Below are 288,358 nucleotides of genomic sequence, written 5' to 3' on the forward strand. Positions count from 1 at the left end.
CCAAGGGACTCTCAAGAGTCTTCTCCAACACCACAGTTCAAAAGCATCAATTCTTCGGCACTCAGCTTTCTTCACGGTCCAACTCTCACATCCATACATGACCACTGGGAAAACCATAGCCTTGACTAGACGGACTTTTGTTGGCAAAGTAATGTCTCTACTTTTGAATATGCTATCTAGGTTGGTCATGACTTTCCTTCCAAGGAGTAAGTGTCTTTTAATTTCATGGCTGCAATCACTATCTGCAGTGATTTTGGAGCCCCAAAACATAAAGCCTGACACTGTTTCCACTGTTTCCCCATCTATTTCCCATGAATTGATGGGACCAGATGCCATGATCTTCGTTTTCTGAATGTTGAGCTTTAAGCCAACTTTTTCCCTCTCCTCTTTCACTTTCATAAATAGGCTCTTTAGTTCTTCTTCGCTTTCTGCCACAAGGGTGGTGTCATCTGCATATCTGAGGTTATTGATATTTCTCCCAGCAATCTTGATTCCAGCTTGTGCTTCTTCCAGCCCAGCATTTCTCATGATGTACTCTGCATATAGGTTAAATAAACAGGGTGACAATATACAGCCTTGACATACTCCTTTTCCTATTTGGAACCAGTCTGTTGTTCCATGTCCAGTTCTAACTGTTGCTTCCTGACCAGCATACAGGTTTCTCAAGAGGCAGGTCAGGTGGTCTGGTATTCTCATCTCTTTCAGAATTTTCCACAGTTTATTGTGATCCACACAGTCAAAGGCTTTGGCATAGTCAATAAAGCAGAAAAAGATGTTTTTCTGGAACTCTCTTGCTTTTTCCAGCAGATGTTGGCAATTTGATCTCTGGTTCCTCTGCCTTTTCTAAAACCAGCTTGAACATCAGGAGGTTCACGGTTCACGTACTGTTGAAGCCTGGCTTGGAAAATTTTGAGCATTACTTCACTAGCGTGTGAGATAAATGCAATTGTGAGGTAGTTTGAGCATTCTTTGGTATTGCCTTTCTTGGGATTGGAATGAAAACTGACCTTTTCCAGTCCTGTGGCCACTGCTGAGTTTTCCAAATTTGCTGGTATATTGAATGCAGCACTTTCATAGCATCATCTTTCAGGATTTGAAATAGCTCAGCTGGAATTCCATCAGCTCCACTAGCTTTGTTTGTAGTGATGCTTTCTAAGGTCCACTTGACTTCACATTCCAGGTTGTCTGGTCTAGGTGAGTGATCACATCATCGTGATTATCTTGGTCGTGAAGATCTTTTTTGTATGTTCTTCTGTGTATTCTTGCCACCTGTTCTTAATATCTTCTGCTTCTGTTAGGTCCATACCATTTCTGTCCTTTGTCGAGTCCATCTTTGCATGAAATGTTCCCTTGGTATCTCTAATTTTCTTGAAGAGATCTCTAGTCTTTCCCATTCTGTTGTTGTCCTCCAATCTGTGCTTTATTTAGTCATTTATATATGTTTCACAAGAATAGAAAAATTGTGATTCTGTGACTTCTTATTTATAACCTTAAACACTCAAAAACACAAAAGTGATACAGGCACAAAAGTTTAAAAGGTAAATGTCTCTCCTTTTCCAGTCTAATTCTCAGACCTAATTACTCTTAGAGATGAGTGTTGTCCTAGTTTGGGATTTTTTAGAAACAGAGCCTTAGACAAGGGCTTGCAGGACTTTGGTGTAGGTGCTCCATGTGAAAGGTCACAGGGAGCAGGAGAAAGAGTCAGGAAAGAAGGAAAAGCCAATACATAGAACATTATCAAGATTCTGGGTGTCAATTCCACCAGAATCTAGAAATATACAGTTTGACAGGTCCTCAAAAAATTAAACTTGTAGTTATATTATGAGTAGTGTTTTCACTCAAGGGTATAGATATCCAAAAGATTTAAAACAAGGACTCAGATACTTGAACACTCATGTTCATAGCAGTGTTATTCACAATAGCCAAAAGGTGGAAACAGCACAAACGTCTATCAATAGATGAATGCATAAATGAAATGCAGATTATACATGCAATAGAATATTATACTTCAAAGCTGATACAAGACTAGATCTTAAGTGTTCTTACTACAAAAAGAAATGACAGTTATGTGAAGTGATGGAGATGTTAGCCAACACTTCAGTGGTAATCATATTGCAAGATATAAATGTATAAAATCAACACACAGTGTGCTTTAAACTTACACAATGTTATAAGTCAATTATATCTCAATTTTTTTAAAAAGCAAAAATTATTCAAATTTTAATTAAAAAATGAAATTCTGATGTATGCTACAATATGGATGAACCTTGAAAACATTATGCTAAGTGAAATAAGCCAGACACAAAAGATAAATATTAAATGATTCTACTAATACAAGGTACCTAGAATAGACCAATTCTCAGGCACAGAAAAAACAGAGGTTCCCACAGACTGTGGGGAGAGGAGAATGGAGAGTTACTGGATTTTGAGTAGAGTTTATGTTGGAGATGATGACACGGAAATGAATAATGGTGCTGTTTGCACAACAATTTGAATGTACTTAATGCCACTGAATTGTGTTCTTCATTGTCAAAATGGTAAATTTATGTTATGCACTGGGTCTTTGTTGCTGCACTCAGGTTTTCTCTAGTTGCAGTGCACAGGCTTCTCATTGCAGAGCACAGACTCTAGGCTCACGGGCTTTAGTAGTTGTGGCACACAAGCTCAGAAGTTGTGGCACACAGGCTTAGTTGCTCCAGGCATATGGAATCTTCCTGGACCAGGGATCAAACCCATGTCTCCTGCATTGGTAGGCAGATTCCCAATCACTGTGCCACCAAGGAAATCCTATTCATTAGCTTTTATTCCCTACTGCTTGAGTGTTTCTCATGGAGGAGTTCACTCACTTGGCTCTTGTTTGCAAGGCTCAGTGGTCTCAAGAATCCACAAGGCAGAATTTGGAAAGATCACAGGCATTCTCTTTTGGTGGGACATCATCAGCTTGAGTCTGAGCTTGTGTGGAATCATCCTGTGGTTGATATCAGAGATGGTTAGGGGTCTCAAAAAGTCTCGGCACAAGTATGTGTTCTTTCACATAATTCTCTCACACAATTAAAAAAATATGAATAAGGCTATATATTTATATCAATGCTGCTAAGCTGCTAAGTCGCTTCAGTCGTGTCCGACTCTGTGCGACCCCATGGACTGCAGCCTACCAGGTTCCTCCATCCATGGGATTTATCAACACCCACACACATTTCTATTCACTGATATTTTCCATTGCAAATATGAAATCACTCTATTTGTGTTATTTGGTGACTTAGACTTCTCGTAGACATGCTTCTAACTTAGAAATTGTAGATGCATCTCAAGTCTTTTAAACCACTACAGAACATCCACTCTATGAAGGTACTATAGTTTTTTAACCCAGTGCAATTGTGCCTAACATTCATCAATAACAAAATGACTCTTTTCTTTAAATCCTGTGAGTCTGTTTTTAGTTCTTATGCGACCCTCTCTTGATGTTACTGTCTTTGATGTGTTTTTCTTTGATGTTTGTGCTATGAATAGTATATACTTTGCTTCAAGTCACACCTATTTCAGACAAGATTTAAGAAGAACCAGCAAATGTGATGATAGATTCAAAGTAAAATCATGATGTAAAATAGAACAGGGTTTGTTTTCTTGCCCCTTTTTAAAAGAAAGTATATTTTTCCAAGCTGTTTGCTCCTGAATTTTCTGTAAGCAAGAAAATAATTATCAAAAATGTTTGACTTGATGTTTGAAGAAGATATCTGCTAATTATAGTCTGCAGGCATATGCAACAAAATAACACACATGTGGATTACAGCATTCCATATTCTTTGCTGACACTGAGTGAAATAGGCTATTATTAGTTGAGAATTATGTGGGCAGGATATAGTTGGGGGGATTTTAACAATTAAGTGAAAAGACATCTTTTCCTCCTTTCAATGTCAGTACTTTTTATTGTATTTCAAGATCCAGTCTTATTTAATTGAAATCATTTCAGGATATTTAGGAGTATTAATTTTGAGCCTCCATTAACTTTTAAAATTTGGGTTTAGCACCTGGGACTAAGAGTGCAAAGTATATTTTTATATTTGTTGGAATTCAAAGAATGCTCAAACTATCGACAATTGCATGCATCTCACACACTAGCAAAGTAATGCTCAAAATTCTCCAAGCCAGGCTTCACCAATACGTGAACTGAAAACTTCCAGATGTTCAAGCTGGATTTAGAAAATGCAAAGGAACCAGAGATCAAATTGCCAACATCCATTGGGTCATCAAAAAAGTGAGAGAGTTCCAGAAAAACATCTGTCTCTGCTTTATTGACTATGCCAAAGCCTTTGACTGTGTGGATCACAATAAACTGTGGAAAATTCTGAAAGAGATGGGAATACCAGACCACCTGACCTGCCTCCTGAGAAATCTGTATGCAGGTCAAGAAGCAACAGTTAGAACTGGACATGGAACAACATACTGGTTCCAAATAGGAAAAGGAGTATGTCAAGGCTGTATATTGTCACCTTGCTTATTTAACTTATATGCAGAGTACATCATGAGAAATGCTGGGCTGGAAGAAGCACAAGCTGGAATCAAGATTGCTGGGAGAAATATCAATAACCTCAGATATGCAGATGACACCACCCTTATGGCAGAAAGCGAAGAAGAACTAAAGAGCTTCTTGATAAAAGTGAAAGAGGAGAGTGAAAAAGTTGGCTTAAAGCTCAACATTCAGAAAATGAAGATCATGGCATCCAGTACCATCACTTCATGGTAAATAGGTGGGGAAACAGTGGAAACAGTGTCAGACTTTATGTTTTTGGGCTCAAAACTCACTGCAGATGGTGATTGCAGCCATGAAATTAAAAGACGCTTACTCCTTGGAAGGAAAGTCATGACCAACCTAGATAGCATATTCAAAAGCAGAGACATCACTTTGCCAACAAAGGTCTGTCTAGTCAAGGCTATGGTTTTTCCTGTGGTCATGTATGGATGTGAGAGTTGGAGTATAAAGAAAGCTGAGCACCAAAGAATTGATGCTTTTGAACTGTGGTATTGGAGAAGACTCTTGAGAGTCCCTTGGACTGCAAGGAGATCCAACCAGTCCATTCTAAAGGAGATAAGTCCTAGGTGTTCTTTGGAAGGACTGATGCTAAAGCTGAAACTCCAATACTTTGGCTGCCTCATGCGAAGAGTTGACTCATTGGAAAAGACCCTGATGCTGGGAGGGATTGGAGGCAGGAGGAGAAGGGGACGACAGAAAATGAGATGTCTAGATGGCATCACCAACTCGATGGACATGAGTTTGAGTGAACTCTGGGAGTTGGTGATGGACAGGGAGGCCTGGCATGCTGTGATTCATGGGGTCACAAAGAGCCGGACATGACTGAGCGACTGAACTGAACTGAACTGAACTGATACCTCCTCTAGTAATTGCAGAATCTGCATATTAGACCATCATCCTAGGTAAGTGTTTTTAAAAAAACAAATTATGTTCAATACCTATGAATCATGAATATGACTGTAATACTGTATGCCACAACATAAATGATTCATTCATTAGTATATAGGCTAAGCTATATAATTAATATGTGAAGCAATTGTATTGATTACCATAAAGCAATCATATTACTGCTTCATTATCAGTGCATGAATTGTTATACCTGTAGATGAATATGAACTTCTTTTTAATGTTATCTTTTCTTTTTTGATATCTAGTATCAATAATAACATCTAAAGTATTTTATATCACAAGATAATTTTTATACAGGTACTGATAGATGATTCATCTTATAAACAGATGATTCAAACTTATGGTATTGATATAGTACAGTACTGTAAATATAGTTTCTCTTCCTTATAATTTTCTTAATAACATTTTCTTTTTTTAGCTTACTTTATTATTATTATTATTATTTTTTATTAACAGTGTTTTTATTTACAAAGAATTATTTTTATTTGGCTGTTTGGAAAACCACTAACATTTTTCACTTTTAGAAAACATTAAATAATAAACAAGATGTTATACAGTACTTTGGATAACTTCTTCGATCAGTGTAGTGCAATGTACTATTGGCACCTAAAAGTCAAATTTTCTATTTTCCCCTTTCATCTCCTGTTGTGCAGTTATATGACCAAAAAGGAAATGAATCATTAAAAATGGATCTAAAGCTGTATTTCCTGGCCCCTAACTCAAAGGCTTACTGATTTATATTCCCCCTCCAGCCCTGCCTCCACCAAGTTAAATGATGAAAGATTCTACAGTCCTATTGTTCCAAAAACAATATCATTTTGTGGGGCTTGGAGATTCCAATTGATGAGAGAAACTTCTGCTATTAGGTGAAGGAAAGGTCCTGGCAGTGGTGTTGGGCATGGCACTCTTTTTCAATAGCCAGGTTAAGTTGTCACACACACTGCAGGGAGATTGCACCAGATAAAAATCTCTCTCAAGCTATGTTCTTAGCTATAGTCTCTCTAAAAATTTGAAATATCATCCATTAAGTTTTTTTTTTTATTAACTTTTTATTAACTTTTTTTTATTAGCTTACTTTATTGTAGGAATAAAGTATATAATGCATTAACATATGAAATAAGTGTTAACTGAGTGTTTATGTTATCAGTAATGCTTCCAGCCAACAGTAGTCTATTAGTAGTTAACTTTTGGGGGAATCAAAAGTTATATACAGATTTTTATTTATTTATTTTAATTGGAGGCTAATTACTTACAATATTGTAGTGGTTTTTGCCATACCTTCACATGAATCAGCCATGGGTATACATGTGTTCCCCATCCTGAACCCCTCTCCCACCTCCCTCCCCATCCCATCCCTCAGGGTCATCCCAGTGCACCAGCCCTGAGCACCCTGTCTCATGCATCGAACCTGAACTGGCAATCTGTTTCACATATGATAATATACATGTTTCAATGCTATCCTCTCAAATCATCCCACCTTCACCTTCTCCCACAGAGTCCAAAAGTCTGTTCTTTATATCTGTGTCTCTTTTGCTGTCTCTCATAAAGGGTCATTGTTGCCATCTTTCTAAATTCCATATATATGCGTTAGTATACTGTATTGGTGTTTTTCTTTCTGACTTACTTCACTCTGTATAATAAGCTCCAGTTTCATCCACCTCATTAGAACTGATTCAAATGTATTATTTTTAATAGCTGAGTAATATTCCATTGTGTATATGTATCACAGCTTTCTTATCCATTCGTCTGCTGATGGACATCTAGGTTGCTTCCATGTCTTGGCTATTGTAAACAGTGCTGCGATGAACATTGGGGTACATGTGTCTTTTTCAATTCTGGTTTCCTTGGTGTATACACAGATTTTTAATACTTGTGGGTGTGCCTCCAGGCAACCCTAAGTTGTTCAAGGCATAACATCTCACATTGACTTTTATCGTGATTGCTGTGGGACTCGACATTGGTCCAACGGGGGCAAATAAGGTGCAGAGTTGTTGTTTGGAAAGTTGCTTGGGTTCCCCATAACTTGAATTTAAGACAGTATGAAGTATAGAGCTGTTGTTGCCATCTTGTAGCCATAAGGAAAGAGATGCCAGAGAACTGAGTCTGTGTGAAGGAGGTATGGAAGGTTGAGGGGGTTGTGCAGAAAGGAGGGAGAGGGAGAGAAAGAACTGGGTGCTGTGAACATTGAACCTGCAACCAAGTTCTGCCAGAAGCCAGTGAAGTTATGTTTTTGGTTATGTTAGACAATATACTCTCTGGCTTAAAAATTTGAACTAATTTTCTGCCACTTTCAACTCATAGTCTTTACTTCAGTTCAGTTAGTTCAGTTCAGTCACTCAGTCGTGTCCGACTCTTGGCAACCCCATGAGCTGCAGCATGCCAGGCCTCCCTGTACATCACCAACTCCTGGAGCCTATCCAAACTCATGTCCATTGAGTTGGTGATGCCATCCAACCATATCATCCTCTATTGTCCCCTTTTCCTCCTGCCCTCAATCTTTTCCAGCATCAGGGTCTTTTCCAATGAGTCAGCTCTTCACATCAGGTGGCCAAAGTATTAGAGTTTCAGCTTCAACATCAGTCCTTCCAATGAACACCCAGGACTGATCTCCTTTAGGATGGACTGGTTGGATCTCCTTGCAGTCCAAGGGACTCTCAAGAGTCTTCTCCAACACCACAGTTCAAAAGCATCCATTCTTCTGCTCTCAGCTTTCTTTATAGTCCAACTCTCATATACATACATGACCTAAATGCAAGTTACATTTTCTTCTTTTCTTGGCATATTATAGTATTACATACACTATGACAATTTGAATGCTTGGGTGGAGGGTAGGGGGAGGGGATGATGAGGAAGCCTGAATTGGGGTTTTAGTATATATAATAAAACATTAATTCATCTAATATTTACTGAGTCCCTATTATATTCCATTGCACAAAAAATTCTGAAAACACAAACCAAACTTATAAAAGCAAGTAGAAGAATTGCTTCTCTTAGATATTTAAAAAGTTTTTCTCTCATTAGGGCTAGATTTTTGTTATAGATATAATGAATGGACTTTTGCATTTCATATAGACCATAAATGGTCAGTTCTTTCATTTATATGTAATATTAAAAATTGTCCCTTTAGAAATATGCAGAGGAATTTTTGACGTTTAACTTTATACACTCAAATACCACTATAAGACTTCTTTAGAATTTTTTTCTCCTTTTAAAAAAATCATTATTTTATCATTTAACTTGAGTTTCAGTTAGCATTTGATGTCCATATCTAAAGGGGCTCTAAGGATGGTATGGTAATATTTCGTTTTCTCCTAGGGTAGAGTCCAAATGTGACATGGCTTCTAGAATCATGGGCTCTATAGGCATGCACCAGCTGTTATTGTATATTGACTAGCATATCATTACCCGGGACCAGCATTTTTCTAACTTCAAAACCATGCTCAAGCCACTTGAGCTGTTCATTGATATTCTTGAGGAAACCCAACTTTTTTCTGTGATCTTCAGAATTAACACCTAAATAATATTCACTTAATCCTCTTGGTCTCAGTCATTGATGTGGCATAATGAATATATATAAAATAAACTGTTTAGTTCAAGGCATAAAAATTAACAAATAATTCCCCAAAATGTGTACAGTTATGTCAATGATTCCCTCTCCTAGTTTTTTATAAAATTTTTATTTATTTGTTGAGGTATGATTGATTTGCAATGTTGTATTAATTTCTGCTGTATAACAAAGTGATTCAGTTATATATATACTTATACACGTTCTTTTTAAAAACTATTATTTTCCGTAATGGTTTATCAGAGGATATTGAATGTATCAATAGTTCTCAGTGCTATATAGTATGATCTTGTCATTTATCTATTCTATATATAAAAGCTTACATCTGCGACCCAACTAGTGCTCTTCCCCTTGGCAACCATCAGGCTGTTCTCTATGTCTGTGATTCTTTTTTTTTTTAATGTCTGTGATTCTATTTCTCTTTAATAGATAGGTTCATTTGTTGTATTTTAGATTCATATAAGTGATATCATATGGTATTTTTCTTTGTCTTTTTGACTTTATCTTTTTTACTTACTATGATAATCTCTATTTACATTCATGTTGCTGCAAATGGTATTATTTTCTTCTTTTTTATGACTGAGTAGTGTTCCATTGTATATATGTACCATGGCTTCTTTATCCATTCATCTATTGATGGACATTTACATTCTTTCCTTGTCTTGGTTATTGTGAACAGTGCTGCTCTGAACATAGGTGTGCAGGAATCTTTTCAAATTATGGTTTTTTCCAGATATATGCCCAGGAGTCAGATAGCTGGATCATATGGTAACCCTCTTTTTTAGCTTTCTGAGGAACCTCCATACTGTTTTCCACAGTGGCTGCACCAACTTTCATTCCCACCTGTGGTGTAGGAGGGTTCCCTTTTCTCCACATCCTCTCCAACATTTGTTATTTGTAGATTTTCAGCAATGGCCATTCTGACTGGTGTGGGTAGTACCTCACTGTAGTTTTAATTTGCATTTATCTAATTATTAGTGATGTTGAGCATCTCTTCAAGTGCCTCTTGGCCATCTGTATGTCTCCTTTGGAGAAATTTCTATTTAAGTCTTCTGCCTATTTTTGGACAAAATTGCTTGATTTTTGTGCTATTGAGTTCTATAAGCTATTTATGTATTAGTTTGATATTTATCAACCGAGAGTGCCAGGATACTAAGGAGGATTAATCAACAAGTTCAAAAGCATGTCCTTAAGCTGTTACTAACATTTCACAAAGCCTAACAGAATTTGTCCAACTTGAGATAGATTGCATGGGCTAAATGAAATGTTAGATCTGCTTTAGTTTTGAATTATGTTAACTCAACATACTGATGCTAGACAGTTTATATTGATCAGCAGCTTTGATTAGTAGTTAATTTGGTCTTTAATGAAAAACAAGGAAATAATTTATTCAAGAAAAATTCATATCAAGCATCTATCTAGTATTCTTGATAGGTAAAAAATTTTAAAACAAAATATTTTAGCAGGAGAGATATGAAAATGAATCGAGAGTAAAGAAGTATGAGACCAGTGACAATATGTAACCTTACATCTTACAGATGAAGAAACCAAGGCCAAAGAGGTGGAATACTTTTCCTAAGGCAGCACTGGCTAGTGGTGGAGCTGGAACCTGAGCCTATAAAATTTGATTTTATTGGGATGGCCAAAAAGTTTGCTCCGGTTTTTCTATAAGATGTTACGAGGAAACCCAGTTGAACTTTTTGGCCACCCCAATATTTAGTGTTTATCCTTTGGTAGTAAATGTAGAGTAGTATCATCTACGTTAGGGTAGAAATGGAGACAAAGTAACATAAGGTCAATAGTATTTGCTTTGAACTGGTGGGAAAGGGGCATTGGCTGATCTCTGCTAAGGTGCCATGTTATTCTAAGGATTAGCAGCACGAGCAGGTGATGGAGATGACTACTTACATGGTACTGAAAGCTTTCCTGCCAGGAAAAATATCTTCTTGCACCAGCCTGGCATAAAACCTGGTTGAAGTAGAAATGCAGTCCTCTTGTTTTGTAGTTTTCCTTTCTTAACTAAAATTCAGGTAAAATAGATGCCGTTTCCCAAATTTCTCCAAATTCAATTTCTGTTCTACAAAGTAGAGGTAGCTTTTCTCTAGCTTAGTTTTCCTTTCTATAAACTTCTTCTATTATTTTTGTCTTTTCTACACTGGAACTTTTCTAAGAAAACCTCAAGAGTGCTGATGACTGTGATATATTTGGGTGATGAGATATGAGTATTTTTAAAAATATTCAAATCTTGAAAAATGAACATATATAAATTTTACAAAAGTAATAAAGTAGCTACTTAAAAATATAGACCTCTTTATGGGAATTTCCTGGTCGTCCAGTGGTTAGGACTTGGTGCTTTCACTGCCAGGCCCTGAGTTCAATCCATGCCAGAGGGACTACGATCCTGCAAGCCATGTAGCCCAGCCAAAAAAAAAAAGGCTTCTTTAAAACAAATAATGTTAAAGAAATCATATACCTCTTCATTGCTATCAATATATATCACTTCAGTTTTACTCTTAGGTGCATTTTTATCATATTTGTATCATTTACAATTAGATATGCAGTAACACTGACTCGATGGATGTGAGTCTGAGTGAACTCTGGGAGTTGGTGATAGACAGGGAGGCCTGGCGTGCTGTAACTCAAGGGGTTGCAAAGAGTCGGACACGACTGAGTGACTGAACAGAACTGAACTGAACTGATATAAGACAATATGTAATTTGTCAATCACACTAGGGAAATATTATGGTAACACTATGAACACAGTTAATTCCTACTCCTAGAGGTGATGGAGAAAAAGATTAGTGTAAGTTGCATATGGACAAGACAATGTCTGTTTCATGCATTGTCATGTCCACAGAGGCTAGCAGGGTGCCTATCATAATATAAATTTCTGAACAAAAAAGAAATTATATAGGGACTAGTACCATATTCTCATAAAAATCAGCTAAATGAGGACTGAGTCATGTCTCTGCTGCCAGTAAATTCAGAAGTGAAGTATTCATAGACATAACTACTGCCACACAGATTTTGGGGGATCAAAGGTTCTCCTTTGATGGGTACGCAAAACTCTATTCCCACTTAAGAAGTGGAAAAATCGAGATCATTATGATTTGCTATCCATCAAGGCTTCCTACTCAGAAGAACACAGTTTTAAAAGAAGTGCATTTATCCCATCTCAGATTTTCGGTGTATGTGTTTTTTTTCCTAAAGCATAACGAGCTTGTCAGAGTTTCCATGGTGAATAGGGGGCACCATGGAAACTGATAGATTTAGCTACACAAAAAGAATAAATAAAATAGGTAGGCATTTATTTCACTGTGCAATGACAACTTCTCTCCCAGATAGGAGAGGAAAGTGGCTTTTCATTTAACCTGCCTGCCCTTCACTCCCTGTGCCTCTTCAAAGTGTGAATTATTCTCTCTAAATCATTTTACTAACTGATAGAGATTGGATTGTTCTTCTCCTGGAGGTCCATTATTTCTCCTTTGGTTTTTCTTCAGAGTAGATCTGTATGTCACTGGCAACTGTTGAAAAACCATGTACAAAGCGAAAGTTGTAGATGACAGCCCGCAGTGCAGTGACCAAGTGAGCCATGGCAAAACTGAATGGAAAATTCTTCAGTCTAGTCTAATGAGACAATGAGTGAGAATTATGAGTTGAAACCGAGTTGTATTCTATACTAACTGGATAGTCAAGCCAACCACACTGAACCTTGGTTTCCTCATCTCTGAAATTGTTAAAATACATTCTCTTCCTACTTCATAGGGCTGTTGTGAGGTTCGAATGAGATAGTAAAAGAGAAAGCTTTTTAAAACAGTCAAGTTCCATCTAGCAAGAATGACCAGCTACCAGTATAGTTAGACTGAGAAGATGATCAAAATGCCATAACTGATTATACTATGTTCCTGTTCTTTTCTTCACACAATTAGAGTTTCAGTTATACTGGTCCCATCTAGTTGTTAGTGAGTTTGAGAACACTTGGCTGCATCTGAAGTAGGAGAAATGTGATCTTAAGAAATGAAGCTTTTTGTCTTTTCTATACATTTGAAAAATTTCACAATAAAATGTTGGAAAACTAAATAAATGAAATAAAGCTCACTTTTAAGTTCCAGTCTATGAATTGCTCACTATTAGCACAAGGCGATGGCACCCCACTCCAGTACTCTTGCCTGGAAAATCCCATGGATGGAGGAGTCTGGTAGGCTGCAGTCCATGGGGTCGAGAAGAGTCGGACACGACTGAGCGACTTCACTTTCACTTTTCACTGGAGAAGGAAATGGCAACCCACTCCAGTGTTCTTGCCTGGAGAATCTCAGGGACGGGGGTGCCTGGTGGGCTGCTGTATATGGGGTCGCACAGAGTCGGACACGACTGAAGTGACTTAGCAGCAGCAGCAGCAGCAGCAGCAGCAGCAGCACATACCCATGGGCTTCCCTGGTGGCTCAGAGGTTAAAGCGTCTGCCTGCAATGAGGGAGACCTGGGTTCCCCTGGGTTGGGAAGATCCCCTGGAGAAGGAAATGGCAACCCACTCCAGTATTCTTGCCTGGAGAATCCCATGGACGGAGGAGCCTGGTGGGCTACAGTCCACGGGGTCGCAGAGTCGGATGCGACTGAGCGACTTCACTCACTCACTCAGCACATACCCACTATACTGTCTTTTTTTTTTTTTTTAGATTTTTTTTTTTTTGAATGTGGAACATTTTTTAAAGTCCTTATTGAATTTGTTACAATATTGTTTCTGTTTTCTGTTTTGGTTTTTTGGCCAGGAGGCATGTGGGATCTTAGGTCCCTGACAAGGGATCAAACTGGCACTCCTTGATTTGGGAAGGGAAGTCTTAACTGCTGGACCACCAGGGACGTCATTAGCCCTTTATTTTTTAGCACTAAAATTAGGCAATAGAGTCATCATTTGAAATCCAACTTTCATGTCTATTGAGTAGCTCCTATTGGTCAGACACTGTGTTAAGGGGATACAGGAAGGAAGAAAATGTGGTTCATAAGGAAAACAGCAGTCTTCTCAGGGAGACAGACTGATAAAGGAATATTTAGAGCACCCCCGCAAACTCAGAGGAGGAGCATTTAACACCTGAGAAAGACAGGAGGTGTAAAGATTTCCTGGAAGGGGGTGGGAGTGAGCAATTAAGCTGAAGTATTTAGCCAGGGATTTAGCTAGGAAAGAGTGGGCAGTAAAATAAAGTAGGCACAGTGTAGAGTGGTATCAGGGCACTGCAGGCAGAGAGATCGTGAGCACAGCAGATATATTGTATGTGGCAAACCGGAAGGAGAAGAGCCTGAAGAAGCATCCAGGGCTTCAGGAAGCATCCACGCCATAGACAGTCTGTTTTCCCCAGAAGGAAGAAAGTGATATGTGGGGGTAGGGCCCTGAAAGTGCATACCACTGCTGGATTTCCTTTTGATGAATTAAGCTGGTGAGGGTTGACTGACAGTGATCCTAGAAAACAGCAGTGAAATGCACAATGAGTGATAACCTCTAATGCTCTTTCAGTTCTAATATTGCATGAATATTGAACATGGGCTACAGAAAGAGCTTAATAATAGAAAGTGCTATTTCCTTGAAACTTCAGAGGCATAATAAGCATTTGTTGCATACTTAGCCCTGGGCAGAATAATTATATTAAACAAGTGGCTGGCTTGCAGTGTACTTGGGCTGTGTTTCAAAGGTGAATATAAAAGCTCTGTACTACTTGCTTCTTCCAAACATCAGTAGCCTTGAGAACATTTCCCTAGACATAACAGAATGGGCGTCAAAATTGCAAGAGGACTAGCAATTGAAAAGAGTCTCCACATCTGAGGGTGGAGAACAGGCAATAGTTGGGAAGCCAAGATTTCCTGATGTGTGGCTGAGCTGAAGGTGCTGGATCCTGAGTGAGGTGCCTATATTGTGGCTGCAAGGAGGTGAAATTGTGCCTGCTTGGAAAAACTAACACTTACCTGAGAAGTGCTAATGCCATGTCACCTGGAGTCCTATGGCCATATCTTCTGTTTAAGAAGACTCAGTTCAGTTAAGTTCAGTCACTCAGTAATGTCCGACTCTTTGCAACCCCATGAATCGCAGTATGCCAGGCCTCTCTGTACATCACCAACTCCCAGAGTTTACTCAAACTCATTGAGTCCATTGAGTCAAAGATGCCATGCAGCCATCTCATCCTCTGTCGTCCCCTTCTCCTCCTGCCCCCAATCCTTCCCAGCATCGGGGTCTTTTCCAGTGAGTCAACTCTTCGCATGAGGTGGCCAAAGTACTGGAGTTTCAGCTTCAACATTAGTCCTTCCAATGAACATTCAGGACTGATCTCCTTTAGGATGGACTGGTTGGATCACCTTGCCACCCAAGGGACTCTCAAGAGTCTTCTCCAACACCACAGTTCAAAAGCATCAATTCTTCGGCACTCAGCTTTCTTCACAGTCCAACTCTCACATCCATACATGACCACAGGAAAAACCATAGCCTTGACTAGACAGACCTTTGCTGGCAAAGTAATGTCTCTACTTTTGAATATGCTATCTAGGTTGGTCATAACTTTCCTTCCAAGGAGTAAGCGTCTTTTAATTTCATGGCTGCAATCACCATCTGCAGTGAGTTTTGAGCCCCCAAAATAAAGTCTGACACTGTTTGCACTGTTTCCCCATCTATTTGCCATGAAATGATGGGACCAGATGCCATGATCTTTGTTTTCTGAATGTTGAGCTTTAAACCAACTTTTTCACTCTCCACTTTCACTTTTATCAAGAGGTTTTTTAGTTTCTCTTCACTTTCTGCCATAAGGGTGGTGTCATCTGCATATCTGAGGTTATTGGTATTTCTCCTGGCAATCGTGATTCCAGCTTGTGCTTCTTCCGGTCCAGCATTTCTCATGATGTACACTGCATATATGTTAAATAAGCAGGGTGACAATATATAGCCTTGATGTACTCCTTTTCCTATTTGGAACCAGTCTGTTGTTCCATGTCTAGTTCTAACTGTTGCTTCCTGACCTGCATATAGGTTTCTCAAGAGGCAGGTCAGGTGATCTGGTATGCTCATCTCTTTCAGAATTTTCCACAGTTGATTGTGATCCACACAGTCAAAGGCTTTGGCATAGTCAATAAAGCAGAAATAGATGTTTTTCTGGAACTCTCTTTTTCGATGATCAAGTGGATGTTGGCAGTTTGATCTCTGGTTCCTCTACCTTTTCTAAAACCAGCTTGAACATCTGGAAGATCATGGTTCACGTATTGCTGAAGCCTGGCTTGGAGAATTTTGAGCATTGCCTTACTAGCGTGTGAGATGAGTGCAATTATACGGTAGTTTGAGCATTCTTTGGCATTGCCTTTCTTTGGGATTGGAATGAAAACTGACCTTTTGCAGTCCTGTGGCCACTGCTGAGTTTTCCAAATTTGCTGGCATTTTCAGTGCAGCACTTTCACAGCATCATCTTTCAGGATCTGAAATAGCTCAACTGGAATTCCATCACCTCCACTAGCTTTGTTCATAGTGATGCTTTCTAAGGCCCGCTTGACTTCACATTTCAGGATGTCTGGCTCTAGGTGAGTGATCACACCATCGTGATTATCTTGGTCATGAAGATCTTTTTTGTACATTTCTTTTGTGTATTCTTGCCATCTCTTCTTAATATCTTCTGCTTCTGTTAGGTCCATACCATTTCTGTTCTTTATTGAGCCCATCTTTGCATGAAATGTTCCCTTGGTGTCTCTAATTTTCTTGAAGCGATCTCTAGTCTTTCCCATTCTGTTGTTTTCCTCTATTTCTTTGCACTGATCGCTGAGGAAGGCTTTCTTATCTCTCCTTGCTATTCTTTGGAACTCTGCATTCACATGCTTATATGTTTCCTTTTCTCCTTTGCTTTTTGCTTCTCGTATTTTCACAGCTATTTGTAAGGCCTCCTCAGACAGCCATTTTGCTTTTTTGCATCTCTTTTTCCTGGGGATGGTCTCGATCCCTGTCTCCTGTACAATGTCATGAACCTCGATCCATAGTTCATCAGGCACTCTGTCTATCAGATCTAGTCCCTTAAATCTATTTCTCACTTCCACTGTATAATCATAAGGGATTTGATGTGGGTCATACCTGAATGGTCTAATAGTCTTCCCTACTTTCTTCAATTTTAGTCTGAATTTGGTAATAAGGAGTTCATGATCTGAGCCAAGCCACAGTTAGCTCCTGGTCTTGTTTTTGCTGACTGTATAGAGCTTCTCCATCTTTGGCTGCAAAGAATATAATCAATCTGATTTCTTAAGAAGATTAACTTTATTCAAAGCTACATAGTGATTAGTCATTCTATCAACCATGTGTAACAATGAAACACTATTTCCTACTAATTCCATTACCTCAGTAGAATGACTGCCATTGTTTGGCACACCTTTTTAATTCTAGCCATTATGTCCTAGGCATTTCCTGATTTTAACCATAGCATGCTGCTGCTGCTGCTAAGTTGCTTCAGTCATATCCAACTCTGTGCGACCCCATAGGTGGCAGCCTACCAGGCTCCCCATGCCTGGGATTCTCCAGGCAAGGACATTGGAATGGGTTGCCATTTCCTTCTCCAATGCATGAAAGTGAAACGTGAAAGTGAAGTCGCTCATACGTGTCCAACTCTTTGTGACCCCATGACTGCAGGCTACCAGGCTCCTCCACCCATGGGATTTTCCAGTCAAGAGTAATGTAGTGGGTTGCCATTGCCTTCTCTGAACCATAGCATAAATGCCATTAAAAAAACTTGAGGCAAGAATATACAATGGAGAAAAGACAATCTCTTTAACAAGTGGTGCTGGGAAAACTGGTCAACCTCTTGTAAAAGAACGAAACTATAACATTTTCTAACACCATACACAAAAATAAACTCAAAATGGATTAAAGATCTAAATGTAAGACCAGAAACTATAAAACTCCTAGAGGAAAACATAGGCAAAACACTTTCTGACACAAATCACAGCAGGATCCTCTGTGACCCACCTCCCAGGGTATTGGTAATAAAAGCAAAAATAAACAAATGGGACCTAATTAAACTTAAAAGTTTTTGCACAACGAATTTCACCTTGCATAAGCAAGGTGAAAAGACAGCTTTCAGAATGGGAGAAATAATAGCAAATGAAGCAACTGACAAAGAATTGTTAGGGGAAGCACACTGACTGAAACCACCCACCCTGGCCAGGCACCATACTAACCATTTGCATGAGTTGTTTTATGACAGGAGATCCTGGTAAGGAACACGGAACTAATAAGCTACCACCAACTGGAAGAGTTCAGGAAAGGTCAAAAGGAGACACCACATGTCTGACCACCTCCCAGAATCCTTCTCTCTGGCATCCATCTTGGCTGAACAAGGCACGCACCACCAGGAAGGACTCTGAGTCAAAATGATTGGCTAAAGACAACCTGGAAACTAATCCCATCACCATGAAACCCTAGACTGCGAGCCATGTGGCAGAGCTGTTTTCCTGGGTTCCCTTACCCTACTGCTCTCCACCCGGGTGTCTTTCCCCAATAAAATCTCTTGCTTTGTCAGCACATGTGTCTTCTCAGACAATTCATTTCTGAGTGTTAGACAAGAGCACAGTTTCAGGCCCTGGAAGGGGTCCCTCTTCCTGCAACAGAATTAATCTCAAAAATATACAAGCAGCTCATGCAGCTCAATTCCAGAAAAATAAATGACCCAATCAAAAAATGGGCCAAAGAACTAAACAGACATTTCTCCAAAGAAGACATACAGATGGCTAACAAACACATGAAAAGATGCTCAACATCACTCATTATCACAGAAATGCAAATCAAAACCCCAGTGAGGTACCATCTCACACCAACATTCAGATGCTCAACATTCAGAAAACTAAGATCACGACATCTGGTCCCATCACCTCATGGGATATAGATGGGGAAACAGTGGAAACAGTGTCAGACTTTATTTTTCTGGGCTCCAAAATCACTGCAGATGGTGACTGCAGCTATGAAATTAAAAGACGCTTACTCCTTGGAAGGAATGTTATGACCAACCTAGATAGCATATTCAAAAGCAGAGACATTACTTTGTCCACAAAGGTCTGTCTAGTCAAGGCTGTGGTTTTTCCAGTAGTCGTGTATGGATGTGAGAGTTGGACTGTGAAGAAAGCTGATTGCTGAAGAATTGATGTTTTTGAACTGTGGTGTTGGAGAAGACTCTTGAGAGTCCCTTGGGGACTGCAAGGAGATCCAACCAGTCCATTCTAAAGGAGATCAGTCCTGGGTGTTCATTGGAAGGACTGACGCTAAAGCTGAAACTCCAATACTTTGGCCACCTCATGCGAAGAGCTGACTCATTGGAAAAGACCCTGATGCTGGGAGGGATTGGGGGCAGGAAGAGAAGGGGGCGACAGAGGATGAGATGGCTGGATGGCATCACCGACTCAACGGACATGAATTTGAGTAAACTCTGGGAGTTGGTGATGGACAGGGAGTCCTGGCGTGCTGCGATTTATGATGTTGCAAAAAGTCGGACATGACTGAGCTACTGAACTGAACTGAACCCCAATGTTCATCACAGCACTGTTTATAATAGCCAGGACATGGAAGCAACCTAGATGTCCATCAGCAGATGAATAGATAAGAAAGCTGTGGTACATATACACAATGGAATAGTACTCAGCTATTAAATAGAATGCATTCGAATCAGTTCTAATGAGGTGGATGAAATTGGAGCCTATTATACAGAGTGAAGTAAGTCAGAAAGAAAAACTCCAATACAGTATATTAATGGAATATATGGAATTTAGAAAGATGGTAACGATGACCCTATATGCGAGACAGCAAAAGAGACACAGATGTAAAGAACAGACTTTTGGACTCTGTGGGAGAAGACGAAGGTGGGATGATCTGAGAGAATAGCATTGAAACATATGTGAAATAGATTGCCAGTCTAGGTTCGATGCCTGAGACAGGGTTCAGAGCTGGTGCAATAGGATGACCCTGAGGGATGGTATGGGGAGGGAGGTAGGACGGGGGTTCAGGATGGGAAACACATATGCACCCATGGCTGATTCATGTCAATGTGTGGTAAAAACCACTACAGTATTTAAAGTAGTTAGCCTCCAATTAAAATAAATTAATTAAAAAAAACTTGACATTTTATTACATGTAATTCCCACAGGGTTGCATATATCCCCTATTGTTTTTTAAAACTTCATAATATTCTACTAAGTAAATGGATTCTAATTCACTAGACTCAATTGTTGGACATTCAGGTGACTTTCATTAAATAATAAATTAGTTGTATTTATTTTAGGAAACCAATACATCTTTTAGAAATGTTGAATTGATTCCACTTTTACAATAACAGCGAGACATTTTCTTTTCTTTCTAAGGTTTGTGTGTGTATATTCAGATCAAGAGAATGTTTCAGTTGGGACAAGCAGGGAGTGTGGTCTGCATAATCAGAAGAAAGCAACAGGGAGAGAGGGCTGACGCCTCCCAGAGGCAAGGGCAGAGCTCTCAGTTTCCTAATCTCAGGGTTTCTTAATCTGAGTTCTTGGCAGGATGATCACTCAGCTTGGTGTGCCTGGGACTGGCAGTTTCCTGCATTGTGAGACTTTCAGTGCTAAAGCAAAGAAAGTCCTCATGAATTGGTCCTCCTCCACCTTGGTAAGGAGGAGGTGAAGGAATTGAGAAGGGGATCAATCATTTATATAAGCTACCCCTTGGTCATAAAAGCAGAGATTCAGAGAAAGCCTACTCATGCATGGCAATGTGAAACCCTGATACTTTATGAAGGAGCCAAAATAGATGTTTATATCAAGTTACTTCTCTGCTCCCCCAAAAACCATTCATTCATTTAATATGTAAGAAATACCAGGCACTGTTCTAGGCATAAGACACCTGGTTTTGTGGCACTTTTATTACTCTGTGTATCTGTGTGTGTGTACTGGGGGAAGGGAAGCAGAAATAAATAAAAAAGCATAAAATAAATGAAATTAGCTATGATAAATGCAATAGCAGAAACAAGATAGTTTAATGCAATAGAAACTGCGAGGGATAGGGTTGTGCTATTAGCTTGGTGTTGGAGGTAGATTACGCCAAAGAGCTGACATTTGAGGCAAACCAGTGATGAGAAGGGGCTTCCCTGGTGGCTCAGTGGTAAAGAATTTACCTGCTAATGCAGGAGACTTGGGTTTGATCCCTTGGTCAGGAAGATCCCTGGAGAAAGAAATGACAACCCACTCCAGTGTTCTTGCCTGGGAAATCCCCTGGACAGAGGCAGCTGGTGGGTACAGTCCATGGGGTGGCAAAAGAGTCATACATAACTTAGTGACTACGAGGAGCCAGTCAGTATCCACAGGAGGCATTAGGGGCAGAAGGATCCACATGTACAAATGTCCTGAGTGGAAACAAGTTGTTCTTTCTGGAGGAACTTAGGAGAGGACTTTGTGCACATGCTGTAGGGTAGGACTGCTGACCTAGTCTCTGTCTTAGCAACTACCCAGTCCAAGTTCCATTTTCACAAACAAGGATGATAAGGATGCTGAGGCCCACTTGCATGGACCATAAACTCTTGATTCCTAATCCAGCACTCTTTCCACCAAGCCATGCCACACTGCCATTTCTGGTAACTTGGCTTGAGTACTTAATTTTTTCCCCCTGTACAGTTCAGTTGAGTTCAGTCGCTCAGTCATGTCCGACTCTTTGCGTCCCCATGAATTTCAGCATGCCAGGCCTCCCTGTCCATCACCAACTCCTGGAGTTCACTCAAACTCATGTCCATCGAGTTGGTGATGCCATCCAGCCATCTCATCCTCTGTCGTCCCCTTCTCATCCTGCCCCCAATCCCTCCCAGCATCAGGGTCTTTCCCAGTGAGTCAACTCTTCTCATGAGGTGGCCAAAGTATTGGAGTTTCAGCTTTAGCATAATTCCTTCCAATGAACACCCAGAACTGATCTGCTTTAGAATTGACTGGTTGGATCTCCTTGCAGTCCCCAAGGGACTCTCAAGAGTCTTCTCCAACACCACAGTTCAAAGGCATCAATTCTTCGGCAACTCACACAGTACAACTCTCACATCCATACATGTCTACTAGAAAAACCACAGCCTTGACTAGACAGACATTTGTTGGCAAAGTAATGTCTCTGCTTTTGAATATGCTGTCTAGGTTGGTCATAACTTTCCTTCCAAGGAGTAAGTGTCTTTTAATTTCATGGCTGCAATCACCATCTGTAGTGATTTTGGAGCCCCCAAAAATAAAGTCTGACACTGTTTCCACTATTTCCCCATCTATTTCCCATGAACTGATGGGACCAGGTGCCATGATCTTAGTTTTCTGAATGTTGAGCTTTAAGACAACTTTTTCACTCTCCTCTTTCACTTTCATCAAGAGGCTTTTTAGTTCCTCTTCATTTTCTGCCACAAGGGTGGTGTCATCTGATTATATGAGGTTATTGATATTTCTCCTGGCAATCTTGATTCCAGTGTACAACTGGAAGTAAATCAAAGAGATTCATTTATTTTAGGTATGAGAAAAATTGGAGTTGTTTGTGGGTGGACACAAGGGCCAAAACGTTAGCCTCAGGTGAACAAAAGAACTTTGGGGTCAAGATTAACCTCCAGTGGTGGGATCCCAGCAATTCTGTAGGACATGCTTCCAGAACATCAGGTTAAGACAAATTCTGCAACCCACAGAAATGAAAATGAAACTGGTTGGTATGGTGAAAGAAAAGTGAAAGTTGTGTCTGACTCTTTGTGACCCCATGGACTGTAGCCCACGAGGTTCCTCTGTCCATGGAATTCTTCAGGCAAGAATACTGGAGGGAGTAGCCATTTCCTTCTCCAAGGGATCTTTCCAACCCAGAATTGAACCCAGATCTCCAGCACTGTAGGCAGATTCTTTACCATCTGAGCCACCAGGGAAGCCTAAGAATACTGGAGTGGATAGCCATTCCCTTCTCCAGGTAGGCAGCCATAACAGACCTGTCACCCTGGCACTGAACTTGTGCCAGGTAAGACCTTGTGGTTGAATAGGCCCAGAGTTGAGCCACAAATAGCTAAGAGTTAAAAGGGCAAGAAAGCAGGTAGATGTGACTCTGGGTGTGCCAATTAAAGGCGGAGGAGAAAGCAGATGCAGTAATCAGTTAAAGTTACAGGTCTGGAATCCTGAATCCTCCAGCTCCTCCCTTCACCTCCGGCCCCCTGCATGGGCGACAGCCACCAAGGGTTAAAAGAATCGCTATGTGAGCGGTGATTTTGGAAACTCAAAGAGTTAACTGTATCAAAAACTAAAGCAGGGGAGGAGAGAAAGACTGGAACCAACTCACGGGAGACAAATCCTATTGGCATCGAGGAGGCAGGAAGCCAGCCCCTGGGCGCGGTCTGCAGGGGGCAGGCGATAGCGCGGAAGCGGGGGCAGGCCGAGGCCTGAGCGGGTGCCGGCTCGGCAGCTGCCCGCAGCCACAGGGAGTCCTCGCCGCGCGTTCGGCCGGTGCGCCCTCCTCCGCCCGCGGACTCCGCGCTGCGCTCCACCGCTAACATGTGTGCCGCCCGGATGCCGCCCCTGGCGCACATCTTCCGAGGGACGTTCGTCCACTCCACCTGGACCTGTCCCATGGAGGTGCTACGGGACCACCTCCTTGGTGTGAGCGACAGTGGCAAAGTAAGCGGGTGCGGGGTCTGGCGCACCCCGACGGGCGGGCGGACAGGTGCAAGGAATCTCGCCCGGTGAGCCACGGACTCCGGAGTTAGCTCGGTGCGGAGTTGAACTTAAGGGTTTGGCTCTTTCCGGGAGAGCCCTGGTGCTGGGTTCGTGAGTTGGAATGGAAGTAAAGTGTTCCCAGGTGCTGGGAGATGTAGAGTACGATTGGTTCCACAGCCTTGCAGGCTTCGGTGGAAGGGGGAGCGAGGCTGTGCCCTCTCAAATCTTGAAATCATTAATAAACTAGCACCTTGCTTCATTCATTTTTGTATCTCAGGCTCCTGGCATAGCATCGCCTAGGCGCTCCGTAAATTTGATTGAATTTATTGCGAACGAAATAATAGAAGAGTCATTTGATCAGTGTTGTTGAGCCCTTTCAGTGCATTCGAATAAGTTAAGAACTGATTTCATTCATCTAATCATTCAACAAACAACATATTGATACTAATGATCCAGACTAGACAACTTGTAATACTAGAAAGGATAGTCAGAGAGAAATTTACCGCCTCACCGCCCCCCCCCCCACCCCCACCCCCCAGCCATTTGCATCAAAACAAGCAGTTCCATTTTAAGGTTCAAAATGTCTTCTATGAGTGTATCTTTCGCACTTCTATTTCCAAAAATCAGGATTTAAAGACATAGGTAAATTGAGTGTTCCATACACACCAGTGGTAATTGTATTGGCAGTGGCCTTGCCAGTTTCAGAGGAAGCCATTCCGTTTTTAGGAGAAAAATTAAAGATAGAGATGGGATATTTTTGAGCTTTTCCTCAACTACCGGTTTGGTTAGCAAAAGTACACATATTTGTGACTTGTCAGCTTGAAGATGCTATTCCTGACTAAAGATGCTTCCCAGTCAGTGACACTTTTGAATCATGACTCTTACATTTGGGGATAACTAAATCCTATTTTCTTATGGTGCTTAAAAATCTATATTCTGTGTATATTCAGGGAGCTTGCTGTTGTGTTTCCAAGGTGATGAGACTCTCAGAGCTCCTCCAATTGGGAAGACTCCAGTAAAGCCCATGGCTAATGAATTGTTGCCTTGGGTACTTGACCCTCAAGTTTCAGGGACCCCTTAGGCTTGGGGCAAGTCCCCAGAAACAAAGGAAGAGAGACTGCTAAACTAAGGAAAGATTAGAGATATTTGCTTAATCACAAGAAGCTGTTCAACAATTAGGTTTCTTTTACGATCTACATTTCCATTTCCAAAATTTGAAATGGTAGGATAGCAGGTGAGAGAATTGGCTAGTGGATTGCCTTTAATCAGTGGTAAGGAGGAAGAAAAGGAAGTAATTTATCTAAAAAATTTACCATTCTTGGGGGTTGTACAGAAGAATAAAAGAGTGTCCTGAACGTGCAATTAGTAGTTGAGTCAGGGAGTCTATTTGTAACTAAGGAGCATACTGAAGTTATAAATTTAGAAAAATGCCATTCCCCCACAAGAAAGAATTAACTAGGAATTGCATACAAACATGTTAATCAAGTGGATTAGATTTACAGTATAAAATGCACTAATCGGTGAATTGGTAACTGTTTATCCGTCTCCTCTAGGTGCAAGTAGTTGATTCCTGATTGTAAAGCGTGGACATGTCACATATATTTTAAGACTTGATTCCCTCATTTTGAAAGTGGGACTGCCTGGTCTTTAGAGTTGCTGGGATAAATATATTATTCATTAAAACGTTTTCAAGATTCTTACAGAAAATTGTATCCCCACAAAGTAAATAAATATGCAGAATCATCTTGATCTTTGCATTTTTACTGAGCACCCAATGCTGTTTCCAAACCTTGGGATGAATCAGAAACATCTGGGGTGTTTGTTAAAATGCAATTTCCTGGGTATCATCTTCCAGAGAATCTGAATCTGTAGATCTGGAGTAAGTCCTCAGAAGTGGCGTTCACAAAAGTCCCAGGAGATTTGGGCACGGGTAGTGGATGGGTTGGGAGAAGGCAATGGCAACCCACTCCAGTACTCTTGCCTGGAAAATCCCATGGACAGAGGAGCCTGGTAGGGCTCCAGTCCATGGGGTCGTGAAGAGTCAGACATGACTGAGCGACTTCACTTTCACTTTTCACTTTCATGCATTGGAGAAGGATATGGCAACCCACTCCAGTGTTCTTGGCTGGAGAATCCCAGGGCCGGGGGAGCCTGGAGGGCTGCTGTCTATGGGGTCGCACAGAGTCGGACACGACTGAAGCAACTTAGCAGCAGCAGCAGTGGATGGGTTGCATGTTGGGTAACCTCAGTATATAGGTTGCGTGATGGAACTAGTTGTAGGGGGGTCTTGGGTGCTCAGTTCTTCATTTCAAGCCCTGGGCTTGTGTAGCATCTCAGAGGGGACACGATTTCCCCTGTCTTCCTTCTCCCTTCTCCACCTAATCTTTCATTTTATTAACTTCATTTAGGCCCAGAGAATGATAATGACTAGCTACTTTTAATTCATCAATTAAAACTCATTCAAAATTAGGTTAATTTTAAAAAAATTCTCTAGTCAACAATTTAGTATTGGGCATTTTGAATTGAGTTAGTTTTTCTACTTAAGCAGCATGTGGCTTTTTGAAAGAGAAACTCCAGCATGTGTAATTCATTTGCAGATAGGTAATTGTGAGACACTGAGTGCTCACATATTACTAAATTGTTTAATTCTTCCCACTGGGTCAGGTTGACTTTAAAGATAGGTAAAAGATGTCTTGGGTCTTTAAAGCACATTTACCTGAGAGCAAGAGCGAGGAAGAAAATTGTTTTGGAGGTAGGGTAGCAGCAGCAAATCCTATGCAGACCAGAGTTCAAGTCGGGTCTCTACCACCTACCTGCTCAAAGCCCATGGGTGAAACATTTAACCTCTCTGAGCCCCAGTTTCTGCATTTGTAGAATGAGATTTACTTCTGCTAAATATTAAATGAGATAATGTATGAAAATGCTTGTCACTTAGTGGATACTCAGCACATACCATGTTCATTTTGTCCTCTTACTTCCCTCTGCACCTAGCAAATCCTTAACCTCTTGCTCACTGTAGCATTTTTGCCTATCTCCACATGATGATATTCATGCAGGTGAACAGGTGGAGAAGGAAGCTTGGCCCAAGGTGAATTGTGTGGGAGGTGGGGGAGGTCACTGGACCTCTGCTGTGCAGCGTCACTGCTCATGCCAGTGACCCTCTGGGAAGAACAATTTAAAGAGCATTTGCTGCCAGGTTTCCTAGTACATTACTTTCAGTATCTCTTTTATTCTTCAATGTAATTATTTCCTCTTAAAGTTGGGAAAGTTGAGACTTGAGAAATCATGCATCCAGAGATGGGTTTTGAATTAACATAACCAAAGCCCGTATTCTCTTTACTAGAGTAGCCCACCTCTTTGAGGCACAGTCACTGACCTCAAAGAACATGCACTGTTGGCAAGAAAGCTTAGACTTGTACTTATTGTAAAAGTGGACTGCTTCCTGAGTGAAACAATGGGCTCACTGCTAGAAATACACTGATGAATGAAATATGCAAACTCGACCCTGCCCTTGTATGACTGATCATTTAGTAATTAACAGAATCTGCTATGACCTTCAGAACTTGAGCTAATCTTTAGGTGGGGTAATCTAAGATCATGGCATCTGGTCCCATCACTTCATGGCAAATAGATGGGGAAACAGTGGAAACAGTGGCTCACTTTATTTTTGGGGGCTCCAAAATCACTGCAGATGGTGATTGCAGCCATGAAATTAAAAGATGCTTACTCCTTGGAAGGAAAGTTATGACCAACTTAACATATTAAAAAGCAGAGATCTTACTTTGTCCACAAATGTCTATCTACTCAAGGCTATGGTTTTTCCAGTGGTCATGTATGGATGTGAGAGTTTGACTGTGAAGAAATCTGAGCACCAAAGAAATGATGCTTTTGAACTGTGGTGTTGGAGAAGACTCTTGAGAGTCCCTTGGACTGCAAGGAGATCCAACCAGTCCATCCTAAAGGAGATAAGTCCTGGGTGTTCATTGGAAGGACTGATGCTGAAGCTGAAACTCCAAAATGTTGGCCACCTGATGTGAGGAGCTGACTCATTTGAAAAGACCTTGATGCTAGGAAAGACTGAGGGCAGGAGGAGAAGTGGACGACAGAGGATGAGATGGTTGGATGGCATCACCAACTCAGTGGGCATGGGTTTGGGTGGCCTCTGGGAGTTGGTGATGGACAGGGAGGCCTGGTGTGCTGTGGTTCATAGGGTTGCAAAGAGTCGGACACGACTGAGCAACTGAACTGAACTGAAGGTGGGAAGAAGGCTTTGCTGTGTGTGGAGTGACATTTCAGTGATGTTCTGAAGGATAAGTAGATTTGAATAGGTAGGGAAGGCAAAATTGGAGATAAGGAAGAGCCTTTTAGGTAGAGGGACAGCCTGTGCAAAGGCTATTGGGTAGGAAGGAATGAAAGCGTAAAGGTGGTTAGAATCAAAAGTTCTAGGAGAAGGATAACCCAAGATAAGACTGGAGAGGTAAACGGGGCAAAATCTTGGACAGCATAGAAAGTTTGGGGAGGAATTTACCATGACCAAGTTTTGCATTTTTTAAAGATCATTCTAGCTTTAGGATAAAGACTGCATGGAGAGGAGTTAAGTCCAGGCAAGGAAATTGACAGGATCCTGTTGCAATAGTTTAGGTGAAATAGGATGTGAGTTATAAGAGATGAAATGTAATGTATCAATTAAGAAATGATTTCTCAGTAGTATCTGTGTCACTTATTATCTATGTGAATTTGAACAAGTTAGTTAATTCTATTTCCAAGTCTCCTCATGTATAAAATGATTACTATAATTTGTCTCATAGAGTTGTTAAAAGATTAAATGAATTAATAATTGTAAAGTGTGTAGAATAATGCCTTGCAATGAAGCACATGCCCAGTAAACATAAACAGTTATCAGCAATGGAGATGAAAAGAGGTGGACAGAATTGGTAACTATTTCAGGTCAAATCAACTGAATTTGATAACAGAATTAGGAAGATGTTTGTGAATGTATTAAATTGTATGGTGAGCTACAAATTGGTTGATGATAGGAAAAACTTGATGAAGGAAGCCTAAATTGAACTGGACATTAAAGAACACATAGGACTTGAACATTCAGAAAAGAGTTAAATAGCCGTGGTTAAGGGAATGAGTCAATGTTCTTTAATTTCCAAAACTACTCAGAGGAGCAAGAGTTGTATTTCACCTGAAACTGCATCATCTTGCTTTGTTAGGAGTTCTCATAGTCTGAATCACAAATCTTAGTAGTTGTGTATCATCTTTTCCTTTTGCTTAGGCTGGTGAAGATCTTCTGATAAGCTAAAGACTTCAGAATATCTCATGATCTTGAAGAGGGAATTTAGGATAAGCTATTTGTTCTGAGGCTGCCAGATCAGAGCTTCACTTTCATTAGAAACGTGTGTCCATGGCCAAATATCACATTTTCTTCTTGTAAATTCCCATTTTCTGGAAGGCAGATTGCTTTGTTCAAAATGCTTATGGCAGACACTGTTGGTTACCCACTCAGTAGTCATAACCCCTTCTTTCTTATTAACACTTTCTGAATTTGATAACCTGTAATACTTGGCTCATAGATATATCATGGTGTAAGCCATCCACAATAATCATAATTCTGCTTGTTGGATACTTATTTCTGTAACTTCCTGGTAGCTAAGGGTGGTCAGTGGTGGCATTCCAGCATACAGGAAGTCATCTCAGAGGATTCTGGGAAATATTTTTATCCCTAAAAAATAGACATAGATGTGGAAAGAGAAGTCCTTCCTTTATTAGATGTTTTCACATGAGGAATGGGGCTGCTGCTGCCACTGGTTGGGTCAATGAGGAAAAAATTAAGAGGTTTCCAGAGGCACCAACCTAGTCCCTCTTTGAACATATAGATGTGAATAACATCACTGAACAGTTAGCTGTCCCTGGAGCTTTCCAAGAAGTCCCTTGACTTCTTCCATGAAATAACAAAATGTCTTCATTGTCTACTTCATTGTCTACTTCTCTGTCAGTTGCAGCTCAAAGCACCTCTAACAATTACACTGCTTTGTCAAAGAATCACATTATTTTTCAAAGAACTGCTAGCTGCTTTGTCCTTTTTTTCATTTCTATCTTCTCCTTATTGGCCAAAAATGTCAGTGTCTCCCCAGGCACCCATATCAGGACTCAGGCCCCCTAACTGGGCCCTGGGATATCTTTGTGTATACCCCTTTCCATTGTCATTGGCCCTGTCCAGGCTTCCATTGTCTTTCCTCAAGTATTATAGGAACCTCCTAACAGTTTTCTCTCCCCCATTCTAATACCTCCTCCTCATTATTGACAGTTTCTTTCTTGAAGGATGGGTAATGTCATGTATCTTCTCTTTGCTGTATCATAGCAACCACCTGTGACTCTCTGGTGCCTCTAAGATCCAAATGCCCCTGGAACACATTTCAGGCATGACATTTGGCCCCAAGCTGCTTTCTTAATACTTCTTCCTGCTCCATCCTTCTTGCTTGCAATTAGGAGTAGAGTTACCATGAGCTCAGAGATTGCTGCTGCTGCTGCTAAGTCACTTCAGTCATGTCCAACTCTGTGTGACCCCATAGATGGCAGCCCTCCAGGCTCCCCCAGCCCTGGGATTCTCCAGGCAAGAACACTGGAGTGGGTTGCCATTTCCTTCTCCAATGCATCAAAGTAAAGTCGCTCAGTCGTGTCCAACTCTTAGCGACCCCATGGACTGCAGCCCCCAGGCTTCTCTGTCCATGGGATTTTCCAGGCAAGAGTACTGGAGTGGGGTGCCATTGCCTTCTCCCAGGGATATCTATGCCAATTTCTCACTGTGTCCCAGCACATCCTATCATTTTACACCTCCACGTTTTTGGTGTGAATCCCTCAGCCTGGAATAGTCCTCCTTTATATAAATCCCTTTTCCACTCTACCTCTATCAAAGTGAAATCTTGTTCTTTCTCCAAGGCCCAGTTCTAATATCCCCTTCTTCCCAAAGGCTTCTTTGACCACCATCCCCCAGTTGAAATAAATTAGCTTTTGTTTTTCCATAAAATTTTGCATGTATATTCAAACCAGTGTTTTCCTGGTGGTTAAGTGCATGGCTTCTGGAGTCAGACTATGTGGATTCAAATTTCAGCTCTGCCACTTATTTGGAAAAATTTCCCAACATATTAGAGCCTTGGTACCCTCATTTATAAAATATGGACAACAATAGCACACTGAAGGAGAGGTGAGGCAGATGAGATAGTATGTGCAAAGCATTTGGCACATAGTAATTGCTTAACAAATATTGGGCATTGTTATTATTTTTTCTCACAAAGTGATTATTTACTTTTGCCTTTAATTATACTTAGCTCTATAGAATATTCTCACTCACTGAATTGATTTAAAATTCTTTGACAAATGGGAGGTGAACTGGGGAGAAGGTAACATTTATTAAGTCATAATTTGTGTCAGACACTCTGTCAGACTCTTTATACAACAGTCCCGAGATGAGACATCATCATCATCTTTGTCATCCCTATCCTACAAATAAGGAAACGGAGGTTCAGAGAGTTAGCTGGTTTGACTGCAGTCACGGCAAGTGAGTGGCAAGGCCAAGATTGACACCCAAGCCTGTCTGATTTCTAACATACTTTCCAGGGGTTCTGGCTGCCTCCTCTCATGAAGAGCGCTGGCACTCCATTATCTTTAAGGCTCCTCAACATTGTCTTACTGTTTGTAACACAATGTAGGCGATCAGAAAAGTGTTTTGAAGGGGATACGTAGTGATGTGATGTAGTGGATTATCATGTGTGGTAATTTAGAAAAAGACATTTCTGATTCCAGAGAGATTTTTAAATAAAGCACAACTTGATTTACTCTTTGAGGCCTTAAAGCGGTGCTGCTGAATGTGACTGAAATTTGCTGTCCTTCCAGTTGCATAAAGTTGTCTGTTAATTCCTGGAATGTCTTGGCAGTCTGGTTGATTCATTGCTGTGAGGCAGCATAGGTATTGGTGTATCTTACACATGGCTGACTGCTTGTGAGGTTCTGACGGGTACAGAGGTGGTGGACAGGATGTCCTGCAGGCCTATGGTATGCCCATTCACTTAATGGGCATTGATCTGACTTTGTTCAGTTGCTCAGTTGTGTCTGACTCTGCAACCCCATGGACTGCAGCACGCCAGTCTTCCCTGTCCTTCACCATTTCCCAGAGCTTGCTCAAACTCATGCCCATTGAGTCGGTGGTGCTATCCAACCATCTCATCCTCTGTTGTCCTCTTCTCCTCTTGTCTTCAGTCTTTCCCAGCATCAGGGTCTTTTCCAGTGAGTCAGTTCTTCGCAGCAGGTGGCCAAAGTGTTGGAGCTTCAGCTTCAGCACCAGTCCTTCCAGTGAATATTCAGGGTTGATTTCCTTTAGGATTGACTGGTTTAATCTCCTTGCTGTCCAAGGGACTCTCAGGAGTCTTTTCCAACACCACAGTTCAAAGGCATCAGTTCTTTGGCACTTAGCCTTTTTTATTGTCCAGCTGTCACATCTGTATATGACTACTGGAAAAACCATAGCTTTGACTATACAGACCTTTGTTGGCAAAGTAATGTCTCTGCTTTTTAATATGCTGTCTAAGTTGTCATAGCTTTTCTTCCAAGAAGCAAGTGTCTTAATTTCCTGGCTGCAGCGATTTTGGAGCCCAAGAAAATAAAATCTGTCACTGTTCTTATTGTTGATCTGACTATTTAGTATGGATAAAGGTCAGGGTGGACTTCCCTCACTTGCAGGAAGAAAAATCTAATTGGTCATGTGTTTACAATCCCCTTTCTGTAGAAAGGAATTAAGGCAGTTCCAGGGCATGACTTCCTTGATGGCTCAGATGGTAAAGCATCTGTCTACAATGCAGGAGACCCGGGGTGGATCCCTAGGTCAGGAAGATCCTCTGGAGAAGGAAATGGCAATCCACTCCAGTACTATTGCCTGGAAAATTCCATGGACAGAGGAGCCTGGTAGGCTACAGTCCATGGGGTCACAAAGAGGACACGACTGAGCGACTTCACTTACTTATTTACTTAGAAGAGGGTGTAGGCAAGTGGTGATGCTTTTATACATGTAAGAGAGAAGAAAAAGTTAGTTGTTGACATAAAACAAAACTATAAATTAAGGTGCATTGTGAAACGACTTACATTCTTACTGGTTTCTAACTGTCTTAGGCACCAGCTGTTGAAAGGATATGTTGCCTAATTGGCAATTGCTGAAAGCAGTTGCACAAGGGAAACACAGCTATTCTTTTTTTTAAAAAACTTTTTATTTTGTATTGGGATATAGATGATTCACAATGTTATGATAGTTTCAGGTGAATAGAGAAGGGACTCAGCCATACATGTACATGTTTCCATTCTTCCCCAAACTCCTCTCCCATCCAGGTTGCCACATAGAAACACATCAATTCTTAATCACAGTTTCAGTTTTAGTGCTTGTTATTTCTCTGTTCATATTTTCTGTTTCTTCCTGGTTCAGTCTTGGGTGACTGTACCTTTCTAAGAATTTGTCCGTTTCTTCTGGGTTGTCCATTTTATTGACATACAGTTGTTCATAGTAGTCTCTTATGATTCTTGGTATGCCTATGGAGTCAGTTGTAAATTTCTTTTTTTTTCATTTCTAATTCTCACTGCTGATTTGATTCTTCTCCCTTTTTTTTTTTCTTGCTAAATCTGACGAAAGGTTTCTCAATCTTTTTATCTTTTCAAAGAACCAGCTTTTAGTTTCATTGGTCTTTGCAATTGTTTTGTCTCTATTTCATTTATTTCTGCTCTGATCTTTATGATTTCCTTCCCTCTACTAATTTTAGCTTTTGTTTGTTGTTCTTTCTCTAGTTGTTTTAGGGGTAAGGTTAGGTTGTTTATTTGAGACTTTTCTTGTTTCATGAGGTAAGATTGTATTGCTATGAACTTCATTCTTAGAACTGCTTTTGCTGCATCCAATAAGTTTTGGATCTTGATGCTTTCATTTGTTACTAGGTGTTTCTTTTTTTCTTTTTCCTTCTTTGATTTCTTCAGTGATCCAATGGTTGTTTACCAGCATATTGTTTAGCCACCACATGTTTGTGAGAAACACACCTATTCTTGATGCTGGTTCAGATGGGAATTTCTCCTAGGTGGACATTGTGTCTTATAATTAAAGTCTTAACAACTTTCCTGTGCAAGGTAGCATTTTGTAGAATTGCCTCTCTTGAGCTGCAGATGTGACAGGAAGAAGAGGGTTCATAAAACCGTTCTGTAGGGCTAAAGCTGTGGGGAAGGGGCTGTGGGAGGTGTTCCAGGTACCTAGGTCTTGGCTGATCTGAAATTGTCCTAGAGATAGGCTTCAGGCTGTCAGAGGGATGGGCAGGACCACAAGTCTCCCAGGCACTCCTCTTAAAGGTGGTCCTTTTTATGGAGTTATGATGAACACCAAGAGGGAGGAACCTAGTATTAATAGTTATTGGCATAAGCCTGGAGTGAAGCTGGTTTTCTGTGGCCAGTAAAATGTAGAACCACCTGCCTTTACTGATAATCCAGTTTTGTGGATGTTGAGGAGGCTAAAAGAGTCTGTTCAATAATTTTATTTTTTTTCTTTTAATTTTATTTTATTTTTAAACTTTACAAATTGTATTAGTTTTGCCAAATATCAAAATGAATCCGCCACAGGTATACATGTGTTCCCCATCCTGAACCCTCCTCCCTCCTCCCTCCCCATACCATCCCTCTGGGTCATCCCAGTGCACCAGCCCCAAGCATCCAGTATTGTGCATCGAACCTGGACTGGTAACTCGTTTCATACATGATATTATACATGTTTCAATGCCATTCTCCCAAATCTTCCCACCCTCTCCCTCTGCAACAGAGTCCATAAGACTGTTCTATACATCAGTGTCTCTTTTGCTGTCTCGTACACAGGGTTATTGTTAGCATCTTTCTAAATTCCATATATATGCGTTAGTATACTGTATTGGTGTTTTTCTTTCTGGCTTACTTCACTCTGTATAATAGGCTCCAGTTTCATCCACCTCATTAGAACTGATGGAGTATTACTCAGCCATTAAAAAGAATACATTTGTTCAATAATTTTAAATTCATTTTTATTGGTGAGAAATATTCTTCCTAGAAGGCATGCCAGTTTTTAGCCTGCTTATCTTCCATTTCACTTGGGTGCAAGCTCATTGTCTAAGGCTCACCTCAAGTACCATCTCCAAAATCTTTTTACTACTTCCCTACCCTCAAAGTGTTCTCTCTGTGTATAACCATCTCTTTTTAAAAAGTTAATTTTTTATTGAGGTATATTTGCTTTAAAATGTTGTGTTGTTTTCTTCTATACAGCAAAGTAAATCAGCTATATGTTTGCATATATCCCCTCTTTTTTTGAATTTTCTTCCCATTTAGGTCACCACAGAGCTTTGAGTAGAGTTCTCTAGGCTATACAGTATGTTCTCATTAGTTATCTATTTTGCAAATAGTATCAATAGTGTATAAGTATCATCTCAATCTCCCAGTTAATCCCACTCCTTTTCCCCCTAGTTATCCATACATTTGCTTTCTATGTCTGTGTCTCTATTTCTGCTTTTCAAATAAGGTCGTCTATACCCTTGTTCTAGGTACCACATATACGTATTAATATACAATATTTGCTTTTCTCTTTCTGACATAGTTCACTCTTTCTGACAGTCTCTAGGTCCAACCACATCTTTAAATGACAAGTTTCACTCCTTATAATGTCTGAGTAATATTCCATTGTGTATATGTACCACATCTTCTTTATCTACTCCTCTGATGATGGGCATTCAGGTTGTTCCATGTCCTGGCTACTGTTAATAGTGCCGCAGTGAATGTTGATGTGCATGTATCTTTTCAAGTTATGGTTTTCTCTGGGTATATGCCCATGAGTGGGATTGCTGGGTCATGATAGTTCTTTTTTAGTTTTCTAGGGAACTGCCATACTGTTCTCCATAGTGGCTATATAAATTTACATTCCGACCAGTAGTATAAGAGGGTTCCCTTTTCTCCACACCTTCTCCAGCATTTATTGTTAGTGGATTTTTTGCTGATGGCCATTCTAACTGGTGTGAGTGATACCTCATTGTAGTTTTGATTTGTGTTTCTCTTAATAATCAGTGATGTTTGTGCATCTTAAATAGTCATTTGTCCAAAGAAGACATACAGGTGGCCAGCAAACTTATGAAAAGATGCACAACATCACTAATTATTAATCGTCTCCTTTATTGTCTTTTCTTCTTACACAGTATGTATCTACACTTGCTGACCATGTACCTTATTTGTGTATATTTTCACTCAAATTGATTTTAAGTCTAGTCACATGGTGAAATAAAGTAGAAGAAACCTACTACTTATCAAGCACAGGATTTTGCAAATAATTTAGGTGCTTAATAGATATTTAATAAATCAGTGGATTCTCTGAAGCATTATAAAAAACTGTTGTACAAATTGTTTCGATCTTTATTGAGAATATTTCTAAACTATATTTGTGTGTACTTTAGAAAGTACAATATTGCATATAATTTAATCTCATCTGTAGTGACTTTTGTTACACAAAATGTAAATATTCAGAAGTTAATTCTGTTGATTAAATTTATTCTGGTTTGAGAATGATATAACTTTTAAGAGGTTTTTCTTTTTTATCAAAACACAGGAATTGGAGATTACTCTTTTTTGTACTCTAGTACTTACAAATATTTTTACACATTTAATCATTCATTCTACAATATTGAATACCTATTATATGCTGTGAAAAGAAGGGAGGTGAAAAGCAAAGGGGAAAAGGAAAGATATATCTATTTGAATGCAGAGTTCCAAAGAATAGCAAGGAGAGATAAGAAAGCCTTCCTCAGAGATCAGTGCAAAAAAATAGAGGAAAACAATAGAATGGGAAAGCCTAGAGATCTCTTCAAGAAAATTAGAGACACCAAGGGAACATTTCATGCAAAGATGGGCTCAATAAAGGACAGAAATGGTATGGACCTAACAGAAGCAGAAGGTATTAAGAAGAGGTGGCAAGAATACACAGAACTATACAAAAAAGATCTTCATGACCCAGATAATCATGATAGTGTGATCACTCACCTAGAGCTAGACATCCTGGAATGTGAAGTCAAGTGGGCCTTAGTAAGCATCACATGAACAAAGCTAGTGGAAGTGATGGAATTTCAGTTGAGCTATTTTAAATCCTAAAAGATGATGCTGTGAAAGTGCTGCACTCAATATGCCAGCAAATTTGGAAAACTCAGCAGTGGCCAGAGGACTGGAAAAGGTCAGTTTTCATTCTAATCCCAAAGAAAGGCAATGCCAAAGAATGCTCAAACTACCACACAATTGCACTTATCTTACATGCTAGTAAAGTAGTGCTCAAAATTCTCCAAGCCAGGCTTCAGCAATACATGAACTGTGAACCTCCTGATGTTCAAGCTGGTTTTAGAAAAGGCAGAGGAACCAGAGATCCAATTGCCAACATCCTCTGGATCATGGAAAAAGCAAGAGAGTTCCAGAAAAACCTCTACTTCTGCTTTATTGACTATGCCAAAGTCTTTGATTGTGTGGATCACAATAAACTGTGAAAAATCCTGAAAGTGATAGGAATACCAGACCACCTGACCTACCTCTTGAGAAACCTGTATGTAGGTTAGGAAGCAACAGTTAGAACTGGACATGGAACAACAGACTGGTTCCAAATAAGAAAAGGAGTACCTCAAGGCTGTATATTGTCACCCTGTTTTTTTTTAACTTATATGCAGAGTACATCATGAGAAATGCTGGGCTAGAGGAAGCACAAGCTGGAATCAAGATTGCTGGGAGAAATATCAATAACCTCAGATATGCAGATGACACCACCCTTATGGAAGAAAGTGAAGAGGAACTCAAAAGCCTCTTGATGAAAGTGAAAGAGGAGAGTGAAAAAGTTGGCTTAAAGCTCAACATTCAGAAAACTAAGATCATGGCATCCAGTCCCATCACTTCATGGCAAATAGATGAGGAATCCGTGGAAACAGTGGCTAACTTTATTTTTCTGGGCTCCAAAATCACTGCAGATGGTGATTGCAGCCATGAAATTAAAAGACGCTTACTCCTTGGAAGGAAAGTTATGACCAACCTAGATAGCATATTCAAAAGCGAGACATTACTTTGTCCACAAAAGTCCATCTAGTCAAGGCTATGGTTTTTCCAGTAGTCGTGTATGGATGTGAGAGTTGGACTATAAAGAAAGCTGAGCGCCAAAGAATTGATGCTTTTGAACTGTGGTGTTGGAGAGGACTCTTGAGAGTCCCTTGGACTGCAAGGAGATCCAACCAGTCCATCCTAAAGGAGATCAGCCCTGGGTGTTCATTGGAAGGACTGATGCTAAAGCTGAAACTCCAGTACTTTGGCCACCTGATGCGAAGAGCTGACTCATTGGAAAAGACCCTGATGTTGGGAAAGATTGAAGGCGTGGGGAGAAGGGGACAACAGAGGATGAGATGGTTGGATGGCATCACTGACTCAATGGACATAGTTTTTGGTGGACTCCGGGAGTTGGTGATGGACAGGGAGGCCTCTCATGCTGCGGTTCATGGGGTCTCAAAGAGTCGGACAGGACTGAGCGACTGAACTGAACTGAATTGAATTATATGCTATGTGTTTAATATACTTAAAAACTGGATCCTATGGCCAGTGATGAAGTCACAAACAACACATTCCAACCACAGTTCACATTTTATTTCAGGATTTACCAGTTAAGATCAAGTTCTCCGTGTTGGCAAGGCAGAGAAACTGTTAGTGACGTGCTGAGTGGGATACAGCTAGGAATGAATGAAGCTGGGATTTGAATCTAGATCTGTTTCCTCTCTGCTTCTGCTAAGTCTCTTCAGTCGTGTCCAACTCTGTGCGACCCCATAGACGGCAGCCCACCAGTCTCCCCTGTCCCTGGGATTCTCCAGGCAAGAACACTGGAGTGGGTTGCCATTTCCTTCTCCAAGGCATGATAGTGAAAGTGAAAGTGAAGTCGCTCAGTCGTGTCCGACTCTTCGAAACCCCATGGACTGCAGCCTACCAGGCTCCTCCATCCATTGGATTTTCCAGGCAAGAGTACTGGAGTGGAGTGCCATCGCCATCTCCCGTTTCCTCTCTAGTATTTATTATTTCTCTGGATTTGATTTTAAATACCCTGGTTATCATTTCAGCCATTTGAGTACTTAACTCTCTCAGCTAGCCTCCTTCCTTTCTGGGCTTTGACCTCTAGAGAGCAAAACCATGACTCATTTAGTAACCAAGTCCAGAATCTCCTGTTGTGCTCCTGTTATTCTCCTCCTGATTATCTTTCCACTGAAAGTGTGCCACCTCTTTCTTGATCTTTTCCTTTATTCTTGTTTGCTCTGTTCTTGTCAGTAAAACATTCTTCAATTCTCAGTACCCATAAAATCAAAATCTGAAAGTACTCCCAATCCACAGCCTTTCCACAACCAAAACTTCCCCAAACAATGCAAAACTCATGCTTCTTAATCTAAGGAAGGAGATACTTGTGTTTTTCAAGAGTTGATGTTTTTTTAATAGGCCAACAGAGATGGATTCAAAATGAACCTCAGATTCTTTTTATAATAATTTTCTTTAACTAGTTCATCTATTAACCCCTCACCTTTTCCACAATTGTTTCAATGTCCATATATGCATTTTTCATCAGATCTCAAAAGAGTCAGTGACTTCTGAATGTCAAAAAAACCTCTAGATTCTCTAATGTTTCACCTCAAAGAGGATCATTTCACCTTTTCAACATCTCTGTCTAGGCTTTATTTAAATGCTGTCAATGATTAATATACCTACTCATTTGGGTGCAAATAATGTTACTTTTCTACTCATTTCTCAAATTTTAAGGGAACTTTAAAATGAGCCCTAGCAACATAATCATTGGAATCATGATATCAGTAACTTGGAGCCTTTTTCTTTCCGTAACTCTGCAAGGATTCTTGGAGACTTTTATGATCCAAGCATTCATTCCCTCCCAGATATTGATTTGGTGTTTATTATAATTTCCCAAGTGCTGCTCTTGTTCAGGGTCTATAGCTGTGAGTAAGACAAAGCTGCTGCCCTTTTGGAACTTTACTACAGTTTTGAAAAGCGATGTTCCAGACAAAATATTTGCATTTTATTTATTTTTTTAAATTTAAATTTATTTATTTTAATTGGAGGTTAATTACTGTACAATATTGTATTGGTTTTGCCATACACCAACATGAATCCACCACGGGTGTACACGTGTTCCCCATCCTGAACCCCCCTCCCACCTACCTCCCTGTACCATCCCTCTGGGTCATCCCAGTGCACCAGCCCCAAGCATCCTATATCCTGCATCGAACCTGGACTGGCGATTCGTTTCTTATATGGTATTATACATGTTTCAATGCCATTCTCCCAAATCATACCACCTCTCCCTCTCCCACAGAGTCCAAAAGACCGTTCTATACATCTGTGTCTCTTTTGCTGTCTCGCATACAGGGTTATTGTTACCATGTCTCTAAATTCCATATATATGCGTTAGTATACTGTATTGGTGTTTTTCTTTCTGGCTTACTTCACTCTGTATAGTAGGCTCCACCTCATTAGAACTGATTCAAATGTATTCTTTTTAATGGCTGAGTAATACTCCATTGTGTATATGTACCACAGCTTTCTTATCCATTCATTTGCTGATGGACATCTAGGTTGCTTCCATGTCCTGGCTATTATAAACAGTGCTGCGATGAACACTGGGGTACATGTGTCTCTTTCAGTTCTGGTTTCCAAGGTGTGTATGCCCAGCAGTGGGATTGCTAGATCATAAGGCAGTTCTATTTCCAGTTTTTTAAGGAATCTCCACACTGTTCTCCATAGTGGCTGTACTAGTTTGCATTCCCACCAACAGTGTAAGAGGGTTCCGTTTTCTCCACACCCTCTCCAGCATTTATTGCTTGTACACTTTTGGATAGCAGCCACTCTGATTGGCGTGAAATGGTACCTCATAGTGGTTTTGATTTGCATTTCTGTGATAATGAGTGATGTTGAGCATCTTTTCATGTTTGCTAGCCATCTGTATGTCTTCTTTGGAGAAATGTCTATTTAGTTCTTTGGCCCATTTTTTGATTGGGTTGTTTATTTTTCTGGAATTGAGCTGCAGGAGTTGCTTGTATATTTTTGAGATTAGTTGTTTGTCAGTTGCTTCATTTGCTATTATTTTCTCCCATTCTGAAGGCTGTCTTTTCACCTTGCTTATAGTTTCCTTTGTTGTGCAGAAGCTTTTAATTTTAATTAGGTCCCATTTGTTTATTTTTGCTTTTATTTCCAATATTCTGGGAGGTGGGTCATAGAGGATCCTGCTGTGATGTATGTCAGAGAGTGTTTTGCCTATATTCTCCTCTAGGAGTTTTATAGTTTCTGGTCTTATGTTTAGATCTTTAATCCATTTTGAGTTTATTTTTGTGTATAGTGTTAGAAAGTGTTCTAGTTTCATTCTTTTACAAGTGGTTGATCAGTTTTCCCAGCACCACTTGTTAAAGAGATTGTCTTTAATCCTTTGTATATTCTTGCCTCCTTTGTCAAAGATAAGGTGTCCATAGGTGCGTGGATTTATCTCTGGGCTTTCTCTTTTGTTCCATTGATCTATATTTCTGTCTTTGTGCCAGTACCATACTGTCTTGATGACTGTGGCTTTGTAGTAGAGCCTGAAGTCAGGTGGGTTGATTCCTCCAGTTCCAGTCTTCTTTCTCAAGATTGCTTTGGCTATTTGAGGTTTTTGTATTTCCATACAAATTGTGAAATTATTTCTTCTAGCTCTGTGAAAAATACCATTGGTAGCTTGATAGGGAGAAATATACAATGTTCATGGATCGGAAGAATCAATATAGTGAAAACGAGTATACTACCGAAAGCAGACATCTCGTTTTAAATGAGCATAGCCCCTTGTCTCTATATCCATGGTGGCCATGGCTTCCCTTTGTAACCACATGATGCTGTATTTGGCTTCTGATCCCAGGCATCTGTCTGCTGTTATTGTTCTGTCCAGGTTGGACAGGAAACAGGAAACAGGAAAGCTGAGCTTTCCCTAAGGTCGGCTCAGTGGAAACGCCACACCGCTGAGCTCTGTTTGTTCTAGAACAACTCATGCAGATTGCTGTGGTCACACTGGCCTTCATATTTAGGTTCCCCTCTAGAGAGGAGAACAATATATCATTCTTTTCTGGTGTATCCCAGGCACTAAGAAAATATAAGGTAAATTTTCACCTTTACAATACTAACTTTAAAAAAAAATTAATTTATTTTAATTGGAGGCTAATTACTTTATAATATTGTGGTTTTTGTGATACTTTTAAAATGAGTTCCATGATATATTTAAATTATGATTTAAAAAGTTTAATCCATAAAAGGTAAGTAGCACATTTCTTATATTAAGCAGTTGTGCATTAAAATATGGCCACCAAATGTGAAGAGTCACCTCACTGGAAAAGACCCTGATGCTGGGAAAGATTGAAAGCAAAAGGAGAAAGGGGTGACAGAGGATCAGATGGATGGATGGCATCATTGACTCAATGGACATGAGTTTGAGCAAACTCCAGGGGACAGTGAAGAACAGAGAAGCTTGGACTGCTGCAGTTCATGAGGTTACAAGGAGTTGGACATGACTTAGTGACTGAAAAACAACAACATGAATAAAAAGGAAATAAACTTTGTAAGTCATCTTCTTAAATTGCATTGGGCTTCTAGCCCATGACGCTGGGTTATAAACTTGTAGACAGGAGGTACACTGATGGTGTTAATGCTCGTATTAGAAAGTAACAAGTGAAAGTGTTAGTTGCTTAGTCGTGTCTGACTCTTTGCGACCCCATGGACTGTAACCTGCCAGGCTCATCTGCCCATGGAATTCTCCAGGCAAGAATATTGGAGTGAGTAGCCATTCCCTTCTCCAAGGGATATTCCTGACCCAGGGATAGAAACCAAGTCTCCTGCATTGCATGTGGATTCTTTATGGTCTGACCCACTGGGGAAGCCCCACTATAATAATACTGGACATTTATTAGACACTTATTGTATTCTAGGTTCTGTGCTCAGTGTTTTACAAAGCGTAATTCTCTTGACTACTTTATGAGATGAAACCGTTACTGTTCCTGGTTAGGTTCTTTCCTTACCTGGTTTTTATTCTCATCAATAAAGAGAAATTTCTTTGTTTAGCAACAAACAGAAACTTTATTCATTGGCCAAAGAATGGAAAAGGAGGAACTCATGCTCTAAAAGCACCTCTTCCCATTACAGGCAAGAAGAGCTTTCTAGAGCAAAAGGCCAAAGAGGTTATGGGGTACAGGGACCTTTTATCATCCTACCTGGTGGAAATAGGTGGCAATTTTTCAGAAAGCAGCTCATGCCTCTTTTTAGCCCTCGTGTGGTCCTTCAGTGTCTGGTCAGAAGTGGGTCTAACTAGTATGGTGCAGGCAGGCCGAGATCTTATTACTGTGAGGTGGTAATAAGCTGTAGAGACACCTTTGTCCCAGTTTTTAAATTTAGATAGCTTATGCCATTGCTAGCTGATTAATTATTTAATGCCATTAATTTCTTGTCATTAAGCCCTCCTGTTCTAATTACATAAAAACTAGAAGATACAGTCAGTTTTTGGTTTTCTCAAGTTTGCTATGGGGCCTCCTAGGTGGCTCAGTGGTAAAGAATCTGCCTGCAATACAGGAGATGCAGGTTTGATCCCTGGGTGGGGAAGATTCCCTGAAAAGGAAATGGCAACCTATCTCCTGTATTCTTGCCTGGAAAATCCCATGGACAGAGGAGCCTGGTGGGCTCCAGTCCATGGGGTTGCGAAGAGTTGGATATGACTTAGCAACTAAAATAACAACAACAAGAAGGGGGTTTTACCAGTAGTGGTGGACTTCTTTGCATGTGTGTGTGATCAGTCATGTCTACCTCTTTGTGACCCCATGGACTATAGTCCATCAGGCTCTTCTGTCCATGGAAGTCTCCAGGCAAGAATACTGGAATGGGTAGCCATTTCCTACTCCAGGGGATCTTTCTTGCCTAAGACAGGTACACTTTTGCTTTACAGAGACAGCTTAGATACAAATTAAGGACCCTTGACTTGTTTCCCTGGGTGACAAAACTTCTTCTTATTTTATTAACAAGGAAGCTGAGACTCAGAGTGTTATTCCTAACTCTGAAATAAACATCTAATTACTGTACATTGTGGAGGAGGACATGGCAACCCACTCTAGTATTCTTGCCTGGAGAATTCCATGGACAGAGAAGTCTGGCAGGCTACAGTCTATGGGGTTGCAGAGAGTCAGACACAACTGAGCTACTAACACAACATACGGTACATTGGATGACTTCGCTGTCTTAAAGCCACTGTGTAACCCTTTGTTTTCAGATAATCAAATGGCAAAATTATAGGAGCCTCCTGTACTTAAATTGTTAATACAAGTTTAATCTCTAAGATTAAAGGTGAAGACAGATTCTTCTCTTCTCATACATTTTTAAAGATTGAACAGTAGGGAGTTCCCTAGCAGTTAGGACTTGACACTTGACTGCCAAGGGCTGGAGGTCTAGTTGGGGAACTAAGATCTCATGTCATGTCGTGTGGCAAAAGAAAAAAGATTGAACAATAACTGTTGATCATCTCCCCCAAAGTTCCCAGGACATTGTTTCCTACCTTCTAAAAAGCCTCACCCTTCTCCTTTATGAAAGCATTATTTCATTGTCTTTATTACACTAACTCATTGACTCTAAAGGATAAATTAAATTTAATTATACTCCTCATTGATCTGTTTTTCAAAATTTTTTGACTGTTGAAGTTGGTGCCTCTGCTTGTGACATGCTGACTTGTTTTTTATGAATTAGTTATTCACTGTTACCTGAGACCATTTCATAATAAGAACACTTCATGTTTTCTTATCGTGGTTCTGCTCAGGTTGGCACCACCATGAGACCTGCTTAATTATAGGCACAATGCTTTTTCTCTTTTCAGGCTGTTATTGGGTTTTAAAAAATTATTTTGACAGAATGAGCTTTCCCTAGTAACCTCCACTTGAAAACCCAACTATATTGATCTCAATTTATCAACCAGCTATTGATAACGTGAGTTAAAAAAAAAAAAAACCTTTGAAGGCTAAACAATTATAAGGTAATTCTAATTTAAAGTGAGTCCTTTTAGACGTACATATACTGATAGGTATAGGAATTTTAAGAACCCAAGATTTCCTAGTAGTAAAATTTAAGTGGACTGAAAAAATGTATCATATAATCATACAGCACCCTCCACTCACCAACACCCTTGTATACATGCACACAAAACACATTTCTGGAAGGCAATCAGACCAGATCAGATTAGATCAGTTGCTCAGTAGTGTCCGACTCTTTGCGACCCCATGAATTGCAGCACGCCAGGCCTCCCTGTCCATCACCAAACTCCTGGAGTTCACTGAGACTCACGTCCATCGAGTCAGTGATGCCATCCAGCAATCTCATCCTCTGTATTCCCTTTCTCCTCTTGCTCCCAATCCCTCCCAGCATCAGAGTCTTTTCCAATGAGTCAACTCTTCACATGAGGTGGCCAAAGTACTGGAGTTTCAGCTTTAGCATCATTCTTTCCAAAGAAATCCCAGGGCTGATCTCCTTCAGAATGGACTGGTTGGATCTCCTTGCAGTCCAAGGGACTCTCAAGAGTCTTCTCCAACACCACAATTCAAAAGCATCAATTCTTCAGCACTCAGCCTTCTTCATAGTCCAACTCTCACATCCATACATGACCACAGGAAAAACCATAGCCTTAACTAGACGGACCTTTGTTGGTTAAGTAATGTCTCTGCTTTTGAATATGCTATCTAGGTTGGTCATAACTTTCCTCCCAAGGAGTAAGTGTCTTTTAATTTCATGGCTGCAGTCACCATCTGTAGTGATTTTGAAGCCCAGAAAAATAAAGTCTGACACTGTTTCCCCATCTATTTCCCATGAAGTGATGGGACCGGATGCCATGATCTTAGTTTTCTGAATATTGAGCTTTAAGCCAACTTTTTCCCTCTCCACTTTCACTTTCATCAAGTGGCTTTTTAGTTCCTCTTCACTTTCTGCAATAACGGTGGTGTCATCTGCATATCTGAGGTTATTGATATTTCTCCCGGCAATCTTGATTCCAGCTTGTGTTTCTTCCAGTCCAGCGTTTCTCATGATGTATTCTGTATATAAGTTAAATAAACAGGGTGACAATATATAGCCTTGATGTATGCCTTTTCCTATTTGGAACCAGTCTGTTGTTCCATGTCCAGTTCTAAGTGTTGCTTCCTGACCTGCATACAAATTTCTCAAGAGGCAGATCAGGTGGTCTGGTATTCCCATCTCTTTCAGATTTCCCACAGTTTATTGTGATCCACACAGTCAAAGGCTTTGGCATAGTCAATAAAGCAGAAGTAGATGTTTTTCTGGAACTCTCTTGCTTTTTCAATGATCCAGCGGATGTTGGCAATTTGATCTCTGGTTCCTCTGCCTTTTCTAAAACCAGCTTGAACATCAGGAAATTCACGGTTCACATATTGCTGAAGCCTGGCTTGGAGAATTTTGAGCATTACTTTATTAGCGTGTGAGATGAGTGCAATTGTGTTGTAGTTTGAGCATTCTTTGGCATTGCCTTTCTTTGGGATTGGAATGAAAACTGACCTTTTCCAGTCCTGTGGCCACTGCTGAGTCTTCCAAATTTGCTGGCATATTGAGTGCAGCACTTTCACAGCATCATCTTTCAGGATTTGAAAGAGCTCAACTGGAATTCCATCACCTCCACTAGCTTTGTTCATAGTGATGCTTTCTAAGGCCCACTTGACATCACATTCCAGGATGTCTGGCTCTAGGTCAGTGATCACACCATCATGATTATCTTGGTCATGAAGATCTTTTTTGTGCAGTTCTTCTGTGTATTCTTGCCATCTCTTCTTAATATCTTCTGCTTCTTTTAGGTCCATACCATTTCTGTCCTTTATCGAGCCCATCTTTGCATGAAATGTTCCGTTGGTATCTCTGATTTTCTTGAAGAGATCCCTAGTCTTTCCCATTCTGTTGTTTTCCTTTATTTCTTTGCATTGATCGCTGAAGAAGGCTTTCTTATCTCTTCTTGCTATTCTTTGGAACTCTGCATTCAGATGTTTATATCTTTCCTTTTCTCCTTTGCTTTTCACTTCTCTTCTTTTCACAGCTATTTGTAAGGCCTCCCCAGACAGCCATTTTGCTTTTTTGCATTTCTTTTCCATGAAGATGGTCTTGATCCCTGTCTCCTATACAATGTCATGAACCTCTGTCCATAGTTCATCAGGCACTCTATCTATCAAATCTAGGCCTTTAAATCTATTTCTCACTTCCTCTGTATAATCATAAGGGGTTTGATTTAGGTCATACCTGAACAGTCTAGTGGTTTTCCCTACTTTCTTAAATTTAAGTCTGAATTTGGCAATAAGGAGTTCATGGTCTGAGCCACAGTCAGCTCCTGGTCTTGTTTTTGCTGACTGTGTAGAGCTTCTCCATCTTTGGCTGCAAAGAATATAATCAATCTGATTTCAGCGTTGACCATCTGGTGATGTCCATGTATAGAGTCTTCTCTTGTGTTGTTGGAAGAGGGTGTTTGTTATGACCCGTGCATTTTCTTGGCAAAACTCTGTTAGTCTTTGCCCTGCTTCATTCTGTATTCCAAGGCCAAATTTGCCTGTTACTCCAGGTGTTTCTTGACTTCCTACTTTTGCATTCCAGTCCCCTATAATGAAAAGGACATTTTTTGGGGGTGTGAGTTCTAAAAGGTCTTGTAGGTCTTCATAGAACCGTTCAACTTCAGCTTCTTCAGCATTACTGGTTGGGGCATAGACTTGGATTACTGTGATATTGAATGGTTTGCATTGGAAATGAACAGAGATCATTCTGTCGTTTTTGAGATTGCATCCAAGTTCTCCATTTCGGACTCTTTTGTTGACCATGATGGCCATTCCATTTCTTCTGAGGGATTCCTGCTCACAGTAGTAGATATAATGGTCATCTGAGTTAAATTCACCCATTCCAGTCCATTTCAGTTCGCTGATTCCTAGAATGTCGACATTCATTCTTGCCATCTCTTGTTTGACCACTTTCAATTTGCCTTGATTCATGGACCTGACATTCTAGGTTCCTATGCAGTATTGCTGGAAGGCAATATTAAAATTAAAAACTGAAATAACATTTACTTTGGTAGAGTAGGAGTAGAGAGTTGGGGATGTGAATGAGAATTTTCATGGTCCACTTTATAACTTTCTGTATTACTAGTTTACTGTGTTTTTTGTTTTACTTTTTATAATTTTCCATAAAATTTACCATTTGAAGTGTACAGGTTAGTGTCATTTATTACATTCACAATGTTGTACAACCATCACCACTGTCTAGTTCTGAAATATGTTCATCACTCTAAAGGGAAACCCATTAACTGTGAAGCAGTCACTCTGTATTCCTCCCGCTCTTTGACCCTGACTCTTTGTGACCCCATCTACCAGACTCCTCTGTCCATGGAATTTTCCAGGCAAGAGTCCTAGAGTGGGTTGCCATTTCCTTCTCCCGGGGATCTTTCCAACCCAGGGATCGAATCCAAGTCTCCTGCATTATAGGCAGACGCTTTACCATCTGAGCCATGAGGGAAGCCTAGCAACCCCTAGTTTGCTTTCATTTCTGTAAACTTGCCTATTCTGGATATTTTATATAGATGGACATATATAATATGTGACCTTGTGTGTCGCTATTTTCACTTAGTTTAATGTTTTCAAGGTTCATCCATATTGTGGCATGTGTTAGAACACCATTCCTTTTTATGGCTGATTAACAATCCATTGTATAGATACAGTATATTATGTTTATTGATTCATTAGTTGATGGACATTTGAATTGTTTCCACCTTTTACCTATTGTCAACAGTGCTACCATGAACATTCATGTGGAAGTTTATATATAAATATATGTATAAATATTCAGTTCAGTTCATTTCAGTCACTCAGTCGTGTTCGACTCTTTGCAACCCCATGAACTGCACCATGCCAGGCCTCCCTGTCCATCACCAACTCCTGGAGTCCACCCAAACCCTTGTCCATTGAGTCGGTGATGCCATCCAGCCATCTCATCCTCTGTCGTCCCCTTCTCCTCCTGCCCCCAATCCCTCCCAGTATCAGAGTCTTTTCCAATGAGTCAACTCTTCACATGAGGTGGCCAAAATATTGGAGTTTCAGCTTCAGCATCAGTCCTTCCAATGAACACCCAGGACTGATCTCCTTTAGAATGGACTGGTTGGATCTCCTTGCAGTCCAAGGGACTCTCAAGGGTTCTCCAACACCACAGTTCAAAGCATCAATTCTTCGGTGCTCAGCTTTCTTTATACTCCAACTCTCACATCCATACATGACCACTGGAAAAACCATAGCCTTGACTAGACAGACCTTTGTGGACAAAGTAATGTCTCTGCTTTTGAATATTCTGTCTAGGTTGGTCATAACTTTCCTTCCAAGGAGTAAGCGTCTTTTAAATTCATGGCTGCAGTCACCATCTGCAGTGATTTTGGAGCCCAGAAAAATAAAGTCTGACACTGTTTCCACTGTTTCCCCATCTATTTCCCATGAAGTGATGGGACAAGATGCCATGATCTTAGTTTTCTGAACGTTGACCTTTAAGCCAACTTTTTCACTCTCCTCTTTCACTTTCATCAAGAGGCTCTTTTGTTCTTCTTCACTTTCTGCCATAATGGTGATGTCATCTGCATATCTGAGGTTATCGATATTTTTCCTGGCAATCTTGATTCCAGCTCGTGCTTCTTCTAGCCCAGCATTTCTCATGATGTACTCTGCATATAAGTTAAATAAGCAGGGTGACAATATATAGCCTTGACGTACTCCTTTTTCTATTTGGAACCAGTCTGTTGTTCATGTCCAGTTCTAACTGTTGCTTCCTGACCTGCATATACATACATACATATATACATACACACACACACACACACACACACACATATATATATATATATATATGTATAATTTATTTATCTGGCTGTGCCAGGTCTTGGTTGTGGCTTGCTGGATCTTCAGTCTTCATTGCAGCTTCAGTCTTCAGGATCATTAGTTGTGACATGTGGGATAATTTTCTTTTTAGTTGCAGCATGAGAACTCTTGTTGTGACATGTGGAATCTAGTTGCCTAACCAGAGATCCAACCTCAGGCCCACTGTATTGGGAGCATGGAGTCTTAGACATTGGGCCACCAGAGAAGTCCTGGCTCATGTGCAAGTTTTTAAAACCAGTTTGTTGTGTTTTAAAACCAGTTTATGAGTCCTGGCTCATGTGCCAGTTTTTAAAACCAGTTTATTATTCAAAGTCATTATCCCTCATTGCTTAATTGTGGGATAAATATAGGCCTGGCCCTGCTGACTAATTGACCCACCCTTCATATAAGTTATGCCTTTGTGTCTTTGTTTATATTTCTTCCTCATCTTCTAACTGCTGGTTGAATATACCTTTGGAAACTAATTTGAATGTTGCTTCCTCAGTGAGGGTATTGCCAATATTGCGCCCACCCTTCTGTTTGCAGAAGGCTCCTTTGTGCCTCAGTTTCTGCTTCGCACCTCTTTGTGGCTCTTACTTTATTTTGTGAGTCTCAACCTTAAAAGCAGGGGCCATGACTTGATCACTTTTATATTCATGACTCCTAGCAGCACATAGTAGGCACTCAAATGAATATTTGTTAGATAAATAGTGCTTGGATTTTTTTTTTTTAACTGCAGGATAACCAGGTTGGAAAAGTTCACTTTAAGATCAGCAAAATGTACAGCCAGCTAAAAATATCTTCCAAATAATTGTTTGAATAAGAACTCTGGGTTTTTCTAATTTGGATGCTTAATACAATGTATTTGGCCACTGAGAGCTATAATTAGTTTCATGTCCTAGTGAGTAATTAAGAACCCTGAAGAGCAGATTCTAATTGGAACTCTGAGACCTCATAAAGTTCTCAAATGCCTTTAACTTGGACTGTGTTAAGGATCTGGAATAATGTGGATTATATAGGTCTGCTTACTCCCTTTGGTTTTATATTATGGTTTGTTAAGTGTTCACTTCTTTATAAAATGGTAATTTACTTGAAACATGGCTTGTAAATTGCCACTTATAATGTACATTCCTGGAACATGGTAGAGCCTCCATAAACAATAGTTCTAATTATCCATCTCCTGCCCCTCATAGTACTTGATGCTTTAGCCCCAAATCAGCATTCAGTAAATGCTTCTGAGTAAAAGAATGCATAGAATGGGCTGCTATACTCTGTACATTATTCCTTTTGATGCCCAGATAGTCCTGGCTGTGTCAACAGGAAATAGTTAATCAATCTTCTCAGCTGGTTGTAGTCAATATGTGTGAAGGTACAACAGAAGAAGTAGCATTGTTAATGGCTTCCAATACTGGGGCAGATTTATTACTTTGTGCTCTTTGACCTGGAAGTTGTTTTCCTCCTCCCCTGTGGAAGATGGTCTTAAATAAGCCCTGTGTGTTTGTTTGTTTGTTTGTTTGTTTTGAAGTGCAAAACACAGGGAGAAGCCTTTGCAGGTCCCTGGGATATGAACCTCCAGTTCCAGCAGGTGGACTCACTAGCCCTGTGGAGCTAAGTGCACTTGGAGCTTATAACAACTGACAGTGGCTGATGAGGAACAAAGACTTAGAGGGGTTTAGGATAAAATGGTGAGCAAAAGAAATGCTGATTCAGACTTATTTTTACTCAGAGTCAATAATGAAATGAGTATGGATAAGTGTCTGACTTCTACAAAGGAAAAATGCAGAGTGATATGGAGGTGTGAAGCAAGAGGACCTAGCTTATTTTGAGGAGGTGCTTCAAGATGCATCTCTAAGGAAGTGACATTTGGTTGAATTTGAAGTCTAAATGAAAGTTAACTAGGCAGAGAAGACGAGGGCAAAGGCCATGCAAAGACCCAGTGGGATAGAGGAACTGCTACTGCTAAGTCACTTCAGTTGTGTCGGATTCTGTGTGACCCCATAGACAGCAGCCCACCAGGCTCCCCCATCCCTGGGGTTCTCCAGGGAAGAACACTGGAGTGGGTTGCCATTTCCTTCTCCAAGGCATGAAAGTGAAAAGTGAAAGTGAAGTCGCTCAGTTGTGCCTGACTCTTAGTGACCCCATGGACTGCAGCCTACCAGGCTCCTCCATCCATGGGATTTTCCAGGCAAGAGTACTGGAGTGGGGTGCCATTGCCTTCTCTGGTAGAGGAACTAGGAACCTGTAATAGAAAAAATAGTGGAAATAGATGAAGCCAGAGAGATAAGTAGTAGCCATATCAGTTTCTTTGTATGCCTTTCTGTTTATCCACAGGCAATAGGAAGGCAGTGAAGAGTGTTAGAGGAATATAGATCAGACTTGCATTTTAAAAATATATGAACAATCACACCCATCAGAATGGCTATAATAAAAAGACCCCTACAAATGACAAATGTTGGCAAGGGTGTGGAGAAAAGGGAACCCTAGTACACTGTTGATAGGAATGTAAATTGGTGCAGCCACTGTGGGAAATAGTATGGAAATTCCTCAAAAATCTAAAAAAGGAACTACCATCAGTTCTACCCTTGTGTTATAGCTGAAGAAAACAAAAACAGTAATTCAAAGAAAGGCTTGCACCCCAGTATTCATAGCAGCATTATTTATAATAGCCAAGATATGGAAGCAACCTAAGCGTCCATCAACAGATAAATGAATAAAAAAGATATATATGTAGATATATATAAATGAAAACAAACAAACCATATATGTATGCAGAGTGGAGAACAGACTAGAGCGGCCAAGATTAGTTGCTGTAGGAGACAAGTTAGAGGGTAATTGCAGTGAACTATGAAAGAGACAGGTAGGTAGTAGTAGAGTTGGAGAGAAGTGGGTGCATCTGTGAGACAATAAAGATTCAAAAAACTCAATGAGATTGGGTGACAGGTTAGATATGGATTGTGGGGGACAAGCTTCCCCTAGATTTCAGGCTTATATAACTGGATGGATATGGTGGACATTGCTGAGTTAGGGAACAGAGAAAAGTCAGATCCTGAGGTCTCTTCTGGTCGTACTCCGTTGAGGTGTCCTTGTGACATCTACATGGATATGTTAAGTAGGTATTGACTTGCAAGTCTGGAGCTTGGAAGAGATTTTTGAGTAGGAGATCATGGAGTAAAGATTGAGAATAGGAAGTAGATTAACTCCAATGGTTGAGCTGGAGTGAAAGAGAGTGAGTCAGAGAAAAGCACAAGAAGGTAATATCATAGAAGGCAAAGGATGGGGGTATGTCAAGATGGAGGGGAGTAGAACAAATGTGACATGTTTCTGAGAAGTAGAAATGGGATGATACTGGAAAAATAGTCAATGGATTTAGCAGCCTGAAATTATTGTTGAACTTAGGAAGACTTATTTTGGTGCAGAGAGAGGGTGGCAAACAGCTTGGTTTGGGTTTTGGAATGGATGAAAGATAAGGAAATACAGATGTGATCATAGACAACTCTTTTGAGATAATAAATATGTAATACTTTAATTTATCATAAAGTGCTTCCAATAGTAAGAAAATACAGATAAGTTACACAGGTTTTATTCCTCCAGTTAAGTTATTTGAGAGCTTCTCTACAAATGTTTGTGCTTATAAAAAGTACATAGGCATTCTTATATTGCCCATGTACAAATATTAAATTTGAGCGGATGCCAAAGCATTGGCAAACATATACGTGTCAGAGTTTAGAAGTAGTTGTGATTAGTCACTCAGTTGTATCTGACTCTTTGTGACCCCGTGGATGGTAGCCTGCCAAGTTCTCCTTAGAAGTAGTTACAGCTTTCCTAATAATCATTTTGCAATCTTATTTCAGAAAAGTACTTTGACACCTCAGTGTCACTGGACCTCTTCATATTTAGTCAGTATTTTTGTTTTAAAGTGTGGGATGCCACTGCTGCTGCTGCTAAGTCACTTTAGTTGTGACCCACTCTGTGCGACCCCATAGACGGCAGCCCACCAGGCTCCCCCGTCCCTGGGATTCTCCAGGCAAGAACACTGGAGTGAGTTGCCATTTCCTTCTCCGATGCATGAAAATGAAACTCGAAAGTGAAGTCATTCAGTCATGTCCGACTCTTAGCAACCCCATGGCCCGCAGCCTACCAGGCTCCTCCGTCCATGGGATTTTCCAGGCAAGAGTACTGGAGTGGGGTGCCATTGCCTTCTCCAGGGATGCCATTAGTAAAGGCATTTTAATTTTCTTAGGATCAAGAATGAAGGCATAATTTTTCTATAAATTTAAGATTATTTTGAAGTTAAAGCAAACTAAATCAGGTGAGACAATAGAAATAAATGTTTCCTGTGTGTAAAATGCATTTTGATCCTTGGGAAGCATTTTTGGACTTCTGCCTTCTCTAAGGCAGAAGGCAGCCCAGAGGCGGCTTTCTCAGGGGTGGCCTTCTCAGGGGCAGCCCTGAGGAGATACCCCTCGTCCAAGGTAAGGAGCAGCAGCTGCACTTTGCTGGAGCAGCCGTAAAGAGATACCCCACGTCCAAGGTAAGAGAAACCCAAGTAAGATGGTAGGTGTTACGAGAGGGCATCAGAGGGCAGACACATTGAAACTATAATCACAGAAAACTAGCCAGTCTGATCACATGGACCACAGCCTTGTCTAACTCAATGAAACTAAGCCATGCCATGTGGGGCCACCCAAGACAGACGGGTCCTGGTGGAGAGGTCTGACAGAATGTGGTCCACTGGAGAAGGGAATGGCAAACCACTTCAGTATTCTTGCCTTGAGAACCCCATGAACAGTATGAAAAGGCAAAATGATAGGATACTGAAAGAAGAACGCCCCAGGTCGGTAAGTGCCCAATATGCTACTGGAGATCAGTGGAAAAATAACTCCAGAAAGAATGAAGGGATGGAGACAAAGCAAAAACAATACCCAGTTGTGGATGTGACTGGTGATAGAAGCAAGGTCCAATGCTGTAAAGAGCAATATTGCATAGGAACCTGGAATGTCAGGTCCATGAATCAAGGCAAATTGGAAATGGTCAAACAGGAGATGGCAAGAGTGAACGTCGACATTCTAAGAATCAGCAAACTAAAATGAACTGGAATGGGTGAATTTAACTCAGATGACCATTATATCTACTACTGTGGGCAAGAATCCCTTAGAAGAAATGGAGTAGCCATCATGGTCAACAAAAGAGTCCAAAATGCATTACTTGGATGCAATCTCAAAAATGACAGAATGATCTCTGTTCATTTCCAAGGCAAACCATTCAATATGATGGTAATCCAAGCCTATGCCCCAATCAGTAACGCTGAAGATGCTAAAGTTGAACGGTTCTATGAAGACCTATAAGACCTTTTAGAACTAACACCCAAAAAAGATGTCCTTTTCATTATACGGGACTGGAATGCAAAAGTAAGAAGTCAAGAAACACCTGGAGTAACAGGCAAATTTGGCCTTGGAGTACAGAATGAAGCAGGGCAAAGACTAATAGAGTTTTGCCAAGAGAACGCACTGGTCATAGCAAACACCCTCTTCCAACAACATAGGAGAAGACTCTACACATGGACATCACCAGATGGTCAATACTGAAATCAGACTGATTGTATTCTTTGCAGCCAAAGATGGAGAAGCTCTATACAGTCCCCAAAAACAAGACCGGGAGCTGACTGTGGCTCAGATTATGAACTCGTATTGCCAAATTTAGACTTGAATTGAAGAAAGTAGGGAAAACTACTAGACCATTCAGGTATGACCTCAATCAAATCCTTTATGATTATACAGTGGAAGTGAGATATAGATTTAAGGGACTAGATCTGATAGACAGAGTGCCTGATGAACTATGGACAGAGGTTCATGACGTTGTACAGGAGAAAGGGATCAAGACCATCCCCAAGAAAAAGAAATGCAAAAAGCAAAATGGCTGTCTGAGGAGGCCTTACAAATAGCTGTGAAAAGAAGGGAAGTGAAAAGCAAAGAAGAAAAGGAAAGATATAAGCATCTGAATGCAGAGTTCCAAAGAATAGCAAGGAGAGATAAGAAAGCCTTTCTCAGCCATCAATGCAAAGAAACAGAGGAAAACAATAGAATGGGAAAGACTAGAGATCTCTTCAAGAAATTTAGAGATACAAAGGGAATATTTCATGCAAAGATATGCTCGATAAAGGACAGAAATGATATGGGCCTATCAGAAGCAGAAGATATTAAGAAGAGGTGGCAAGAATACACAGAAGAACTGTACAAAAAAGATCTTCACGACCCAGATAATCATGATGGTGTGATCACTGACCTAGAGCCAGACATCCTGGAATGTGAAGTCAAGTGGGCCTTAGAAAGCATCACTACTAACAAAGCTAGTGGAGGTGATGGAATTCCAGTTGAGCTATTTCAAATCCTAAAAGATGATGCTGTGAAAGTGCTGCACTCAATATGCCAGAAAATTTGGAAGACTCAGCAGTGGCCACAGGACTGGAAAAGGTCAGTTTCATTCCAATCCCAAAGAAAGGCAATGCCAAAGAATGCTAAACTACCACACAATTGCACTCATCTCACACGCTAGCAAAGTAACGCTCAAAATTCTCCAAGCCAGGCTTCAGCAATATGTGAACCGTGAACTTCCTGATGTTCAAGCTGGTTTTAGGAAAGGCAGAGGAACGAGAGATCAAATTGCCAACATCCACTGGATCACTGAAAAAGCAAGAGAGTTCCAGAAAACCATCTATTTCTGCTTATTGACTATGCCAAAGCCTTTGACTGTGTGGATCACAATAAACTGTAGAAAATTCTGAAAGAGATGGGAATACCAGACCACCTGACCTGACTCTTGAGAAACCTATATGCTGGTCAGGAAGCAACAGTTAGAACTGGACGTGGAACAACAGACTGGTTCCAAATAGAAAAAGGAGTACGTCAAGGCTGTATATTGTCACCCTGCTTATTTAACTTATATGCAGAGTACATCATGAGAAACGTTGGGCTGGAAGAAGCACAAGCCGGAATCAAGATTGCCAGGAGAAATATCAATAACTTCAGATATGCAGACGACACCACCCTTATGGCAGAAAGTGAAGAGGAACTAAAGTTCCTCTTATTTGTTTGTTGAAGTTTGATGAAAGTGAAAGAGAGTGAAAAAGTTGGCTTAAAGCTCAACATTCAGAAAATGAAGATCATGGCATCTGGTCCCATCACTTCATGGGAAATAGATGGGAAAACAGTGGAAACAGTGGCTGACTTTATTTTTCTGGGCTCCAAAATCACTGCAGATGGTGATTTCAGCCATGAAATTAAAAGACACTTACTCCTTGGAGGGAAAGTTATGACCAGCCTAGACAGCATATTCAAAAGCAGAGACATTACTTTGCCAACAAAAGTCCATCTAGTTAAGGCTATGGTTTTTCCTGTGGTCATGTATGGATGTGAGAGTTGGACTGTGAAGAAAGCTGAGCGCCAAAGAATTGATGCTTTTGAACTGTGGTGTTGGAGAAGACTCTTGAAAGTCCCTTGGGCTGCAAGGCAATCCAATCAGTCCTTTCTAAGGGAGATCGGTTTTGGGTTTTCATTGGAAGGACTGATGCTAAAGCTGAAACTCCAATACTTTGGCCACCTCATGCGAAGAAGTTGACTGATTGGAAAAGACACTGATGCTCGGAGGGTTTGGGGGTAGGAGGAGAAGTGGACGTCAGAGAATGAGGTGGCTGGATGGCATCACCGACTCGATGGACATGAGTTTGTGTAAACTCCAGGAGTTGGTGATGGACAGGGAGGCCTGGTGTGCTGCGATTCATGTGGTCGCAAAGGGTCAGACATGACTGAGCAACTGAACTGAACTGAACTCAATGACTTCTCTAAGGGAATTAAGAAAACCTCATCCCCTCCCTGTCTCCCTGCTGATGACTGTGCAAGGAAGATTTAATCTAGATTAGAAAAACAACATATAAATGACTCAGCATTCAAAAAACTAAGATCATGGCATCTGGTCCCATCAGTCCATGGCAAATAGGTGGGGAAACAGTAGCAGACTTTATTTTCTTGGGCTTCAGAATCACTGCAGATGTTGACTACCGCCATGAAATTAAAGATGCTTGCTCCGAGAAGAAAAGCCATGACCAACCTAGACAGCATGTTAAAAGCAGAGACACTGCTTTGCTGACAAAGGTCCATCTAGTCAAAGCTATGGTTTTTCCAGTAGTCATGTATGGATGTGAGAATTGGACTATAAAGAAAGCTGAGTGCTGAAGAATTGAAGCTTTTGAATTGTGGTGTTGGAGAAGACTTGAGAGTCCCTTGGACTGCAAGGAGATCAAACCAGTCCATCCTAAAGGAAATCAGTCCTGAATATTCATTGAAAGGACTGATGCTGAAGCTGAAACTCAATACTTTGGCTACCTGATGTGAAGAACTGACTACTTGGAAAAACCCTGATGCTGGGAAAGATTGAAGGCAGGAGGAGAAGGGGATGACAGAGGGTGAGATGGTTGGATGGCATCACTGACTTGATGGAGTTTGAACAAGCTCCAGAAGTTGGTGATGGACAGGGAAGCCTGGAGTGCTGCAGTCCATGGGTTCGCAAAGAGTAGGACATAACTGAGGACTGAACTGAACTGAAATGACTTGCCAGGGTCCAGCCCCAGCTGATCCAGGGTATTTGAAGGAGAGACGGCGTCGGCGAGGATCAGGAAACAACTGCTTAATTAAACGTTAATTAAGGATATAAAGAGTAATAGAATGAGGATAGCTCAGTGAGGAAATTCAGTGGAGAAAAGAGGCTGAGTAGCTTGGTTTATGCGGGAGGCCAATAAAACTTCAAGGCAAGAAGTTTGCACCACTTACGTAGGCCACAGGCGTCCTTCTGTTCTCCCGAAGGAGAGGAGACACTGAGGCCTCCCTGGTCGGATCTTAAAAGCCCAGGCATAATTAGCAAGCATGGCAGGTTCTGTGCTCCAGATGGAGACTCAGCTAGAATTTGAGAGAGAGAGCGACATGGGGAGACCAAGTTTCAGTGAACAAGGCCCGCACTTTATTTTCCAAAGTAGTTTTTATACCTTAAGTTGTGCATAGAGGATAATGGGGGAAGGGGTGGAGTCATGCAAGGACAGCAGTTCCTGGTCCTAATCGAAGCCAGGCTTTCAAACTTATCATATGCGAAAGTTCAGGTGAATTACATCATCTTCTGGCCAGGAGGTCTGTTAACATTTTAAGAAACTTATCTTTCTCTAAAGGTGATTATTCCAAAGTCAGGCACCAGCCTCCAAAAAAGCATAGGACAAAGCTGCATTCCTATAGGGCAAAGGTGAGGTGGGCTCGATCAAGAAAAGCATTAACTCAAGGGTCCAAGGTTACAAACATTGAGGCTACTACTTACATTTCTATACACCCATTGTATTAGTCAATACACTGCCAAGGACACAGTAGGTAAGGAGTATGGAGACTTAGCAGCAAACATTGGCCCAATAAGTGAAAAACCCTTCACCAATACAATTTCTAATCAATCTTTTAACTACTCAAAGGAATCTGTGTTTAGACAGTTTAGAACATCTCCCGCCTCTCACAGCTGGGAGGCTCTGAACAATCACATGTGGCCGGAAAAACCTATTCAGGCAGGCTAGAGGATTTCCAAAGGAGTTTGTAGGTTGAAACACTGTCACACCCAGGAATTATTAACTGGAGCTGTAGGCTAACTCTTTTTTCAGAGACAGGTAGTGGGGGACAGCCCCCCATAAAGTCAGAGGTGTAGGTGAAAGCACAAAGCAGAAAGTAGGCAGACTCTGGTTTTGGGGGTAGATGGGGGACTCCTGAGGCTCGATCCCGCCTTTGCGTAAGCCGAGCCTCCTTCCTCATGACCTTTGTCATGGGCGGAGTTCCTCACGCTGGCTCCCAGCAGTGATAGAATTCCAGTTGAGCTATTCCAGATCCTGAAAGATGATGCTGTGAAAAGTGCTGCACTCAATATGCAATATGTAATATGCACTCAATATGCAGTATGCCGGCTCCTGGCAATGACTGACATTAGTAAGAAAAACTTATGTGTATGAATGGAAGCCTGAATAATCATCCTTTTTTTTCTTTCTCTGTCCAGACAATCAAGTAGGAAGAAGAAAGACAAGACTTATGCTAGATTTTTGGCAACTGAAATTAGAATAAGGAAAACTATCTGTGTAATCTAGACAGAACTGAATTCTTCAAAAAAATGCCAAATCACTATAGATAAAGAAGACAGGGGAAAATATATGGAAAGGAAATGATGTGATAATTAGGACAATAAAAATACATCAATTTACGTTTTTCATGTCTTTGGGCTTCCCCATCTTTCTGTCTATACCCTAAATCCCCCAATTTATAACTTACCCATCACCTCCTCCAAAAAAACAACCTGCTGTTTCTTGTTCTTAATGATTTTTCCTTTCTCTGAGTTTTCACAGCTCAGTTTATACTGCTAATTTGGTTCTTAGAAACATGCTTCTGTGCATTGTTCTTAGTTCCTATCTGCACATAAGTTTTATTTCCTCAGCCAGAAGATAAACTCTTTAAAGGTGAGAATTATTTCTTGTACATTTATCCAAATACTTAACATTTTGATGGGTATATGATGTACATTTAAGCAATGTGTTGCCTTGAGTGGTTACCAGGTAAAATGTGTTACTGGACATGACAAAAGGTAGGCCAAGAAGTATACTTCATACAGCTTCCTGCCAAATCTTGGCATTTTTCTTCCTAACCTTTATACCTAATGATTTGTTTGCCATGGACACTATTACAGGCCCTTGGTGAGCACAGGTATGACTTTCTCAGATGAACTTGGAATATATTTGTAATTTACTGGAGGTGTATGTCTGAATTTATAAAGCATGGTGGTGTGCTGGCCAGTTATCACTTAATCAACCATTGAGCCCATCTTGTCCTTCAGCATCAACACCTCAATGCAGTTTCTTGCCTTTTTTGTATATGCAGTAACTCTCAGGAAGAAGTTGGGAAAAGAGCCCACACTTAGCATATTTATAAAGTGTTTCAGTGTTCTTGAAAAATTGATGACCCCAATCTTCATAGCAGTATTATTTATGATAGCCATGATATGGAAACAACCTATATGCCCATCCATAGACGAATGTATAAAGAAGACGTGCTAAAAATATATACAATTTGGCAAAACCAATACAATATTGTAAAGTTTAAAAATAAAATAAAATTTAAAAAATTAAAAAAATTCATAGAGTAACATCAAAAAAAATAAATAAAAATATATACAGTGGAATATTACTTAGTGGTAAAAGAATGAAATCTTGCCATTTGCAACAGCATGGATGGACCTGTTGGGTATTATGCTTAGTGAAATAAGTCAAAGAAAGAAAGATGAATACTGTATGCTTTCACTCATATATGAAATCTAAAAGAGCAAAACAAACATAACAAAACAGAAACAGACTTACAGATATGAGAACAAACTAGTGGTTGCCAGAATAAAGGGAGTGGAGAGAAGGGTGAAATAGATAAAGAGGATTAAGAGGTATAAACTACCAGTTATAAGATAAATAAGTCACAGGGATGTGATGTGTAGCACACGGAATACAGTCAGTCTGTTATAGTAGCTTTGTATGGTGAATATTCTATAAAAATATTGAATCACTATGTTGTACCCTGGAAACTAATAAAATATTGCAAATTATCTATATTTCAAATACAAAAAAATTATAAGCAAGAGAAGATGTATTGCTTTCAAATGAGTTTCTTTTTACTAGTGTTGCTGCTGCCCCAGACTATTAATTCCTTGGGGGCAGGGATTTATGGCTTGTTCATATGACGTTCCCTAGGCTGGACACATCAACTGGTAGATAGAATGTGCTTAGCAAATATTGAGGAATGGATAAGTAAGAAAATGGTTAATTTCTAAAAAAGGTAAAAGATTGTGCAGCATATATTGTGTGGCAGGCACTAGTCTGAACCTTTACATATACTAACTCGTTTAATCATTACAACTCTGTGAAATAGGTACCATTATATTGTCATTTTGCAGATGAGGAAACTGAGTCATCAACAGTTTGAGTGACTTGTTCAAGGTCACATAGCTAGAAACTGATGGAATTAGGGCATATGATGTAAATCTATATGGTCTGGTTCTAAGATCTCTACTTTCAGCAGTTCTGATTTGGGAGAAATTAAATGCTGACCTGGTACCAGTACCAGGGCTTCCCTGGTGGCTCAGTTGGTAAAGAATCTGCCTGCGATGCAGGAGACCTGGGTCCAGTCCTAGGTCAGGAAGATCCCATGGAGAAGGAAATGACTACCCACTTCAGTATTCTTGCCTGGGAAAGCCCATCGACAAAGGAGCCTGGCAGGCTGCAGTCCATGCTGTCACAAGAGTCAGACATGACTTAGCACCTAAACCACCACTGGCACTCAGATGTTTGGGAGTACATGAAAACCTTAGGATATATTCACTAGTCTCTTATAAAATTTTTGTCTGCTTTTTTTTTTTCCTTGTCAACGTATTTTTCTGTATTTCAACAATCAATTTTAGCCTATTAATCTTACAGTGACCAACAATAGTTTGTCTGCTTTTGGCTTTTTGTTTACCAAAGAGAACTCCTAAGGCATTTTAGCAGTTTGTCAGTAAACCTTCTAAAGCAATTACGTGTCCTTCCAAGATTAATAATTAGCCAATTCTTACTCAATTCTTACTCAACTCAATTTTTACTCAGGTAAGATTACTAATTTGCCAATTCTTACTCAACAACACAAGAGAAGACTCTACATGGACATCACCAGATGGTCAATACCAAAATCAGATTGATTATATTCTTTGCAGCCATAGATGGAGCTCTATACAGTCAGCAAAAACAAGACCAGGGGCTCAGATCATGAACTCTTTATTGCAAAATTAAGACCTAAATTGAAGGAAGTAGGGAAAACCAGCAGAGAAGGCAATGGCACCCCACTCCAGTACTCTTGCCTGGGAAATCCCATGGATGGAGGAGCCTGGTAGGCTGCAGTCCATGGGGTCACTAAGAGTCAGGCACAACTGAGCGACTTCACTTTCACTTTTCACTTTGATGCCTTGGAGAAGGAAATGGCAACTCACTCCAGTATTCTTGCCTGGAGAATCCCAGGGACAGAGGAGCCTAGTGGGCTGCTGTCTATGGGGTCACACAGAGTCGGACATGACTGAAGCGACTTAGCAACAGCAGGGAAAACGACTAGACCATTTGGGTATTACCTAAATCAAATCTCTTATGATTACACAGTGGAAGGGACAAATAGATTCAAGGGATTAGATCTGATAGACAGAGTGCCTGAAGAACTATGGACAGAGGTTCATGACATTGTACAGGAGGCAGGGATCAAGACCATCCCCAAGAAAAAGAAATGCAAAAAGGCAAAATGGTTGTCTGAGGAGGCCTTATAAATAGCTGAGAAAAGAAGAGAAGCTAAAGGCAAAGGAGAAAAGGAAAGATATACCCATTTGAATGCAGAGTTTCAAAGAATAGCAAGGAGAGATAAGAAAGCCTTTCTCAGCCATCACTGCAAAGAAATAGAGGAAAACAATAGAATGGGAAAGACTAGAGATCTCTTCAAGAAAATTAGAAATACCAAAGGAAGATTTCATGCAAAGAGAGGCGCAAAATAAAGGACGGAAATGGTATGGACCTAACAGAAGCAGAAGATATTAAGAAGAGGTGGCAGGAATACACAGAACAACTATACAAAAAGATCTTCATGACCCAGATAACCATGATGGGGTGATCACTGACCTAGAGCCAGACATCCTGGAATGCAAAGTTAAGTGGGCCTTAGGAAGCATCACTATGAACAAAGCTAGTGGAGGTGATGGAATTCCAGTTGAGCTATTTCAAATCCTAAAAGATGATGCTGTTATATTGCTACGGTCATTATGCCAGAAAATTTGGAAAATTCAGCAGTGGCTACAAGACTGGAAAAGGTCAGTTTTCATTCCAGTCCCAAAGAAAGGCAATGCCAAAGAATGCTCAAACTACTGCATAATTGCACTATCTCACATGCTAGCAAAGTAATGCTCAAAATTCTCCAAGCCAGGCTTCAACGGTATGTGAACCATGAACTTCCAGATATTCAAGCTGGATTTAGAAAAGGCAGAGGAACCAGAGATCAAATTGCTGACATCTGCTGGATCATTGAAAAAGCAATAGAGTTCCAGAAAAACATCTATTTCTGCTTTATTGGCTACACCAAAGCCTTTGACTGTGTGGATTACAACAAACTGTGGAACATTCTTAAAGAGATGGGAATACTAGACCACCTTACCTACCTACTGAGAAATGTGTATGCAGGTCAAGAAGAAACAGTAAGAATCGGACGTGGAACAACAGACTGGTTACAAACTGGGAAAGGAGTACGTCAAGGCTATATATTGTCACCCTGCTTATTTAACTTATATGTAGAGTATATCATGTGAAATGCGGTTTGGATGAAGCACAAGCTGGAATCAAAATTGCTGGGAGAACTATCAATAACCTCAGATATGCAGATGACACCACCCTTATGGCAGAAAGGAAGAACTAAAGAGCCTCTTGATGAAAGTGAAAAAGGAGAGTGAAAATGTTGGCTTAAAAGTCAACATTCAGAAAACTAAGATCATGGCATCCGATCCCATCACTTCATGGGAAATAGATGGAGAAACAATTCAAATAGTGACAGACTTTATGTTTTTGGGCTCCAAAATCACTGCAGATGGTGACTGCAGCCATGAAATTAAAAGACGCTTACTCCTTGGAAGGAAAGTTATGACCAACCTAAACAGCATATTAAAAAGCAGAGACATTACTTTGCCGACAAAGGTCCGTCTAGTCAAGGCTATGGTTTTTCCAGTGGTCATGTATGGATGTGAGATTTGGACTGTGAAGAAAGCTGAGTGCTGAAGAACTGATTGTTTTGAACTGTGGTGTTGAAGAAGACACTTGAGAGTTCCTTGTACTGCAAGGAGATCAAATCAGTTCCTCCTTAAGGAAATCAGTCCTGAATATTCATTGGAAAGACTGATACTGAAGTTGAAACTCCAATACTTTGGTCCTCTGATGTGAAGAACTGACTCATTAGAAAAAATCCCTAATGCTGGAAAAGATTGAAGGCAGGAGGAGAAGAGAATGACAGAGGATGAGATGGTTGGATGGTATTACTTGATGGACATGAGTTTGAACAAGCTCTGGGAGATGATGATGGACAGGGAAGCCTGGCGTGCTGCAGTCCATGGGCTTGCAAAGAGTCAGACATGACTGAGTGACTGAACTGAACTGACTCAAGTTTTCAGAGATGCTGTTATGTTGTTCCGTGTCACAGCTTTGGAACCAGGGGAGTAGGCATTGGCTTTGGGAGTGGTAAAAACTAAGCTAGTGTCAGCGCATGGCTGCCATTCTCATGCAGGAGAGGGATTTGCAAGACCAGTAGCTGGGCTTGTTCTAAATTTCTTTTATTAGCTTCAGGAGTTGGGTTTGTTGAGCTAATAAGCAGGCAGTTCAATGAAGTTCACAATATGCTAACCATGTGAAACCTAATGTCAGGTATATTTAGGGCTTCCGCAGAGAACGGAGAAAAATGAGGGAATATCAATCACATGGAACATTTCTGACTGGACTCAGATTTTATTTTTTACATCTACTCTTTTGGACCTAGAGCTGCAATTTGACTGGCTTTGGCTGCTCTGAATGTATATTCTCTAGATGGCCACCATGATTTCTTTACATGTTCTTATCGACTTTTAAATAGGCTTTGTAAATCAAATTTTGTACTAACTGTCCTGATGTAACTAATTTAAAGATCTCCTCCCAGTCACAGATGCAAAGTCTTGGGAGTTCTGTTTGGCAGCAACATATGGAACCAAAATTTTGCTTTTCTTCTTTCATCCAACTCTATATGTAGTCAATCTGATTAAACCAAAGACCCAGAAAAACATGTCAGGCTAGTGACCTCACACTGGAATTAGAAACTGTGAAACACTTGATTTTTGAGGGGCACTAGGAAGGTCTTTGTTATTAATGTGATAGAAGAGAAACGGAAACAAAGAGGTTTTAAATTTTACCACATATGATAGAAAAAATAGTCATATAAAAAGTGTATCTTCTAGCTCTGAGAACAGGTGCAGGTCTCCGAACTTCCAGTAGAAGCTGATCTTGTTACTTCATACAGCTCTATCTCAGTGACCAAATCGGATGAAGAGAAATGAATTGTGATTTAAACAAGCAGAATGAAGCATAAAGATTTTTTCCTCCTTTAAAATTAAGAAATATGACATCAAATAGCATTCTCTGGTTTCCATAAAAATACAATGGGAAAGTTGTATTCAATTCAGTTCAGTTCAGTCGCTCAGTCGTGTCCGACTTTTGCGACCCCATGAATTGCAGCACGCCAGGCCTCCCTGTCTATCACCAACTCCCGGAATTCACTCAGACTCATGTCCATCGAGTCAGTGATGCCATCCAGCCATCTTATCTTCTGTCATCCCCTTTTCCTCCTGCCCCCAATCCCTCCCAGCATCAGGGTCTTTTCCAATGAGTCAACTCTTCACATGAGGTGGCCAAAGTACTGGAGTTTCAGCTTCAGCATCATTCCTTCCAAAGAACACCCAGGACTGATCTCCTTTAGAATGGACTGGTTGGATCTCCCTGAAGTCCCAGGGACTCTCTAGAGTCTTCTCCAACACCGCAGTACAAAAGCATCAATTCTTCCGCACTCAGCTTTCTTCACAGTCCAACTCTCACATCCATACATGACCACTGGAAAAACCATAGCCTTGACTAGACAGACCTTTGTTGGCAAAGTAATGTCTCTGCTTTTGAATATGCTATATAGATTGGTCATAACTTTTCTTACAAAAAGCAAGAGTCTTTTAATTTCATGGCTGCAGTCACTATCTGCAGTGAAAGTTGTATTAGATCCACAGATTTTACTAGTGAATGCTATGCTCATGAAAACATGTAATTATCCCTGTGCTTTTGTTATGAACCAATTGCAATAGCTTGGGTGGATGAGGGGGCATTAATAGAATCCTGTTTGGCAAAAATGACTCTCCTAGTACTACATAATCCTGTTCAGCAAAAATAACTCCCTAGTACTATATAGGCTTCCCTGGTGGCTCAGACTGTAAAGAATCTGCCTGCAATGCAGGAGACCCAGGTTTAATCTCTAGGTTGGGAAGATCCTCTGGAGAAGGGAATGGCAACCCAGGAAGTGGAGGTATGATAATAAGTAAAAATAGACATCTCTACTTTTGTGGAATTTGTCATCTAATGGTAAAGACAGATATGAATAAAATAATAATTATGAATATGTGTGAAATTGCAACTGTTGTAAAACAATAGCTCAGACTTATGTAATGTCTGTGATGTGTCTATCATCAATCTAAGTATTTTACCTATATTGTTTCATTGAATTTTCACATATTCAGAACTATTATCCCTACATTATAGATGGGAACACAGGCAAAGAGAATTTAAGTAACTTGTCCAAATTCACACAACCAGAAAAGATTGAAGGCGGGCAGCCTGGTTCTAGATTTATGCCTTTAATAACCATGATGTTGTATTTTCCTAAAGAGTAGGTGCCTAGTGCTTTGAGAATCGTTAATTGGGGGTGGGGATATGTATGAGGGGGAGTTGCAAGAAGAATTTGAGCTTACTGGGAAAGGCTTCTTAAGGAAGAACAGCTAAACTGAAATAGAAGAAATCAGTTGGGATAAATTCGGCAAGAGGAAAGGAAAGGTGTTCCATGCAGAGCAGAGGGAAAGGCCCAATGGTAGGGAGAGCAGGGTGCTTACAGAGTCTGAAATGGGACTAGTGTGGTGAACCAGTGTGGTGGAGCAGAGAGAGATGGGGAAGGAGGAACAGAGCGTTGGATCTGGCTGAGGTGGGATTAGGCTGGGAGGCAGGTAGATGCCAACCCCACTGTAGACCATGTTTTGAATGGTTTTCTTGACTCTAAAAGCAGTGGGAAACCATTGAGGTTTTAATGGTTTCCCAGGGGGTAAGAGCAATATGACAAAGGTTTCTGGATAGCACTCTAATTGATGTGGTCTCATTCTCTAGAAGAACAATTCTGGAAAGGGACTTGATTCAGGAATAAGATCATGGAATTTGTTTTGGACATGTTGACTTTGAAGTGCTTTGTGAGAAATACTAATGAGATATCAAGGACAATGTCAGATGTTGGAACCTGGAGTCCATTTAGAAGACGTCTGGGCTGGACCTTTAAGTTTGGGTGAGCAGATGGTACCACATTGAAGGAAATAGAAGGGCTCAACCTTATTTCACTGATCGTTTTTGACAGAGAGATAAATTTGTTGAAGAAATTCTCTCCTGCTAAAGAGCACTTTAAGACCTATTTGTGAGGTCTGTGTTAGTCTTTTGCAGCAGATTTGAATGTGGGTTGATAGTCAGCCAGAGTGGGAGGAATTATTTTTAGATTCCTTCTCTACTTTCTACTTTTTACAACAGAATACTATTGGTAATAATTTACCCTTCAATGATAGAAACTATTTTTTTGAAATTGTCACTTGAATGTATTAAAAAGAGATAGGGAGGAAAAAAGAAACAGAAAAGAAACAAAACTGTGAGCAGGCTTCTTTGGACTACAATACATTGTTTAGATCAAAATAGATTGTATTTGTTAGCTATTGCTGCATAACAAATTATCCCCCAAATTTAGGGGCTTAAAACACCAACTTACTATCTTACAGTTTTTTGGGGTCAGGGATGCAGGAGCAGTTTAAGCTCAGGATCTCTCATGAAGTCTCAGTCAAGATGGTGGCCAGGGCTGCTGGCTTGACTGGAGCTGAGGGATCCACTTCCAAGGTTCAAATTTATTCACATGACAGTGAGCTGGTGCTTACAGTTGTGGATAGAACTCTGTGGTTCCCCCCATGAGAGCTTCTCCCAGGGCTTCTTAATATCCTCAGGGCTTCTCCCATTATAATAATCCAAGAGTGCAAGAGCCATCGGAAGCTGTCCTTTTTATCAGTTTGAGAAGTCACATAGCATCATGAATGCTTCATTCCAAGCACATTACTAAGTTTGGTGAACCTCGAGGCACCTCTTGAAGAGAGGAATGTGTAAGAATTTGTGGACGTATTTAAAGTCACCACATGGCTGTTTAGAATCTGAGCTCTGGATGGAACCTCCCCTCTCACCCTGTGTAGGAACTAAATTCTGCTACAACATCCCTGACAGATGGTCAGTCAGCCTCTGCTTAACACTTCCAACTAGGAGGAGTTCACTACGTTGTGAGTCATTGAGTTCCATTTATATCCAGTCCTGATTGTTAGAAGCTTCTTCTGTTCATGAGCTTGAAAACACTTTTGCTGACTATTTCATTATTGAAGCTAGTTTTTTTTATATGTTGACTTTTCATTATTTTCAATCTTCTTGACTTCTCCTTCAGACAAAATAGTCAATTCCATTCAGAATTTACTCTCATGTTTTGATTCCAAGGCCTTACATTTCAGTCATTTTCATGTAAAAACATTTCAATTCAGTTCATCCCTCCACAACTGAAGATCAACTAGTACTCCAAGCTAAGTGTAAAAGAAGGTAGTCTTCACTTTGTACAATAAAGCAGGATGGAAAGAAGGACCCTGAAAGCTGAAATCATGCAAGTAATCTTAAAAATTAATGTGAAAAATTGTGATTATTCTGAGACCTTTTAAAACTTCTGTTGGGGGTGTGAGTTTGATCCCTGGTCAGGGAACTAAGACACAGTGCTGTATGGAGCAGCCAGAAAAATAAATAAAAGTCATCTTATCTAAAAAAAAACTTACATTAAAACATTAAAACTGTTTTTTTCAGATCTAAATGCATGCGGAGATGAAAGAAACAGTGAAACCAGTGTTCATTTAGTATGCTGTAATTTAAAACATTAGAAACATAGGTAATTAAAGTGTTTTATTTCTTTGTTTAAAAAAAAACTTAGCAAGAGTAGTTTGAACAATGCTTGTCTTTTTCATATCATAAAACTGATAATACAGAATAAGCATTTTTTGTCTTGCAAATTGTCATCTTGCTTTTTAAATTTGGACCAGCTTCCTCCATTTTATCTTTTGAGCTCTGAATGTTATGAATATCTCTGAGATACATTTCTGAGAGTTTCTTTAACATAAAGCTTTTGGCTGGTGGTGTTTCTTCTGAGGCATCTTCAATCACTATCCTCATTTGTGTCATTAAGTTTACCTCTGCTAAGCTTCTGGGGCCATAGATCTAGAATATCTTGAATGGTGGCAGTGCCAACGTTCCTGATGGTAAGCTGTTTCTTCCATAACTCCATTTATGTTAGATTCAAATTTTACTGTTTGTGCTGCCACTTTTCATTTCTTTGTTTTGCACCTTCATCGTTGTTAAGCAATTCACTCTTTCAAATATTCATTTTGTAAAATGCCATGTAAGTTTATTGCTAGAAGACAAAGAGGCACTACAACTACACGCACTGTTGTCTATGTATGAACTGATGCACAGGGGCCAATCACCGCACACTTTGGAAGAAGTGATGTGATTGCCTGTTGATCATGATTAGCATCTGTTATGTTATATAATGATTTCTGGAATGAATAGCGAGAAGCCAAGTTTGTACTTTATTCAATCACTCACAGTTAATATACCAGGGTAACTGGTATTTGAACCATGTTGTTGGGAGACTCATTTAAATGTCAGCACTTGAAATTTGTGTATACGAGAATCATGCAAAACAGGGACTGCCTGTATTTATACAAATTTGACCTTAGTATCTGTTTTTATAGGCAGCTATTCCACACTGCTCATATTAACTCATGATTCTTGCTCTTATCAAGTCTTATGATCTTTATCTTGTGTATTTGATTTTCCTTAAACATTAACGTTGGATTTTACTTGCATTCCCGTTAAGCTTCATCTTGTTAGTCTTAGCCTGTGGCTATCTTTTTAAAACTTGATTGTTTGATCTAGGGAACAAACCGTCCCTTCCAAATTGTTATTATTTTCACATATAAGCCATTAATAAGTACATGGCTGGGGCAGAGCTTGGTAATATATCTCTAGATTCTCCAGCCATGCTTCCCTCATCCTATTAATCAGCCCTTTGAGTAGAAGTTGACATCCAGATATGAATTTCTCCAAATCTACCTATTTTGAGCTTGTTCAACAAAGTTAACTTTCTGGTGTCATCAGAATCCTTTCTGAAATCAGAGCACACTGAGTCAGCACTTGTGTCCTGAAATACCACTCTGGTTACTATATCAAAAGTTAGAGCTACTCATAATACTTCATGGAGAACTTTTACAGTTCATGGAATGTTTTACATACCTCCATTAAAAATATTTTGTCTTTATAGCATTAAGGGAGAAGGCAATGGCACCCCACTCCAGCACTCTTGCCTGGAAAATCCCATGGATGGAGGAGCCTGGTGGGCTGCAGTCCATGGGGTCGCTGAGGGTCGGACACGACTAAGCGGCTTCACTTTCACTTTTCACTTTCATGCATTGGAGAAAGAAATGGCAACCCACTCCAGTGTTCTTGCCTGGAGAATCCCAGGGATGGTGGAGCCTGGTGGGCTGCCGTCTATGGGGTCACACAGAGTCGGACACGACTGAAGTGACTTAGCAGCAGCAGCAGCATAGCATTAAGAGGAGATGTGGCAGATATTACTATATTTTCAAAAATGGTAAATCAGAGGCTAAGGGATTTGCTTTGTTCACAGAGCTAGTAAATGGTAGAGTCTTGATTTTTTAGTTAAGTCTAGTGTACTTTTTTTTAAATCACCTCTCAGATGAGCTGCTTACAGGGAACACAGACAGAGAGGTTTTGCAATGTTTTTCCTTTGTTGATTTATTAGACCAGTCTAATAATCCCTTCTCCCATAGCATCTTGAATTAGTTTGCTAGGGCCACAAGCTGGGTGGCTTAAACAACAGAAATGTATTGTCTTTCGGTTCTGGAGGCTAGAAGTCCAAGATCAAAGAGGTGGCAGGCCTGGCTCCCTGGCCCTGAGGGAAGGATCTTTTAAACCAGGCCTTTCCCCTTGTCTTGTCGATGGCCATATTCTCCCGGTGTCTCTTTATATCGTCTTCTCTCATGTCTCTGTGTCCACATTTTCCCTTTTTGTATGGGCAGCAGTCATATTGAGTTAGGGCCCACCCTAATGACATCATTTTAACTTGATTACTTCTCTAAAAACCTCATCTCTAATTTAGCTATATTCTGAGGTACTAGGCATTTGGAGAAGGCAATGGCACCCCACTCCAGCACTCTTGCCTGGAAAATCCCATGGATGGAGGAGCCTGGTAGGCTGCAGTCCATGGGGTCGCGAAGAGTCGGACACAACTGAGTGACTTCCCTTTCACTTTTTACTTTCCTGCATTGGAGAAGGAAATGACAACCCACTCCAGTGTTCTTGCCTGGAGAATCCCAGGGATGGTGGAGCCTGGTGGGCTGCCGTCTATGGGGTCACACAGAGTCCGACACGACTGAAATGACTTAGCAGCAGCAGCAGCAGGCATTTAGAACTTTAACATATGAATCTGGGGGAGATGATTCAACCTACAATAGGTCTCTAAGGCAGATTTTATATTTAAAGTAATGATCAAAGGAGCAGGCTTGTGAGGCCAGTGTAGGTAATATGTGCCTGCATTTCCTTATCCATATCTATGTATGTGATGAAGTCTGCTGAGATAAACTTTAAGATCAGTTGATATCACTTTTCAGTTTTCAAAAGAAAGAGTAGGTGCTTTTCCTGAAGTCATTGTCAGTTGTCCACTTGCTGACCTTCGTCTCTGAAGATGCCTTTTGTGAGGCAGTGGCTGAAATTATTAGCTTGTTTAATGATTTTACAGTTCAGATGTATCATAACATTGGCTCTGAGATTTGTGGTGAATTTGACTCTGTGCTTAGTGATGATTAAACACCCATCTAAGTGGATTCCTTATTCCATAAATTAGTTAAGGCATCAAGGGATTCTGAATTCAGGGTACAAATAAATTAGGGAGTAAGAGTTTGTACCCCCAAAGTATTCACAAACAATCAGGGGCATGTAAAGTTTGTTTCACATATTGCTGTTTGTAAAAACAAGGGACAAATACAATCATTTTAGATTACAAGCATCTATACTATAAATGTTGCATCTGTGTCATTCTGTTTTCTCATTGCTTGTAATTTTAGTAATTTTACTTTTTGGTCATTTTGGGTTTTCCACAGATTACCAACGTGAGCATTTCATATGATACAGATTTTGCTGTTCAAAAAAATAACATTTAACATGAGTGGAGAATTTGTTTTTGCTCATATATTTGCTCATATAAGAAAAGAACATTTATAATGTTTCTGTGAAGTGTAATGAGTGAAGACTTGGTGAACCCTTCTGTTATCTTTGAAGTCTATAATCCTCCCCATCCCATTTTCTTTCCTTCCACTCTGGTAAAATCACTATCCTAAATTTTATGTTATCATGTCCTTACTTTCCCTTATAGTTTTTAAGTATTTGTGTTTCTAAACGAATATACTGTTTAAGTTTTTTAGTTAAAATTTTTAAACTTAAGTCATTGCAAAATTATTTTTAAAAGTTACAGGAATAGTATAAATATCTCACATATAAGCTTCCACATTTCCTAATGTTCACATTTTACCATATCTGCTTCATAGTTCTTCCCCACTCTCTCTAGATATATATAGCTATACATATACGCATACATATTTTTTCTGAGTAAGTTACATATATCCTGTTCAAGTCTAAATACTTCAGTGTGTATTTCCTAAAAAACAAAATAAGGATGTTGTCCTACATAGTCACGTGCAACCATCTAGATGAAGAAATTAACATAGATATAGCTACTACGTAATCCACAGATCCATTCAAACTTTGCCCATTGGCCCTATAATATTCCTGATACTTTTTTTTTCCTTCTGGTTCAGGAACCACTCCAGAGTCACAGTTGCCTTTAACTGTCATGTTGCTTTAGTTGCTTTCCATCTGGAACAAGTCTTAAGTCTTTCTTTGTCCTTCATGTCCCAGATAATCATCGAGAATACAGAATAGTTTTGTTTATTTTTTTAGGAGTATCTTTCAATTTGGGTTTTCCTGATGTTTCCTCATGCCATGCATTTTTTGGTAGGAATGATGCAGTATTCTCAGTGCATTATATCAAGAGGCATATGACATTGATTTTGTTCCATTATTCTTGATGTTAACTTTGTTCACTTGATTAAGGCGGTATATACCAGATTTATCCACCACAAAGTTAATATTCTTCTCTGTAAACTGAATTTTGTGGGAGATACTTTGAAATTATGTAAATATCCTATTCGTCAACAAATTTTCACCCACTAGCTTTAATGTTCATCTGTGATTTTTATGTGAATCATTTGTTACAGTGATGGCTGCCCAACATTCATTTTCTAATTCCTTCATTCCTTCCATATGTATTTTACTGTAGGGAAGAGCACTCCACTCTTCATTCATTTATTTAGATTCATAGATTCCTATTTTATTCACTGGGTTTTAATTCAATATTTTGATGCTCAAATTGGCCTGTATTTGGCTAGCAGGAGCTTCTTCAAGAGGCTCCTTTTGTATCTTTAGCACTTCCTCACTTTTTGACACAGTTTTATTCCAGATTTATCTTGCACTTTCTTTGCTCCACTTCTAGTGTCATTCTGGTTTTTCTAGTGGAGAATGATATATTAAAACCAATATCTGAGCATTAGGGGTGCTGATTAATAGAGGATGTCATTGTTTAAAGGCCCCTTTAGCAAATAAAGCATCAATTCTTTGGCACTCAGCCTTCTTCACAGTCCAGCTCTCATATCCATACATGACCACTGGAAAAAACCATAGCCTTGACTAGACGGATCTTTGTTGGCAAAGTAATATCTCTGCTTTTGAATATGCTATCTAGGTTGGTCATAACTTTTCTTCCAAGGAGTAAGCGTCTTTTAGTTTCATGGCTGAAATCACCATCTGCAGTGAGTTTGGAGCCCAAAAAAATAAAGTCTGCCACTGTTTCCCCATCTATTTCCCATGAAGTGATGGGACTGGATGCCATAATCTTCGTTTTCTGAATGTTGAGCTTTAAGCCAACTTTTTCACTCTCCTCTTTCTCTTTCATCAAGAGGCTTTTTAGTTCCTCTTCACTTTCTGCCATAAGGGTGGTGTCATCTGCATATCTGAGGTTATTGATATTTCTCCCGGCAATCTTGATTCCAGCTTGTGTTTCTTCCAGCCCAGCGTTTCTCATGATGTACTCTGCATATAGGTTAAATAAACAGGGTGACAATATATAGCCTTGACAAACTCCTTTTCCTATTTGGAACCAGTCTGTTGTTCCATGTCCAGTTCTAACTGTTGCTTCCTAATCTGCATACAAATTTTTCAAGAGGCAGGTCAGGTGGTCTGGTATTCCCATCTCTTTTAGAATTTTCCACAGTTTATTGTGATCCACACAGTCAAAGGCTTTGGCAAAGTCAATAAAGCAGAAATAGATGTTTTTCTGGAACTCTTTTGCTTTTTCCATGATCCAGCAGATGTTGGCAATTGGATCTCTGGTTCCTCTGCCTTTTCTAAAACCAGCTTGAACATCTGGAAGTTCATGGTTCATGTATTGTTGAAGCCTGGCTTGGAGAATTTTGAGCATTACTTTACTAGTTTGTGAGATGAGTGCAATTGTGTTGTAGTTTGAGCATCCTTTGGCATTGCCTTTCTTTGGGATTGGAATGAAAACTGACCTTTTCCAGTCCTGTGGCCACTGCTGAGTTTTCCAAATTTGCTGACATATTGAGTGCAGCACTTTCATAGCATCATCTTTCAGGATTTGAAGTAGCGAACCAGTCCATTCTGAAGGAGATCAGCCCTGGGATTTCTTTGGAAGGAATGATGCTAAAGCTGAAACTCCAGTACTTTGGCCACCTCATGTGAAGAGTTGACTCATTGGAAAAGACTCTGATGCTGGGAGGGATTGGGGGCAGAAGGAGAAGGGGACGACAAAGGATGAGATGGCTGGATGGCATCACTGACTCGATGGACGTGAGCCTGAGTGAACTCCAGGAGTTGATGATGGACAGGGAGGCCTGGCGTGCTGTGATTCATGGGGTCGCAAAGAGTCAGACATGACTGAGCGACTGAACTGAACTTAGCAGATAAAGCTGGGAAATACATACATTGACAGACACACATACATGCATATTTTTCTTCTTGGTCATTTAGGTGTTCCACAGATTACCAGTGTGAGCATTTGATATGATATAGATTTTGATATTTTTGAAAAGTAACATGTCGTAAGCAGAGCCTGTGTGTGTGTGTGTATGTATACATACACTTGTGCATGTGTATATACACCTGTGTGTATATATATCCTTCTTAGATCTATCTGCACATGTGTGTGCATACATGTACTTATTTATTGGTCTACTTAAATTAAAAATCACTAGTTGACACAAATACCTCCAATTCAAATCCAGTATGAAACAGGTTGTTTTGTTGTTGTTCAGTCACTAAGTTGTTTCTGACTCTTTGCGATCCCATGGACTTCAGCATGCCAGTTTTCCCTGTCCTTCACTATCTCCCAGAATTTGCTGAAACTTATGTCCACTGAGTCAGTGATACCGTCCAAGCATCTAATTTTCTGTCACCCCTTATCTTGCCCTCAATCTTTCCCAGCATCAGTGTCTTTTCCAATGAGTCAGCTCTTCGCATCAGGTGGCCAAAATATTGGAGCTTCAGCTTCAGCACCAGTCCTTCCAAAGAATATTCAGGACTTATTTCCTTTAGGATTGACTTGTTTGATATTCTTGCTGTCCAAGGGACTCTCAAGTGTCTTCTCCAGCACCACAATTTGAAAGCATCAATTCTTCAGCACTCAGCCTTCTTTATAGTACAACTCTCACATCCATACATGACTACTGGAAAAACCATAGCTTTGACTATATTGACCTTTGCTGGCAAAGTGATATCTCTGCTTTTTAATACTCTGTCTATGTTTGTCATAGCTGTTCTTAAAGGAACACGCGTCTTTTAATTTCAAGGCTGCAGTCACCATCAGCAGTGATTTTGGAGCCCAAGAAAATAAAGTCTGTCACTGTTTCCACTGTTTCCCCATCTATTTGCCATGAAGTGCTAAGACTGAATGCTATGATCTTTGTTTTTGAATGCTGACTTTTAAGCCAACTTTTTCACTCTCCTCTTTCACCTTCATCAAGAGTCTCTCGTTCCTTTTCACTTTCTGCCATTAAAGTGGTATCATCTGCATATCTGAAGTTGTTGATATTTCTCCTGCAATCTTAATTCCAGCTTGTGATTCATCCAACCCAGCATTTCACATGATGTACGCTGCAAATAAGTTAAATAAGCTGAGTAACAATATACAGCATTGACATGCTCCTTTCCCAATTTTGAACCAGTCTGTTTTTCCATGTCCAGTTCTAACTGTTGCTTTTTGTCCTGTTTACAGGATTCTCAGGAGGCAGGTAATGTGAGATGGGAACACTGGACCACATTGCACATATTCCACAGTTTATTGTGATCAACACAGTCAAAGGCTTTAGCATAGTCAGTGAAACAGATTTTTTTTTTTAATTTCCTTGATTTGTATATGATCCAGCATATATTGGCAATTTGATCTCTTGTTCTTTTACCTTTTCTAAATCCAGCTTGTACGTCTGGAATTTCTTGATTCACATACTGCTGAAGCCTAGCTTGAGGGATTTGGTGCATAATCTTGCTGGCATGTGAAATGAGTGCAATTTTGTGGTAGTTTGAACATTCTTTGGCATTGCCTTTCTTTGGGATTGGAATGAAAACTGACCTTTTCCAGGCCGGTGGCCACTGCTGAGTTTTCCAAATGTGCTGGCATATTGAGTGCAGCACTTTCACAGCATAATCTTTCAGGATTTGAAATAGCTCAGCTGGAATTCCATCACCCCTACTAGCTTTGTTCATAGTAATGCTTCATAAGAGCCACTTGACTTCACACTCCAGAATGTCTGGTTCTAGGTGAATGACCACACCATCATGGTTACCTGGGTTAGTAAGAGCTCTTTTTGTATAGTTATTCTGTGTATTCTCGTCACATTTTCTTAATCTGTTCTGCTTCTATTAGGTCCTTGCCATATTTGTTCTTTATTGTGCCTAGCTTTGCATGAAAGTTTCCCTTGGTATCTCCAATTTTCTTAAAGAGATCTGTGTGTGTGTGTGTGTGTGTGTGTGTGTGTGTGTGTGTGCATGCATGCGCTCAGTCATGTCCGATTCTTAGTGACCCCATGGGTTGTAGCCCACCAGGCCCCTTTGTCCTGGAATTTCCCAGGCAAGAATACTAGAGTGGGTTGCCATTTCTTACTCCAGGGGATCTTCCTGGCCCAGGGATTGAACCCTCATCTCCTGCACTGGCAGGTGGATTCTTTACCACTGCACCACCTTGGAAGCCCAAAGAGAACTCTAGTCTTTCCCATTTTATTGTATTCCTCTGTTTATTTGCATTGTTCACTTAAGAAGAGTTTGTTTTAGCCTCTCCCTTTTCCATCTTTGAAACTCTTTTCTAAGAAGCCTGGCTCTCATTATTCACAGTGTATCTACATACCTACTTATTACCCTTATGTATAATTATCATGATGGCTATCTCTTCAGCCACATCTCTGTCCACCTAACCTGACTTTTTGACTCTGTGCTTCTCCAGTTCCAGTTGCCTTGACCCTATTAGCCTTCTCAGTCCTGATTATCCCCTGAGCCCCAACTGCCTCCATATTCCTGGCCCTAGCAGGCCCACCAGCTTGGGCTACAATAAGGGGAGGGAAGAAAGAGGAAAGACTACAAAATATTTTATAAAAAAAAAGAAAGGAAATAGGAGAGTTGTTTTATTTATGTGTGAAAGTTTTAAATATATATATAGCATAGCATTTAATTGCTCTTACCTTGAGGCTGACTGTGGTTCACAGTCAATTTCTGACTGTGATTCACATTTACCACCTACCAGCTATGTAATCTTGGGCAAGGAACTTAATATCTCTGGGCCTCAATTTTCTCACCTGTAAAATGGGGCTAGTAACAATACCTGCCTCATAGGGTTCTGGTGAGGTGTAAGAGAGTTGATATGTGTAAAGTATATAGGATAGTGTCTTGCACACAGTAAGTACATTTAAATATTTTTATTATTGGGTTGGCCAGAAAATTTGCATTTTTCCATAAGATATTATGGAAAACCCAAAGTTTTTGGCCAATCCAATATGTTGCTTTTTCTCCCCAATTAAAAAATTACTAAGTACCAATGAATCATTAGTGATGTCTTAAGTAGACTTTAGAAAAATTACTAAAGTTACTTTTTCATCTGTCAAAAAGTGCATGTTTTCTATGTACATGGGGCTTATAGGGCAGCCAAAATTGGTACTTTTCCAAGAGTTTTTCCACTGGAGGCAATGGCACCCCACTCAAGTACTCTTGCCTGGAAAATCCCATGGGCAGAGGAGCCTGGTGCACTGCGGTCCATGGGGTTGCTAGGAGTCGGACACGGCTGAGCGGCTTCACTTTCACTTTTCACTTTCATGCATTGGAGAAGGAAATGGCAACCCACTCCAGTGTTCTTGCCTGGAGAATCCCAGGGATGGGGGAGTCTGGGGGCTGTCATCTATGGGGTCGCACAGAGTCGGACACGACTGCCGTGACTTAGCAGCAGCAGCAGGAAATGGCAACCCACTCCAGTATTCTTGCTGGGAAAACCTCATGGACACAGGAACCTCTTGGGCTACAGTCTATGGAGTCACAAAGAGTCAGACATGACTGCACAACTTAGCACACACACACACACAAATCAGGCTCTGAAATTAAAGGAAAAATCATTAAAAGTTATTGCCAATTGAAGATAAAGCTTCTTAGAAATACTAGTGTAAAACCACTGGAATGGTTTTCAAATTATATAATTTTAATTTGCATGTATCTTTTTAGGAGTCTACATCAGAAGTTGGCAATCTGTGTCCCACAGGTCAAATCCTGCTCACTATCTGCTTTTCTATAACCAATGAATTGAATATGGGCTTTACATTTTTTTAACAATTTATTTACTTTTATTGAAGTATAGTTGATTTATAATGTATTAATTTATGGTATATAGCAAAGTGATATAGTGTGTATATATGAAACTGAATACATATGTGTACACACTTTTTTCATATTCTTTTTCATTATGGTTTATTACAGGATATTGAACGTAGTTCCCTATGCTATACAGTAGGACCTTGTTGTTTATTTTATATATAGTAGTTTGTATCTTTTAATCCCAAGTCCCTAATTTATCCCTATCCCACCCCCTTTCCCCTTTAGTAACCATAAGTTTATTTTCTATGTCTGTGAATCTGTTTCTGTTTCAAAAATAAGTTCATTTGTGTTGTATTTTAGATTCCACATATAAGTGATATCATATAGTACTTGTCTTTCTCTTTCTGACTTACTTCACTTGATATGATAATCTCTAGGTCCATTTATGATGCTGCAGTTGTGTTATTTCAGTCTTTTTATGACTGAGTAGCATTCCATAGTATATATGTACCACATCTTCATCTATTCACCTGTAAATGGACATTTAGTTTGCTTCCATGTCCTGGCTATTGTAAATAGTGCTGCTATGAATATAGAGGTACGTGTATCTTTTCAAATTATAGTTTTGTTTGGATATATGCCTAGGAGTGGAACTTCTAGGTCACATCATATCAGATCAGTCTCTCAGTCGTGTCCGACTCTTTGCGACCCCATGAATCACAGCACGCCAGGCCTCCCTGTCCATCACCAACTCCTGGAGTTCACTGAGACTTACATCCATCGAGTCAGTGATGCCATCCAGCCATCTCATCCTCTGTCGTCCCCTTCTCCTCTTGCCCCCAATCCCTCCCAGCATCAGAGTCTTTTCCAATGAGTCAACTCTTCGCATGAGGTGGCCAAAGTACTGGAGTTTCAGCTTTAGCATCATTCCCTCCAAAGAAATCCCAAGGCTGATCTCCTTCAAAATGGACTGGTTGGATCTCCTTGCAGTCCAAGGGACTCTCAAGAGTCTTCTCCAACACCACAGTTCAAAAGCATCAATTCTTTGGCGCTCAGCCTTCTTCACAGTCCAACTCTCACATCCATACATGACCACTGGAAAAACCATAGCCTTGACTAGACGGACCTTTGTTGGCAAAGCGATGTCTCTGCTTTTGAATATGCTATCTAGGTTGGTCATAACTTTCCTTCCAAGGAGTAAGCGTCTTTTAATTTCATGGCTGCAGTCACCATCTGCAGTGATTTTGGAGCCCAGAAAAATAAAGTCTGACACTGTTTCCACTGTTTCCCCATCTATTTCCCATGAAGTGATGAGACCAGATGCCATGATCTTCATTTTCTGAATGTTGAGCTTTAAGCCAACTTTTCCACTCTCCACTTTCACTTTCATCAAGAGGCTTTTGAGTTCCTCTTCACTTTCTGCCATAAGGGTGGTGTCATCTGCATATCTGAGGTTATTGATATTTCTCCCGGCAATCTTGATTCCAGCTTGTGTTTCTTCCAGTCCAGCGTTTCTCATGATGTACTCTGCATGTAAGTTAAATAAACAGGGTGACAATATACAGCCTTGACGTACTCCTTTTCCTATTTGGAATCAGTCTGTTGTTCCATGTCCAGTTCTAACTGTTGCTTCCTGACCTGCATACAAATTTCTCAAGAGGCAGATCAGGTGGTCTGGTATTCCCATCTCTTTCAGAATTTTCCACAGTTTATTGTGATCCACACAGTCAAAAGCTAGGTCACATGGTAGCTCTATTTTTAGTTTTTTAAGGTGCCTCCCCACTGTTTTCCATAGTGGCTGTACCAATTCACATCCCCACCAACAGTGTTCTCTTTTCTCCACAGACTCTCCAGCATTAGTTCTTTGTAGCCATTTTGATGATAGCCATTCTGACTGGTGTGAAGTGGCACCTCATTGTAGTTTTGATTTGCATTTCTAAGGCTGTATATTGTCACCCTGTGTATTATATGCAGAGTACATCATGAGAAACGCTGGGCTGGAAGAAGCACAAGCTGGAATCAAGATTGCCAAGAGAAATATCAATAACCTCAGATATGCAGATGACACCACCCTTATGGCAGAAAGTGAAGAGGAACTAAAAAGCCTCTTGATGAAAGTGAAAGAGGAGAGTGAAAAAGTTGGCTTAAAGCCCAACATTCAGAAAATTGAGATCATGGCATCTAGTCCCATCACTTCATGGGAAATAGATGGGGAAACAGTGGAAACAGTGTCAGACTTTATTTTTCTGGGCTCCAAAATCACTGCAGATGGTGACTGCAGCCATGAAATTAAAAGATGCTTACTCCTTGGAAGGAAAGTTATGACCAACCTAGATAGCATATTCAAAAGCAGAGACATTACTTTGCCAACAAAGGTCCATGTAGTCAAGGCTATGGTTTTTCCAGTGGTCATGTATGGATGTGAGAGTTGGACTGTGAAGAAGGCTGAGTGCCGAAGAATTGATGCTTTTGAACTGTGGTGTTGGAGAAGACTCTTGAGAGTCCCTTGGACTGCAAGGAGATCCAACCAGTCCATTTAAAGGAGATCATTCCTGGGTGTTCATTGGAGGGACTGATGCTGAAGATGAAACTCCAATACTTTGGCCACCTCATGCGAAGAGTTGACTCATTGGAAAAGACTCTGATGCTGGGAGGGATAGGGGGCAAGAGGAGAAGGGGACGACAGAGCATGAGATGGCTGGATGGCATCACTAACTCAATGGACGTAAGTTTGCGTAAACTCCAGGAGTTGGTGATGGACAGGGAGGCCTGGAGCGCTGCAGTCCATGGGGTCTCAAAGAGTCAGACACGACTAAGTTACTGAACTGAACTGAACTGAATAATTGGTGATGTTGAACATCTTTTCATGTGCCTATTGTCCATTTATATGTCTTTGGAGAAATTTCTATTTAGATTGTCTGCCCATTTTTACATTTTTAAATGGTTTTAAAAAATAACAATAGTTTATAACAAGTGAAAATTATGTAAAATGTAAATTTCATTTTCTGTAAGTGAAGTTTTATTGGAACAAAGCCATACCTGTTTGTGTACATCTTGTCTATGGCTGATTTGGCTCTACAGTGATGGAGTTAACTAGTTAAAACAAAAATAATACAGTCCACAAAGTCTAAAATATTTACTGTTCGACCTATTATAAAAAGTGTTCTGACTCCTGGTTTATACTGTATTAGAGAAGCAGTAAAGGAAAGTTACATGGGTCAAAATAGCTTGGAGTTAAAACTCCCCTCCAGGCCCTCCCCACCATTCTATGCAAAACAAAAAACTCTCACCGGAAGAAAAAATAATGGGCATCAGGTTGATTATGCCCAGCTACCAGCTGGTCCAGCCTCTGGCTGATCTCCAAAATTCCTTGCCCCAGCCATTTAAGAGACAACTATCTGAACAACCTTGGAGGAGAACAGGCCCCCTTAAGACAGTAGCTTTCCACATACATGCCTATATATACTTACTCTTTTCTTAGATAAGTGCTGCAGCTCACTAATCTGACTGCTGTCCCTTCTCGCCCCATTAAAGGTGATCTATTCCTATAAAGTGCCGGTCTCTTTCTTATTCTGAACCTCGCCTTCTCTAACTCCGTACCCTACAAGCAGTTGTAGAGGTCTGGAAGAATCTCAGGAAAGGTGGGTCAAGTCCAGGAGATACTCCTGCCTTGTCTGGTGACTCTGAACAAGTCACATATCCTGGCCTGTTTACTCATCTGTAAAATGAGAATATTGTACCTGAAGATCTAAGTCCCTCATGCTATCCTTTGGTGATTCATAACACAAATTCCCTTGTTTCTACCTTTATAGGCTGACATTTTTTCTTAAAGGCAATGTCACTTCATCTTTCTTTTCCATTAATCATTTTGATGTGAATTGAGCTAATATGGCAATTTTCATCTCTGTCCAAAAGCTTCAGAAATCTTTGGGATCTCACATTTTTATCTGCTTTTTGTCTCCCATTAACATGCCTAAGAGTGGATTTTGTGATGCAACATTCATTACCTTATTTTGTTAGATGGCCAAACTATTTCACAATGGCCCAAAGAGGAGTTTACTCTGTTCCATAGCAACAAGCCTCTTGCCCACATTTGCCATCTGGTGTTTGAAGCCTCTATCTTGCACAGATTCTTTTCATTAGCTGACAGTCATTACTCATCTGCTTTTGGCTTTAGTATTTCTGACATTCTCATTATTATTCATCCTAAATAGTCCCTGTTTCCATTAAGAGTGCACTTGGAGTTGTTTGCTTAACAAAAGGGATTCAGTATTCTCATTTGAAAAACAAGGGGTCGGATGAGAAGGTTTCTGCCCAATTGGCACCAGCTATGATTTTTGAAACTTGGGTTTTAATGACTTATATATCTGCTTGACAGCCCACCTAGACTGAGGCCTGTGAAGAGGAAGGTGGTGGGTCTTAATAGGCACTCTTGGTGAATGATCTGAGTCAATGATGTGAATGGCCACATAAGCCCAGGTAACACCAGGACAAGAGGGCCATTGCCCCATATAGGCAATATCAATGATATTTTATAAGTTTTCCACATTCATTTTCCAAAATATTTTTAAAGGTTTCCTAAAAGCAAAACTCAAGGCTATGACCTACAAAGCCCCTTGCTGCCTCCTCTATCTGATTTTTTTACCACTTTTTCTTCTAGTCTTTGTACTGTATTCTTACTTTTCTTCCTGGTGTTTCCAAACAGGGCAAGCATCTAATTTAAATTTAACTCGAATATACATATCAGGGTCCTTGTACTGGCTGTTCCCTCTGCTTGGAATGTTCTTCTAAGAATATGTAAGTGGTTTATTCCCTTCATGCAAATCAATGCTTAAACATCATATTTCAGAGAACATCTCATCACACATCATACACTATCCACTTACTTTGCTTTATTTTTCATCATAGCACTCACTTACACACACACACTATTGTTATCAAAAAATTGTTATCATATGTTACCTAGTAAGTTGCATTTTTAAAAAAATCTTAAGATCGTATTGAGAATAATTCAATGTCTTCAGTGATACTTTTAATTGCTGCAGTTTGGTTATATTTAATCAATCTCTTATTTGACTACTTTGAAATTATTTGCATTTTTTAACTATTGCAAATGTTTGATAAGTATATTTTGGGGTAAGACGAGTAAGAGGTTTGAAGAGAGGGAAATTTTAAATTATCATGGTGGAGGGCTGGAATATGAGTTGACTAGAGAAATACTCTTCATGGTTTTTTTTACTAATATGCTCCCAAAAGAATTTTGAAAAAACCTATATGCTTTTGCATTTTTAAAAGTTGATACATATAGTTTTTATTAAATTTGGAAACATATAAAGCTTATAATTTTTAGCATTATAGATATATGCATGTTAAAATTAAGCTATGCTATTACTTTTTAAAATATGTCTGATGGAATCAAAACATAGTGATTTGATATCTACCTTAATCTCTTTTTCTAAAAATCATGAATTAGCTCCTTATTAATAATCTGAAATGCTATATAGACCCTTTTTCTTCTAGAATTACTAATTCTATTCTCCTTTCCTTACAGTTTGTGCTAATATAGTATAGTTTTACACTTTTAACTCTTTTATTGATCGACCATTGCAATAAAATTTCTGTGCATAAATTTAAATATTTTAAATTTCTTGGGACCATAAGGAACATTTTAAAAGTATATCACACATTTTGAAAAGTAATTTGTTAAATGTAAAAGTACAAAAAGGCTGTTTTTTCTTCCAACCTACATAATGTATCTATGGATGAGTGTTACTTGTTGGTAGAATTAAACAGAAGCAGTATCAATGTTTTTCTTATTTTTTTCATTTTTATAGATGTAAGTGCTAAGAAACATTTTCACATAAATCAAGAAGATGGGAATGGGATGGGTTTTGTTGTACCAATAGCCCTCAATTCTTTGAACTCCTTTTGAGTTATTCTATTAAAAAACTGTGTATTAATCTATTACCAAAAAATACTTCTAATAATCTATCAGTGGATAAGCATTTAGGCCTTCAGTCAGTTTTATTGACAGTAAAGATGGGGCTAGAGAAATGTCATAGGGAGCAAGGTGCAGACATTGGTTGGAGCACCTTCAAGCTTGATAACTATGGATACTCCATCTGCTGTATGGTGTGCTTGCTGCAGTGCTGCTTGACTCCTTGGGTGCAACCCAGAGAAGTAGGGCTGGTTGTAGTCAGGATTAAACATTTACTATATGTGTGTCAACTAAAAGATATAAGAAATATAAAATAATAGCTGGTAGAATCCAAATTGGCAAAAGAAGACGGTTGATGGACTGGGGGAAAGTAGAGAGGAGAACGGAAAGGGAAGGCTTTTTAAGGTGGATGATTGTTTGGAATAGCTGAAATGGCAGACAGGAAAAAGAGGAAATGGTGGTCAGTTGTGTGATTCTGTGGTTTTAGAAGTAGGGCATTTAAGGTTATGAAAATGCCTGAGCTGTAGCCATGATGTGAAGTTCATAAATTTCATGTGTTCATAAACAGATCACTGAAAATGAGTTCATGGAAATAAGTCCTATGATCTTGAAAGGATTGTCCATGTTGATATTATAAGGAGTAAAGGCAGGGCTTGCAGTGGACAGAAGGAGTGTGGGGGCATTAACAGATGGGAACAGTGAGAGAAGGGCTGGTAAAGCAGAAGAACAAAGAGAGGAAGAATGCTTTGAAAGCCAAAAGGAGCAGGTCTTAAAGGAGCGTTGCAGGTTTGCAAAAAGCTGCAGGAAACATGGTTTAGAAATGGCCATTGTGGGTATGGAAACTCACTGCCTGACCCTGATATATGAATACTTGCCATTTGAGAAGTGTAGGGGAGGCCATGTCCTTAGAGAAAAGCCCCAGTTATCAGGAGGGAGAAACTCAGAGGAGATATTGAAGACACAGAGGAATTTGCTATTTACGGATGGGCAGTAACAAGAGGATTGGAAAAGGAAGTGGCAACCCACTCCAGTGTTCTTGCCTGGAGAATCCCAAGGACAGGGGAGCCTCGTGGGCTGCCATCTATGGGGTCGCACAGAGTCGGACACGACTGAAGCAACTTAGCAGCAGCAGCAGCAGCAACAATAAGAGGTCATAGTGGAGTGCAGAGTGGTGGGAGCAGGTCAGGAACAAGGTACTAGTACAGAGCTTTATGAAGATAATGGTAGAGATCAGGATCCCTGCTGTGTATTTGAGAAGTAGGTGAATTCAAGTTTTCATGTTGACTGAAAGAAACAGAAAAGAAGGCAGATGGATTTATTCCAATGGTCTCTGAGGAGTAGAGCCCTTGCATAACTATTTAACATCAGCTATAAGTTCAGTTTCCTAGAATGTCGACATTCACTCTTGTCATCTCCTGTTTGACCATTTCCAATTTGCCTTGATTCATGGACCTGACATTCCAGGTTCCTATGCAATATTGCTCTTTACAGCATTGGACCTTGCTTCTTTCACCAGTCACATCCACAGCTGGGTATTGTTTTTGCTTTGTCTCCATCCCTTCATTCTTTCTGGAGTTATTTCTCCACTCATCTCCAGTAGCATATTGGGCACCTACCGACCTGGGGAGTTCCTCTTTCAGTATCCTATCATTTTGCCTTTTCATACTGTTCATGGGGTTCTCAAGGCAAGAATACTGAAGTGGTTTGCCATTCCCTTCTCCAGTGGACCTCTCCACCATGACCTGCCCATCTTGGGTGGCCCCACGGGCATGGCTTAGTTTCATTGAGTTAGACAAGGCTGTGGTCCTAGTGTGATTAGATTGACTAGTTTTCTGTGATTATGGTTTCAGTGTGTCTGCCCTCTGATGCCCTCTTGCAACACCTACCGTCTTTCTTGGGTTTCTCTTAACTTGGGCGCAGCCACTGCTCCTTACCTTGGACGAGGGATATCTCCTCACCTCCTCCCCTCCTGACCTCAGATATAGGGTTGCTCCTCCCAGCCACCGCCCCTGGCCTCCAGCGTGGGGTAGCTCCTCTCGGCTGCCGCCCCTGACCTCGGACATGGGGTAACTCCTCTTGGCCACTGCCCCTCGGGCATGGGGTCCTCCCGGCTTCTGTCCCTGACCTCGGACGTGGGGTAGCTCCTCTCAGCTGTGCTATGTGCGCTGTTGCAGCCACCCACGCTATGTGGCCCAGCATTATATCTACTACTGCGCACAGGAATCCCTTGGAAGAAATGGAATAGCCATCATGGTCAACAAAAGAGTCTGAAATGGAGTACTTGGATGCAATCTCAAAAACAACAGAATGATCTCTGTTCGTTTCCAAGGCAAACCATTCAATATCACAGTAATCCAAGTCTATGCCCCACCAAGAAACACTGAAGAAGCTGAAGTTGAATGGTTCTGTGAAGACCTACAAGACCTTTTAGAACTAACACCCAAAAAAGATGTCCTTTTCATTATAGGGGACTGGAATGCAAAAGTAGGAAGTCAAGAAACACCTGGAGTAACAGGCAAATTTGGCCTTGGAATACACAATGAAGCAGGGCAAAGACTAATAGAGTTTTGCCAAGAAAATGCACTGGTCATAGCCAACAGCCTCTTCCAACAACACAAGAGAAGACTCTACACATGGACATCACCAGATGGTCAACACGGAAATCAGATTGATTATATTCTTTGCAGCCAAAGATGGAAAATATCTATACAGTCAGCAAAAACAAGACCGGGAGCTGACTGTGGCTTAGATCATGAAATCATTATTGAGAAATTCAGACTTAAAGAAAGTAGGGAAAACCACTAGACCATTCAGGTATGACCTAAATCAAATCCCTTATGATTATACAGTGGAAGTGAGAAATAGATTTAAGGGACTAGATCTGATAGATAGAGTGCCTGATGAACTATGGACGGAGGTTCGTGACATTGTACAGGAGACAGGGATCGAGACCATCCCTGTGGAAAAGAAATGCAAAAAGCAAAATGGCTATCTGAGGAGGCCTTACAAATAGCTGTGAAAAGAAGAGAAGTGAAAAGCAAAGAAGAAAAGGAAAGATATAAGCATCTGAATGCAGAGTTCCAAAGAATAGCAAGGAGAGATAAGAAAGCCTTTCTCAGTGATCAATGCAAAGAAATAGAGGAAAACAACAGAATGGGAAAGACTAGAGACCTCTTCAAGAAAATCAGAGACACCAAGGGAATATTTCATGCAAAGATGGGCTCGATAAAGGACAGAAATGGTATGGACCTAACAAAAGCAGAAGATATTAAGAAGAGATGGCAAGAATACACAGAAGAACTGTACAAAAAAGATCTTCATGACCAAGATAATCATGATGGTGTGATCACTCACCTAGAGCCAGACATCCTGCAGTGTGAGGTCAAGTGGGCCTTAGTAAGCATCACTACAAACAAAGCTAGTGGAGGTGATGGAATATCAGTGGAGCTATTTCAGATCCTGAAAGTTGATGCTGTGAAAGTGCTGAACTGAAAATGCCAGCAAATTTGGAAAACTCAGCAGTGGCCACAGGACTGGAAAAGATCAGTTTTCATTCTAATCCCAAAGAAAGGCAATGCCAAAGAATGCTCAAACTACCACACAATTGCACTCATCTCACACACTAGTAAAGTAATGCTCAAAATTCTCCAAGCCAGGCTTCAGCAATATGTGAACCATGAACTTCCAGATGTTCAAGCTGGTTTTAGAAAAGGCAGAGGAACCAACATCCGCTGGATCATGGAAAAAGCAAGAGAGTTCCAGAAAAGCATCTATTTCTGCTTTATTGACTATGCCAAAGCCTTTGACTGTGTGGATCACAGTAAACTGTGGAAAATTCTGAAAGTAATGGGAATACCAGATCACCTGACCGGCAGGTGATCTTGAGAAATTTGTATGCAGGTCAGGAAGCAACAGTTAGAACTGGACATGGAACAACAGACTGATTCCAAATAGGAAAAGGAGTATTTCAAGGCTGTATATTGTCACCCTGCTTATTTAACGAGTACATCATGAGAAATGCTGGGCTGGAAGAAGCACAAGCTGGAATCAAGATTGCCAGGAGAAATATCAACAACCTCAGATATGCAGATGACACCACCCTTATGGCAGAAAGTGAAGAGGAACTCAAAAGCCTCTTGATGAAAGTGAAAGTGGAGAGTGAAAACGTTGGCTTAAAGTTCAACATTCAGAAAACGAAGATCATGGCCTCTGGTCCTATCACTTCATGGGAAATAGATGGGGAAACAGTGGAAACAGTGTCAGACTTTATTTATTTATTTATTTATTGGCTCTAAAATCACTGCAGATGGTGACTGCAGCCATGAATTTAAAAGATGCTTACTCCTTGGAAGAAAAGTTATGACCAACCAGGTAGCATATTGAAAACAGAAACATTACTTTGCCAACAAAAGTCCATCTAGTCAAGGCTATGGTTTTCCAGTAGTCATGTATGGATGTGAGAGTTGGACTGTGAAGAAAGCTGAGCGCCAAAGAATTGATGCTTTTGAACTGTGTGTTGGAGAAGACTCTTGAGAGTCCCTTGGACTGCAAGGAGATCCAATCAGTCCATTCTGAAGGAGATCAGCCCTGGGATTTCTTTGGAGGGAATGATGCTAAAGCTGAAACTCCAGTACTTTGGCCACCTTATGCGAAGAGTTGACTCATTGGAAAAGACTCTGATGCTGGGAGGGGTTGAGGGGAGGAGAAGAAGGGGACGACAGAGGATGAGATGGCTGAATGGCATCACTGACTTGATGGATGTGAGCCTGAGTGAACTCCGGGAGTTGGTGATGGACAGGGAGGCCTGGCGTGCTGTGATTCAAGGGGTCGCAAAGAGTCGAACACGACTGAGCAACTGAACTAAACTGAACTGATAAGTTCACTGAAAGTGTGTCTTGCTTGCTTGAAGTAATTGAGGCTTATATACTGCATACATGCTGAATTATTATTTTAACATATTTTTGCTTTTTATTGTCAGTATATCATTGGGATTATTTTTGCATCTGTTGTTGTTTGGTTACTAAGTCATGTCTGACTCTTTGCGACCCCATGGACTGGAGCACTCCAGGCTTCCCAGTCTTTCACTGTCTCCTGGAGTTTGCTCAGATTCATGTCCACTGAATCGATGATGCTATCTAACCGTCTCATCCTCTACCACCCCCTTCTCCTTCTGCCTTCACTCTTTCTTAGCATCAGGGTCTTTTCCAATGAGTCGGCACTTTGCATCAGGTGGCCAAAGTATAGAAGCTTCAAATTTAGTCCTTCCAATGAATAATCAGGATTGATTTCCCTTAGGATTGACTGGTTTGATCTCCTTGCTATCCAAGGGACTCTCAAGAGTCTTCTCTAGCACTACAATGTGAAAGGATCAATTCTTTGGCACTAGGCCATCTTAATGGTCCAACTCTCACATCCGTACATGATCACTGGGAAACCCATAGCTTTAACTACATGGACATTTGTCAGCAAAGTGATGTCTCTGCTTTTTAATGTGTTGTCTAAGTTTGTCATAGCTTTTCTTCCAAGGAGCAAGCATCTTTTAATTTCATGGCTGCAGTAACCATCTGCAGTGATTTTGTACCCCAAGAAAATAAAATCTGTCACTGTTTCCACATTTTCCCATTTCCCCCCCCCCTTTTTTTTTTGCCATGAAGTGATGGGACTGGATACCACAATCTTAGTTTTTTGAATGTTGAGTTTTAAGCTAGCTCTTTTATTACTCTACTCTTTCACCTTCATTAAGAGGCTCTTCAGTTCCTCTTTGCTTTCTGCCATTAGAGTGGTATCATCTGCGTATTTGAGGTTTTTGATATTTCTCCCTACAATCTTGATTCCAGGTTGTAATTCATCCAGCTGAGCACTTTGCCTGATATACTGTACATAGAAGTTAAATAAGCAGGGTGACAATATACAGCCTTGATGTACTCCTTTCCCAATTTGGAACCAGTCCATTGTTCCATATCCATTTCTATTACTTCTTGAACTGCATACAGGTTTCTCAGGAGACAGGTCAGTGGTCTGGTATTCTGAACTCTTTAAGAAATTTCCAGTTTGTTGTGATGCACACAGTCAAAGGCCTTTGCATAGTCAATGAAGCAGAAGTAGATGCTTTTCTAGAATTCTCTTGCTTTCTCTATGATCTAATGACTTTTGGGTATTTGATCTCTGGTTCCTTTGTTTTTTCTAAATCCAGCTTATACATCTGGAAGTTCTCGATTCAAGTACTGCTGAAGCCTAGCTTGAAAGATTTTGAACATTACCTTGCTGGCATATGAAATGAACACAATTATGCAGTAGTTTGAACATTCTTTGGCATTGCCCTTCTTTGAATTGGAATGAAAACTGACCTTTTCCAGTCCTGTGGCCACTGCTAAGTTTTTTTAATTTGCTGACATACTGAGTGTAGCACCATAACAATATCAGTTTTTAAGATTTTAAATAGCCCAGATGGAATGCTATTACCTCCACTAGCTTTGTCTATAGTAATGGTTCCTATAGCCTACTTGACTTCACACTCCAGGATATCTGGCTCTAGCTGAGTGACCACACCATTGTGGTTATCTGGGTCATTAAGAGCTTTTTTGTATAGTTCTTCTGTTGTGTATTCTCCACCAGGGAAGCCCCTTGCATCTGTATTATTATTATTTATTTAATAATTATATTACAGAGGCATTGGGTTATAATAATTTTCACTGTCTGTGTATCTGTTTTTACGTATATGTGTGTGTATTGTCAGGTTTTAGTATGAGGATTGTGGTAGCTTTGTAGAAATAAAGAGGTGTCCATTGTTTTCCATGCTCTGGAACTCTTAGCACAGACATTATATGTTCTTTGTAAGCTGGAAAGAGCTTTGTCATAAAATTCTCTGTGTGCTATCTAATATGGTATAATAAGCACCTTGAATGTGGTTAATATGACTGAGGAGCTGAACTTTAAAATTTTATCTTTATTTTAAATTTAATTTCTCATTAAAAATTGATACTTATCTTCAGTGTTGCAGTCTTTTAAGGACAACCTGGTTATGTGAGTCTATGTTTTGTAGATTATGTAAAGTCAAAATATATAGATTAAGTATTTCTAAAGAAAATTTATCAACCAGATTGAAATATATTTTAAATATAAAACATACCTTGGATTTTAAAGACTAAATATGAAAAAAAGTAAAATTAAAAATTTTTATGTTGATTTTATATTGACATGATAATCTTTTACCATGGCCACCTATGTTGATAAATAAAACATGTCATTAAAATTAATTTTACTGTTTTATACTTTTATGCTTTTAGTGTAGGTATTAGAAAACTTAAAATTATAAATGTGGCTTGCATTTGTGATAGGCATTTTATTTCTATTAGACAGCATGGTTCTGAACCATGAGCTTCCCTAAATGGTTAGTAAATTTTCCTTAGTTTCTTATAGAATTACTGGTTCATTCAGTTTTCCTATATCTCCAGAATAAATTTTGATCATTTATATTTTCCTGAAAAGTATTTGTTTCAAATGTATGAATGTAGTACTTTACAAAAATTTTCTTCCTCCCTCCCTCCTTTTTTTTTTTTTGATAATGGTAAATGGTAGATCAGCTCTGGGATATACTAATAAGTTCTGTTTCTGTGATTTTTAATTAACTTTATATCTGCTTTGATTTATTGATTCAAAAATATTTTTGGAATCATCAATTTACTTTTTCTTATTTGTAGGAATTACATTTTTCATTTTCTCTTCTGATAAAAATCCCTATTTTTTAATAAAAAGATATCATCAAAGAATAGAAAAGTCAGTATTTATTTTATTTTTTTATTCCACAAACTTTCCTGCACAATATTGTCTGGCTTCTAATTGTCTAGATACATTTTCTGTAAGTATTTTCAATATTTCATGTTCCATGAAACATTTATTTTCACTAATGTGAAAATATATGAAAATAATGTTTATTGCATAAAACAGGTTATTTTGTTCACATATATTTCATTTTTCCTTGTCTTTTCTTGCTTTACAATCCACTTTTATAGAGAAAGCAATCACACTCTACTTAAAAAGAATAAACAGTAGAAAATAATGTATCTAGCATTTAACATGTTCCAGGGATGGGCTAACTTCTTAATAAAAATTAAGAATATTTGATCTTCACAGTCACTTTGTGAAGTATGTACTGATGTTAGCCTCAGTTTGCAGATGTGAAAACCAGACCAAGAGAGATTGAGACCCGTCCAAGGTTTCTCACCTATTGTGCATGGACTCACAAGCCCCATGTGAGAGATCATTCTGTTAGTGTTTCATGCACAATACTAGAAAATATGGCAGACCTCTTTACAATGGATGTCTAGCATCAGAACATCAACATAGTTCATGCTAAGACTCCATTGTCAGGCAGTTATCACATGCAGTTATATTCACTGTTAATAAACTGCCTTACGATGTACTCCTGTTGTGTTCTGGGCTTGGGTTCCCTATAATAGCCTAACAAAAATCTCTCATTCATCAGCACTGAGGTGCTTTCTATAAACAATTGTTTCCCTTAATCATTTTGTGGGGGTGAACAGAAATAGACATCAATTATCCATTTTTAATACCCTGTATCTTAAAATTAGAATTTTTGAAGTCTTACTTATATCTATAGAATGGCAGAAAAGGAGAAATTTCATGCAGTTTATTTCTTTGGACAAACAAAGACAAATCTCTGTCTTTACCCCTAATCTGTATCCCATTTGGTGTCAAATACCCTTTAAAATTAGTTCAGCTATGGGATAGTCCCTTGAAAAATTTAGACATTTAATAACAACAAATGGCCATGGTTCATTAATTTATCATTTCTTTCTTTCTTTTTTTTAAAGATAGTGTTTTTGGAAGAAGCATCCCAACAAGAAAAGCTGGCCAAAGAATGGTGCTTCAAGTCGTGTGAAATAAGAGAACTGAGCCACCAGTAAGTCAGAGTCAACTTCTTCCCTTTTACTTGATGCTATTAACTAGTCTCAAATGCTAAGAACCTGTCTTGAGAGACAGAGAGGTCTTTCTCTTTTTTTGAGGATGAGATGGGCAAGAGAAGGTAAATAGAGAACATGGAGCTGAAAGGTAGAAACTTTGAGAACTAGAGGCTTCCATCATTCACTTACTTCTTCAGCAAATACTTATTGCATTTATTATGTGCAAGAATAGGATCTGGAGGTGAAAATGATATACAGAGTATTGGTGCTTACTGGGTTTATGGTCCATGCCGAAGAGAGAGCATAAACAAGTGCACAGATAGGTAAGCATGACAGTGATGCCTTCTGTAAAGGAAGTAATTAGGGAGCATGATAGAGATGAACTAGTGGGAGGTGAGACGAGGTTTAGGGAGGAAAAACTCTGACAGCGTGCATAAGGAAGTTGTTATTCAATCTCTCAGTCATGTCTAACTCTTTGTGATTCCATGGACTGTAGCACACCAGGCCTCCCTGTTCCTCACCATCTCTCAGAGTTTGCTCTAACTCATGTCCATTGAGTTGGTGATGGCATCCAACCATCTCATCCTCTGTCATCCCCTTCTCCTCCTGCCTTCAATCTTTCTGAGCATCGGCATCTTTTCCAAGGAGTCAGGTGGCCAAAGTATTGGACCTTCAGCTTCAGCTTCGGCTTCAGCATCAGTCCTTCCAATGTATATTCAGGGTTGATTTCCTTTAGGATTGACTGGTTTGATCTCCTTGCAATCCAAGGGACTCTCCAGAGTCTTCTCCAGCACAACAGTTTAAAAGCATCAATTCTTTGGCACTTAGCCTTCTTTATAGTTCAATTCTCACATCCGTACATGACTACTGGAAAAACCATAGCTTTGACTATATAGACCTATCTCCAAAAGAGCACTTAAGCTACGATTTTATCTTCCAACTACGTTAGTGGTACAGGGCTTCCCAGATGGCTCAGTGGTAAAGGATCCACCTGCCAATGCAGAAGGGTGGGTCTGATCCCTGATCTGGGAAGATCCTCTGGAGAAGGAAATGGCAACCACTCCAGTATTCTTGCCTGAGAATATCTGCAAATCAATCAATGTAATACACCACATTAACAAATTGAAAAATAAAAACCATACGATTATCTCAATAGATGCAGAGAAAGCCTTTGACAAAATTCAACATCCATTTATGATAAAAAACCCTCCAGATAGAAGGCATAGAAGGAACATACTTCAACATAATAAAAGCCATATATGATAAACCCACAGCAAACATTATCCTCAATGGTGAAAAATTGAAAGCATTTCCCCTAAAATCAGGAACAAGACAAAGGTGCCCACTCTCACCACTACTATTCAACATAGTTTGGGAAGTTTTGACCACAGCATTCAGAGCAGAAAAAGGAAATAAAAGGAATCCAGATTGGAAAAGAAGACGTAAAACTCTCACTGTTTGCAGATGACATGATCCTCTACATAGAAAACCCTAAAGACTCCACCAGAAAATTACTAGAGCTAATCAATGAATATAGTAAAGTTGCAGGATATAAAATTAACATGCAGAAATCCCTTGCATTCCTATACAATAGCAATGAGAAAACAGAGGAATTAAGGAAACAATTCCATTTACCATTGCAATGAAAAGAATAAAATACTTAGGAATAAATATACCTAAAGAAAAAAAACCATATATATAGAAAACTATAAAACATTGATGAAAGAAGTCAAAGAGAACACACATAGATGGAGAAATATACCATGTTCATGGATTGAAGGAATCAATTTAGTGAAAATGAGTATACTACCCAAAGCAATCTATAGATTTAATACAATCCCTATCAAGCCACCAATGGTATTTTTCAGAGAACTAGGACAAATAATTTCACAATTTGTATGGAAATACAAAAAACCCTGAACAGCCAAAGCAATCTGGAGAAAGAAGAATGGAACTGGAGGAATCAACCCACCTGACTTCAGACTATACTACAAAGCTACAGTCATCAAGACAGTATGTGGCACAAAGACAGAAATATAGATCAATGGAACAAAATAGAAAGCCCAGAGATAAATCCACGCACCTATGGACACCTTATCTTTGACAAAGGAGGCAAGAATATAAAATGGAGAAAAGACAATCTCTTTAACAAGTGGTGCTGGGAAAACTGGTCAACCACTTGTAAAAGAACGAAACTTGAACACTTTTTTTACACCATACACAAAAATAAAAATGGATTAAAGATCTAAATGGAAGACCAGAAACTATAAAACTCCTAGAGGAGAACATAGGCAAAACACTCTCTGACGTAAGTCATGGCAGGATTCTCTATGACTCACCTCCCAGAATATTGGAAATAAAAACAAAAATAAACAAATGGGACCTAATTACACTTAAAAGCTTTTGCACAACGAAGGAAACTATAACCAAGGTGAAAAGACAGCCTTCAGAATGGGAGAAAATAATAGCAAACGAAGCAATGGACAAAGAATTAATCTCAAAAATATACAAGCAACTCCTGCATCTCAATTCCAGAAAAATAAACGACCCAGTCAAAAAATGGGCCAAAGAACTAAACAGACATTTCTTGAAAGAAGACATACAGATGGCTAACAAACACATGAAATGATGCTCAACATCACTCATTATCATAGAAATGCAAATCAAAACCACAATGAGGTACCATCTCACACCAGTCAGAATGGCTGCTATCAAAAAGTCTACAAACAATAAATGCTGGAGAGGGTGCAGAAAAAAGGGAAGCGTCTTACACTGTTGGTGGGAATGCAAACTAGTACAGCCATTATGGAGAACAGTGTGGAGATTCCTTAAAAAACTGGAAATAGAACTGCCATACAACCCGGCAATCCCACTGCTGGGCATACACACTGAGGAAACCAGAATTGAAAAAGACACATGTACCCCAATGTTCATCACAGCACTGTTTATAATAGCCAGGACATGGAAGCAACCTAGATGTCCATCAGCAGACAAATGGATAGGAAAGCTGGTGTACATATACACAATGAAATATTACTCAACCATTAAAAAGAATGCATTTGAATCAGTTCTAATGAGGTGGATGAAACTAGAGCCTATTATACAGAGTGAAGTAAGTCAGAAAGAAAGACACCAATACAGCATATTAATGTATATATATGGAATTTAGAAAGATGGTAACAATGACCCTGTATGCAAGACAGCAAAAGAGATACAGATGTAAAGAACAGACTTTTGGATTCTGTGGGAGAAGGCAAGGGTGGGATGATTTGAGAGAATAGCATTGAAACATGTATATTACCATATGTGAAACAGATTGCCAGTCCAGGTTCAATGCATGATACAGGGTGCTTGGGGCTGGTGCACTGGGATGACCCTGAGGGATGGGATAGGGAGGAATGTGGGAGCGGGGTTTAGGATGGGGAACACATGTACACCCATGGCTGATTCATGTCAATGTATGGCAAAAACCACTACAATGTTGTAGAGTAATTAGCCTCCAATTAAAATAAATAAATAAAATTTTTTAAAAAGAAATGGGAATACTTTTTTTTAAATTCAAAGATTTTTGTCTGGGTTTAGGCCAAGTGTGTTTCCAAAGTCAATAAAACTTCCAAAGTCAACCAAATAGTTTTCATTCTACAAACACTTTTAGGGTTTAGAATAATGTAGTGAGAACACTGAATTAGGAATCAGAACACCTGGCATGAATCCTCACCCTACAGTTTTGCAGCTGTTAGGTGGAAAGCAGGCACTTCCCCTCTTTGAGCTTGTCTCCTGGGCTGTTAGCAAAGGATTGTCCTAGATGGTGTAGATACCTCATCCACTGAAGCACATCTGTGAACTGTGTTTCCCCTAAGGCTTTGAGGCAGAAAAGCTGGTGACAATCCAGAGTGATGAGGGACTGGCCCTAAAGTTTTATTGCACTTTACATTTATAATCACATCTCTTACCTCTTTCTCGCTGCCTCTCATGGGCTTAGAAGTATGCAGCCAATAGGCATGTGGATGAATCAGTGGTCATGGAGATCATTTCACCTCTGGTGTTACCATCTGCTTCCTCTTGGAGCATTTTCACCAGGATATATGTTGAAGAACAATTGACATTTATAAGTCACCTTCTTGCATGCTTTTATCATGAAGGATCAGAAGAAGCTTTGGGAGTGAATGAGACAGAGGTTGGGAAAATGAGAGGATGGTGGAGTGTTTGGAGGATGTGGATCGAGGTGAATGCATCTGTGGATTTTATATCCTCTTGTTCCCTCTTTACGAGGCTTCTCTTGGAGTTAAATCCATCTAACAAATGTACATTCCAGGAGACTTATATGCACTACACATAGAAAAGTGACAAGGGAAGAAAAAAATTAAATCAGCACAGTGTGGATTTTTTTTTCTAATGAAAATTATAATTGGAGCACTCAGCAGTGCTTTGATAGGAGTGGATCAGACTGTGACCATGCACCAGACAGACATGGCAGAGCCAGGATTAGAGTGAGACATTCACCTTGAACACAGGAATTTAAAGGTGGGGAGGGCAAAAACCTTAATAATCAAGATAAACAATAGTGTACTGCAGTATTTTTAAAAATCAAAATTAATGCAAAAACTCCACAATGAACAAATACCAAAATTTTTAATAAGTACAAGATGTTGTTATCATACCCTTGCATTTCTTTGTGCAGCGAGAGTGGTTTTCAAACAGCCTGGGGTTCCCAGGCCCTTGAAACCATCACATCCCCTGCAGGGCATGTTGATGAGGGTAGTAAATAGTGTGAGGGCAGACAGATTGGGTAACTCAAACTTTTAAATAGAGAGTCATGTGTCTTGATTGTAGGGTAGGGCTTTTACTAGCATTTTCCAGTTGATTAAAAGACAGGTGAGTGTTCTGATAAATGTACATAGGAGCACATATTGTTCTTTTTCCTCAGGTTCTGATCAGGCCTAGCCAGCACTCCAGATTTAGAATGTGAAGTTGATGGTTTTTATCAGGGGAAAATTGAGATTTTTATAAGGAAATTAGGATAGTGATTAAGTAAAGTGAAAAGAGGACAGTGGAAGAGTATAATAGGATGAGAAAGGAGAGCTTTTTCATCTTATCCTGCTTCAGCCTCCAAACCTCTCTGCTTTGCCTCCAGTTTGACTTTTGATGATAATGGTTTAGCTACAAGTGACGTCTTGAGTGGAGAACTGAGTTCTAAGCTTGGCTGGGCCACTAATGAGATTGCCATCCTCAAACTTCCTTTTGTTCTTTGTTTAGTGAGTAACTGGGCTCGGTGACTGCTTATCTCAATGCAGCCCTGACAGTCCACATTCCTGCATGTACTGCTTTCTGTATTAACCTTGAACTCTAACTTTGATTAAGTGAATGTTTCTATTAATAAGCATTTCATAATACTTTGTTTCCTAAAAAAGGATTGCTAGGTTTTCTGGATGAAAGTTAAACTTTTGATATGATAAATCCTCACTCCCTGTTGCCTCTGAAGACATTGTCCCCTGCCTTATGTCCTTCTTCCATCTCTGCTATCTTCATAACATGCTCAGGTTTCTCCTACATGGGAAACAAAAGTGACTTTCACTCTTCCCCTATATTACCATTCTAACCTTCACTACCAAAGAGTTTTTGTCCAGTCATTTCTGTCTCCACTTGTCTTTCCTATTCATGGCTTCCTTGTCAGCATCTAGGACAGTAACTAAGACATACTTGGACTGGGTAAGTACTTTGGTAATGAAGTGCTTGCCCATGTGAAATCAGGTGTCTCCCCAGTCACTGTATGGAGTGCTCTCTCAGGGTCCTGACTCTTGCAGTTTTTGACACTGGTCACTGTCCTTCCCTTCACTGCTGTCCTCGACACCTCTCTATCATGAGTCTCTATCTTCCCGACAATGATTGTGCCTAGATTGAGCATGGCCTTCTCTTCCTTAATCTTACTCTTTTAAGTGGAGGGTACTGCTCAAGGCTTAATTTTAGCTTTGTTCTTTCTTCTACAGAAATCTCTTATACCACCAACTTCTAGGGATACCTAATCAGGGGAGACTGTCAGATCTGAATCCCATTTATAACTCTGTGACCTCTTATCCCATGTGTTCAATCGTTTTTTGGAGACTTGGAGGTCATATTTTGTAGGCTTAGTATGACATTGCCCCTCCCTCATAATGGATTTTCCTGATAAGTTCTCTGTACTTTATGTCATATGTTCAGCCTCACATGCTCAAAAACTTACTCTCTTTGACTCCAGAGCTGAAGTTGAATGATTACTTTTTTCCAGCTATTTAAATTCCCCCAGCTTTCGGTTTACTCTTTTGTGGCTGGGGATCACAGTACTACTTCATGTGTTTATTGTGAGTATTATATCATCTTCACAGCTACTTTTCTGGGTGCTTTCCATTACCGAGGCACTGTGTTTACAAATGCTAACTCAATCCTCACAACAGCCCTATTGTGAAACTACTATCTCCATTTTACATGGGGAAATTGAGTCACAGAAAGGTTAAATAATATGTTGAATATACCACTGCCATTTTATGGTGGGGCCTAAATTCAAAATCAGGCAGTCTTAGTCAAGAATGTATATATGTAACCCCTATAATAAACTGCCTTCCACAAATGATATACTTAGAATGCTTTGACTCTTTCCTCTCCTCTACTAAGGGGCTTCTCTGGTGGCTCAGAGGGTAAAGCATCTGCCTGCAATGCAGGAGACCTGGGTTTGATCCCTGGGTCAGGAAGATCCCCTGGAGAAGGAAATGGCAACCCACTCCAGTACTCTTGCCTGGAAAATCCCATGGACAGAGAAGCCTGGTAGGCTACAGTCCATGGGATCACAGAGTCAGACATGACTGAGTGACCTCCTCTCTTCTACTGCTGCTGCTGCTGCTAAGTCACTTCAGTCGTGTCCGACTCTGTCTACTACCTAGAGCTAATAAAAGGTCAAGTTCTTTCCCTCATACTTATACTTTTCCTTTATTCAGAAATGCTCTCATGCTTGACAGATTGAAAGGGTGTCCCCATGCATGCCTGTCACCACCAGATTTATCTTCCTGAACCCAGGGTTCAATATGTCACAGTTCTGCCAAAGAAAATAAAAAACAGAGGGTCAAGTATTCTCATGATTCCCTCCCTCCTAGCTACAGAGTAACAAATATATATTAATTCACTAAATTGAGTATTCAAACACTTTTCTTTGGTTAACTTCACACCAAGCCATTCCAATTTAGGGCTGTCTCTCCCCTAGCAGAGTTTCATTTTTTATTTTCTGACTTCTAAATAATAAGATAATTTACATTCATCTCATTGCATCTACTCTGGGTGGAATAAACAATTAAATCACTGTCTAGAGAAAACATGATTTAAAGATATGGAAAATGACTAAAGATGTTATTAAATTCTTTTCTCCCTATCTTAATTTCCAGTGAGTTCTTCATGCCTGGGCTGGTCGACACACACATCCATGCCCCTCAGTACTACTTTGCCGGGAGTAATATGGACCTCCCACTTTTGGAATGGTTGACCAAGTACACATTTCCTACAGAACACAAATTCCAGAGCATTGACTTTGCTGAAGAAGTATATACCAGAGTTGTTGTAAGTATCTTGCATATGAGTATTGGTGTATTATATTCAGTCATCTATAGAAACATCCATTTCTTGGGGGCAGATTTAAGTTATTAAAAACAGGCAGTTAAGACTATCATGGACTATAGAGATGTTTTTAGTTCTTTCACAGCTCAGTGAGTTTGTGACCACTTCACCCACACAGCTAGTCACTAGCCAAGAAACACCTGAATCTAAATCCTCAAATCCCCCTGGGTTCTCATTACTTTTTTTTTTTTTTTTTTACTAAATTTGGGTTTTATGCATATGTGTATTCCTTTACTCCTGCCAACCCACAGTGCTATTCTGGGTACCATATGGAATAGCTGTGTAACCTTTGGAAAGTTCTGTGACTCACTTTCCCCATCTGTAAAAAAAAAAAAATAATGACAGCACCTACTTCTTAGGATTGTTATGATAATTAAGAAAGTTTATACTTGTTAAGCTCTTAAAATAGTGCCTAACATATGTATTTGCTCTAAGAAATATCCAAGGAAATCTAAAATTAAAATTAGTTAGAAGGATATCACATTATTTTGGTAGCTTTTAGGATAGTCTCCTGTTGCAAGGCATGTGGGAATGTGGTGAATATTAGCCCACTAGAGGGAACTATGGAGCTAATTCAGTCTGAGGACAGTGGCTGCAGTGTGTGCCAACTATGGGCTGGCCAAAAAGCTTGTTTGAGTTTTTCCATAACATCTTACAGAAAAACATGAACAACCTTTTGGCCAACTCAGTATATACTAAAGGCCCTGAAATACCCTTCCTTTCACTCTCTGAGGAAAACCAGCTCCCATTATCTGCTCCAACCCCAAGCCCAAGCGATTCAGCAGCCAGAGATATCTTCTGCATTTGAGAATTAAAGCTGCAAATATCTTATCTAACCACTAACTCTTGTCATGTAGAACACTTAGTCTGAGCATTCCTGCATTTTTGTTAGACCCATTGATGGGTTTTCTCTTAAAGTAGTGTTGTGATGGTGATAATATAATAAGCCTTATACAGTGACCTAGCCTTCCTGCCAGTTTCCCACATCTTGCAGCATCCAAGCCTTGAACAGTAAAAGCAAGTGTTGTCATTTATATATTTGCCTTGCTGAGTTATAAATTCAGTGTAATTGTGGATTTTACATATTTAGCATGGATCCACATGACACCAGGAAAACTGAGAAGGACTAAAGCTGTGTAGGAAGTTGCTAGTGCATTGTGTTAATGAATCGTTTTAACCACACCAAATCTTTTATTCTCAAAATTTATTTTTGCCTTGCATTGTTCTAAAAAGAGATATCTTAAAATTGCATTGTGTACAAGAGAAGAAAATGAGTCATGAAATCAGAGCAAAGGAAAAAATAAACCAAGAAAAATGTATACTATGGGGGTCCATGCATTTGTTAGAATCTGTCACAAATTTGGCTTTAACTGAACCAGAGAGGGAAATCAAATATTTGCTGTCAGTGAGTACAAAATAGGAGAAATAGGTGTTACTCTCAACAAGTATTTTCAGTGTACATATCCTCTGTTTCTGATTGTGAGCCAGGCCCATAGACTTTAAGAGTTGGATGAGCTGAGAGTATAATGGACATCTGGTTAAGACAGTTGAGATTTGCTAATTAGAATCTGTCCCTTAGGCTGAAGATCACCTGTGGCAATGCAAACCAAGGTGCTGAGGCAGTACTCATAAATCAAGACATTTTTTGTTTTGTTTTTTTATTGTCTGCCTCAGAAAACAGTCCTGGATCTATAAATAGGCAATCAAGACCCCAGAGTTTTGCACAGTAATAATTTAATCTGAAAACAATTTAAAGTATATGTTAGCAAACATCTCTTGAGATTGTTAAGAAAAAAAATTCCAATAAGTCAGTCCTAGAATATCTCCCTTTAAACATTGCAAACTGGGTAAGAGATTGAAATTTCAAATTGGACTTTGGACTGGAATGAAATAGAAAGACTGGAAAGTTCAGGAATTGGTATATTATATAGATTAATATGAGTCAAAGGACAGGAGAATGAGATTCTTTGTAAATATACTAAGACAAACTGGTTGCAAATATTCTGGATAATGGAATGAATATGTTTACTCTATGGGGTTATTGAAAATTCAGCAGATGAATTCAGTTAATTCCAAAGAGGTATCAAATAATTTAAGTACAAGGTAAAAAGACAAGAGGTCAGGGCCACTCTATTCCCCTATTTTAGCTTATGGAAATTATATAATCTGATAAGGGGCCTGTTGATAGTGGCTTTGAAGCTCATGATCATATTAACTTTTTTTTTTTTTTTTAATTAGGGTCCAGTGGCTAAGACTCCAAGCCACCAATGCAGGGCGCCCAAGTTTGATTCCTGGTCAGGGAACTAGATCCCACATATCTCAACTAAGAGTTTGAATGACATAAGTAAAACTCAGCACAGCCAATTAAATAAATATATACATAAATAAATATTTAAATTAAAAAAAATTTTTTTAATACCAAAAACATTATATTGGGGTATAGCTGATAAACAATGTTGTGGTAGTTTCAGGTGAACAGAGAAGGAACTCAGTCATACATATACATGTATCAATTCTCCACCAAACACCACTCCCATCCAGCCTGGCATATAACATTGAGCAGAGTTCCACATCCTATACAATAGGTCTTTGTTGGTTATCAGTTTTAAATATAGCAGTGTGTACTTGACCAAATTCTTTAACTATCCCTTCCCTCCCTGGCAACCGTAAGTTCATTTTCTAAGTTGGTTGAGTCTCTTTCTATCTTGCAAGAAAGATTATTTCTTTTTTGATTCCACATAGAAGGGATGTCATATGCTATTTCTCCTTCTCTGTCTGACTTACTTCACTCAGTGTGACACTTACATACTTCACTCAGTATGACACTCTCTAGGTCATCCATGTTGCTGCAAATGGCATTATTTCTTTTTTAATGGCTGAGTAATATTCCATTGCATGTATGTACCACATCTTCTTTATCCGTTTCTCTGTTGATAGACATCTAGGTTGCTTCCTTGTCTTGCTATTGTAGACAGTGCTGCAATGAACATTGCAGTGCATGTATCTTTTCAGGCCATGTTTTTCTCTGGATATATGCCCAGGAGTGGGATTGCAGGGGTATATGGTAGCTCTATTTTTAGTTTCTTAAGGAACCTCCATACTATTCTCCATAGTGGCTTAACCAATTTACATTCCCACCAACAGTGCAGAAGGGTTCGCTTCTCTCCACATCGTCTCCAGCATTTGGTCATATTAAGTTTGCAATCTATTTTGAGCTCAAAAGGCTTGGTTTTGACAATTCTTATCAAAAATTAAAAGCTGGGGAAAGGTTGGGCAACACAGCCACAATTTTGATGTTATTGCTGCTAGATTTCTTTATAAATGGGAAAAATACAAAATTGATCATTAATGGAAGAGCCCTCTCAAAAGCCTATGAGAAACCAGGGTGGAACAGGGACCTGGGACACCCAAACACAGAACATGTGAAGAACAGTAGCTGCATTTTAAATGGCTTATCCAGTAAGATTTTAAAACCGGATTTGTTCCTTACTTTTTAAATTACATACAGAAGGCACCCACATTTGGCTGAACTCAGTGGGTTCCAGTATGAGTAGCTTTGTGGGTTCCTCCTTCTATTCTTCCTTGCCTCTCTTCCTCCCCCACTTTTCCCCCTACCCCACTCCTCTGTGAGCTCTCCTTGTCCTGTCCCTTAAATATAATTTGAGCCAATTCTTGAACTTTCTAGTCTCTCTAGTTTGTTCCAGTCCAGTATGATACGGCAGTTTGTCATCTAGAAGCCTTTCTGTTTGAGAACCTTTATCCCCCCTGACTCAGAGAAAGGACTTGCTCCTGGTGTCTGGTAGTATTACTTCCACTGTCATCATAGCTAATTAACTGAAATTTTCCATTTGATCTCTTCTTCAAGCCCGTTTTAGAAAGGTGTTTAAAGTGTTGAGAATTTAGAAAATGTCAGATTACACTTCTGTTTTGAGTTTCATTTTATTCTGGTTAGTAAATGTAACTTGTGTGGTTATGTTTCTTGGTAATTGGATGGATGGATGGTTTAGTCACTAAGTCATGTCCGACTCTTGCGACCCCATGGACTGAAGCCTGCCATGCTCCTCTGTCCATGGGATTATCCAGGCAAGAATACTGGAGTGGGTTGCCATTTCCTTCTCCGTTCTTTAGTTCAGTTCAGCTCAGTCGCTCAGTCGTGTCCGACTCTTTGCGACCCCATGAATTGCAGCACGCTAGGCCTCCCTGTCCATCATCAACTCCCGGAGTTCACTCAGACTCACTTCCATCGAGTCAGTGATGCCATCCACCCATCTCATCCTCTGTCGTCACCTTCTCCTCCTGCCCCCAATCCCTCCCTAACAAAAGGTCAATTTTTATGATTAATCTGTACACTTTTAAAAAGACTTTTTTGTCTGTCAAAATGACTTTTGAAAAAATATCTATTAGATTAAATTGTGTTACAAGTCTTCTATTAAGTGTTACAAGTCTTCTATCATTTTCCTCTAGTCTCCCATTTAATAGGATAAGAAACCTAGTCTTCTCTTCTTCAAGACAGAACCTCCCTCACTATGTCCTGTGTTATATCATGTGAGATTTTAGTTCCAATTTTTTTTTCACCATCTAAATTTAAAATGTTTTAAATTTGGATGCCCAGTCTTTCTTTTGGATTCATTTTCTTAGGATATAGACAATGATAATCTTTCCCAATAAAGTGGGTGATAATCCAAACCCTTGAATTACCAAAAATTTGTTTTGACTCTTGAATGATGCACTTTAGCTCTACAGAGAATTCTTGATTTGCTCACCAGCATCCAATGTACTAATGTAAATCTGATTTTCTTTCCTTTCTAGTTAATTTGCTGTCCTACAGGATTTTCTTCATCCTTGTGTTCTGCAATTTCACTTATAGATCTGTTCTTTTTTTTTCAGCTCATTTCTTTAATATAGTATCATTTCCATTTTGGGAAATAAATCTTTCTCATGCACACATGCTCATTCAATTTCTCTGCCTCTCACCCGCCCCCTACCCCACTCCCACCCGCCATTTCTCTTGCTCTTAGTATATTTTCCTTTCCAATGTGCTCTTTCTTTTGGTAGCTCTTGTTAGAAAAACAGTGACATTTCTGTATATACTTTTATGCTACATTCTTAGAGAATGCCAGTATCCCAACTTTGCAAGTCATTGATTCACTCTTGCTGCTCAGTAGCCTGTTCCTCTTTCAAGGATACTGTGTCCTGTTATATACATGTAGCAATGCTAATTTTAGATAATTTTATGCCTCTGATTGTTTTAGTTTGGTCTGCTTCCTCATGTGTTCATTCAGCAATATTCACTAAGCCCTGGCTTCCTTGGTGGCTCAAATGGTAGTGTCTGCCTGCAATGCGGGAGACCTGGGTTCAGTCCCTGGGTCAGGAAGATCCCCTGGAGAAGGAAATGGCAACCCACTCCAGTACTTTTGCCTAGAAAATCCCACGGATGGAGGAGCCTGGTAGGCTACAGTCCATGGGGTCGCAAAGAGTCAGACACAACTGAGTGACTTCACTTTGCTTCACACTAGGATGCAAGCACTTTCCTGGTAGATGGAGATTGAATTTGATGCCTCTGTCAAAGGTGTTAACTTTCCTTTTCAGCATATGATTCTGGCAGAAAGCTAGTGCATCCTTTTCTGTAGCAGACAGGTTCTAAACATCCTTTACTTACAATCAGACATATTTTATTTCATGTGCTCAGTTCAGTCTCTGTCATGTCCAACTCTTTGCAACCCCATGAACCGCAGCACGCCAGGTCTCCCTGTCCATCACTAACTCCCGGAGTCTACCCAAACTCATGTCCATTGAGTCAGTGATGCCATCCAACCTTCTCATCCTCTGTCGTCCCCTTCTCCTCCTGCCCTCAATCTTTCCCAGCATCAGGGTCTTTTCTAATGAGTCAGCTCTTTGCATCAGGTGGCCAAAGTATTGGAGTTTCAGCTTTAGCATCAGTCCTTCCAATGAACACCCAGGATTGATCTCCTTTAGAATGGACTGGTTGGATCTCCTTGCAGTCCAAGGAACTCTCAAGAGTCTTCTCCAACACCACAGTTCAAAAGCATCAATTCTTCAGTGCTCAGCTTTCTTCACAGTCCAACTCTCATATCCATACATGACCATTGGAAATACCATAGCCCTGACTAGAAGGACCTTTGTTGGCAAAGGAAAGTCTCTGCTTTTTAATATGCTATCTAGGTTGGTCATTTCATGTGCTAAGTGTCTTAAAATTTGAAAAAACTGACATAAAAATCCAGTTTTCCTAATTCTGTTGATCTTCAAGATAAACCAACATCACTGATCTCTTACAATTGGCTGAAGCTGAGTAGAGGCTGCTAGGATAGGGCATGTTCTTTCCTATTATCTTAAGTCCAAATTATTTTCTTCCTGCAGACATTTACATTTCTAACCCAGTCCCATTCTAGTCAAAAGAGTCCCCTTATTTCATAAATGAGGAAACTGATGTTGAGAATGTAAAGCAGTTTTCTCAAGGTCACACAGGTCATATCTGCAAGAAGCAAGAACTCCATGTAGTTTTTCTCTGCACTTTAAAAAGCTTCTGCTGTGTGTGGGGGTTGGGGGGTATATGGGCTATCTCTGTACTTTCCTACCAATTTGCTGTGAACCTGAAACTGCTCTAAAACATGTTTTAAAATTTAAAAAGAAGAAGAAGAAAAAAAGCTTCTGCTTAAGACAGACCAAACTCAGGTAAATCAGTACTTTTCCAAGTGTCCAAACAAACCAGGCAATATCAGTTGTGATTTGTTTCTCACGATCTTCCCATTCTTCTGTTTCATTCTGGGTGGAATTGTCCCTCATACTACTGTCATCGGGGGATTCCCTTTGCCTCTCCTCTGTGTTTAATTCCCATTTTCTCAACCTGGGAATTCTTTTTCTTTTCATCACTCTCACATTTTGTTAAAAACACATTTTCTAGGAAATTCCTAAACTCCGAAAGCAGAAAAACATTTAAGACTTCGTATCTAATCATCTCTCTATTTGACTTTCACACTTGACTGATAATTTACCAGGGTATAAAATTCTACATTAAAAGTGATTTCCCTCCTTAAATCAACTATACTTCAGTGAATAAATAAAAAGTAAATAAAACAACTTTCCTCCAGAATTTTGAAGGCATTGTTATGCTTTCAGCATCACTGGTGATAACGTTAGTGCCACTGTGATTCCCATCATTTGTCTGTGATGGTTTCCTTTCTGTGGAAGCTTTTAGTATCTTGTCTTTATTTGTAGACTTAATAGCTTACAGTTATATGCCTTCCTTGGTTTCTGTTTTTCATTCACTGAACTGAGCATTCTATGAGGAGTTTAAGTTTGGAGACTAATATTATTTCTCAGACAATTTCACCTCCTTCCTTTCTTTTTTTAAAAGAAAACTTTTTTCTTCAGAACTCGTATTCTAAATGTTGAATTTCCTAGACCGAGCATATTTTTCTTATCTTTTCATCCTTGACTTTCATCTTTCTTTCCTGAAAAATTCTCTTCTAATTTAACCTTCTGTTAATTTCCATATTTCATTTTTTAGTATTTTTACTTTTGGAGAGTTCTGTTCTCTGATTTCCACAGCATTCTGTCTTTTTTTTTATGTGTGTGTGGATATGATATCTTCTTTTATTTCTCTGAGATTGTTAATCAATTTTTTTTTTAATCAAGCTTCCTCCTGATGCTACAGATTGGCTGTTTCCTCCAACATTTCTTTCCAGATTCTTTCTTCCTTTCCCTCTCCCTTTTTTTTATGGTAGCTTTCCACCAGTGTCCATTGAACCTTAAATGTACAGTAGTATTTGCCTGTGATGCTCTAAGACGTTGATTGAAAAAGATGGGGTCACACTGGTTGCCTGGTAAGCTTCATTATAGGGTGAACAGTGAAGGCAGTGAATAGCCATTCTATGTGTGAATCCTAAATGTTATTGTGAGGACATCTGTCTTCTAGAGCCATTTATCTTCTCTAGAAAGAAGTCCTTCAGTCCTGCCAAAACTGGTGGAAGTAGTACCCGTGACATTTTGGGGAAGATGACCATGGGTCCCAGAGTCAGCCACCTGTCTACTTAAGCCTCTTCCTTTCAGCCTGTGCCTCACCTTGTCCTTTTGGGCTTATATTCTCTAAATACTATCCAATTTCTGCAAAGAGTAAATCTCTTTTGCAAGGAACTGCTGATTTCAACAGGAAAGAGTCCTGCCAAGGTTTAATCATCTGTATACACACTTTCAGCCAATTCCCTGTTGACAACCACATGCTTCTCTCTTTTTCCAAGTTGCCTCCAGGTTTTTATTCATGTTTTTTTCTTCTGTGAAGATGTTAAAATATTTCCTCTGCTCATGTCTCCTCTCTTCTCATGGGTTAATAAATGTTACACTCCATTACATTATTTTAGTGGAAATTTCCTGAGGAAGAGAGATAGATACATGTGATCAATCTGCCAGTTTGAACTACATAGCTGGCTGAATAATTTTATCCTGTAATTTCTAGAAAAAAATGTATTTATTCTTTCCCAATAAAGCTTGCATATCGATAAACAATCCTAAAAAGTCAGGAATTAGTATCACATTTTATAAATTCTGCAACATAGAACCTTGTGAATCTAGGAAATCAAAAGTTCTAACATTTTTGAAATATGAATATTTTTGCCATTTACCTTAATTACATTTCATGTCGAGATGGCATTTCTTTAAGTAAAAACATCTTAAAATTGAAAACCAAAATTCCATCTTCATGTGTATATGCCATGTGACTTTTCTGGGCACAGGCAATTCATGGTTTTTGTGATTTATTTTTAGAGGAGAACACTAAAGAATGGAACAACCACAGCTTGTTACTTTGGAACAATTCACACTGACTCATCACTGCTTCTTGCGGAAATTACAGGTGAGGAGATAAAAGGATGATTTACGGGCACGTGAAGCAGACAGGCGGACCATGATGGCAGGGACTTATACTTATGAGCAGTCCTGCTTTTTAACTGCTAGAATTTGAGCACTGCACGTCTTGCAAGTGATTAGGTATTTGTGTATTACAGTGGCCCTTGAACTTTTTCTATTGTTTAAGTAATTTGATTATTTACTTTTTGTTTTTGGTTGTAGGATGATGTAAATAGGTCTGTATTAATTTAGGGCTTTTGGGAGCAGATTTACTAATTCTAGCAATGACCACAGTTTATTCTAATCAACAGATAGTTCTTGGCTGTTGGCTAGACTCAGGGCACTATGCTAGATGCTGGGAACGAACACAGTAAAATGGAAAATAGTCTCTGCCCATGAGGAACCAGATAGGATTAACTGATTAATAGGTACACACATTGATTAATGGTCTTCCTTCATGGCTTAGTGGTAAAGAATTGGCCTGCCAATGCAGGAGAGGTGGATTCGATCCCTGGGTCAGGAAGATCCCCTGGAGAAGGAAATGGCAACCCACTCCAATTATCCTGCCTGGGAAATCCCATAGACAGAAGTCTGGTGGGCTACAAGCCATGGGGTCACAAAAAAGTCAGTCACAACTTAGTGACTAAACAACAACATAGATTAATAACTTCAGTAACAGCTGTAGTGTTCTTACTAGATGTCTGGTATTGTGGAAAGCACTCTACACGGATTAGTTCAGTTTAGCTGTAAATAGCCTTCTGGGACAGTTATTCATGTCCCTATGTTACAGATGGATAAACTGATGCTCAGAGAAGGTATGCAACATGCCCAAGTCACACAGCTAGTCAGCAGAGCTGAGACTGGATTTAGACTGATGATTCCAAAACTTATACCCAGCACATTGCCCACCACATAGCAGGTGCTCAGTAAATACTACTGACTGATGTGCTGACACTACTGTTTGCAGCCCAAGGTAGTGTAAGCCAAGGACCTCAAGTGTGACACTAAAAGTAAGTATTGTGAATTTTGGAGGAGACAGAATGAAGCCAGAATTGGATCATCTGGAAAGATTTCATTGAAGGAACCTTTAAACTGGATTTTCAAGGGAGACAAGGAGAGAGGAAAATGCCTTTAAGACAGGAGAAGTGACATGGGGGTATGGGTATGGGGTCAGGAATGTCCATAGAGGATTCAGGAAGCAGGGGACAGAGGAGTTGAACTAAAGGGAAGGATTCATTGCATGGTGGGATGGAAGAAGTTGGGCTGAGGTGATGATTCAGACTGTGGAGTGATTCAGATATGCATCAAAGACTCAAAAAAGATTTTGAGCCAGATAAGGTATGTGATGAAGGTGGTGATTTAAGGAAGAGTAATCTAATGGCCAGGTATTACAATGAATTACAGGGGAATGAGAGATGTAGAAAGACTTCTGAAAGACTCTTATGACAGAGGTAGAGATATTAAAATAATGAACACTGCCTCATGTAGCATCAACTTTCTAACTGAAATAGAATTCCTCTAGCACCTCTGATAAGCATTAGGTTCTTCAGTGCTGAGAACTTCTACTAGGATTAAGCAAAATTCCCCACAGGTAACAATATTGGCAGTGGAAACAGTGAGCGACTTTATTTTCTTAGGCTCCAAAATCACTGCAGATGGTGACTGCAGCCATGAAATTAAAAGACACTTGCTCCTTGGAAGAAAAGCTATGACAAACCTAGACAGCAAATTAAACAACAGAGACATTACTTTGCCAACAAAGGTCTGTCTAGTCAAAGCTATGGTTTTTCTAGTAGTCATGTACGGATGTGAGAGTTGGACTATAAAGAAAACTGAGCACCAAAGAATTGATACTTTTGAACTGTGGTGTTGGAGAAGACTCTTGAGAGTTCCTTGGACTGCAAGGAGATCCAACCAGTCCATCCTAAAGGAAATCAGTCCTGAATATTCATTGAAAGGACTGATGCTGAAGCTCTAATACTTTGGCCACATGATGCGAAGAACTGACTCATTATAAAAGACCCTGATGCTGGGAAAGATTGAGGGCAGGAGGAGAAGGGGATGACAGAGGATGAGATGGCTGGATGGCATCACGGACTCGATGGACATGGGTTTGGGTGGACTCCGGGAGTTGGTGATGGACAGGGAGGCCTGGCATGCTGCAGTCCATGGGGTCGCAAAGAGTCAGACACAACTGAGTGACTGAACTGAACAATACTGGCACTGCTACAGTTAAGAATAGTGACAGTATCTTTTCTAAGCCCTATGTGCCAGACACTTTATATACATTATTGGGTATATTCCTCATAACCTTGCACATAGTAGAGGACATTGCACACATCTGAGTTTAGACCTTAAGCAAATAATATCCTTCATCCTAGGTGTAAAGAGATATTTTACGTCAGGTGCCAATGGGAGAATCTTCACTACTTACAGAATTAACTGGCTTTTTTAAAAAATTGTTCTTAAATGGTATGATGATCTTTTATACCCTCACTTATGTTTTCATAATGATTTTAGTTTAAAATGTTTTTAAAGGGCTCAGAAAAGTACATTTTAGGAAAGAAACATGACTTGAAATTGTTTCTGTGTTTCTCACAGAAAAATTTGGGCAGCGGGCATTTGTGGGCAAAGTTTGCATGGATTTGAATGAGACTGTTCCAGAATACAAAGAAACCACTGAGGAATCAATCACGGAAACAGAAAGGTATGTTTGTCTTGATTTATCTTATGGATGGAGTTACAGATGGAAAGAAGAAACCCCTTTAACTCAGGCAGAATGTGCACATATGTCGCTGACTAGGTTTGTCTAACTTTTATGAAATTGACCTGATCCTTAGGAAAATGTTGCACGTCAATACTATTTTTGTATGTCAAGTTATATTTGAAAGCCTCTGGGTACGTACTATACTTTAGGAAAAGCAAATCCCTTTTTAAAATGAAGGATTTTTTAAAAAGTGAATGATTTGCCTACTTCATTATAGATCTGGGCTTCTCCTGTAGGTTAAACTTGTGTTGAGTGTCTGTGGCCTGCTCATTAAATTACTTTTGGTTATAGGTCATCCTATTGCTTGAGATCATGAGCTTTTGTTATATTCTTTTTATTTTACATGGGGATATGCTACTGATGCCATAGGTACTTTTTCTATTTGTTTATTGGCTGTGATAGGTCTTCGTTGCTACACTTGGGCCCTCTGGAGTTGTGGCGAGTGAGAGCTACTCTTTGTTGTAGTGTGCAGGCTTTTTATTCTGGTGGCCTCTCTAGTTTTAGAGCATGGGTTCTAGGGCATGCAGGCTTCAGGAGTTGTGGCTCCTATGCTCTAGAGCACAGGCTCAATAGCTGTGGTGCACAGGCTTAGTTGCTTTGCATCGTGTGGGATCCTGCTCCCCAGATCAGGAATTGGACCTGTGCTTCCTGCATTGACAGACAGACTCACCACCACCGAGCCACCAGGGAAGCCCTTTTTCCTACATTTCTTTAATGGCTTTCTCATGGTACCTTGAGGCTTTCACAAGGAACTGTGTTGTATGACACTCAACATCCAAGAAATACAGAAGGAAATTCTTTAGCTTTATACCTTCCTTAAGACCAAATGTATCCTGATGCAAAGTTTGAGAAGTCCAACTATTCTCCACTCCTCAGGCCTTCACCTTAAGCGTGTCCTCTGAAAACAGTGGTTTAGAGGTTCCTATGTGCCCACAGAGAGAAGGAAGCACACATTTTCCCCTTAGCATTTGGCCATATGCTCAACTTTTCTAGGAATCTGTGTTTGTGGGAATGTGCTGTGTGCTAAGTTGCTTCAGTTGTGTCTGACTCTTTGCGACCCTATGGACTATAGCCCTCTAGGCTCCTCTCTCCATGGGATTCTCCAGGCAAGAATACTAGAGTGGATTGCCATTTCCTTCTCCAGGGCATCCTCCCAACCTAGGGATCGAACCCAGGTCTCCTGTATCTCCTGTGCTGGCAGGCAGGTTCTTTACTACTAGCGCCACCTCGGAGGCCCTGTTTGTGGGAATAGTGAACCCTAATTCACATTTTATTACTAAACAAAGTAACACCAGAAGGCAGGAGGCTATAATTCATAAATATTTCCAGCCAAGGCAGAAGTAGTCATTTCATAGGCCATGTAGATACCATCATCCCCGCTGATATAATTGGTAAGATCACCACCCCTGTCACTACCTGCTTCACGACCATGTCTGGCCTAGTCCTTCTGCTTTACTCCAACATCCATGCCCAGCAGGACCTGGCCTTTGAAAATAAATGATCTACTGGATTGTGTGGGCAAGCAGCTTCTACTTCAGGGAAATTGAAAGTGCAGAGCCCATGGCTTCTAAACACCTCCAGGTACATAGGACCCCACGACTCTAATGTCCATGGAACATAAACATACGGCGATGTTCCCTGAAACAGAGCTTAATGTATCTGAATGCCTTGAGTGCTGGGAATACTTGTGAACAGCCCAGCTGATGGTAGATGATAAAATTGCATTTCCCTGTGATTTTGTACTCCATCTCCTGGACTACAAATGAGAGAACAAAGTAATTACTACTTGTTAATCCTTAATTAGTGGTAGTGAAACATATTCAGCATTAGAAATGTTTATATTAAAATTAGGGCAAATGTAAGGATCATGTTTTTATCCTTTTAAAAAATTTATTTGAGAAATGCCTAAATTTTCTAATGTTACATTTGTTGTTTTCTTTCAGATTTGTGTCAGAAATGCTCCAGAGGAATGTAAGTAAACTTGTTCCTAGCTCACTTTTGGATTGCCTTTGTGTTGACTAGAGGATTTGTTGGTTTTGGTAGAGGTTAGTCTGTATGGTTAGACTGTATGGTTATCTTTTTCATTCACGCAAAAGTATTTTCCTAAAACCTTAAATTGTTTTCATGGGGAACCCATCAACTCAGCTTTGTAAGGTCAGGCATTTTTTTTACTTTTTCAGTGGTCTTCCCTCCCTCTCCTCTGAGACCTTCTAATTTCACAGGATGGGTCTGTGGGAAGTGGGAGAGGCTTCATTGATGTAGACAGGTTGGTGGCCACTAGATGTTGTGGTGTGGATTGTTAGCTATATCACCATTGGCTCTGGCCTCTTGTACCCCCGATCAGGTCTGAAACACAGGTGGTGTCCAGCCAAGATGCCCCCGCCAGACTTCCTTGGTCCATAGATGTTTGGCATGTCATGTAAAGGCCCCAGCCAGGCACCTCCTTCACAGCGTCCTGGTGTTGTGAGCCTGTGGAGGCAGTGCTGTCTTCTGTCCCGCCCCCCTAGCAGGCTGGTCTCTGGCTCTACTGGGCAATCTCTTAGATGGCAAACCAGACTCTTCCCTCACCATTTTTTAAGGTCCAATTGGAAACCATAGGATGCCTCAGTATTTCTTTCAGTCTAATCCTGGGAGACCTAGATGCAACTTAGTGGATCCTTAGCCTCACCACTGCCCTAAGATGTAGAAAGGGGAACAGACCACCACCTCATTTTCAGTTTCCCCAGCACTCTCCTTTGAAACGTCTCCTCTGCCTCCTGATTCTCTTCATAAAAGCCACTCAGTCTGAGCTTTCATGTGTCTTGCATTTGAGATGGGGTCTTCTTCCATTGAACTTGGTGGTACAGAAATACCCTTCCTTGTCCTCAACCATGAGCCATTTCCATGAAACCCATCCACTACTCTTGGAATGAAGAACTATTCCCAGAGATGAAGATATAAAATCGTGTTGTGGTATGAAATGCATTTTGGGGTGTGCTGCACATTCAGATATCCTAGTTTCTTTACCAAGTGTTTTTGCTGATTTCCAGTATACTCGAGTACAGCCCATAGTGACACCGCGTTTTCCCCTTTCCTGCTCTGAGACTTTGTTGCGTGAACTCGGAAACCTCGCGAAGGCCCGTGATTTGCACATTCAGGTGGGCATTTTTCTCCTGTTCGTGCCTATGTCTTGACCTGCAAGACTTCTCTGTACTCTGAATTCTGGCAGTAATTTCATAATCTCCAAGTCTACTGTGGAAGAGGTAGGTTTCCCCTCTTTCCTCTTTTAGTTGTTTTGACTGGCAATTAGCATGACATAAGACAGATTAACAAGAGAAAACAGAATTTATTACGTGTGCACAGGAAATCCACACAAGTATCAGGATTCCAAAGACAGTAAGGCAAGGTGAGATATATATATATATATATATATATATGTTCTAGATTAAGAAGAAAGTAGGGGTCTCAGGCTTCAAGCAGAAATAAGGCACTGAAAATAAGAAGTTACTATTTGGTAAGCAAATATGTGCTGAACCATTTTGAGCAAGTGGACTTTGCTAGGTTCCCCCTGTCTATATACCTAGTACCTTACTATAGTTCTCTCTGATAATAGCTCTTTCCTGGGACAGGCTTCCTATCTTAAGTAGGTGGTAAGGAGGAAGTTCAAAGCTTCTTCTGAGTCTTTTGGGCCTTGATTAGTTTTTACCTCAAAATAATCTACATCCAGAGTGGCACACTTTGGGGGCAGCCTGCCCTTAGCCTCATAAGATCTCAAGATATAGCAACATAGGATATAAGGTTCCTTAGGGACATTACCTAAATCTAGCTTGCTATTTAGCTAAAAACCTGAAGGTTCCTTTTGCCCTGAGTCATCTCCAATCTGGCTGCCAGAGATGAGGACATCTTAAGTAACAAGGGAGGATTAATGACAAACTGGTTACCTGCTCTCCATAGGATACATCTAATGCGTTTCTTTCCTGCTTCTCTTTTGATACTTTCTCAGTGTTCTAATCCTTCCTTTTTGGAGGAACCATCTATTATTTGAAAAGCAGAAAGAACCTAATTTCCACCTTACAAAAATGGATTTAAAAGCCCTTTTGTTCCAAGCTTCTTAATTTAAAGTCAGGAACAAAAAAAAGTGTATCTTACTTTGTCATTAAGTGGTTGCAATTTAGGAATAAAACACTTTCTAAAGCTTCCAGCTGGGTTAAAATTGGGAGTTGGGAGCTTTCCTCCTCCATTCAAGCTACATTACATACTGCACTAAAATTTTTCCTCTTAAGAGTTGACTATCCAAAAAAAAAAAAAAAAAGAGTTGACTATCCAAAAACAAAGGGCATGTCAGGGAAAGGCAACACATTGATCCTTTATCATTTCATAGGATGGAGGATTATTAAGATTTATCTTGTTAGGGTTCATTAACTATTTTTGTCTTTCCCCATTTTTTTTTTTTGGTGGTCTGTGATATTTGAAATTTTTTATTCAATCCCACACAATTGTAGGGAAGGAAAAAATTATCCTTTACATTTTTAGGGCCACTGGCTGGGCCTGAAAACTAAACTGACATAGATGGATTAACAGGAGAAAAGCATACAAACTTATATAAGTTTTATATGATACAAGAGCCTCATTAGGAAACAGAGACACAATGAAACATACCTGAGTATTTTTATGTTAGGTATGGTGACAAGTGTACAGTCCTGGAGGAGCAGGATGGGTTAAGGAGTATGAAGCAAGCATAGTAAACGGGGAAAACTTAGCAAGGCCTGGTTCTTCTTGGTTTCCTTTGTCTTCAGAGATAAGGGTACTCCTTTCCTTTAGGTATAGGGTGGGAACCTCTCATACAAGAGTTTTATGACCTGTTTCAGGAAAAAGGGGGTGAAGGTAAGATCAGAGTGAACCATCCTACTTTTATCATTTTCTCAAATTTCTTCGGCTTAAAATATTCAGTATTCCAAGGTGCCATATATTGGGTTAGTGTGCCCTGAACCCTGTAAGCACACAGAAGAATCAAGTATTTACTTGCTGGAGGTGTATATACATTTATATGTGCATATTTACTCAAATTTATCAAAATGACACAAACCATCTGGTTTTCCTTTCCTCTCTTCCAACGTCCATGCCCATTTCTCAGTGGTCTGGATTTCCTCAAGGCAGGGAGAGAGCTCATTCTTCAGATGGAACATTCTGTTTTTAGTCCATTGTTATTTTTTATTTATTTGGCTATTTTTACTCTACCTCTGGGAGGAAGGGAAGTGGCATTGCCATTTCTGGAAGTAGTAACTTGCTCATGAGTTATTTCTTATAACATACACTATACTCATCACTGGTTGGTCAGAAGTGATTTTTGTTTTAGGTGAGGGGTCGGTATGGTGACACCTTGTGTCTCAAAAACACTTTATACCATCTCAGGTTTTGTGGTTCCCTGGAGAAAGGACAGTGTTGGGGCCAGGACTTGCTTGTTTTGCTTGTATGTGCATTCTTATACGCTCTTTCTTGATGATGTCAGGACTGTTTGTCTCTTATTTTCAAGCTATTTCCTGAAGAAGAACTCATTCTGGAAGCTGACAAAGGGGACAGAATGGGAGCAGGGTCCCAGAGCCCAAACTCTGCTTCATTCTGTATGGCAACTCGTTTATACCTTTTAAATATTGAATATCTATGAATTTTTATAAGAATAACACATTGAAAGCTAAAAGAATTTAGAAAATCACTCATCATGCCCAACACTTTTATTTGCAAGATGAGAAAATGGAGGTGGAAAGAAAACAACTGACTTACCCTAAGACACATATGTAGGGTCAGAACCTGGGCTAAAATTCAACTTTTTAATTCATATTTCAGCTTTTTTATAGTAAACCATGCTCTATCATTTTGATGGCCAATGAACTCTTTTCTTAAATGGCCAACACCAGAAAAGGCAGGTGACTTATGAATAGCTAGGCTCCTGACTCTCTTCAATTAGTATTTTTTATTTTTACTTATTCTTGCTATAGTTTGAAATTTGAAAAGACTGTTAGAAAGCATTACATGGGTTAGGGTTAGAATAGTACATGTTCATATAAGTATATATTCATAGTTTCATTGTCATATATACACTAAGAATTGTTTTAAATAAAATACATGAACCATCCGTTATTTTATACAGGAAGGTAGACACCATCCACATCATTTGGGGGTAGGAAGTATAATTTCTAATGGTATTTTACATTAAGAAACTGAAAATGTTATTTCTTTTCTTGTAGAGCCATATAAGTGAAACTCGTGATGAAGTTAAAGCTGTGAAAAACTTATACCCTGGTTATAAAAACTACACAGATGTGTATGATAAAAACAATCTTCTGACAAATAAGGTAAATTGCACATCGTGATACAATCTATATGAAGTAGGGCATATTTATCTAAATTTTAAAATCTCAGTATGTAACACATGCATTTTCCAAATAAAAGTGCACAGTGTGCATATGCATGTGTGCATACAATTAAAAATGGGCCGGACATTTCATCCCTAATGAATAAATCATTAAATTTATTGGTAAATAAATCTAAAAACTTCTTTGAGGGTGGGAATGTCATTTGGTCCAAGGACATTTTTGTCAGTATCCATTAGAATGTGAATGTGTTTCTCTTTCAGTTAGCAAATGTATTTCTGAAGATCCATTCTGTAAGGAACATGAGTAGGGATGTTAATTACATATGAAAGTTAAAAAATGGCTATCAGTAGGGAATTGTTTAGATTATAGAACATAGGTAATTAGAATTTTATCCATCATTCACAAAGAATGAGGTATACAAACTTACAAGGGAGAGTGTTTGTAGAAATATTGTTTGATGTGTGTTTGTACATGTGTGGGTATATGCTCAGTTAGCAAACACTGCCTGGAAGACAGACACTGAATATTAAAAGTGATCCTTCCTGAGGAAGAAAGCAGAGGACTTTTGACATTTTTAAACACTCTAAGACTGCTTTTTTAAAGAAATGAGTATGTATTATATTTATAATTAAACAATTTTAAGTTAATTAAAATTAATATGAGTGAGGAGAGATCTCATTACAGCAATATATCCCCTGGCCTTGGCCTTTAACGAAATGTATGAACTGCATGGAAAGTTTAATTATTATGGCAAATGAATTCTTAGGGAGTATGTGAACGGACATCTGAATATGATTGGTTTCAAAGGTTAATATTCTGCATAGATCTTGTTTATGCTACATCGTAATTTTCACCCTACTCTACATCTATTTCCATATGATTAATAAATTAATTTGCATGTTAATTTTATTTGCACAGAGGTTGGAAAGATTTTATTTTAATGATAATTCTGTGATCATTGAACCATGCTCCCCAAAGAAGAAAGCTATTTAAATACAGGTTTAATACTGACAGAAAAAGAATTTTGCAAGAGTAAAATCTTATTCAGGAAAACCCACAAATATTATCAGGATTAAACATTAAGAGAAGTCTCACATGTGTGCAGTGCCTGCCTTCTTGAATCAATTTTACCAGCTAAATACCTGGTTGTGAGTGAGGACTAACTTTAGCACTTTGAAGTGGTAGACTCCACCTGGAATGCTCTTCTCTCCAGACAGTGATGGCACATGGCTGCTACCTTTCTGAAGAAGAACTGGATGTATTCAGGGAACGAGGAGCGTCCATCTCGCATTGTCCCAATTCTAACTTATCGTAAGTCGGCAATTATGGATTGGTAGATTATGAACGTTTGGACTGCAGAGCAGCAGCCAGATATCTTTTGTTTTCTGTCACTCCTCCAGTATCTCTCTTCTGTAATTATGTTCGATTGGGATGTGACCTAGATAGAACGATGCCTGTCTGTACTACACTGAGGAGACTGAGAGCACTTAAAAAGAGGCGATTTTTTACAGAGTGTACATTTGAGGAGCACCATATCTCTTAAAATTTCTGAGTTTGCACAAAACAGAACAATAGGAAACAGAGTTCAAAACCAATAGCACTGAGAGTTTAGAGCTAAGGACGGAAAGAGTGCATATGCCAACCAGGTGTTCTAAAGAGAGGGTACTGACCTCCCATTACTTTGTGTTGTACAAACTACCAGAAATGGTGCAGTGCTACCAGAAGCCGTCACCCTTTGGTAGATGTCATGCTTCTGTACCTGACAAGATGCATTTAGGAGGGACCCTGTCCTACTGTTAATTCCCCAGGATGGAGAACACTTTATTTACAACTTTTTTTTAACCTTTTGAAAAGTTATAGATGCATAAGGGAATCAGATGAAAGTTGCCTGTATCTTCACGGAAAAAACCCCACAGACATGAAAATGCTGCATCTAATTTTTGGGAATTCATGGATCCCATAATGCCAACCCGTGAATGCTAGGCTAAGAGTTCCTGTTCCAGGATTTCATACCGAAAAGATCTCTCATTTCTGGTGTTAGTTGACCCAGAACAGAGCGAGAGGCAGGTTGCGGTGGATCATTAATATATTCATTCAATAAATTTCTTAGTTTCTGTTAGATTTTCATTTTTTTGAGGATTACTTTATATCCTTCCTCATTCTGAGTTCTTGCAAAAGCAGAACATGGCATAAGGATTTATGTGCAAGTAATTTATTTGGGAGGTGATCTCAGAAAGCACCTTTAGTGGGGAGAGACAGAGAAGGGAAGGAAGTCAGTAAAGAGCACGTTACCAAGCAGGTTATCACCATAGGCTCCTGGAATTTAATCCTCCTGGAATACTCAGGGAACCAATGTACACCTCAAGGACACCCTGCCCAAGAGATGGGGGAGCTGAAATAGTTATACCCAAACTTACCAGTTATTGGTGGAGGGCTGCTGGGTCAGGGCGAAGGGGCATGGAATCTCTGCAATTTCAGACCTTCCCCAAAAGAGAGCAGAGCAGGCTGCAGCTTTGTGAGAGAGCCTCCAGGCAGAAAGGAGACGGTTCTGGCTGTCAGAAGTCTGGGGACTCTGTGAGTAAAAAAGTTCTAGTCAGTGGCAGTATAGGAAATGCACGTCAGCCGTGGCAATATATTTCTGGAGTGTTTTGAGAGGTTCCAGAGGCTTTTCGTTTTCAGACATAAAGTGATCATACCTAACAGAGAATCTTGCCTATGTACATCTTAGTGACCATAATTATGGTCTGGTGACCAGTTAGAGGAGGGGTTTAACATCCTATGAGTTTAGTTATGCAACACCTAAATGAAAACATGACTCAGCTTTGCAAACTGAGGTTTGAAGTTAAATTTTTCTTTATGGCTAATGTTTTGGTTTGAATGGTCACTGCTATTCTTTCTCCAACAACTTTGAGAGATTTCTTGCACGTGCACTGGGCTTTGAAAATGATAGTTACGTACATTTTCAAGCAAACCACTTTGACCTGTGCATCTTCACAGACTTCTGAGGATCGCTTTAGTTTTTGTCTCTTTAGAAAGGCGGCACATCTATTGAGTTCAGGGTCACGATGTTTGAAATCTGTCCTAGTTGCTGCTGTCCTCAGAAGCAGCATTTGATCCATCAGGCCCTGACTTATGGCCTGCATCCCCTCTTCCAGTTTTATCCCTCTTTCTTTGCCCTTGCAAATCGCTAGTCATTCAAGGCAACAAATGGTTCCAGGAGGAGAGGAAAGGCAATGCTTTATAATTTCTACTTCCTAGCATAGAAGGATGGGCTGCTTGAAAAAAAAAATTTTTTTTAAAGTTGCTAACACCATATTGTATAATTGAAATTTGTTAAGAGAGTAGAACTTGTAGGTTCTCAACAACAAAAAAAGGTAAATATACATGAGGTGATAGATGTTTCAATGGGGAGAAATCCTCTCCCAGTGTATACATACATCAAATCATCATGTTGTATACTTTAAATATCCTATAATTTTGTCATTTATATCTTAACACATTATTGACCACAGGATTTTTGCAGAAACTAATGCTTGTGGCTGGTGATTTGTTATATAAGTGAATTTTGAAATATCTCTAATCAATAACATTCAGGTAACAAAAGATGCATTAATATGTCTCTGGTCAATAAGTTGTTTGTAAAGCTGAACCAGTCCATTGTGAAGGAGATCAGCCCTGGGATTTCTTTGGAAGGACTGATGCTAAAGCTGAAACTCCAGTACTTTGGCCACCTCATGCGAAGAGTTGACCCATTGGAAAAGACTCTGATGCTGGGAGGGATTGGGGGCAGGAGGAGAAGGGGACAACAGAGGATGAGATGGCTGGATGGCATCACAGACTTGATGGACGTGAGTCTGAGTGAACTCCAGAAGTTGGTAATGGACAGGGAGGCCTGGCGTGCTGCGATTCATGGGGTCACAAAGAGTCGGACACAATTGAGCAACTGAACTGAACTGAACTGAAAGCTGAAAAATAAATATAAAGTCGGTAAAACCATTGAACTAATTGCAAGATTTAAGTTCTTGTTTATTTTTCCTTACACATAATCCCCTGCTCTCCTTTCTAATTCTTGCTGTTTTGTGCTCTCCTAATAGGAACCTCTGCTCAAGGTTTTTGATCCTTTTTCACTCCAGGACTCAGATGGTCAGATGTGACTAATGTGTTTGTGTCAGCATTAGAGCTGGGACAATGGGAATCACAATTTTCAGTGACATCACCATTGTTACTGTTAGTGTCCTTCTCTTGTTGGACCCATGTGGGGGTCTCCTTGTTCTGACCGTCTCCTCTCTCTGCAGGCTCAGCAGCGGCCTGCTCAATGTGCCAGAGGTCCTGAAACATGGAGTGAAGACAGGGCTGGGTACAGGTTAGTAGCTTCCCATTAAGAGCCATGGCAAAGTGGTTGATAAAGTGCACAACTTTCTACTGTGACTAATTTTCAAGTAACAGTTGTATGATTTAAAAAACTTAGTTTTATTTTCTGGCAGTCACATCTTATGCTAATAAAATAGTGAAGTTGGAAGCAGTAAGAAAATATATGCAAAGGGAAAAGTTTTGGTGGCATTAACCTCTTGAAAGCCATTATCCATGTTTATATTCAGACACAGGGCTATAAAGGATAAGCCCTTCTCAAGTGCTTTAGAGATTCTTTTTAAAAAGTTCTTGTTCTTTTTTTTCCTTTTTGTTTTGTCCTTCTTGCTAAATTTCAATGGCTTGAATTTTTATGTTTTTAGTCTTCAATAACTGTGTCATCACAAATACTGTCTCAAAAGAAAATTATTCGACCTTGTGAATAGTGAGCACAAATTCAGTCTATGCCATAATGGAGAACTCTGAGATATATTAAAAAACGTGCTTTGCTTTTAAGAAGTTTTTAACAAAATGAGATTCTGATTCCCACAGGCAGTCTGATGTTTGCTAGGCTGAAGGACAATCTAGGTGGCTGATGAATTAGTGATGTACCCTTTTTCTCAGAGTACATTTGAATTGCTTTTCCTGAGTATGTGTAGTGCTGCTCACTTTGGAAGGGAGTCAGGCCCAAATGTCTAGGCATCTGCTATGACCTTTATTTTATCATTGGGTATGAATGAACTAAAAAAAATTTTTTAAATGGCTTTGGGGCACAAGGTCTTATTTTTCATTCTTGATTCATTTGTTTTACTGATTTGTAAGAGCACCAGGATGTTTGCAAATTGAAAATAATGCTTTTCATCATTTTTTGCAACAACTCAAGTCTCAGTTTATACCAAACAATATTGGTAAGACTACAATAATAAAATATGATTCATTTATAATTTTAAAGAGGTGTGCTAGATTAGAGGTTTTCCTCAGTTTTACATGAATCAAAGCAATTGAGGTTTTTTTAAAATTTGAATTTAAGCCTTGAATCACTGAGGTTGTGTAATACTGGGATATAGTTTCAGGTATTAAGGTAGGAAACCAGTTGTTTTTACTCTGACAGAAAACCTTTAATGGATAAGAAAAAAAGTGGTCAAGAGTTTTTGTCAATGGAAAATTTAGTAGAAATGCAAAACTCAGATGTTGCTTTCAGATTTTCAAGGAGTTTGGTCTCCACAACTTTAATTCCTCACATGAATTCCAGTTCTTGAGTTTGGGTTGCGTAGTAATGATCTAAAATAATTATGTAGAGCTCTGTCACTTAGCCGTCACTTAAGCAAAATACCTTAATTTTCTAAAGATTCATGTCCTAATTTCCATACAAGAACAACAATAATTATAACAATATATATGCTACATGCTTGTTTTGAGGCTTAAATGAAAAAAATGCATGTGATGTGGTTAGCAGATACCTGGCAAGTTGCCCTAGTCAATAAAGATTGGCTTAAAAGGGAACGAATAACACTGGTTTCTTGATTAAAGGTTTGATTTAATATGATATATTCTCATATGTTAACTTGGAAGATGCTGTTGCATTTTACATAGCCATCCTATATAAAACTATTTCCTAAACATGACCTTTATCCATAAACTTGTTCTTTTCCTTTGAACTTTAAGACTGTTTAACTTTTTTTTTTTTTTAAAAAGACTGTTTAACTTATATTGTGCCAAGAGTGTAGGTCTAAAAGTGGATCATTCACTCTATAACAAATAGAGGCAGATCTGAACTTTCTTATTTCTTAATTGTTAAATATGAGAAACGTGCATGACGCTTCACAAAACCATTACAAAACAAGAGAAAGTGGTATCAAAAATAATAAGAGGATGAACATATCTCCCATGTTTTTAGGATCTAGAATAAGAGTTCAGAATATTGCTATCATCCTTAGAGGACAAGAAGACATGGCCCCATGAAAAGACCTTGAGTTTTGATGGAAAAGGAAAAAATGAAAATGGAAGAAGAAAACTGAAAAAGAAAAAATAATCATGTAAATCTCTATACACTACTGGAGGGAGACTACATGGTACAACCACTTTATAAGAAACTGCCAAATAGTTCTCTAAAGTTGAAAATACATCTACATATGACTCAGTAATTTCATTTTGGGTATTTACCCTAGAGAAATAAACACATATAGTTATACAAGAATATTTATAATAGTTTTATTAATAAATCAAATCCCTTATGATTATACAGTGGAAGTGAGAAATAGATTTAAGGGCCTAGATCTGATAGATAGAATGCCTGATGAACTATGGAATGAGGTTTGTGACATTGTACAGGAGACAGGGATCAAGACCATCCCCATAGAAAAGAAATGCAAAAAAGCAAAATGGCTGTCTGAGGAGGCCTTACAAATAGCTGTGAAAAGAAGAGAAGCGAAAAGCAAAGGAGAAAAGGAAAGATATAAACATCTGAATGCAGAGTTCCAAAGAATAGCAAGAAGAGATGAGAAAGCCTTCTTCAGCGATCAATGCAAAGAAATAGAGGAAAACAACAGAATAGGAAAGACTAGGGAATCTCTTCAAGAAAATCAGAGATACCAAAGGAACATTTCATGCAAAGATGAGCTCGATAAAGGACAGAAATGGTATGGACCTAACAGAAGCAGAAGATATTAAGAAGAGATGGCAAGAATACACAGAAGAACTGCACAAAAAAGATCTTCATGACCCAGATAATCACGATGGTGTGAAAACTGACCTAGAGCCAGACATCCTGGAATGTGAAGTCAAGTGGGCCTTAGAAAGCATCACTACGAACAAAGCTAGTGGGGGTGATGGAATTCCAGTTGAGTTATTCCAAATCCTGAAAGATGATGCTGTGAAAGTGCTGCACCCAATATGCCAGCAAATTTGGAAGACTCAGCAGTGGCCACAGGACTGGAAAAGGTCAGTTTTCATTCCAATCCCAAAGAAAGGCAATGCCAAAGAGTGCTCAAACTACTGCACAATTGCACTCATCTCACACGCTAGTAAAGTAATACTCAAAATTCTCCAAGTCAGGCTTCAGCAATACGTGAACCGTGAACTTCCAGATGTTCAAGCTGGTTTTAGAAAAGGCAGAGGAACCAGAGATCAAATTGCCAACATCTGCTGGATCATGGAAAAAGCAAGAGAGTTCCAGAAAAGCATCTATTTCTGCTTTATTGACTATGCCAAAGCCTTTGACTGTGTGGATCACAATAAACTGTGGGAAATTCTGAAAGAGATGGGAATACCAGACCACCTGATCTGCATCTTGAGAAATTTGTATACAAGTCAGGAAGCAACAGTTAGAACTGGATATGGAACAACAGACTGGTTCCAAATAGGAAAAGGAGTTCGTCAAGGCTATATATTGTCACCCTGCTTATTTAACTTATATGCTGAGTACATCATGAGAAACGCTGGACTGGAAGAAACACAAGCTGGAATCAAGATTGCCGGGAGAAATATCAATAACCTCAGATATGTAGATGACACCACCTTTATGGCAGAAAGTGAAGAGGAAATAAAAGGCCTCTTGATGAAAGTGAAAGTGGAGAGTGAAAAAATTGGCTTAAAGCTCAACATTCAGAAAACGAAGATCATGGCATCTGGTCCCACCACTTCATGGGAAATAGATGGGGAAACAGTGGAAAGAGTGGCAGACTTTATTTTTCTGGGCTCCAAACTCACTGCAGATGGTGATTGCAGCCATGAAATTAAAAGACACTTACTCCTTGGAAGGAAAGTTATGACCAACCTAGATAGCATATTCAAAAGCAGAGACATTCCTTTGCCAACAAAGGTCCGTCTAGTCAAGGCTATGGTTTTTCCAGTGGTCATGTATGGATGTGAGAGTTGGACTGTGAAGAAGGCTGAGTGCCAAAGAATTGATGCTTTTGAACTGTGGTGTTGGAGAAGACTCTTGAGAGTCCCTTGGACTGCAAGGAGATCTAACCAGTGCATTCTGAAGGAGATCAGCCCGGGATTTCTTTGGAAGGAATGATGCTAAAGCTGAAACTCCAGTACTTTGGCCACCTCATGCGAAGAGTTGACTCATTGGAAAAGACTCTGATGCTGGGAGGGATTGGGGGCAGGAATAGAAGGGGATGACAGAGGATGAGATGGCTGGATGGCATCACTGACTCAATGGACATGAGTCTCAGTGAACTCTGGGAGTTGGTGATGGATAGGGAGGCCTGGCGTGCTGCGATTCATGGGGTCACAAAGAGTCGGACACGACTGAGTGACTGATCTGATCTGATCTGATCTATTAATAATAGCCCCAAACTGGAAATAAAGTTTAAAAACCTTCTAAAGGAGGACAGATAAGCAGATGCAGCATATTCATACAAAGAAACACCATTCATCATTCTTTTTTAAAAAAAGAACAAATCATTGATATATACAAAACAAAAATATTTTGTTAAAAATACTAGAGATGGTGTGGTGAGAAGGGAACCCTCATACACTTGGTGGGAAGGTAACTTGGTGCAGTTACAGGGAAAAGAGTATGGAGGTTCCTCAGAAAACTAAAGAGAGTCGCCATACGATCCAGCAATCCCACTCCAGGGCATATATCCACACAAAACTATAATACAAAAAGACACATGCACCTCTATGTTCATAGCAGCACTATTTACCATAGTCAAGACTGGAAGCAACCTAAATGCTGACAGATGAATGGGTAAAAACAATGTGGTAATACATACGATGGCATACTGCTCAGCCATTAAAGAAGACTGAAGTAATGCCCTGAAGCACTATGGATGGACCTAGAAATGATCAAACCCAGTGAAGAAGTCAGAAAGAGGACAATACCATATGGTATCCCTCATATGTAGAATCTAAAATATGACACAAATGAACCTATCTACAAAACAGAAACAGGCTCAGAGACATAGAAAGTAGACTTGTAGCTGCCGAGGGAGAGGAATGGACTGGGAGTTTGGGGTTAGCAGATGCAAACTATTACATTTGGAATGCATAAACATCAGGGTCCTACTGCATAGCACAGGGAACTATATTCAATATCCTGTGATAAACCATAATAGAAAAGAATATGAAAAAAAAAATGTTTTACTTTCCCATACAGCAGAAATTGACACAATACTATTCATCAACTCTACTTCAATAAAATAAAACATTTTCATTTAAAAGTCATTCGTTAAGTGAAAAAAGCCAAGCACAAAAGAGCACACATTGTATGGTCCCATATGTATGAAGTCCAGGGCCAACAGACTGTCCAGGTTAGCAGCAACAGAGCTAACCTACATTGACAGAAATCAGAAAACGGTTGCCAAGCAAAAGCAGGTAGACGTTCATATTTGCCATGTGCACTTTATTCTGTCCAAAGTGGCTCATATATTTTTCTAACTAGTTTTCTTGTTAAGAGGTGTGGCCCTTCCTTTCCGACTGACTTCATTCCGTAGGGTGGTCTCTAGGTCCAACCACATCTTTACAAATGGCCCAGTTTCGTTCCTTTTTTGTGGCTGGGTGGTGGTCCTTTGTATATACACACGACATTTTCTTTGCCCATTCTTCTGTTGATGAATGTTTAGGTTGCCTCCGTGTCCTGGCTATTGTAAACAGCAATGCAGTGAACACTGGGGTGTGCTCTGTGGTGACTGAAATGGGAAGGAAATCCAAAAAAGAGAGGGATATACGTATACCTAAAGCTGATTCACTTTACCATACAGTAAAAACTAACACAGCATTGTAAAGCAGTTATACTCCAATAAAAAGTGATTAAAAATAAAACATCAATTAAAAAAAGTGGTTGTCAAGATTTGGGGTGAGTGTGGGGAAGGAAACTACTGAAAAGGGCCATGAGGGACCTTGCTGGGGTGAGGGAAATGTTTAATATCTTGTTTTTTGAAAGGTACTTAAATGGCTATATATAGTTATTAACATTCATCAAACTGAACACAAGTTCTGAGCATTTTATGATACCCTAATTATCCCTCAGTTAAAAAAAACAAACAAACCACATAGCTAGCCATGAGAAGCAGAATTATTGCTGTGGAAAATTAAATCAGTGATGTGGAGAATGAAGTTGACCAAAGATCAAAGAGGGTGTTTGAGAACAATCTACATGGAAGATAAAGAGAGCATGGCACCAGCAAATGGGATTTTCCTGACTAAGGATCCAGAACTAATGGAACAGAAGCAACCATCAGAGCTCTGAAGAACAAATCTTTTCTGAGCTTCAGTTCAGTTCAGTTCAGTTCAGTGGCTCAGTCGTGTCCGACTCTTTGCGACCCCATGAATCGCAGCACACCAGGCCTCCCTGTCCATCACCAACTCCCAGAGTTCACTCAGACTCAGGTCCGTCGAGTCAGTGATGCCATCCAGCCATCTCATCCTCTGTCGTCCCCTTCTCCTCCTGCCCCCAATCCCTCCCAGCATCAGTCTTTTCCAATGAGTCAACTCTTCGCATGAGGTAGCCAAAGTACTGGAGTTTCAGCTTTAGCATCATTTCTTCCAAAGAAATCCCAGGGCTGATCTCCTTCAGAATGGACTGGTTGGATCTCCTTGCAGTCCAAGGGACTCTCAAGAATCTTCTCCAACACCACAGTTCAAAAGCATCAATTCTTCGGCGCTCAGCCTTCTTCACAGTCCAACTCTCACATCCATACATGACCACTGGAAAAACCATAGCCTTGACTAGACGGACCTTTGTTGTCAAAGTAATGTCTCTGCTTTTCAATACTGAATATCATAATGAAAGAACTTACCCTCTTCTGGGCTAAACCATAACTGAACCAATTGTGGCAAAATATTTGAATTATAAAGAAAAAGAAAAGAAAGTTCTAAAACGCTGAGGCAGGGGGGAAAGTCATTTATCAGTAAAACAGTGAAAAACCAATTTTTGTTGGCCTACAAAATATCAAGAACAAGAGTTTGGAGAGAAAGTGGTTGTTATTCAAGAATATTATATTGGGCCACAGTCTCCCTTATGTGTGAAGGCAACAAAATTCTCAAATGTACAAAGGTTTGGAAAATATTCTCCCCATGAATCCTTTGAAAAAATTACTTGAAAATCTATATGATTCAATGAGTGATGAGGCAAAGTGAAGGGTCATGGTATAGGAAAGTATGATACAACAGGATGTCAGGGAAGGCTAAAATCATTTAAAACAGAAATATGAAAAAAAGTTTAAAAAGGAGTTTAAAAAATGACAGAATGTGTACAATGTTAAAAGTAATACCTTTTTGAAAAACTATCAGACTATGAGTTTTAAACTGGTCTAACAGCTTTAATAAACAATAATATAAACACTTGAAAAATCAAAATGGCAACATAAATCAAGGTATTTCCCTCTGGGAAGAGGTTCCTGGGACCTGAATATATAATACTGTCTTTGAAACTGAGTGTTAGGTCCTTGAGTTTTGGTATTATATTTTCCCTGTATCATTTGAATGTCTTTAATATTTTATCATAAAATCTTAAAATAATGTACAGGCTGCAAGAAAGAACTTCCCAAGTACTAAAAATTGTTTTACTTTCTGATTCTATTAACAGAAACCAAGAAGTTGTGGTTTATGTGTAAGGTTGAAAGGATGAAGATGTATTTGGCAAGTGGGAGCAAAATTATGAGTGTATAAAATTTCCTTATCTCAAAAAAAAGGAAATAGCAAATTATCAAAAAACAAAGCAGTAACCTGAAAAAATATGGAACAAGTTTATGTCAACAAGACCTACAAACTCATCAAAACAATGTACATGGAGCTAGGATGCCACTCTCTAGGGACAAATTCCTATCCTTCTAACTTACTTCAATTAATTCAAAAGCAATATTCTTTGATCAACTTGTAGACTCCAACCCAGTGATTACATGCTTTTTCAAAATTCATTATTCTTTTCCTAATCTACACATCTTAGATGCCAGAGTATTCACTATAATCATTCCTTGAAACTTCGTTTCTCATGTCCCTCTCTTTTTCCTTCCTTTCTTTCCTTCCACCATCCCTCCCTCATTTTTTAAATTTTTAATTAACTTTTGACAAGCCCACCCCCCTTGGCTGTCTCAGCTCTTTCCCTTCTCAGTGTTCACAGTTGAGCAGCTGGATGTTGCCGGAAAAAATTTTTCTAGTGGTTTCATTTTAAATGTTGCTTTCAAAACCTAAGTGGCCCTTAGCACTACCCAAATAGACAATTATGTTTCTCTAATATGTTCCCATATTCCAAGACAGACTTACCTATTTCTTCCTAAATATTTTATCCCAAATCATACCCTCCTCGCTTCCAGCTAATGGCCTTATCTCATCAGTCATTGAGAAAACAGATACAATCAGAAGCCTTTCCTTTATGTTCCCACCACTAAATTACATACCTTCCTCCATCTGCTTGCATTTTCTCTTTTTCTCGCTGCAGCTGAAAAAAATTTCTCTTCCGATCTAAGTCAAAAACAAACATACCCTGAGGTGTGTTCTGTACTCTCTCCTCTCCCTTGATCTCAATAAATCAATTCCACTGGCCAATAACTCTCCTGTATCATTGTTACCTCCTCCCTCCTGGCTCATTCCTTCAGCATACAAACATTCTGTAGACCTCCTGATCTTTTAAGCAGAGGTGTGAAGAAAACCTCTCTGTTAATTAGACACCCTCTTCTGGCTCCTGCCCCACTTCTCTATCCCCCTTCACAGCAAAACTTCATTGAGTAGGTACTCACACTGCTACTGCCTCCCAGGCACTCTTCTATTCCTCCACCCACTTCAGCCTGGCTTCTTACCACCATCCATAGTTACTATCCTTGTCCTTTCTACCCTGGATTGTTACCACACTACCATCTCTTTTGGAGGAGGAAATGGCAACCCACTCCAGTATTCTTGCCTGGAGAATCCCATGGACAGAAGAGCCTGGAGGGCTACAGTCCATGGGGTCACAAAGAGTCAGACAAGACTGAGTGACTCACACACACACACACACACACACACACACACACGATCTCTTTTGCTGACAACTCCAAAAGACACTAGTCTGTCTTTATCGCACTGGACTTCTTGTCCAAATACTCTTTCCTTGGATTCAGTGACACCACACTGGTTTTGTTTCCCTTCTTCCTCTCTTGCCTGCCCTCCTTCATCTTCTCAGAAGGTCCCTTCTCTTCCTGGCCATTCAAAAGCTTTCCTCAAGGCTCAGACCTAGGCTCTCTCCTCTTTTCAACTCTCTTCTTAGGAGTCATCATCTGCAACCATGATTTTACATGGGCTACATATATGCAGATGACTCAGATTTTTATATACAGCCCAGATTCCTCTTTGAATTCCAAACCTGTATTTTCAATTGCTTACTTTCTCCTTTCTCCTTGATTCCTCCTCATACAATCCCCAAACTTTATTATACCTTCAAACATCTAAGCCTGTTCTCTTAAATGCCTCATACACCTCCAAAATCACTGCAGATGGTGATTTCAGCCTTGAAATTAAAAGATGCTTACTCCTTCCAAGGAAAGTTATGACCAACTCAGATAGCATATTAAAAAGCAGAGACATTACTTTGCCAACAAAGGTCCGTCTAGTCAAGGCTATGGTTTTTCCAGTGGTCATGAGAGTTGGACTGTGAACAAAGCTGAGCGCCGAAGAATTGAAGCTTTTGAACTGTGGTGTTGGAGAAGACTCTTGAGAGTCCGTTGGACTGCTAGGAGGTCCAACCAGTCCATCCTAAAGGAGATCAGTCCCGGGTGTTCATTGGATGGACTGATGGTAAAGCTGAAACTCCAATACTTTGGCCACCTCATGCAAAGAGTTGACTCAGTGGAAAAGACTCTGATGCTGGGAGGGATTGGGGGCAGGAGGAGAAGGGGACGACAGAGGATGAGATGGCTGGATGGCATCAATGACTCAATGGACGTGAGTCTGAGTGAACTCCGGGAGTTGGTGATGGACAGGGAGACCTGGTGTGCTGCGATTTGTGGGGTCACAAAGAGTTGGACACGACTGAGCGACTGAACTGAACACCTCATACAAGCATACAAGAAGCCATTGCTTCTTGCTTAAACTCCTGCACTAGCTTCCTAATCGGAGAAGGCGATGGCACCTCACTCCAGTACTCTTGCCTGGGAAACCCCATGGACGGAGGAGCCTGGTAGGCTGCAGTCCATGGGGTTGTGAAGAGTCAGACACCACTGAGAGACTTCACTTTCACTTTTCCTTTCATGCATTGGAGAAGGAAATGGCACCCCACTCCAGTGTTCTTGCCTGGAGAATCTCAGGGACGGGGGCCCCTGGTAGGCTGCTGTCTATGGGGTCACACAGAGTCTGACACAACTAAAGCGACTTAGCAGCAGCTTCCTAATGGTCTCATATTCCTGGGCCCTTCTAATCCAGTATTCTCTTTTTAAAAGAATCACAATGAAAATATGACTATTTCACTCCTTCCTGATTACCACCTTCAGTGTGATTTTGAATATGCAAACCTCTTTATGAGGCCAGAGTTCTGCCTGGTGTGACATCTCTCCACCTCCCAGCCCCACCTAGTGCTGCTCTCCTCCCTACAGTGCTCCCTTTTAATCCCCTCTGTGAATCACACTCCCTCCTGCCAAAAGACCTGAGTGCCTTTGCTCCTCTGCCTGGAATACCCTTTATGTCTCTCTAAACATGGTTCTCATTTTTGTCCTAGTTTAAATGTTGTTGACTTAATGATGTCTTCTCTGACCATCCTGTCACAATGGCTTTCTACCTCCATTTTCTTTATCACTAACTGAACATGGTTTATTATTAATATTTGTTTCTTTGTATGTCTCTTTTCCTTCTCCATAAGATAGTAGTCTCATGCAGTACCTGTAACTTTTATTTATGATTGCTGTAATAAATCAAGTACAAAGAGGGTGCTCAGTAAATCTGTTGATAAATGAATGAATGAATAGGATGAACACATACATATAGAATTACTTCTTTTTATTCTTCTATTGCCCCCTGGCTCAAGTTTTTATTCTTATATGGTTTTCTTAGCTGCTTCTTACATATTTTGAAATATATATTCAATCTTTACTTATTTCCATACCATGTAGTGATAGCATTTTATTCTGCCTATAGATTGAACATTTTCTTTGTTCTAATAATAAAGAAAAAAATCAATAGACAAAGTATTTCAAAGCATAATGTATATGTTTCCCAAATCATATGTGTTTTATTAGTTGGATGCTATGATAAAATGAAAGGTTAATGGATGGTTACTGTATGTTTAAGTGGACTAAGTAGATGAGTAAAACTTGTCAAGGAACTGGATGAACCTCTAGCAATACTATTCTGCCTAAAGAAAAGTATTTTCTAAAACAAAAAAAAATCATACAAGTTTATCTAAAGACATATAAGACGGCTGAACATAAAATTAAACTGCAATCTAAGATTACTTAGTGGGCTATTATTTTTGATCTTTGCAATATACATAGGCACTAACAATTATATGTGTCTACCAAGATGTGACAAAAGGAACTCTTGAAATATTACATGTATTTTATTAGCTATAGAAGCAGAAGATATTAAGAAGAGGTGGCAGGAATACACAGAAGAACTGTACAAAAAAGATCTTCATGACCAAGATAATCATGATGGTGTGATCTCTCACCTAGAGCCAGACATCCTGGAATGTGTGGTGGATTCATTCTGATATTTGGCAAAACTAATACAATTATGTAAAGTTTAAAAATAAAATAAAATTAGGAAAAAAAATGTGAAAGTAAAAAACAAAAAAAAAAACAAACAAAAAAAGAAAGCATCACTATGAACAAAGCTAGTGGAGGTGATGGAATTCCAGTTGAGCTATTTCAAATCCTGAAAGATGATGCTGTGAAAGTGCTGCACTCAATATGCCAGCAAATTTGGAAGACTCAGCAGTGGCCACAGGACTGGAAAAGGTCAGTTTTCATTCCAATCCCAAAGAAAGGCAATGCAAAAGAATGCTCAAACTACTGCACAATTGCACTCATCTCACATGCTAGTAAAGTAATACTCAAAATTCTCCAAGCCAGGCTTCAGCAATATGTGAACCATGAACTTCCTGATGTTCAAGCTGGTTTTAGAAAAGGCAGAGGAACCACAGATCAAATTGCCAACATCCGCTGGATCATGGAAAAAGCAAGCGAGTTCCAGAAAAACATCTAATTCTGCTTTATTGACTATGCCAAAGCCTTTGACTGTGTGGATCACAATCAACTGTGGAAAATTCTGAAAGAGATGGGAATACCAGACCACCTGAGCTGCCTCTTGAGAAACCTATATGCAGCTCAGGAAGCAACAGTTAGAACTGGACATGGAACAACAGACTAGTTGCAAATAGGAAAAGGAGTACATCAAGGCTGTATATTGTCACCCTGCTTATTTAACTTATATGCAGAGTACATCATGAGAAATGGTGGGCTGGAAGAAGCACAAGCTGGAATCAAGATTGCTGGGAGAAATATCAATAACCTCAGATATGCAGATGACACCACCCTTATGGCAGAAAGTGAAGAGGAACTCAAAAGCCTCTTGATGAAAGTGAAAGTGGAGAGTGAAAAAGTTGGCTTAAAGCTCAACATTCAGAAGACGAAGATCATGGCCTCTGGTCCCACCACTTCATGGGAAATAGATGGGGAAACAGTGGAAACAGTGGCAGACTTTATTTTTCTGGGCTCCAAAATCACTGCAGATGGTGACTGCAGCCATGAAATTAAAAGATGCTTACTCCTTGGAAGGAAAGTTATGACCAACCTAGATAGCATATTCAAAAGCAGAGACATTACTTTGCCAACAAAGGTCTGTCTAGTCAAGGCTATGGTTTTTCCAGTGGTCATGTATGGATGTGACAGTTGTACTGTGAAGAAAGCTGAGTGCTGAAGAATTGATGCTTTTGAACTGTGGTGTTGGAGAAGACTCTTGAGAGTCCCTTGGACTGCAAGGAGATCCAACCAGTCCATTCTGAAGGAGATAAGCCCTGGGATTTCTTTGGAAGGACTGATGCTAAAGCTGAAACTCCAATACTTTGGCCACCTCATGCGAAGAGTTGACTCATTGGAAAAGACTCTGATGCTGGGAGGGATTGGGGGCAGGAGAAGGGGACGACAGAGGATGAGATGGCTGGATGGCATCACTGACTCAATGGACGTGAGTTTGAGTGAACTCCGGGAGTTGGTGATGTACAGGGAGGCCTGGTGTGCTGCAATTCACGGGGTTGCAAAGAGTTGGACACAACTGAATGACTGAACTGAACTGAACTGATTAACTATAGATGTACTTTTCCTCTAATAAAACATGTTAGCTTACTTGACATTTATACAAATTCATTTAACTTCTATATTCATTCTTGTCAAAGGCAGTATTTCAATTTAATTACGATTAGGGACTTATTTAAAACACTATAAAAATTCTCATTCCTCATCTAATGATGCCAGTGACAAATGTAAAGCTGTCTATATCAGCACTGATCATTTATTACACTCATTTTTCCAGAATATTTTAGTTCATTCTAAAAGCTCTTCCTGAAAAAATTATCATAAAGAAGTAGCTATTTAATTCCCAAAGTCCTCATTGGAATTAAAATAGAGTTAGGACAAGTTTTTTGGAGAAGGCAATGGCAACCCACTCCAGTACTCTTGCCTGGGAAATCCCATGGACAGAGGAGCCTGGTAGGCTGCAGTCCATGGGGTCGCTAAGAGTCGGACACGACTGAGCGACTTCACTTTCACTTTTCACTTTCATGCATTGGAGAAGGAAATGGCAACCCACTCCAGTGTTCTTGCCTGGAGAATCCCAAGCACAGGGGAGCCTGGTGGGCTGCCATCTATGGGGTTGCACAGAGTCGGACATGACTGAAGTGACTTAGTAGCAGCAGAACAAGTTTTTAGAGCACAGAACTATGAGTTTATTTTAGATCTCACGTTATCTATAATGTAATCATATTTGACCAGTTTCTGTGAGAGTTTAGGGAATAGTCAAAGATGTTTCTTCTCTTAACTTTATTGAACATTTGGGTTTTGTGATGGGTTGAATTGTGCTCCCCGTACCACCTCCCCCAAAAGGAGATATCTACCAGGAACATGTAAATATGGCCTTATTTGGAATAAAGATCTTTGCAAATGTAATTAAGGTAAAGCTCTTAAGATGAAGTCATTGTGAATGAAGGTGAATCCAATGATGAATGTCTTTATAAGAACAAGCAATGAAGGCGCATAAAGACACAGAAGGAAGAAGCCTATTTGAATATGGAGGCAGACACTGGAGCTACACTGCCACAAACCAAGGAACACCAGGAGCCCCCTTAAACTGGGAGAAATCAGGGAAGATTCTTCCCTAGACACTGTAGGGATGGTGGCCCTGCTACACTTTAAGACTTCTGCCCTCCAAAACTGTGAGAGAATAAATTTCTGATTTTTTTTTTTTTTTTTTTTTGGCCACACATGTGAGATCTTAGTTCCCCAACCAGGGATTGAACCCATGCCTCTGCAGTGGGAGCACTGAGTCTTAACCACCAGACTACCAGAGAAGTCTAAATTTCTGCTGTTTTGAACCATCACTTTTGTGGTAATCTGTTTCAGCAGCCCTAGAAAACTAGTAGAAGTATAATTTGATACTAATTGCAAGTTTTGAATTCCTTTAAATATTAGTCTGTGTCTATTCTGTGTTTGTAGATAAGGTCTTTTCTCTGAAGTATATTAAAGTGAATATCCGTCATTAAAAACAGAAAAAAACCCAATATACCTAATAATCCAGCTCATAAGGTTACTGTTTATTTTTTCTACCACAGATGTGGCTGGTGGTTATTCATCATCCATGCTTGATGCAATCAGAAGAGCAGTGATGGTTTCCAATATCCTTTTAATTAATCAGATAAATGCAAAAAGCCTCACCCTCAATGAAGTCTTCAGACTAGCTACTCTTGGAGGCAGCCAAGGTAATGAGCATTTTCTTTCTCTCTCACACAATGTACAACCATACCAATCTACGTCCGTGGCTGAAGTATGAAGGCTCATGATGCTGACATCAGCATGCATCCCCATATTCGTGATTTGCATATCACATAATATACCCAAAGTTTAGCAAGTAAAGTGCACATTTAAGCATGTGGTAAATCATTATTTGAATGATTTGAATCATTAATTTAGTAAGTTCCTTGTTTTTGGCAGAAGAGATGTTCAGTATGCAGTTATCATATTGTTGTAATGGATACTTGCATTGGTCACATGCATATGAATTCTTTAATCAGTTTTTTCCCATCAAGTCAAGTAAAGTGCTCTGTATTGGCCTGAGTAGTAATAATAATAATAGCCAAGACTTACTGGTTTCTTACCATGTGGTAGGCACTATGCAACATGCTTTATGGATGCTGTTATTTAATCCTCAGAACTACTGTTATTTATTCTATTTTACCAACCAGTTACCTGAGTGAGGCTTACACACCTGTCAAGCTGCGGTATATTATTTGATTCTAGAAATCTGATGCCAGAGTGCAGGTCAATGCTTTCCACTGCAATATCTTCCTGTATAAATCTCTTTTTTTCCTTCCTGTATAAAGCTTAGCCTAGACTATGTATTTTGTTTATATACTTAAGTACACTAATTACAAGCCTCCTTCAAAAGAGAAAGTTGTAAAAATACAGCTGGTTGATATGCAAATATTGTTCATCAGCTTTTCCCAGTTCTCATATGTAATTGTATTTTTACTGAAAAAATAGAACTTGGTAACTGTATTGCTTTCACTTTAGTATTGTAATATAATGTGGATGGATGATAATGAGCATAGCATGAAACCTTAGGTAGCTAGTGAGAAAGAAAAACATAGATCTTGAGGCAAGTGTATATTTTTTAATATATCTTGATATTTATGATAAATACCCTAGATCTTAGAAATGAAGTATGATGGAGGCCAGGGTATCCTGGGAAGAGAAACCTCTTGGCTCTTCTCTGAATGTTCTGCTATGATGAATGCCATAAAGAACATTTCAAGAAAAAGGTCATATGCTTTGCATTTTCCCATGTCTTAAGACTTCATTTTCTAAAGTTCTAAGTTTTAAAGGTTCTGTACTTTTAACAAGTGTGACACTCCCCACTTTCACATCTGAGTTCACATAGTTGTCCTACCACCTTAACTTCATGGTGTAAATGACTTATATTTAAATAATGCTTTTTTATTCTAGGCCGACTGTGAGTTGTTTCATCAGGATCCTGTTATCTGACCAGGCTGGCATGGGGTGTTTACCAAATTATTTCTACCTTGCTGTACAGCTTCCAGATCTATTTTCTGGGCCTCTGAGGTTACTGTTACAGAATTTATTTCCCTTAGCTTGTGTCTCCACAAGAGTCTGAGCGAATGAGATGAACGCTTCCCTGTTAAAAGCTGGACTCTTCTAGCTTTACATTCACTCTCAAGATTAAGACAAATTGCCTTCACAGAGCCAACATCTGCTCCAGAGACAGTAAAATTGCATTTCTTAAAGTGCATTTGAGTTGCTTACCAGCACGGTTAGGCCCCTCTGCAATAATGTGAATTTAGATCAATTTACAATTCACTGAAAGTAGTTGTGTCTTTTTTTGGTTAGTTCATACCAGAACTCTCCAGATTCTAACAAATAATCCAGTTAGTTTATATATATATATCTCCAAGTTCTTTGCAACCCCATGGACTGTAGCCCACCCAGGCTCTTCTGTCCATGGAATTTTCCAGGCAAGAATACTAGAATGGGTTGCTATTCCCTCTCCAAGGGATCTTCTTGACCCAGGGATCAAACCCAAGTCTCCTGCATTGCAGGTAGATTCTTTACTGTCTGAGCTACCAGGGAAGCCCTTACATAGTGGCATAGTGGGGCTATAACACACACACACACACATAACACATAACACACACAACACACACACACACATATACACCCTTGTCAAATCCTGGCAAATGAACCTGGTTATCTGGCCTATTAAAAATACAATAATTTTATGTTGAATACAGTCATCAAAAACTCATGTTTGTCATGCTATTTGTCAAGTGAAAAATGACAAGTGTCAAGTGTAATGACAAGTGTCAAATGAAAAATGTCAAGTGTAATCAACGAAGGGGGAGAAGATTTCTAGTGACTTTCTATTTCATTCAGTTCTCCCCACAATCAGAAGTCACCCAGCTGCTTTTTAACTTTTCTATTTATGTTTGCACCTCTGTCTTCCTATAAGAATTCTTCAGCTAAAAAGTCTCTTTCTTTTCTCAGAATAAATGAGTTACCCTTTAAATAACCATTTAAGAACAAGCAGGATTTCTAAATGTGTGCTTAGAGCGTTGCCAAAGACTTTTGGATATCCATACATAGAAATATAATGCAGCGGTTATTGTCTAATATTTTCACACAGGACTGTGTCCTGACAGTGACGGAATAAAAGAAATACATGTAAAAATTCAACTACAGCATGCTGCACTCCAGTTGACCTTTATTTTATGCATGCTTCCATTTGGAACACTCTATCCACATTATTGGCTTTAAGGAGCTTAAATTCAATACCCTCACTGACCAGGAAAACCAGCTACCCTCATCTTTTGAAAGTAAACCATAAAAATGAGAGATGTTCTTCCTTAACATCCACTGTTCATGGAATAAGAATTCTAGCTGTGAGATGGATCAAGTCAATAGACATTATTGACCTATGCCCTATGTAAAGAACCATTCTTCTCTGGCAACCAGGAAATCTTTAAGGTTAGGGAGAAATTAGTCTGCTTTCTAAAGCACTGGGACTCTTGAGTTATGAGGATCCATTTACTTTCAGAAGTGAATATTTTTCTATTCAAATCATTTAAGGAACCTAGGATGGATATGCCTGCATTGACAAACATGCAAAAAAAAAAAAAAAAGATAATTAGTTTTTACTTATTTGAAGTTCATTTCACTGCCACAAAAGTAGATCTTATCAGCTATTTTATAGAACAAAATAATAAAACGGGGAAGGAAAGGAGTTGGAATGTTGGAAGGTGAATAGGAGAGGAAAAGAAAGATATTAGGTCAATCATCACGTTTCTTAGAGGGATGAATGAAAATCATAGACCAACTGGACTGTGAAGGGCACTGGTAGAGCCAAAACAGACATACGATCAGAATTATTAATATGATCAGGGTGTTGAAGAGACCTCTATTCTCAGATTTTGCTTTCCCTCTCCTTACTCTGCTTTCTGTAAATTGAAGTCTTGCGGTCTATTGGAATGCTTCATTATTAAGATACTGATTTTTTTTTTTCCTAGTGATATGTTGGCAGATTCTGTCCTTGTAAATTGGGATATTTACATGGTCCAAAGCTTGGAGATACTGACTGTTTGTTAATTTATTCCACCCTGTAGTCCTGGGGCTGGATAGAGAGATTGGAAACTTTGAAGTGGGTAAGGAATTTGATGCCCTCCTGATCAACCCCAAAGCATCTGACTCTCCCATTGACCTGTTTTATGGAGATTTTGTTGGTGAGATTTCTGAGGTATGTAAAAGGAAGTTGATCAAAAAGCATTTATTTCATGAACTAGTCATAACAACTTCCCTATAGAAAAAAAAAAAGACACTGAAAAAGTTTAATGGAACGGAGGCGACTCTTATAAGGGAAGCTAGATCCTTTTAAGTTATTATAATTTCATGACAATAATGGTATAAATAAACACTTCTATTTTGAATATATTTGTATATTTGAAGGTACTTGACTCTAAGAAAACATAATATAGTTACCACTTATTGAACACACTTTGTATGTGCTAAATGGCATGGGATTATGCACCTTCATACATCAATTTTTGTTTAACTATCAGAACTATAATGAGAGGAATGTGCTATTAATATTACCATGTGGTTTATGGGGCAGTGAAACTTAAGGAAGGTTAAATGATTTCCTAAGAACTCATGGCTAGTAATTAATAGACAAGAGTTTGGATTCCATTCCAGGACTTTCTGATTTTTGGGGTCTGGGTTCTTGATCACAATGCTACATTGACTCTCTTAATTATAAGAAAGTGAGTTTCATTATTTTGTCCCTCTTATCATGTTTTGTATATATAAAATAAACTGGTTCTTCTTACTTTAATAACAATTCTTTATGAGATAGTTTTTCTTAAAATTTAACTATTGCCATTTAAAAATGATCCACTTATGAGAGTAAGTGTGATATTATATGTAACATACTGAAGTTTTTAGAAGGAAAGTGCTGGATTATTTGAAGTTAATAGCATTAGTTATTTTTATATTATTTAATCTTTTACTTTTTATTGATTGAGTGAATTTCCTGGAATATTAGAGTGAGTTTCTGGGAATAGGGTTCAGTCCCATTCATCTAGGCATTTTTCTTGTCTTATACACCTCTTAAAATATTTATATTATTATATTAAATTATTTAATTTATGTTAACACTTTCCCTCTGAAGATTTCAAGGTTATATATTAAGAACTTTCAGGCACTGGAAAACATTTGTTAATAATCAGTACTTTTATTTTTTTAGGCAAAAGACCATTTCTTTTTCATTAATAAAAGTAGATTTTGGGGTGTTCATTGGATACTAGCTTAAGTGAGACAGTGACTATTAGCCATAGAAGCTAGTTCCAGTGAGTAGAGTTATGTACTTTTGGCCATAGTTTAGCATTTTGACTTGGGATACTGGATTGTGGGTGACAAATAATTTCTTCCCCTTTACCCAGCTCTGTTATTGGAATAGACAGACACCAGTGTGTCCATTTCTGGGACTAAGTTCCAGCCAGGCTAATGTACACAACAGAGGGAATTACAGTACCTGTCAAATGGATGGATTATGTATCTTATCTCAAGACCTTTTTAGGGCTTAAATTAAAAATATTTTCACTGTAACTCCTTGATATGGAATGCAAGACTAAAGAAATTCACATGTGGAACTGCAAACAGATAGTGATAATCAAGATAGCATCTTTTATGTAAATATATAAATAAGTTTGGGCATTGAAATGTACAACATTTTTCTCCTCTGTGGGCTATATATATATATATACAAAAGAAAAAAAGTCTGTGTTTAGAAAAAAATAAAAATAGATTTTTGCCATCGAGAAATAAGTTTATATTTATGGGTTTTGCCAACCACTATTCATGGTCAATTTGCTTTTCTAAGTGCAGAAAATACTCTTTTTTATTATTATCTTTATTTTTCATTTTAGGCTGTTATCCAGAAGTTCCTATATCTAGGTAGGTATATATGTCTCTATGCTAAATAAAATCTTTTGTTGTCTCTTGGTATGCTCTCTGCATATATTGTACCATATGTTAAGCATTATGTGTGATCATTTGCTTAGACTTACTGTTTTTAGCATTCCTTAGCACTGAGCCCTGGAGAAGGCAATGGCAACTCACTCCAGTACTCTTGCCTAGAAAATCCCATGGGCGGAGGAGCCTGGTAGGCTGCCGTCTATGGGGTCACAAAAGTCTGACATGACTGAGCGACTTCATTTTCACTTTTCACTTTCATGCATTGGAGAAGGAAATGGCAACCCACTCCAGTGTTCTTGCCTGGAGAATCCCAGGGGCGGGGGAGCCTGGTGGGCTGCCGTCTATGGGGTCGCACAGAGTCGGACACGACTGAAGTGACTTAGCAGCAGTAGCAGCAGCAGCACTGAGCCCATTTATGGTATAATATTTAAAGGCACTATTTGAAATGAACATGCTCTTTGAGAACATAGTATTAAAACCTAAACTTGAGGAATGGCAGGCAAGACGAGATCATCCTATACTTCCTCCTACACTTGTTCTGACCCTTCGGTCTGCCCCACCACATTGTGATAAGTATGTGGTGGAGTCTTTCCATGCATGCTTTTTTAATATGTTGTTTAGTTGCTAAGTCATGTCCAACGTTTTTGTGACCCCATGGAATGTAGGCCACCAGGCTCCTCTGTCCATGGGATTTCCCAGACAAGAATACTGGAGTGTTGCCATTTCCTTCTCCAGGGGATCTTCCCGACCCAGGGATCAAACCCATTGCATTGGCAGGTGGATTCTTTGCCACTGAGCTACCAGGGAAGCCAGTTTTTTTTGTTGTTGTTGTTTGTTTGTTTTTTTACCATACTCACATTCAATTCTATTCACTGAGAGAGACAGAGAAGTAAATAGTATAGAAGATTCTATTCTTTCTCTCACTCCATTGGGTGACCTCTGAGTTCTGAGTGAATTTGGAGTGGAAGAGACACGTGGTATTTCTTGTGAAGTTCAATTTCTTGAAGCCCTTCATCTCACCATGCTGAGTATTATTTTGGGACGTAAAGATAAGTATTTCTTTTACAACTGGGGCTGGAAATGGAAAACACTTATTCTAGCTAAAAGGACAGTGATGGAGGGTCTATTCAACTTTACGTGAATTCTGTTTTAGGCATGTATTTCAAGCTCTAATCCTCAGATTAGATGCTGCATTTTCTATTGATAATATCTCCCTGTTCAGGTTATAAACAATGATTCCTTGATGTTTCTTTCAGGAGATGACCGAAATATTGAGGAGGTGTATGTGGGCGGAAAGCAGGTGGTTCCCTTTTCGAGCTCAGTGTAAGGCCCTCGGTGTCTACAAGTCTTCCTGGGGTAATGCAGTTCTGTACCTTCTCATGCCCACGTGGAGTTAGGAGTCAAAAAACAGTACCTTGTTCTTGGGGGGACTATCTCCCTCTGTGTCTAGTTACAGTATTCACTTGACAAATCTTTTGAAGGAAGTTGTGCTAATTCTCAGCTCTGGCTGGGAGGATTAAAAATTTCTCCTTTTAGAACTGTTTAAGGTTTACTTTAAAGCTCAAACAAGGGAATGTTATTACTGGTGGTGTTCTTATTATGGGATTTAAATAAAATCTATTTCACATTTGGAAATGTGGAGAAAAAAGGATATTCCTATAAGGTTAGTTTCAGCTAGTAGATGTGAAAATTGGAAAACAGAAAATGAACCAGTGAGTATATTTTTACAAGGGAGAAAAAGTTAAGACTATGGAAAACATTGGAAAATCACTTCGGATTGTGTTTGAAAATTATATACTGAGCATACTAATTTAAAAAGTGAATCTGTTGAATTTTAAAATGTGTTTCTAGATTGACCTTGTGTTCTAGAAATTTGCACTTAATGGCATTTGCTTTTCAGAGACATGTTATTGTTGTGCTTTGCCTTCTTACGGGATGAAATGTCAGATATTGAATGCCACATGCTGTCTTAATATAGTTCTGTGCTTAAGTGTTTGACAGAAGTTGGTTATTAAAGATTTAATGTCTCTTGGGAATATTATTCACGTAACTACATAGCATAAATAGCTGTACTTTTGTGTACTTTAAAATACCTTAGAGTATAACTGTGTGATGCTATTATTGCTTCAGTTTTATCAGAAGAGAAACAAATTCCATACTGCACTGTTGTGTAGATTGGTGTCTTCATAAATTGGGGCAAGTTCTGGGCATCCAGAAGGTGTCAGTACTAAACGGAAGGGTTTCATTGTGATGACCTGTCCTCCCAAAGAACTATTCCACAGTCATTGGAATAGTCATTGGACTTTCATACTCATGTCAATCTGTTAGAACTTTAAAATGAAGGAAAAATCCTATTTGATAAATATTATTAAAAATCTTTAAACCCTGCATATTGAAATTACTCTATTTTCAATTTTACCTTGCCTTTTTAATTCCTAATAATTTTCAAGACATTAGAATTCTAGGATGATGAAAAATATTTAGATGCCCCACTAATGTTTATATTAATAGGACTTAATCTGTACTAGACATCTAGAAACAGTAAACAAATAGTGTTTTTATGCTTCCTAATATAGTGTGCTTTCCTATAACCTAGAATTAAAAACAAATTATGACTTTATGATAAAATCACTAAGAAATATTGATATTTAAATGCTATATTTAAATGCTATACTAAATGTTATTTAGATGCTATATTTTTCTCATTTAACTCCAAACCCTATAAACCAACAAGAAAAAGGAGATTTTCTTAATATATGATAACACTCATACCTAGGGCTTAGAGCTGACTCCTTATTATCACCTCATAATAGAGAACTATATGTAATATCACTAACTCCATATCTACAGAATGAAGAAGAAAATTTCTTCTCTGGTATGATAAATTTTATTCTTATACAGTTATGCTAATTCAGTAATCATTTGCTCAGTCTCCGGCCTCTCACCCCCGGGGAAACACTTCCAGACTTGTGCATACACTTCACATAAAGACAGAACAAATTTTGGTTTTATAGAGTTTGTGTTGTGAGGTTAACTCAGTAAAAACCCAGTTTCCAGTCTTAGTCTCAGTCTTCCCAGAATTCCTCGCTACAGAGCCATGTCACAGATGCCCCAGCAAAGCTCGTTCCATTTCTCTCTAGTGCTGGCAGGTGTGTTCTGCTCTATCTCCTCAATCCCTGCCAAAGGAACCTGGTTACCCTAGTGTCTAACCCACATGAGTGGGCAAAGGAATTTGGATGACATGCAAGATCTGCTAATCAGCAGAAGCTGTTCTTAGCCTTGGAAAGATCGCACACGTTACCTTCCCGAAGGATGTACATTTTGATGCTGAACATTAGTTTTCATTTAGATTTAGGTCGCATGTGCAGTAAATGTAAGTGTAGCATCAGAAGCAGGAAGAATGGCCATATACAACCAGCCTGCCAAATGTTAAATTTAGCCCTGATAATATATTAGGACCTGAATTTCTTTTCTAGTAAAAATAGAATGTGTTAAAATTTGAGCTCCCTGCATCACTTATGTGTTTTACTTCCCCAAGTACAGTATTCCTGAATGTTGCATATGCTTTTTGTGGTAATCCACTCCAGTACTCTTGCCTGAAACTCCCATGGACGGAGGAGCCTGGTGGGCTGCAGTCCATGGGGTTGCTTAAGAGTCAGGAATGACTGAGAGACTTCACTTTCACTTTTCACTTTCATGCATTGGAGAAGGAAATGGCAACCTACTCCAGTATTCTTGCCTGCAGAATCCCAGGGACAGAGGAGCCTTGTGGGCTGCCGTCTATGGGGTCGCACAGAGTCGGATACAACTGAAGTGACTTAGGAGCAGCAGCAGGCATTAGACATACACATGCCCAGATGTTCTGCACTTTGAAATGTTGCCTTTGCTCAATGTGGGTTGACTTTTGAATTGCAGAGAGGCAGTATTCCAAGTCAATTCTATTTATCACTTTATTTTGAATATTTTGGTCCCAGACAGCAAAGGAAGGATTAAAACATCTTCACAGCCCCCTCACCCTACTCTGCACTATTTGCCTCAGGTTTCATGAGATTTTTAATAGAATATACTTTAACAGGTAAAAATGTATTCGATAGTAGAGACTATCATACATTTAAAAATATTTTTGCAACCAGAACACAAAAGCAGGCTAATTAGCCAATGTAAATTTAATTTTCAAAAGAGAGTAAAACGTAGGATTAGCACAGAAGAGGTTGTCCTTGTAATTATAAACTGAGACCAAGGAAACTCTGTCTCCTTATTTATTAGCTCAGCTTCTTCTGATTTAATTGCTGAAGGTTTTAGAATCCAAGAGAATATCTTGGAATAAGCTTCCTTCATGCTAGAAGGAGGTCTTTCTAAATTAATATTATGATCATTGAACCCCATTGGATCTTTTTATTTCTGTGAGGATTCTGCATGGTCAAGGAAGGAAGTTGATGGGAAACACCCCTTTTATACTTAGTTGATCTGAGGTGTGGCCTTGAATATCCCCGTCTGCAGCTACCACTGAGATCTTAGCAGGGAAACAGTGGCTGTGAGATCCAGCAAAGAATTTTAAATCTTTATTCCCTTCCAGACTCCTCCTGTTTTTCAGTTTTTCACCTCAGAGCCAGGTATATGGAAAGCTTTAAAAGCCAGCTAGCAGGCCTGTTGTATCAATTCTACCCTGTGCTTGCTATTCACGGAAGATATTCAGAGCTGGATTCTCCTGTAGCCAACTGGACAGAGATGATGATGCAAACAATCACATGTTTGCTTGTTTGTTTTTTAAAAGTGTTCTGAGTTATTAAAAGGTAGACTAAAAAATGAGTCATGGGCAGTGTCTTGAAGTAATTTTCAAATTGGTGGACTGTAAATTTTTGAGGTTTTTTTCTTTGCAATTTCAGATCTATTTAGCCACTGTAGGTATGACTTTGGACCCTGACACTTTAATGTCTCTCAAGCATGGGAAGAAGTGCAGAAATGAACTGACAAATGTTAGAAACCCTGGCATTTGTCTCCTGCATGTTTTCACTCTCAGCCCCTCCTTCCTTCCCCTCCTACAGTCCTGAGTGTGAGAGATCAGAGGTGAGGGGTTAATTTGTAAATCTGGTCCAAACTGAGTGAAATGCAAAAGTTGAACAGGCCAATCATGACACTAAATGTAAATCCCAAGATGGTTTCCACAGTCCACAGGATTCAAGTGACTTGAACCATAGATGATATATGGTATTGATTTACCTGTTCACTTCCTACTCAAAAGTCTGTCAGAAAGCACTTTCTTAAAATTGAAAACTACTTTACATTGTATTAAACTTCTGATCGCTGCTCTTAAGAATATATACATGTATGTATTCATGGGGACATTTTCCCTCAATGTTTATATGATTTGTTTATTGTTCCTGTGCTGTGATCTCTTTCTGCTTCAAACAAAAATAAATGAGGTTTTGTGTTTATATGTTTCTGTTGATGTGAGTTCTGTCTGATAGAAGTGAGATTCATTTTACAATGTTTTTCTCCTTTTAACATGAATTTTAAGAGATTGAAAGGGGTCAACTGTATGGTGATGGATGGAAACTAAAATTTTATGGTAAGCATGTTGTATACAGAGGTAGAAATATAATGCTGTACACATGAAACATATAATACTATAAACCAATACTATCTCAATAAAAAAAGAAATATCATAAACTGTAGAAAAAATAGGATATTTAGCCGTGGGCCAACATGTATCTTCTATCCTATAATAGTCACCATACATAGGTTTTTAAAAATTAAGCTGAGCTATAATGTTCATCCCTTTAGATTCAGATTAGTATTGCCTTTGATTTAAGCATAGTTGATATTTCATATGACTGGAATCTACCACAAAAAATACTCTACATCCAAAGACATAAAGATGAAACCACATGAGGCAATGGGAGGGGTGTACTTTGCAATGTAATTAAATCCCATACTACCTGGGTGGGTGACCCACAATCTAGAGACTAATTACATCACAGAAATTCTCCCACAGAGCTGAGAGCTCTGAGTTCCACATCAGGCTACCCAGTCTAGGGGCCTCGCATTGAATGGAGGAGCCCTCAGCAGATCTGGCTTTGAAGGCCAGTGGGGCCTGATTGTAGGAGCTCCACAGGACAGGGGTGGGGGATGGTAGGAAACAGGGGCTCCGCTTCTAGAGGGCACACACAAGGTCTTGTGCACACCAGCATGCAGAGCAAATGCAGCTGACTTCCTTCCTTGAGCCTGAGCCAGACTTATCTGCTGGTCTTGGAAGGCCTCTTGTGGAGTTGGGAGGAGGGTGACTGTGGATCTGTCTGGGGTCAGAAAACCTGGTGGCGGAAATATTGGTGAATGTACACCTACTTGAAGAGAGTACACCTACTCTTCCAGGAGGCAGACATATTGCTTGCATCATTAGCACAGAAACCTGCCCTCACCCAATGACCTGTAGGCTCCAGGGCTGGAGCACCTCAGGCCAAAGAGCTATCAGGGCAGAAACAAAGACCCATCAGCAGACAGGCTGCCTAAAGACTTCTTGAGCACACAGTCACCTCTAGACATGCCCCTTGACATAGCCCTGCCCATCAAAGGGCCAGATTGAGCTCCACCTGCCAGTGGGTGGGCATCAGCCCCTCCTACCAGGAAGCCTGCACAAGCCTCTAGACCAGCCTCACCCACTAAGGGGCAGATACCAGAAGCAAGAAAACTATGATCCTGCAGCCTGCAGAACTGAGTACACAAACACATCAGAACCTACCCTGAGACCCTGATCCTTGGCCTTTGGGTGATGAGAGGACACTGTACTTCTGGGAGGGGCACATAAGACATCCCTCACAGAAAGCCACTTCTCCAAGGCCAGGAAACATAACTAAGCTACTGTACACATAAAGCACAAATAGAAATTTAAACAAAAGCGAAGGCAAAGGAATATGTTTCAGATGAAGGAACAAGATAAAACCCTAAAACAATAACTAAGTAAAGTGCAAATAGGTGATCTACCTGAGAAAGAGCTCACAGTAAAGAACCCTTTACTTTTGATTGTAAAGACAATCAAAAACTCAGGAAAAGAATTGAAGCACATAGCAAGAAGTTACAAGAAGTTTTTTTTAACAAAGAGAAAATATAAAGAACAACCAGAGTTGAACACAATAACTGAAATGACAAATACACTTGAAGCAATCAATAGCAGAATAAATGAGGCAGAAGAAAGGATCAGTAAGCTGGAAGACAGTAATGGAAGTCACTGCTGTGGAACAGAATAAAGAAAAAAGGAATGAAAACAGTTTAGGGACCTCCGAGACAACATCAAACACACCAACATTTTCATTATAGGGGTCCCAGAAGCAGAAGAGGGAGAGAAAGGACCCGAGGAAATATTTGAAGAGATAATAGCTGAAAAATTCCCTAACATGGAAAAGGAAACAGTCACCTAAGTCCAGGAGCACAGAGAGTCCCATACAAGATTAACCCAAGGAGGAACAGGCCAAGACACACAGTAATCAAATTAACAAAAGGATAAAGAGCAAATATTAAAAGCAAAAAAGGAAAAGCAACAAATAACATACAAAGGAAACCCCATATGGTTATCAGCTTGTTTTTCAGCAGAAACTCTGCAGGCCAGAAGGTAGTGGCATGATATTTTTTAAATGATGAAAGTGGAGAACCTACACACAAGGATACTCTACCCAGCAAGGCTCTTGTTCAGATTTAACAGGGAAATCAAAATCTATACAGACAAGCAAAAGCTAAAAGAATTCAGCACCACCAAATCAGCTTCACAGCAAACGGTAAAGGCAGAAAAGAAAAGTCCACAACTAGAAACAAGAAAATTATGAAACTACTAGAGCTCAAGAAGGGAATGGCTACCCACTCTAGTGTTCTTGGGACTTCCCTAATGGCTCAGATGGTAAAGAATCTATCTACAATGTGGAAGACCTGGGTTAAATCCCTGGGTCAGAAAGACCCCCTGGAGAAGGGAATGGCTACCCACTCCAGTATTCTTGCCTGGAGAATCCCATGGACAGAGGAGCATGGCAGGGCTACAGTTCATGGGCTTGCAGAGAGTCAGACACAACTGAGCAACTTTCACTTTTCAGAAACAAGAAAATTACAAAACTACTAGAGCTCATCAATGAATTCAGTTACAGGACAAATAAAGTTACAGGACACAAAATTAATACACAGAAATCTTTTGCATTCCTCTATACTAACAACAAAAGATCAGAAAGAGAAATGAAGGAAATAAATCTCATTTACCAATGCATCAAAAAGAGTATTTAGGAATATATCTCCCTAAGGAATCAAAAGACCTGTCCTCTGAATACTGTAAGGTGCTGACGAAAGAAATCACAGAAAAACAGAGACTTCAAACTATGCTATAAAGCTACAGTAATAAAAACAGTTTGGTGGGACTTCCCTCATGGTCCAGTGGCTAAGACTCCATTCCAATGCAGGGGGCTCAAATTCAATTCTTATTCAGGGAACTAGATCCCACATGCTGCAACTAAGACTTCAAATGCCCCAACCAAAGATCCCACATGTTGCAACTGAAGAACCTGTATGCCACAGTGAAGAATGAAGCTTCTGCATGCCACAACTAAGACCCAGGACAGCCAAATAAATAAATAAAAAAAAGAAAACAGTATGGTACTGGCACAAAAACAGAAATCAATGGAACAGGATGGAAAGCCCAGAAATAAACCCATGCACCCTATGGTAAATTAATCAGTGACAAAGGAGGCAAAAATACAGAACGAAGAAAAGACAGCCTCTTCAGTAAGTGTTGCTGGGAAAACTGGATAGCTACAAGTAAAAGATTGAAGTTAGAACCTTCTGTAACATCAGACACAAAAATAAGCTCAAAATGGAATAAAGACTTAAATGTAAGACTGGATACTATAAAACTTTTAGAGGAAAACATAGGCAAAACGCTCTTTAACATAAATATTGGAGCATTATCTTTTTTGAATCTATCTCCTAGGGTAATGAAAATAATTAAAAAATAGAAACTAATTAAACTGTAAAGCTTCTGCACAGCAAAGGAAACCATAAACAAAATGAAAAGACAACCCACTGGATGGGAGAAAATATTTGCAAATGATGTGACCGACAGGGATTAATTTCCAAAATATACAAACAGCTCATGTATCTCAATTAAAAAAAAAAAACAAACAACCCAGTCAAAAAATGGGCACAAGATCTAAGCAGATATTTCTCTAAAGAAGATATATACATCACCAAAAAGCGCATGCAAAGATGCTCAACGTCACTAATTATTAGAGAAATGCAAATATAAACTACAATGATGTATCACCTCATTCCAGTCAGAATGGCCATCATCAAAAAGTCTACAAATAACAAATGATGGAGAGGGTGTAAAGAAAACGGAATCCTCCTACACCGTTGGTGGAAATGTAAGTTGATGCAACCACTATAGTTTTCTATAGAAGGAGGTTCCTCAGAAAACTGAAATAGAACTACCATGCTGTGCTGTGCTTGGTTGCTCAGTCATGTCTGACTCTTTGTGATCCCATGGACTGTAGCCCGCCGGGTTCCTCTGTCCATGGGGATTCTCCAGGCAAGAACTGGAGTGGGTTGCCATGCCGTCCTCCAGGGGATCTTCCCAACCCTAGGATTGAATCCAGGTCTTTTTGAGAAAATACTTTTGATTTACCTTTTTAGTTTAACTGCTGTTATTTAATTAATGCTGTATTTGTTCTTATTGCCTAAAACAGTATTTTCCAAATATAGATGGTTTAAATATAATTCTTATGAATACATTATTTTCACTTCAGTTTTATTTCTAGATAAATAAAAATTATTATTTATATCATCTAGAATCAGAAGGTGTAAGTATTTTATTTTGATTGAAATAAAAAGTCCACTATATTAATCCATAATTGAGAGAGGTTTGACATGACTGGATGAAGACATTTCAAACAATAAAGATCATTTCTATCTTCTATGAGATTTATTAGAAGTTTATAAAAGTTACTTAATATTTATATCAGGTTTTCATTGGTTTCAAATACAGTGCAACCGCCCCCCAAAAAAACCCCACAAAAGACCTAAATAACAACACCCACAGCTAAATTTAGTAATATTTTTATTAATTTAATCCTGAATTTTCTGGTTATTTTAGGGGAGTTGACATTTTGCAACTGTTTGTTCCTTTTGTAACTTTTCTTAGCCCTTATTTTGCTTAAGATATTCTTTGCTATTAAATATTTCTAAATTTTATGCAGTCGAAAGTCTTATGAAAGGGGAACACATGTATACCTGTGGTAGATTCATTTTGATATTTGGCAAAACTAATACAATTTGTAAAGTTTAAAAATAAAATAAAATAAAAAAAAAAAAGAAAAAATTGGACATGTTCTCCTGCCAGCAGGCGGCCATTGCTGAACTGTCCTGCACAAAAGGTGACAGTCGTTTCCTCCACACGGGATGCTCTCCTGTGACTCCGCCTCCCCACCATCACAGACAGTTGGCCAAGTATTTGTATTTGATTCAAGCTAGATCCAAAGATCTCTCCCTAGAATTGCAGGTCTCGAACCCAGGTCTCCCGCGTTACACGTGGATTCTCTACCAGCTGAGCCACAAGGGAAGCTCCTAGAATTATAATTCAAGACCTAAATAAACCAAGTGGGTTTATACTAGATTATTTTCAGAGGCTGAGTATATATTTCCACTTGGGAGTGGCTGTGTAAAGCCATCAGTGAGCCAGATGAGTAGGCAGATTCAGTCTATAAAGAGAAGTACTGTGGAACAGGGCAGACCTGTGCAGAGAAGCGAAGACAAGAGACTGTGTGGCCCAGAGGAGAGCAGCTATGTTGGCCTCATGATAACTTGTTTTCACCCTCAGCTGAGGCTCCCAAAGGGCCTATGTGTACTTGTCATGGGTCCCATAAAATTCCTTAAATTTATTCTATTAAATCCTATTTGGCTTTATTTACTTATTTTTGGTAATCACACAACTCTTGAATAAAGACTTGTCCGCCATATTAAAATGGAATTTTAAAATTCCTTCTCAGGCAGTTGTAATCCTGGCAAACATTATTTAAGGCTACTATGGGAGTTGAAGGGTGAGACGTGTCAGGGGTTCCTTACACCCTTCTGACAACAAGTTAAGAATTAAAAGTCTTCACCGTTGAGGTGAAACAAGCTTCTGTTACCACAATTAGTTGATCTGATTACCCTTTTAATATTCTTTATGTTTCCACTAAATACCTATGAATAATCCTCTGCACTTAAATAGCTGCCACCTCCCGCCTGCTTCTCAGTTACATGCCAGTAGTAGCTGAATGTCTCTCATGGTTTACAAGAGGAGGGAACAAACAAGTGCCTTATGGAGTGGACTCTGCAGTCTTTGATAGGACAGCACCAGTTTTCCGGAGGTGGGACACCGCAACTAGATTACTTCCCACTCTGAGGAGGAACAGGTTTTCCTGACTTCCTCTCCTACTACTTTTCTTTTAAAAGTGACAAGTAAAACTAAGATTGAGATAATAATAATAGCAAACAGTGTGCACTTTGTCAGGAAGGAATAAACTTTCCTCTAGTCTTCGAGGTTCTTCTGGCTGGCCTAACAATTAAATTGACATGAGACAGGTGGCACAGTGCTAAAGAACTCGTCTGCCAATGCAGGAGACGCATGAGACGTGGGTTCCATCCCTTGGTCAGGAAGATCCTCTGGAGTAGGAAATGCTACCCTGCTCCAGTATTGCCTGAAAAATCCCAGGGACAGAGAAGCCTGGAGGGCTACAGTCCACGGGGTCCATAAAGAGTCAGACAAGACTGAGAGACTGAGCATACTGCAAGACAGATTAACAGGAGAAAATCAAACAAAATGTTCAATAACATGTATACATGGGAGAGAGCCAAAAAAACTGAGTAACTTGCCAAAATGCAAGAATGTATACGATTAGTTCAAAGTGAATGAAACTGGCCTCTGGGTATAAGGTACAAATTGGTCTTTTTCAAGTACAAGTTGAGACTGCAAGCGATCCAAGATGGGGGAAATGTTTAACCAGTGCACCACCTAGTGGCCAAAACTTGAACAGTTTGCTCTGTGAAACATGGTCTCCCTCCAAAAGGGTCAAGTTGCAGAGGAAAAAAGAGGCTAAATTAATTTTATCTTGATATCCAGAAAAATATAAATTCATAATCTTAATAAAATAATAAAACAAGACAAGAAAATTTAGAGTATTATTTTTCTATCAGGAAGTTGGAATTTTTTACTGTACAAGGAAATTAATAAATAATCTCTTAGGTTGAACCCAGACTCTATAATAGACCACACATAAAATTATATTCTTGATAGAAATCAATGTAATCTAGTTACTGTCCTAATAAGGGCAATTTCATATGGAAAAAAATATGATATCCAAAATGGCTTGTTGAATCAATTCGGTACTTGGAAGATAAAAGGCAAAGATTTGTCTATCAGAAAGGAATCTTACTTGTGGAAATACTGCAAAATAATGAATTTCTGTGGGCATACTAAAGCTGGCTTAGAAGTAGGAATCCAGTACAAATTGTTTTACACATTCACCATAATAAAATTCACCAACACTGCTTAGAGTTTGATCAACTATTTTAGATGCATGATTCAAACCATAAAATTTGTTCTGGCTTAAGTTAAAGGTATCAACCCGTCTACCAGGGTTAGATAGTCAAATGAAATCATCGTCTGAGAAATGGAGAATGGTGCTTGGGATGGTCCCAAGAAGGATATTAAGAGTCAAGTCTTAGAATCTCAGATTTGGAAGGAAACTTTAAAGATCATCTTGTTTGGCCAGCTAGCTGGAGCCTGAATCCCTTCTTTAACATCTCCAACCATGGAGATACAACTTTGTGTAAGCCCTGAGAGTGATGGGGAGCTCAAGACTACATCTCAAAGCTCTTTCCATTCTTGGACCTCCAAGTTGGAAAATCCTTTCTTGAACAGAGAAAACCTTGCAACTGCTTGGCCTACCCCATCCCATTGTGAGAGGGTTAACAGATAGGAAGGCCAGAGGCCCCCCAGTGGTACGAGGAAATAAAACTATGCAGACTTTTTTTTTCTTCTCTACACAAAATTTCGAGGGGAAAAAAATGTCTACCTCTTGCAGTTTATTTCCTCCTGCTGCTTGGAGACCTCTGGGCTTCCTACCCGTTAACCCTTTCAATTGTTAACCCTTATAAAAACAAGTCTACTGCACCTGCATGTGGCAATCTTCACATATTTGAAGATATCTACTATGTCCCCCTGAAGCACTTTTTTTCTCCAGATGAAGCATCCTCAGTATTTTATATTTCACTGTTCTTCATCTTTTCATCATTAAGACCACCTCTCTCTGGGGGAGAATGGATCAGTCAGTTCAGTCGCTCAGTCGTGTCCGACTCTTTGCGACCCCATGAATCGCAGCACGCCAGGCCTCCCTGTCCAGAATGGATACATGTATATATATGGCCGAGTCCCTCCACTGTTCACCTGAAACTATCACATCACTGTTAATCAGCTATGTGCTGTGCTTAGTCGCTCAGTCGTGTCTGACTCTTTGCGACCCCATAGACTGTACCCCGCCAGGCTCCGCTGTCCATGGGGATTCTCCAAGCAAGAATACTGGAATGGGTTGCCATGCACTCCAGGAGATCTTCCCAACCCTGAGATCGAACCCAGGTTTCCTGCATTTCAGGCAGATTCTTTACTGTCCGAGACACCAGGAAAGCCCAATAATGCTGGAGTGGGTAGCCTATCCTTTCTTTCTCCAGGGAAATTTCCCAACCCAGGAATCAAACCCAGGTCTCCTGCAATGTAGGCGGATTCTTTACCAGCTGAGCTACCAGGGAAGCCCATTAATCAGTTATACCCCAATACAAAATAACAAGTTAAAAAAAAAAAGATCTCTTCTCCCTGAACAATATCCATTACCCCCCTTTAAATATGTTGCCATAAATTAAAGGTAGGTTTTTAAAGTTGAGTGGCCAGCAAAGAAAGATACAAATATCAAATCCTTCATTCTGGACCAATGTTCCTCAAAATATGTTCCCCTAGAATACAGGTCCTGGGAGATGCCTCAGGAAAAAAAGTTTCTGTGGCCAAATAAACTTGGGAAATACCACAACCTTTATCCATGTCCCCCTTCCCCTAAAGATTCACTATTTATAATAGCACATTACTAATTTTGAGTTCTTCAACATGGTTGGAGGGTGATTCTGTGACCTAATAATTTTGTTTACCTTTGTATTACACATTATTTATGAAACTTTTAGGCCACAGAACCATCTTCCAGACATTTTTCTCCATAAGATGCCTATTAATATTCCACTAATATTTAATGACTTTTTGAAAAAAAATTTTAGATACAAGACTTTAATCTACTTTTGGTATTAGACCACATGACACTATAGATGCATTCTGAGCTTTACTATCTACCTAAACTTTTTATTCTCTTTCACACTGCTCTGTTAGGTCCCATGTCCTCTTATCATCCTAGCACTGGAGTTTCAGATCCAACCACTGGACTTTTCCTTAACCCCTACTGAACTGCATGGTATTAGAGTCAGTTCATCTTTTCAACTTATTAGTCTTTAGAACCAGAGTTGACTTGCATACCAGTTTTGTGCCATCTTCAAATTGATGAGCCTGCTTCCTTTCATCCTGAGCAGGCAGTCACCATGCCTTATTTCATCTTTGCAACATTATTAGGTGATGATGCCTCAAAAGCGATGGTAATTGAGAGTCAGGCAATATTAATCCTGTTTATAGAGAAAAAATCAGGTGGCCAAGCTAGTGTCCAAAGGTGGATGTTAAGGAACCATGCCCCCCAGTATTCATGCCTCTTACATACTGAGTCTGGGCTAGACCTTTGTCTTACTTTGATCAACAGAATGCAGAAGTGATGCTGTGCTGGTTCTGGGTCTAAGCCTTAAGGAAGCCTGGAAACGTCTGCTTTTGTGCTTTGGGAGAGCTCTAAGCCACAATTTAAGAAGTATGGCTGAAGAAATTTATTAAGGAAACAATTTGGAATGACCACATTGAGATGAAGTCCTGAGATTACATGGAGACAAGAGAGAGGGAGACAATTTTTCCAGCATCCCAGTTAATGCCATACATGTAAGCAAACCACCTTGGCTATTTTAGCCCAAGAGAGCCTCCAGATGACCACAGTCAGTCCCGGATGCCATCACACAGAATAGGAGAACTCCCCAGCTAAGCTTTATTAACCCACAGACTCATGAGAGAAAATAAAATAGTGGTTGTTTTAAGCCATTCTATTTGGGGAATTTTTTAATAGTCCAATCAACAACTCAACTGGCAGAGTAATATGTACAGTTATGGCAGTTATCAATTTATTGCCTGTCAACCTCAAATTCATCCTTTGTTGGCTAATCTGTGAAAATGCAACTGACCCTTTAAACGTTCTTCCTTTGGCAGTTGACACAATATTAAGTTTCATTGGTAGATGATGCTGGAGGAGACATTCCAAGAGGAACTCCAAGGAACACAGCTTTCCCCACAACTGGGCATCAGTTATTTTCTCTAGCTCTTGACTCAGGCTGAGGTGACATGGCTAGGAGGCCCTGACAATGCAGACCCACATCCCAGCCTGGGCTGCTTCCCACAGGCTTTCCTCAGCCCCACAGCTTATCTTGTTGTTTAGTCGCCAAGTCACGTCTGACTCTTTTGTATGGACTGTAGCCCTCCAGGCTCTTCTGTCCATGGAATTCTCCAGGCAAGAATACTGGAGTGGGTTGCCATTTCCTGTATATATACACACACATGCACACATGTATGTGTATATACACACATACACACACATGCTGTGAATATTTGCCTACTTCAAGGAAGGAAAATTGGAGGGCAGACAGGTTAGTTACTGAACTATACTTTATATACTTCTATACTGTTTGAATTGCTGGCAGGCAACAGTGAACACTCTTGATTTGGGCTTCAAACTGATCCAAAATGTCACGGTCTCTCTTTGGCTTGTTACTGACACACATTTCTGTAGATTTTTGTTTTGATGATCACATAAAATAAGCTGTTCATTAGAGATCATACACAAATCCACAATCTATTACTAAATCACATATACATAATCGTCCACACATACTAATTTAACAAAGACAATGCAGAGTGACACTGTCTAATGTCAGACTTCCTAACATGTCTGATATTATGTTCCCTGGGAGGGAGGAACAGTTAGGATAGGCAGGACCATGGGTCTTTTGCCCAAGCTAAGCAAGTCATAGTTAAAAATTCTGATATTTCAATTGTCTAAGTTGGGCATGATTTATTATTGTCATTTGGGTCAAATTGTTTAGCTGATAATGAATGTGACTAATGTCCTCCTATGTAAGAAACTGACACAATCACAGTGATGTGAACAAGGTAGAATTGGAAAGTATGTTGTGTGCAAAAATGCAAATCGGAGTACATCAGATGCTTTATTCAACTGGGATATAACCCAGTGTTCAACTGAGAAAATGAATAAAGCATATTAAACTGATCTGCCTTTGTGAATTTTAAAGTGTATGACAAGCTTTGCATGTATCTCAAGTGTCATTAATGGTGCCACTCAGTCCAATTATAAGAGTTTCACAGGCACCTTGCTGTGAATAACTGAAAACAATGTCAACTATCTGCTTTCCTAAAATTACTCTATCTTAAGGTCAATAAAAATGTTTTCACATTTGCTAATTCACATTTTTTTCTGTCCATGAAGATAATAGGTTGATAATATAGTCAGGCCTTTGTATCGAGGATATGGAACACCAGAGATAGAGGGGGCCACCTGTACTGGCCATAAGGGACTTGAGCATCCACAGTTTGGTATCTGTGGGGATCTTAGAACCAATACCTTTAGATACAAGAGATGACTGTATACTATTTACTTATTGTAATGAAAACTGCTCATTATTATTTAGAGACTTGATTATCTTAGAAAGGATTTGTCTTTCTAAGGGAAAGGGGAAAAAATGAAATGCACCTGATATGTGTTTTAAGGCTTTGAGGACAGATGTGGGTTTGCCTAGAGATGTAGACATTTACAACTTCTCAATCCAAAAGAGGCTATGTCATTGGTATTGATCAGGATTCCCTGTTATAAACAACAGAAACTGACCTGGGCTAATTTAAAGGTAGCTGTTTAAAAACTCATCATGAAGAACCAGGTTGAGAAATCGGGCATTATCCAATGTGAGTCTCACTGGCTGGAACCACAACCAAATAGGAACGGTCTGTTCAGGGCCCTGATGACACCACTTTCAGTGAAGACAGCCAGTGCTGAACACCACGGGGTGCTGTTGCCATTGTGGAATGCCAGCAAGCTGAATGATTCTAACTGCCCTTCTGCTGGGTTCCTGGGCATCTGATGGGCCAGGTCATGTCATGTGCTCCTTCCTCTCTAAGGGGCATAAGTCAGAAGACTTCATCCTGAGTTTCCTCAGTGAAGCTGGGGTACACCATGCTGAATGGGGGATAAAACAGGGGGTTGACTGTGATGACAGTCTGGATAAAGTGAAAACTGCCTACAATAGTTCTCTCTACAGTGTAGGCAAGTACGGACTACAGATCCCATTATACTTCTTCTTATCTCCCAGAGTAATGTTTTTGTTCCTCACATCAAATGCACTGCCTCAGCTCCTTCTTCCTTCCCAAGCCCCAGAACTCCTGATCTGCCGGTAATTTTACTCTCCACCCTGCAACTACCATTTCCTTCCATTTTATGTTAGATCTTTCTTCCAAGGTCATGAGAGACAATACTTACTGGTGTTTAAAAAAGGATGAACAGAAGTGCAAAGAGGTGGAGGCAGAAGGTCATCTGCCCAGGACAGTCCTTGTTCTCACTGTCAGAGCTGCAGCAGGAATGATGTGTGTTCTGATATCCGTGGTCAGAAATCTGAATGCACGGTGATACAAATGGACCAAAGGTGAGTTCTGCATACTGTCCTGAGTTTACTTCTTCACAGCAGCCTAAGTCTATTAGCCCAAAGTCCACCATCACCAAATTCAAATATTTATGCATCCAATTGCTTTAAATATAGGCCAACTAAGGATGGAGACAAGATGCTGGAGCAGAAGGATGTGAGCTCACCTCTTCCTACAAAAACACCAAATCACAACTAACTGCTGAAAACCACTGATAAAAAGAAAGAAACACTAGAACCTACCAAAACAGATATTCAACATCTGAAGACAAAAAAGCCACAATGATATGGCAGGAGGGGTGCAATCACATTACAATCAAATTCCCAAACCTGCTGGGCAGACAACCTACAAACTGGAAAAGAATTGTACCACAGAAGTTCTCCCATGGGAGTAAAAATTCTGAGCCCTATGTCAGGTTCTCCAACCTGATGGTCTGGCAATGGGAGGAGGAGATGCAAGAGAATCTGGCTTTGAAAGCCAGGAGGGTTTGACTGCAGGACTTCCACAGGATTGGGGGAAACAGAAACTCCACTCCTGGATGGCACACAGAAGGTCTCGTGTACACCAGGATCCAGGGGGGAAAAGCAGTGACCTCATAAAAGCCTGGGCCAGGTATACCTGCTAGTTTTGGAGGGTCTCCTGCAGAGGTGGGGAGTGGCTGTGGCTCCCTCTGGGTACAAAGACACTGGTGGGGGCAGTTCTGAGAAGTATTTCATTGGATTAAGCCCTCCTGAAAGCCAGCATTTTCTCATCCAGACCTCCCCACCCAATAGCCTGTAGGCTCCAGTGCTGGGACACCTCAGGCCAAACAACCAACAGGATGAGAACACAGCTTACCCAACTGCAGGCAGGCTGCCTAAAGTCTTTCTGAGCACACAGCTGCCTGTTAAACACAACCTTTGTCACGGCGCTGCCCACCAGAGGGACAAGATTCAGCTCCACCCTCTAGAGGGAAAGAAACAGAACCTCCCACTAGGAAGCCCACACAAGCCTCTTAGACAGCTTCATCCACCAGGGGCAGATAGCAGAAGCAAGAACCTAAATGGGAAAAGAACTTGGATACATGTAGACTTCTTGGGCTCCAAAATCACTGCAGACAGTGACTGCAGCCATCAAATTAAAAGATGCTTACTCCTTGGAAGGAAAGCCTTGACCAACCTAGACAGCATATTAAAAAGCACAGCTATCACTTTGCCAACAAAGGTCCATATAGTCAAAGCTATGGTTTTTCCAGTAATCATGTATGGATATGAGAGTTGGACCATAAAGAAGGTTTCACGCCGAAGGACTGATGCCTTTGAATTAAGGTGCTAGAAAAGATTCCTGAGAGTCCCTTGGACTGCAAGGAGATCAAACCAGTCAATCTTAAAGGAAATCAACTCTGAATATTCATTGGAATATTCAACAAAATGAGTCTGAAATGCAGTACTTGAGTGCAATCTCAAAAATGACAGAATGATCTTGGTTCATTTCCAAGGCAAACTATTCAACATTATAGTAATCCAAGTCTATGCCCCAACCACTAATGATGAAGAAGCTGAAGTTGAATGTTTCTATGAAGACCTACAAGACCTCCTAGAACTAACAACAACAACAAAAAAGATGTCTTTTCCATCATAGGGTGCTGTAATGCAAAAGTAGAAAGTCAAGAGATACCTGGAGTTATAGGAAAGTTTGGTGTTGGAGTGCAAAATGAAGCAGAGCAAAGGCTGACAGAGTTTTGACAAGAAAAGGTACTGGTTATCATAAATACCCTCTTCCAACAACACAAGAGATGACTCTAAACATGGACATCACCAGATGGTCAATACTGAAATCTGATGAATATATTCTTTGCAATCAGAGATGGAGAAGCTCTGTACGGTCAACAAAAACAAGACCTGGAGCTGACTGTGGCTCAGCTCATGAGCTCCTTATTGCAAAATTCAGACTTAAGTTGAAGAAAGTAGGGAAAACAACTAGGCCATTCAGGTATGACCTAAATCAAATCCCTTATGATTATATGGTAGAAGTGACAAATAGATTCAAGAGATTAGATCTGAAAGACAGAGTACCTGAGAACTATGGACAGAAGTTCATAAAATTGTATAGGAGGTGGTGATCAAAACCATCCTAAAGAAAAAGAAATGTGAGAAGGCAAAATGGTTGTCTGAGGAAGCCTTACAAATAGCTGAGAAAAGAAGAGAAGCAAAAGGCAAAAGAGAAAGGGAAAGATATATCCAGTGGAATGCAGAGTTTCAGAGAATAGCAAGGAGATATAAAAAGCCTTCCTAAGTGATCAATGCAAAGAAATAGAAGAAAACAACAGACTGAGAAAGACTAGAGATCTCTTCAAGAAAATTAGAGATACCAAGGGAACATTTCACGCAAAGATGGGCACAATAAAGGACAAAAAAGATCTTAGTGACCTGGATAACCATGATGGTGTGATCACTCACATAGAGCCAAGCATCCTGGAGTATGAAGTCAAGTGGGCCTTAGAGCATTACTACCAACAAAACTAGTGGAGATGATAGAATTCCAGCTGAGCTATTTAAAATCCTAAAAGATGATGCTGTTAAAGTGCTGCACTCAATATGTCAGCAAATTTGGAAAACTCAGCAGTGGCCACAGAACTGGAAAAGGTCAGTTTTCATTCCAATCTCAAAGAAGGGAAATGCCAAAGAATATTCAAACTACTACACAATTGCATTCATTTCACATGCTTGCAAGGTAATGCTCAAAATCCTTCAAGCTAGGTTTCAACAGTATGTGAACCAAGAACCTCCAGATGTACAAACCGGATTTAGAAAAGACAGAGGAACCAGAGATCAAATTGCCAACATCCGTTGGGCCACAGAAAAAGCAAGAGAATTCCAGAAAAACATCTACTTCTGCTTCATTGACTACGCTAAAGCCTTTGACTGTGCGGATCATAAGAAACTGTGGAAAATTCTTAAAGTGATGGGAAAACCAGACCACCTTATTTGCCTCCTAAGAAACCTGTTTGCAGGTCAAGAAGCAATAGTTTAGAATCGGACATGGAACAACGGACTGATTCAAAATTGGGAAAGAAGTACATCAAGGCTATATATTGTCATTCTGCTTATTTATATGCAGAGTACATCATGCAAAATACCAGGCTGGATGAATCATAAGTTGGAATCAAGACTGCCTGTAGAAATGTCAACAACCTTAGCTACGCAGATGATACTACCCTATCTAATGGCAGAAAGCGAAGTTGAACCAAGGCGCTTCTTAATGAAAGTGAAAGATAATGAAAAAGCTAGCTTAAAACTCAACATTTAAAAAATTAAGATCATGGCATCTGGTCTCATCACTTCATGGCAAATAGATGGGGATAAAATGGAAACAAGAACAGACTTCATCTTCTTGGGCTCCAAAATCACTGCAGATGGTGACTGCAGCCATCAAATTAAAAGATGCTCCTCTTGGAAGAAAAGCTATGACAAACCTACACAGAGTATTAAAAAGCAGAGATATCACTTTGCCAAGAAAGGTCCGTACAGTCAAAGCTATGGTTTTTCCAGTAGTTATATATGGATGTAAGATTTGGACCATAAAGAAGGCTGAGCACTGAAGAATTGATGCTTTTGAACTGTGGTGCCAGAGAATACTCCTGAGAGCCCTTGGACAGCAAGGAGATCAAACGAGTCAATCCTAAAGGAAATAAACCCTTAATATTCATTGGAAGGACTGATGCTGAAGCTCCAATACTTTGGCCACCTGATGTGAAGAGCTGACTCAATGAAAAAGACCCTGATGCTGGGAAAGATTGAAGGCAGGAGAAGGGGATGACAGAGGATGAGATGGTTGGATGGCATTATCAACTCAACAGAGTTTGAACAGACTCCAGGAGATGGTGAAGGACCGGGAAGTCTGGCATGATGCAGTCTATGGGGTAGCAAAGAGATGAACATGACTTAGCCACTGAACAACAAAATTTGCTGAAGCTGAAGCTCCAATACTATGGTCACCTGATGCAAAGAGTTAACTCATTGGAAAAGACCTTGATGCTGGGAAAGACTGAAGGCAAAAGCAGAGAGGGTGGCAGAGGATGAGATAGCTAGATAGCATCACAGACTCAATGGACTTGAATTTGAGCAAACTTCTAGAGATAGTGAAGGACAGGGAAGCCTGGCATGCTACACTCCATGAAGTTGCAAAGAATTGGACATGACTTAGTGACCGAACAACAACAATATATATCCCAACTAAGCCTATGTTTCCAATCTAGAAGCTGCTTTTCATCTCTCATGAAACTACACCAAACAATTGCTGGCCATATAGAAGATCAAACCCACAGCTATAAAAGACTCCAAAAGGTCTTAGTCTCTGCTGTCTTTCAGAGCTGTCTGACTCATTACTTCTGAATGACACTGTCTTGACACAAAGTCCCTTCTCCAACTCCCCTCTCCCCTGATAGTTCTCTGGCCCTCTTCCCCTCTGGGTGGTGGCCTGCACTAGCGTCTCTGGAAGACCTCCTGCTGTGAGGGACATCCTTTCTCACATAGCCCTGTCCTAGAGGTGCCCAAGAAGCATACTGTCCAACACTATCCTGGTACTGGCTTTTCCTTGATCAGCTCTGAAATTCTCAGACACACCATAGCACATTGCCTTATCTTATCCATTATTCAGAACTCCTCCAGGATCAGGACTAAATGTCAACAGAACCAAGGGTTAAACAGACTTCTGTGTGCTAATCTGGAAATATAACCATCAGAAATAAGTAGAATAACCAGCTGTCTTGGTTTTCCAGGGCAGAGGGTGTTCTCAGAATGTAGAACTAATAGGGCTAAAACTTGAAAAGCCCCAGCTAACCTGATGCTGAGAAAGACTGAAGGCGGGAGGAGAAGGGGACAACAGAGGATGAGATGGTTGGATGGCATCACCGACTTGATGGACATGAGTTTAAGCAAGCTCCAGGAGTTGGTGATGGACAGGGAAGCCTGGCATGCTGCAGTCCATGGGGTCACAAAGAGTCAGACATAACTGAGCAACTGAACATCAATGAGTGCGTCACCTTAGGAATAACTGCTGTTTTTATGAGAAAATACTTTCTGCACTCCAAACAACTGATTTCAAGTCAACTTAGTGAATACAATCTTTGGCAACAGCCTGTCAGAAACTATTCGGTTCATCTATTCAATGTATTCAGGCTTATCAATAGGGCAGACATGGATATCTTAATATGATTTTCTGACAGCTTCCACTGGAAGTCTTAAAATTCAGTAATATTTTATAGAGGCCAAATTGTGTACAGATGTGAAAATTGGTCCATAAAGAAGGCTGAGTGCCAAAGAACTGATGCTTTAGAATTGTGGTGCTGGAGAAGACTCTTGAGAGTTTCTTGGACAGCAAGGAGATCAAACCAGTCCATCCTAAAGGAAATCAACCCTGAGTATTAATAGGAAGGACTGCTGCTGAAGCTCTAATGCTTTGGCCACCTGATACAAGGAGCCAACTCATTAGAAAGATTCTCATGCTGGGAAAGATTGAGGGCAGGAGGAGAAGAGGGTGGCAGAGGATGAGATGGTTGGATAGCATCACTGACTCAAAGGACATGAATTCGAGCAAACTCTGGGAGACAGTGGAGGACAGAGTATTCTGGCATGCTGCAGTCCATGGGCTGCAAAAAGCATGGGACACGACTTAGTGACTGAACAACAATAATAACAAAAACCTACAGTACCAAGGATACAAGAGAATATCCATGACTTGGCTAAATCAAAGGAATATTTTATAGTGGCTTAAGGAAAGAGCCAAGAAATAGCTAGTGTCTTTCTTTAGAAACTTTTCATTAAGAGTTTGATTATTTCTGATTTCTGGTCAAAATTCATTGCAAGCAGGCAGGTGAGACAATGCTGGCCAAGGGCACACTTCACAGGGCAGATGCCCTTAGAGTCTTGTGGTAAATTTTGTCACCAACAACATTTCAAGGTCAGCTCTGCAGGTGGGAAAGACTCATGGCTGAAAACTGCTAACATCCATGAAACCAAACTCAGAGTCTTCTGAGTCATGCACATCAATTTGGGGGAAGCATCATACTTTTAGGAATTCCTAAATCTATTTTTTTGTGACCAGAAAAAATAAAAACTAAAACTAAAAAAGCCCAGCTCTATGAGAAATGTTCCCTAAATTCCTACTCCTTGCATAATACACTTTTAATAGAACATCATCTGAATCTATAAAAGCCAAGCTCATCATGATGTCTGTTTAGTTAGGGTTTTCCCTAGAAACAGCCTAAGAAAAGCACACGAGTGTAAGCAGTTTATTGAAAGGTGATCCCAGGAAGCAGGAGTGAAGGAAGTGGGAGTGCGAATGTAAGACAGGGAAGGAGGAAAAGCCTGTATAGGGATACATTATCAAGGTTACCATCATGAGCAGTATGGATTCAGTCCTATTGGGAACACTGAAAAGCACACAGTTTCTGTGAAAGGGGAATCTGGGAGCAGCCCAGCTGGGCTGTTCTGGCTGGCAGTCTTTCATAAGGTTGCCATCAGATGTCAGCTGAGGCTCTCCACAGGGCTGCCTGAACATCCTCACAGCATGGCAGCTGGCGTCCCCAAAGCAAGTGATCCAAGAGACCAAAATGACATGAGTGGTACATTTCATGATGTAGCTTTCAGAGTCATACATGGTCTCTTCCTCTCTATGTTATTGGTCACACAGGCCAGCTCTGATTCACTATGGAAGAGACTACATAAGGGCATGTATTCCAGGAAAAGAGGATTATCTTGGAGGCTACCTACCACTTAGCCTCAGTTTCCTTATTACTGGAAATTATAGGACTATCTCATAGGGTTGTTGAGAACACTGAATGAGATAATGCATATGAAATGCTTAAACCATTGCTTGATATAATAGATGCTTAATAAATATTAGTTGTTACTAACAGGAGATGCCAAGAATATACAGAAGAACTGTACAAATAACCATAATGGTGTGGTCACTCACCTAGAGTCAGACATCCTGGAGTAAAGTCAAGTGGGCCTTAGGAAACATTACTATCAACAAAGCTAGTGGGGGTGATAAAATTCCAGTTGAGCTATGCTTTTGCTCATGATGCTGTTAAAATACCGCAGTCAATATGCCAGCAAATTTGGAAAACTCAGCAGTGATCACAGGACTAGAAAAGATCAGTTTTCATCCCAATCCCAAAAGAAGGGCAGTGCCAAAAAATGTTCAAACTACCAGACAACTGTGCTCATTTCACATACTAGTAAGGTTATACTCAAAATCCATCAAGCTTGGATTAACAGTACATGACCCAAGAACTTCCAGAGGTACAAGTTGGATTCAGAAAAGTCAGAGGAACCAGAGATCAAATTGCCAACATTTGTTGGCTCATAGAGAAAATAAGGGAATTCCAGAAAAACATCTATTTCTGCTTCATTGACTTTGCTAAAGCCTTTGACTGTGTGGATCACAAGAAACTGTGGAAAACTCTTCAAGAGTTGGGAATACCAGATCACCTTACCTGCCTCCTGAGAAACCTGTATGCAGGTCAAGAAGCAACAGTTACAACTGGACATGGAACAATGGAATGGTTCAAAATTGGGAAAGGAGTACGTCAAGGCTGTATATGGTCACCCTGCTTATTTAACTTATATAAAGAGTACATCACGTGAAATGCTGGACTTGATGAAGCATAAGCTGGAATTATGATTGCAGGGGAAAATATCAATAACCTCAGATATGAAGATAACACCACTCTAATGACAGAATGTAGAGGAACTAAACAGCCTCTTGATGAGGGTGAAAGAGGAGAGTGAAAAAGATGGCTTGAAACTCAACATTCAAAAAACTAAGATTATGGCATCTGGTACTATCACTTCATGGCAAAGTGGAAAAAGTGGAAGCAATGACAGATTTTCTCTTCTTGGGCTCCAAAATCACTGTGGATGGTGACTGCAACCATGGATTAGAAGACACCTGCTTCTTGGAAGGAAAGCTATGACAAACCTAGATAGCATATTAAAATACAAAGACATCACTTTGCCAACAAAGGTCCGTATAAAGCTATGATTTTTCCAGAAGTCATATATGGATGTGAGAGTTGGACCATAAAGAAGGTCGAAACTCTTAAAAGTCGCTCAGTCATGTCTGACTCTTTGCAATCCCATGGACTATACAGTCCATGGAGTTCTCCAGGCCAGAATACTGGAGTGGGTAGCCATTCCCTTCTCCAGGGGATCTTCCCAATCCAGGGATCAAACCCAGCTCTCCCGCATTGCAGGTGGATTCTTTACCAGTTGAGCCACCAGGGAAGCTTGGCTGAGCACTGAAGAATTGATGCTTTTGAATTGTGGTGCTGGAGAAGACTCTTGAGAGTTCCTTGGACAGAAAGGAGATCAAACAAGTCAATACTGAAGGAAATCAACCCTGAATATTCATTGGAAGGACTGATGTTGAAGCTCTAGTACTTTGGCCACCTGATATGAAGAGCTGGCTCACTGGAAAAAACCTTAATTATAGGAAAGATTGAGGGCAAAAGGAGAAGAGGGCAGCAGAGGATGAAATGGTTGGAAAGCATCACCGACTCAATGGACACAAACTTGGGAAAACTCTGGGAGATAGTCAGGGACAGGGAAGCCTGATATGCTGCAGTTCATTGGGTCACAAAGAGTTGGACATGACTTAGCAACTGAGCAATAACTATTGTTACAAGTCTCTTCCTTCTACTCAGTGGCAAACCATCTTCACAGAAGCCATACACGAATTTATAGTCATTAGTGACCACATTACCAAAAGAGCTTGAGACTGCTCTGAATTAAATAATCTAATGTAAAATTTAAGCTTTGAAGAGCAGCTGGTTACCTGGAAGCTTGAGAGCTCTCTCAGCTCGAAAGCTGTGGTATGATTATCATTGCATTCATAGATCTGTATCCAGTTCAAACTCTCCTGGCACCACCCTGGTCAGCTAAGTAACAATCACCTGAGAACTGATGAAGCTTATTCATCACATGGTGAGAGGGATGGGAGCAAAGGAGAGGACTTCTGGCCCACAAGGAAGCCCTTGATCTCCACTCCCGTGGCTGTTACCTGGCTTCTTTGGAATCAGAATAGTTATCCTGATGACTTCTTTGGTTTGCTGCCTATTCTTTGGGGATGCTCTGTAGATAGATTTTATTACTTTATGTCTCCCAAAGCTGTTCAGAGCCTCACCTGGTCACATGTTAATGTATTCTCCTTTGTCCTATTCTTGGCAAGAAAAAAGCTCTTTGATTGCTAGAGATACAAAATACCTCCCTTGTCCTGTTGTACTTTTGGGGATAATGTGACAGAGCAACTTGTTCCTTTTCTCCCCCTACTCTCTATTAAAAATTGTATTTGCTTTCCTGTTATTTGGCCATGGCTGGGTGTTTGTTTTCACATCTAATAAAAAGCCTTTTGCCCACAGCAGTGGTTCTCAACCTTGGCTGTTCATTACAATGGTCTGAAAGCTTTTAGAAATCTCATGGCCTGGCTGCACACCAGACCAATTACATAAGGATCTCTGGGCATGGAACCCGGGCATCAGTATTTTCTCCAAGTTCCTAGGTTGACTTCAATATGCAGCCAAGGCTGAAAGCATTGATTCTTAAACTTTTAAACCTTAGAACCCTATCATTCTTCAAAATCATTGGGCCCCCTGAAGTGTTCTTGTTTATGTGGATTATATCTGTAGAAGTTTGTAGTGTTAGAAACCAGAATATAAAAATTCTGTGTGTTAAGTTAGTTAAAAATAACAGCAGCAATAAGCCCATTATGTGCACTGAGTCACTTCAGTCATATCTGACCCTTTGAGGCCCTATGGACTGTAGCCTGCCAAGCTCCCCTTGCATGGGATTCTCCAGGCAAGAATACTGGAGTTGGTTGCCATTTCCTAATCCAGTGGATCTTCCTGACCCAGGGATCAAACCCGTGTCCCATGTCTCCTGCATTGGCAGGTGGGTTCTTTACCACTAGCAGCACCACCTGGGAAGCCCAAGCCTATTATACGTTAACATAAATAACATTTTTATGAAAAATAGCTGTACTTTTAAAAATAAAAAATTTAGAAGAGAAGCACTGTCTTACACGCTTGCAGGTCTTTTTAATGCCTAGCTTAATAGAATACAGTAAGATTCTCAAATCTGCTTCTGTATTCATTCTGTTGAGATTTAATCATGTGGCCCCTGGAAAGAGTAAAAAAAGAAAATCTGTATAAAAATAGTTTTAATTTTGTGGACCCCTTTGGGGTCGCCAGGCCGCACTTTGAGAACTGCTGATCTAAAAGGCTATAGCGTATATTGACACCCGCCCCTCTCGCTGTAGGTTAAACAAGCCCTCTCTACTTCAGGCTTTGCTTTCAATTACCAATCTGTTCTCTTTGCCCCTATTACTATTGGCCTCTAGAGGGCGCCCAAGGTCCCTTGCTCCTACAGGATCAAGTATAGTAGCGTACTGGTACCACATCAGGTTTAAGAAAGTGTGTGCAGCTGTAAGACTAGGGCAGGGAGATCTTAGTGGGCTACAATAAGAAAAGGAGTTAAAATTTTGACTTCTGCCATCACAGTCTCTCTCTTATGTTTCATTCACGGTGATTATGACAGACCTTGGATGTAAGTTGAGCCAGAGCAGTACACATGGTTTGCTTTGCAGGCAGTGAGTGCCCCTCTGCCATGAGAGTTCACGTGTTTGCTGGGCATGCTGCACTATCTGCCATCCCTATACTTGCAGAGTTTTTAAAGCCTTGTGCTCAGAGTGTGGTCCCAGGACCAGCAGCCTGACATACAAGATCCCTGGAAATGCAGAATCTCAGACTCCAACCCAGATTTGCTGAATCAGACTCCACAATTCAACCTCTGCCTTTGACGTTAGAGGGCTTCCCTGGGGGCTCAGATGGTAAAGAATCTGCCTGCAATGCAGGAGACCCGGGTTTGATCCCTGGGTCAGGAAGATCTCCTGGAGAAGGGAATGGCAACCCACTCCAGTATTCTTGCCTGGAGAATTCCATAGACAGAAAAGCTTGATGGGCTACAGTCCATGGGATTGCAAAGAGCTGGATACAACCGAGAGACTAACACTGATGTTAGAAGCAAATGAATATGTTTCCAACATAAATAAGTCTATAAAAGGAAGTTTATATTAGGAGAAGGATAGTAGTTTGTTCATCTTTAAGGTCCTTGCACATAACAAACTCTCAATATATGTTGACTTGGTGTAATTTATAAAACTAGATAAAGAAAGAAGAAGCAGTGATGGAACAGGAAACAGTAAGCTGATAAGTCAAGATGGGGATCTTGGAGGAGTTATAAAGCAGTAGGAGAACTCTAAAAAGAGTTCTGGAAATAAACTTGATCTACTTCTCTATTTTGTCTTGAACTCACCAGGGTCTCCATTCAATATTACTGCATATGGCTGGCCCCACAGGTCCCACCAGGCAAGGTGAAATTACCAGTTTGTCAAGATGTGGACTAATGAATAGCCAGCATGTGGCAGGGTCAGGACTGGTCCCTCTGCTCTCAGGTATCTCTTTGGTATCCAGAACTGCCCTTCCTTAACTACTGGTGCATAACAAATTAGCTAAAAGTTTAATGGCCTAAAACAATAATGAACATTTATTATGTCACATACTTTCTATGGATTAGGAATCTAAGAGCAGCTTAGCTGACTGATTTTAGTTCAAGTCTCTTCAAAATGCCTCCATGGGCTTTCATCATCTTGACTGGTTAGAGAATCTGCTAAAATCTCACACTAACTTGGCAGGCAGAGAAGGCAACGGCACCCCACTCCAGTACTCTTGCCTGGAAAATCCCATGGATGGAGGAACCTGGTAGGCTGCAGTCCATGGGGTCGCTAAGAGTCGGACACGACTGAGCAACTTCACTTTCACTTTTCACTTTCATGCATTGGAGAAGGAAATGGCAACCCTCTCCAGTGTTCTTGCCTGGAGAATCCCAGGGACAGGGGAGCCTGGTGGGCTGCCATCTATGGGGTTGCACAGAGTCGGACATGACTGAAGCGACGCAGCAGCAGTTGTTAGCAGGAGGCTTCAATTCTTCACCATGTGGACAGCTCCAGAAGCTGCCTGAGTATCTTCATGATACAGCAGTGGACCTCCCTCAGAACCAGGGACCCAAGAGAGAGTAAGGCAGAAGAGGCAATGTCTTTTATGACCTAGTTTCAGAAGTCACATTCCATAATTTGCACAATATCCTATTAGTTATACAAGTCAGCCCTATTCAGTGTGTGGGAAGACTATACAAGGGCAAGAATACAGAGAGGTGGAAACACTGAGGGTCATCTTGGGGGCTGGTGACCATATGCCCTCACACTCTGATGTTTCACCTTCATCATTAAGACAGACTTCTTCTTCAATACATATCTATATATGTAAACAGTATGCTGAGCAAGACTGGGTCATGGCACAATCAAAACACAACTTTTTCTAACTTGCTTGCATTCCTGCAAGATTATTCCATGGGGATGAGCTTCCCTAGTTCCTAGCAGTACCATGCCTTCACAAGCTCACTCTAAGCAGCACTCTTAAACCCACTATCATCCTGAGAGCCAAACTTACTCTTGATTCAGAAATTTGAACATCTAGTCCAATGTATGAATTCAAACATTGAACTTGATTTAACTTCCAGACATCATGTAACTTGAGTTGATAAAATCTTCATCAACTTTCAGGGAATTCGTACGCCCATGAAAGTCGAAAACCATATGCAAAAGAATGAAGTTGAACTCCTTGACTTACTCCACATACAAAAATTAACTCAAATCGAATCCTAGACTGAAATCAAAGTGCTAAAACTATATATTGTCCTTTTGCACGATTGTTTTGCCTATGCTGGGTCCCTTCAATTTCCATATGAATTTTAGGATCAATTCATCAATTTCCGCAAAAAAAGAAAAAAGGCACCTAGGATTTTGATGGGGATTGCACTGATTCTGTAGATAAATTTAGAAAGTATTGCATCTTAACGGTCAGTCTTCTAGTCTAAGAACATGGATATATTTACATTTATTTCCATGTATTGAGATCTACTTTCATTCCTTTCAATAATGTTTTGAAGTTTTCAGTGTACAAGTCCTGTACTTTTTTGGTTAGATTTAGTCCTATGTATTTTATTGTTTTGGGTGCTATTGTAAATGAAATATTTTAACTTCTTTTTCATATTGTTCATTGCTAATATATATAAATATAACTGTCTTTTGCATAATCATCTTGTATCCTGCAACCATGCTGAACTTATTAGTTTTAATAGTTTGTGTGTCTATTCCTCAGGATATTTTAATATAAAAGATCATGTCTTTTGCAAATTGAGACAGTTTTACTTTTTCCTTTCCAAACTGCATGCCTTTCTTTTTCTTGCATAATTGCCCTGGCTAGAACTGCAAGTACAATATTAAAAAAGTGGTGAGAGAGGATAGCATTGTCATGTTCTTCATCTTAAGAGGAAAATATCCAGTCTTTTCCCATTGAGTGTGATGTTAGCTGTAAGCTTTTCATAGATACCTTTTAACAGGTTTGGGAATTTCCCTTCTATTTCTAGTTTACAGTGTTCTTATAATGAAATGGTGTTGAATGTTGTCAAACATGTTTTCTGTATCTACTGAGATAATCATGTGATTTTCCCCCTTATTATATCAATATGGTATATCACAAGATTGATTTCCAGATGTCAAATCAATCTTACATTCCTGGGGGAAAAAATCACACTTTGTCATGACATATAATCCTTTTTATATGTTGCTGGTTTCAGTTTGTTTGCATCTTGTTGAGGATTCCACATAGTGTTTTTGATAAATATGTGTTGAATAAATGCATGCATGCATAAGTGAATGAACATTTAGAGAGAAGACATCCCTCACATAGGCAGGCCCTAAAACACATGCATACAAATTTTGCATATGATAAAATGTATATAAAATATGATTTTAGGAAATTCAAGGATACAAAATTAGTACCCATGAAGAGTTTGGCAGGATGTATTATTGCAGAATCACTGTGCAGAAAGGAGGTGGTTATACTGGAATCAAAAGACAGGGATGATAAAGGAGGCAAGAATATAAAATGGGAAAAATACAGTCTCTTCAAGTGGTGCTGGGAAAGTTAGATTGCTGCATGTAAATCAAGGAAGTTAGAACACATCCTCTCACCATACACAAAAATAAACTCAAAATGGTTTAAAGATTTAAACATAGACATGACACCATAAAACTCCTAGAAGAGAATATAGGCAAAACATTCTCTGACATAAATTGTGCTAATGTTTTCTTAGGTCAGTCTCCCAAGGCAATAAAAATATAATGAACAAATGGGACCTAAACAAACTTACAAGCTTTTGCACTGCAAAGGAAACTATTTTTAAAAATGAAAAAGACAACCTATGAATTGGGAGAAAATGTTAGTGAATGATGCATCAGACAAGGGCTTAATCTCCAAAATATATAAACATCTCATACAACTCAACAATAAAAAAGAACAAACAACTCAATAAAAAACAGGCAGAAGATCTTAATAGATATTTCTCCAAAGAAGACATACAGATAGCCATCAGGTACATGCAAAGATGCTCAACATCACTAATTCTTAAAGAAATGCAAATTAAAACTACAAAGAGGTACCACCTCACACCAGTCAGAATAGTCATCATGAGAAAGTCTATAAATAACAAATGCTGGAGAGGGTGTAGAGAAAAGGGAACCCTCCTACACTATTGGTGGGAATGTAAGTTGGTGCAGCCACTGTGGAAGACAATTTGGAAGCTCCTCAGAAAACTAAAATAGAACTATTATATGATCCAGTAATCCAACTCCTGGGCATAAACCTGGACAGAACTATAATTCAAAAAGATACATGTACCCCCTATGTTCATAGCAGCACTATTTACAATAGCAAAGACATGGGAACAACCTAAATGTCCATCGACAGGCGAAGGGATAAAGAAGATGTGATACATACACACCATGGAATATCACTCGGTCATAAATACAATGGAATATTACTTAGTCATAAAAAGAAAAATGCCATTTTCAGTCACATGAATACAACTAGAGATTCTCACATGAAGTCAAAAAGAATGACAAATACCATATGATATCATTCATATGTGGAATCTAAAATACAGCACAAATGAACCTATCTACAAAACAGAAGCAGACTCAGAGACACAGACAACAGACCTGTGGTTGTCAAAGGGGAGGAGAGGAGGGGGAGGGATAGACTGAGAATTGGGGGCTAGTAGATGCGAAACGATTACATTTAAAATGGATAAACAACAAGGTCCTTCTGTATAACACCGGGAACTATAGTCTCCTGGGATAAACTATAATGGAAAAGAAAGTGTGTGTGTGTGTATGTATGTGTGTGCATGCTAAGTCACCTCAGTTGTGTCTGACTCTTTGTGACCCCATGGACTGTAGCCTGCCAGGCTCCTCTATCCAAGGGATTCTTCAGGCAAGAATACTGAAGTGGGTTGCAGTGCCCTCTTCTTATATGTGTGTGTGTGTATATATATATAAGTAAAACTGAGTATATATATGTGTGTGTGTGTGAGAGAGAGAGAGAGAGAGACTCATAAAATTGAGTCATTTAGGGCTTTCCTGGTGGCTCTGCTGTAAAGAATCTGCCTTCAATGCAAGAGACCACCTGCACTGCAGGAGACGTGGGCTTGATCCCTGGATCAGGAAGATCCTCTGGAGAAGAAAATGGCAACTTATTTCAGTATTCTTGCCTGGGAAATCCCATGGACAGAGGAGCCTGAAGGGCTGCTACAGTCCATGCGGTTGCAAGAGTTGAATATAACTTAGCAACTAAACCACCACCACCAACTGAGTCACTGAGCTGCACAGCAGAAACGAGCACAACATTGTACATCAACTATGCTGCTGGTGCTGCTGCTCAGTCACTTCAGTCGTGTCCGACTCTGTGCGACCCCATAGACAGCAGCCCACTAGGCTCCCCCATCCCTGGGATTCTCCAGGCAAGAACACCGGAGTGGGTTGCCATTTCCTTCTCCAATGCATGAAAGTGAAAAGTGAAAGTGAAGTCACTCAGTCGTGTCCAACTCTTAGCGACCCCATGGACTGCAGCCTACCAGGCTCCTCCGCCCATGGGATTCTCCAGGCAAGAGTACTGGAGTGGGGTGCCACTGCCTTCTCCAAATCAACTATACGTCAATTTAAAAAATTATTTTAGCAAAAATTTTTTAAAAAAGGGATGACAGCTTTGCTAATTCCTAGGAGAGAGAACTTGTATATAGTTACCTTATTTAGATAGGCTTTGTTTCATTTTCTATATATAATAATGGAGGTTGGGGGTGGGGACAAAGCTTGAGGAAGGGATGTATTTAAATTAATAATCTCTCAGATACCTTTTAGTTCTAATAATCTATGATTCTCTAAAATACCATATGAAATTCACTTTTAAGAAGAACATTTTGAGAATTCCCTAGTAGTCCAGTGGTTAATACTTGGTGTTTCTGCTGCCAGGGCCTGAGTTCAATCCCCTGTCAGGGAACTAAGATCCCACAAGCCAAGCAGAACGCCTCTCTCCCTCAAAAAAAAAAAAAAAAAATTCAGAACACTTTACAAATCTTTAAAATTCTCATTTGATGTCTCTGAAGCTTTGGAGGAGAAAAATATATCAATGATTTCAATACAGTATGATAAATGCAAAATTTATTTACAGTAGTACAGAAAAGAAAACGGCTAATCCTCCTTAAGAGAGTATGATTATGCTTAAAAGGAAAGAAGACATTTGAGCTGGATCCTGTGAGAGGAATAGGAGTTTGTCAGCTACAGAAGGCAAGTTAAGAAAAGATATTTTTCTCTATTTCTGCTACTATGTTTGTCTCTGAGTTTTTATTTTAAAATTTTCAAGAGGTAATTTAAAAAATTTGCTTCTAAAGTGTTCTCATAAATAATTTATGAAAGAAAATCCCTAGGGTCTAAGATAGAATTTTATATTAAGAGAGCTCAGTAGTGTGGTCTTATCTTATTCCTAAACACTGAACTTTCTGGACTGAATACGTGATTGAAGCTAATCTGAACAGGCAGCAAGACCTATCATTTTAAGGGTCTTGAAATGATAATAAAGCCTTATGGGTGTAAGATTGGGCCTTCAACAAAACTGCACAATTTCTATTTTATTTCTACATGTCATGTCACCACTACTCCAGCAGGGGGCAGGCTTTTAAAATTAAACACAAGATTTCACATTCTACTTTTGGTTCATGGATTTAAATTTTTATACATTTATCTCTACCATAATTTGCGTAGGTGCAGGAAATAGAAATTATTTAAAATAAGATTAAGCTTTAAGTCACAAAACAACAAATAGTCCACTTTAGAACAGAATGAAACTAGGTGGTAATGAGCACTTAGCGTTAAGGATCAGCAACAAAGACTGTTCAAGCATGCAGGATTGAAATGAAGTCAAGGCGACTGCCCAGAAAGTTGAGACAAAAAGAATGCCTTTGGGGAACAATTTATGTTCAGCTGAAGGTGCTTTAATGTAGTCCAAGCAATTGTTTACATTTTTGGTCCTTGAACATCTTTGCATTGATAAACAATCAATGAGCAGTTTATTAATTATGACTGCATGCATACATCATGCTGGGGTAAACAGGTCATTAGACAAGGACTCAAGGGACCCAACTTCTATTTTTATCCCCCCCCACCCCCCCACCCTTGTCTAATCACTTCCCTTCTTTCGGTCTCATTTTGCACAAAATGGAGTCTGTGCCATTTGCCTGCCCCAGTGCCTTGCTGAGCTAGTCAAGGATAACACATATAAAAGAGCCTTTTAAAACAACTAACCTGTACAAGCGTAAGTTAATTTTTAAAACAAGAAACACTTGGTCTTACAATTTTCCTCCTGCCGGTAGAAAACAATTTATTCAAAGGCAAAAAATGTGTGAGTTCCAATCTTACCTTCTACGGAGGGAGACTAGTTTCACTCAAAATTTTCATGTAAAAATCTTAATCAAGCCCCCGCTCCCTGCCCCCCGCCGCCCCCGCGCCCAGCTACAGGACACCTGGATGCTCAGAACCTAAGGCTGATTCCACCAGGACTGCGGGGGAGAGGGGTTCTGCTCTCATCTTTTTTATATTATTGTTTAAAAAATTTTATTATTGGCGTATAATCGCTTTACGATATTGTGTTAGTTTCTGCTGTACAACCAAGTGAATCAGCTGTATGTATACATATATCCCCTGCCCTCTTGAGCCTCCCTCCCAATCACTCCCTGCTCTCATCTTGCAATAAAGCTGTCCATCTAATTTTTAAAAACAAAGGAAAAACTTAATCATTGAGGCATAGCGTTGGATGCTAACAAAAGTCTTTTTCTCATTGGAATAGTAAACATGGGCTTTTAAGTAAATTCTCTGTGAAAACTAGCACCCACATTGCAGCACTGATCTAGATAAATGTAGTAATTCATTTTATTTAACAAATACATATTGAACAGTTGCTCTGTGCCAGACACTGGGTTAGGCCTAAGGGATTCTTCAGTGAAAAAAACAGACAAAAATCTCTGCTGTGTTTGAGCTTCCATTTCTGTGTGAGATAATAGTTACTAGGGTTTCTGTTTGCTCATATAATAGGATGAGAAATATTTTAAATAAATTTGGCATTTTCATTTATCCAGAAATGATGAGCAAATTTCTGGGTCCTTAAAAACACTGATTTTATTTTTTATTTCATCTTACTCTTGGGGGAAATTTCATTAAGAATTCAGCTTTAGCATAGCGAAGTCTGAGAGATTCAATCAGCTTTTGCATCCTGTACCTCCGCTCACTCAACACCGTTCTTACCCCTCTCCGCCTATGGGGTGTTTTCTCACTAGGTAACTGCCCAGTCAGTTGAGATGGGTATTCTGGTAGATATGGCAACTTGATACTAGGGTTGAGAGTCAAGTTACTGAGGTTCGTTGCTAACATTTCAGAGAGTTGAGTGGCAACCTGCATTGCCTGGGAAGCATCATCGATGGATGTTTTCAGAGACTCTAGGGTCCAGGTTGGGTTATCTTCTGATGAATCCATCGGAAGTCTAGTCACAGCTTGAAGCTCCTCCTAGATCTTTGGGTGCCAGGGGAAGGTGATGCTGTAGGCTTAAACTGCTCCAAAAAAGCCTGGAAGAACTATAGAGCTAAGAAAGAGGGGGCAAAAACCCAGGCTGACACGCCATGGTGAGAGAGTAAAAGTCTCCTGTTTCCTCTTAAAAACAACAGATAAGCCAATCAGCCAGCCTATTTTAATGTAAATGCTAATGAGTAAAAGGATAAGGTGAATGGGCGTAGTCCTATTAGGGGACTAACAGGAGAGAGTAATAATGCCCTCTGTCAAGTAGGGTAGAGATTTTATAAGGCGCCTCTGTGGTTGTGTCTTCCTGAGGTTGCCTGAAAAATCCATTTCTTTCAAACTCTGCTTGTAGATATGGCTGCTGGTTTGTGATATATGATGTGATATATATGCCCCTGCTCCTGGGCATATATCCAGAAAAGAAAAATTCTAATGTGAAAAAATATATGCACCCCAACGTTCACAGCAGCACTATTTGCAATAACTAAGACACAGAGGCACCCTAAATGTCCACTGAAAGACGAATGGATAAAGAACACGTCGTGTTCACACACTCAATGGAATACTACTCAGCCATAAAAAGAATGAAATAATGCCATTTGTAGCAACATGGATGGACCTAGAGATTATCATACTAAGTGAAATCAGACAAAGACAAAAACCATATGATTTCACTTATATGTGGAATCTGTCCAAGTTCGAGGCATGAAATGGGGCGCTGGGAAAACATAGAGGGATGGGGTGGGGAAGGAGCAGGAGGGGGGTTCAGGATAGGGGACACATGTATATCCGTGGCTGATTCATGTCAATGTATGGAAAAACCACCACAATATTGTAAACTAATTAGCCTACAAGTATAAGAAATAAATTTTTTTAAAGGAAGAAAAATAAAAATATGATACAAATGAATTTATTTACAAAACAGAAAGACTCACAGACATAGGAAACAAACTTGTGATTACCAACGGAAAATGGGGATGGAGATGGGATATGTTAGGTGTTTAGGATTAGCACATACAAACTAACATATATAAAACAGATAAATAATAAGGTCCTATCATGTAGCACAGGGAACAATATTCAATGTCTTATAATAAACCATAATGGAAAAAAATATGAAAAAAGTATATATATGAATCACTGCTATACACTGGAAATTAATACAACATTGTAAATCAACCAAACTTCAATTAAAAAATTAAAAATAAGGAATTCAGTTTTGTTTATGGTCAATACTATTTATTCAGCACCCAATGCAGACAGAGTCTAACAGGTGGAAATTAAATATTTAAAGTGGTTTCTGGTTTAGTTTGCATCAGTTTTCCTATTTACTTTTCTCTCTTTTTCTGAAAGTTCTTCCTTATCCTGTTCTTACAGAAATTTGAAAGCAAATAGCCTTTTAATGGACATTTAATAATAACTAATATTTTTACAGTGATTTTTAGTTTCCAAAATATTTTATCACACATAATCTCTTTTGAGACAACCAGCAATCCTACTCCTAGGAGCTATTTCTACTTTGCTGTTGAGGAAACTAAGATTCAGAGATTGCAGGTAACCTACCCAAAGTTGTGCAGCTGTGAGAGGCACTGCTGGGATTCAAAGTCTTTCTTTTTTCTTTTTTAGCAAGTAGTTTATTTGGGCGATGCTGGGACACAGGTGGGGAAGAGGAGAGTTCATACAGGGAAGAGAAGACAGCCAATACAATGTGTGTGATAAAGCCAGCTACCTCAGTGGATAACTGGAAGTTAATCTCACTGGGAAACCCTGGAAGCAGTGCCCAATATATGCCCCGGAATTATCTCACTTGAGGGGCAAAGGACTGGAGTTCTCATACACCCACTCCTGAGAGTTGTGGACTATTCCCAGGGACTTGTTAATATCCTGGCACATTAAGGCAACAGCAGTTTGTCGAAAGGAGAGACAAGGCCCTCAGATATGGAGATGGCAGTTAGTGCACTGAGAATCCACCTTGAGAGATTGGAGAGAGGAGGGTGCAAGCCTGTCCTGTGATGCGATGCCCAATAATTGGGTGTCCTATGAAAAGAGCCGCCTGAGCCCATTTCTCTGTCTCTAAGAAGGCCCCATGGAAACCATGCTCCATTCTTTTTGACAGTGATAACTTCTGGCCTTATTTTTTTTTCCCTAATATATATATTTTATTGAAGTATAATTGACTTACAACATTTCAGGTACACAGCAAGGTTATTCAGGCATACATATACATATATATTATTTTTCAGACTGTTTTCCATTATAGGTTATTACAAGATATTGACTATAGGTCCCTGTACTATACAGTAAAACTTCATTGCTTGCTTTTTTAATTAGAAATATAGCATCCTATTCATACTGAGTCAAACAAGTGGACTCAAAATGTCATAGATTTTTTAAAGATTCATATTTCTAAAATATATTATATTACACAAACTATATATATGTATACAAAAAAAGCTTTTCTATTATGCTTGATAAAGGCTTGAGAAAGCACATTAAAAAAAAGAAGAGATGGAGAAATTGGAAAACAAACTAAATGATATGGAAGCACTGGATATAAAATTTAAAAAGTGAAACAAATTAGATAAAAGATCATCATATAGTCGAGTTGTTTTTCAAACATGGATGTTTGTTAGAAATGTATCTGGAGCTTTGGAGAAAAGAAAAGCAATACCTGGGCATTTGTGTTTAAAAAAAAAAATCCAGGATAATTCAAAGTTACATTTTCTGTATTCACATCTCAAGACCTTTCCTCACTGCCACCTTCTTCCTTTCTCTTTAGAAAATGACAATATCGCCTGACTCTACTGTTCTATCATCTTGTTAAACACGCCCAAAGTCAGCCTGTCAAGAAAGTGTTTATAGTTATTAGGCAGATGTAGGCAAACTAGAATATTCTCTCCTTTAAGCTTGTGTAAAATCTTGAGTCCTAGCGTCTAAAGGTTGATGAAATCAATAATTAACATCACTGGTACAAACTACACTCAAAGGCTACGTCCTGATTTACCTTCATTCCTAACCTAAACTACAAAAATGCATCAATATAAGGATAGGAATGGGAATTTCTTTAAAACATCCTACAATGAAAGCTATGTTAAGGTAAAGAACTTTTAACACTGATTCTGGCTTAAGCACTGATCATCCGTTAAAATAAAATATTAAATACACTTTACTCCAAAAGGCTAAAAATGGCCAATTTTAGGAAAAGAGAACTATTTCAATGCATGGGTTGGTTTTGAGTGTGAGGCAGAGCTAGGCATTTATGCTGATGAGGGGATGTGCTATTACATAAGTATCCATAATTCACATTTTGTAATTCTGAGTGACTGTGTTTTATCATCACACACCTGCTGGTGATCACCTATGTGGTACCCAAGGTGGACCCTGGCTGATCTATTCTGTGCAAGGGAGAGAACAGAACATGAGCAAGAAAGTGGGGGGGGGGAAAAAGAAAGAGAACAGAAAGACGCAGGGTTGGTGGTACGCATAGTACCCATAGGCCAAATTCACACCACCGACTTCCCAGCCCTGGATTAAGAGGAGACAGGACTCAGAATGTCTATGCCCTCATCCTTTATGTGATTCCTGTCAGACTGTCATGTGTCCTGGGTCCACCACAAACATTTGTGAGCCCAGGGTAAAAACACAAAGGAGATCCACATACTTTATGTCTAAATATTTAAATGTTATAAATGGACAATTGTATAAATGGTATACCTTGACAAATGTGCCTCTATAATGACCTAGAGGGCCAGGCTGGAATTTGGAATCATTAGACTCCCGAAACCTCCTTGTTGGAACACAGTGGCATAGGGAGAGGTGGGCCCTGACACTTGTCCAACTCTCCCACCCATCCTGGCCCTATCTTCAACTCTGAGCAGCTTTATGCCAACAGTGTGGACACCCCAGACAGCCCACTGAGCTCTGTCCTCACTACACAGGCAGCTGGCCCCTGGTTGCCCTATGGCCTAGTGTTTTCCCGCCAGTGGGCCATCTACTTCTCCAAGGATAGACCTGGGATGAGGTCTGCAAAAGCCCTCAAACGTGGCAGGAAGCCATTTGGTCAAGTGGGGAGGGGACTGCTGGATTCCAGTTGGGCACAGCCCTTTGGCTCCAGGGATTCCTTATTCCATAAGCAGAGCTGTCTCATGTGAGGAGCCAGAGCAGAACCCTCTAAATTATGTATCCCAGGACAGGGCCCCTCCTGCCTGGGTCTAAGAGTGATACTTCTGTGTGCTGATGTCCACTCCAATTTACTAATCATGCAAAATGCACAGAATGTTTTCTTTCAACTAGCCTTGGAGGGAGCAACTGACAGGCCACCACCCAAAATGTACAGCCATGCATGTGCTATCCTGCTGTTTCGGGTAGACTAGATAAGTAAAATACAGTTCCCAGCATTCTGTGTGGTCAGACACCACCCAATAAAACTGTGCTTTTTAACTGTCCTTTTTCCTATTTGATGTTTGCTGGTGGAGTGTTTAAACTCAGAAACCACTAGGTCTTAGTTTGTTTTCATCCTCCATGGCTTTCATCCTTCATCTCATATTGAAATTTTGAACTAGCTTCACCATTGGGTTCATGTAAAATTAATTGTACAGTTTCTCTGCTTGCTTGGATAACACAGAGCTTAGAGTTTTAGACACTTTCAGGTTGTAATTATATAAAAACACACTGAGAAATACTGGTAATTTCTATTCTGCCTATTTTTAAAAGCTGTGTAGAACAGGGCCTAGAACTAAGATACTGATTCCCTTCAGCCCTCAGGCAGCTGGTGAGGCCTGGCAGCTGGAGCTCGGTGACTACTGTTCCATTTTCTAGAAGCTTCCTTCATTTACTCCAATGTGTTATCAATATCTTACCATTTTCTAAATATGTGCTGAAGTTAAAGAGGTTTGGTAGCTTTGCAAAAGTATTTTCATTTGACTTTATCTAGGGATACATGTGGGCTTCCCTGGTAGTTCAGCTGGAAAAGAATCTGCCTGCAATTCAGGAGACCCCGGTTCAGTTCCTAAGTTGGGAAGATTCCCTAGAGAAGGAATAGGTTACCCACGCCAGTATTCTTGGGCTTCCCTGGTGGCTCAGATAGTAAAGCTGAGCCTGCAATGCGGGAGATCTGGATTTGATCCTTGAGTTGGGAGGATTCCCTAGAGAAGGGAATGCTACTCACTTCAGTATTCTTGCCTGGAGAATTCCATGGGCAGAGGAGCCTGGTGGGCTACAGTCCACAGGGTCGCAAAGAGTCGGATATGACTGAGCAACTTTCACTCACAGGGTCACATGTATTCAGGGTCACTCTAAGTTACTAACCTAAACAATATTGGTTTTTCTTCCGATTTAGTAGTTTACTCACTTCCTCTTCTGAAATGCTTTTCCTCCCTCCCCCTATTTTCTCCCAGTCCCACTTATTTATCAGTGTCTGCCTATGTTGTTCAATCATTAATTACCAAGCTTGTATGTTCAAGCTTGGTCATGAAGCCTTCCTTGACCACACTGATTGGCCACAGTCTCTCTTTCTCCCTCTTTGAGACTCGTAATACATTTTATTCCCACTATTTATTTGCACATAGCACCTTGTTATTTCAGTTCTGTCTTTACATACATATGTCCAATCTTCCCAATGAAAGTATAGATCCTTGAAAGAAAACATTACTTATAAAGTTCTGTGTTTTTCACTCCACCTCCTGAAGTACATTTAGCATCTAAATAAAATCTGTTGACTGATCATGACTACAGTAATAATATAAATCACTTACTGAGCACAGTGTTTAGAACAGTCTGTGCAGAATCAGACCAAACTGGACTGAATCCTTATTAACTATGCCATCTCAGGCTACTGACAACTATTACCCTATCTGTAAATCACTATCAAAAGGGCACCTCCCTCAAAGGATTGTTTGAGAATGAAATAACATAATACCTAAAAAATTCCTAGAAGAGTTAGTATGCAGAGACTATTAGATGACAATGATAAGGATCATAGGGTTTGAGGCATGGGGAGGAATTCTTTACATCTCTTACCCATTAATTCTTATTATAATCCTATGAAATAAGAATTGCTATTATACCTCTTTTACAGATAGAAAAATTGGGGCTTACGGAAGAAAAGTTTCCAGCCCAAGGTCACAGAAAAGGGTTTGAAGTCCAGGCAATCTGACTGCAGAGCCACGTTCTTAATCACTACAGGATGCCAAGTGGCAAAGACAGCAGAATCAGAAACTAATGGCATTGCCCTCCTTAAGTCACTGGTTGAAGAAACATGTTGGGAAAGTCCAAGAGTTGGCATGTAAAGGAATCCAGTGCCCTAAGCTGGAATTGGGATTCATATTTGTCTGAGCCTGCGAGCAACCTGGTAGGAAGGGTTGCCAGAAGTCAATGTCAATGAGGTTTTTGGCAACCCTTCCTACCAGGTTGCCCACAGGCTCAGCTGTGGAGAGTGGTGATGGGGGATGTTCTGCTGCCTGACCAGAAGGACCAGGGAAGGGAACAGAGCTTGGCATTTGGTTCCAGACTGTCTCAACCCTCTAGGGCAAGGGGATGCAGAAAGATGAGGAAGCAGCTGTTTTCACAAGGGAAGCAGAAACACAGAGGTATACGCTGTGTGGCTGCAGACTCAGCCACAGGCTGTGATGCAGAGCAGGGTGAATGTCATGCTTCCCACTGTTAGGACCTGGCTGTTCTGCAGCACAGTCTGCAAAGGGGGGTGTGCTGCCCAGGCATGCTCAGCACCAGGCAGGGCATCTTGGGCACGGACATCTTGTGCTCAGGTGGGAGAGAGGTTCCCCAAGCAGTTTCCTGGGCAGGAAAAGAGTGGAAGAACTGGAAAACCACGAACAACTATATGGTACCTTCTGGGATTTATATTGAGCTACATCCCAGCATGATGCAGACCAATGTATGACAGTAAAGTTACTATCCCTTATGGGCTGAATCCTGGAATGTGAAGTCAAGCGGGTCTTAGACAGCATCACTACGAACAAAGCTAGTGGAGGTGATGGGATTCCAGTTGAGCTATTCCAAATCCTGAAAGATGATGCTGTGAAAGTGCTGCAGTCAATATGCCAGCAAATTTGGAAAACTCAGCAGTGGCCACAGGACTGGAAAAGGTCAGTTTTCATTCCGATCCCAAAGAAAGGCAACGCCAAAGAATGCTCAAACTACCGCACAATTGCACTCATCTCACACGCTAGTAAAGTAATGCTCAAAATTCTCCAAGCCAGGCTTCAGCAATGTGTGAACCGTGAACTTCCAGATGTTCAAGCTGGTTTTAGAAAAGGCAGAGGAACCAGAGATCAAATTGCCAACATCTGCTGGATCATGGAAAAAGCAAGAGAGTTCGAGAAAAACATCTATTTCTGCTTTATTGACTATGCCAAAGCCTTTGACTGTGTGGATCACAATCAACTGTGGAAAATTCTGAAAGAGATGGGAATACCAGACCACCTGACCTGCCTCTTGAGAAACTTATATGCAGGTCAGGAAGCAACAGTTAGAACTGGATATGGAACAATAGACTGGTTCCAAATCGGGAAAGGAGTACATTAAAGCTGTATATTGTCACCCTGTTTATTTAACTTCTATGCAGAGTACATCATGAGAAACGCTGGACTGGAAGAAACACAAGCTGGAATCAAGATTGCCGGGAGAAATATCAATAACCTCGGATATGCAGATGACACCACCCTTATGGCAGAAAGTGAAGAGGAACTCAAAAGCTTCTTGATGAAAGTGAAAGTGGAGAGTGAAAAAGTTGGCTTAAAGCTCAACATTCAGAAAACGAAGATCATGGCATCCTGTCCCATCACTTCATGGCAAATAGATGGGGAAACAGTGGAAACAGTGGCAGACTTTATTTTGAGGGGCTCAAAAATCACTGCAGATGGTGACTGCAGCCATGAAATTAAAAGATGCTTATTCCTTGGAAGGAAAGTTATGACCAACCTAGATAGCATATTCAAAAGCAGAGACATTACTTGCCAACAAAGGTTCGTCTAGTCAAGGCTATGGTTTTTCCTGTGGTCATGTATGGATGTGAGAGTTGGAATGTGAAGAAGGCTGAGCGCCAAAGAATTGATGCTTTTGAACTGTGGTGTTGGAGAAGACTCTTGAGAGTCCCTTGGACTACAAGGAGATCCAACCAGTCCATTCTGAAGGAGATCAGCCCTGGGATTTCTTTGGAAGGAATGATGCTAAAGCTGAAACTCCAGTACTTTGGCCACCTCATGCGAAGAGTTGACTCATTGGAAAAGACTCTGATGCTGGGAGGGATTGAGGGCAAGAGGAGAAGGGGACGACAGAGGATGAGATGGCTGGATGGCATCACTGACTTGATGGACGTGAGTCTGAGTGAACTCCGGGAGTTGGTGATGGACAGGGAGGCCTGGCGTGCTGTGATTCATGGGGTCGCAAAGAGTCGGACACAGCTGAGTGACTAATCTGATCTGATCTGATCTGATGGGTTGAATTGAATCCCTGTAAATTTGTATGTTGAAGCCCAACTCTTAAAACCTCAAAATGTGAAGTTAAGGCCTTTAAAAGAAGCAATTAAGTTAAAATGAAGCTGTCAGGGTGGACCCTAATCCAACATACTGGTAACCTTACACGAAGAGGAAGAAATACCAGGGGTACATATGCGTAAACAGGCAACCATGTGAAGAAGCAGCGAAAAGATAGCCTAAGAGAGAGGCCCTGAGGAACCAAACTGGCCAGCCCCTTGATCTTGAACTTCTAGCTTCCAGAACTTTGAGAAAATAAATTCTACAGTAAGTCCCCCACATATGAATGTGTTCCCTTCCAAGAGCATGTTTATAAGTCCAAGAAAGTTAGCCTAGGTACCCAACTAACACAATCAGCTATATAGTATTGTATTATAATAGCTCTGTAATACTTTTCACACAACACATAAAAAACAAACACAAAAAATAAATATTTTAAATCTCACAGTGCAGTATCTTGAAGACTATAGCAGTATAGAACAACAGCTGGCATACAGGGGCTGGCATCGAGTGAACAGGCAAGAAGAGTTACTGACTGGAGGAGGAGGAGGAGGTGGGAGATGGTGGAGCTGAAGGGGTCGTCAGTAATAGGAGACAGAGGGCAAGCTGCAATTTCACTCATGCCTGATGCTGATGGAACACACATTCCCATCTTTGAAAGTTGGCAACTTGAAGGTCTGTACGTAGGAGACTTACTGTATTGTTTAAGCTACCCAGTCTGTGGTGGGATTTTGTTATGGCATCCCTAGCAGACTTATACACTATCCCTAAGATCAGGTTCATGCCCTCAGGCTGAGAAGACCTGAAGCAACTTGACTGCTGTGCTGTGCTTAGTCACTCAGTCATGTCTGACTTTGCAACCCCATGGACTGTAGCCTGCCAGGCTCCTCTGTCCATGGGGATTCTCTAGGCAAATATACTGGAGTGAGTTGCCACGCCCTTCTCCAGGGTATCTTCCCAACCCAGGAATAGAACCCAGGTCTCCCACATTGCAGGCGGATACTTTACCATCTGAGCCACCAGGGAAGCCTGGAGCAACTTGGGTAGACTCACATTTAACTCTCAAAATATGAGAATAGCAGGTAAAATCATTCATGTTTACAAAGCAGGAAACCAAGGTTCAGAAACAGTAAACAGCCTGCCCAGAATCACTTAGCTCCTAAGTGATAGAGCCTGGATTCAAGTCCATGTCTTCGTGACTCCACAGTGTATACATGACATTGCCTATTTTCTCCCATGCTCTCAACCATGATATATTTAATCACTAAGGGATTAACAAGACTGGCACATCTCCCACCTACTTGATGATACAAAGAAAACTGGGGCTTCATTTATAAATTCACTGCAATTGACTCTGTGGTAACATACAACCCAGAAAGATATACGAGGAAAGGAGTACTTGATTTTTCAAAAAAAACCTAAATAGTTGCTGCTCCCTGACATAAAATAATTCTATTAAAATGATGTACAGTGGAGCCCAAAGAGGTAAGTAGATCCACAGGCGTATTTCAGAGTATGCATGTACTAAGCAAACAGGAGAAACAAAGGAAATGGGAGGAGAGAAGATAGGGCTTTCCTTTTCTCACAACTATGTCATTGTTGCACCCCAAGGGTCTTATAGGGTTTGGAACACAGGGACTTTCGATTTATAATTCTTAACTTACTGAACAAATGAACAAACAAATGAATGAACTTGATCCTCTAATGAGAAGAAAAAAAAATTCTTAGGCCTTTTCAATGACCTAAATTCATCAAAGTATTTTGGGCTTTTCCTAATTTACTTTCTGTTTCATTTAATCAAATGAGATGGAATTTAAGAGGAAAGTAAAGACTAGAAGAATTAAGCCATAGACCAAAGCAGGGCAAAAAAGTTCCTGCCTGCATATTTGAATAGTGTAAGTGAAAATGTGTCTCCTTGTCACGCTGTATAGTCATCTCAGAACTCAGTTTCACGCCACTGCCTTAGTGGGTGAGTTCAAATATATTTGTTTCAGGCAGATGTTCCTGGCCTGTGTAATGTGAGCTACAATCAGATGCTGATAGTTCAGAGAACAGAATACAACGATAAATGCAGGCCACAGTCATCTAAGTCTTGTGAGCCAGATAGGATTTCTTCATGCTGATGACTTTTTTTAAATGTTTTTATTTATTTTAATTAATTAATTATAATTGGAGGCTAATTACTTTACAATATTGTGGTGGTTTTTGCCATACATTCACATGAATCAGCCATGGGTGTACATATGTTCCCAATCCTGAACCCCCCTCCTACCTCCCTCCCCATCCCATCCCTCAGGGTCATCCCAGTGGAGCAGCCCTGAGCACCCTGTCTCATGCATCAACTCTGGACTGGAGATCTGTTTCACATATGAAAATGCTAATCTCTCAAATCATCCCACCCTCGCCTTCTCCCACCAAGTCCAAAAGTCTGTTCTTTACATCTGTGTCTCTTTTGCTGTCTCGCATATAGGGTCATCGTTACCATCTTTCAGGCTAATTTTTAAGAGCTGCCTTCAGAGTTTGCCTGTTATTTTAATTATGTTATTAAAAATAACTAATAGGCAGAGCACAGAGGATTTCTAGAGTAGTGAAACTATTCCATATGATACTATGGTGGTGGATACATGTTATACATTTGTTCAGATTCATAGAATGTACAACACCAAGGGTGAACCCTAATGTAAACTATGTACCTTAGGTGATGATGATACGCAGATGTGGATTCATCAGTTGTTACAAGCGTCCCATTCTGGTGGGTGACACTGACAATGAGGAGGGTTATGGTATGTGTGGGGGTAGAGGATACATGGAGAATCTCTGCATCTTCCTTCCAATTTTATTATGAACCTGAAACTGCTCAAAAAATTGTCTATTAAAAATTATCTGCTAAAAAAATAAATAATGCAAAAGATACCCCTCTTCCCCACCCTAATTGAAAACAAAAAGTGACTATGGAGGTTATGAACAGGGGAAAACAAAGTGAGATATCCTTAAAGTTTTAAGGTACTATTCTAAAACCAATACTATAGTACCCTTTCAGTTCAGTTCAGTTCGGTTGCTCAGTCGTGTCCGACTCTTTGCGACCCCATGAATTGCAGCACGCCAGGCCTCCCTATCCATCACCAACTTCCGGAGTTCACTCAGACTCACGTCCATCGAGTCAGTGATGCCATCCAGCCATCTCATCCTCTGTCGTCCCCTTCTCCTCCTGCCCCCAATCCCTCCCAGCATCAGAGTCTTTTCCAATGAGTCAACTCTTCGCATGAGGTGGCCAAAGTATGGGAGTTTCAGCTTTAGCGTCATTCCTTCCAAAGAAATCCCAGGGCTGATCTCCTTCAGAACGCACTGGTTGGATCTCCTTGCAGTCCAAGGGACTCTCAAGAGTCTTCTCCAACACCACAGTTCAAAAGCATCAATTCTTTGGTGCTCAGCCTTCTTCACAGTCCAACTCTCACATCCATACATGACCACAGGAAAAACCATATCCTTGACTAAACGGACCTTTGTTGGCAAAGCGATGTCTCTGCTTTTGAATATGCTATCTAGGTTGGTCATAACTTTCCTTCCAAGGAGTAAGTGTCTTTTAATTTCATGGCTGCAGTCACCATCTACAGTGATTTTTGAGCCCCCTAAAATAAACTCTGCCACTGTTTCCACTGTTTCTCCATCTATTTCCCATGAAGTGATGGGACCGGATGCCATGATCTTCATTTTCTAAATGTTGAGCTTTAAGCCAACTTTTTCACTCTCCACTTTCACTTTCATCAAGAGGCTTTTGAGTTCCTCTTCACTTTCTGCCATAAGGGTGGTGTCATCTGCATATCTGAGGTTATTGATATTTCTCACAGCAGTCTTGCTTCCAGCTTGTGTTTCTTCCAGTCCAGCGTTTCTCATGATGTACTCTGCATAGAAGTTAAATAAGCAGGGTGACAATATACAGCCTTGAAATACTCCTTTTCCTATTTGGAACCAGTCTGTTGTTCCATGTCCAGTTCTAACTGTTGCTTCCTGACCTGCATGCAGATTTCTCAAGAGGCAGGTCACGTGGTCTGATATTCCCATCTCTTGAAGAATTTTCCACGGTTTATTGTGATCCACGCAGTTAAAGGCTTTGGCATAGTCAATAAAGCAGAAATAGATGCTTTTCTAGAAGTCTCTTGCTTTTTCCATGATCCAGTGGATGTTGGCAATTTGATCTCTGGTTCCTCTGCCTTTTCTAAAACCAGCTTGAACATCTGGAAGTTCACGGTTCACACATTGCTGAAGCCTGGCTTGGAGAATTTTGAGTATTACTTTACTAGCATGTGAGATGAATGCAATTGTGCAGTAGTTTGAGCATTCTTTGGCATTGTCTTTCTTTGGAATTGGAATGAAAACTGACCTTTTCCAGTCCTGTGGCCACTGCTGAGTTTTCCAAATTTGCTGGCATACTGAGTGCAGCACTTTCACAGCATCATCTTTCAGGATTTGAAATAGCTCAACTGGAATCCCATCACCTCCACTAGCTTTGTTCATAGTGATGCTTTCTAAGGCCCACTTGACATCACATTCTAGGATGTCTGGCTCTAGGTCAGTGATCACACCATCATGATTATCTGGGTCATGAAGATCTTTTTGTACAGTTCTTCTGTGTATTCTTGCCACCTGTTCTTGATATCTTCTGCTTCTGTTAGGTCCATACCATTTCTGTCCTTTATTGAGCCCATCTTTGCATGAGTACCCTTTACTATAATAAAATTCCTGTGCATTCTACTCAAATTTTGGTATATTGCAGGACAAGGGAAGTGATTTTTCCCCCTACACTGGGTATTACAATTATTAATATGGCAGCTAAAATATCTTGTTTTCTTTAGATATTACCTATTAGTATGAAAAATATAATAAATTAGGCTTTGTTACTTTGTGTTATCCCCCAGTGTTCACTGGGGACAGATAGAGATGCTTCAAGCAACTGAAAAAACTTTAACAAATAGTTTTTCCTTTTTTTTTTCAGTAAACTCAAGTTGTTATTAATTTTTAGCTCTATGTGGGAAAATTTAATGAGCTTTCAATTATAATACTTCCATTTAACTTGCAAATGGAAGATACTACCTCCATCCTACTGTCTACTATTATTATTATAAACACAGCTTTGAGTTTGAACCATCCAATGCTGATTAGAGGTTTTCAGCATTAAGCATTGGTTTCATTTCTAAAGTTTAACAAATAACACAATACATAATCCTCTGGCACGTCCAGTCCTTTTATGTCAGGAGGCTGAAGCTCTCTCTACTCACGTGACAAGCAAACAGAAAGCGTACTATAATCAACTGAGCAGGCTATGATTAACTCTGCTCAGAGCTGTCTCCAAACTCCCTGTACACTTCATGGTGGTTCTTAGACAAAAATATGGCAAGGCATATTTCTCTAAGGAAGAGATCACCAATTAAGAGCACCTGATGTTTCTTATTAAGAGTAAGCTATGGGAGTTGGTGACGGACAGGAAAGCCTGGTGTGCTGCAGTCTACAGCGGTCACAAAAAGTTGGGACACTTTACAGACTGAGAGACTGAACTGAACTGATGTTTCTTATTTTTTAAGTTATTATGAATTGAATTAGCACAGGGTCTAGCCACAACCGTCTCTCATGTATTATTTTCAGTTGCTTCTGCCACACAAAGCCAATCATTTGTGAGGTGCTGGCCTTTATAATGTGGTTGGGACCATTATGGTAATTAATTAATTGAGCAATAATGCAGACAGCCCATTCCCATTATCCTGAAGTGGGACACATTCCAGTCACATCTGCGAAATCTGTAGATGCAGCAATTATTTCCATGTTTCTTGAGTGTCTTCAGATAGTCAACCAACATTAATAATGTGGTTGAAAATATGAAGTCACAGCTGGTAGCTCTGAACTCAGGGCATCTTCACAAGCTTGGCTACTTGCTCTCTTCATTGACAGCACATGTTTAAGTTGCAAATAGTAGGAATTGAGTAGCATTTCAGCTGTGTTCCCATGACAGACATTATCAACCATTTGGTGCCCCCTTAAGCCCAAAATTCTAAGTGAGTTAACAGTATGCAAAGCCTTTAGACCACTCTAGTGACAAGATTAGAATTCTGTCTGACTTCAGAATCAACTCCAAACTGCTTTGCTCTAATATCAGTAACGTCTTTCTTATCCCAAGCAAGATTGTCTTGTGGCTAACATGTTCCCCCTCTGGGAAAACTATATCAGATGGATTAATAAAGTGGCTAAGAATGAAGAGGCTTATTTCTCAAGGAAATCTGCCCAGGAGAGTCACTCTAACTACCCACCCTGCACCTTGCAAAAGACCTAGGAAGTTAATATGTCTAGAGCATAACTAGATTAATTGAATTTCAAAACTTTAAATAATTTCTGGTGGTGCAGATGCTGTGTGCCTTGCCACAGATGCCCCTTCCAGGACTGAAGGGGCCATTTCTGGGAAGGATGTCAACTGACAGTCCACAGGGCTGTTTTACCCAATGTCACATCCCTCCCTTGGGCAGCCAGGGTCCAATGATTGGTTCATGCTTCCTCTTCCCACATAAGAAAACTCTTAACCATTCCAGCTTCAGTGCTCCTTGTGGGATCCACTAGACTTCATTGTGGCACTAACACTTTCTCTTTCTAATCCTACTCCTTCCCGTTTCTTTCCTTCCACAGGTTTTAATCCTTAGAGTACTCCCTAATTAACAATTTACATACTAATTTCTACCTCACAGTCCACTTCCTGAAGAATCAACATGCAAATATCTGACTTTCCCTTTTCCTTACCTTATACATACCATTGCTTTCTTGCAACTGGAATTAGCCAGTGGAGAATGTGTTAATCATGTCTATGTATGATTTGCACACAGAATTTCTGAGGATGTAGATCTTGCCTACTTTACAGTCTATATTCACTGAAAATCAAATATAGTTACAATTTAGTAAATGTTAACTGAACAGCTAATGGTAAGAATGAAGTGGCTGGGCCAAAGTGGGAAAAACACTCAGCTGTGGATGTGTTTGGTGGTGAAAGTAAAGTCCAATGCTGTAAAGAACAATGTGCACAGGAACCTGGAATCTTAGGTCCATGAATCAAGGTAAATTGGACATGATCAAGCAGAAGATGGCAAAAGTGAACATCAACACCTTAGGAATCAGTGCACTAAAAAGGACAGGAATGGGTGAACTTAGTTCAGATGATCATTATATCTACTACTGTGGGCAAGAATCCTTTAGAAGAAATGGAGTAGTCTTCATAGTCAATAAGACAGTCCAAAATTCAGTACTTGGGTTCAGTCTCAAAAATTGCAGAATGATCTCGATTCATTTCCAAGGTAAACCATTCAACATTCCTCAACCACTAATGCTGAAGAAGCAGAAATTGACGGGTACTATGAAGACCTTGCAAGAAAAGTCATGACCAACCTAGATAGCATATTGAAAAGCAGAGACATTACTTTGCCAACAAAGGTCCGTCCAGTCAAGACTACGGTTTTTCCAGTGGTCATGTATGGATGTGAGAGTTGGACTGTGAAGAAAGCAGAGCACGGAAGAATTGATGCTTTTGAACTGTGGTGTTGGAGAAGACTCTTGAGAGTCCCTTGGACTGCAAGGAGATCCAACCAGTCCATTCTGAAGGAGATCAGCCCTGGGATTTCTTTGGAAGGAATGATGCTAAAGCTGAAACTCCAGTACTTTGGCCACCTCATGCGAAGAGTTGACTCATTGGAAAAGACTCTGATGCTGGGAGGGATTAGGGGCAGGAGTAGAAGGGGATGACAGAGGATGAGATGGCTGGATGGCATCACTGACTCGATGGACATGAGTCTCAGTGAACTCCGGGAGTTGGTGATGGACAGGGAGGCCTGGCATGCTGCAATTCATGGGGTCGCAAAGAGTTGGACATGACTGAGCGACTGAACTGAACTGATGAAGACCTCAAGACCTTCTAGAACTAACACCAAAAAAAGAAAGATGTCCTTTTCATCACAAGGAATTGGAATGCAAAAGTAGGAAGTCAAGAGATATCTAGAATAACAGGCAGATTTGGTCTTGAAGCACAAAATGAAGCAGGGTAAAGGCCAACACAGTTTTGTCAAGAGAAAACACTGGTCACCGCAAACACTCTTTTCCAGCAAACCAAGAGATGACTCTACACGTGGGCATCACCAGATGGTCAATATCGAAATCAGATTGATTATGTTCTTTGGGGCCAAAGATGAAGAAGCTCTATGCAGTCAGCAAAAACAAGACCTGGAGCTAACTGTGGTCCAGACCATGAACTCCTTATTGCAAAATTCAGGCTTAAGCTGAAGAAGGTAGGGAAAACCACTAGGGCATTCAGGTATAACCTAAACCAAATCCTGTATGGTTACAGTGGAGGTAATAAATAGATTCAAGGGATTAGATCTGGTAGACAGAGGGCCTGAAGAACTATGGACAGAGGATAATACCATTGTATAGGAGGCAATGACCAAAACCATACCAAAGAAAAAGAAATGCAAAAAGGCAAAGTGGTTGTCTGACAAGATTTTAAAAATAGCTGAGGAAAGAAGAGAAGTGAAAGGCAAGGAAGAAAGGGAAAGATATACCCAACTGAATGCAGTGTTCCATAGAATAGCAAGGAGAGATAAGGTCTTCTTAAATGAACAATGCAAAGGAATAGAGGAAAACAATAGAATGGGAAAGACTAGAGGTATCTTCAAGAAAACTGTACATATCAAGGGACATTTCACGCAAGTATGGGCATGATAAAGAAGGGAAATGGTAAGGACCTAACAGAAGCAGAAGAGTTTAAGAAGAGGTGGCAAGAATACATAGAACTATACCAAAAAGGTCTTGGTCTTTAAGACAATGCAGGGATAGGTTCAAGATAGTGGAATAGAAGGACGTGTGCTCATCTCCTGTGAGAGCACAAAAATTGCAACTAGCTGTTGAACAAGCATTGACAGGAAGATGCTGGAATCCAATCAAAACAGATACCCCATGTTCAAAGACAAAGAAGAAGCTGCAGTGAGATGGTAGGAGAGGCACAAACAAGATAAAATCAAGTCTCACACCCACCAGGTAGGTCACCCACGAACTGGAGAACAATACTACCAAAGAAGTTCTCCCACTGTTGTGAAGGTTCAGAGCTTCACATCAGGCTTCCCAGACTGGATATCTGGCAAAGGGACTGGGAACCTCGAGGGAACCTGCCTTTGAAGGTAAGCAGGATTTGATTACAGGACTTTCACAGGACTGAGGGAACCAGAGACTCCATTCTTGGAGGGCACAAACAAAATCTTGTGTGCACCAAGATCCAAGGGAAGAGAGCAGTGACCCCATAGGGGAATGAACCAGACCTGCTATTATTGGAGAGTCTTCTGTGGAGGTGTGGGTTAGCAGTGGCTTGTCGTGGTGATGGGGTCCTGGAAACAGCAGTCCTGGAAGGTGCCCCTTGGCATAAGTCCTCTTGGAGGTTACCATTAACCTTACCATAGAGCTTGTAGACCCCAGGGCTGGGTCACCTCAGGCAAAACAACAGGGAGGGAGTGCAACCCCACCCATCAGCAGATAATTGTATTAAAGTTTTACAGAGTTTGGCCCTGCCCACTAGAGCAAGAACTAGTTTTTCCCACCACCAGCCCCTCCCATCAGGAAGCTCTAAGAGCTGACAGAAGAAGCAAGAAGAACCACAATCCCACTAGCTAGAACAAAAACCATATTACAGAAAGTTTATCAGAATGAAAAAGCAGAAAGTTTTGTCCTAGATGAAGGGACAAGCTAAAACTCCAGAAAAACAACTAAATGAAGTGGAGATAGGCAAACTTCCAGAAAAAGAATCCAGAATAATGACAGTGAAGATGATTCAGAATCTTGGAAACAGAATGAAGAAGATGCAAGAAATATTTACCAAAGACCTAGAAGAACTAAGAACAAACAGAGATGAACAATACACTAGAAGGAATCAATAACAGAAAAACTGAGGCAGAAGAATGAATAAATGACCTGGAGAACAGAATGGTGGAAATCACTGCCACAGACCAGAATGTAGAAAAAAGAATGAAAAAATGAAGACAGCCTAAGAGATCTCTGGAACAACATTAAATGCACTAACATTTGCATTATAGGGATCCCAGAAGGAGAAAACAGAGAGTAGGACCTGAGAAAACATTTGAAGAGAAATATTTCCTAACATGGGAAAGGAACTAGCCAACCAAGTCCAGGAAGCACAGAGAGTCCTAGGCAGGATAAACCCAAGGAGAAACATACTGAGACATATGGTAATCAAAAAGATGAAAATTAAGACAAAGATAAAATACTAAAAGCAACATGGGAAAAAACCACAAATGACCTACAAGGGAACTCCCATAAGGTTATCAGCTGATTTCTTAATAGAAACTCTACAAGTCAGAAGGGAATGGCACAATATATTTAAAATGATGAAAAGGAAGAACCTACAACCAAGAATAATCTACCCAGAAAGACTCTCATTCAAATTTGATGCAGAAATCAAAAGCTTTCCAGCTAAGCAAAAGTAAGAGACTTCAACACCAACAAACCAGCTTTACAATAAATGCTAAAGGAATTTCTCTAGGCAGGAAACACAAGAGAAGGAAAAGAGAAAATAAATCCAAAACAATTAAGAAAATGGTAATAGAACCATGGAAGTGAAAGTCGCTCAGTCATGTCTGACCCTTTGCATTCCCATGGACTATAGAGTCCGTGGAATTCTCCAGGCCAGAATACTGGAGTAGGTAGCCTTTCCCTTCTCCAGGGGATCTTCCCAACCCAAGGATAGAACCCAGGTCTCCCACATTATAGGCAGATTCTTTACCAGCTGATCCACAAGGGAAGCCCAAGAATACTACATATCAATAATCACTTTAAATGTAAATGGATTATATGCACCAACCAAAAGACAGACTGGTGAGGCAGATGAAAACATATGCATGTATGCCCTTCCACTTAGCACATCACTTTACTTAATGCCTCAAACTGTATATATTTTATATTGTTAGGTAATCTCTTTTCATTATTCTATTACAAATATTTTCTAATTTTCCTTGTTATGGCTTCTTAGATACACCCATCATTTCATAGTGGACATTGAATTATGAAATACACGTGATTTTTAAAAGTATCAATTCTCATTGAGATATTAATTTCTCACTTAAATGTTTTCTTCTCTCAAATAACTTTTTTTTTTCATTCTTCTAACTTTATTGAGGCTTTCAATGGCCAAGTCAAAGATCTCTCTTGGTAAATGTCATATTGCACTTGAAAATATATGGGTTATTTTCAAGTATCTTCTGATACTGATTCCTAACATAATTCCACAGTGACAAGAAAACAGATTATATACAATTTCAATACCTTAATTTTTGTACCTTATTTTATGTCCCTGGATATGTTCCAGTGTCTCCTAGTTTACAGTCTATGGAAATTGAATAGAATTTGTTATGTGAAAATTGTATAAATCTTAATTATGTTAATTATGTTGAATTGGTTCATAGTGCTCTTTAGGTCTACTATATCTTAAATCCTTCTACTTCTCTGTATATTCATTCTATTAATTTTTAAGAGTTTGACATTGAAACTCCAACTAAAAATCTTAATTTATCTACTTAAAAAGTATCATAATATATACTGGAACTATATGTAATCTTGTTCTGTATTTTCCAAGTCTCCTGTAAATGTGTTACCATACTTTCATAATTTAAAAAAAAAGTCTTAACAGCCCAGATAACCATGATGGACTGGTCACTTACCTAGAGCTGGACATGCTGGAGTGTGAAGTCAAGTGGGCCTTAGGAAGCATTACTATGAACAAAGCTAGTGGAGGTGGTGGAATTCCAGCTCGGGTATTTAAAATTCTAAAAATGATGTCAAAGTGCTGCACTCAATATGCCAGCAAATTTGGAAAATACAGCAGTGGCCACAGGACTGGAAAATATTAGCTTTCATTCCAAACCAAAAGAAGGGCAATGCCAAAGAATGTTCAAACTACCATTCAATTGGGTTCATTTCACAAGCTAGCAAGTTTATGTTTAAAATACTTCAAGCTAGGGTTCAGCACTACATGAACCAAGAACTTCCAGATGTACAAGCTGGGTTTAGAAAAGGCAGAGAAACTAGAGATCAAATTACCAACATTTGTTGGATCATGGAAAAAGCAACGGAGTTCTAAAAAAAACTTCTGCTTCATTGACTACACAAAAGCCTTTGACTATGCAGATCACAACAAACTGGAAAATTCTTAAAGAGATAGGAATACCAGACCACCTTACCTGCCTCCTGAGAAACCTGTATGTAGGTCAAAAAGCAACAGTTAGAATTGGACATGGAACTGACTGGTTCAAAACTGGGAATGGAGTATGTCAAGGCTGTATATTGTCACCCTGCTTTATTTAACTGATACACAGAGTACATCATCATGCAAAACGCTGGGCTGGATGAATCACAAGCTGGAATCAAGATTGACAGGAGAAATATCAACATCATCAGATATGCAGATGATACCACCCTAATGACAGAAAGTGAAGAGGAACTAAAGAGGCTCTTGATGAAGGTGGAAGAAGAGAGTGAAAAAGCCAGCTTGAAATTCAACATTAAAAACTAAGATCAGGGCATCTGGACGCATCACTTTACAACAAATAGAAGGAGAAAATATGGAAGAAGTGACATTATTTTCTTGGGCTCCAAAATCACAGATAGTGACTGCAGCCATGAAATTAAAAGACACTTGCTTCTTGGAAAAAAAGGATAACAAACCTAAGCAGTGTAATAAAAAGCAGAGACGTCACTTTGCTGACAAAAGTTCGTATAGTCAAATCTATGGTTTTTCCAGTAGTCATGTACGGATGTGAGAGTTGGACCATAAAGAAGGCTGAGCACCAAAGAATTGATGCTTTTGGATTGTGGTGCTGGAGAAGATTCTTCAGAGTCCTTTGGACAGAAAGGAGATCAAGTCAATCAATCCAAAAGGAAATCAACCCCAAATATTCTTTGAAGGACTGATGCTGAAGCTGAAGCTCCAATACTTTGGCCACCTGAAGCAAGGAGCCAATGGGAATCTTTCCAGTGAGAAAGACTGAGGGCAGAAGAAGAAGGGGGTGATAGAGGATAAGATAGTTGGATAGCATCACTGACTCAATGGACAATGTATTTGAGCAAACTCCTGGAGATAGTGGAGGACAGAGGAGCCTGGCGTGCTACAATCCATAAGTTGCAAAGAGTAGGACACGACTTAGCAGCAACAACTGAACAGAAGAAGCTTCAGGGTAGGCTGGGGTAGTAAATATTATTACTCACATTAAGTGGTAAATATCTGACTGGGGCTAACTAGTATTTTCAGGGGATTCTGAGTTAAATTCATTTGGAATAGCATTATGCACAGGCAGCTACATTATAAACACTGGGAAGTGCTGCATATTGATTCCCTTTGGGAATTGGGGTTTGGGGTTGGGGAGGGGCTTTCCTGGTGGCTCAGTTGGGCTTGGGAAAACTGACGTTTTGCAAAGTGAAAAGTTTAATTTAAAGTTCTTTATTTCAAGAAATATCTGGAAAATGTCTTCCCATTATATTTTAATTCTACACACAGAATTGTATTTGTTGGCCTTCTGGGTTCTTGTTTGATGGATCCAAAGTTAGAATTAGTTGAGAAAATTCTTACTAGCAAGTAATGTTATTGTCAGTCTTAGGAATAATATGTCATAGTTAGCTGGGATCCTCTTGCCCCTTCAGATCTAGGGGAGATAGTCTCAACCCTCTACACTATGTGGAAAGTCCAAGGCATTCCTCAACAATTCTATGAATTTCTGGAGGGCTTATATTCTCACTGTCAGTTCTGACTCCAAGTTACTTTCTGTTGAATTTGTTGAGTTTAAAGTTGATCTTTTCATCACCTCTTGTTTTCCTTATTTGTACCATCTCAGTATAACACAGAATCCAGTCCTCCTGTCTCCCTCCTTCCCTCTTGAACGTGCATGCTCAGTCTCTAAGTTGTGTCCAGTCATGTCTGACTCTTTGTGATCCCATGAACTGCACCCCACCAGGCTCCTCTGTTCATGGAATTTTCCAGGCAAGAATTCTGGAGTTGCCATTTCCTTCTTCAGGGGATCTTCCCAACCCAGGGATCAAACCTGCGTCTCCTGCATTGGCAAGTCGATTCTTCACCATTGAATCACCTGGGAAGTCTCCCACCTCCCCACCACACACACATACATAATATTACAATCCACACAAGGCATTCTTGTATGTAGTCAACTTTACTAGAGTTTTGAAAAGACGAAAGTCACACTGCAAAAACATGCGTATGATCTCATCCTTATGTTTTAAAAATAAGTCCTTCATCCTTTTCAGCAACAATTCTCACTCTAGCCACCCTGTCTTCATTGCCCCCTTCCTGTGTGCCCATGCTCTTTAAAAGAAGGAAAAGAAAAATCCCCTCATTCACTTATAGAGAATAATTTTCCCTAATAGACACATTTTAGGTCATTTCGACTGCAAGTGGCAAAAAACCCAGTTCAAATCAGTTTACTCAAGAGAATCTGTTGAGTCTTTTTAATGAAAGTCCAGAACTAGATCTTATTTCAGGCACCTCTGGATGCAGGAGCTCTGCCCTGCCTGCAGGCCAGCTTTCCTTCTTTCAGTCTGTTGATTTCATTCTCCCTGATACTGATTCCCTCTCAAATACCTTTTGCTCACAGTAGCAAGATCGTTGTACTAACTTTTCACATCTTGCAGCATTCAACACCAACTGAAACGTTGAGCCTGCCTCAATTCCAAAAGTCTCAGCAGTCTCACTGCATTGAATTGGCAGGAGTGAGTCACATGTACATCCCTCTGCTTATCAGTGTATATGGGAATGCAGCATTCAGTTCAGTCCAGTCACTCAGTCGTGTCCAACTCTTTGCAACCCCATGGACTGCAGCATGCCAGGCTTCCCTGTCCATCACCAACTCTTGGAGCTTACTCAAACTCATGTCCATTGAGTTGGTGATGCCATCCAACCATCTCATCCTCTGTAGCCCCCTTCTCCTCCTACCTTCTATCTTTCCCAGCATCAGGGTCTTTTCTAATGAGTCAGTTCTTCTCATCAGGTGGCCAAAGTGTTGGAGTTTCAGCTTCAGCATCAGTCCTTCCAGTGAATATTCAGGACTCATTTCCTTCAGGATGTACTGGTTGGATTTCTTTGCAGTCCAAGGGATTTTCAAGAGTCTTCTCTAATACCACAGTCTAAAAGCACCAATTCTTCAGTTCTCAGCTTTCTTTATAGTCCAACTCTCACATCCATACATGACTACTGGAAAAACTGTAGCTTTGATTAGACGAACCTTTGTTGGCAAAGTAATGTCTCTGCTTTTTAATATGCTATCTAGGTTGGTCATAACTTTTCTTCCAAGGAGCAAGCATCTGTTAATTTCATGGCTGCAGTCACCATCTGCAGTGATTTTGGAGCCCCCCAAAATAAAGTCTCTCACTGTTTCCACTGTTTTCCCATCTATTTGCCATGAAGTGATGGGACCTGATGCCATGATCTTCATTTTCTGAATGTTGAATTTTAAGCCAACTTTTTCACTCTCCTTGTACAAATTAAAAATTCATCAAGATGTACACTTAAGATCTGTGTATTTTACCATATACTTGTTATTACACTTCAGTTAATACTATTTTTTAATTTTTTCAATATGACCAACAAATGTCCAGTGTGATTTGCAGTGCAATAATCAAGCTACTTATCTTTGGTCTGCCTTTACACTAAGCCTTATTCATCCAGAGGTGAAGACATAGCATAGCTGAGGTTATCAGAATAGAAAACCTAAATATGGATTTGGGCTCAGGTCTTAGTTGGAATTAATACAGTTGCGTCTGTCTGAAGTCTCTTTTGGGACTTCTATTTCCCTCAGAAATTCAGTATATTTACATAAACATGTAGAGGCTGAAGATAACCCAAAAGATAATGTCTACAATTAAGACTTCTAAATATTTTCCTAAATTAGTCAGGTGAACATATTCAAGGCAGAAAAACAGTTTGCCTTCTATAAAAAATAGCGTTAACCAAAATCATTAGGTTTCAGTGAAACGGCCACATCAGATTTTCCCTAAGAGCAGGTTATAATGGACTTTGAATCCTGTACTAGCTATATGACCTCAAGCAAGTCCCTTGATTGTGCCTGAGCTTCAGTTTCACATCTATGAAACAATAAGGTTCTTCTCTTCCAAGCCTGCACTGAGAAACAGAGATGGCATGATAAAAGGTTGTCATTAAATGATTAAGTCTCATTATTATTCTGATCCCCTCTGCCTACTGCTTTTGATAGGATTAGTTCAGTTTAGTTGTGTCCGATTCTTTGCGACCCCATGGACTGCCAGGCTTCCCAGTCCATCACCAACTCTTGGAGCTTGCTCAAACTCATGTCCATTGAGTCAGTGATGCCATCCAACCATCTCATCCTCTGTTGTCCCCTTCTTCTCCTGCCTTCAATCTTTCCCAGCATCAGGCTCTTTTCCAATGCGTCAGTTCTTCACATCAGGTGGCCGAAGTATTGGGGTTTCAGCTTCAGCATCAGTCCTTCCAATGAATATTTGATAGGATTAATTGCATTTTTTTCAGTGGCTCTTTTGAACTTACCTTCTTAGAATGGATTTTTCCTTCATAATTACTTCTAAGGTTAAGTGATTCCAGGGTTTAACAACCCCTTCCATTTTGCCAATATATTGGAACACGTTGCTTGAATTTCATCTTAACATTTTTCTGATGCCGTATCTATGTGGCTTCTTATCTTTCTAGATTTTCTGAAGTTCAATTCTAATTCATTCTGCCTATAATATTATTCCTTTAGGGATAATAATTCCTTTTGGTGGCCCAGTGGCTAAGAATCTGTGCTCCCAATACCGGGGACGTGGGTTTGATCCCTGGTCAGAGGAACTAGATACCACATGCCACATCTAAGAGTTTGCATGCCACTGCTAAAGATCCTACGTGCCACAAATAAGACCCAGCACAGCCAAATACATAAATTAAATAATAAATATTTTAAAAATAAAAAGTATTATTCCTTTTGGAACGTCATTATCAACTGTGGCAACCTGAATAAGGGCACAGTGTCTTGACTCCTCTTCATCTGTTTCAATTATTGTATACGTCTTTAACTGCACAAAAAAAAAATGAATAAGAAATAATTGTCGGTAAGGAGAAAGTGGCAATTTTCTTTTTGAAAGGTGAGATTATTTTTACATAAAGAAAAGCTAACTATTTTTCATAAGCTTCTAGAGAGAATTATGAGAAGATTTAATGAGAGTTGTAAGAATATTTTGCAGATTAGTTCATTACCTTAGGTCTAGCAAGAAGAAAGTGTAATTTTAGGTACTTATATTTTTATCTAGTCCTTTTACAAGTTTGCTATCATATTCTTCCTTTTACATGTGTTGAAACTCAGGATAAACTTGTCCAAGGTCACATGGTAAGTTACACGGAAGAGACATATTTAGTTAGCTGCTGTTCAGTCGCCAAGTCATGTCTGATTCTTTGCAACCCCATGGACTGTAGCCCACCAGGCTCCTCTGTGCATGGGATTCTCCAGGCAAAAGTACTGGAGTGGATTGCCATTTCCTTTTCCATGGGATGTTCCCAACCCAGGTCTCCTGCATTGGCAGGCAGATTCTTTACCACTGCGCCACCTGGAAATCCCATATTTGGATAGAGATGCATCTAAAGTTAATGCTTGTGCTTTTGCCAAAAGGTATTCTTCAGAGGCCCTTATCTGGTAGAGTTTGGTGGATCTCTTATCTCAGCTAAAGATGAGATAAACTTTGGAAATAGAATACTGATTTGCTTCTGTACATTTACATGGCTTCGGTACAGATTTCATATATTTGCTTTAACTATACTATAAATCAGGAAGGAAGAAACAAAGGAAGAAAAACGATCACTGTTCTCTGCTTCTACTGAGGACTGCTTAAGAGGAATAATAATTTATAAAAGGTCAGTTTTAAATTGCTTCAAAAGGAACTTATATTACTTATAAAGATGGTATCCTAGAAAGAGGGTTACTCAGTGTAAGCACGGACCACCAAGCAATTAATAGAATTGCCTTAATGAAAATTATGGTGTCTAAGATCTACAATCAGTAATCGCCACCTTCTAGGACAGTTGCTGCTGCTAAGTCGCTTCAGTCATATCAGACTCTGTACGACCTCATAGACAGCAGCCCACCAGGCTCCACCGTCCCTGGGATTCTCCAGGCAAGAACACTGGAGTGGGATGCCATTTCCTTCTTCATTTAGGACAGTAAGAACCTGGATTCAAAAGCCTTTTGGAAAAGTATGATTTTTATAATGTAATTACTTCTGTTAACATTAAATGTAAAATTGAAAATTTAACATCATCTCAGTATGTCCTCATGGGGACACATCTGTGTTATAGTTAGTACAAACACAAATGGCCAGAATGACACAGTTACCAACATTTAAACATGCTAACATGAACATGACTAATATCGTTGACATGTTGTGATAATATTCAGATATTTGTTTATTAAATTAGCATATTGCTAGGGAAAATGTATAACTAAAAGTAGATAACAGTGCCTTCCCCTTCCATCCTTCTCCATTCTTTGGGAAAAGCAGACATTGTTATTCACTATAAAGTCAAAGGTGATCGTTTTTCTAGATTCAGAGGCACTGGAAAGTGTTACTGGGTCAGGGAGTGACTCAGATTTACAGTCCAAACAAGTTCCTACTGTGAGTGGCTGTGTACGTCGCAGCTTTACCATCCGTGCTGCTGAATCACAGCCGCTACTATTGCATTTCGGGGATTTTTTTTTCCTGCTTCTCATCTATGGTTCCCCAGATTCATTGCTCAAGATTAACAAAATATAACACACAAAGATCAAAGTTCAGCTTTGAAATATAAACGCATTACGTCCAAATATTACAAACAAGTTCAGCAATAAATCATGTTGGAAAGAGGCAGAAAGTCATGAACATAAGACAAAAGATTATAAACCATATTTCACAGCATGGAGCCCCACCATCCTAACAGAAGTAATTAAAAAGCAACAATAAGAGTAAAGGCAATGACAACAAGTAACACAGGTCAGGGATCTGAAATTTATAAGTAAAATGGCAAAATGTCCAGAGGAAAAGGCAAAGGGGGAAAGGTCACAAGCCCAGACAGACTAACTAGGTATCATTGTAATGTTGGCTCGCTCATTTATTGTTTTTCATCTTGGTAAATGCAACACTTATAATTCTAGACTTTGGTTGGTTGATTGGTTCTCAAAGGTCACTCTAGGAAGTGTGATATCAGTTACTTAGAGGACCCTAAGAATAAAATCTCATGTGTTCAGTTAAAGATGCTCCTAACATCTTAAAGGAAAAACAGTGAAAATCTTAAAGCAGGAAGAGTAAACTTACATTGAGTTCTTATGGTATCATGTGGCAATGTAGCATCATCCAGTCTTCTCTCAATACATGGTAGCAAATCACTGACACAAAAAAGAATGATTTACTGAAGGTTAGAGAGAAGCCACCGGAGAAGGCAATGGCACCCCACTCCAGTACTCTTGCCTGGAAAATCCCATGGACGGAGGAGCCTGGTAGGCTGCAGTCCATGGGGTCGCAAAGTGTCGGACACGACTAAGCGACTTCCCTTTCACTTTTCACTTTCATGCATTGGAGAAGGAAATGGCAACCTACTCCAGTGTTCTTGCCTGGAGAATCCCAGGGGCAGGGGAGCTTGGTGGGCTGCCGTCTATGGGGTCACACAGAGTCAGACATGACTGAAGCAACTTAGCAGCAGCAGCAGAGAGAAGCCACAACTACAAATCTAAATGAGAGATTTCTAGGTCAAGTACAAAGCTAATAATGGTTTCAAACTACCAGTGACAGTATATCATATTTTTCTTGTGATGAAACATAATTACAATGTATTAATATTTACAAATAACACTGAGGCTCTCAGATGAAGTGAAGTGATAAGTAAATAAATACTACATAAATAATTACACAATTAATGCCTCTGAAATTATGGATGTAAATTGGAAAACCCTAATTGCTTTATAGGACCCAGGCCTATAGACAATATTGGAAGTGATGCTGAAATCAACTGCTCTCTTACCAAAGAAGAAAATAAAGTTCCAATCTATCTAACTTGTTATGTACCACAGGAGACATTCTGAACACAGTATCAGTTCAGGATAGTTGATATAAGGACATGGATAATTAAATAGCCTGATCTTTTTCTATTATGTGTTCATATGCAGTCAGTGCATAAAAATAACTTTTAAATATTTTAAAATATTTGATGGCCACTATAGTGAGAAATACATGTGGGATAACTCATTCTTTGAGTCATATTCAGGTGAGATGTAAATATTAAGTATTGCAAATATTCAAATGTGATTATGGAAAACTTGATTTTTGTAAATTTTCTTTTTAACAGTACTTTAATTTTCTATAGATAGGAAGGAAAATGGGGAGCAGGAAATCACACTTTTAGTTAAATCTTTTTAACTCACAGTTTTGGAAACTCAAGATTCCAGATCACTTTGGAAGTTTAAAGAAAGCAAGAATCTAGTTTGCCAAATAATACAAAGCATTTGGGGATATGAAAAGCTAACCTCTCCCCCCCGCCCACCACCCCATTCAAAAACTCTCTAGAGACTCATCTGTAACAATGAGGAACAGGAAAATTTTATTTTTTCTCATTTGATTGCTTTAAAATGACTTATGGTAAAATACCCTGAAATTGCACTAGAATCAAAGGGTTTTTCTTTGTAGTTCATCACAAAAATTACTGAACAGGTGCTTTCTAAACCCAAAAGAGCTTTGATTCCAGGCCCAGATCACATACTAAGAAATTTAGCTCTATTTTATTGGCTTCTCTATATTCTTCCGTATTTTCTGAATTTCCTTCCATGGACATATATCACTTTTATTTATTTATTTATTTATGTTTTGGTTTCCCCTACTTTTTATTGAGGTTACATCACTTTTATAATCAGGAAAAAAATCACATAAAGAAGTTTAGTTCATATCCAAAACTTGCTCATGATCAATAAAAATGAGAGGATAAGCTGGAGAGCATGGTGTACTTTCTGGGGTTGGCCAAAAAGTTCATTTAGGTTTTTCTGTAAGCTCGTATGCAAAAATCTGAACAAACTTTTGGCCAACCCAACATAAGCTCCACCATGTGAGTCTGTGTTTGGGTTTCACGATTTCTTATGTTTAGTAGCAAACATTCTGTATGATGTAAACAGACACTATTACTTCTTCCTCCCTCACTGATGAGCACTGAAGCATGTGAGCACTTACATAATTTTTTTCAGCATGGAGGTTAAAAAATAAATTATCCAGCAGCTTTACAAACAATGTGAAGGCTGCATTAAATAAATCTGAAGCTCTGGACAACGTTAAGCCATCTGAGATTCTTGCTAGGAGGGGACTCTCAGGCCGATCAAAGAGAGCAAGAATGAACTTCTCAACTGAAAATCATTATTTTAGCGAGTGTAAAGAGAAGCAACACATTCTCATAAAAATTTGGAGAGATCAAAGCAGAAGGAGGCTGAAGATTTACCAGCAGCTCTGATACGTACAAGCTCTGTGACCCTGGACCACTTACTTAACCTCTCTGAGTCTCTGTTTCCATTTATAAAATGATAATAATAGGACCTTTTTGGACTGTTACTGAAAGGATTAAACTAGGTAAAATGCTTAAGACATTTACCAGGACATGGAAAGTGTGCAAATGAATGTTAATTATTGTAGAAACCAGTTTGGTCTTCTCCACCATATATAATGGTGTGTGTGTGTGTGTGTATATAGTGGTATAATAATTAAAAACAGAATTTGAATGTTTTAAAATATGCTTATTACACAGTAGACTAGATTGGACCACCAAGTTCCCTTACCTTCATGCTAAGAGTACTATTGGGTTCAGGGTCTCCTGCATTGCAGGCAGATTCTTTGCCAACTGAGCTATCAGGGAAGCCCTTAGAATTTTCAACAGTCCCTAAAATTGACACCACCTGAGTAGCTGCTCACCCTAGAAGTGGCAAATATAAATTCCCTATGCCAAGTTGGAGAAAGCTTTTTGCTTCTATTTAAGGTTCTAGAGATGTTTCTAGAGAGAAAATCATGTTCCGTTGGAGAATAAGAATGTGCTTATAATAAAATGGTAAACCATTCCCCAATATACACTTATAGAATGAGAGAACTGCTAACAACTTGCCCAATGTTGATTTTTCCTGACCACCCCATACTGCAGATACTGTTTTAATCTCAGGAGAAAACTAGGGCTCAGAGAGGTTGAGAGACTTGGTCATTGTTACACAAGTAAACAGCAGCCTAGGCACTCCCGTGTTTAATTTTAAGTGGGAACATCCATCTGTTTGAGAAAAAAACACGTTAGGCTCACCCTTTAAATAAACGATGATGGTAGGGAGGACACCACAGAGAAGAAGAACAAGGAGGAAAAATGCAGTCATCAGTTTCTTTCCCTGGAGGGCAGAGCCAGCCACAATTGCCCCAGAAGCAAAGCCGGAGCTGGCAGACACTGGGGTGGAAGGACAGTCTTCCAGGGAATCTAAGGAGAAAGTGTGCTTTCCAAAGGTGTTTACCTTGGTGTTGTTCCCCTCCTCCACTACCCACTAACCTCTTTGTCTGGGGGAAATGAAACAGCTTTGGTTTGCAAGCCGTCGCCAGGGAGTGGAGCAAGACTTTGTGCTATAAACAAGAGCAAGTGCCAGAGCCCCCGGCCAGCCTCCAGGGCCAGCCTGCCAAAGGAACCTGGCGTCGTGACAGCAAGGGCCGGGCAGCACGGCCAGTGGTCACTCAGGAGCCACTCTATGGAGAACAACCATCCCCACCCTCCTCTAGCTCACCTCTGGGAAGGGTGAGGTCTCTCTGAAAAGTGAGTTGTGTAGGCTCTTGAAAATTTTCTGGCTGGTGAATTTCAGGAACGCCTGCGAGTAAGTCAAATCAGATGTGTGCGCACGCGCAAGCAGGTGTGGGCGTGCCCTTGTGTACCTGCCCGTGCGTGCTTGTGCACAGATGCCCCCAGTTTTCTAGAGAAAAGGTTTAGAGCTTTCAGCAGATTCCCAGGAACTCATGAGTCTCATGGGAAAAACCATGTTCAGGAGAAGAACATACCCTCCTGATGGTCCAGAAAAGAACGCTGAGCTCACCACTTTTATCTCTGGAGCAACTGAGTCCAGGCTGTCAGCCCACTTTTCTCTTACAAAACCCTAAGGCACTTAAGAGAAACCACAGGGAAAAAAAATAACTCAACCCCTTTTCTAATCTAAACCTAATCCTCCTTAAACCTCTCCTGACCCGGACTACCAGGAATCTTGCCAGTGCCAAATGATACTATGTTTATTCAGCTTAGGTCTTAGCTTGCCGCTCCCGAGCCACAAAATCAAAGGGGAATGTTCCAGCCACCACCTGCTGATGAATGGGTAAACAGGGCCAGTCAAGAAAGAGGAGACCCAGTGTTTGAGGACAATGCCTTTGTGTAGTTCTGGCTCAAATAAGGGCACAGCTCCTAAGGAACAGGCTTGAGACATGCACAAATGCCCTGCCAAGTAGTTCAAGAGCCTGGAGACAGCTGTTGCTCATGATCCCTCTGCCCCTTGCTGCCCTGCAAACCACAATAGAGAGCCAAGGACACTATGCCCCCTCTCCCAGAAGAAGCTGGCCAAGTTACAGTTTGTGAACCAGTTACATTTATGTTGGAAGAGCATTTTCCACATTATTCTCTGAGAAGCCTCAGCTCTGTAAGAGTAATGTGGAGCTCAGATGAGTGACCTGACCTCTGTTTTACCAGAGCAGCGGTTTTGATCTGTTTTAAATCTAGAGGAATCTGCATGAGATTTGGGGAGGGGGGTAGGGAGTTCTGTTGCTAAAAACAGAATACTTGAAAAACATTCTTGTAGAATCAGATTTGGCACATCTTTACACGCGAGGGGTTTAAACAAGCCTTATAGATCCTGAGATTCATCAAGCTGGTGTTATTCTCTATTTTCTCTTCTTTCCTTCATCTGAACAAATGTCTCCTTAAAACTTGAAGTGTCTGATCAGATCAGCATCATTCTCTCAGGAATAAGAACCCCGAGAAGGGTAGCTGACATTTATTCTGGGCCTGTTGTGTGTCATATGACATGCTAGGAGTTTACATGCACTATCCCACTGGAACCACTATAGCCCTCTGGGTGGAAGGTCGTTCACCTTGACTCTCAGGTGAGGACATTGAAGCAGAAACACAATTACAACGATAACAACATTGGCAACAGCAGCTTGCTTCCCTGCACTCAGGGCTCCTAAATGATGAACCAGAACTGTCACTAACCTAGGTAATATTAATAACTCAAAACCTGAGTTCTGGCTCTATATAACATCACCTCTAATGTTTAACAAGCAAGAGGTATGTGTGTGTGTGTGTGTGTGTGTGTGTGTGTAAATCAGATATAAATTATTTGTACACCTTAAATCTCAATAGAGAAAGTCTGAAAGTAAAAATAGGAATAAAAAAATTACCCATCATTCCATCATTCCTAGACCACCAACTGTTAACATATAGGCATACTTCCAGTCTATTTTTATGCATAATTTTTAGTTCTGCACATTTAAAACAGCTGTGATTGTCTATGCATATTTTATTTTGCTTTTGTCACTTAATAGGACAATAAAATCGGAGAAGGCAATGGCACCCCACTCCAGTACTCTTGCCTGGAAAATCCCATGGACAGAGGAGCCTGGTAGGCTGCAGTCCATGGGGTCCTGAAGAGTCGGACCAACCGAGCGACTTCACTTTCACTTTTCACTTTCATGCATTGGAGAAGGAAATGGCAACCCGCTCCAGTATTCTTGCCTGGAGAATCCCAGGGACAGGGGAGCCTGGTGGGCTGCTGTCTATGGGGTTGCACAGAGTCAGACACGACTGAAGTGACTTCACAGCAGCAGCAAGACAACAAGATATGATATTTTTCATAACATTTCAAATTTTCTATTATTTTATTGGCTACGTAATAGTCTTTTAGGTGGAGCAATTCAGTTTAAGAAACATTTATTGAGCACATAATATGCAACACTGTTCTTTCCTTCAAAGAACTAGCAGTCTAGTAACTCGGCAAATAAGACACATAGATAACTATATGCTTATGATAGCTAACGGTACTGAGCATATACTTCGTTCCAGGCACTATTCACATGAATTAACTCACTGAATTCTCTTAGCAACCTCATGAGTAGGGACAATCTCTCTACTATTTCAATAGTTGTCAGAGACTGAGGCACATCTTGCTAACAAGGTGGTATTTCTAGGTATTGATAGAATAATAGCTCGTTAAAGATGTCCACCTGTTAATCCCCAGAGTGAGTTTGTAATAACTTGTTATAGCAACCATACAAAATGAAAACAATAGGTTCAAACCCAGGCAGTTTGACTCTCGAGCCATTCTTCTTTTTTTTTTTTCCCCATTATTCTTAACTATGGTTTAGAGCCTAGAGAAAGGACACTTAACACTAGGGAAGAAGACGAAGATGACAACCAGACTCTTTAAAGCTGGGCAGGAGTTATGAAAGCAGTGATGGAAGGAACAATGAGGAATTCAATAACTGTAGGGAGATCTCCCTGCTATCATAAGGGAAAAAATTCTAATATTATGTACAAGTCTCCCCATTTCTGTTTAAAAATATGTATGAGTATATTGTTTATAATCATATGTGAAGTTTATAGTTATCTCTGGAGAGTGCAAGAGGAAATTTTTACTTACAAATTTTCATATTTTTGAAAACTTCACCAGACATGCACTTGGGGTTAATTTTTGTTTGTAAAATAAATAAAGTAGTATAGATATATAGACCATTTTTCTAAGTTGAAAATAAAATGCAGCACTGGGGTGCAAATCTTTGTGCATAAAGCGTTGCACTACTGTAGAATGATTTCCTTAAAATGGAAAATTCCTGGAGGTAGAACTGTTGAACCAATGGATAGAAACCTTTGGAGAAATATATATTTAAAAGATAATATATACTGGAGATGGTACCCAGTCAGTAAACTAAACTATGTGAGAGAAGAGATATTTAACAGATGAACAGAAGAGATGATAGCTGTCTACTCATATATGAAAGCCGATACATGGCATATTCATGTGCTAGTACCACAGATCAGGTGGCTTAAATGATATAAATTTAATTTCTCACAGTTTCCAAGGATAAAAGTTCAAGATCAGGGAGTTAGCAGGGCTAACTGAAGGCTCTCTCCTGGACTTATGGATGGTATTGTGTGTTCCTATGGCCTTTCCTCTGTGTGTGTCTGTGTTCCAGTTTCCTCTTCTAAGGACATCAGACAGATTGGATTAGGGTCACTCTAATAACCTCATTTTAATTTAATTACCTCTTTAAAGACCCTGTTTTCAAGGAAGATACCATGTTCTGAGGTCCTGAAGATTAGGACTTCAACATGTGAATTTGGGGAGGTGGGGTGACAGTTCAGCCCACAACACAAAGAAAGTTCTAGAAGAATGGATCAATACCAGTGAAGAGAATTTCTGTTCACTGTGAGAAGGAAGCTTTGTAATATTTTAACATTTCCCATAATGGAACAGAGCTAAAGAATGACAGGATGGTTTCGCTGAGTTTAGGCTCACTATTCCCAGCCCTGCTCCAATGCCTGTCTGGGTCAGCTTCATACACCCTGCTTTGACTTTTCTCTCTGGAAATGTAAACCTAAATCTGCTCTCAACAACTGCAGGATGCTTTCCCAGTACCCACCGTGGTTCCACTTTGTTTCTGCAATCTATCTCCAAAGACACTATGAGACAGGACAGCATAAATCATGAATAGGAAAAGAGTTTGGCTCCTTTCACCTCCCAAAAAAGCCCCACTATAATCTGAGTGCCCTTCACCTGTCTTTGATTCAGTTCACAATCCTCTCCTCTTGGAGTGAGAAAAGAGGGTAAGGGGTAGGCTCTTGAGCTTTTTTGTTAAGGTTAGTGTACATTGCCAATAAAGAGACTTGTAGAGTCCAAATCAGGAGTCAGCAAACATTTCTGTAAAAAGCTAGATAGTAAACATTTTAGCGCTGCCGGCCACAGGATTGCTGTTGTTAAGTACTCAGCTCTGCCATCGTAGCACCAAAGCAGCTATGACAAAGCAGTAAGGAGAAGAGCATTGTTGTGTTCCAATGAAATGTTATTTGCAAAACAAGCAGTGGGCCAGCTTTAACCTGTGGGCTGTGGTTTGCTGTAATTCAAGAAAACTGAGAATATTTACTAGGTTGAATAAAAGTATATTAGTGAGCCCAAACTGATAAACTATGAATTTTATTCATTTCTTTGTTGATTTACTTAATGCACTATGTATATCTGGGTTTAAATTATAGTCTGGTTTCTTCTGAACACTCTCAGTTCATTTTTTACTATAAAGAGGAAACCTCTGAAAATTAGTTTAATAATAGCATATTTCTGAACCTGAACTTTAACTTTTTAAAAAAGGCTTTTCCACATAATTCTTAGGTTAAATCTACCACAGAAACAACACAACCACATGCTATAATTACAAAATAAGAGACAAAGGTCAAGATAAGCCCTGAAGAGTTGGTGTTTCATTCTGTTATTCATTCAACCAATATTTGTATATGTGCTATGTGCAAGGCACTAGAGCAAGTACTTCAGAAAATTCAAGAACGAAATAGACATGAATCCTATCTTCAAAGTCTGTTTACAAACAGAATAGAACACCCCTGGCCATAGTTGGTTAGCCTAGGGAGAACTCGTGATTAAGTTAAACAGACTTCCCCCGTGCAATTTGAATCTAAAGTAGAATACTATGACTGGGAGAGCAAGCACCTCTTTAACTGAGGAGAGAGTTCACTGCTTTCTTCTGTGACTGGCTTATTTCACTTAGCAGAATGTTCTCAAGGTTTATCTCTGCTCTCACAGATGGCAGAATTTCCCCTTTTTAAGGCTGAATAACATTCCATCATATATATAACACCGCCTTCAAAAACCAGCCCTTCTTTGGGTCAAGTTATTTTTTACTGAGATTAGGAACCAATTTATATTTAAACAAATAAACTAGCTAAGCAAGGTGAGAGAGTAGGAAAGTTTTTCAAAATGATGCCCATTCCTATTTTATTCTTGCTATATATAAGAACATACATGTAAGCATAACAAATTAGGGAATTGTAGGAAAGTGAAGAACAAAATATAAAACTTCCTTTGTGGGATGCAGTTTGGCCCCTTCTTTTTTTCCTTTAAATCTTTACTACAGAGTCCTGAGTTCCACTGAAGACCCACAGATTATCTGGAAGAGAGATTAGAGAATCTGAATATTAACAGATTTCCCTTGAAAGTCTTCCCTGTGATAAAGTTTGAGAATATTTCTTCCAGCATTTCTAATCTCGGGAGGCTGTTTTCTCCTTCATGGAAAATTCTCCATCTTAATGATTGTTACCCAGGGCACAGAGACTCAACACTCAATGATTGCCAATTATTGCATGGTAATTCTTGCCATTTTTCCCTCCCCCAAGGTGCAATTTAGCAGCATGTGTCTCGCTATTACCTTAACCAATTGGAAATAAAACTAACAACCAAATAAATTTGGCTTCAATTGGTAGAAGAATTGGCTGCCTATATGGTGCATCAAGAGGGTTGAAGAAAGGCTCATCTCTGCAAGTATCTCTGTCCCACCAGTCTGCCAAGGGGGCAATTCTGTGACTTGGGTTCTCCTAAATTCAAAGTATGTTACCTACCAGGTACAATATAATAAATTATACATTAAACTGTTATTTGTTTCGACCACAGTTTCACTGCAGAAGGTGACTGCAGCCATGAAATTAAAAGACGCTTACTCCTTGGAAGGAAAGTTATGACCAACCTAGATGGCATATCCAAAAGCAGAGACGTTACTTCGCCAACAAAGGTCCATCTAGTCAAGGCTATGGTTTTTCCTGTGGTCATGTATGGATGTGAGAGTTGGACTGTGAAGAAGGCTGAGCACCGAAGAATTGATGCTTTTGAACTGTGGTGTTGGAGAAGACTCTTGAGAGTCCCTTGGACTGCAAGGAGATCCAACCAGTCCATTCTGAAGGAGATCAGCCCTGGGTGTTCTTTGGAAGGAATGATGCTAAAGCTGAAACTCCAGTACTTTGGCCACCTCATGCGAAGAGTTGACTCATTGGAAAAGACTCTGATGCTGAGAGGGATTGGGGGCAGGAGGAAAAAGGGACGACAGAAGATGAGATGGCTGGATGGCATCACCGACTCGATAGACGTGAGTTTGAGTGAACTCCAGGAGTTGGTGATGGACAGGGAAGCCTGGCGTGCTGCGATTCATGGGGTCGCAAAGAGTCGGACACGACTGAGCGACTGAACTGAACTGAACTGAACAGTTTAAAGAGGATTGCAAACTTACCTCTCAGGCAATTTTGCAAATAACTACACAAAGCCTTGAAAGAATAAGATTTAGAACAGTATATTTAAATGGGTAGAAAAAGACTATGCAAAGTGAAAAACATGGCCTATTACAAAGGACTGAACAGGCATAAGCAAACCACCAGGTCTTCTTCTTTCACTATTTGCCTTTAGGCCCTTTACACTTCTGCTAAAGCACACGTCTACAAGCTTTTTCTGTAAAGAGTCAGATAGTAAATATTTCAGTTCTTTAGCTGTAGGTCTCTGTCACAACTACTCAGCTCTGTCATTGTAGTACAAAAGAAGCCATAGACAATACATAAATGAATGAGTGTAGCTGTATTTCAATAAAACTTTAGTTATGGACCCTGAAATTGGAAATTTATGTGATTTTTACATGCTGCAAGTTCTTCTTCAACCTTTGCAGTTTTTTCCCCAATGATTTAAAAATATAACCTGTACGCCTCCCCACCCCCTGCTGCCGATTGGAGGCCATACAAAAACAGATGGTAGGATGGTTGGGTTTGTAGACTTTTATTCTAAGCAAAAGCCATTTGCTATTGTAAATATGTATACTATTCTATTCCACTGTTCCTGCTGCTTCTTCTACTTGGAATGTTGTTTTCTCATCCATACACTTCCATATTGCACTCATAACCTGGTTTGATTACTCTCTCCCTTACAAAGCAACTGCTATACTCTTAAATGCCTTCATCTATACCCCTCTGATAGCAATGAGGAGGTCCCCTGGGGGTACAGTGGTTAGGACTCTGCACTTCCACTGCAGGGAGAACAGGTTTGATCCTTGTTTGGGGCACTAAGATGTCACAAGTGGCATGGCATGGCTGGGTGGGGGTGGGGGGTAGAGTGGGGTTGGGGAAAGGTGGTGTGAGGTGTGGGGATGGGAAATGCGGAGGCCAGGATTATTAGCATTTAGGAAATAGTTAAGAGTAGAATACAAATACAGTTGAAAAGAGAAGTTAAAAAACATGCTTAACACCTATGGAGGGTTGAATGGTGGCCCTTAAAAAATTGTGCTCACCTTCTAATACCTGGATACTGTGAATGTGACTTTATATGGAAAAAAATATTTGCACATGCAATTAAATTAAGGATCTTGAGATGAGATTATCCTGAATTACCCAAATGGATCTGAAATCCAATGACAAGTATCTTTACAAGAGACAAAGAGAAGACACGCAGAAGAGAGGGTCACTGAGAATGAGGCAGAGACGGGAGTGATGGAGACACAAAGATTGCCCATAACCACTGGAAGCCTGAAGAGGCAAGAAAGCCATCTCCCTTTGAGCCCCCACAAGGGAGTGCAGCCCTGCCTGACACCTTGATTTTGGTCTTCTGTCTCTGGAAACGTGAGAAACTACATTTCTGTTGTTTTAAGCTACCCAGTTTGTTTAATTCGGAGAAGGCAATGGCAGCCCACTCCAGTACTCTTGCCTGGAGACTCCCATGGATGGAGGAGCTTGGTAGGCTGCAGTCCATGGGGTCGCGAAGAGTCGGACACGACTGAGCGACTTCACTTGCACTTTTCACTCTCGTGCATTGGAGAAGGAAATAGCAACCCACTCCAGTGTTCTTGCCTGGAGAATCCCAGGGCCGGGGGAGCCTGGTGGGCTGCCATCTATGGGGTCGCACAGGGCTGCCATCTATGGGGTCGCACAGAGTCAGACACGACTGAAGCGACTTAGAAGCAGCAGCAGCAGCAGCAGCAGTTTGTTTAACTGCTATGAGAAAGCTCAGAAGCTAATACAAGCTCCAAGTTAAGTGTTAAACTAGTAATAGCTAATATTTATTTAGCATTTCTTATGTGTGGCTTTACACAGGTTATTATATTAAATATTCACAGCTATCTTATGAATTTGGATTATTCTTGTCCCTTGTACAGGTTTCCCTGGTGGCTCAGACAGTAAAGTGTCTGCCTGCAATGCGGGAGACCTGGGTTCGATCCCTGGGTCAGGAAGATCCCCTGGAGAAGGAAGTGGCAACCCACTCCAGTACTCTTGCCTGGAAAATTCCATGGATGGAGGAGCCTGGTAGGCTATAGTCCATGGGATCGCAAAGAGTCAGACATGACTGAGCAACTTCACTTATCCCTTTTAGAGATGAGAAAACTGACATCCAGAGAAGTCGAGTAACATATGTAAACATAACATACATACATAAAGATCCACTCACCTGATAAATGATGGAACCAAATTAAACTCAGCTGATCTGACTTTAGAGTCTCTCTTAATCACTGTCATCTGGAGAGTCTTCTGAATTCTTCTTCTGATTTTTCACATATCCTAGAAAAGATGGGGGAAATGTTGGTTAATGGTCTCCTTTGTGGGATGAAATCCCTGAAACTGGATTTGTACTATTCAAGGAACACATTTTTTTCTTTTTTGCATTACATAATTCTCTATTATCTCGCCAGTGAAAAGAAACATGAGATAATTCCAATAACATAAAATGTATTTTATTTTTTACATAGAATTTTTTTCTTGGCAAAGATTATATAAAATAACTGCCTAATTATCCACCAAATTTCAAGAAAAACTTTTAGAATTTACATAAAGCCCAGAAGCTCATTCTTGATAAGCAATGTTAGGATAGTCTGCTGCTTGGTCAAGACAGTAGAGCTCTCTGTGTCTCTGTCTTTCCTTCCCTCCTCTCTCTGATTTTCAGGGTGAAAAACTGGTTCCTAGGATCTGATCGCTTTTTTTAATGTATGGCCTTCACAGAGTCTGTTTCCCTAAGCAGCTCTATTTGAATGCATTTCAGAATCTTAGCTTCTAGTTTCCTTAAAATAAGTACGAGGAAACACAACTCCAGGTAGCACTGGGAAGATGCCAACAATGGAAACATCAGGTTGTTGCTAGGTGAGTCAAGGGGAGCAAAATGCCCAGTTGAGGTTGAGACCTGCTTTAGGACAAGTCTGTGCTCCGACTCCAGTGATAACAGTGATCCAGTTAGGATTCACTAGAAAGCCAGACAGCACAATGTTTAAAAGCACTAGTATAGCTGAGTCTACATTTGAGTACTATGCTGGTACACACCACACACCAGCTGTGTGATCCGGGCCAACTGACCTCAAGTTTAATTTTTTTCATCTGAGAAGTGGGGACAATGATAGTACCTATTTCATAGGTAAGAGTCATGTAAAATGCTGGCATGTGAAAGCACTCAGTATTGTCAGAGTGTTGATGATTAAATTGTTTATGTTGGAGCCCTGGAAAGAGTAAAGTGAAAAGTGTAAAGTGAAAGTATCAGTCTCTCAGTTGTGTCTGACTCTTTGTGACCCCATGGCCTGCAGCCCTCCAGGCTCCTCGGTCCATGGAATTCTCCAGGCAAAAACATTGGAGTGAGTAGCCATTCCCTTCTCCAGGGGATCTTCCCAACCAGGGATTGAATCTGGGTCTCCTGCGTTGCAGGCAGATTCTTTACCGTCTGAGCCACCAGGGAAGGAGAAGGGTATCTTAACTCACTGCCTTTCCTTTCACCATCCCCTACCACTGGTTCTCAATTTCTCTTTTACTAGGTATAACTCTGCTACTTCATTAGCTTTTGAGTAGCTACCTGAAGGTTAAAAATAAGCTGGAAAGAATAACAATGAGAATGCTCAGAGCTGACACAAAACTCTTTTAAAAAATAATTACAAAATAAAAGATGCTTTCAGAGAGATTTTACATGAACCAAATTAGGATCTTTAACTTGTATCCTAACCCAACTAATACAGATTATATCATAACTCCATTATAGGAAAATTTAGTTAGGGCATTTTCATCAGTTCCTCTCATCCCTCACTCCTGCTGCCTCCTAGAAGCATTCATTATCTCAAGGTAATTTCACTAATTATTGAGGCATTACAGGTATTATTTTGATACTTCTGTGAATGTCTTATTCCTAAAATTACTCCTTTGCTTCAAAGATGACACGTTGGTAAGAATAATAATTTCCTAGACCTGCATAAACTAGGTCCCATAGCCCTAGCATTTGAAATTTGAATATATAATATCATCATTAGAGAGGAGCACATAGTAGCAGTCATTGCAACACTCATTTTGCTAATAACACTTAGCACTTCTTTACCACTGTCTTCTACTACTCTCACTTTCAAAGCATTTTCTGTCTTCTTCTTATAAAATATGTATATATACTATACACATATTTTAATCATTATGGACTACAATATTATACACTTTGTAATATTTGTTGATGGACTGAGACCCAGGGAAAGTGAATTAATTATCTAGGCTGTCAAGGGAATTAATTGCAGAACCATAAGTGTAGACTACAGATTTTGATTCCTTGGAAGTCCTGAGTTTATGTATTCTTGAAATTATAGTAGAACTATATGCATTAGCCCATTCAATCAACATCAACATTTAATACCATTATGTCTTTATATAGTTAGCACAATAACTCTATTTCCTTAGTCTGCTTAATTCTGTGCCATCCTAAATAAATTTACCTTGATCTGCCCTGATTTGCCTTCTTATAAAAATTCCCTTCATGCCTTCATCCTTTTCCTTAGTGCACTGGAATCTGATTCCAAACTCAACAACTCCTTGTTATCTTCAAGGTCACCAAGCAACTCCTTGCCAGTTACAGAGGTCCTTTCTCAATCTTCATCTTAATTGATTCTGTATCATCTGAGATGACTGAGCATTGTCACCTCCTCAGAACAACTCTCCTGATACTCCCTGGGATGGCACAAAGTAAGACTCCTTTTTGTTAATCCAGATTGATTGGGCATTCACTAAGGGACAGACATCATGGTAAATACTATACATGAGTAACTCAAGGGTCAACCTTTTTGCCTTTCAAGAATCATCTTCCTCTAATTTATTTTTGGAGAAATGTGTATGTGTCACATTCTGTCTGTGCTGCTATCTGCTTCATTTTTGTCACTGGCACCTAAAATACTGTTAAATATGTTGTGGGCCCCAAAATTTGTAAATCAGTTATTTCTAGACTTTAAAGAAAAAATTTTGTGGAGGGAAGCGTGGAGAATGATAACTAGGTTCTTCTGATAGCACTCAAAAGATAATTTCACCCATGGTAAAACTGATCCATGATAGTATAGATGTCAATCACTATTTATAACAATTTCTCTAAGAAAACTGATTTACAAAAATTTGAAGGATGTGTGGATGAGTATGTAGCGTTTATTTTTACATAGTAAGAAGCTGTCCTTCATTTCATTTCTGTCTAGAAGCAAAAAAAAAAAAAAAAAGATAAAGAGTTCTTGTGCTCCAAAGACAAGCTTCCCTCATGGCTCAGACAGTAAAGAATCTGCCTGTGATGCGGGAGACCTGGGTTCAATCCATGGGTTGGGAAGATCCCCTGGAGGAGGGCATGGCAACCCACTCCAGTATTCTTACCTGGAGAATCCCATGGACAGGGGAGCCTGGCAGACTGCAGCCCATGGGGTTGCAGAGTCGGACACAACTGAGCGATTAAGCACAGCACAAAGACAAGCTCCTTTCTTAAAGGGAACTATGCAATGAAACTTAGATGGGAGGTTGAGTGTCCCCAGTCTTGGGACACTACTTAGCGGAAGAAAGCATGCAAGAAAGCCTTTGGGGATACAATAGTCTGTTAGAGAAATCCCCATACTGCAGGTTTTAAAGCCCCTATCTCCTCTGCCTCCAAATCCTTTCTTGTTATTCTTTGCTACCTTGATTGCCTGTCCTTTTCAACAATAATTCCAATTTTCCTCCTGATATTGGGAGAGATTGAGGGCAGGAGGAGAAGGGGGCAACATAGGATGGGATGGTTGGGATGGCATCAATCAACCAGTCAATTGACTCAGTGGACATGAGTTTGAGTTTGAGCAAACTCTGGGAGATAGAGAAGGACAGGGAAGCCTTGAGTGCTGCAGTCCATGGGGTCAGAGGGAGTCATACATGACTTAGCAACTGAACAACAACAACAAATATTCCCCAAGCCTGGGATAAGTGTCTGTTCTTTAGAGCAGGAGAAGCAATTACTTGGTCATAGAACAGGCTTGGGATGTGACAGAACCAGGGTTCAACAATGACCTTCTCTCAATCCAGTTTCTCCACTCCCTCATTCTTTACAAAGTGATGTGGACAAAAAATGGCATTCACTAAACAAGGGATGTTATGGCCATAAGGCAATCAGCCATCTCAGCCACAACTGATGATGTACCCTGAGGGGAATTCAGGATGGAGAAAAACAAGATACTGACCCCAGATAGTTAAGATGCATTTCAAAAGAGTAATTTCAATAGCCCAGATTCTTGCATCTTTCCATACATAGAAAAATACTGAAATCACTAACCTGAGATGTCTGTTTCTATAATTACCAATTATTGTTGTTGTTAAGTCAATAATCATGATGGTGTGATCACTCACCTAGAGCCAGACATCCTGGAATGGGAAGTCAAGTGGGCCTTAGGAAGCATCACTATGAACAAAGCTAGTGGAGGTAATGGAATTCACCTCCACTTGAATAGTTGATCTATTTCAAATCCTGAAAGATGATGCTATGAAAGTGCTGCACTCAATATGCCAGCAAATTTGGAAAACTCAGCAGTGGCCACGGGACTGGAAAAGATCAGTTTTCATTCCAATCCCAAAGAAAGGCAATGCCAAAGAATGTTCAAACTACCGCACAATTGCACTCATCTCACATGCTAGTAAAGTAATGCTTAAAATTCTCCAAGCCAGGCTTCAGTAATACATGAACCGTGAACTTCCAGATGTTCAAGCTGGTTTCAGAAAAGGCAGAGAAACCAGAGATCAAATTACCAACATCCGCTGGATCATCGAAAAAGCAAGAGAGTTCCAGAAAAACATCTACTTCAGGTATATTGACTATGCCAAAGCCTTTGACTATGTGGATCACAATAAACCGTGGAAAATTCTGAAAGAGATGGGAATACCAGACCACCTGACCTGCCTCTTGAGAAATCTGTATGCAGGTCAGGAAGCAACAGTTAGAACTGGACATGGAACAAAAGACTGTTTCCAAATAGGAAAAGGAGTACGTCAAGGCTGTATATTGTCACCCTGCTTATTTAACTTATATGCAGAGTACATCATGAGAAACACTGGGATGGAGGAAGCACAAGCTGGAATCAAGATTGCTGGGAGAAATATCAGTAACCTCAGATATGCAGATGACACCACTCTTATGGCAGAAAGTGAAGAACTAAAGAGCCTCTTGATGAAAGTGAAAGGTGAGAGTGAAAAAGTTGGCTTAAAACTCAATATTCAGAAAACTAAGATCATGGCATCTGGTCCTATAACTTCATGGCAAATAGATGGGGAAACAGTTGCTGACTTTATTTTTTGGGGCTGCATAATCACTGCAGATGGTGACTGCAGCCATGAAATTAAAAGACGCTTACTCCTTAGAAGGAAAATTATGACCAACTTAGACAGTATGTTAAAAAGCAGAGACATTCTTTTGCCAACAAAGGTCCATTTAGTCAAGGCTATGGTTTTTCCAGTGCTCACGTATGGATGTGGACTTCCCTGGTGGCTCAGATGGTAAAGCGCCTGTCTACAATGCCGGAGACCCGGGTTCGATCCCAGGTCTCCAGGGAAGATCCCCTGGAGAAGGAAATGGCAATCCACTCCAGTACTATTGCCTGGAAAATCCCATGGACAGAGGAGCCTGATAGGCTACAGTCCATGGGGTGGCAAATAGTCGGACACGACTGAGAGACTTCACTTCATGTATGGATGTGAGAGTTGGACTATAAAGAAAGCTGAGCACCGAAGAATTGATGCTTTGAACTGTGGTGTTGGAGAAGACTGTTAAGAGTCCCTTGGACTTTAAGGAGATCCAACCAGTCCATCCTAAAGGAAATCAGTCCTGGGTGTTCACTGGAAGGACTGATGCTGAAGCTGAAACTCCAATACTTTGGCCACCTGATGTGAAGAGCTGTCTCATTGGAAAAGACCCTGATGCTGGGAAAGATTGAGCGCAGGAGGAGAAGGGGACGACAGAGGATGAGATGGTTGGATGGCATCACTGACTCAATGGACATGGGTTTGGGTAGACTCCAGGAGTTGGTGATGGACAGGGAGCCCTGGTGTGCTACGGTTCATGGGGTCGCAAAGAGTCGGACATGACTGAGCAACTGAACTGAACAGAGTCACTAAGAAATATACTGCTCTTAGAGACCCCATAGACTGTAGCCCCCCAGGCTCCTCTCTCTATGGGATTTTTCAGATAAGGATACTGGAGTGGGTAGCCATTTCCTTCTCTAGGGGATCTTCCTGACCCAGGATCAAACCCGCATCTCCAGCATTGGCAGGCAGATTCTTTACCACTGAGCCATCTGGGAAGCCCATAATTATTGATAGCAGGGATATTTTTTTATTTGACTACAGCTTTTTTCCCATCTAAAACTCCCATATATCCTGGCTCTTCCCTTACCTCTTTAGAACAGTGGCTTAGAGGTATGGAAGGCTGATTCTCTGGGCTATAGTCCTCAGTAAAGATCCGAAATAAAACATAATTCTCAACTTTTAGCTTATGTATTTTTTTTTTTCAGTTGACAGAGGTTATTCTTGCTCATCAGCTTCTCTGGAGTTAGACTTTCAATGTAGGAGGGCAGTTTAGGAGAGATTGTTAACGTATGCAATAATAGTTTGTCCCTGATCTGGAGTCTAATGAAATCCAGGTTTCCCTTCATATATCATACATGTATTCTCCAATCATTACCATCATGTGAAGCTACCTGAAGGAGAATATGCATCACTATTATTCAAAGCCACATAGAGGCCCATTCTTCTTCATATGATCTTGTGCCCTTTTACTTTTCCCTGAAGCCCAAATGTGAAGAGTTTTACCTGAACATGTTGTGACTTGGATGTCCAGGCATCAGCCCAGGTTAAGATTTTTATTCTTCAACATTCCCTTCAATCTGAACTAACCATCTGCCTCCTTTCATATTTGGAACCATCTTAACTCTCATTTTTATTAGGTAATCATAAAATACCCAGGATCTTGTCCAGTATATAATGTGTTTTGGGGCTTCTTTGTCTTCTAGTGATTAAAGTCAGAAGCTACTGGTCTCAGTGACATTCTCTTAGCCTTGTTCTAACACCTAGTACGCACATTCTTTGTTCATTAAATCACAACCATCTTTGGCTAAACTTGCTCAAAGAATAAAACAAATGCTTCATCTGATTATAGCCCATTGATTTCTTAGCCAGTATAAGATTTAAAAGACATCTTAAAAATCACATGTTTTGTCTTTGTTTATCAACCTTGAAAATTAATTTCAGCACTGCATTTTATTTGATCTTCTGTCCCCTGTAAAAATATCAACAAATAACAGTGGAAGATAGCTTTTCTTGGGTTTGTTTATTGGATTATCTTTAATAGCCCCATTTTCTTATTTATTTTTAGGGCTCTAGTGCAGTCAAATCATCATTAATTAAAATGTGCAAGGCACTCACAGAAAGCATAAATAAAACAGGGTGGAGAAGGCAGCCTCAACTTAGAATCTTGCAGGGTGGGTTAGCTTAAAAGGAAAGGCATGTTCTCTATCTTGAAAATCAGAAAAGAGATGCATTTTCTACTTCATCAAAAGCAAGGAAATATGAAGCCACCACTTTTCCAAGAGAAAGGTCTTTTTTTTCAAGCCCCTCTCCGGGTAACTTTATGACGAAATGAAAGATTATCCTCTGCCATCTGTCACTGAAACCCAGTCTACATTCTAAATCTAAGCCTCAGAGCAGAGAGAAAGTAAAAGCAATTGAGAGACATAAATATTCCAGGAGCCATTTCACAACAACTTTATTTCTCATTTGTCTTCATCAGAAGGATTTCAAGATTGGAACATTTAATAGACCTCTCACTGACAGCTGATGGGAAGATTAGTGATCAAAGGTTGGAGATATTTGGAAAAGGAATATGTTCTGCTGTGGGACTGATGGGGAAATGAGGAAGAGAGAGAACTCAGGTCTCGAAATGGAGACTGATTAAGTTAAAAGCCCAAGAAGAGCTGCTGTGGGGGAAGGACAACAATGGATTTCCCCTCCTCTTGGAGGCAGAATCCTGCATCCATTCAGGGAAAGGCAGGTGGCCCTTCAGAGAAATGTGTAGTAGCCAAGTGGCTCTCCTGAGAAAGCCAATTGCAAGTGGCTTCTCACACATGAGGGGTTCAGCTCTGTCTGAGGAGAGCAACTATTTGTCAGTGAAACAAACCATGTGAGGAAGTCATGGCCTTTGTGAAGAACAAGGCATTTGAAACATGATTCCTCTGGTTCTGTCAGAATCAGTTACCAGAAATTCATTTCATGGGTATATTTTTCTAGCCTCAGTGAATCCAGGCCCTTCCACAGAATTTCATTTGAGAAATGGAACTGTGGAGAATTTTGTCTTTTCAATTCATAGACTCGTTATGAGGTCAGTGAAACTATTGATCCCACTTACATGCATTTACCACCCGCTGTGCTTCTCACCCTCCTCTCCCGAAAATTACTGACTGATTCATTCCAGAAAGAAAGATGTAGGCATTGCCAGATTACATACTTAAATTTGAACTGGCCTACAGATAAGCTTTAGCAAAATGAAAGACTCTTCTTGCTGGTGGATAGTGCAGGAAAGTCTAGACAGAGACGTCTGTGACCAGGAAGAATGCCCCAGATGACCCTTAGGAGTAGCAAATATTCCAAGTGGGAAAGCGTCACTGAAGAGGATTAATGGCTGAACCTCTAACTTTCTGCAAGTTCTAACTCTGTCCTTCTATTTATGAGGAAATGAGGCCCAAATAAGAGTCCTTCTCCTCTTTTGGATTAAAAGACGCTTGCTCCTTGGAAGAAAACCAATCATAAACCTAGGCAGCATATTAAAAAGCAAAGACATCACTTTGCCAACAAAGGTCAGTCAAAGCTATGGTTTTTCCAGTAGTCATGTACGGATGAGAGTTGGACCATAAAGAAAGATAAGCACTGAAGAATTGATGCTTTCCAGGTGTGCTAGAGAAGACTTTTGAGAGTCTCTTGGACGGCAAGGAGATCAAACCAGTCGATCCTAAAGGGACTGATTTAGTCCTGAATATTCATTGGGAAGACTGATGCTGAAGCTGAAGCTCCAATACTTTGGCCACCCGATGCAAAGAGCTGACTCATTGGTAAAGATCCTGATGCTGGGAAAGATTGAAGGCAGGAGAGAAGGAGGTGACAGAGAATAAGATGGTTGGAGGCCATGATTGACTCAATTGACATGAGCTTGAGCAAACTCCGGGAGATAGTGAAGGACAGGGAAGCCTGGAGTGCTGCTGTCCATGGGGTTGCAAAGAATGAGACATGACTGAGAGACTGAACAACAACCTCTTCCAGAGTCTCCAGATGTTAAAGCTGGAAAGAAGGTGAATACCATCTAAAGTGGACCTTCCATTTTACAGGTGTCCAGAGGTAAAATAATCTGTCTGTGGTCACAGAGCCACTTCACAGACCCAGAAGCACCCTGTGATTTTCTCGAGACCCAGTTCACTTCTGTCCACTGATAAAGATTCTGTCCTTGACCAAACTCTGTGCACTCTCTTCTCAAATAGGCTTTGACTTTTGGGCTTCTGTTATTGTCTCTGCGTTGTCCAGTTTTAATAAGAAATCCTAAATCATTTTAACCATAATCGCACACTCTGATTGTCCTAGCCTGCCTTTCAGCAAAAATCCTGTTGGGCTGGTTTAACCAGAATCCTCCCTTACTCCTTCCTCTTACTCATTTCTATTCACTGACCTCCCCCATCCCCAATGTACTGTTGCTAGATTACAAATTCCCATTTTTCCTTTTTGTACTTTGAGTTGGATCCATTGCAGTGGTCCCTATACCTATCATAATAGTCCTGAGTTAAGTCGGCCTTACCATTCTTTGACAAGTGTCATGAATAATTTTTTTCTCCAACACTGTTCTGGGGAACCATTTATTTCCCAATCATCATAAAGGGAAGTGGGGGATATAGATTCTCTCTATTCTCTATTCTTACAATTGCAAAGGATGGGGAAAGAGGACTAAAACATTTAACTAAAAATTAAGAATTTTAGATTTCTATCAAAAATATATCTTGTTTATTGACTAAAAGTTTTCTTTCTTTTTAATAAAATTCTTTCTTGGGACTTCCCTGGTGGTGCAGTGGCTAAGACTCCTCCTTGCTCCTAATACAAGGGGCCAGGGTTCAATCTGTGGTTGGGGAATTAGATCCCACATGCTGAAACTAAGAGTTCAAATGACACAACTAAAGATCCTGCATGCTGCAACTAAACAAAACAAAAATTTTTTTAATTAAAAAAAAAAATCCTTTCTTATTTCTAGAGGATGGCTAGATGACACAGAAACTTTCAGAGGGTCTGCTCCTGATCCCACTCCAATGACTCACATTATTCTTACTCCCATCTTTCATTGCCCTCTGAAATTTCTCAATTCTAGCAATGTTACTTTGAATGCTAAGGACATGCTAGTTAATTGTTTAATTCTTGTACACAATAGAAAAGTATTATTAAATCTATAATTTAAAAACCTCACCAATCTGTCTAAAGAGAAAAAAGGCAAGATTGAATCATATACTATTTTGAAAGAAATTAACAAAGCAGCAACAAACGCATTTATGGATTAAAAAAAATTAGTTGGGGAGTCCTGGATAAGAAAGAGCTGTAATCAGCATAGGAGTTATTTTTTTATTTTTCCAAAGGAATTTGCAAAATTTGTTTGCAAATGGAGCACAGTCTTTGAAACCTTTGCCAGACTATTGTCATACCTAATAGACACAAAACATTCTCACCTCCACCAACTTTGGATTCACGCTTCAAATCATTTACCGAGCTCTAAAGAAGTGTCTTCCATTTCGAGAATATGAAAATGAGTTTATATTTTTATCAGCAAGCAACTTATTGAAGCATTGAAAATGAAAATGTACATAAAACAATCATTTGCTAAACGCATCAACCCCTTGGGGGCTCTAATTAACAGTTATGTTGATCTAGATGCAAAAAGCTTTCCATTTGTTGTCAATTCCAAAAGTCTTGACAAAGTTGTCATCAGACTGAAGGTCTGACTCATTTTTAGATTATCTGAGCCGGCTGTTCAGATCTGTCAGTTATAATTGTTCTTTTTACTTCTCTAGTCATTTTGGTTAAAATTCCCCTGTCTGCACAGCCCACTAAACCTCCTCCCCCAATTGTCCAAATATTCACACATGGATTTGGTATTTACCAACATGTCCAGTTGTAAACTCTCCTACTGCATTCTGGGTCTGGTTAGTCATAAAACAGCTGCTGCTCTGGATCAGTCTAGAATGGGGTGATTTTCCATCCTTTTAAGACTATTTTATAAATTTGTGAGTTTTCTTCTAGATAATTTGTTTTCTGTGTATAGATAGACTAGAGAGCTCTTCAAGAAAATTAGAGATATCAAGGGAATATTTCATGCAAAAGTGGGCACAATAAAGGGCAGAAATGGTATGGACCTAACAGAAGCAGAAGATATTAAGAAGAGCTGGCAAGAATACACAGAAGAATTATACAAAAAAGATCTTCATGACCCAGATAACCACGATGGTGTGATCACTCACCTAAAGCCAGACATCCTGGAATACAAAGTCAAGTGGGCCTTAGGAAGCATCACTACGAACAAAGCTGGTAGAGGTGATGGAATTCCAGCTGAGTTATTTCAAATCCTAAAAGATGATGCTGTGAAAGTGCTGCACTCAATATGCCAGCAAATTTGGAAAACTGAGCAGTGGCCACAGGACTGGAAATGGTCAGTTTTCATTCCAATCCTAAAGAAAGGCAATACCAAACAATATAAAAATTACCACACAATTGCACTCATCTCACACACTAGCAAAGTAATGTTCAAAATTCTCCAAGCCAGGCTTCAACAGTATGTGAACTGTGAACTTCCAGATATTCAAGCTGGGTTTAGAAAAGGCAGAGGAACCAGAGATCAAATTGCCAACATCTGCGGGATCATTGAAAAAGCAAGAGAATTCCAGAAAAACATCTACTTCAGGTGTATTGACTATGCCAAAGCCTTTGACTGTGTGGATCACAACCAACTGTGGAAAATTCTGAAAGAGATGGGAATACCAGACCACCTGATCTGCCTTCTGAGAAATCTGTATTTGGATCAAGAAGCCACACTTAGAACTGGACATGGAACAACAGACTGGTTCCAAATCGGCGATGGAGTACGTCAAGGCTGCATATTGTCACCCTGCTTATTTAACTTCTATGCAGAGTACATCATGCAAAATGCCGGGCTGGATGAAGCACAAGCTGGAATCGAGATTGCCAGGAGAAGCATCAATAACCTCAAATACAAAGATGACACCACCCTTATGGCAGAAAGTGAAGAGGAACTAAAGAGCCTCTTGATGAAAGTGAAAAAGGAGAGTGAAAAAGTTGGCTTAAAACTCAGCATACAGAAAAATAAGATCATGGCATCCAGTCCCATCACTTCATGGCAAATAGATTGGGAAACAATGGAAACAGTGAGAGACTTTATTTTGGGGGGCTCCAAAATCACTGCAGATGGTAACTGCAGCCATGAAATTAAAAGACGCTTGCTCCTTGGAAGGAAGGCTATGACCAACCTAGACAGCTTATTAAAAAGCAGAGACATTACTTTGCCAACAAAGGTCCGCCTAGTCAAAGCTATGGTTTTTCCAGTAGTCATGTATGGATTTGAGAGTTGGACTATAAAGAAAGCTGAGTGCCAAAGAATTAATCTTCTTCAACACTGTGGTGTTGGAGAAGATACTTGAGAATCCCTGGGACTGCAGGGAGATCCAACATCTATCCTAAAGGAAATAAGTCCTGAATATTCATTGGAAGGACTAATGCCGAAGCTGAAACTCCAATACTTTGGCCACCTGATGAGAAGAACTGACTCACTAGAAAAGACCTTCATGCTGGGAAAAATTCAATTTGGAAAGAGAGGATGATATGGTTAGGTGGCATCACCGATGCGATGGACATGAGTCTGAGTAAGCTCCGGGAGTTGATGATGGACAGGGAAAGCCTGGTGTGCTATAGTCTATGGGGTTGCAAAAAGTCGGACATGACTGAGTGATTGAATTGAATTGAACTGAACCTTTTCATAAATAAAATAACCAATTACTCCCTGGTGGATATTGCAGGGTGCTTTGGGAACTTTATAAGCTAGTTTCCAAAACCTAGAGAGCACTACTATCACGATCTTGTCCTCTAAAGTAATTATGTTCCATGACTTCCCTGGTGCTAATGCAGGGGCCATGGGTTTGATCTCTGGTCTGGGAATATTCCATATGCCTCAGAGAAACTAAATCCTGTGTGCTGCAACGACTGAGCCTGCGTGCTGCAACTATTTAAGTCACTGCGCCTAGGGCCTGTGTTCCACAACAGGAGAAGCTACTATAATGAGAAGCCTGTGCATTGCAAGAAGAATAGCCCTCCCTCACTGCAACTAGAGAAAGTCAGCACACAGGAACAAAGACCCAGCCCATCCAAAAATAAAATAAGTATGTTCTATTACCTATTTAATGAGAAAGAGCGTGACACAGGAGGCACTCACTGTTTTTTGCATTTGTTGTTGCTGCTTATTTTTCTGTTCCTTTTAAGTAGTTAAAAACTATAAGATGCCAAACAATGAATTTTCATTACAAATAGCATGAAAGCTGGAAAAAATTACACATACTAGATCTTGAAGATTGATTCCTGCTATAAAGAAAAACAAACATCACAATGAACAATGCTAGAAATATAAGGATAAATTCATCTCAGTCAGTCCTTGTATTCAAAGAGCTTTAAATGCATCAACTCTGTTTTCTTTGAGTTAGATGATGTTACATATTTGGATGAGCCAGAGTTGCCTTAGCGAGCTGGGCCAGGAGGCACTAGTACAACTTCATTCATTACTCTTGTCCCACTGGGATAAGTCCAGGTAGCCCTCCTCCATCTGGTAACTGTGCTACTGGAAAGTGTGGCCCAAAGTCATCTTAACAGGGAAAGGGGCGGAAGGAGCCTTAAGCAGAATGTTTCAAGGGCTAAATTTAAAAGTAGCTTACTTCAGTTCTGCCTAGCTTGTTGGTCAGATTGTGACAAATGTCTAACTGCAAGGAACCTTGAGAAGAACTGTCTTCCCGTGTGCTGGGGAAGAGGAACTGGGATGGTGAGCAGGCAGCACTTTTGCTGCTATGTAGCCAGAGGTTAGTTTCTTCTGAATCCTTCAAAATATGTGTCAACATTGAAAATAAATGCCAATATTTTTCACAACCAGAAGGAAATGAAAATTTTTAGAATCATGATAATCTCAAAGAGAGTTATTGGTTTCTTTATGAATCTGTCAAGTCAAGGAAACTATATTAATATAATTTTTATCTGTGGGAAGATTAATAAGGTCTTGATAACTAATATTCATGTAAAAATTATATCTGGATCATCAGATCAGATCAGATCAGTTGCTCAGTTGTGTCCGACTCTTTGTGACCCCATGAATCGCAGCATGCCAGGCCTCTCTATCCATTACCAACTCCCAGAGTTCACTCAGACTCATGTCCATCGAGTCAGTGATGCCATCCAGCCATCTCATCCTCTGTTGTCCCCTTCTCCTCCTGCCCCCAATCCCTCTCAGCATCAGAGTCTTTTCCAATCAGTCAACTTTTCTCATGACGAGGCCAAAGTACTGGAGTTTCAGCTTTAACATCATTCCTTCCAAAGAAATCCCAGGGCTGATCTCCTTCAGAATGGACTGGTTGGATCTCCTTGCAGTCCAAGGGACTCTCAAGAGTCTTCTCCAACACCACAGTTCAAAAGCATCAATTCTTCGGCACTCAGCCTTCTTCACAGTCCAACTCTCACATCCATACATGACCACAGGAATAACTATAGCCTTGACTAGATGAACCTTTGTTGGCAAAGTAATGTCTCTGCTTTTCAATATGCTATCTAGGTTGGTGATAACTTTCCTTCCAAGGAGTAAGCATCTTTTAATTTCATGGCTGCAGTCACCATCTGTAGTGATTTTAGAGCCAAAAATAAATAAATAAATAAATAAAGTCTGACACTGTTTCCACTGTTTCCCCATCTATTTCCCATGAAGTGGTGGGACCAGATGCCATGATCTTCATTTTCTGAATGTTGAGCTTTAAGCCAACTTTTTCACTCTCCACTTTCACTTTCATCAAGAGGCTTTTGAGTTCCTCTTCACTTTCTGCCATAAGGGTGGTGTCATCTGCATATCCGAGGTTATTGATATTTCTCCCGGCAATCTTGATTCCAGCTTGTGTTTCTTCCAGTCCAGCGTTTCTCATGATGTACTCTGCATAGAAGTTAAATAAGCAGGGTGACAATATACAGCCTTGTCGTACTCCTTTTCCTATTTGGAAACAGTCTGTTATTCCATGTCCAGGTCTAACTGTTGCTTCCTGACCTGCATACAAATTTCTCAAGAGGCAGATCAGGTGGTCTGGTATTCCCATCTCTTTCAGAATTTTCCACAGTTTATTGTGATCCACACAGTCAAAGGCTTTGGCATAGTCAATATACCTGAAGTAGATGTTTTTCTGGAACTCTCTTGCTTTTTCCATGAACCAGCAGATGTTGGCAATTTGATCTCTGGTTCCTCTGCCTTTTCTAAAACCAGCTTGAACATCAGGAAGTTCACGGTTCACATATTGCTGTAGCCTGGCTTGGAGAATTTTGAGCATTACTTTACTAGTGTGTGAGATGAGTGCAATTGTGTGGTAGTTTGAGCATTCTTTGGCATTGCCTTTCTTTGTGATTGAAATGAAAACTGACCTTTTCCAGTCCTATGGCCACTGCTGAGTCTTCCAAATTTGCTGGCATATTGAGTGCAGCACTTTCACAGCATCATCTTTCAGGATTTGGAATGGCTCAACTGGAATTCCATCACCTCCACTAGCTTTGTTTGTAGTGATGCTTTCTAAGGCCCACTTGACTTCACATTCCAGGATGTCTGGCTCTAGGTCAGTGATCACACCATCGTGATTATCTGGGTTGTGAAGATCTTTATTGTACAGTTCTTGAGTGTATTCTTGCCATCTCTTCTTAATATCTTCTGCTTCTGTTAGGTCCATACCATTTCTGTCCTTTATCGAGCTCATCTTTGCATGAAATGTTCCCTTGGTATCTCTGATTTTCTTGAAGAGATCCCTAGTCTTTCCCATTCTGTTGTATTCCTCTATTTCTTTGCATCGATCGGTGAAGAAGGCTTTCTTATCTCTTCTTGCTATTCTTTGGAACTCTGTATTCAGATGTTTATATCTTTCCTTTTCTCCTTTGGTTTTCACTTCTCTTCTTTTCACAGCTATTTGTAAGGCCTCCCCAGACAGCCATTTTGCTTTTTTGCATTTCTTTTCTATGGGAATGGTCTTGATCCCTGTCTCCTGTACAATGTCATGAACCTCATTCCATAGTTCATCATAGTCAACATAATTGTTTTTTCTGCATCATAATAGTTAAAGCAAGACTCCTTGGGAAGTTATTCTAATCCTTGAAACCTTATTCTAATCCTTAGTCATGTCTTTTATGGAGTCGGTTGAATTGTGTCTCCCAAAAAGACACATTTATGTCCTAATCTCTGGAACCTGTTAATGTGATCTTATTCAGAAGATCAAGTTAAAAAAAGGTTATACTGGGTTAGGATGGTCTCTACATCCAATGACTGTCATCTTTATAAGAGAAAGGAGAGAGAAATTTGGACACATAGCAAGAAAGAAGGCCATATGAAGTCAAAGTCAGAGACTGGAGTGATTTAAGCCAGGGCATGTCAAGGATTGTGGACAACTATCAGAAGCCAGGACAGAGGCACAGGTTGGATTCTCCCTCAGAGCCTCCATAAGGAAGCAATCTTGCTGACAACTCACTTTCAGACTTGTAGCCTCAAGAACTGTGACAGAATAAATTTCTATTTTTTGAAGGCACCAAATTTGTAGTAATTTGTTATGGAAGCTCTAGGAAACTTTGTACCTTGATTTGCAAAGAAATTGATCTTTAGGAGAGACGTACCATCTTTGGGCTCCTACTGTGTACAGGCACTTAGACATTGGTGATACATAGATGGGTATAAGGAACTTGCAAATTAGTGGAGGTGAAAAACATGTATATAGACATTTGAATTCAACTGTGGGAAAACTTTTATATTTCCAAATCTTCAGCTAAAAAAAGAAAAATATCAAAAATTATGTTTTACATTGTCACCTCTTATTCTTCCTTCATATAGATACTGGTGCTGATAATTATTTGACTGCTTTTGGAATTATCCTTCATATTATATCTGCTAAAATGTGAGACCAAATAATTGTCAGTTCATTACTGAAGAACTACTGTGATACTATAATGGGGTCCTGACTCCATGAATGTGTTACTCTTGGCTTTTTATGGTTTTATTTTTGACCTAACTTTGCTACACAAGTGATTAACTTCTGTTTTCAAATCCTAGGATTCTCTAATGGACCAAATAAAATGAACTCAATGAATCTCATTGGCTCAATTTTGACAGTACAGGTAGAAAATGTCACATTAAATTTGTCATGTTCAAATATTTATGCAGTCATACAGTTCCCAAAGCAAGAAAAGATAAAGAGGAATTTTCAAACAAGTCAGCTCTGGTTTGGCATATAAAGTCAAATCTAGTTCAACTCAATTCATGGGAGTATAGTATATACTGGTATATATACCAGTCAGCTACAGATAATTTACAACAGGTTACAGTGAAGTTCATTTGCAGTCCATGTATCACAGGTCACCAAGGAAGTGCTGTAAACCTAAATTACAAGATGGCCTAGCACATAGCAGATACTTAGGTCAAAAAATACCAAGAAAACAAAACTGCCTAATAGCTCATCTCTACCTTCTCTCAGGAGGTCCCCAAAGTCATTATACTTCTCAAGAACTCTATTGGCTCCTATATGGTCATTCCACCTACTTTGTCTGCACTTGCCACTATGTAAACCACTTCTTAAATCTGCTGCTCTTTGCAGGAGGGGCCTCAGAATCCTTCTAAATACCTTGCAGAAGATACCTTATATCTTCCCCAGACCCCCATAAATCCAATCCATCTTGGGCTACAGCTGATGACCTATTCTTGCAACATAGGTAACCTGACTTAAGTATCAATCTGAGGGGTTTCACTACCAGAATTCATCTCAACTGTTATATTAATAGCACTTTCTCTTCCACAGGAGGCAGATAAACCATTCTGCTTTTATAATAATCATTGAGAGCTTAACATTGATATCTCCTCCACTCCTTTCCAGCTCTGATCTTGCTTAACTTGGTTGAGATAATTCGGGTTGATGAGGGGAGGCAGAGTGAAGGTGACGGCAAAGAAAGGGTGCAAATATTTTTAAGCATCAGCATCAGTCCCGTGCTAAATGTTGTGCTCACCTCTTTAGATTTTGTTTCACTTAATTGGGGCAACAAGCCCATAAAGTTGTCTTGTTAGTCCCACCTTCCCATTGAAAGAAACATAGGAGTTAAGTAACATGCTCCAAACCACACTGCTGTTAAGAACTGAAGCAATGACTTGAGTATAATTTCAAGGTCCTTGATATTTTTCCACAATGTTCCTCTTTGAGACACATTATCTAAGGATGCCCAGCTTCTTCAGTTAAAGTCACCTCTACCTCACTCCAGCCCCAGGGCCCTTCCTCTGTTCCTAAGAAGATCACGAGGCACACTTCTTTGAATGACTCTGTCCCATTTCTCTTGGGACCAAAACCTCAATCTAGTAACCCTTCTGTATTCCCTTAGTATATGCTCATGTGACCCTGGATTGAATTTAGAGAGATGAAGTCAAGACCTTGGTAATGACTACATATTCATATCTACCTTTTGATTATATAGTTATACTTACATAAATGGGTATCTACTGTTCTGAAAATGCTTTTGAATGATTCTGAAGTTGTGCCAGGGAGCACTGACAGTAGGTATGCTGGGAGCTGTCTGATTTCCTTGTCTTGGATTCTTGCTAAACCTTTATCAAGAATTCACACAATGAAGAGGAAAAATATTAATGAAACCTTTATTCCCACTGTCATTCCTTAACTATTCTCCAGACCTAGGGAAGTGCAACTACATCTTTTTTTGTTGTTGTTGTTAACTACAGCTTTAAATAGTCTTCCTTCAATGCTGGTTGGCAAATAAAGTGTTATCAGTGCACAAGTAAGGTAAAGTAAAAGTAAGTAAGGTAAAATGTCAAGTAAAAAGGATGGTGTACTTGGGCAGAGAAGTTGTAGAAAAGCCAACTTCTCTGGTGGGTACAGACAGCGCAATGGTAAAGAACCTGCCTGCCAATGGAGGAGACACTGGTTTGATCCCTGGATCGGGAAGATCCCCTGGAGTAGGAAATGGCAACCTACTCCATTTTTCTTGCCTGGAAAAATCCCATGGACAGAGAAGCCTGGCAGGCTACAGTCCATGGAGTCATGAAGGGTCAGATATATACCCAAGCAGAGAAGTTGTAGAAAAGTCAGCAAGTGCCACCAATGAATTTTAAAGTGAGTTTGGTAGACAGGCATCAAAACCTTTAAAGCATAGGCATTTATTGAATTTTATTGTTGAGTTTCACAGAACTCCAAAGACAATGTGATTAAGTTGTTACTCTTGGGAAGGATTTTCCAGGTGAAATGTCTGAGCCACATATTAAGGAACCATGGGATTACAACTAAAATGGATCTGCTTTTACCTTAGTACTTCGCAAATACTCTAACATGGTATTAGAAATCATGGATAGAAAATACAAGAGTTCTAAAAGAAGCCACATGTACCAGTGCTTTAAAGTGGGGATGATAATAGAAACAGAAAGCTCCATTTGCAATAGTTCAGTGAAGGAGACACTGAACTGTTCAAGCTCACCCCTATTTATACATCATGGGTTATTTTGTGTGAGAGGAGACATATATTCTAAACAGTGTTTTCCAAATCTGATTTAATAAAATCATGTAGGGGAGAGCTGTCAAAAATACAGATTCTCCCAGATATTCTGATTTACCAAAAAGTAAATCAGAAGTATTTGTTTTTGCTGTTGCTGTTTTGACTTTGGTGATCCACAGGTTTGGGAATAACTGTGGTAAAAGATTTAGGCTATTTTGCTACTCTTAAGCATGATTTAGGCAAATCTCATCCATCTTCTGTGTCTAAATCAATGGACTGGGAAAGAAGCATTAGAAGAGTTTCAAAGATTGATTCTAAGACATTCTTCCAGTAATAACAGGCTGGGGTATGGGTTCAGGGAGATAATACACACAAGAAGAGGAATCACTCAGTAATAAAGTGCTATTATCTTGAGTAACTTTCAACTTCTCTACTATTTTAGCCTGGAAAATAATAGCATAAAGATGCTTTAGTTTCTCTCTAGCACATATTACAATTTCAGCCAATGCTGTGAGAGGACAGTAGGACTTATAAGGTTAAGACAATCACTATGTTAATATAACGTGCTTGAAACTCTCATTTCTTGGCTTGCAAGAATGTGTATCATGCAAAGCATGATGTCATAAGGCCCTGGACTGGTTTTGGGAAGAGCAGGACAGGGGTATCAGGGAAAAGCAAATTTAAAATGGCAAAGAAAGATTATTTTTTAGAAGACTGGAGAACTGTTTGTGACCCTCCAATTCAGTATGGATTTGAGAGTTGGACTATAAAGAAAGCTGAGTGCAAAAGAATTGATGCTTTTAAATTGTGGTGTTGGAGAAGACTCTTGAGAGTCCCTTGGACTGCAAGGAGATCCAACCAGTCCATCCTAAAGGAAACCAGTCCTAAACTCATTGGAAGGACTGATGCTGAAGCTGAAGCTCCAATACTTTGGCCACCTGATGCGAAGAACTGACTCATTGGAAAAGACCCTGATGCTGGGAAAGATAGAAGGTAGGAGGAGAAGGAGGCAACAGAGGATGAGATTGTTTGATGGCATCATTGACTCAATGCACATGAGTTTGAATAAACTCCGGAAGTCAGCAATGGACAGGGAGGTCTGGTGTGCTGCAGTTCATGGGGTCACAGAGTCGGATATTGACTGAGTGACTGAACTGAACTGAATTCATTTCCTCCTTTAGCTCATGGAGCCATTGCTACTGCCTCTAACAAGAGAAAAGGTTCTGCTTTTCTTTTAATATTGTCTGAACATGGTGGATTTGTTATTTCTGGCTTGTATAACAGCTAGCTCCCTCTTAAAATACTCAAGGTTCTTCCTAGGAAAGCTGTTTAGATCCTGAGTCATCTTTGAGTCATGGATCAATTTGAAAATTCTGCCAAGAAACACAGACTCCAGACTTTGCATGCAGTTCCAGGGACATGTGTATCCCAGCTTAAGAACTAGCAGTGGGGTTTTCTTTCCATTCCACCAAATGAATTTTAGTTGATTGCAAAACGACTGTTACACTGCAAAGATCAGAATCTGGCCTCAAATATAGCTATGTAAGTATAGCTATGAAACACTGAATCTGTATTAAGCACTTAAAATGTGCTTAACATTACTTGACATTACTGTTATAGTCAGTCTCACTTTAATCTTTAAAGACTGCACAGGTGAAGGTACTCAGTTACTCAAGATTAAGTAACTTTTCCAGAGTCACACTTTTTCAGTCACAAACCTGAACTGACTTTAAAGCTATTATCTAACCACCACCTACTCCAGTTTTCCCACCTTGGAATGAAAAATTTGCTTTCTACTTACAACAAATTTTCAAGTAATGATATATATTGGATGATATCCAACATTAATTCTAACCACTCATCCTTCTAAAACTCAAACATACATTCTCAGTTATAGAATCAACATGGCCAATGTAGTAATTGAGGTCATTCTTACCTAATATAGTACATCATAAGCTTCTTGAAAGCAGAAACGATGTATGCTTCACTATTCCTGCTCACACAGCATGTCTCAGACATAGGGAGAAGCTCAGTGTCAAACATAATTTATTGGCTCCTCTCAGTTCTCAGTAAAGGATGACATAGCTTCCCAGATAAAACCTATGAGAACCCTTTTGTAACAATTTTAATAGGTCTGTTTTATTTGGTTTCTTCTACATGTCATACATCCAGCTCATTAAAAAAGCAGCCATTGGTCCTTAAGCTTTACATGACACTGAACAAGGTAACTTTACTGCAAAGTTTGAAATGCTTGACTCAGTACTAAATATTATGTTTAATACAGTATGGGGTCTTTCCAAGGGTTGTACATCACTGGGCAGATTTGATCATTGGTTAGCTGTAACACTAGGATCCTTAAAAATACCTTAAGAGTCTAGAAAATTCTTGGTTCCAATTAACCAACTAAAAAGTGCTTCTCTTCATCAACTTTAAAAGCCTCACCTTCTTTTAATCAAAACCCCCAATTAACATGCCCATTTCTTGACTGCTAAAGGGCCATGCATGAATATGAATGCATATCTTGATGCCTGTTGACTGCATTTTAACAGGTGTTATCACTTTGATAAATTTCCTAAGTCTCATGTTTCTGTCACCTGATATATAATCTAGCCACCGAAAAAACTGGTTATCTCGAATATTCAATCTCATTTTCATGCCAACCAAATAAGCCACAGAATAGCTAGTAATTAAAAGTATTCAAACATGGATAATTTTAGCAGCCACTTAAATAACATAGATGCTAGAGGCTAATGGGTAGGGGAGCATACTAACTATTCATATTTAAAAATTTTTAAGTATAATTTTTACAGAATTACATCAACAGCATTGTTTAGTACAAGACATTAGAAGCCAATTATTTTTAGTACATGTGTGATACTTCTAAGCACATGAAGTATGTTTAGGGGAGGAATACCTTAAGAAACATCACTCTAGTACGGAAGTACTTTTCTCATAGGTTTGGACATGGAACCAGCACATCAGGGTAAGTAAGCTTTTTTTTTTTTTTTAAGAAATGCTTAAAGAAACGAAATCATATTTGATTGGTATTTTAATTTGCATGTTTGAATGCATTTTTTTTTAGTAATGAGGAGGGGACAAGAGAACAGAAGCTTTTAACATAGTAAGAATTAGCTATTATTTTTTAATTTGCTGTGGGTTATACACACAAATTAGGGCTTTCCTCATAGCTCAGTCAGTAAAGAAACTGCCTGCAGTTCAGGAGACCTGGGTTTGATTCCTGGGTCAGAAAGATCCCCCAGAGAAGGAAATGGCAACCCACTCCAGTAGTCTTGCCTGGAGAATACCACGGAGAGGAGCCTGGCAGGCTACAGTCCATGGAGTCACAAGAGTCGGACACGACTTAGTGACTAAACCACCATACACACAAATTACTCAAGATGCTGGTGTTTAAGTTGAGTTCATCTAGGCTAGTTTGTTTATATTTTTTCTGGCTGATTCCTAACTTCAAAAGAATAAGTGCTCAAGTAATTGCTGTTTTGTAAACAGTTTTTGCATTCAACTAAAATTTAAGAAATATGTTAGAAAGATTTCTTATTCATTTCTGAGTAGACTTTTACCCTAATTCCCAAATACCCTCTTCCAATAACACAACAGAAGACTGTACACATGGACATTACCAGATGGTCAATACCGAAATCAGATTGATTATACTCTTTGCAGCCAAAGATGGAACTCTATATAGTCAGAAAAATCAAGACTGTGAGCTGACTGTGGCTCAGATCATGAACTCTTTATTGCCAAATTCAGACTTAAATTGAAGAAAGTAGGGAAAACCACTAGACCATTCAGGTATGACCTACATCAAATGGCCGATGATTATACAGTGGAAGTGATAAATAGATTTAAGGGACTAGATCTGATCGAGTGCCTGATGAACTATGGATGGAGGTTTGTGACATTGTACAGGAGACAGAGATCAAGACTATCCCCAAGAAAAAGAAATGTAAAAGAGCAAAATGGCTGTCTGAGGAGGCCTTACAAATAGCTGTGAAAAGAAGAGAAGCCAAAAGCAAAGAAGAAAAGGAAAGATATAAGCATCTGAATGCAGAGTTCCAAAGAATAGAAAGGAGAGATAAGAAAGCCTTCCTCAGCGACCAATGCAAAGAAATAAAGGAAAACAATAGAATGGGAAAGACTAGACATCTCTTCAAGAAAATTAGAGATACCAAAGAAACATTTCATGCAAAGATGGGCTCAATAAAGGACAGAAATGGTATGGACCTAACAGAAGCAGAAGATATTAAGAAGAGGTGGCAAGAATACACAGAACTGTACAAAACAGATCTTCACGACCCAGATAATCACGATGGTGTGATCACTCACCTAGAGCCAGACATCCTGGAATGTGAAGTCAAGTGGGCCTTAGTAAGCATCACTATGAACAAAGCTAGTAGAGGTGATGGAATTCCAGTTGAGCTATTCCAAATCCTAAAAGGTGATGCTGTGAAAGTGCTGCACTCAATATGCCAGCAAATTTGGAAAACTCAGGAGTGGCCACAGGACTGGAAAAGATCAGTTTTCATTCCAATCACAAAGAAAGGCAATGCCAAAGAATGCTCAAACTACTGCACAATTGCACTCATCTCACACGCTGGTAAAGTAATGCTCAAAATTCTCCAAGCCAGGCTTCAGCAATACGTGAACCATGAACTTTCTGATGTTCAAGCTGGTTTTAGAAAAGGCAGAGGAACCAGAGATCAAATTGCCAACATCTGCTGGATCATCGAAAAAGCAAGAGTTCCAGGAAAACATCTACTTCTGCTTTATTGACTATGCCAAAGCCTTTGACTGCGTGGATCACAATAAACTGTGGAAAATTCTGAGATGGGAATATCACACCACCTGACCTGCCTCTTGAGAAACCTATCTGCAGGTCAGGAAGCAACAGTTAGAACTGGACATGGAATAACAGACTGTTTTCAAATAGGAAAAGGAGTACGTCAAGGCTGTATATCATCACCCTGCTTATTTAACTTATATGCAGCTTATTTAACTTATATACGGAGTACATCATGAGAAACGCTGGGCTGGAGGAAGCACAATCTGGAATCAAGATTGCTGGGAGAAATATCAATAACCTCAGATATGCAGATGACCCTACCCTCATGGCAGAAAGTGAACAACTAAAGAACCTCTTGATGAAAGTGAAAGAGGAGTGAAAAATTTGGCTTAAAGCTCAACATTCAGAAAACTAAAATCATGGTATCTGGTCCCATCACTTCATGGCTAATAGATGGGGAAACAGTGGAAACAGTAGCTGACTTTATTTTTCTGGGCTCCAAAATCACTGCAGATGGTGACTGCAGTCATGAACTAAAAGACTCCTTGGAAGGAAAGTTTTGAACCTAAACAGCATATTAAAAAGCAGAGATGTTATTTTGCCAACAAAGGTCTGTCAAGACTATGGTTTTTCCAGTTGTCATGCATGGATATGAGTTGGACTATAAAGAAAGCTGAGTGCCGAAGAATTGATGCTTTTGAACTGTGGTGCTGGAGAAGACTCTTGGACTGCAAGGTGATCCAACCAGTCCATCCTAAAGATCAGTCCTGGTGTTCATTGCTAAGACTGCTGTTGAAGCTGAAAGTCCAATACTTTGGCCACCTGATGTGAAGAGCTGACTCATTGGAAAAGACCCTGATGCTGGGAAAGATTGAAGGCAGGAGAAGGCGACAACAGAAGATGAGATAGTTGGATGGCATCACCGACTCAATGGACATGGGTTTGGGTGGACTCTGGGAGTTGGTGATGGACAGGGAGGCCTGGCGTGCTGTGATTCACGGGGTCGCAGAGATTTGGGCACGACTGAGCAGCTGAAGTGAACTGATGCTGAAGCTCCAATACTTTGGCCACCTGATGCGAAGAGCTGACTCATTGGAAAAGACCCTGATGTTGGGAAAGTTTGAAGGCAGGAGGAGAAGGGGATGACAGAGGATGAGATGGTTGGATGGCATCACCCACTCAATGGAGATAAGAATTTGAGTAATCTCCGGGAGTTGGGATGGACAGGGAGGCCTGGTGTGCTGTGGTCTACAGTGTTGCGAAGAGTTGGACATGACTGAGCGACTCAACTGAATTCCTGAACAGTCTTGGTGTGTTATTGATGGTTTCAGATGTATATAATTTGAGGTTATGTGGTGACTGTTTCAATCAAAACTGTCAGCAAAAAATATACTCACAACAGACTATTAACCAACTAGAAAGTAACATATACCTTCTGTCATCTTGCTGTTTACTTAAGTATCACGTGTGAGGTACAATCACAAGTCAGTACTTATCCCAGAAAGGAAAGACTACTTAGTTGTAAACAAAATGGAGTCTTACATTTATGCCACAAAATGGTTTAACTTTTACTTCTAGAACAGAAATGCACCCTAGGGAAAAACACAAAATAATGCTCTTTGCTTTTATATGAATTAAAATCCAGAGTTTGTGTTTGAAAACAGTAATAAGCATTAAACAGCACTTCTGTGTTGTTGTATATGCACATTTGCTTTAAAGCAGACTGTACAAACATAAGAAACTGTTTTATCAAATTTAAAATTACTTTTTGTTAACAACATGCTGCTTTGCCCATGGAAACCTTTCTACGTAGTTTAAGGCTATATAATCTTACTGCTAATCAATCATAAACCACACCCATCATTCCCTCCAAAATTATAAGCTAAATTTATAAACAAAATTCACTGTAACTTTGCATTCAAATATTTAAGCAAATGAGTCAAATTAAGTCTCTGTACACAAACATTTACATGACACAGAGGAGATAAACTTTATAAGTTATGACAGTTACCTAATACTTATCTTTGGAATGGGTCATATGCAACAAAATGAAAGATGCTTTGTTTCTCAATGTGTATCAATGAATTCATTTTCAAACCCTGTGAATATATTACCAATTCAAAAAATACGATCATAACTAATATGCTTAATATGCAGTTATATTACTTAGTAGAGTTTTGCCCACTCTTAGCAAAGAACTTGGATTTAATGCAACTGAAAAGAATGATTCTAATCACTTAAAACTGAAAGTTACAGATCTTTACCTTTTCATTATACAACTTAATGTAACCAATCCTATTATCAAAAAATTTTCTTTCCAAGTTCTAGAAGTCATTACTCTAGGATATTAAAATTAGTAATAACCCGAGGACAAACTACAGATTGCTAGACACATCTGATAAAGAATTGTTATCTAAGATACGGAAAGAACTCTTAAAATAGGAAAACAAACTACTGGGCCAAAGAGCTTATTAGACACCGTGTTAAAGATATACAAACAGATTGCAAATTAATACTAAAGATTCAAGTTACCATAATGAGATTTAACTGCACGCCTATCAGAACAGCCAAAACCCAGACACTGATAAATGCTGGTGAAGATATGGAATGGAAACTCTTTCAATGCTGTAGGAATGCAAAATCGTACAACCATTTTGGAAGAGTTTGATGATTTCTTACAAAACCAAATATATATTCTATTACCTACCCAAGTTGAAAACTTAATTCCAAACAAATCTCCTAATGTTTGTAACAGCTTTATTCATAACTGCCCAAACTTGCAAGCAACCAAGATATCCTTCAGTAGGTGTATGGAATAAACTATGGCACATCCAGAAAATGGATTATTCAAGACTAAAAAAAATGAGCTGTCAAGCCATGAAAAGGCATGAAGAAAACTTAAGTTGATTACTAAGCGTAAGAAGCCAATTTGAAAAGGTTGGATATGTAATGTACAATTCCACATATAACATTTTGGAAAAGGAAAAATTATAGCAGCAGTAAAAAGGTCAGTAGTTGGCAGTTGTATATTATGATGGATTTGTCACTATAGATTTGTGCAAACTCAGAAAACACCAAAGGTTGACTATAATTTATGGACTTTGTTAATATAGGTTCATCAACTTTAACAAAATGTTATCACTCTAGTGGTCGATGTTGGTAATACAGCAATGTATGTGGTGTGGGTGAAGAGGGTGCATGGGAAATCTCTGCACTTATCTCTCAACTTTGCTGTGAACCTAAAATTAAGTCCTTAAAAAATTTAATATGGAACATTAAATGCCAGGTATTTTTATCCTTACTTACAGATGAAGAAGCCTGGTTTTAGGGTCCATTATCTTAACTATTAAGTCATTTCACCTATATTGCAATTTTTTCCTTTGCAATTTCATGCTGTGGAAAAACCACTTCTGCTCAAACCATAGGCCCTAGTTTTGCAGATAAAGCCCACTGAAAAGAGCTATGATAAAGAGACTATCCCTAGGCCAAATAGGTAATTCATATCATCACTGTCAAAACATGTCTGGGGTGGGGATGTACAAAGTGCAAGGAGAAATGTGGTATTAGTCTTAAATGCTTTATGTCAGTGTGCATTTCAAAGTTAAAGCCCATTTATATATAATCTTGCCTGAGAAACTTTCAGGTTTGAATACAGGAGTCCTGGTACAATTGAATCTTCCTAGTTACCTTACACACTTTGATCCCTTCTCCCCAACTGATGCTCCTGACAAATCAAATCCTTAAGTCAGATATGTTCTAAATATTTCACATAAGAAATGATTATGGAAACATTACCATAATCTCAAGCTACTTATTTCAAAGGCCATTACACACAAGTGAAGCCTAAGGGTCCGTCATCTTTCCATCTAAGTCTTCTTTGTCCCCAATATACCCCTCTTCGATTTCAAAACCTGAAGATTTAAAAACTTACCAAGCAAATGTTTACAGAGGTAGCACTGAAGGAAAACAAAGTCTTAAACTTTGAATAAAAATTGTTTGCCTTCGAACACCACAATTTTTAGCTCAACTGTGATTCAGTATCCTTCATAATTCAAGACACTATCCTTGTCTCATACTTCAATAGTATACATATCCCCTCACCTGAAGCAAAAGTAGCAGCAAAGAACTGTGACAGGTGGCAGCGAATCATCATGGTAAGTACTGAATATTTCCATTTCCAACTCCATCACTGAGATGTAATGGTTCTGCTTTTTGGCTTCAGCTATTGCATTGGCCAAGTCAACATGCCACTGTTAGCTCTTGTTCTTTGTTATCTCACATGACACCTGCAAAGACCAAGCCCATGGGACCATCTCAACATTAGAATCAAACCCCAAATAAAACTATGCCAGTTGCTATAAACCAATTGTGATGCCTAAAGTGCCATTTATAGAGCAAAAAAAAAAAAAGGGGGGAGATAGGATGGAATAACTGACCTAAATTCTAACACTGTTTTGATCCTAAAAGTGCCTATTCATGTCTTCAAAATTAAACTGCCTATTATGTACCATAAGAGATGTTTAACACTCATCTCATGGTTCTCATGTGAATGTTTAGGGATGGAAATGAAAAAAAATTTATAATATAGCCATGCAAAGTCTATAAATACGACTGAAGTTCAATATCAAACATTTCCTAATTATCCCCCTTTAGGATATCTAACTATGGCTTAAAAACCCAATAAACAAGTGGAAAGTCTCCCTCTGTACATGGCTTTTATTATTTACATAATACAATATAGCATCAATGCTGAATAGCATGATTATGTGCAATACATAAATATGTACTATCTGTACACATCTGCAGATCTAACTTTAGAACTAAGGTACATAAAATTGAAAGCAAAACTGAATGCTTTAAGAATAAAAGTAAAAACTAAGACTGAACACTGCAATAAATCAGAAGTAGTGCCTCGTGTACATACTTAAAACTATTTACAGATGAAAACAGGCATTACCACGACACTAATCTAACTATACTCATTTATATATAAAAAACACGTTTCATACATCACAAAAAACCTTCCATTATAACACAGAAGTGATATTACCAGACAAGCATCAGTGAAGTATACTGCCTCTTCTAGTTGTTATTGTACAATGCTGTAGATAATGCAGCCCATGCAATACACCCAAGAACACTAGAGTCCTACACCCAAGTACAATTAATATAAAGCAGCCCTCTGCAAGTGGTGCTGGATACCACTAAGAAGTCTACTGCAGCCATGTTGGTTATGATTTTCCATGCAGAAGGGTACAGTTACATTAAGAACTGAAGTCTTTAAAAAAGCTTTAAACATTCTTTCTTGAACCAAAACATTCAACAAAATATGCACATGAAAAATTAACTATTCAGATACCTTTGCAACTTAAAATTCAGATGCATGTTACTCCAAAGAGCTGCTGTATGTGAAAACCAAACGTAGAGTTTTAATTTCTTCTTGTAAATAAATTAATCCTAGTGCAGTTTTGTTCTACACAACATTTTTAGCAATGAGTAATGCAGACATCGTCTGGTGCAGGCCAGCATAATAAGCTTCAAAGACAGCTCAAGACCCTGTTGGCTTGATGCATTTTACTCTTTAACCAGTTAAACAATGTGTACCTTTCACAGAGTGTCTTATTTGACAGTTTTTAGAACACCAATTAACCAGGCTTACATATGGCACCGAACACTGGTTTCATAGAAAGGTCTGATTCTTTTTATAGCTTTCTTCCTGCTTCCAAGGAACAAGTGGAAATTAACAGGGTGAAGTTTAACTATGGTAGAAGTAGACTGCCAGTCCTTTTCTGGTGTACCATTTCTTTAAAAAAATACAGGCACATAACACTAGCCAAAGATTATACCTTGATTACATTCCCAAAGGCAGATATGCTGCAAACATGCAGATAGGTATTTCAGTTATTTTGTTTGGCACGAAGGAACTAAATTTTGTCCTTGTTATCTGTGTATTTCAATTTGCTGTGCAGATTTTCATCCAATTTTATTCAGGGGAGGGCATATACATTTTGTAGGGCTGTATCTATCCAATTCTGCCTGTAACAAACACCCAAACATCCTAAAATATCAATTATAAGACAGACAAGTGTAAAGTAAAACTCTGGAGAACATCAAAGGAAAATGGCCATGCATCTGCTCTTTAATGTTTTCCTACGGTATATTAAAATAAAAACAAATTATCAGTCTCTTCACAAGTAGTAATTTATATTCTCTGAATTTTTTCAGCCACAACAACTGGATTCTCTTTTCTGATTTTTGCTGCAGCTTCTGCTTTGTAATCATATGGACAGTTGTGCTTGTCAGAGTAACGGTGAAGTCCACAAAACAAATTTCCACATCGGCAGTCAAACCCTGTACATATAAAAGGAAGCAGAGTCATTTAGGAACTTATAGCAATTAGAAGAAACAAAGTCAATATAGAAAAGGAACCAGATTTTCATGATTCTCTGTAACATTAAACCAATTGTCATTTTAAATTGTCAAAGTGTTTTCAACCTCTTTTGACATGGTGAGAAATACAAGTAACTATCTTCCATAAACTCTGGTAGATATCAAACACAGTAGAAAAATCACAAAGCTCTGGAGTCAGACTGAACTGGATTTAAATTCTAGTCCTGCTGCTGCTGCTAAGTCGCTTCAGTCGTGTCCGACTCTGTGCGACCCCATGGACAGCCGCCCATCAGGCTCCACCGTCCCTGGGATTCTCCAGGCAAGGGTACTGGAAAGGGTTAGCCATTTCCTTCTCCAATGTATGAAAGTGAAGTCGCTCAGTCGTGCCCGACTCTTAGCGACCCCATGGACTGCAGCCTACCAGGCTCCTCCGTCCATGGGACTTTCCAGGCCAGAGTACTGGAGTGGGGTGCCATTGCCTTCCTACTATACACTGACTAATAATGTTTCCACACATTGTAGAAGGAAATGTGTTGTAGAAGACAACCACATACAGTTCTGAGATTTAAAAGGAAATAATTAAAAAGTATCTAGAAGATTTTGTTTCTGGCTCAAAGTAGGTGATTACTGTTTAGTTCAACTATCTTTCCCCCAGAAAAACAAAGAATCAAGAGATTAAGTTTTACTAATCCTATAAAGGAAAATAATTCAGAAGGCCTGAAGTCAGGAAAGGGTTTCATAGGATTAGAGAGACCAATGGAAAGCAAATCAACTTCTTCTTACTGTCCCCTTTCCAGTCTACTGTGGAAACTTCCTATTCTTGAAAGCTGGGTGTTTTATGTTTAAGACTGACTAGTTCCACAGGCAGTAACCAGGAAGCTCTTGAATACCTGTAAGGCCAACTTTCTTTCTGCACATGAAACACCTGTTCTTCTTTGGTTTGGGCAACTCAGGAGCTTTTTCTTCACTTTGAGAAGTACTGGGCTGAGAAACTGAAGGACTGGGCTGAGTGACAACTGAAAAAACAAGGATAAAAATTAGAAGTTTGTCAACTGTTTGGCTGACAATTATCTAGTAAGTCAAAAACAAAACAACAGTAAGACTCCTCATGAAAATGTTTAAGCCCTTCTTGAAAGAAAACATATAACATGTATTTTGAATACAGTCTTTCACTTTATTATCACTCCACTCAAATTCCATTAAACTCACTTTAGGACTGGGAAACAAAATCCTAATTCTAGGTTTTAAAAACCTGAGAAATGTGGTCATCTGCTCAGTTTCCACACTGCAAACACCAAAATGCAATCTTCTTAATTAGGGCAGATTCAAGTTCATTAATACTCAGCAAGTAAGGCTGCCAACTTCTGAGGTACTTAGCTTATAAAGTCATTTTGTTTTTATACTGAAAAGTTATAAGAAAAACTGTAGATAAACAGTAAATTTTGACAAGTAAAACCCAAATCATTAACCTCTCAGACTCTAAAATTTCACAATTATTGTATCATTTTAAAAAGTGCTTTATATTGTCTTATGCAGAAAATATGGAAGCCTTTTTAAAAAAAAGAAAAAGAAAAAAACCTTCTTTTGAAGATTAGCAAACACTGTCTTTAGGACAATATAAATACTTGTGAAGCTTAAGGATTCCATAGGCAAAACAAAATTTTTATAGCACAGCTTTACTTTGTGATACTTGAGAGATATGACCTACTTTAAAAAGTCCATTTCTCCAGGTAAAAGGGATCTAAGTTTTAAGTTCACTCATGACATCAACAGAATTTGTCAATATAAAGATAAAACTGCAGATAAAACTGTAAGTTCATATTACCTCCAGGTTATTTAAAACAAAATTTAATCCTACCTTTTTAAAATTAGTATTAGTCCAAATCCCAAGAACAGCAAATTGAAGCATATAATACTAGAATTAGTGCCTAAACAATAGGCCAGCATTAATGCTATCAGCATAAATCCAAACTCTACAGCAAACCAACTGGTTTAATAACAACTTACTGAAATCCTTTCCAAATTTAGAATTCATTTATATTAGTGATATATCCAGTGAAATTAAAAGTATAATATGAGACCACTGGTAATATTCTAGCTATTTTACTTATTCCTAACCATCTACTACCATGGCAACCCTAATGTATTTTCGTGATGGTATAATGAAGTGTCGACAGTCTGTGGAATAGTCTAGGGGACGTGACAGCCATTTCCCTGGCTACATGTGAAAACTGGACAGTGGTTCTTAAAATATACACAAGACTTTGGTGGGGGTGGGGATGGGGGTGGGGGTAGTTAAAAAAAGAAAACTAATACAGAAAAGGCAGAGCAGCAAAGTGCATTCAGGTGAAGAAAATAATAAATGCACAGAAATAGTTACAGATCTAATCCAAAAGAGTACTGTTCCAAAATTTTGTTTTTTAAATAACAAACAAATGAAACGGAACAACACTAATTTAGTCAGTTTTTCATCATAAGGATGGAACTTTAAATACCAAATATGGATTCAACCACCCAACATAAAAATTTTCACCTTAGCTTTATCAGTCAAGATTTATACGGTTCACATAAGCTTGGCTATGTAATATTAGCAAAAGCAAGCTTCCAAAGCAGATTATATATTCTCACTAAAGGTTTTAACATTGTGTCCCAGTCAACACTATACTAGGAAACAATGAATTGATCAAACCAACTATGTGCACCACCAGAGTATGCAAATCACGGTTCCAGGGTCTAGCAATGAAAAGTAAAAAAGTTGACCTGACAACAGAGCACAACCAGAAGTGCTTTCTTTAATGTTAAGTTCAGCACAGACTCAAGTCACTATTTAATGAAAACCAAAATGCCATTCCACACTGAGTTTTAAACTCCCATAGGGATCTCAAACTTCATCTTCAAAGTTTCAGTGTTCAATATGTTCTTTTGTTTGAGTATTTCCTGCACTACTGACAATATCCAAGACTAAACACTTTTGATTATTTTTTTCTCCATGGCTTTACAATTCAACTTTCATAATTTCTTCTTTAATGTTTCACAATACCTTCTTTAATGTTTAGATACTTCTAAAATGTAATGGTAACCTACCTTCTATATTCATTAAATTCTTGACATTTCCAGCCTTCACATGATAAAGTGCTGATGTGTAGGTGCAAAGGTAACAGGGGATGGGCAGACAAGAGATTAAAGAATCAGATAAAAACCATACCTGGCTCTGACACCTCTGTTTTCGGCGTAGTTACTTTGTCTTCTCTTGAAATGCTCATTTCTGTCATTTGCTGAGTTACAGGCAAGGCAGCCACAGGCATATTTCTATTTGAGTTCAAGCAAACATTTTTAAAGATGTTAAGGGTACTTGGTGAGATAGTAAGTTGTCAGTTCAATATATATAATTTCTAGCGTGATCAAATGGAGCTAAATACTCTAAAAAGGATGCCCAGCACAAATGTCTGAGAATAAGGAGACCAATCTGATAAATGGCTCATCAATTGAAGCCTGCATATTTGTAAAGGTTACAGTGTTCCATCAGAGGCAACTAAAAATATTTAGCTGTGCCTCTAATTTAAAGGCAAAAGGGACAACTTTGCCAGAATGCCTTATGTAGCAGCGCAATAATCTGTAGAGCCTCATTCTCTGTAATCTTCACAGCTCAATTACAAGAAAAAGCACAGCATTTTCAACACAGTATCCTTGAGGCTACTCAGCAGCAGTGCATTATTATACACATCTTTACTCAATGACCTACAAGATCATATATTAAAGGACACTGGAATCCCCAAATGTGCAACACATGCAGGCATCTAAGGTATCAACATCCTTATTATAATGTAATATGTATGTTGTAACACAACATCATTATTATTTATTAACATTCATAATTATGTCAGTCATCTTTATTTCCTCCCTGCATTATTATAAATACTCAGAAATGTTTAATCTTACCTTGATTTTTCAGATGTGCTGCCAGCAGCACCTTCACAGTTGTTTAAACTAGCGTCTGCTCTTTGTACAGATGCAGAATCTGAGGTAGGACTGTTGGAACCACTAGCCGTCCCTGTTTAAAAAAAGGATTGGTAAGAAATGAAGCAACACTAGAAACACTCATTTTCAAAACTATTAATAAGTAACAAATACTTGCATTTAATTAGGTTAGTGACTTATGCACTTTTTCACTGTGCTGCAGAATCTTACACTTAAGTGATATCCAAACAACAAAAAATATAAATAAAAAAGTCATAGCCAATAAAACCTTAAAAACTGAAAAGAAAAAGCTAGAAGATGCTTGTAGATGTCACTCATTCCTCATGCAGTCATTCCAAGTACTTGGTTGTTGCTTTAAGTTTCAAGTTTTTCTCAGGTCTTCTCTCCTTGGACTTTCAGCACTGATTCTCAGTTTGAGGCCCCAATTCTTGGTTGTATATTTTGCGGTCACCAGTTCTTCAAATGCGTTATTTCTTGGAAACAACTTACCCATTGGGCTCATTCTGCCACTATTCTGCTGCCTCTGAAGATGTTCTTTGTAGCAAACAGAACACATTCCATTTGTCCTAGGATTCCCATAAAAGCCACATCCTGTACTACACAGCATAGGCCCTGGGGTCTGGTTAGTCTCCTGAGCCATTTTTCTGCTATAAACAGAACAAAATCAAAATTTTAGAAACCAGAATTTAGTTAAAAAAAAAAAAAAAAAAAGAAGAGGAAAAAACCACACAATCACTAAATTAGTACAATAGTCATCATTTATCTTTGTCATTTCTAAACACTGTTTCTAACAAAGGCCTAAATTGTGTTATTAATCCTTAAAATTGGCTAAATTATGAATGTTTTGTTGCTTTTATAAAACAAAGTACGTGAAAGGAACTGTTTTAGCTTGATAAACAATGATCTATCATGACTTGACATTTTTAGGACAAAAAAATTCTATCATTAAACATTAAAATTTCACCTGTCACTGTTTAATTCCTGAAAAGGTCACCCTTCCATTGTTTATGTTTAAATTAATTTTTCTAACTGGTATCTTTAAATCACTTTTTGTTCTCCTACACTACAGGCAGATCATTTCAAATCATCAAAAATTAACTGACTCTTCATATCTACTAGTGGTTCTTTAAGCTATTAGTATGTGGATGCAGCTCTAAAGGTTTCTTAAAACACCTGAACATATTGGGCCCTTGTAATTAATTCAATTCTGCTGCAGGGCAGAGCATGGGTACTTTAAAAATGCTGCAGCACCTGAAGCATATAGGACACTGAAAAGAGAGCTGGTAGATCATCTAGCTCTTCCTGTTACCCTGGCACCAAAAGTGAAGCTCTTTAAGAATTCAGGGGTCAGTTGCCTAGGAAATTTCTTTTGTTCTACATTTGACATGTGAAATCTGGGTCTAAGTATACTTTAAAGCCAGTGCCTAGAAACCTGCAAAGCACAAATTATCAGCCACAGATTTCTCAACCAACAGCTCTATTAAAACTTGTAACAAGCGTTTGTCTTCCTCATGCCAGAAAATAACGAAACTTTTCCAAGCTCAATTTCAAGATAGCAAAGTAAAGCAATATACACAATCTTTAATAATGGTTAATATTCAATGCTAGGTTACCAGAAATAACTTAATATAACCTTGCTATTCCAGAAGCCTTCTTAAAATTAACACAAATACAGTAATGTTTTGCTAAATTTAGTAAAATTTGCTGAGTTAAGAGAACATAAATATTTAAGAAAAAAATTTTAAAAACCTGAAAAGGTTTCCATGTCATCTTAAATTGTGTATGAATGTAAAGAAAGCTTATTTGGGCATTTTATCAAAGGGAGATTGTAGTAATTCCGGTCACTGTCATTTAACTGTACCTAAATGTTGACAATAGAGGTGACTTACAAGTTATGAACATTTCAGGTATATATAGGAAAGTACTTCCAGCTAGAGCTTGTTACTTCCTATAATTTCATGTTGCTTGTTCCAACCAGCACGAACTAGAATACACTCTTTAGGGAGTTATCATAAAGTATTAACACTTTTAACCAAAATTACACAAAGGAAGAGGACTATATTTGATGTGGCCTGAATCCTGACAATTATTCCCCCAACCATTTAAATGATAGTAATCTTTCCTTTTGTTAGCAAAAAGACATATTACAAGCTTGAAAATATTTTAAGCCAATGAAGCTTGCATGGAAATTGACCAATATTTGCAACTTACTTCAGACAACAGTACTAATTTAGTTAACACCATCTCTTTAAATAGTAAGTGGAATTTAGCTGACTCATTTTGGAGCAGGGTAGTGTAACATTTCAACATTACTTAAGAAGTTTATTGATAAACACTTTCAGTTGAGTTTTTAATATTTTGAGTATAACGTGCAAAAAAAAATGCATTGTGCATTTATTTGCATGCTCACCATGCAAAATATGTGAATCTTTGCCCTATGCAAAAAGGACGGCCACTTCTGGAAGTCCTCTTAAGAATTATGCTTTAGCTTACCTGCTATATTTTTAACTTTTGCTATCATTTGACAAGTGGCTTAAAGAGTAAACTGGCCTAAAAGTCAACTTACATTAATATTAACCTGATTCTTAAAATCTTTTGTTTATATAAATGTGGGTGGGGATCTTAACCAATGATTTCACATGCAAAGTATTCCAACTTTTTTCAGGAAACACATCTACCTTCAACTTACCATAAATAGCCTCCAAACTGAGACACAGAAGATAACAGGACATTAGTCTTATACATGGCTTCTCATCTTGTAGACTTTTCTCACCCTAGAAAGGCAGCTTTTAAATGCCATCACAAGTGCACAGCTTGCCTTAATATTTCTCAGAAGCTTAGATCACATGGGCGGGCGCTTCAGCCTGTCACAAGGCTGCAATGTGACAGGCTGAGCTGGATGGAGGCTCTCACATAAAGCCTAGTCAACAGGGGCCTCTGAAATCAGCTTCTATTTATATCTCAGAGCCTGCCAACTCCTACACAACCCCAAGAACTAAAGATGCAGCACTTGTATACCTAATATAATAAGCAAACACAACAAAAAGATGGCATTAAGGTTGTTAGTTTTTTCTGAGGTAGGGAAGGAGAACAATCTCAAATCAGAAAGGCAAGTATCACCAATCACTCAAAGACGAAACGGTCAGAGTTGTTTGTAAAATCCAAGCACAACGAAGAGAGCACAAAGGTAGAAACCACCCTCCTGTTTAGTGGCAATTTTGAGGTGGGTGTGGGGAATAAGTTGCCATTTCCCTATTTGTATTTTAGAAAAAAATACAATACCGTTATTACTTAGCATCTTTAATAAAGTTGTTAGAAACTTAAGCATTCATTGTGTCAGCTCTATCAAATATAGGATGACATGTACGTGTGTGTATATATATACTTTACAGTTTGCGGCCTCCTCTAATTCATAGCTGAAAAACAAAACCCAAAGACAGGAGCAGGTAACTGAAAAATTCTCCAGCCTCAAACATGAATAAAAAAGGCTTTTACAACTGTGTGAATTTACTTCTCTCAGGTGCACAAGACGTTAAGAATCGTCACCCTACCCGGAGTTGAGACGAGTTCTAGTCTCTAATCTACCTCTAACTAAGCCAGTGACCTTGGGCAAGCCCTTACTCTCCAGATCTTCGTTCCCTCTTGCCAAATGGAGAAGATTACTGTGATTTTAAAGGCTCCTTTTCAGGCTTAATACAGAGCCTGAGAGAGAGAGAGAGAAAATAGGGAAGGTTTAAACATCTCTCGAGGGGGACATTTTTAGAAGAAAACTTGAAAAAATAAAATTTCAGTATTTTCACCAATTCAGTTCTGAATCCCTACTTTAAAAATAAGGAGTAAAATAATGATTCGTTTAATTTTTTAATAAAGTCTGTAAATCAGCCAAAGGCCAAGTTAAAGAACAGCGGCTCTATGACCTACATACTACTGTGTTCTTAGACCAGATTAATAGCAAACATTCAGTCAATAAAGATAACCCAGGCCTTTTCCCAAAACACATATCCACGGAGTGCGTGGAAAGAAAGCAAAAAATTTCACGTTCATCAGCCTAAATGCACGAAACAAAGGGGAAGGTGCTCCATTTCCTTCATGAAAAGGATCTCCGGCGAGAAACTCAGCAACCTCGGTAAAACTGAGATAAGTCCCTATCGCCCAACGTTCCAGGGGATTTTAATACAAGTTCGAATCCCACTGGTCCTCCACCCCTACCCCCATGCCCTTCCAAGCAGAGGCCTCGTTCAGGAAAGCCCAGCAAGGCCTTCTCCAAAAACCACTGAGTCATGCAGAACAGCAGTTCCGTAGGCCAAGCAGGCCCCTCACCCTGCCGGTGCCTCGCCGACCCCCGACCCCCGACCCTGAAACGCTCCTCGGAGGAGGCGGAGAAGGGGGGTGCGGCGGGCAAGGGGTTGGGGGCGCGGCCATCTCCACCGCCTCTTTGTCTTTCCCGGTTCCGCGGCCCAGGCGGGACGCCACCGCAGAAGGCGGCCGGGACGGATTTGAGCGAGGCCCGGAGCTCGAATCTCCCCGAGGCCGCACGCCGGGCATTTTTTTCTCCGACCGTGCGTGTGAGAGCTAGTCCGGGGCACAGGGAACCGGCCTCCGGTCACGACGACAGGATGCCGCCTCCGTCTTTGTGCTTCCTGAGCTGGCAGGCGGGCTCCCCTCCCCCTGACGCCGCCATCCGTGGGCCGCTCGGGCTTCGCCGGCTCGCGGCGCTTAGTCCCCCACTCCCACCCGCGGCCCGGCACGAGCAGCCGGACGCCTTCCCCTAGCCCAGTGCTACTTACTCTTCGACCGCGGGAGCCGGGCTCGCGCACGACGCCGGCGAGGTGGGGACCGGGCCGAGCCCTCCGGGAGGGGCGAGCCGGAAGCCCTAGAGCCGCCGCCGCGGGCTGGAGCCGCAGGCGGAGGTGGCGCCGCCGCCGCCGCGGAGTCCTCCTTTGTTCCCGCAGCAGCCCCGAGCGTGGCCGGGACACGCCGGAGCTCGGGAAGTGGGGGGAGGGAAGCGGTGGGGGGAGCAGCGGAGGAGGAGGGGGCGGAGGGAGCAGTACAGAAGGCCGCAGCGGCTAAGGCTGCTCGCTGCGCTCGCCCGTCGTCGCCTCACACCTCCACCAGCCGCGAGTTTGGCTGACTCCGAGGACGAGCGGGGCACGCGCAGCTAAGCCCGGGGACCGCAAGGGCCCGCGAACGGCGCTGTCCGTCGCTTCGCTACCGCCGGGGAAGCTCTGCAGCTCCCGGGAACTAGGAGCCCCAAACGGTGATGCAGGCAGGTCCGCGCTCCGGCCGACTGACGCGTTCTCTCCGCCCCGCGATGGAAAGAAGGAGGGGGCGGGGTCTGTGCGTCAGCGAAAACCCCGACGGCGGCGGCGGCGGCGGGGAGCGCCTTGACGTCACGTGCCCGACGCCGCGCCTCTGTCTTCAGTCACCCGGCCGGGGAGGCGGGGCCGAGCCTGACCGCGCTGCTGTTGCGCGGAGCCTAGTTACTGGCCCGGCTGCCGGCTCCAGGGTGGAGCTGGAAAGAAATAGTCCTGTGGAGGATGCGTTTCTATTTTTAGCTCGATTGTCCGCCCTCAGCCTTTCTCCTTCCGATTTTCTCAGTCAAGCCCGCTTTTCGCCCTCTAAGTTCTCACGCTTTGTCTAGAGTCTTTGGCAGACATTTCCCTTCCCTCCTCATTCTCCCTCCTCACCCACCCATCCAGAACGAGTTAGAAGGATTTGCTTCGAGAAGAGAAAATGAACCGCTCTTTGCTTCTGGGTCTTCTCGCCGGTTTATGAAGCTCTCAAGTCCAGTTCCCTCACACCCTTTTCGATTCTAAAGTCCAACCTGAGCATTGCCCTGATGCTACCGGGAAGGAGCGGGGCAAGGCGGCGCTCACTCGTTTCCTCGCTCGCCCAAGGTCACGGGTGGTTGTGCAGAGTCAGGAAAGGCTCGCCGGACTGGCTGCCAGCCCTCGGCCCTGGCGTCACGGTTCTGAACAAACTGTTTTGGCCAGCATGTAAAATCCCTGGAAATCATCTATTCCAGCAAAGCCTCGTGAACTGGGAAAGCACCAAATGTTCTACTCTAGAAATGAAGCTAAGGGACAAACAAGCCAGACCTGAGGGAGAGATCAATAAGGAGACGCTGTAAGAGGAAGTTCAAGAGGGTGCAATTCAGAAATGAGGCACCTGCTCCGACTAGTTTGAAAGGGTGAGTTAACTAAAAACACTGAGAACCTTTTCAAAGCACCAACAAAAAAATACCCCGTTTGCAGCTGGCCTCTCCAGGTGACTTGCTCAACTCAAAAAACAAACTTAGTAAGACAGAAAGGACTTATGAAATTTCCTGGTAAACAATAGCCTGATGGTGATTGCAGCCATAAGATTAAAAGACGCTTACTCCTTGAAAGAGAAGTTATGACCAACCTAGACAGCGTATTAAAAAGCAGAGACGTTACTTTATCAACAAAGGTCCGTCTAGTCAAGGCTATGGTTTTTCCAGTAGTCATGAATGGATGTGAGAGTTGGGCTATAGAGAAGGCTGAGCGCTGAAGAATTGATGCTTTTGAACTGTGGTGTTGGAGAAGACTCTTCAGAGTCCCTTGGACTGCAGGGAGATCCAACCAGTCCATCCTAAAGGAGATCAGTTCTGGGTGTTCATTGGAAGGACTGATGTTGAAGCTGAAACTCCAGTACTTTGGCCACTTGATGCAAAGAGCTGACTCATTTGAAAAGACCCTGATGCTGGGAAAGATTGAGGGCAGGAGGAGAAGGGGATGACAGAGGATGAGATGGTTGGATGGCATCACCAACTCGATGGACATGGGGTTGGGTGGACTCCGGGTGTTGGTGATAGACAAGGAGGCCTGGCGTGCTTCGGTTCATGGAGTGGCTAAGAGTCCGACGTGACTGACAGACTGAACTGAATGAAGAAATAGAAACGATGTTTAGGGCGTGTAATAGTCATCATTAGAGGGGAGTGAGAGGTTCCTTCCTTGTTTCCCGAGCTTGCTGATCAGAAAAATCACCTGGACTAATTGGTTCAGTTAAGTCTCTCAGTCATTTCCGACTCTTTGCAACCCCATGGACTGCAGCACTCCAGGCTTCCCTGTCCATCACCAATTCGGGGAACTTACTCAAACTCATATTCATTGAGTCGGTGATGCCATTCAACCATCTCATCCAATGTCGTTCCTTTCTCCTCCCGTCTTCAATCATTCTCAGCATCAGGGTCTTTTCAAATGAGTCAATTCTCATCAGGTGGCCAAGGAATTGGAGTTTCAGCTTCAGCATCATTCCTTCCAAAGAAATCCCAGGGCTCATCTCCTAAAGAATGGACTGGTTGGATCTCCTTGCAGTCCAAGGGACTCTCAAGAGTCTTCTCCAACACCACAGTTCAAAAGCATCAGTTCTTTGGCTCTCAGCTTTCTTCATAGTCCAACTCTCACATCTATAGGTGACTACCGGAAAAACCAAAGCTTTGACTAAATGGACCTTTGTTGGCAAAGTAATGTCTCTGCTTTTTAATGTGCTATCTAGGTTGGTCATAACTTTTCTTCCAAGGAGTATGAGTCTTTTAATTTCATGGCTGCAGTCACCATCTGCAGTGATTTTGGAGCCGAAAAAGATAAAAGTCTGTCACTATTTCCATTCAGCTGAGTTTTTAAGATTTTGAGTATTCCCCCATCTATTTGTCATGAAGTGATGGGAAACTGTTTACTTTTAAATAATCAGCTAGACCCCTCCCTTGTAGATAGTTTTGGTTGTTTGGGGTGGAGCTCAGAAACTTGCATATTTAAGTAGTGCTCCAGGTGATTCTTCTTTAAATTTTGTGTATTTAGGAGGATGCTGTCTTGTTGCCCTGTGCCGAAATTTCCAAATCAAACAGATCTCTGCCAAAGTAAGCAGAATACCTAGAACATAACAACGTTTTCTTTACAGTTTCAAGTTTTTCAGTTCAGTTCAGTCGCTCATTCGTGACTCTTTGTGACCCCATGGACTGCAGCATGCCAGGCTTCTCTGTCCATCACCAACTCCTGAAATCTACTAAAACTCATATCCATCGCATTGGTGATGCCATCCAACCATCTCAACCTCTGTCGTCCCCTTCTCCTCCCGCCTTCCATCTTTTAAGGTTATTGCTGTAAGCAATTAATGTATTAGAGATAGAAGTAGTTTCAGACACTGGTCCCAGGACCATTGGAATTGACTTTCTTGAATAGACAGATTAGTAAAAACTTAGCAGCTACCATTTACAGATACCTAAGTATTTTCCGTTTAGGGTTTCATTTAATCCTTACAGGAATTCACTGGGATAGGTACTGATATATCCATTTTTACAGATAAGTGAATAATGCCTAAAGAGGATAAGTGACTCCCTTGAGGCACTGAAGGACAGGGAATCAATAGAGGTGGTTTTTACTGAGGACGAAAATAACTTGGAGATTTTCCCCTTCCCCCATTTTAGTTATTAAAAAGTGAAACAAGATAATCTCTGAAGATGTGTTATTGAAAAAAAAAAAAAAACAACAACCAAGGCAAGCTGGTTATTTAATAATGGATTGTGTAGTATATGTTAAGTAGCACCCTCTGATAATTTGTTTTTTCTAACAACCATTTATGATTTTCTGTATGAGACTGTTTCAAACAGGAATATACCTGGAATTGAGCCTAGTTTTTAACTACGCTACTACTACTACTACTACTACTACTACTACTAAGTCGCTTCAGTCGTGTCCGACTCTGTGCAACCCCATAGACAGGCAGCCCACCAGGCTCCTCCGCCCGTGGGATTTTCCAGGCAAGAGTACTGGAGTTGGGTGCCACTGCCTTCTCCGTTTAACTACGCTAGTCCTTCTCAAAGTATAGTCCTCAGATCAGCCACATCAGCACCACCTGGGCACTTGTTAGAAACAAAATTTCTCAGACCCCACACTGGACCTGTGGAATCACAAACTCTGAGTGAGATCACTTTGTCCAACCTGTTAAAACAGGTTCTCCATATGATTCTGATGCATGCTGAAGTTTGAGAACCATGCAATTACCCCACCATGCCATAGGAGATCTCTCAGATATTCACACCATGTGAAGGGAAAAAGTGAAAAAATTTTTTTCTTCTTTGTCTTCTTTCTTAAAGAAGACATACAGATGGCTAACAAACACATGAAAAGATGCTCAACATCACTCATTATCAGAGAAATGCAAATCAAAACCACTATGAGATACCATTTCACACCAGTCAGAATGGCTGTGATCCAAAAGTCTACAAATAATAAATGCTGGAGAGGGTGTGGAGAAAAGGGAACCCTCTTACACTGTTGGTGGGAATGCAAACTAGTACAGCCACTATGGAGAACAGTGTGGAGATTCCTTAAAAAATTGGAAATAGAACTGCCTTATGATCCAGCAATCCCACTGCTGGGCATACACACTGAGGAAACCAGAAGGGAAAGAGACACGTGTACCCCAATGTTCATCGCAGCACTGTTTATAATAGCCAGGACATGGAAGCAACCTAGATGTCCATCAGCAGATGAATGGATAAGAAAGCTGTGGTACATATACACAATGGAGTATTACTCAGCCATTAAAAAGAATACCTTTGAATCAGTTCTAATGAGGTGGATGAAACTGGAGCCTATTATACAGAGTGAAGTAAGCCAGAAGGAAAAACACCAATACAGTATACTAACGCATATATATGGAATTTATAAAGATGGTAACGATAACCCTGTATACGAGACAGCAAAAGAGACACTGATGTATAGAACAGGCTTATGGACTCTGTGGGAGAGGGAGAGGGTGGGAAGATTTGGGAGAATGGCATTGAAAAAAAAAAAGAATGACAAAGTGATTTTATTTCATTGGAAACTGAAAATAGGTCAATTAACATTTTTACTTATTTGTAAAAAAAAAAATTTTTTTTTTCTTATATTACTATTACTGGTGTAACAGATTAGGGGACATACTTCTAAGGAGTGTTTTGTTTTTGGAGTTCTGAATTTTCTATTGGACTGTAAAGACAAACTGTAGAACACCAAATATATGATAGAATGCTCTTAATATAGTGTTCAAAAAGGCTGTCACCATGTTTGTTAGAGAAGGTTGAAACCAGCCTCTGCAAAAAATAACAGGGAAAGTGAGGCATACTCTAATTGTGGTGTTATTAATTGATTGTTGAAAAATACCTCTTGCAGAATTTCATTACATGGGACATACCAAGTGATTCGTACTGTGTGTTCGTTAGTCGCTCAGTCATGTCTGACTCTGCGACCCTGTGGACTGTAGCCCTGCAGGCTCCTCTGTGCCTAGAATTCTCCATTCTTAAATATTCCTTGAAAATACACTGAATTATATTGTATTCATTTTTTCTCATAAAATGTTATGCATACTTACTACATTCTAGGTACCCACTGAACTGGGTGCTGGAATATACGTTGGTGGGAAAAATTGATCTTACCCTTTTTGTCGCGGATCTTTCTGTCATATTAGGGAGACAGACATCAGCAATATTATCACATAAATATATAAATATGAGGAGAAGGCAATGGCAACCCACTCCAGTACTCTTGCCTGGAAAATCCCATGGACAGAGGAGCCTGGTAGGCTGCAGTCCATGGGTTGCTAAGAGTGGACATGACTGAGCGACTTCACTTTCACTTTTCACTTTCATGCTGGTGGGCTGCTGTCTATGGGTTGCACAGAGTTGGACATGACTGAAGTGATTTAGCAGCAGCAGCATATAAATATAAACTGGTAAACTCTTTGAAAGAAAGATACAGAAAGCTATTGGAGCATACTGGAGAAGGGCATGGGAACCCACTCTGGTATTCTTGCCTGGAGAATTCTATGGACAGAGGAGCCTGGTGGGCTACAGTTCATGGGGTCACAGAGTCAGATACAACTGAGTGACTAACACAGGGAGAATATAACCCATGACAATGGATGCTGAAACTCACCCAGATCTGAGTTCCATTGCCGGTTATCCCCATCACCAGTCATCCCCAATCACCAACGGAACGAGGAGTACTTCCTTAACGTAGTTGGCTATAGCAAACTGGCATGTCCTATGAGAAAGGTGAAGCAGTTTGTATTCTACTTAAAAATTTAGGTAAAGTCAGTACGAGTTCACTAATATTTTTCATTGCAATCTGGGGATGAGCCAAAAGAGGATTAATAATTGGAGAAGAGCAAATTAAATTTAGTTTCTTAGAAAGTAGAAATTGACATCCTTTAAAAATTGCAATAAAAATTATTAGTCCAGTGTAAAATGTAAAAGACCTGGAGTTATTTTAGTTTGATACGTAGCTTTCCGTTTTGGAATAAGAATTACTTCTATGGCATAATTGTAATACCCTGTCATGGGTATTACATTTTTTTTTCCTTCTGTGCCTGAGTAGAGCTTGGTGAAGCACAAAGTCTTTGCTGGGGTTTTAAAAACCATTAGATGTCATTTGATATTCTCATGGTATCCTTCTGTCTCCTTTCTTCGCCCTTTCCCAAATCTCAAAGATCAAGGTAACAAGACTCAATTGTATTTTTATTATTTTTAAAATTGTATTTTTATTATTCTCAAATAGGATAAAAGGATGTAGTTTTGTAGTTAGAGCAATTTGCTGTGAATTAAATATTAAGAGAACATGCCGTTATATAACTAAAATTTTCCTTTTTTATAATATTAATTAAAATATCAGTTAATCCAATGGATTGGTTTTAGACTTAGCCCAACAAGTGACTGAATATTTTTCCCCAGGAAAATGATCCAGCAGGTAGAAATTTAATTATTGTATAGACCTTTTGGTAATTTTAAAGCTGTAATTATTTACAATGAAAAAAACTCGATCTAAGAATCTTCAAAAAAGTAACATGAACGGCTTACCTAATTAGAGAAGACTTTTAGACACAATCCAAAAACTGTTAACATCAGTTCAGTTCAGTCACTCAGTCATGTCCAGGTATTTGCGACCCCATGGACTGCAGCACGCCAGGCTTCCCTGTCCATCACCAACTCCTGGAGCCTGCTCAGACTCATATCTATCCAGTCGGTGATGCCATCCAACCATCTCATCCTCTATCATCCCCTTCTCCTCCTGCCTTCAATCTTTCCCAGCATCAGGGTCTTTTCCAGTGAGTCAGTTCTTTGCGTCAGGTAGCCAAAGAATTGGAGCTTCAGCTTCAGCATCGGTCCTTCCAGTGAATATTCAGGACTGGTTTCCTTTAGGATGGACTGGTTGGATCTCCTTGCAGTCCAATGGACTTTCAAGAGTCTTCTCCAACACCACAGTTCAAAAGCATCAATTCTTCAGCACTCAGTTTTATTTATAGTCCAACTCTGACTAGATGGACCTTTGTTTGCAAAGTAAGGTCTTTGCTTTTTAATATGCTAAGTTGCTTCAGTCGTGTCCGACTCTGTGCGACCCCATGGACTGCAGCCTACCAGGTTCCTCTGTCCATGGGATTTTCCAGGCAAGAGTACTGGAGTGGGTTGCCATTGCCTTATCCTAATATGCTGTCTAGGTTGGTCATAACTTTTCTTCCGAGGAGTAAGTATCTTTTAATTTCATGGCTGCAGTCACCATCTGCAGTGATTTTGGAGCTCAAGCAAATAAAGTCTGTCACTGTTTCCATTGTTTCCCAATCTATTTGTCATGAAGTGATGGGACTGGATGCCATGATCTTAGTTTTCTGAATGTTGAGTTTTAAGCCAGCTTTTTCACTCTCCTCTTTCACTTTCATTAAGAGGTTCCTCAGTTCCTCTTCACTTTCTGTCATAAGGGTGGTGTCATCTGCCTATCTGAGCTTATTGATATTTTTGCTGGTAATCTTGATTCTAGCTTGTGCTTCATCCAGCCCGGCATTTCACATGATGTACTCTGCATAGAAGTTAAATAAGCAGGGTGACAATATTCAACCTTGACATACTCCTTTCCCGATTTGGAACTAGTCTGTTGTTCCATGTCCAATTCTAACTGTTGCTTCTTGACCTGCATACAGATTTCTCAGGAAGCACAGAAGGTATTCTGGTATTCTCATCTCTTGAAGAATTTTGCACAGTTGGCTGTGAACTACACAGTCAAAGGCTTTGGCATAGTCAATAAAGCAAAAGTAGATGTTTTTCTGGAACTCTCTTGCTTTTTCGATGATCCAGCGGATGTTGGCAATTTGATCTTTTGTTCCTCTGCCTTTTCTAAATCCAGTTTGAACATCTGAAAGTTCTCGGTTCACGTACCATTGAAGCCTGGCTTGGAGAATTTTGAAGATTACTTTGATAGTGTGTGAGATGAGTGCAACATGAGTGAACATTGTTTGGCATTGCCTTTCTTTGGGATTGGAATGAAAACTGACCATTTCCAGTCCTGTGGCCACTGCTAAGTTTTCTAAATTTGCTGGCATATTGAGTGCAGCACTTTCACAGCATTATCTTTTAGGATTTGAAATAGCTCAACTGGAATCCTATCACCTCCACCACCTTTGTTCATAGCGATGTTTCCTAAGGCCCACTTGACTTTGGACTCCAGGATGTCTGGCTGTAGGTGAGTGACCACACCATTGTGGTTATCTGGGTCATGAAAATCTTTTCTGTATAGTTCTTCCATGTATTTTTGCCACCTCTTCTTAATATCTCCTGCTTCTGTTATGTCCATACCATTTCTGTCCTTTATTATGCCCATCTTTGCATGACATGTTCCCTTAGTATCTCTAATTTTGTTGAAGAGATCTCTAGTCTTTCCATTTTATTGTTTTCCTCTATTTCTTTGCATTGATCACTTAGGAAGGCTTTCTTATCTCTCTTTGCTATTCTTTGGAACTCTGCATTCAGACCGGTCGATATAGTTTTCCTTTTCTTTTTTGCCTTTAGCTTTGCCTTTTCTCAGCTATTTGTAAGGCTTCCTCAGACAACCATAAGCAATTTTTATGACTATTTGAATGAACAGAAGCCTTTATTTTTTATGGAGATAAAAACTTAAGGTGAAATAAATTGGTGAATATACATTCATTTATATTTATATGTATTGCTGTGGATATCACCTTTTTAAGATACAAGGTACTTTGGTCTCAAGAACTTTAAGAAATCTTTGTGACTGAACAAACAAACTAGGTATGAATGTTGTATGTTTTGAATCTCAGTAAGTTTTATGTGGGACTAGTTCTGAAATGACACCTTGGAGCATATTGTAACTTGGACTTATGGGTGTTGGGTGGGCCAGAAAGATAGTTAAGAATGGGGTCAGTGGTTTGGCAAGTACACCACATCAACTGGAATGGCATAAATCTCTGGGAGTGGCAATTGGTACTAAGGCCCTAGCTATCAGGCCACAGAAAAAGATAACAGAATGTGCATAGATGCCATCAGATAGGCAGAATTCAATCAGAAGACTGGTAAGAGAGAAATGGGTAGGGTGGGCCCTTGTCCTGGAAGAATATAAATTCTAGGCAGAAAGCCAAGGCAAGTGCCTTATGCTTGTATAATATTTTTCATTTACAGTGTATATTTGAAAACATTAATTCAATAAATTCTCACAACAGCCCATTGAGGTAGGTCAATATTAATATCTCTGCTTTTGCAAGGGAATTGACTGAGGCTCAGAGCAAATTATGTGTTCTATCCCATGTCATTCATTTAGTAAGAGTCAGAGCTGGGAATTTAATTCTAGCCTTCTGTCCCTTGGTCTTTTAGTTCTGCTGTCTCTCCAAAAGCATTTCCTTTTAAAATCTGCATCATAATTATGTTTCCCATTATAATGTGAACCCCCCGTATATATCTTGTATATCACTCATCTCACCCAAAATTGTGACCTTGATAGAAATTTTTATTAGATCATTTCTTCCAACCTAAAAAGACGACTCCTAAGTTTCACTAGCTGGTTCTGACTTCTCTATGCAGCATCTAAGTGTAGCATTCCTTACATCTAGGGCCTGAGCACTTTTTAAGAAAGTAGATAAATCTTACTGACTTTACTGACCATAATATTTCCTTCCTTCCTACCCTCTCTCCCTCCTTCCTTCTTTTTTCCCCTTCCTTCTTTCTTTCTTTCCCTTTCTTTCTTACTTTTGAAAAGATAATATGCATAAGATACTTAAGATTCATTAGGACAGTGTCAACTACAATGTGAAGTCCTGCATCATTTCTCTCCCATCCAGAAACTAATGACCATAATGACAGTAGGTAATGTTTGTTAAGCGCTGATCAAGTGCCAAGCTTTGCTGTAAGCACTTTATCCATGTTAATATTAGCTTAATTAATCCTCAAGAATTAGGAAGTAGGCACAATTATTACCCCTATTTTGCTAGTGTGGAAATCGTCAAAGGTTACCCTGGTACTGGACAATCGAGAGGACTTCTACATGGTGTACCTCAAAGGCCTGGACAGTGAGGTGTTACCCCCAGTATGGTGAAAGGGAGAAGCAAAACTCCCACCAGGGCCCAGTGTCCACAGCTCCCAGTCAAGAGCTGTTTCACATTTCCGGCGGGGAGGGTGGGAGGTCCAGCTTAGAGTGAGCATTTCCTCAGCTTTGCCTGGGACTTTCCCAATTTTAGCACTGGAAGTCCCAGATCTCAGGCAGTTCCTCAGTCATGGGCAGTCCTAGCTGGTTGGTCATTCTAGTCTAAGTAGTATTTATTGTGAGGAAAGTTGAGGGAGTTCATACCTGAAGCAGGTGGGTGGATGATCTACCTCATGGTCATCAAGGAGTTTGGCAGGACTTTCATCACGAACTCTAGCAGTGAATGTCTTTTTGTAAACCCAACTGTATAAATGGTAAGGTGAGATCAGGGCTGCTGACTTACCCTCTCCACAAGGTCAGTAGGGTACCCCCTGTGTGGCAGAGAAAGATAAAAAGAGTAAGAGGCCTACCACTTGAGTTGCATTCTGATAGATCAGGGCACAAAGGATGCTGATGAGGAACCAAACCAAATTCTCTGACTACAAACGTTCCTATCCTTTTTGACTTTTAATGTCATGCAATTTAAATATAATGTCCTGCTTCTACTCATAATAGGCGTACAAAATATTCTACTCTTCCTTGTTTCACCTGCAGTCAATAATCTAAGTTACTTCATTATCTATGTTGCACAGATTTAGGGCTTTTTTTGGGTGTGTTACCTGGAATTAATCTCATTACAACAAAGATAAAATGTCCCTTTAAGTAAAAATCAAAGATTGTATTTTTTTATTGAATAGTCTGGCAGTCTTGATATATTTAGAGTTACAAAGAGAATGACTTTTCTTGTTGTTGTTCACTCAGTTACAAATTGCAAAAGTGATCAGAAAAACAGAGTCATTCCTGTTTCTTGCTGGATAGTGGGTGCCAAGAGAGGGAACAATGAAACTATGGTTTTCCTTTCAAAAAGAAACACAAGACATATGCCTGTTTGGTGAGATTTTATAAAGCTTGCCATAAAACTTCATTTGAAAATTACCCCACCTAAGAAATCATGATAAAAGTGGCCTGCTCCCAGAAATTCAAGTAAAAGAGTCAACCTGTTTTTGCCTCATATCAGTTTAGCCCTGGAATTGTGCTTAATGCATCACTAAGTGACTGAGGGAGTGAAATCGTTGACCAAAACTTGACAGAAGTGCAGTAAAGCTCAGGGCTATAGTGCAAAGCCATTGATTTTGCAATAATTGGTTTCTTTTCTGATCTAAAACAAAAGTGATTTTCACATGCCAGGGGATCTAATCTACTAATGGCGTTTATCCTTCAAGAACCATCATTTTCCTTGGAACACGCCATCCTATGTAATCCGAGCAATAAGAACATCAGAAACTGACTGGTGGGAGATGTGGCCCTGAAAACACTGAGGGCACTTTGTCCCCAAGACAGGGATCACTAGGGAGGGAGGAGATGTTCTGAACTCTAATCAGACAAATATATTACAAAATTTCCACCTCAGACTTTCTCATGGAAGAACTAAGAAATTATGTATTACCTTTAACTTGTTCTTTTTATTGAAACGGTGGACTTTCTGATTCTCCTCAACATATGTTTATTGACCATCAACTCCATAACTTGCAGCTGGCCCCTTTCAGAGCAACATCAAGGATGACCTTGCCTCTTCTCCATAAGAGCTGATGTCTTCCTGGCCTCATCTTCTACTTCTCTCACTCTTCATTGTTTGGCTCTTGCCACTCTGACTTCCTCACTTTTCCTCAAACATGCCAAGCTCTCTTGCTTCAGTGCTTTTCTACTTACTGTTTCTTCCACCTGAATAGCTCTTTTTCCAGATGTTTCACTTTATTGATTCCCCATTTAAATGTCACCCTCATGGGAGGGTGTCCTTTCCTGCCTACCACATAAGAGAGCACACACACTCACATTCATATGTGTATACCCTCTTAACTATTATTCTCTTACCCTATTTTACTTTTCTTCATATCCATTTCCTATCACATAAAATATATATACATTTATTTATGTCTTTATTAAATGTCTCCCCCCACTATCTTGTAAGCTCTGTGAGAGGAGAAAAATAGTCTCTTTTGTTTCCTGCTCTACCCCTTGTGCCAAGAACAGTGTCTGGCACCTTGTAAATATCCAGAAAATAACTGTGGAAAGAATGAATGAGTGAAGAGGTCAGGTAGACTGCTCTATTATTCACACCCAGGAGGTCAGTCTAACTCAGTGTTTTCATGCTCCCAAATCTTGAAGATCATGCATCAAATTCTAAGCTACTTCAGAAATCTTCAAGGCCAACAGTTTTACTCTGTCCAGCAAAAGACTTTGGGCACAGGGAGGATGAATGATCAGTTCTCTATTTCTCCCTCACCTCTTTTCCTATTTCCATCAACTACAACTCTGCTTTTAGCAGTTTTGTATAGTGGACTTCAGCAGGCTTCCCCTGTGGCTCAGTAGTAAAGAATCCACTAGCAATGCAGGAGATACAGGTTTGATCCCTGGGTCGGGAAGATCTCCTGGAGAAGGAAATGACAACCCACTCCAGTATTCTTGCCCAGAGAATCCCATGGACAGAGGAACCTGGTGAGATGCAGTTCATGGGGTCGAAAAGAGTTGGACATGACTGAAGCAACTAAGCACAGCACACAGCACATAGTGGACTTCAACAAAAGATACCTTATAAATATAGGATTTCTTGAGCTGAAATACACCAAGCAAAAAAAAGCAGAAAAAAAGAAAACTATTAATACTATTTTAGGGAATTTGGGTGAGGGATGTTAATCCTTTGCTTGAACACTTCTATCAGCATTTCTCAGGGAACCTGAAGAAGGATCTGAACTAGGTGAGTGAGTCTGTACTTAGAGTCTTGTGAAAGCTCAGCTTACTCCAACATAGAATCTGGTGGGAGGGAGGTCTTGAAACAAATCTAGACTTTAATCTTTTAACTGTTTTAGAAAATAGCCTTTAAAGGTAATATGATGTTAGGAAATTTTCATCTTAATCACTTTAAATTTCAGTGTTAGAAAAGTTGAGTCAAACACTAGTCATTGTTAACATACACCAGACATTTTTCCTGAAAAATCCTTATTTTGAGAGATCAAATTTGCATCATTAGCAGGGAAGCTATTAGAAAAACAACAGCACCTAAGACTTAAACAATAAAAAATTGTTTAGATTGTTACCAGTTGTCCACTGTTGACTGTTGAAATGAACAGCTGTGAGCTCTGTACTCCCAGTTTTCACATGGCCCACATGTCCTTGGGGGAATCCTACAGTTGTCATTTAAACAAACATCTTTGTCACGTTGGAAGAGGCATCTAATTTCATTCTGTCGGGGTGATGTGATCTGGGTCTTCACTAAACAATTGGAAGCATGTAGTACAGTTCAGAATCCTGTAGCGATCAAGGTTCTCTCTGTCCTTGGCATGCAATGTTAGTGCCCATTGAGAGGAATGAATGCCCCAGGCACCTATTTGGCAATGCTCTATACCTAGCACAGTGGTCAGTGGGGGAATTTTAAAGAAATTTGAGATCATCTCCATAATCCTGTTCCTGCTGCCTTCAGAACAGAGTCAAACTTACTAGAAGAGAAGAGGCCTGCTCATTTGTTTTGAATTGCTTGGCTAGACACTGGCTCCTAATCGCCAGCTCTGTCTCAGCAGTTACTTTGTTCTTCAGGAGCTGCCCTGTTGCCTTCAGTGTCTTCTCATTTCAGTGTATTTTGTACACAACTTCAACACTTCAATCTTCCTACAATGGAAGTAGATTTGAAGCAGATTGAATTTGAAATCATAAGACGTGGGAGTATGTCTTACGATTTGTCTTAAAGATTATTAAAGATATGTCTTAAAGATTATTCCACTGACAAGTAGTAACAAAACCTCTACCACAGAGTTGTGGCAGGGATCAAATGAGATCACGTGGCTACAAAAGCAGTTTGTAAGGAGTAAAGATCAAAGGATCAAGGGACTTCCCTGGTGGTTCACTAAGACTGTACTCCCACTACAGGGGACACGGGGCTCATCCCTGATTGAGGAACTATGATCCCACATGCCAGGCAGCACAGCTTAAAAAAGGAAAAATAAAAAGAGTAAAGGTCAATACAAAACCAAAATAGTATTGGTATTAAGTTCTATTTTATTACGTGCCTCTTTGATAAGGAAAACCTTCCAGGGTTTCTTATTGCCTATGGAATAATGTCCACATGCATTAGCCTTTATTAAGAAGCCCTCTCCTTTATGGCCTATGCTTTATATCCTCTATACATAACCCATTCTTCAGGTAATCCAGGCTTTTCACTTCCCTGAACAAAGCCTTACTTTCCCATATCTGTTACCATTGTGAACTTAGTTCCTTTTTCCTGGAATGGTCTTCTACTTATTTTAGCCAATTGAAAACCTACTGTTCCTTTTTTAAAAAATTTTATTTCTTTCTTAATTTTTTTTTCTTTTCCTGAAGCTTTTCTCCTGTTTTCTTCTAAGACATGCGTAGTTTTAGGTCTTATATTTAGGTCTTTGAACCATTTTAATTTTTCTATATTGTGTAATAAAGGTTAACTCCATTCTTTTGGATGTTAAGTATACAGTTTTCCCAGTGGTATTTATTGAAAAGACTATTCTTTCTCCAGGCTTCCCTGGTGGCTCTGACTGTAAAGAATCCACCTGTAGTGCAAGAGACCTGGGTTTGGTCCCTGAGTTGGGAAGATTCCCCTGGAGAAGGGAATGCAATCCACTGCAGTATTCTTACCTGGGGAATTCCTTGGACACAGAGCATGGTGGGCTACAGTCCATGGAGTCACAAAGAGTTGGACACGACTGATCAACTAACACTTTACTTTCATTTTTTTCTCCTGCTCCATTTAAAAATAAGCAAATATGTGTGTTAATTTATATACCCCTTTCCTAAATGGTGACATACTAATGCGTATCTTCAGGTAGCTTTTGTCATTTAACAATGTATTCTGGAGATCATGTGCTAGAGACCTTCCCCCTCACCCCCTTTCTTTTAATTGATCATGTGATATTCTATTTTTTTGAGTGGACCCTGTTTTATTCAACACGTTTCCTATTGATGGACTTTGGGTTTTTTCCAGTTTTGATATTATGCATAAGGCTGCAGTGAATAGGGAAGAAGGCAATGGCACCCCACTCCAGTACTCTTGCCTGGAAAATCCCATGGACTGAGGAGCCTGGTGGGCTACAGTCCACGGGGTCAAGAGTCGGACAGACTGAGTGACTTCACTTTCACTTTTCACTTTCATGCATTGGAGAAGGAAATGGCAACTCACTCCAGTGGTCTTGCCTGGAGAATCCCAGGGACGGCGGAGCCTGGTGGACTGGCGTCTATGGGGTCGCTCAGAGTTGGATACGACTGAAGCGACTTAGCAGCAGCAGCTGCGGTGAATAGACTTGAGCATATGTCTTTTCATTTTTTGATGGTGTATCTTACATACATTCCAGGAGGTGGGACTGCTGAGTCTCAGCAATACAAGGGAAAGATATGTCTAATTTTGTTAAATATTGCCAAGTTCTTTGCCATAAAGTTTGTACCATCTTACATTCTCAACAGCAATGTTTATGAGAGCCTGATTCTCTACATTGTTTACAGTAGTGTTTATTGTCACATTTTGGAATTTTGTGATTCTCATTAGTGGGAAATGATATATCACCTACTAATTTTTTAAGGCTCAACTCAAGTACCATGTCTTATTAGTTTGAATCAGGCATGTGTAACTTGTTAAACCCAATATTATACTGTGGCTATAAGGATACATGCATGAGCACCCCACCCCTGTAAGCAAGAAGCTTTCTGAATGACTGAAAGTACTGTCTAATTGATGTTTTAAAAAAAGTTTCAAGGGCTTGGAAAATTGTTGGTATTCATTGCATGTTTGCTGAAGGAGAGATAAATGAATAGGCTTAGAATTAGGAACTTGTTTTTATATACCATTTTAGAGTCTATGATTATGTTTATGATTGTTTCCAGTGGGTGTGTTTATCTATTTGGTGGGACCCACGGGAAATTCGGGTGACTGTTGTGTGTTTTTTTTTCTTTGTCTGAGAAAAGATGTTCAGAGAGATGTAGACTTTTTTCCTCTGAACCCTCCCAGAGAATGTAGTTCTTTGGCAAATGTATTTTATTTTTCTATTTATATTTCAACTTATAAAGTTCTTTCTTGTCTGTTGTTTGTTTTCAGCCTCATAACAGTGGTGAGACACATGTGTTATCATTCTGCTTCTGGATGAAAGCCCTGTGACTCAGAAAAGTTTAGTAACTTGATCAAAGTTACAGAGACAACAGAAGCAGAGCCAGGCCTCAAACTCAGGTCTTCTGATGCCAAAGCCAGCGTTCTTTCTTGTACACCACAACTGGCATCTGGAACCTAGTAAGAGTTTTATACTTTTTTCTGTTGTTTTTCTTTAGAGAGGACCAGCTTTGAAAATCTTATTTTAAAAATAAAGTCCCAGGTTCGATGCACGATGCTGGATGCTTGGGGCTGGTGCACTGGGACGGCCCAGAGGGATGGTATGGGGAGGGAGGAGGGAGGAGGGTTCGGGATGGGGAACACATGTATACCTGTGGTGGATTCATTTTGATATTTGGCAAAACTAATACAATTATGTAAAGTTTAAAAATAAAGTAAAATTAGAAAAAAAAAAAAGAATACAGAAAAAAAAATAAAGTCACTTAGGTCATATTTTCCTTTTAATATGTTATGTAACATGATATCTTATATGTATAATATGATAAAGAAAGAAGTATTATATAAGGTATACACATATGTATACTTCTCTTACAATTTCATCCATTTCACATGCTAGCAAGGTAATGCTCAAAATCCTTCAAGCTAGGCTTTAACAGTATGTGAACTGAGAATTTTCAGATGTACAAGCTGGGATTTAGAAAAGGCAGAGGACCCAGAGACCAAATTGCCAACATCCTTTGGATCAGAGAGAAAGTAAGAGAATTCTAGAAAAACATCTACTTTTGCTTCATTAACTGAACCTTTTACTGTGTGGATTACAACAAACTGGAAAATTCTTAAAGAGATGAGAATACTAGACCACTTGCCTGTCTCCTGAGAAGTCTATATGCAGGTCAAGAAGCAATAGTTAGAATCGGACAAGGAACAATGGACTGGCTCAAACTTGGGAAAGGAATACAAGGCTGTATATTGTCACCCTGTTTATTAAACTTAAATGCAAAGGACATCATGTGAAATGCTGGGCTGGATGAAGCACAAAGAGAAATCAAGATTGCCTGGAGACATATCAACAACCTTAGATATGCAGATGATACCACTCCAAGTGGCAGGAAGCAAAGAGGAACTAAAGAGCCTCTTGACGTAGGTGAAAGAGGAAAAGCTGGCTTAAAACTCACCAAAAACTAAGATCATGGTGGCATCCAGCCCCGTCACTTCATGGCAAATAGATGAAAAAGTGGAAACAGTGACAGACTTTATTTGCTTGAACTCCAAAATCACTGTAGATGGTGATTACATCCAGGAAATTAAAGGACTCTTGCTCTTTGGAAGAAAAGCTATGACAAACCTAGTTCAGTTCAGTTCAGTTGCTCAGTTACGTTCAACTCTTTGTGACCCCATGGTATGCAGCACTCCTGGCTTCCCTGTCCATCACCAACTCCTGGAGCTTACTCAAACTCATGTCCATCGAATAGGTGATGCCATCCAACCATCTCATCCTCTGTCATCCCCTTCTCCTCCTGCCTTCAATCTTTCCCAGCATCAGGGTGTTTTCCAATGAGTCAGTTCTTCCCATCAGGTGGCCAAAGTATTGGAACTCCAGCTTCAGCATCAGTACTTTCAATGAATATTCAGGACTGATTTCCTTTAGGATTGACTGGTTGTATCTCTTTGCAGTCCAAGGGACTCTCAAGAGTCTTCTCCAACACCACAGTTCAAAAGCATAAATTCTTTGGCGCTCAGCTTTCTTTATGGTCCAACTCCCACATCCATACATGACTACTGGAAAAACCATAGCTTTAACTAGACGGACCTTTGTTGGCAAAGTAATGTCTCTGCTTTTTAAAAATGCTCTCTAGGATGGTCATAGCTTTTCTTCCAAGGAGCAAGCATCTTTTAATTTCATGGCTGCAGTCACCATCTGCAGTGATTTTGGGGCTCAAGAAAATAAAGTCTGTCACTGTTTCCATTATTTCCCCATCTATTTGCCATGAAGTTATGGAACCGGATGCCATGATCTTTGTCTTTTGAATGTTGAGTTTTAAGCCAGCTTTTTCACTCTCCTCTTTCACTTTCATTAAGAGGTTCCTCAGTTCCTCTTCACTTTCTGTCATAAGGGTCTGTATATCTGAGGTTATTGATATTTCTCCCAGCAATCTTGATTCCAGCTTGTGCTTCATCCAGCCCGGCATTTCACATGATGTACTCTGCATAGAAGTTAAATAAGCAGGGTGACAATATTCAGCCTTGACGTACTTCTTTCCTCATTTGGAACCAGTCTATTGTTCCATGTCCGGTTCTAACTTGCTGTTTGACATGCATACAGATTTCTCAGGAGGCAAGTAAAGTGGTCCGATATTCCCCTCTCTTTAAGAATTTTCCAGTTTGTTGAGATCCACACAGTCAAAGACTTTGGCAAAATTAAGAATGTTAAAATTAACTAAGGGACTTCTTAGGTGGCTCAGTGGTGAAGAATCTGCCTGCCAATGCTGGAGATACAGGAGATGCAGGTTTGATCCCATGGAGAAGAAGATGGCAACCCACTCCAGTATTCTTGCCTGGAAAATAGCATGAACAGAGGGTGTGATGGGCTATAGTCCACAGGGTCACAAAGAGTCTCACATGTAAAAACAAGCTACAGATTAAAGGGTATCTGGAACACATAAATTCAACAAAGGCCCTGTATCCGGAATATGTGAACTGATACAACTCAGTAAGAAAATGCAATTTAATAGAAAAATGGGCAAATAGACTCAATAACCACTTTAAAACGGGAATATCCAATTGGTCAACAAACATATGATAAGGTGGACAATCTCATTAGTCAAAATAGAAATGCAAATTAAAAATGCAAAGAGATGTCCCTGCCCCTACATTTGCATATTTTTTTGCATACATTTGTGTGTGTGAAGGTTGCTCAGTCCTTCACTCTTTTCAACCCCAAGGACTATAGCTTTCCAGGCTCCTCTGTCCATGGAATTCTCCAGGCCAGAATATTGGAGTGGGTAGCTGTTCCCTTCTCTAGGGGATTTTCCTAACCCAGGGATTGAACTCAGGTCTCCCGCACTGCAGGTGGTTTCTTTACCATCTGAGCCACCAGGGAAGCCCACATATGCCTCAGAATGGCTGAAATTAAGACAAAATAATGAGGATTGCTAAGGAAGTAGAGCACCTGGAACTCTCATACAGTTGCCAGTGGGAATGGAAACTAGTTTAACCAATTTGGAAAGAGTTTGCTGATGGCTCAGGGGTAAAGAATCAGCCTGCAATACAGGAGCTTCAGGAGATGTGGGTTGGATCCATGGGTCAGGAAGATCCCCTGAAAGAGCAAATGGCAACCCACTCCCGTATTCTTGCCTGGAAAATTCCATGGATAGAGAAGCCTGGTGGGCTATAGTCCAGGGAATCACAATGAGCTGGACATAACTGAGGACACACAGCAGCTTGTGAGCTAGCAATTCCTCTCTTAGGTGTATATGTCCAACAGAAGTCTACCCCCATTTGTGCCAGGAGACAGGTATAGGAAAGTTTATAACAACTTTATTCATAAGCTTCAACATAGGAACAAGCTAAATGTCGTTAACAGGAGAATGTGTTTTCCATTTAAAAATAATATATAAATGTATGCTTATTAATTTTATAACCAAGAAAATCTATCACATATTTACATTCCTGTAGTTTAAAAACACCTGTATGACTAGACACCAGACTATAACCAAATACATTTATTGACTGAGTTAACTTAATTTGAAGAATTTTAATTTTTGAGTGAGTTATTTTCAGTTCAGTTCAGTCGCTCGGTCGTGTCCAACTGTCTATGACCGCATGGACTTCAGCACGCCAGGCTTCCCTGTCCATCACCAACTTCTGGAGCTTACTCAAACTCATGTCCATCACGTCGGTGGTGCCATCCAATCATCTCATCCTCTGTTGTCCCCTTCTCCCACCTTCAATCTTTCCCAGCGTCAGAGTCTTTTCCAGTGAGTCAGTTCTTTGCATCAGGTGGCCTAACATATTGGAGTTTCAGCTTTAGCATCAGTCCTTCCAATGAATATTCAGGACTGATCTCCTTTAGGATGGACTGGTTGGATCTCCTTACAGTCCAAGGGACTCTCAAGAGTCTGCTCCAACACCACAGTTCAAAAGCATCAATTCTTCACGGCTCAGCTTTCTTTATAGTCCAACTCTCATATCCGTGCATGACTACTGGAAAAACTATAGGTTTGACTAGATGGACCTTTGTTGGCAAAATAGTGTCTCTGCTTTTTAATATACTGTCTAGGTTGGTCATAGCTTTTCTTCCAAGGACCAAGTGTCTTTTAATTTCATGGCTGCAGTCACCATCGGCAGTGATTTTGGAACCCAAGAAAATAAAGTCTGTCACAGTTTCTATTGTTTCCCCATCTATTTGCTATGAAGTAATTGGACAGGATGCCATGATCTTAGTTTTCTGAATGTTGAGTTTTAAGCCAACTTTTTCACTCTCCTCTTTCACTTTCAGCAAGGAGCTCTTTAGTTCCTCTTTGCTTTCTGCCATAAGGGTTGTGTCATCTGTATATCTGAGGTTATTGATATTTCTTTCAGCAATATTGATTCCAGCTTGTGCTTCATCCAGCCTGGCATTTTACCTGATGTACTCTGCATAGAAGTTAAATAAGCAGGGTGAAAATATACAGCCTTGACATATTCTTTTCCCAATTTGGAACCAGTCTGTTGTTCCATGTCCAGTTCTAACTGTTGCTTCCTGACCTGCATACAGACTTCTCAGGAGGCAGGTCAGGTGGTCTGGATTCTCCTCTTTTGAAGAATTTTCCACAGTTTATTGTGATCCACACAGTCAAAGGCTTTGGTGTAGTCAATAAAGCAAAAGTAGATGTTTTTCTGGAACTCTCTTGCTTTTTTGATGATCCAGCAGATGTTGGCGATTTGATCTCTGGTTATTCTGCCTTTTCTAAATCCAGCTTGAACATCTGGAAGTTCATGGTTCAGATACTGTTGAAGCCTGGCTTGAAGAATTTTGAGCATTACTTTGCTAGCATGTGAGATGAGTGCAATTGTGTGGTAGGTTGAACATTCTTCCAGGTTATCAAAAATCCTTTAATTTCTCTGTGTAACTTTTCATATAACTTGTGAGAACTTTGAGAGGATAGAAATAATGAGAAAAGGATTTTTGTTTTCAAAGTCAAATCTCACTTTTTGTACAGTTATTTAGGACTGTGATAGAAGAGTTTATATTATAGTTTTAAGTTGACTTTTTATCTTTCCTTGCTTCATTACATTTTAAAGGCTTTTGAGTTAATAAATAACCATATATGATGGCTTTCATAAGCAACTACCACCACTATCACTAACCAAAAACACAGAAGAAAATTGTTATATCTCTTCAAAAATCCAGCATTATGGATGCTTCTAAGAAGCCTCCTACAGGAACAATGTTCTCATTATCTGTCCCTTCACGGGTGTTGCAGTGTATTTAGCCGGAAGTACATACATCTTTTAGTGTCCGACGTTCTCATTGTTTTATTCTAGGACTTTGGATTATTGAAGATAAAACAATTATAGATCATTTTATTTATCAGTTTAAGTGTATTTTGAGCTTACTGATACACCATGCAAGAAAAAAATTTGCTTTTAATTTAGGGAACATATTTATTTTTTGATTCTTTGTTTGCACTTACATTTGTGGATTCGTTTTTATTAAAAAGAAGTAGAGTTAGCTTGAAAAAAGTGTGTAAAATATTCTTTCCAAAAATGCCTTATTAAAAAAAAGTTTTTAAAAAGTAGTATAAGATGGACAAATATTCTTCTAATACTAAAAGAAAAGAAATTTGAAAGCTGAGATTCTGCTCTATTAATTTTTCTAAAAATATGTATTAAATTCTGAGACCTTTGGATAGTGATACCATAACATTTATGATGAAATTAGAAATTTTGATAGAAGGGAAAAAAACTTTTGGGCCAAATTAGTAACTCTTTTTGTCAGCTAATGTAGAACTTATTGTTGTTAGAAATATGTTGTCTCAAGGCAGTTAAAAAGCACAATTATTCCTGTAAGTTTTCTTTCTATATTTGATTGTGTGCTTTACACTTGCTTTTTAGGGACGCATGTTGAGACATCTGGCTTCCTTAGTCTTAGATTTTGGAACTATTTTGGTCTCATTTCAATTGTAAACTCTCCAGCTAATTGTAATGTGTCAGTAGTTTTGAGTATTTACAGTAAAAAGAATAAGGACACACACTGTACTCATTTATGACACGGATGGGAGCCATCCAAATGCCCACTCTCGTTTCTGGCAGGTCACTTTGCCTCTGGTTTTGTGTTGTGTCTCAGCTTGGGGAACTCACCTCTGTCGTTGTTCAAAATTTCAATCTACGTTTCTGAAGAAGAATGCTAATCTTAGTTCACCTATACTAAGAGCACTGATTAGGTATTCTTTCTCTAAGAATGTTGCACTTAAAGTATGAGATTTAGAAGGTAACTAGTTCTAGGCACAAAGGTCAGCCAATCTGTTTATAAAACAGGATTGAGAAATAACCAGCTGTAGGCACTAAGTTCAGCCTACCAGCATGTACTCTAAAATCAGTTCTGAGTCATCTGCCCTGTGTGTTTGGCACCCTTGTTTACAGCACATCTTGAGCCTTCTCATGTAGCAATGCTACTGATAAATAGTCTACCCTTTCTGACAGCATGGATGAGGAAAGGACAACCTGGTCTTGGTTGATAAAATGTTGATATATGTGGTGAAGGAAAGTCTTGCACAATTATCTAAAATGCCTCTGTGTGTATGCATTTGTGTGTGCACACTTGCTTTATGTGCTGTGTAATGATTCATGTTCTAGGAGGCTGTTTTATTCTCTTAGAGAACTGGCAGCCAGCCCGCCCTCCCTCTCAGAAATGGGAAATTTCTTGAGCTAATTTAGACATACAGCCTATGTTTTTACACCACAAAGCTGCAACTCTCTGTCCAGACAGCACTGCCAATTATCTGTGATATTTCTATTCAGCATAGACTTTAAAAAAAGCCAGATATTTTTATTAGCCTGTTTTGCATATAGGCTTTTAGGATAATTGTATATTAATATCACTTTTAAAGAAGAAAGGAGTTATTTAAAGAAATGACCTGATTGTCTTGATAAAGAAAATAACATAGTTACAGTCCATTTTCTGAAAATTTGCCCTTGGGTTTGATTGCAGGCTGGAAGGTGAAAACTTTTGGATTAAATTCCAAACTCTAGAACAGTAGGATTTAGGCCAAATAATTTACTCTTTCTATATCTTTGTTTTCCAATCTGTTAAACAAGAATCAAAGCGTTTACTATCTCTTACAGGGAAATAAAGCATTGGTAAATAAAAATGCATTTGCTGTGTTTAAAGGGCTAAGCCACACACCATTTTTCAGTGTGCTCCTTCCTTCTGGCACCAGAGACTCCTTTGTGGTCATCATATTTCTCATTGTTAAGAAAAAAACATATCACTGTGATGAGAATCTAGAGAGAAATTCTGTGCCATGCACAGCTTAGTTATCCAATAAACAGGCAAAATTAAGACAGATTTTGTGAAAATTGTTTTGTGTTTTCTGAATTAGGAGAAGGCACAATTTTCTTAGAGGACAGAAACATGCAGAAATGGGCTAGAATGATCTGTTAGATCAGATCAGATCAGTCACTCAGTCGTGTCCGACTCTTTGCGACTCCATGAATCGCAGCACGCCAGGCCTCCCTGTCCATCACCAACTTCCGGAGTTCACTCAGACTCATGTCCATCAAGTCAGTGATGCCATCCAGCCATCTCATCCTCTGTCGTCCCCTTCTCCTCTTGCCCCCAATCCCTCCCAGCATCAGAGTCTTTTCCAATGAGTCAACTCTTCGCATGAGGTGGCCAAAGTACTGGAGTTTCAGCTTTAGCATCATTGCTTCCAAAGAAATCCCAGGGCTGATCTCCTTCAGAATGGACTGGTTGGATCTCCTTGCAGTCCAAGGGAGTCTCAAGAGTCTTCTCCAAGACCACGGTTCAAAAGCTTCAATTCTTTGGCGCTCAGCCTTCTTCACAGTCCAACTGTCACATCCATACATGACCACTGGAAAAACCATAGCCTTGACTAGATGAACCTTTGTTGGCAAAGTGATGTCTCTGCTTTTGAATATGCTATCTAGGTTGGTCGTAACTTTCCTTTCAAGGAGTAAGCGTCTTTTAATTTCATGGCTGCAGTCACCATCTGTAATGATTTTGGAGCCCAGAAAAATAAAGTCTGACACTGTTTCCACTGTTTCCCCATCTATTTCCCATGAAGTGATGGGACCAGAGCCATGATCTTCATTTTCTGAATGTTGAGTTTTAAGCCAACTTTTTCACTCTCCACTTTCACTTTTAGGAGAATCACAAATAGAGATTGGGAGGAGGTAGCATTTACTCTTTTGAGGATCTTTTAAACAAGCAAATAAAAACATGCAAACAAAATAGTTTATAGAGGCAGGAGGATTGTTTTTTTGTCACTTTTTAAGAGGAGATTTTAATTGACAGTGTGCTTGAGTGAGTTATTGGGCCTGCCACCGATTAATTTAGGGTGTCAGTCTATGTGCCAAGCTGATTACTATGTGTTAGGAACTAAAAAATGAATAATAAACAATTGTTTGCCCTCAAGGTCTTCTTAACCTCCCTGAGAGAGAAATACAAATAATTACAATAAGATGTGATAAGTGCTAGACTAGTAGCAAAATCCTGTGCTGTGATTACACATTTTGCCTGGGGTGGTTGGGACTGAAAATGTAGTGTCTGCATTTGACCTTGGAGAGTGAGAGGGAGTTAGGCAGAAGATGCCATTTCACTCAGAGGGCAGAGCGTGAAAGGAGGCCTGGAGAAGTGAACGTCAGTGGAGCGTGGGGATATGTTAGAGAGAAGAGAGTAAGTGTTTAAAGGTCAGAAGCCCCAGGTTTGATAACCTTGCTGGTGGTCATTCGCTGACTGTATGATTTAGGGCACATTGCTGAGCCTCTCTCAGCCTCAGTTGCTACATCTATAATATGGGGACATTATTATGTATCTTGAAGGATTCTTGTGAATGAAATGAACCAATAAATCTAAAGGACCTGGAACTATACAAGGAGAGAGTTAATGTTCAGTAAGTGGTCACTATTGTTTCATCTTTTTAAATGAGCTGCAGCTGCTGCCCTGGAACTGCAAATTGTTCAAAATATCATGGGCTTATTTGGGAGGGGATTCTCAACATAAATCATCCATAAAATGTAAATAATACCTACTTTCAGGGTTGTTTTGAAGATCCAGAGTTAATATTAAACACAGGTCCAATAATAGTACTCAATAAACAGTAGTTAAAAATTATGATGACACTTCTCTCTCTCAAAGGCCAAAATATATGTATATTTCCACACTCATATTGAAGAAATTGTGAATTTTCATTTGCACACAGAATTGTAAATTTTTGTGGTTTAGCACCTTCTGCTAAACCAGAGGCAGAAAATCATTTTTTTGTTTTTTATAGAAAATTACTTTTGACAGTATGTTATTTATCCACCACAGGTAATGTGTTATATTAATTAATATTTTTATGTGAACTGGTATAGTCATCAAACCATGTTTATTTTTCCATTTCTGTGTTCCAATGCTTGTCACAGTACCAGGCACTCAGTAAATGCTTAGAGAAATACTTGCTACATGAATTAGTGGGTAACTCTCTAGCTAGTCTCTCAAACATATATATTTTTTTTAATGGAGTAAAACAGTTTTAGGTCTTGAAATTGCCTTTTGAAAACAAGGTTCCCAAACCATTTAAACAATTGAACACACACAAATACGTATTCTATCAGCTTGTGGAGAGGATCATGCTGCTCCAAAATCTTTGTTTGCCTGAAAGTTGCATTCGTCCAACTTGTAATTATAATTGTAAACAATTATTATGTCCATGATTATTATTATGACATTCCTAATGAGCATTTTTGTAGAGGTCAACCTGTTATATCAATAAACCAGGACTAGAATATCTTATGTGTTCATATTTCTTCTTCCTAGTACTATATTTACACACCAGAAATGGTAGAAAAATCTAGGACTTTTGTTTTTAGCTGCTCCTTGTGGCATGTGGGATCTTAGTTCCCTAACCATGGCTCCTGCAGTGGAAGCACCGTGTCTTAACCACTGGACCACCAGAGAAGTCCAGTCCAGCACTTCTTAAGTTTCCCAAGGAACCCTTCTTACCTTTTACTCTACCCAGT

General features: G+C 39.8%; 2 protein-coding genes and 1 long non-coding RNA gene across 6 annotated transcripts; 1 reads left to right on the top strand and 2 right to left on the bottom strand.

The window, feature by feature from the left end:
• The first annotated feature begins 23,367 nt into the window (after positions 1-23,367).
• Positions 23,368-150,106, top strand: GDA (guanine deaminase). 2 transcript variants are annotated; one of them, XM_061425547.1, is made up of 14 exons: positions 23,368-23,631; positions 94,444-94,532; positions 101,943-102,114; positions 110,953-111,040; positions 113,635-113,740; positions 115,744-115,771; positions 116,830-116,937; positions 120,025-120,132; positions 121,367-121,464; positions 124,449-124,516; positions 139,244-139,390; positions 142,805-142,935; positions 144,623-144,650; positions 145,525-145,919. In XM_061425547.1, the coding sequence occupies exons 1-14, from the start codon at positions 23,509-23,511 to the stop codon at positions 145,545-145,547; spliced, it is 1,317 nt and encodes a 438-aa protein (XP_061281531.1). In that variant the 5' UTR covers positions 23,368-23,508; the 3' UTR covers positions 145,548-145,919. The 2 variants fall into 2 exon arrangements, with proteins under 2 accessions (XP_061281531.1, XP_061281530.1); XM_061425546.1 differs by lacking the exon at positions 145,525-145,919 and adding an exon at positions 145,928-150,106 and having other exon boundaries at positions 23,369-23,631.
• LOC133252702 (uncharacterized) lies at positions 107,174-219,490 on the bottom strand. 2 transcript variants are annotated; one of them, XR_009738054.1, is made up of 5 exons: positions 212,987-219,490; positions 209,520-209,590; positions 122,571-122,725; positions 118,439-118,638; positions 107,174-110,559 (listed from the first exon to the last, which is right to left on the bottom strand). It is a non-coding gene; the product is annotated as an uncharacterized LOC133252702 (long non-coding RNA). The 2 variants fall into 2 exon arrangements; XR_009738055.1 differs by lacking the exon at positions 212,987-219,490 and adding an exon at positions 212,521-212,977.
• Positions 219,491-250,882: 31,392 nt separating this feature from the next.
• Positions 250,883-261,877, bottom strand: ZFAND5 (zinc finger AN1-type containing 5). Of its 2 annotated transcripts, none has more exons than XM_061425545.1 (6): positions 261,340-261,877; positions 257,042-257,199; positions 256,514-256,625; positions 255,780-255,883; positions 253,465-253,590; positions 250,883-252,535 (listed from the first exon to the last, which is right to left on the bottom strand). In XM_061425545.1, the coding sequence occupies exons 2-6, from the start codon at positions 257,190-257,192 to the stop codon at positions 252,387-252,389; spliced, it is 642 nt and encodes a 213-aa protein (XP_061281529.1). In that variant the 5' UTR covers positions 257,193-257,199; positions 261,340-261,877; the 3' UTR covers positions 250,883-252,386. The 2 variants fall into 2 exon arrangements, with proteins under 2 accessions (XP_061281529.1, XP_061281528.1); XM_061425544.1 differs by lacking the exon at positions 261,340-261,877 and adding an exon at positions 259,242-261,214.
• Between the last annotated feature and the right edge of the window lie 26,481 nt (positions 261,878-288,358).

This window comes from Bos javanicus, chromosome 8 (assembly GCF_032452875.1).
Source record: "Bos javanicus breed banteng chromosome 8, ARS-OSU_banteng_1.0, whole genome shotgun sequence".
In the NCBI taxonomy this organism is placed as follows: Eukaryota; Metazoa; Chordata; class Mammalia; order Artiodactyla; family Bovidae; genus Bos; species Bos javanicus.

Excerpts from the sequence above, each read along its gene's own strand:
- GDA (XM_061425546.1), top strand. The coding sequence starts at position 23,509 with ATGTGTGCCGCCCGGATGCCGCCCCTGGCGCACATCTTCCGAGGGACG. Across the intron at positions 102,115-110,952 it reads AAGTATATACCAGAGTTGTT|AGGAGAACACTAAAGAATGG; the intron begins GTAAGTATCTTG and ends ATTTATTTTTAG. Across the intron at positions 144,651-145,927 it reads CCAGAAGTTCCTATATCTAG|GAGATGACCGAAATATTGAG; the intron begins GTAGGTATATAT and ends TGTTTCTTTCAG.
- ZFAND5 (XM_061425544.1), bottom strand. The coding sequence starts at position 259,297 with ATGTATAAGACTAATGTCCTGTTATCTTCTGTGTCTCAGTTTGGAGGC. Across the intron at positions 257,200-259,241 it reads CAGTTTGGAGGCTATTTATG|CAGAAAAATGGCTCAGGAGA; the intron begins GTAAGTTGAAGG and ends TTCTGTTTATAG. Across the intron at positions 253,591-255,779 it reads AACAGAGGTGTCAGAGCCAG|TTGTCACTCAGCCCAGTCCT; the intron begins GTATGGTTTTTA and ends TTGTTTTTTCAG.